At 37.4% G+C, this 288,358-nt stretch overlaps 1 protein-coding gene across 1 annotated transcript; it reads right to left on the minus strand.

The window, feature by feature from the left end:
• Positions 1-110,312: 110,312 nt before the first annotated feature.
• TTLL7 (tubulin tyrosine ligase like 7) lies at positions 110,313-201,342 on the minus strand. The gene is made up of 21 exons (XM_010382522.2): positions 201,264-201,342; positions 199,854-200,054; positions 199,510-199,641; positions 197,536-197,657; positions 196,312-196,379; positions 194,793-194,951; positions 190,272-190,488; positions 185,583-185,747; positions 181,288-181,446; positions 176,729-176,823; positions 161,565-161,712; positions 161,405-161,478; positions 160,015-160,150; positions 157,918-158,004; positions 152,989-153,187; positions 149,289-149,494; positions 148,165-148,299; positions 145,914-145,994; positions 132,771-132,931; positions 125,683-125,856; positions 110,313-115,319 (listed from the first exon to the last, which is right to left on the minus strand). The coding sequence occupies exons 2-21, from the start codon at positions 199,876-199,878 to the stop codon at positions 115,199-115,201; spliced, it is 2,664 nt and encodes an 887-aa protein (XP_010380824.2). The 5' UTR covers positions 199,879-200,054; positions 201,264-201,342; the 3' UTR covers positions 110,313-115,198.
• Positions 201,343-288,358: the final 87,016 nt, after the last annotated feature.

Here is a 288,358-nt window from a genome sequence, read left to right on the forward strand (position 1 = left end):
GTCAGTAATCACAGTACTTCTCAATGCATCTCGTGAATTGTGTCCAAATGTAAGAAAAGCAGATTCGTTTTGAAATATCAACATCTGCCTTAATTTACTTGCTTCTGCGTTATGGTTCTAATTGTACTCAATATAACCTAGTGCTGTTGGATCCCCTCGGGGTCTTGGAAAAACTAGCAAAAACAACGTGGAATGGATTCCATGTGTGAAATCTACAGGCATTTTTTTCCTTCGCCTTTTATTAAGTTAGAATTTATAACACTCCATGGCCCATATGAAAAGCATTTCAACTGATATCAGTGAAATTATCTCCTAAAACTAATCTCTCACATAAAAATTGAACTGGATGAACTTTTCTTGTAAGCTGACAGGTGAAGAATCTTCAGTGAGGTAACTTCAGTTTTGGAATATTCTTACATTAAACATATCCTTTGGGCAAATAATTCAAGTCATTTATAAAAAGCATTTTAAAGGTGCATGTATCTGAAATCTTTTTTGTGCCTATATTAAATTTCATGTAATCTAAATCAGTGACCATTTGCAGGGCCCCTTTTCTAGGGCACAGCATTATACATATTCTGGGGGTATTTGCCACATCCTTATTGTTTTATTCTTATGACAACACTCCAAACGTATTCTTTTTAGAATATTTTAGAATATTCTTGGGGTGTTGTCATAAGAATAAAATAATAAGGATATCACTATAGGAACAATAGCAGGTCTATTTCTCAAAACATATTTATCATTGGAGGGAAAATGACATACAATTATCTTCCTTAACAAGAATTAGTATCTGTAGTGCTTGAAATATGCTAGGTGTATATTAAGCACCTTATGCATTGTCCATTTTGACCTGCAAAACAACATTTTAAGTCTCATGACCCCCATTTTACAGATAAGGAAACTGAAAAGGTTGAGAATCGTACTCAGCTGATACGTGGCAGAGGCAGAATTAAACAGAGGTTAGTCCACATATCACAGAAGCATTATTACAACAGGAAGACCTAAAATTGGCTTTTGTTGTTGAAGACGGTTTTTAATGCAGGCAGAATTTAGTGACTGTAGAAGAGCTGATGTTTGAATATTGTTAGAGAAGATCCCAGAGGAAAAAGTTGGGTCTGCAAGGAAAGTAAACTTTTATGACCGTGTTGTTTCAGAAGACTTGGCAGCACTAGTTACTCTCACAACTGCATGCATTGCTCTGTTACTTAATCAGTATTATACAGTGCCACTTAATCCGTTTTATGGCTTAGCTTGTCTTGTAATGTTGTTGTACTGCTGATAAACCCATTCACAGGAATAATGTACCTTTAAAGAATCGACACCATGCTCTGTTTTTAAAGTAAGGACATGTCTATGTGGAAGTTTATTATGTCCCAGCATTTATGACAACACTGACATTAAAAACAGGGTTACCCGGTAAAGACTTAGGAAGCGTGAAACCATTTTTAAAACAAGTAGTTATTACACTGTCCTCTGAGATTCTGATTACAGGGCATGAATCCTCTTGAACCATGGATTAAAAGTACCCAGATTTAATTTTTATCATAATATATGTATTAAGTAGCTAACAGCTAAAACCACAGTAAAAATTTAAAAAGTAAAAAAAAAAAAAGCACCTCAGTCCTGATTTTTTTTGACTCATAAAGACAATATTTATTATCACCTTTTCTGTAAAAGCTTTTTCAGTCAAATATCCATTCAGCTAGCAGTTTTAATTTTGCTAAAATAAGCATGCTTAAATGGAAGAATTTTTAACATCACATTATAGTGACAGCATCAGTCTGTTTCCTTTGAGAATCAATTAGCAGCCAAACAACTATGCAGACTCTGTAATGATACAAGTCTGTGGTATTTCCCCCAAATTACCTGCAGCAAGGTAAATGGCATGAGAGCTTTGGTCACCAGGGAAAGCATGAAAGGATATACCACACAAGCATGAAGTTATTTAGGAAAAATCTGTAGAAAATAAAACAAAGTGAGGCTACACAGCAGCTGTTTCAAATAATAAAATATCATTAGCATCTCTGCTGAGGGTTTTAGTTTTGTCGGCTGGTTATGTCCCACACATTTTTTCCTGAATTTGCTGCTCATTTTTTTGAGCTTAGCCAGTTACAATTAAACCATCAAGTAGGTACACTTGTTTGTTTCGGGTGTATGAGACAGTAAAGCTTCATTTCAAATAGAGATACCCAAGAGGAAAGGGTTAGAAAGTGCTATGCAAAGCTGTGAAACACTGACTAGCAATTTAAATTGGAATCAGACAATTCAGCGTGAATAGGAAAAAAAACCACAAAAAACAAAAAACGAGCTCTCACATATCCAGTGTGTGTGGAGGGGGTGAGGATGGCAGAAAAGGTTTTATTTTTAGAAGTCTTTGCTAAATTCTTTATAAGCATCTCAATCTTTGTTAAAAAGAAACAACAGATACATACATTTCCTTAGGGGAGCATTTTTTTTTTTCATATAAAATTTTAGTAGTTGGCTGCCTACAGTGAGGCTTTTTGTAACAGAATATACAAATTGTATTTTTTATGGTTCCTTATTTATAGTGAAACAACCATTTTAATAAAATGATTCACTTAGATTATTTTACTGCTTTTCATTACGGATCTTCATATTTCTTCATTTGTTCTCATCTTTCTCCTGGCTAAAATTAAAATGTTTGACTCTGCAATTAATCACAAATGAATTTGATTTTGGAGTATTTTATTCTTTCCAAAAGATTTGCTAAAATATCTTTCCACAAATGTAAAAATCAAAATCGATACAAACCATTTGGCTGCTCGTAGAAGTCACTCCTGAGCTGAGTTCAACATTACTTAGAGCAAATATCTAGCATTTATTTATGGGATGGGGGAAAAGGCAAAGTAAACAGTATGAAAAAGAACAAACTGTCATCTCTTTTTTCAAATTATATGCACAATATTGATACCTACCAAATGCATTTTTTTTGCCACAACGGTACGGTATTTTGTTTTGTTTTGCTGGAGGGACAGAGGTGGCTGTTGTTTTGTATTTAAAAATCATAATCTAAAGTCTATTCTATAAATGGCTTTTTCATATGGTATGTGCCATAGTTTATCTTAAATCGTGAAGAAGAAATATTGTATTCAACAAATGTGACTATTGTTAAAGAAAATTCTCAGGATTGTGCATCTGGATTCCAGTAAATCCAGTTTAAAGCAACAGGGCTTGCACTTGTGGAGATGAGCATGGTAAAATGTATCACATTATATGAATGCCTTTTACATGCCTCTTAGAAACCAAAGGGCATTTAGACAGCCAACTGGACATTTATGGTTCCCCACAAAAGATTGTATCAACACAAGGTGATGATTTCTCACCTTATTTCAATATGATCTAAATCAATGTTAAACAGAACTGATAGTATTAATGCAAAATTAATCTAAAATTTTAAATTAGGGATTTTAATTTAAGCACTGGAAAATCCAAGAACACAGTGTCTTTGTTTTGAATTTATCTTATTGCCAAAATGCTCCATACATTGCTTTGACAACATTCAGTGCACCTAGAGATTTATAGATAAAATGAGAGATTTCAACTGGAAAATATGTGTCAAGATAAATGCCACCTTTATTATTAATTCTTATTCTCACAGAATGTGTTGCAGCTGAAAATATAAAAATATGCACACACAAACACACACACACACACACACACACACACACAGGTCTCTCCTCTACTTAATTTCCTGAGTTAATGTTCCTTCTCAGAAAATATATACTTTGAATAAGATGGATTAAATATGTTGGTTAAATTTTAGAATGCAATAAAATGATTACATTAAAAATGACCATATTTAAGGGAAAAATAGCTAAGTTGGGCTAATTTATTATTATTACTCATTGCATTTAAAGAAACTTGGACTAGAGATCAAAGTACATTTTGATGTGTTTGAAAACTGTAAATGACCCATTCCCAGTTTTCCAACCCCATAAAGTTAGAATGCAGTCTGTGAGTGCTCTCTGCTCTCATCAAGAAGGAAGGGGCTTCAGCTTCAAATGTCAATGCTGTAAACATGTTAAATCTGGAAAATGTTTTCTAAGCAAGCAACCATGTGTAAAATTTACCGAACTTGTCATGAAAGGGCTGCAGCTGCAAACCTGCAAACTTCTCACTTCCATGAAGACTCCAGATGCTGAGACAGGGAAGAGAGGTTTCAGCTTGGCTCCCCAGCTGTTGCACCTTAGAGCTTTGCATGCCGCCATCTTCTCAGTGCTTCACCAGGTAAAGAAGCAGCGATCATTTAATACCACGAAAGAAAATCTTGGGCTTACCTCAGAAGGTGCTCCATGTAATTTATTGTAACACCAACCCAAACATTCAACAGTAAATTAAGGTTTGTAATCTGTCCAGCTGCCTTGCTAAAACAAGTTAGTTTAACAAAAGCTTCCAAAATACAGAGTGAAAATATAGGATAATGATAAAAGTAAGCAATCGTCATATGCTACTGCCAAAGAGGATTCCCATTAAATTACACTTATGCATCATTTTATGAAAACTTTTTACAAACCATGTCTGCTGCTTATAGCTAAAAACATCTTGGGATAAATTTGAAACTTTGCTTTACTACAGAAATACAAAATCTACTAGATATCATCATAAACAAAGACAATTTGATGAATTTTTAAAAATTACTAACACTGCTTTTAACACCACTAACATTATACGTAATATTTACAATATGCAATCTTCTTTTATAACGTGAAGTGTTTTTAAAATGAAATCTGCACTTAAATGCCAATATCCTCTCCTTCTGCCTTCTCGCTTTATGACACTAACATAGGATCTCATTCACCAAGCCAATTGAAATTTTAATAAAAGAAAGCAGGAGTTTCTAATAAACTCCTGCAGTGAGCTGATAATACTAAACATCTTTAGCAGCATGGTGTTTTTTTATTATTATTTTAGCTGTATATTAATATGCTAGTATTTGTAAACTCCCCAGTGCCACTAGATTTATTTCAGAAGCCATCACTACACTCTTCTGTTGTGAAAAGTTTATCTGACAAAGAAAAATTCTTTTTTGGTGGTTTTCCACCCAACAACTAGTTGACAGGAAAATACACAACTGACAAATATATCGTGACTACACGTCCAGTCCTGAAAGGGCTCTAGCAACTGATTTCACTCATCATGGTGCCAGTTCTAGGCTAGCCAGGAAAACTGGCATAATCCAAACTGCAGTAGAGGCATGATTTGGGCTTTTGCTGGGGATTTAGCACAATATACTGACCTATACCTCTCACCACTATACTCCTTGCTAGCTTTACCTTCTATTCCATCCCCTCAACACCCCTGCCCTCTAGATCCCCACCCCAACTTTCCAACTAGAGGACCACCACTCCTCTCTAAGCAATAGGGACTGTGGCTGCATAGCTTTCACTTAAAAATAATACGCAAGGATCCACATTCACAATGTAGTTTGGAGTGTGCAATTCAAATAAACCCATAGGGGATATTCTTCTATGGCCCTGGGTATGATGTGGAACTGCTACTGTCACTCGTCAATGAACTTCAACATATATTGTATATAATAAGCCTTAACATTTAGACAGTGTTTATTATGCAGCAGGTGCTGTTCCAGGCATTTACACATGTGTAAACGACTTGATCCTTGCTACAGCGCTGTGTGGCAGATACTATTAGTATCCCCACTTTACATGTGCTGAAACTATGATGAAGGAAAGTAACTTGCCAATGTCATACAGCTAGGAATGGCTGTACCAGATGCAAACTCAAGTCGTCTAGCCAGAGTTGGGCTATTCATGACTCTGCCTCTGTAAACATTGTTAGATTAAGACTGAAACTGTCTGAGCAACTAGTCTTCATTGGGACTGCTCCTCTGTTGGGCACCCATTCCACTGCTTCTTCACCACTTACGCTCTGAGTAAGTAGGACACCTCTGGGTTTCTTAATCCTAAATTCAGCAAGCAAGGAAAACAAATTCTGTCATCCTTCATCCATACTACACCTTCAATCTAATTCGGCAAAATAGTCAAGAAATATTTTTGTTGGTAGGAACAACTCAAGCTGTGCTGGCCCTTCCAAAACTTTGAGATTTGTAGGACAAAGTTCACAAGATGCTTGACTCGACAAGTAGGAGATTCTGACACACAACTTTTTAAAAGCACCCTTTCTGCCAGGCAGGCAGAGCCAGGATACAAGGCTTGGTGAAAACACTGCCATTTGCAGTAAGCATCCTACATATGTATCACTATAACCATGATGAACCCTGTGGTCAGACCTGGAGAGCCCTGATGGCAAGAGTGCACATTTTAGAAAAGGAGAACTTTGCTTCTTCCAGAGCCCAGATATTGAATCAGTCCAACAAGCCAATGGCAGCAGCCGGGGTGGAAGTTGGGAGACAGTTTAAGCAGATGTACAAAAATGCATCAACACTGACCCAAAAATCACAAGTTTACTTTATTCTCCAAATTTCCCATCTTCATCCTAAGTCCACATGTTGGTTTTGAGTAGGTGGCCATACAGGGCAGTACCATGCCGTATCTGGAATTGCAGCTTAGATGTGCTAACATTAGATTATTATCCAATATAGCTCACAATATTCAGTCACATATTGTCCACTAGTGTTTGGGAACTGCTTTCGACAGGCAAACCACTAGAAGCTATAGGCACATTTGAAAAAAAAAAAAAGAAAAAGAAGTAGCATTTGGTGATAGAAATACCATACATCTTTGTTTAGAAATAGTGGCTTATATTAAATTTAATTACTTCCCCTGTGGCTTTAAATCAAGGGCAGCTTCTGTTAAATTTAATTACTTTCCCCTGCGGTTTACATGGCAAAGGTGTCACTGCTACTTTCGGAGTGCTTCTGGCCAAAGTGAAAGCTTGGATGTGATTTGCTCCATTATACCGATGACTTCCTTCATAATTTTACCTTTTCCCTCTATCCAATAGCACGTTTATATGGACATTTTATTCATGAAACCTGCCATCAGTATCTTAAAAATTATTCAATTAGTAGCATGTGATTGACAGCTGAAATCTAAAGAAAAAAAATTGATCAGTTTCAACACAAAGATACTCTGGATTTATTTCACAATTTTACTGTACAGATGTTTACTTTATGTAGCACACCAGCACTTTAAAAGTATTATTATGCATATTCTACATAAAGGTGCACTTTCTTAAATTTTCTGAATGAGGTAGTTATTATCACTTTTATTTTATTAGTTCCACGCCAAGCTAACAATTTTTACTACTAGTTATGTCGACACCAATTCCAATGGCTCTTCTGCCCCCTAACTGTCAAAGTTCACATTCAAGTGTAGCTGCCTAACAACGCTGCCCTTTATTGATTTGTCATTGGAATATATTCACAGAAGTGAATTCCTAAAGGTTTGCTTCTCTCAAGATGAAATGGATCTTCATTAACATTCTGAAAATGAAATGCAGCTTCATAAAAAAAAATAAGGCAGCTTTCAGACCATTTTAGAATTTCAGAGAAATTTTGCATTATCTTTCCCATGATTCTACGCTGATGTCAGGCTGTATTTCAACTGAAATGACAATGAAATCATTTCAATTCCATGCAATGTGCAAAAAAACAGTCAATTTTTCACTTGGCAAGCTGAAGTCTAAAGTAATTAAGCACTGCTGTGTGGGAGGCAGCTTCCTGCTCTGAAGTCAGCCTGAGATAATTACCATATTAAAGTCAAAACATCATGTGCCGCACTGATAGATAGATGGATGGAGAGATTGGGCATCTATTAAATGATCCATTTTGTTATGCTTCCTGGGAAATGTGCCATTGATGCCAATTAAGAAATATATATTCCAAGTGAGTATTTCTAAGTGGAAAAACTTCTATCTGGTAAATTGAATTTATTATTTACTGATCATGAAGTACTTAAAGTCATAAAATCTAGATAGAGAGCAACCTATGAGGAGAATTACACGCTCTGACTCGGTTTACAAACCCCTCATTACCTAATTGCCATGTTAGCATAAGGTTCTTCATAACATTTCTAGCCAAGATACTAAGTTATTTCTGTCATGAAAACTCTAGTTGGAGTAATGTGATATTGCAGATAAAATGTAAACATTCAGAAATTTCAAAGTCACAAACAGGTGAAGTGAAAAAAATTATTTTTTATGTTTAAAAGAAAGTTAAATAAAATATACTGCAAAGAATCTTTCTTAGATATGAAAAAGGAAATAATCCTCCAAATATCGAAGTTGGATTGGTAATTTAACAACACAGTTTGGTAGAATGCACTGCGGCAAGATGAAGTTACATTAAAAAAATTCCTAGCAACATCATTTATTAAAAGTTAATAATTTATTAATATTCTTTTTCTAGTCACCAAACATATGGTATTATTTAGGCTTTTATAAAGATACCTGGTTAGGAATAAACTAATGAAACAATCTGGTCTGTGTTTTAAGTAGAACAGTTTTAGTGTAAATATTAGTGAAAAAAATAATATATTGGTTCCGTGAAAGAAGAGAGCATCTCCAAGTCAGGTTCTTTTTTTTTTTAGTGAAGAAGAATAGGCACCTCTATGTCTGCAGTGAAGGTTATGTTTGATCTTCTCTAACTATTTTCTATGGGATTTATTCGCCACTATTTCCACTAACTTACTGATACCATAAAAGATGGGGAACTAAGCAATATCTCTTTAAAATCAGAGACAGGAACTTCTGCGCATCAAAACTAATATTTTTCTTGGTGACAAAAAAAGTAGATTTTAAAATACAAAAATCTTCACTTATAAAGATTAAATGATAATTAGTTTCTCAAGAAGGTAATCTAGAGAATCAATAGGCTGCCTTAATATCATATTCCATCCATGCCCTCTGGCACATCACTTGATCGGGGTCCCAGTGGGTCAGGCAGTCATTTGAGCCTGGATGGCATTGCTAAATTCCAGATTGTTCTGAAAGACAGTCTCAATCAGGCCTTTGGTTTTGTGTACGTTTCAAGAGAAATCACAAAATGAATGCAATTTTAAATTACCTTGTGTGGGAGAAAAGGAAAAATAGCACTTGTCTCTGTGACCTGGGATTCAACAGAGAAGTTCACTATCTGACTTACTGTGATCCCTTTTCCATTTCTAGCAATACCATTTTCTTGTAGATAGACAGAGAAATAGAGAAAAAGTAATCATAATGGAGTGTAGGAAGGACGAAAGATTTTCTTTGATATGCTGTATGATATAGTTACTGATACACACACGTGCACGCGTGCGCGCGCGCGCGCACACACACACACACACACACACACACACACACACACACACAGTAAAAGCTTTCCATTTTAAACCCAGGAGAAAACCATCTAAATTAGTTAAAAATGGAAATTAATACTTTTGTTTTATTTTGTTCTTCACAGGAGTTAATACTTCCTGGTGGTGGACTATGAAATTTTATTTTGTTCCTACTTTGCTTAATATTTTCGAAAATGAAGATATACTGCTTTTATAGTTGGAAAAATAAACTCCAATTTTAAAGCATTTCTAAAAACTCGGTAAGAAATATTTAGTCATTTTATAATATATTCTCAAACAAAATGAAGATGAGAGGCCTTGGGGCGGGGAAGACTGCTTTGTAATGGCTGGTCCTGATTAGAAAATAGAAGTAGGCATGCAAAAATGTCTCATCAGTGGCAGCCAGCCTTCCGGAGTGTGAAGCCAGCCCAGACCAACTGAAGAGGGCTAATAATCTCAACTCTGGGGTGTATTTGGTCACTTGTGTTCCATTCGGTAGACACAAATCAGCAACTGGATTTAGAATCGACTACAGGGTAGGAATTTGGTTTGATGACTAGAGCTCTGGTCTGGGAGCAAGAAGATCTAGTTTTCTCTTTCTGCCTGTGTCACTGACTCACTTCGTGAACTGATACAGTTTAGAATTTCATTCTTTCCTTTTTCTCCATCTGTAAAATGGAGGCAGTAATATGCCCAGCAGGACCCTTTAGCAAAGCAGAAGAATTAGCAAATAGTCGGAGAAGACTACTGTACATTCAGAGCATGATTACTTTGGGGAGAATATCAGTTCTTCATTGTGAATGTTAGCATCATTTTCAGCTGCCCAAATCCAGGTGCCATTTAGAGAATTCAACTTCAAACACTGCATTTATTTTCTGCCCTTTAAATGTCCATGGTTTTGAGGTTTTTCTCACCATATTAACTGCAACAGTGAAATTAGATTATTCAGCTTCAGTTTATAGTCCATATCATTCTTTAATTTTTGTGTTCAGAGATGATGAGTTTTGGTTTGCACTCACAGTGTTTCAGAAAAATAACAAAATGGGCTTTCATTGGAAACATTTAAACTTCATAAAAAATCTGGCTTTACCTATTGTACTGGAATACTGTGGATATAAACAGCATAATAATATATGTGAAAACTGCTTAAGCTTTTCTAAGAGCCTCCCCAACTCTCATCCCCACCCCCAACACACTTTTGTATAACTAAAACTGACTTTAAGCTACCTGCCAACATCTAGTTTGATATATTTTGATTATGTATTGGAGAGCACATTTTTAAGATAGTTCTCCTAACATGCCAAGAAATGAAATAGATTAATTCTATCTCAAACTCCTAAATCAAATAAACAAGACATCAATGCATGTAACCTTTCATTCACACTTCATCCACCACCTCATTCTTTACTCTCTTGCAATTCACCCATGGTAATCTTCCTTCTCTCAACAAATGTCATATTCAGTAACTCAATCATACATCTTAATCAAAAGCAATACGTGTAGCACCCGACATGAAAGAACACCTACATAAACATAGTCTTTTGTGCCTTCAAGTCTCTCTCACACTGACACTGTTAACACAAGACAGCACTTCTCATCACTGGAAACACACCCCTGAATTTATTAAGTGCTCAACACTTTCTCTGGAAATGCTGGAACAACAGCTAGCAGCGGTGTCATCTGATTTTAAAGCAGACTGGCACTATGAAAGTTTAGATTTCAGAATTAAGAAGAGATAAGAGAGTGCTTCTTTTATTACTAAAACAGTTCCCCCAAGTCACTAAACCAATTACCTGACCCTTAAATATTATTTTTATGTGTAATTTGTATAATTACTCCTGGCAACTAAGGCAATAAAATGGACTCTCTTCTGTCTTCAAATTTCAAACTAAGGCAAAGAAACTAGATTTTCTGATGGGATGTGCTAATGGATTTTTATCCAATGGAGTTTCCCGTCATTTTCATCAATGTCATCATCACCTTGGAGAGTTTTATCATTTTCACCGTGTGCCTGGATAGAGTAAGAAATACAACCATTCTCTTCTCTCTCATGTTTTTACAATTTCATTGGCTTCCTAGTATTGTACTAATATTACCCTGGTTTGACCTTAATATTTAAGAAGGTACTGACAGAGGAATGAAGACTAACATTTCTTGAGCCCCTAGTGCAAAGCAGACACATTACTAGATGCCTTCACATAGTTTATGTCAATTAATTCTCACCACTCTGTTAGACCAGTATTATTTCTCTCCATTTCTACAATGAAGAAAACTGAGACTCAGCGTTAAGCAAGCTACATCACGAACTAGATAGAAAATGAGAGCACCAGACTGAATTACGTAGAGTGGGCTCTCCATAAATATTTGTTAGTGAACATATGAATCCATATCTAAATATGCTCTACTTGATGCCAGGCTGAGATTCTCTAAGTATAGGATTTAGAAAAACAGGATTTTAAACTCTACGCTGCTCAGGACTACGTGTTTTAGTTTCAGCACATACTCTCACACCAAAGTATCTTCCATAAGCTAAAAGTTGGATACTATTTACCCCAACTGTACAGCTGAGGAAATTGAAATTAAGAGAACTTATGTCCATATAGCTAGTAAATATCAGTACCAGTGTCACACTTAGACTACCTCTTAGACTCACATTTGAAAACATATGAGCAAAAATAGAACACCGTTAAACAATAACTCTACCATTGGAAAGAAAAGTAATGTTTGAAATGACTTTGTATAATTTTTTCCAGTCTGTCTCTCATGGTGGTGACTATTGACTTGAGCATACACACTGAATGGAAGTCCAGACGATTGGGGTTCCAGTCCTGGATGTGCCACTTATTACCCCGACTCAGTTTTCTTCTATAAGAAACGCAGATTAAATGATCTACTTTCATTTTGGCTTACCAATGAATTTCTTGCATCAGTACCTGGAATATAGCAAGTCTTCAACAAGTATTTGTTGAAGAAATAAATGAGATGGGTACCCACAGGCAGTTACATGAAAGTTCTTGATATGTGTGAAGTTCTGAGTAGATTTGAGGAATGATAACTGTAATTAGGCTCTGGCTCCCCCACCTCCACTCCCATTTATAGAAAGAACCTGCCTTTTCAAGTTGCTTAACGCTATACATTTGTGTAATTTATCTATTAATAGTTCATTTGGGTTGATTTTACACTAGTCCTTGCTACACTTTAATCCAATAATGATCTTTTTACTCTGGTCTATCACAAAGATTTAGGTTGGGGTCAACAAATTTTTTCTGTAAAGGGCCAGATAAATATTTTAGTCTTGTGGGTCATACAGTCTCTGTCAAAACTACCAAGTCTGCTGTTGTTGCACAAAGTTATCCAAATAATATGTAAGTGAATGAGCTTAGCTGTGTGTCAACAAAACTTTATAAATGGCAGGCAGATCTGGCCCACAGTCTGCATAGTTTTCCAAGACCTGATCTAGTAGGCAAATGACCACCAGAGACTGGCCTATCTTCATAGTCATTACATTATTTCAAGTGCTTTGTACATAGTAACTTCATGATGCTACTTAGCTGAACTAAAAGAACTGTTTTTAGTTATGCTAGGTGCTATACTATGCATCCTTGAGAACAGAAAGCAAAAGAAGATGGTGGCCTCAATAGCATACCCATTTGAGAACAGTTTACCAAGCAACACACCCAGGAGGTCCACTGTAGTCTGTTGATAGTGCTAACACCTGGCAATAGAAAGTATTATAACAGAGTATTCCTTTTGGGTTTGAGGGCACATTCCTCAATGTACAACATATTTAAGTTTCTGCATTAATGAACTATGAGCTATAATATCACACCAATAACAAAATGAAAAGAAGGATACATGAGTGATCCTTGTCAAGTCAATCATATCAAGAAAGCTTTTATCAGGAGCTGATTTTCAAGAGACAGCAAAACAGTAGAAGTGGAGAGAAAATAAAATGCATCCCAGGTGGGATTAAAAACACATACAAAGCCATAGAACAAAGCGAGTAAAAGACAAGTTGATTAGCTCACATGAAACAATCATGTTAGTGAATAACAAGAAACAGTATCAAAGATTTGCACAAGACCTTGTTCACTCAGTCACTCCTTTTGTTGTACAAATTATTAACTTGAGAACAGAAACTGTAGTGTGACCAAAAGTTCTCAAAAATGATTCCCATGGAAAGATATGATTTGAGGAAATGACTCTAACTACGTACCTCTGCCAGAAATGAACTTTATTATGCAATAGGTAGTAGATTAATAGCAATGAATGAGTTAAATTCATAAACATTCACGTTGTTAAACAACACCTTTAGCCAGCCAGTATTAAGTAAAATTCTGTGTAAGGAGAGGAATAGCCCAAGTATAAGACCCAAGCACAACAAGGATTTCCTAGACCTGCCAGCAATGCTGAATTACTTGCATTCTATAGTCTACACTGGCCATTCACATGGCTGCCCCTAGTACAGTCTTGAACTGACAGTACTTGCAATAGGCAACATCTATCAAAATGCAGCCGGCTTCAGTAGGCAGGTAAAGTTCAGTAGGCAAATCTCTTTTCTTATTTTTCCTTTTATTGAAAGAAAAGTTCATTTTACAGCATATGGGAAAATAGCAAACCCACATGCTGCCTACTTGGAAAAGCCTCCTCTTTGCCCTGGGGTTAGAGTTTTGCCCTTTCCTCATGAAAAGCTATTCTCACTGCTCGGAATACTCAAATGTCTCTCAGTTCAAGGTAATACATAGAGCTCAGGGATGGGGACTCTCTTTACCATTCATCCCTGAAAAACCAGTGTTATTTAGGGTAGGAGATGGGAATAGACCTTGGTTCACAAATCCATTTAAGAATTTATTAGTTAAAAGAGAACTTTGGTTCCTGGGGATTACCTTATGAAATACACCTTTCATTTTTCTGGCAACCCAAGTTGGCTGTATTTCTAGTTTTGTGGAGTATCTGACTTTGGCTAATTCAAACGATAAAATGAAGAAGGCTTTATCTGTTGAAATTAAAATCCAAAAACAAAGCAAAGAAACAAAAACAAATGGACAATAGCAAGCCATAGAATTTTATATGGCAATGAATTATCTCCAAGATTCTCTGTGCTCTCATAACCTACCACACATACCACAGCTTTAAAAACCAAAGTAACCCATTATCTAGAATGCTTGAACAAGTAGATTGAAAACACTTCTCAGACTGGCACTAATTACAATTAGTAAATTGCTTCATGTCTTCAAAAACACCACCCTTTTACTGGCCTTTTACTGGAAGTCTGTGATGGAATTTCTTTTTGATGGGAAACAGAGAAGCAAGTGCTTCAATTGGGCGAAGGCACCAAGAGAAAGCATCAAGCCTCTCATCTCTCGTACAAGATCTGCAGCGTGCATTCTTGAAGACAGAGTGACATCTAAAGGGATTTTGAAATAGCCGGGGCTGCTATATGGCAGCCTAACTGACAAAGTCAAGGGCATGTCATATTTTGGAAAACTGATGAGTTTTCAGGTTTCCTGTGCTTGATTGTCCCAAGTAACCATGAAAAGAGGATCAAATTCCGATTTTAATGACATGCCTCAGGGTGCCCTCAGGACAACTGCCATTTTTATCTTAGATTCTGCAGGTCCTCAGTGAACAAAAGGGGGGGAAATCAGCTTTGAATAGATTCCTTACGCTCTTGTCAAAAGTAATCCAACTCTGAATATCTATATCCCAAAATATCATCACACGGGCAGCTTTTATTAACCTGAAGAATTAATAGAGCAGAATATTTAAAATGGGGTTTCAGTTATTGATTCTCCAATTAGATCTTGTGTTCCCTAGGTGCTGTGTATAATAATGGTTTTTGCTCAGTCTCCTGCACCCGCTAGCTCACTCTTGCTCTCTCTTTCTCTCGGTGTCTCTCCATTTCTCATAAGCATGCATGCTTTAAATATATAATGACCAGATTTGGGAGGCAAGGCTGCATTTGTGGATTCTGATTATGCTTTTGAAAAATATCCTCGGTCCCCAAATTTAGTCTTTCCCAAGCTTATAATCCCCATTCTCTTTCATTCTGCACAAAATAATTTTTATTTTGGAGTTGACTATCATAATATGTGGCAGCTTAGCCAGAGAGCAGGGCCTGTGTGCTTGTTAACAGCACCCTGATGTTAACAATGAACTAATTACTTTTACTACTGATGTGCTCTGGGGCATTATTTTCTTTCTGTATGCTTTCCTACTGAACTACTGTCATTACTCAATCAGAGGACTGAGGAGAGCAAAAGCTAAAAAAAGAAAAAGCGAACGCATTTTCCTCCACAGGGCTGAAGCCAGAGTCCCATATCCTAGGTCTTGTTTTTCTCTGTTTTCTTTAATTGTGCATTCCTTGGGAGGTGGGAATCCTTCTGATGCATTTTTACTTATTTATGAAAAATAGTATAAAATCATGCAAGGCTCCTGGGATACTCTATCACATTTATAACCATGATGCCCCAGTGAACTGCTTAAGCACGGATCAGCTGCAGACCGAGAAGTTAACTCTTTCTTCTTTACAGAAGCTGTGTCAAAGTGGTAAAACAGTTTGTGGTGTATTCCCTTTTTGGTAAAAGTGCCTCTGGAAAAGAGAAGTATGCACATTTCTCCATGTGCACAACAGTATTTCTAGTTTTATTAGAGTTGGGGGGCACGAAAGGGAGGGGAGCGATGAGAAAGGACCACATTAGCCCAGAGAAAGCTATGATAAGAGAACATTTACAGTGGGATATCATTTGCAGCAAAAGTGTTATTTTGCCTGAAGATAGAATTTGTTCACGCAACTGATTTTCTGTGATTGTTTTCATATAAAACACCCACCCTAGACCCATTCACACATCTACCCAAACAACAATATTTCACTTTCATGTCAAAAGAAGTTGGCATAGAAAATTCAGAACAAAACACGGAACCTGAGGCATTGAAACGATAAATAATGACAGGACCTTTCAGCTAGTCCTAATAAAGGAGATTAAAGCAACATGTAACATAAGATGGATGTTAATAAAACAAGCGGTGAAAAATAATAAATTGACTCCCCTAATAATAGACACGTATCTTTACATTTCCATTAGTCTTTTGCCTGTGCCGTCTTTTTTTTTTTTCAACACTTACAAATATATTATAACCATAGGAAAATGTTGATTATCAAGCCAGAGTGTTCTTGAAAATATGACTATCTGGGTTGCTGTTTTAAAATAAGTTATCTTTCTCATACAGCAACTTTTCATTGAAAGCTGTCTCAATCAGAGCAAGAATCAATTATTGTATGCTCAGATGCTGCTCAGTTTCCCAGAGCTGTCAGTGCCCACAATCTGCCTCAGCGGGTTGGAATTCTGATAAGAAATGAGAAATGTAAAGGCCAGAAATAATCATCATCATCATCTTTATTAGTTCACCAGCGTTTAGGACCAGAAAGAAATCCTATTATTAATGCAGTTTGAACTTCATTGCTAAAATATTTCTTTAAGTGTGACTCAGATACTCATTTTGATTCTTTTGTTCTTCCAATAGTTGTTTTCACACCAAGATGTTGCATGTTTAGCTGTTTTTCCTATAGAAGAGGAACTATGCTAATAGAATAGGTCTTTGTTCCTGGTGTTTCTTTCCCTGAGCCGAGCAACAGCAACGTGAAAAGAAACAGTAGAAGTGGGGAAGCAGAGGGATGGCATCCTTCGGCTAGTATGCTGTATTCTCTTCACCACACCATTTGTAAGTCTGGTTTAGTTCTTGTTCTGATGTAAAACTGTAATTTTATGTTGCAATATCAGAATTTTATGAAGTTGCTTCTTTTTTAAAAGGTAAACATCTTGAAGGTAGGACTTATAAATGAACACAACAGGAAGTGATGAAAATTGTATCAGAATAAATCTAACAAGGATTACGCTAAACTATAATATTTAGGCATCTTTCAATAGCTTTAGCTGGAATCATAAAACTAAAATGTGGCCAGTGCATAAATCTAGTGAAAGAACAAAAACCCTAAACTATCTCAAAATTTAAAAGCAAACTATTACTAAAACTATATTGACTTTGCATTTTTAAGAGGTAAAAAGCCTATGATTAGAAAGCAGACAATTTAAGGATTCTATAGTATATTTCAGCAAGAGAGGGAGTGGGAGAGAGGAGTGAGAGCAAGAGCATTTGGGAGGGTGAGGCTTTCAATTCTTCCCAAACTGCAATTTTATTATTTAGCCAGAGGTCTAAATTTTATTACTTAGACCTCTGTAGATTTTTGCCTCTGTTGAATAGATGATGGACTTGATTTAGACATAAATTTTTTATCTTGGTAACAAATAAATAAGATTTGGTCAATGCAAAAATATTTGAATAATTTTTTTAAAGATTTTCTCAAGAGTTTCTTTACAAGTGTTTGTGAATTATTCAGCCTCAAGTCCAGACTTTCTATTTATGAAATAGAGGCTTTTGTTAATATTAAAATAATTACTAATCTAAAATATTCCCATGTATCACATATAATAATTTTTAAATTGTTTATGATTCGGGAAAAATTGGTGTAGAGACCAAAATTAAGAGAAGAGCTAAGTCATTATCTAAATAGACTTAGTTCTGTGAGCCTTACATGGCCAAGAGCAGTGTCCTGTGCACTATTTTCTCCTCAATAGGACAATGGTTGTTAATAATGAGTAAAAGATAGTATATAAAAACGGTGTTTTGAACAATCTGAAATCAGTTTAAATTCTCACAAAAGGAATGATCCAGACATTGATGAATTCCATGCCAGCCATTCCCACATATTCATCTATATCCTGAAGAGAAATATGAGAGGTAATTACAATGTTGGCTGAGCTTAGCTGAAACTGTTGCTATCAGGAATAGCCAACAACTTTCACTCCTTATTGTACAAAACTCCCAACCCCTAAAAGGAGGGAGTCTTTTTCTGGTTCTAATTTTAACTTGAAAAATCACATCTCAGGAAACTTAACATTGCTTTTAGGTGTAAGAACAATTAAAATGATATATAATACATTCAGCTCATAACGAAGTTATCATTGAGACAACTTCCAAGATATGAAAATATATCTCGTAAAGCTTAAAATTGGTTTTGTCAGAAAACCAGTATTAAAAATAGCAAGCAGATTATATAACTTCTGGGAGGGGAAAGTGAGGCATTTGCAAACAAATCAATGAAGGAAAAAAATAAATCTAAATACCATTTTCATGAATTTATAAAGAAATGAGTTACACCAGAATAAGAGTCTAAGTTTCTAGCCAATGAGTAATCAAAAAAATAAATAAAATAAAAAAGAAGCTTTTTAAAAAAAAAATTAGTGAAGCATGCAAGTTATTGATAAATACTGTACTTGGAATTCCCTGGCACCTTCTCCTGAAGAATCACTCTGGACTACTTTATTTCTTGTCATGGTATTGAATTAAGAAGAGCCATTTTCCTTGGCACAGTTTTATAGAATAATGAAGCTGAAGAATATATTTAATTATCCCAATTGTCTTAACATCAAGTCAGCCCTTGAATTCTCCTCTTTCTTTTTTAGACCTCAAAGCACCACTTAGCATGTAAAACACAGTAGGTGTTTTCTAAGTGCCTATTAAATAAGGAAACAGTTTAATAACTAACTGTATAAGCAAAGGTATGCTTAAAAAAAGTTCTGGAAGCACATTTCAAACTTATGTTTTAATTGTTATTTTAAATATAGACACCACTGGCTGTCAGAAAATGATCCTGGATTGGCCAATGTGTGTTTTTTTTTTTTCAATACTAACTGACCATTACCATGTGACAGGTATATAGATTCAAAGACAAATATAACACAGCTCTAGCCCTCAAGAAAGTCACAGTCTAGAGGAGTATGAGACAAAGTCTCATATTAAATGGGTGATAAACGTAAAAATAGAAACAGCCCCAGGATAGTAGCTCCAAGGAAGAGTATCAGCAGGATGGGGTGGGAAGCAATTCAGAGGCAACTTCCAGGAAAAGGTCATCCAAGCAAAGAAGGAAGGGGAAGGATATAGAAAGTGATTCCAAGCAGAGGAGGATGTGTCGGGGACCCCCAAGGCTACCTCCAGATTTGATGTTTTACTACAAGGACTTACAGGACTTACCATATATTCACAGCTATGATTTGTTACAGTGCCAGGACACAAAGCAAAATCAGCAAAGGGAAGAGCCACATGAGGCAAAGTCCAGGAGAAATCACCACAAACTTCTTTTTTTTTTTTTTTTTTTTTTTTTTTTTTGAGACGGAGTCTCGCTCTGCCACCCAGGCTGGAGTGCTGTGGCCAGATCTCAGCTCACTGCAAGCTCCGCCTCCCGGGTTCACGCCATTCTCCTGCCTCAGCCTCCCGAGTAGCTGGGACTACAGGCACCCACCACCTCGCCCGGCTAATTTTTTTGTATTTTTTAGTAGAGACGGGGTTTCACCATGTTAGCCAGGATGGTCTCGATCTCCTGACCTCGTGATCCGCCCGTCTCAGCCTCCCAAAGTGCTGGGATTACAGGCTTGAGCCACCGCGCCCAGCCATCACCACAAACTTCTAAGAGTCCACTCTCAACTAAGTCACACAGGACTTGCTTAATTAAAGTGGGTTGTGAAGACACATAAAATGTTGCCAACCAGGGAAGCTTGTTAGATACTCCAGGATTTTTACTGGGGGGCTAGTCACATAGGCATCTTTTCCTAACATGTACCAAAATTTCCGAGTCTCAGAAGGAGAACAAGTGTTTAGCATAAACCATATTTTAGCACAGTGTAGTCACTCTTAACCAGTTCTAGGAATGGTTGGAACTGAAAACCTTCTGAAATCCAAGTTTTCAGATCATAGCCAAGGGACAATCTTGTAAGCAGGCCTTTCAAAAGATAGCAGTTAGATGTGTTATGTCAACTCTTTTCTGCATAAAGGCTAACATGAATAACCTCGAATAACGAAAACACAGCTAGAGGCATGATAGGTAGGATGACCTTATTATCCAAACTGGCACTCTTAAGAGGGAAAGGAGGATCAATTAACTATTATGCCAGGATGAGGGGTGTAAACCAGAAATGTCCGGGGTATGAACATATGGTTGTGGTAAAATATGAGACAGTAGGTTAATGCTGCTGGTGTTTGGTGTTGCATGAGTTGGCTAAGGCTCAGGATCTGGCTGAGGCTAGATGATGGAAGGCTTTGCATTTAAGAAGTTTGGGCTTTATACATGGGTGGTGAAGAGCTCATGAACAGTTTTAAGTAGGAAAGGGACAAGGTCAAAAGTCATCTGGAAAATCTAATACTTTTCCATTGATGAGGATCTCAAAAAGGAAACTGCTTCTCCACTCCCATCATGTACCATGGCAATATAATGTTGTGATAAAGAGCATAGACCAAAACTCCTACATTCTCCTCCTAGCCCTGTCACCTACTAGCTATGTGACTTTGGAAAAGTTCATCTCCTGTGCTTCAATTTTCTAATTTCTAAACATGAGTAATAATAGCAGCTTCCTGGGATTTTATATAAGAATTAAATGTGCTACCTATATTTTATTGAATCAAAGCACTATCAGCTATAAGATGTATCAGAAAAAAGAAAAAGACTACCAATAAAAGTATGACTCAGTACTTTCTCATCACTTAATGTTTTCATTTTGGCTATGATTTAGACATGGCTTTTCTTCTGTATTACTATGATACACACATAAAAAGCAAAATATAAATGAAATTAATTGGTTATTGCTTTGAAATAAAATATTAAATTATGATCATTCTTCCTATAACATTTGCTTTACTAATGTTAAATGTTGCTGTCTTTTCTTGCTGTTCTTAATATACATTCTTTTATGGTTTCAGTGCTGAATCATAATGTAGTTATTTTACAATATCTTATTACTTAAATGATGACAATATAAACAGCCATAACCAGCTTTATGCATCCACAGGCAATGATGACTATGCCATGACTTCTCCCTGGCTGACAACAGTTATAAGATGTCATATTTTATAGGACATATTCCATTTTCAGAGATGTTAAAATATAAAAACAAATGCACATTTTCAAATAAATGAAATAGAATAGAATAAGAAGTAGATTTAATGTGAACCTAACGAAGAGAGAGCCTCATGGCCTCTCAATTGCATAGGCCCTTTCCAAAGCCCTGTGAGTAGTAGTATACTCACATAGTCATGCAGTTGTGAAAATTTCTATTTTAAGAAGCTAGAAAAATAAGAGCAAATTAAACTAAAAGTAAGAAGCAATAATACAATAAGAAAAAAAAATCAGTGAATTAGAAAGTAGATAAACCATAGGGAGAAAACAACAAAGTTAATCATTGGTTCTTTGAAAAGATTTACAAAAAGACTGATTTTAAAAATGAGAGACAATGCAAATCACTAATATTGAACATGAAAAATGGAATATCACTCAACAAATATTTTAGAAGATGATGACGGGATACTATGAGTAACCTCATGCCACTGTAGAAAAAGTCCTTGAAAGACACAACTTACCAAAACTGACATAGGAATAAATAGAAAGTATATGTAGCACTATATCTACATGATAGATAACAAGTATATCCCCACCTCCCTCTATTCATGCCTTTATGAAATTCCCTCCCCTTGAGAGTAGTTGGGACCTGTGATTTTCTTTAATAATAATATAAGGCAAAGGTGATGGGATGTCACTCCCATGATTATGTTACACACATTTATAACCTCCTTCTTGCTAGCAGACCCTCTCTATAGACCCTCTCCTTTGCTGGCTCTGATGAAGTTGCCCTGTAGAGATGTTCACGTGTTCATGTTCACGCAAGTGGGGATGGAAGGCACCTCCAGCCAACAGTCAGCAGGGAAAAGAGTCCCATATTCCCAAAGGGTACTGGATCCCATCAATAACAGGGTGAGTTTGGAAACTAACCTTTCCCCAGGTGAGCCATAGATATGACTCCAGTCCTGACTAACACCTCACTTGCACCCTTGTGAGAGACTTTGAAGCAGAGGACTCAGCTAAGCCATGCCTGGATTCCTGACTCACAGAAAGAGTAAGATAATAAATATGTGTTAAGTTGCTAAATTTGTGGTAATTAGTTACACTGCAGAAGGTAAATAATAAGACCTATTTTTTATTTAATTTGCAATACAAAATGTTCTCACAAATAAAATTTCAGGCCCAGAAGACTTCAATGCTTAATTTCATCAAACAATCAAGGAAAAAATAATACTAATCCCACGAAAAATGTATCTCAGAATGCAGAGGAGAAAGGACTACTTTCCAACTAATTTCATGAGGCAGCATAATATTGAACTCAAGATCTGACAAAGATATTACAAGAGAAAAAAATACAGATCGATATCATTCCTGAAGAGGGATACAAATAATATATTTAAAATATTTTAGCAAATAGAATCCAGAAATATATAAAAAGAAAAATATATCATTACCAAGTGAGTTTATCCCAGGAATGGAAAGTTCAGTCAACATTAGAAAATCTATCAATGTAATTCAACACATTAACAGAACAAATGACAAAAAAAGTCTCCATAGAAACAGAAAAAAAAAAATTGACAGTGTCTGTCCATGATAAAAACTCTCATCAAGTTAGAAATAAAAGGTAGTTCCCTCATCCTGATAAAGGCATCTATATAAAACATATAGCTGATATCATATTTAATGCTTGAAAGCTAAAATTGGAAGCAAGTTAAACATTACTGTTCTCGCTACTTTTCAACATTCTATTGAACATCTTAACAAGTACAATAAAAACAGATAAATACATAAAAGACATAAGTATTGAAAAAATAGTAAAACTGAGATTATTCCCAGAGGGTATGATTGTGTACATAGAATCTACAAAAAATAATAACCGATACGTGAACTTAGTTTACAAAATACAAAATCAATTTTATTTCTGTACATTAGCAATGAACAATCAGAGCATGAAATGTTAAAATAAAATTTCCAGAAGTTTCAAAAACTGTCATATACTTTAAAAAATTTGATGAAAATATGCAAGAGCTCTATGAAAATATTACAAAACACAGTCGAGAAAAAGACATAAATAAGTGAAAAGACATACCATATATATGAATCATAAAACTCAGTAGTGTTATAATGCCCTTTCTTTCCAAATTTGTCTATATCTTCAATACAGTCTCTATCAAAATTTCAGCAAGGATTTTTTAAGCAATTTAAAGTTAAGTATAAACCTTATATAAAATGCAACAGACGTAGAATAGCCTAAACAATTTGAAAAAGAATAAGTCGAAGGACTTATACTACTTGATATTAAGACTTACTGTAAACTAAAATAATCAAAACAATATGGTACTGGCATAGGATGTCAAATCAATGAAAAAAATGAGTCAATAAATAGACCCTGATATATAAGGAAAATTGATTTTTTTTTTTTAACCGCAGCACTGAGTTAATGGAAAAAAGACTTTTTTTGTTTTAACAAATAGCGCTGGAACAACTAAATATCTGCATGGAAAAAAAAAAAATAAACCTAAATGCTATTTCACTCCATATACAAATAATTCTAAATGTACCATAGACCTAAATAAAAAACTCAGAACTGTGAAGTTTCTAAAAGGAAACAGCACACAAGAGACTGTCTTTGCAAGTTTGGGGTAGGCAAAAATTCTTTGGACAGGACAGAAAAAGCTTAACAATGACAAAAAGAAAAAAAGTGACGAATTGGGCTTCATCAAAAATAACACTTTCAGCCAGGCGCTGTGGCTCACGCCTGTAATCCCAGCACTTGGGAGGCCGAGGCGAGCAGATCACGAGGTAAGGAGATCCAGACCATCCTGGCCAACATGGTGAAACCCCATCTCTACTAAAAATACAAAAATTAGCAGGGCGTGGTGGCACACGCCTGTGGTCCCAGCTACTCAGGAGGCTAAGGCAGGAGAATCGCTTGAACCCAGGAGGTGGAGTCTACAGTGAGCCGGGATCCCGCCACTGCACGCCAGCCTGGGCGACAGAGAGACTCTGTCTCCCCCCCCCAAAAAAAATAAAGATAAAAATAAAAATAAAAATAAAAATTTCTATTTATTAAAAGACACCATTTTATAAAAACGAATAGGCAAACCCCAGACTGGGAAAATTTTGGAACATATATATTTTAAAAAGGTATATAATTGGAATATATTTTTTAAATTCCTACAATTTGAGACTAAAAATACAAACAACCAAATAAAAAGCAAAGATGTAACCACTTCAAAAAAAAAGATAAGCAGATGACCAACAAGGACATGTCAGTGCTCATGGTCTAACCCACAATATGGCACCAAGTTAAAACCATAATCTAGTACCAATTAACACTCACTACGATGGATAAAATTTAGGAAAGTAAAAACTCAAAATGTTAATGAGGAGGTAGAGCAACTAGAACTATTCTCACACTGGTGGTAATGTAAAATCTCACAACCATTTGGAAGAACTTCATGGCAGTTTCTTGTAAAGTTAAATACACATTTGCCCTGCACACCTGGAATTCCATCCTGGGTATTTATCCAGAAAAAATGAAAATGATCCACAAAACACTGTATTGGACTGTTAATAGGCCAAAACCTGGCAACAACTAAAATGTTCATCAACAAAACAATGGGTAAATTGTATTATATTTATAAAATGGAATATTTCTTAGTAATAAACAACAGTGAAGCACACATTCAAGTAACAACATAAATGAATTTCAAAAATATTAAGATGAGCAAAAGAAGCCTGGCCCAAAAACATACTGCATGTTTTCATTCACACGGATTCAAATGACTGGTAAAGTTAATCTACGGAGACAAGAAGTGGTGACCGAATTCCAGCATGGGGGTAGGAATCAATTAAGATGCATGAGAGAATTTTCAGGGTGGTGGAAATTTTTTGTTTTTTTAGTGAGTGTTATGTTTATAAGGTTGAAAAATATTGTTAGAATGCATCAAATGAATATATAAGATGCATGTATTTCACTGTATCTTAATTATATGCCAATTTTAAATTAATTAAAAAATTGCAATCCAACAAACATGTATTAAAAATCTAGTATTTAGAAAGTACTGTGTTATACTGTGAAATGCCACATTGTTTAAATTGGGAGAAGGCCAGATAGATCTACATGTTTAGCCAGGTAGCCCCATATCTGCTAGCACTGGTTAGTTACAGAGGTTTTAATAAAACTATTAAATATATATTAACAACTAGTACACAATTAGTATACATTTTTGCTCTTAAAACTCAGTGGAAACACAACAGCAACCAGACTTATTCCTACAGAATAAGTGTAAACATCTGCCAAAACGTTAGGTCTTTGAAATGCAAAGCCAGTGCATTCAAGCAGGTAGAAAGTATCAGAAGGAAATACAAGGTGATTCAACAGAAGGAGGATAAGGTTAATCACAAAAAGGCCCTTTGTCTAGGATAACTGGTGACCCCTCCTAGCCATAAAGTGACTGACTTCATAATTGTTGTCACTCATTGCTCCCAGCAAGTGTTCCATCCCAAAGACCATGACCTTATCCAATTAGCACTCACTTTGCAAGTAAAATAGTGGGAGAACGTATTCAACATACTTTCAAAACACTGTGCTAGGTCATCTCATTTGATTTTCACTGATTCTGCTATTGCAATGAGGGAGAAAAAACTCTTTCTGGACTAATTTGGCATTTATCAAGTTATCCTCATCAGTTTTGATGTGTATTTTTGTGGATTTTTTTGCTGCTATTTATAGATTTAAATATTTTGTTTTAAAATGGAATTAGTTAATTTAACTATTTTTTGAGATCAAACCTAGAATGATCATTATCAGACCATCTTTGCATTTGTTAAAGCATCTTTGCCACCAGCAATTCATCCTTCTAGAGGCTTCCTTTGTTGAAGAAAATATTGTACACCATTTTATAACCCACCTGAGAAACCATGGAAATATATCACTTTGTGCACAGTAAGTAGGTGCTCAAAAAACACTTGTTGAATGAATGAATGAACAAATGTTATGGCCATAAAGAGCCAACATTTCATAATGTCCTGCTCCAAATGGTTCAAAATAGCATTATGATAGCACGGCTCAAAACATTGTTACAATTATATAGGATCATAGACATTGAGGTCAGTCTCTAAAGTCTGAGTCTTGGATTCTATCATTATTATTTTTGAGATTTGGGGCAAATTTCTTAATTTTTCTAAGCCTCAGTCTTGTCATTTATAAATAAGGGATAAAACTATTTGCACCTGGTATAATTATAGTAAAAATAATGTGCACAAAGCATTTTGCAGCTGACCTGTAAAAATCTCTCAAGTACTTGTTGCTATTAAGTTTTTTTCATAATTTTAAAATTGTATTATTATTATCGTATAATAGCTAAGAACACAAACTCTGGAGCTAGACCTCTGCTCTTTAGTTTTCACATAAAGATGACAAAGATGATAGTATCTATTGCATAGGGTTGTTATGAGAATCAGATAAGTTAACAGGTGATGGAACCTAGAATAACAAATACAGCATGAGGCTTAATTGCTCATGTTGGTGGTGGTAATGTTAAAAGATATCCAACTGGGTAAATGTGATTTTAGTGTTACATCGGTTTGAATCGCAGCTCTGCCCCTTACTTAGTATGTGATCTTGTATAAGTTAATTAACCATTCTGTGCCTCAGTTTCCTCATCTCCAAAGAGGAAATAATAGCACTCATAACATAAAGTTATAGTTAGGATCCAAAGAAAGAATACATGTATAGCACTTAGATTAGCACCCAGGACACAGTACGTGTGTAATGAAAGTTAACTATTATTGTTGCCATGGTGTGGTTATCATCATGTCTGCCAAAGGAATTCATATTTATAGCCTGAAAATATTGACAGATAAAAGCGCTGTTTATAATGAACACATAGGGAAAATTCTCAAATTGCATTCCTTTAGTTCAAAAACTTAATGCTTCACTGTTTCAAGGTCCTAATTTTCTGAACTTCTCTTTCATTTTCCTATCCATCTAGATAGTTCAAAATCTCCCACCATCAAAGGCAACCCTTCCTCATTAGCTTTGGAGGCCATTTTCTCACCAATTTAGTTATTCCTTTAAAACTAAAAATATAATAATTGCAAATCCTGTCCCATGAAGATCAAAATACGTGAGTTCTGTTCCTGAAATTGTCAATAAATTGGATTCCTTGGTGAAATCATTTCTCTGAGTTGTCCACATTCTTCCTCAATAAATATGTCCACAAGCTAACTTGCAAACTTATACACAGTTGATATACAGAAACCAACTCAGGGTACTGAACAAATATTCTACATTGGTTGTCATTGCCACCACTCAAATTCCAGGAAACTGCATCAAAGATGTAGCTGTAGGTGATCCTCAGCATTACTGGCCAAAGCTGGTTATTGCAAACCCATGCCCTTTTAACACCCTGCCCACTGTGTAAGTGTTGTTCAATAGCCACAGAAAAAAAATATAATTAAAAGATACCGAAACTGAGCTAGAAGAGATATTAGAGATCATCTGGATTAATTCCTTATAAGAACAGAAAATAAGAATAAGAAATGCTAAACAACTTTGCCAAGGCCATAAATTTATTTGGGCAAATTTAGCAGTCAAATAATAGAAGTAATAAGAGTACCTTACATGCAAAAGCCTTTTATAGTTTAGAGAGCACTTTCAGACATATTATCTTATTTGATTCTCATAGCAACTTAATAAGGTAGAAAGAGACTAAGCATCATCTACATTTTACAGGTAAGGAAATAGGCTTAGATAGGTGAAATGATTTGACCACGGTAACACAGTTTGTATGTAGCAGAGTAGAAATCAGAAACCACTTTCCTCCAGATTCTCATGCCCTACTTTTCTTCTGCAATTATATTATCAAGTCATCTAACGGTATAAAAGTTATTTTTCAAGTGTGTGACTTTATTACTTGTTTGTGGTAAGAAGAATGTAGACTATTTCCTGTGCATTTTTCTAGTATTGTAGAGACAAAAGGATCTGTGTGAGAGCCTTTATCTATTCCATCCTCCTGCATCAAAGCGGGATTTCACATAAATCATCCAGGACAGACCAGGCATCTATTTGAAGATAACATATTTTTCAAAATTCCAAGAAATGTGGGTTTTAGCCAACCTCATCTGCAATGTACTTTTAACATTAACCAGATTGGCAAGTCTTTTGTGTTTTACCTAGTCCTTCATGGAATTAATAGGAAACTAAGATTTTTTTTATTAATTCAGAATAATTCTAGTCTTCTAAAAGTGATGATTATGTTTAAGTATCACTATGTACTTTATTTAAAATATCAAAAATAATTTAGTGGCTTAAATACCTATAAAAGGCCCTGATTAACGTAATCCCATTTGTGAAACTGATCTCCCAGACTACCATGATTGGTTTAACAACAGGCACATAATCCAGTCTGGGCTAATGAGTCAACAGGAGATGGTATCTAGGGATTCTGGAAAAGGAGAGACATTTTCACCTCCTGATGGATATGAATGAAAAAGCGTATTGCCTCAGGAGATGTTCAAAGCCATTTCACGTCTGCCAGCTTTGGGCTAAAGTCAATATTGGAAGTTAAGGGGATAAACAAAATGAAATAGGTGTTTGGTGAAATGGTTGATCCACTGTATACACTTTGTTTAGTACATTCTACTTATTTCCTTTTAACTTACCTGAGCCAATAAATGCCTTTAATTTTTTAGCCATTTTGATACTAAGTTCCAGGTATGCAGTGCATGCCATTTGTGTGTGTGTGTGTGTGGGTATATTTAGCGAGCAGTGAGTTCTGGCCCTTTCATGAAGCAGAGAAGAGAATGAGACCTTTTCTCTGGCCACAGAGACCATGGACATATGGCAATGCCAAGCAATATATCCTGTGACCTGCCTAGAAAGAGATAACCAATGATACATTGGCAGGACCCAGGGGGAAATGGGACTGTTACCCGCCTCTCTAAGGTGTAGTCTCCCTTCACTTGCCCCATAGCCTGTAACATAAAACACATAGAAAACCCCAGCTTTGATCCCAAGGCCTTTAGGAGCTGGCAGACTAGGCTACCAAAACCTTACCTAAAGCCAGAAAAACCTCTGCTGCACACACTCATCAGCCATTGCTGTCTATGGATGAGATGTACCCGCAGGTTGAATATTCCTTTACAGCAATAGGAAAGCCGCTATCATCCAGAGGTGAGCTCTCCCTGGCAATGGCACTCACCCAAATATCTGCTGACTTTGGCTCCAGTCACACTCCAGTCCTTAACCACAAGAAGGGAAATTAGGATGCCCAGCGTGACCAGCTGACTGGTCCTGAGTCAGAGCTTTAGGATCATAGTCTCAGGGGCTACAGACAGCTATAAAAAACAAATCTGGGCCATTTAGCTAGCTTCTTACCCTATTCTAAGCCCCTTTCTTCTTTCCTTAGCTATCAGTAATTCAAGAAACTTCTGTCATCAAGTTGGACATGGCAAGAAACTTGCTTTTCATTATCTGTTGCCCACATTTACTTTTATTTCCAGGTCTTTATTAGTCAGACTTCTATGACCCAAGTTCAGGAAAACCCAGGCTTTGCCTTGATCCTAGCTAGCTGCTGCCAGTATTATTTACCTTGCCTGATGAGTCCTGGACTCTTCCTTTCCTGATGCCAACTTATGGAAGTTCTGTTCAGCAATAAATCTGAAGAGTTGGCCCCATATTGCAAATACGATTATACGAATAATACAGAATCTCAGTTTTATGTTCTCATCTCTCTCCAAACCCAAGGTCAGGTGTTCCACCAGTATATGGACACCAACTGAAGGCAGGAGGCCATCAAGCTTTGCATTTACCCCAAAGGGATCACAGTGTGTTTCCTAAAGAGTGGATTGTTCTGCTTCTGCCATGAAAACCCCAGTTATCAATGTGAACATTATCTGTCTGAGCATATCATCAGCTTCTGATGACCCACCCACTCTAAGGTGATATATAATGTCTACAAAATGAGATACCAAGGGGAACTACAAATTCATCTGTATCTAGTGATGAATAAATGGTGACCTTTCTAGTTTACCGACATACAGCCTTCACTGAACATCTCATCTAGTCACTCAACCCAAGGAGACGTGGCCTAATTTGATGAAATGCCAACATGCTATGTCTAGCTGGTATCCCATGAGCCACAGCCTTTATCAACTACCTGAGGCCACCACCTCTAGGTTAATTCTAAGATATAGGTACAGTCATATACCACATAATGACATTCAGTCAATGGCAGACCACACATAGGATAGTGATCCCATAACGGAGCTGAAAATTTTCTATTGCCTGGTGATGGAATGTCACAGCACAATGTATTTCCTCTTCTATGTTTGAATATATATAGATACACAAGTATCATTGTGTCACTATTGTCTACAGTATGCTGTACAGGTTTGCAGCCTAAAAGCAACTGGCCTGGGGGCAATAGGCTATACTGTTAGCCTTGCTGTGTAGCAGGCTATACCATCTACGTTTGTGTACACTACATATAGGGTACATCACAAGTACACTACATCTCTGATGGGCACGCAATAACGAAATCCCGTAACCATGCATTTCTCAGAATATATCTCCATCTTTTAGTGACACGTGACTGGATTTGAAAACCCTGAGGTGGAGAACTGTAACATAAACTGTCCACCAAAAAGTCTGGGGAGGGGGTTTTGCCTAAGGTATCATCAGCTTTAGTGAAAGTGACCTCAGGGCAATAAAAAAAACATCCTATCACTGCAGAGTTCACAGGTCACTGTCTTCCATCCACTTACTCTCTATTGTTTTGTACATTTTTCTCCAATACTTTTATGTTTGCTGGTTTGGACCATAAACCATTGCTGCATCCTAGGGGAGAAAGACCATATTTGTCTTTATCCCTCCAAATCCTATGTTGCTTCTTAGTTTGTCCCATCGTAGGCTATTAGACGCAGAAGGTGAGATTGTCCTGGAATTCAAGGGGATTGAGGGAGGTCTTTTTTTTTTTTTTTATCACTTTTCCATTTCACAAGTATCAAGTACTCCAAAAGAATAAATAAAGGCCGTAAATGTTGAGTTAATGGGTGCAGCACACCAACATGGCACATGTATATATATGTAACAAACCTGCACGTTGTGCACATGTACCCTAGAAATTAAAGTATATATATAAAAAAAAAGAATAAAGGCCCTATTTTGGAAACCAGAATATGAGAGGAACTTCATCTACTTCATCTTCACACACCTGCCCAGCTACCCTTATTTAACAAAGATTTTCTGCTTTCATGGACTGTCATGCTACAGAATATTCAATTGCAGCTCCTAGAACTTGTCCAACCTTATATTAGGTTGGTGCAAAAGTAACTGTGGTTTTTCCCATTAAAAGTAATGACATTAAACAAAAACTGGTTAAAATTCTCCAAGTTTTGATATACCTGTATATTGCTCACCATCCTCCAACAGTCAACTAATTAACCAGAGAGCTGAAGAATAACTCCATTTCCAAACTCCTGCAGACGGCAAACCTGGGCCGCATCCTTGGTTTATATAACTTACTGCACTTCTCAAATCACAACATTCCCTGTAACAGCAACTATGGCTTATAGCCATATGACCTTCTCTCTCTTATATTACATACAATAGGAAAAAACATGTCCTCAGAATGACCTCTAGGAAACTCAGGGGTAAGCTGAGGAATAAAATTATCCTTTAACAGAAGTTTCTGAGTAGGAGGTTTCATGAAAGATAGTCTGGCTTTCCTCTAAGCCCATACATAGCTCCTGAGCCTTGAAAGAAGCTGGAGAAGGATATGCGTAGTTTTCCATCAATGCTTTTGGTCTTCCAAGTACAGTGTTCTTTTTCCCCCAAAACATCCCCCTCATAATCTGCTTACCAAGAAAGCTGGATTACTAAGGAAAGGAAGTGCTAGATTCATGCAGATTTTGTGACCAGCTTTAATACTTGGTCTGTTAGAAAGAGCATAGCCCAGAAAGCTAGACCTAGAAATTTGACTTGCATTTTCACCTACTTTATCAGGTCTTATTTTGAGCAAACCAGGGAAACCCCAGCCCACTGATACTTGAAAGCTAGTTCAGTACCTTTAATAATGACACTATTTTGCCTCTTATTTCCCTTAAACATATTCTATCTTATTTCTATAACATATGAAAGATAGTCACAACTGTTATTCAGTGCATTTCCTAAAACTGAAAACCTAGTTGCAGTGTAATTTTTAAGTGTTTTCACCAGGGTTATGGATTTTGTAACTGATGGTATCCAGTTAGAAAGGTAGATTTCTCTTTAGGGAAAACTTCCTTGATTTGGGGTTTGAATCAACTTTCTGCTTACCAATTCATAAGATCCATGGCTACTTTTCCAGTAGAAACTACATGGATGCTTAGAGGAGCAGAACAGATATCAAATGTGGATACGTTTATGATTTAAGGCATTGGCAATGAAAGATATATAAATAACTGTATTCTTATACATTTATTTTGAATGAATTATAAATTCTCTCCATCACTTTGAGCCCAGAGCAGGCTGGCACTAAGCAATAAATAAATAAATAAATAAATAAATCAATCAATCAATCAATCAATCAATCAGAGACTCTTCTTTCCCTTCTTCCTATAAGTTTCTAGCAAATAACATACTTGCTGATGTTTTGGAGGGCTCAGTTATTAGGAAGAATTCTTAGGAGGAGATGTGGGCTATAATACCAAAATATTTATTGATAGTTCCCATAATATTTCCATCAAGAAATATCACATGTTCAAAAATAAAACTGGAATGTCCTGTTATTTCAGTTGACCAGACTCAAATAGTTACGGGACATTTACTGTATGGCATTTTGTAGGCTGCAGAAAGAAGGACCATACTATTTCTACTCTGAAGAGAATTTCAAATCCTGATCTGTTTTCAGATCAGGAAAACAGTAAATTTCTATGAGATAGAATATGGTAAACGTTTAAAAAGAGGGAGTCACATCCATTTGGGAATCAACATAAAAGGTGTTAGGCTTTATGGAGATAGAGATTTCAAATCAGGACTTGAGAAATTAGGTAAGAATTCCAAAAGAAGTGCTCTGGGAAGGGTTTAAATAAATCAGTGAGGAATAAGTACATTCACTGATTAATTTATTAACAACTGAACATTCCTGAATGAGAGGATAATTCACTGTTGTTCAATATGTGCTGTTTAGTTTCTAAGGCTGTTGCCCTCAATAAGAACACTTGATGTTAACCTCTGACAAAGTACCACTGTAACTCTGAAGCCATGTAGTAGTGATTTAAATTAAGAAACGCTGTGATATTAAAATTAAGACACTTTTGAATAAAGCAACAAGCCATATCATAGACTTCCCAGAAACAGAGGCATTTCACATAGTTCAGCAAATACAGGAGTAGAATTCTCTATATTTATTAATTTGATATGCATTCAATAGATATCAACTGTTTACTTAATGCTATATTAATTAATATGAACATATAAAATAAAGTAAGGAAACAGTTCCTTCCTGATGGGTTGCCCAATATTTAATAGGTGAAATAAGGTACATGAAAATAAAATAGGAGAACATTTCTGGACAAAATAGGACAAAACTGAGAAATGCAAAGGCTACCTATGGTTTTTCTCTCCCAGGGGTCTCGAAGTGTATCATAACTATCTGGCAGAGTATTATTCTATAAACCAAGAGTACCTGAGACGAGTCTCAATTAATTGAGAATGTTTACTTTACCAAGGTTAAGAACACATCTGTGACACAGCCTCAAGAGGCCCTGGTGACATGTGCCCAAGGTGGTCAGGGCAGGACTTGGTTTTATACATTTTAGGGAGACATGAGACATTAATCAGGATATATAAGATGTACACTGACTCGGTCCAGAAAGGTGGGACAACTTGAAGAGGGGAGGGGGCTTCCAGGTCACAGACAGATAAAAGACAAACAGTTGCATTCTTCTGAGTTTCTGATTAGCCTTTCACTAAACACATGGTTTACAGGAGTAGCCACTTATGCCTTTGTCTGGTTTAGTGAAACAACAGGGCAAAAGAAGCAATCAGGTAGGCACTTGTTATGTAAGCAGAGGGATGACTTTGAGTTCCATCTGTTCTTTGTCCACAGGAACTTCATTTTGGTCAAACTGCAAAAAAGGCATGTAGCTTTTTTATTATTATTATTTTGTAGCTTTCTTTTTCTTTTTCTTTTTCTTTTTTTTTTTTTTTTTTGAGACAGAGTCTCACTCTGTTGCCAGACTGGAATGCAGTGGTGCAATCTTGGCTCAGTATAACCTCTGCCTCCTGGGTTCAAGCGATTCTCCTGCTTCAGCCGCCCAAGTGGCTGGAACTACAAGCGCCTGCCACCACACCCAGCTAATTTTTGCATTTTTAGTAGAGACAGGGTTTCACCATGTTAGCCAGGATGGTCTCGATCTCTTGACCTCGTGATCTGCCCACCTCAGCCTCCCAAAGTGTTGGGATTACAGGCACGAACCACCATGCCCAGTCTGGTAGCTATCTTTTCTAGGACTAGAATGGAAGGCAGATTTGCCCTAAGCAGTTCCCAGTTTGACTTTTCCCTTTGGCTTAGTGATTTGGGGGTCCCGAGAATTATTTTCCTCTCATAATTCTTATAAGCCTTTTACATGTGGATGCAAAGACACTAAGTGATCCGCATAAAACTATGTGAGTTGAGTTTTCTCTATGGTATATTGCTGGCAATATCAGTAGGCCCAGAGTTTGAAGGTCTCAAGATTATAGGCACTTGGTAAAATATCATTATTACTAATGTATTTATTTATTATTAGCATATACAAAGTTTAAAGTGAAGGAGATGTTCTATAAAGAGACTGAAGATACAGAGAAATCTGTGTCTCGTTTGAGTACAGTGCAAAATTTAGGGTGGTAGAAGAAGAAGAAAAGCTGAAAAGTATATTAGAAACTTCAGGTGCTCAGATACAAATACTGGAGAATGATAGCTGTGGCTGTGTGTGGGTTACAAAGGATCTGGGCAGCCCTGCTGCAGCTCTCTTGGCCACAAAGAACAGTCAAGTCTTTCTGTATCCCCCAAGATGGGCTCATAAATCAACTCAAAAGGAAAGAAAGTTAGCCCAAAGGTTGTCACAAAGATATGCCAGAAGAGAAAGCAGCAAATACGGTAAACTCAGAGACCATATGGAAACATGGGGGTCTGGCCACTTGGTGAACATCAGCGTGGAGTGATGACAGTGCCTGAAGACCTGCTCCAACATGGACAGACACCAGCAAATGGCCAATGAACTTCCAGATGATGTCAGGAAACTGTAGAGATCCCTAGGATTTTTGATGTCACTATGGGGTGAAAAGTAAAGAACAGCAAATCATGATCAACTAAGTTTAAATGTGAAATGGCTGAGCTAACATGAAATAACTGTGATCATCTAGAATTAACTAGGAAATTCTCCAACATCATACAGTATAGAAAACCTGACACAGAAGCTATGTTCCATATAGAAAAACAAGGCTGTGCGTGATATTGTGTCTACCTGATATTGTAGACTGAAAATATCATAGCTGCTATAGATTATGGAGTGCTATGGGAAGGTTGTTGTTGTTGTTGTTGTTGTTGTTGTTGTTGTTGTTATTGTTGTTTTTTGAGACAGAGTTTCACTGTGTCCACCCGGCTGGAGTGCAATAGCGTGATCTTGGCTCACCGCCATCTCTGCCTCCAGGGTTCAAGTGATTTTCCTGCCTCAGCCTCCCAAGTAGTTGGGATTACAGGTATGTGCCACCACACCTGGCTAATTTTTTGTATTTTTAGTAGAGACAGCGCTTCTCCATGTTGGTCAGGCTGATCTTAAACTCCCTACCTCAGGTGATCTGCCCGCCTCAGCCTCCCAAAGTGCTGGGATTACAAGTGTGAGCTACTGCACCCGTCCAGGAAGTTTTTAAGCAGAAGAATATCATAATCAGATCTGTGGACCATGAGGAGGCGTCTGGGAGGCACAGAGGAAATTGATGGCAGAAGTAAGCGAGATGGCAGCCTATGCTGGTTCTCTTCAAATTTCAATGGACAGATGAATCATGTGCCGGTCTTGTTAAAAGGCGAAGTCTGATTTGTCCTGAGGGTGACAGAGTCATTGAAATTCTAGCCAACACCTAAGTGAGGCTTATGCTCTAGTCCATAGAGCATGTTTTAAGTAGCAAGGGTCTAGGTGGCAGGTGACTTAGCCTGAACTTGGCAGTAACAATGGAAAAGCAGGGAAGACACGGCTGAAAAGCATCAGGAAGTAAAAATGACAAGACTTAGTGACTGCTTGGAATAAGAGAAAATATTCACGATGACTCCAAGATTTTTAGGCTTGGACAACTAAGAGTATCAAGGTGCTATTAACCAAGTCCTCAGAAATAAAGACTATGCAGTAATACCACAAAAGCCCTTACACACATTTATTTCTACCAGGTTGTAGAAAAACACCCCTACTGTGTAAGGTTGCCTTTTTCTTTTCTCTCCCTCTCTTTGCCCACTCAAGCAGAGTCCTTGATAGAACACTGACTGCCTATTTTTCAGCCCTTTGGTATTACTGCTTAGCACACGGGCTCCTGCACCACAGGAAGCAATTTGAGATTGGGATCCATTCCTTCTTGCATAGTAGGTTTTGGCTGCTTTGTTTTCATTGCACATTGTTAATGATTTGTCCCTGAACAAACTGAAAATATGCCATTAGAGAGATTAACAGATATGGAACTCCAAAGAACCTAAAAGTACTTCAGTGCAGCTTGAGAATCATAAAGTGAGTTGTTCCCAAAGTGAAAAGAAAACTATGTCAAACAGGTGTTTTAAGATTCCCCAAATAACAGTCCAGAGAGGGCCCTGGGACCCAGCAACCGTCTTCACTTGCTGTGTGAATTTGGCTCCCAGTCAGACAGAGAGAGTGATAAAGAGATCAGGAGAGGCCTCTGCTTCTGCTGATGCCCAAGAGTCATCATTACAGGTGAAGCAGCAAGTCAAGAATGGTCCATGCAGTTGCCAAAAACCATTTATGGAGATGAACTATGGGAAATGGCCATGCAATTTCATTTCTCATTTCAGATTCTTGTTGAAGTGAGACCAGATTAGACTGACCAGATTAGACCTGTCTGTACTGCCTGTGTGTGTTTCGGGAGAGGGAGGTGTGACTGGAGAAGGAAGGGGGAGTGCCTAGTATTGTGCTTTTGTGAACTGGTTTTCTTAACGCATGAAGGTAACACTTAGAACAGTTCATAGCTTCCCCAGGAAACCATTCTAAGTGGGCCACGTGCCCAATCGTTTCTATCCCAGTTAAGTAAATAAATGAAATATGCTAATTAGCACCCTATTAGCTCACAGCAGGGAGTAATCCACGGCATTTTGATTGGAAAGAATTCTGTCATCCAAAAGGCTGGTCTGTAACAGAATGCAAACTGGCCCAATTTCCTCCCTCCCTTCCTCGTGGCAGTTGTCCAAATGTCTGAGAAGCAGACCTCACAAATGTGTGCAATTCCGAGGGTGTCACTTCACTCCATGAAAGCATCTCCTGGCCTCCAGTGAATCTGGCACCATGCTGCCCTCTAAACATGGATTTATACAATTTAGAAATATGGACCTGAGCTCAAAAACACTGAGCAGGTTAGGGAGGATCTTTGATGAGGGAGGGGCAGTTCTTATATCTTTCATTATGCGAATATCCCTACTTTTATTCTCTTGCCCTCCCAGACTCCAATCTGGAACGTATTTCTTTAACTCAGGTATGCAGGCATGCTGCCATGGAGTGGTTCAGTTGAAGCAGTCTTCTTATTAAATGGTAGAGCTTTGGGGTTTTAGTTGGGGAAAGGCCAGCTCATTTAGGTTCACCTCTTTCTATTTTTATTGTTTCAGCTGCAGGGAAATCCCATTTAGCTCCTGTTTCCCTAGTGCTATTTCAATGCTAGATTTACATCTTGCCTCTCCTGTAGTACTTTGCAGAAGGGAGGGATTGTGGGGCAGTACCGATACTGAAGGAAAAAACTCAAGACAAGAACAGCATGTTTTCCAATCTGCTCTTTTAAAACATCCACTTTCTAAGAGCTCTGGGGTTTAAAAGGGATTAGACATTATGACACATCTGTCAGGTTGCCACAGAATTTGTCGAAAATCCCCATAAGAGTGGGACTTATGCAATGAAGCTTAGTTATACTGTGGATAGGCTTGTAACACATTTTCTGTTCTTTATACCTAAAGTTACAGGGATCACCTGTGTATTTGCTGGTGACTGTCTAATAAAAGATGTGGGTGTGGAGGAAATAGATTTTTAATCATCTGAATGTTATAGAGGTAAGTTTCCAGTGAGTTTTCTTTCTCATGTTTGGTTTTCCCTTTGCATGATGACCTACTAAAACCAAATAGATTATCAATGCCTATGGCAATGCCTCATGAAAGCACTGGTTCTCTGCATGCTCTCTTGTTTCCTCTCCAATACAAAATCAATTAATGTTAAAGCTAAAATATATCAATAGAATGTATTGGTTGTAAGTACATTACTTTCTTTGCATCCTAGTTTTGCTTTTTTTTTTTTTAGTTTTTGCTTAGGTGTGAAGAGAATCTATTATCTTGATTAGATATAAATTAAAAACAAATGTTGAATACCAGCTGTTGTATTCTCAACATTTTAGAATTCAACTTTACATGAAATCTTCAAAAAAGCAAGTCCAAGAAAAACCTCATCGTAATATTTGTGTCTTATTCACTACCATCACCAAGCGATATTGATTGCAGTACCTGAAGAAATCATTAGGCACCATATGACACTGATGTCTACTTAGAGTGTTTTTTATTCTGTATTGGAAAATAAAGCACATTACCTAAATGATTCAAATGGCAAGAAAAAAATGTATCCCTAAAAGCCATCTGTGAATTAGCATATGGGCTTCTGGAACCCAACATCTTGATTCTATATGTGAGTCAGGAGGAAAGAAACAAAAAAACAAAAAAAGAAAGAATGAAAGGAAGAAAATGGAATCCTGTCTCTAAATATAAAACAAGAAATGATTTTATTCAATCAAGGAGATGTCAAAGTATTCATGAGAATGAAGTAGTCAGCTGGACCTCACAGAGGCTTCACCTAGGGCTGATCCCAAGAACAGTCACAAAACTTTAAGTTAGCCAAGACGCAGACTCTGCTAATGGAGAAATCCATTCCTGCACCCTTGCTCTGTAAATCTAGGCATGTTCTGTATGCAATATAGGCTTTGTAGTTTTGGCAGATCTACCTATCTTGAACTGGAAAACAGTTCAGTGAAGCATGAAGAAAGAAAGAAAGAATATGAATCAAAGGCAAGAAACCTAGCCATAGTGGCAGCCACTGCCATTACTAGGTAAGTGTCAGTGAGCCTTAAAAGACTCCTGTCTTTGTCCCTTCAGCCCATCTCCCAGTCCAGTTGGCAAAGTATAACTTTGCTGCTTAGAAAAGGCATCATGTCCCTCTTGCATTTATCAGATATTGTGTATCTGCCTTGAATATATAAATTAATATAAACAATAAAGTCAGGTGGACAGAGGAATGAGGCCTAAATGCTTTTATGTACTTTGGGTTGCTGGGGAATATTTTTCCTGTATATTCACATGTTCCAAATATCTGTCTTACTTTGAGCCTTGATTTCTGAAGTGAACACGTATAACCTAGCAGTGGGAACAAAAGACAGAAATAACTCTCTGTTGACACTTTTAATTAGATGTGGTTGCAGGGCCACTCAAGATGACAATTAGCTCCACTGCAACTACTATTGATGGATTACAAGCAAACACTGCCTGCTACCTGGTAATTCTACCTGCTAATTACTTGGGAAGATTCAGTTACTCAATAACTGACCTGAATGTTTTTGTGAATTTGGAGGACCTGTTAGAGAAGGGTGAGGGATGACTTTAAAAAAAAACACACATGGTGAAGTTGACAGTCAGGAGCTGCTGAAATTTTATCAAAAATATTCTTGCAGCATAATGAAGCTTTTCAGGCAGTCAATCTCCCCAGACATTTGCCTTTGCCAACAGTTACTACAATGAGGAAAACTCTAATAGTGGTGCAGCAATTATTTTTTTAATGCTGACTATGAAAACAACCACTGAACTGTTGGCAGTCTCTGCCAAGTGGCAAGTGCACAGTGAATTTCAGCTAAGAGAAGACTTTGGACTTTAGCCCTAAAGTGATACTTAGAAGGGGCATGTGTGTCTTTCTGGATGGAAGAGAAGACAAGGAGGTCTGGGACCTGGAGAAGCAAGGAAGCAAGGAAGATGCCAAGAAACAGAAGAGGAAACACTTAGACAAGCCCACGCTTGTCTTGATTTTCTTCTACTTCTTCTCAGTCATCCCAGTGGGATAGCATCCACTGAAGTCCCGGGACCTCTCCAGTGATAATAGCAGACATCAGTGCTGGTGCTGGCTCTGGCTGGGAAACAACTGACGGCTGCGGAATGCCTGTCGATGGAGGAGCAGCATTAGGGGAGGTATCAAGCTGAGGGATTCAGACGGTGAACCGATTGCCAGAAGTCACACAAGTCACTGCTAAAGGTAAGAGTAATTAGTTTGTTCATTCAGTTGTCATTTGCTGAGTGTCCATTGTGTGCTAGATGCTGAAAATGCATGGCTCCCATAGGTAATTCAACCACAATCAAAGCTGCAATGGGATTCATTCACAAGAAGGAGAAAAAAAGCAGTTTCTTGTCTCCATGAAGCTCACAGTCCTAGAAATAACAGTCTTTATATTCTTACTTTGTACTTGGACAAAAGCTACTTTGTTGTATCCCCATTCCACCCCTTATAGGATAAGACTTACTATCCTATACATTTACAGATGAGGAAAATAAGCCTCCACCTTGCTGAAAGTCATACAGCTAGTAAGCAGCAGCACCAAAACTTAGGTATCTTGATCCCCAGCTATGTAAAACCGTGGTCCCTAATATCTGGGTTTTAGCACACTTCTGAGTTTTGATGTCACAAAACTCAATGGAAGTCAGTGCCTGAGATCTCCGAGCCTCTGTTTAAGAGCTGTTCCCACACAGACTACATGCAGACCTCTACAACAAAGGTTCATGAAGAGACATGTAATATTAAATACACTTAAAGCTGCAAAGTCATTCATTAACAGAAGTGTAGATTGTGTAGTTAACAATCTGAACTACAGAACTTTTTAAAGCATAATCTTGCCACTTTCAAGAGCACCTTTGAGCTAGTTTCGATGTTTACATATTGAGATTCTATCTGATAAAATTGTATTTTGTCCAATATGTTTATCATGTCATTATTTACAGTGGCAAAAAAAAATTTCAAGATAACCTAACTTATTAATATTAGAGAAATGATGAGGAAAACATGGTGCCTCTCTAGAGATAGTATTATGTAGTCATTAAAAGTAATTATCAATAGTTATATGGCCAGGTACCGTGGCTCATGCCTATAATCCCTACACTTTGGTGGGAGGCCAAGGCAGGAAGATCACTTCAGGTCAGTTGAAGGCCAGCCTGGACAATATAGCAAGACTCTGTCTCTAAATATATATATATATATAATTAACCTGGCATGGTGGCATGCACCTGTAGTCCTAGCTATATGGGAAGTTGAGGTGGAGGTATTGCTTGAGCCCAGGATTTGAACGCTGCAGTGAGCTATGATGGCACCACTGCACTCCAGCCTGCATGACAGAGTGAGACCCTGTCTTCAAGAAAAAAAAAAAATTTTTAAGTTATGCAGTATAGAAATCCCTCACTCCTCTAGACTGCTTACTATGCACCAGATTTACTTCTAAACAGGTTATGTATATAAACTCATTAATCCTTACAATAACCCAATGTACTATTATCATTTCCAGTTTAAATAGAAAAATTAAGCACAAAGAAAATGACATACCAAAAATCACACAGAAAGAGAAGAGGCAGAATTCAAATCCAAGTAAGCTAACTGCACGGCTTGCATTTTCAATCATTCCACTATATCCACTATACTGCATCTCCACCATTCAGTGAAAAACATAGGAGACAAGTTTATGTACACTTTGATTGGACCTATGAAACACAAGCATCTCTACAGCAGAGGGCGAAATGGAAGTAAATAAACAGAAGGGTATTAACGCTGATTATATTCGCTTCTTGTTGCTGGGTGACTAAGTTACCCCCAACACTTGGCAGTTTGAAACAACAAGCATTTATTATCTCACTGTTTCTCCATGCTAAGAATTTGGGAATGGCTTAGCTGGGTAGTTCTGGCTTAAGGTCTTCCATGAAGATTGTATTCAAGCTATTGGGTAGGGCTGCAGGCATGTGAGAGCTGGACTGGGGCTCTTGGATCTGCTTCTAAGAAGGCTCATGCATATGGCTGGTGGCAGTGAGGGCTCAGTTTCTTGTTGTCTATTGCCAGGAAGCACAATTCCTTGCCAAATGGGCCCCTACATAGGCTTCTTAGGTGTCCCCACAAAGTGGCAGCTGACTTCCTCCAGAGTGAGTGAACCAAGAACAAGGAGGAAGCCACAGGGTTTGCTGTGACCCAGGCTAGAAAGTCATATCCATTCTCACTTCTGCCACATTCTATGTGTTGTGATCAAGTCACTAAGTATAGCTCTTACTCAAAGGGAGGAGAATTAGCTTTCTTCTTTTGAAAGAAAGATTATCAAGTAATTTATGGATGTTTTTAAATCACCATAGTAGCTGGGGGATGTGGTTCATGCCTGTAATCCCAGCAATTTGGAAGGCCAAGGTGGGAGGATTGCTTGAGGTCAGGAGTTCAAAACCAGTCTGGGCAACATAGCAAGATCCCATCTCTGAAAGATGAGCCAAGCGTGGTGTTGCATGCCTATAGTCCCAGTTACTTGGGAGGTTGAGGTGGGAGGATTTGTTGGGCACAGGAGGTTGAGGTTGCAGTGAGCCATGACCACACCACTGCACTCCAGCCTGCGTGACAGAGTGAGACCCTGTCTCTGCAAAATTTTAAAAAATTTTAAAAATTGTCTCAACTACCCTGATATAAAAATAAAAACAAAAATTTAAAAAAAGTTTTTAAACTACCAGAGTAATTATATTAAGATTATGAGAGTGAAGGTGATTTTTGTCTTTATTAGTCAAATTTCTGTATTTTTATGACTAAAAACTTGAAAAAACAAACTTGTATTTAATATTTAAATAGTTATAAACATGTCTGCAATTACATTCAATGCACTCAGCAATACATACATATATACATACATACAATTTCTCCAAAGCTCAAATTCAACTCTATCAAATATTCCTCTGGTCTTTATCCCATCTTCTGAAAATGACAGTTCATCCTCAAATGTCTGAGAGGAAGGAATATTTTAAAAAGCAAGCCTAAAATGTACATGCCTCTCTTCTGCTCCCCAAGGTATTCTGATGCCTGCCTATCAGTGCAGGCAGACCTCGTCATAAGCCTAGATGCCCTTAGAATTGTATGAAGTTGCACTAAAACCCCGTGCCTCTAGCTTTTTCAAGGACACTGACTGTTATGTCTCTCAATGTCTTCTATAGGATGCACTGCCATGAAAAACTTGCTCCCTTAAAGAACTGCTGTGTCTGTTCATCCCCGAGTTAAAAAGCTTGATGAATTTCCTTTCTTTGTCCTTGCTGCAAGGAAGCTCACAGTAATATACTGCCTTTTGCAGTGAACATAGGCCTTGTTTTTTCACATGATCCTGTTTTTACAATATTGTAACCTTATTTTACATAAGTCCTTAACTCAAAGCCACAAAAAGTCCTTTTTGGAAAGAAACAGGTAGGAACAATAGATACTGTTTTAGTGCTTATGATGTGCTAAACACTAGCAAGTTGGTTCCCCAGTGAAAAAAGAATTTTTATCTTCTTTTTAAGCATTTGGAGTGCCATTTGGGAGTGGTTGAGGGTTTTCAGTTTCTCTAGATGGAGACCTTTGGGACATTCTTTTGGAAGCAGGGAGTTGATATTATTATCAGGAAAGTTTACTATTACTACTGTAAAGCTAAAAGCTAGTTCTTATCCATAGTTTTCTAGGGAAAGAAAAAAACATGTGAAGTCACTCCATGTCCTAATGATGGTGCTATAGATCAAGATATTATTTTATTTATTACAATATTAAACTAGAGCTAGCTTTAACTATGCTATATCCTTGCTTATGTGAAGAAATTTTTTTGAAAATACAGATTTAGACTGAAATTTGGAGCCCACATACGGAATTACTTAAGTTGGAGAAAACCTACCTTTTGAGCAATGTACTCTCAACTTTCATGATTGTCTTGTCAGGACAATAGAGTTCAGACTATACCTCTGGGTGGGTTAGGAGCATCCTCTGGAGAAAATAAGTTTCCACTGTCACTCATGCCCAGACAGGAAACACCATGGCCTTGGACAGTGGCAAGGGAGAATTCCCACTCCAATCTCACACACTGTGGACTGAGACACTTGGGGTGTCTGATGTGGGAAGCACCGTGGGAGCCAGAGATTCCCACAAGAAGTGGGACCTCTGCTGCTTGGGAGCCCATAGAGAGCAAAGCAAGGACTTTCAAATGGGGATCAGAGCCTATAAACCCTAAAAGGAATCACTGTTGACAGTCGTATATATCATCATTTTTACCTGTTCACTGAACACTTATTGAGGACTTTCTCTCAAGTAGTATGATCTTTATATATACCTCTAGCCTGTTTAATACCTGCCACAGCACTGACACATAATATTTCTATTTTTCTCTCAAATATTTTTCTCAAAATAAAAAAAAAATTAAGAAGTATTTCTATATGACCATCCCGTATGGTCTATACACTCCCGCTTGGATAAATACAGGAGAGCTGGCAGGGCAGACCAGACCGCTGATTTGTGGCTAATAAGCATCAGAGTCAGATGCTGGAAACACTCTCAAAGAGTTGAGTGCATTCTGTAGTCTTTACCCCTCTGTGTATTCTCTTTCTGACATTTATTTCTGGCAAATAGTTTTAATGCATAATGGCTGACAAGGGTAAGCAAATGAAGTTTTCAACTTGCCACGAAGAATGAGAATTATGCTAACTCTTCAAATGCAAGTTTTCTGACTGTTCAAGATACAATAAAGCAAGCCAAGGGTAAAGATCAGCAGACACTTAGGTAATGATTGGTTTTTCATAAATATCACTTCATAAATATCACTGCAGAGTGGAAGGATAAACCAATATTCTTGTAAGGGGGATCTATAAGAAACCATGGCCAGAGGTATATCATTGCCTGTCTGCCCTCGAATCCTTTAGAGTGCTAATTTGTAGGAATACAGCCACTCTGCACTAAATGGACTACATGTGTATTATTTCATTTAATGCTCATAACTACGCTATTATGTTGCAGATTGGGAAACCAGAAGCCTGGAAAGGTTAGGGGAAAATGCTGCCCATAGTCTCATAGCTAAGAAATTATCACAGAGCCAGTGTTTGACCCAGACAATCTGACTCTAGAACGAATGTGCTTAACCATTATGCAATATTGCCTTCAGCTCTCTGCAGTGTTATTTTCTTATCATCCCCTGCATTCAATTAAATTTTATTAAATTAGACTCTTAGCTGTTTTGAGTCAGAGGAGGGAGTGGTTATGGTAAGGAAGTACTCTAGCTCCCTGCATAAAGTAGAGCTGCAAATGAGAAAAGCCTTACGAGAAATTGCCAACAGCTCACCCCTAATATCCATTTTCCCCACCTCATCAATGATAGAAGCACCTATAACCATGTGCCTAGCTAATACATATCTCGGTTTCCTTTGCAGACAGGTGTGATCATATGATGAAGTTTTGGTCAACAAGATTTATGCAAAAGAATCCTTATGTGCACGAGGGCACACTCATCTTCAATCCTTCCTCCTTCCTACCATTTAGAGCATGGATAAGATGGCATGAGCTCTAAGGCTATCATGGACCATTAAATGACCTTAACACTGGAAGCCACATACGTAGGATGGTGGAGCAGAAAAACAGAAACCAGGACTCTGATGATAGCATGAAATGGTCGTATCAACCCTGGAAGTCCTACCTCCTTTCACACGAGCGAGAAATACACTTCTATTTTGTTTAAGCCAGTGTTGTTTTGGAGTTTTGTGTTACATGCAGCCAAGGACTACCCAGGGCTGTTGCTCAAGGTTGTATTGGTTTTTTAATTGTCCAAAAGCGTCTGGCTAAGGAGAGGAATGAGGACTGAAATGCAGCCTGCGTTCTCTTCAACAAACCGTGGACCCTGACATGGGGCTGAGTCTACCCAGAAAGAGAGGACATCATTTTCTAACGCATTTAAAGTCCCAGTCTGTTCATGAAGTCATGGCCCTATGTGGAAGGATCACTTTTGCTGATTGACACAAAGGCACTATATGGGCTAGCTGGAGCTTCATTTTAATTCAAGTCCAGAGAAGTGAGTACAATAGAAAGAGGTTACACAAAACATTTGGAGCAGCAGAAATTGTTCAGTGGAATAATGACTACCAGGTTAACATGTAGAACTACTTTCTCTGGGCCAGGCATGGTGGCTCACGCCTGTTATCCCAGCACTTTGGGAGGCCTAGGCAGGTAGATCACTTGAGGTCAGGTGTTCGAGACCCCTGCCCAACATGGTGAAACTCCATCCCTACTAAAAATACAAAAATCAGCCAGGTATGGTGGCACATGCCTGGAATCCCAGCTACTTGGGAAGCTGAAGCAGGAGAATCGCTTGAACCCAGGAGGCAGAGGTTGCAGTGAGCTGAGATGGCACCACTGCACTCCAGCCTGGTGACAGAACAAGACTCCATCTTAAAAAACTAAAAAGTGAAAAATTAAAAAAAAAAAACTACTTTCTCTTTCTCTGATGTTCCCCAAAATAGCTTGGAGACTAGTGGCTATCAACTCAAAGGAAAAGAAGTCACTGTATGAAAAAGACATGTGCACATGCGTGTTTATAGCAGCACAATTCGCAATTGCAAATATGTGAAACCAACCTAAATGCCCATCAGGCAACAAGTGGATAAAGCAAACGTGGTATATATACACCATGGACTACTGCTTAGCCATATAAAGAATGAAATAATGGCATTTGCAGCATCCTGGATGGAGCTGGAGACCATTATTCTAAGAGACTCAGGAATGGAAAAACCAAATATTGTATGTCCTCACTTACAAGTGGGAGCTAGGCTATAAGGATGCAAAGGCATATGAATGATATAATAGATTTGGGAGATTTGGGGGAAGGAGTCGGGGGGTGAGGGATAAAAGACTACATACCGGGTGCAGTATACGCTGTTCAGGTGACAAGTACATCAAAATCTTAGAAATCACCACTAAAGAACTTACCGATGTAACCAAAACTCACCTGTTCCCCCAATACTACTGAAATAAAATAAACAAACAAACTCTGGGAGAAAGGGGATCCAATAGAAAATTGGACTTCCTATAATGAGTAGGATAAGGGCTTAGAATAATGTAAATATTGATATGAAAAGAGTGACTATTTTTTAATCATAAACTGTTGTGCATTCCTTATCTCATTTAATCCTCAAAACTACATTATAATTAGATATTATTGTTTCAGTTCTGCAGAAGAGAAAGCAATCTGAGAGCAAATACATAAATTGTTCAAGTTCACAGTGAGTAAGTGGCAAAGCCAGGATTCTCACCAGGTCTGACTCCTAAAGTTGTGCACTGAACCACTATTCTGTATTTCCGTCTAGCGCCTCTTATAAGTGATCACATGTCCAAATTAGTGAAGTCCTAAATTTGGCTGAGCTTATGGAAATTTGAGAACACCCCATAATGGGTCCAGATGATGTGTCGGAATCCCTTTGTTTAGAAGAGGGAGGTTGCCTTACTTCCTCAGTTACTTCTGTTTCGGAGGAGAGGCATGCTCCACAGATGTGTGAAGTGGCCATGATTCCCACTCAGCGTGACACAAGCCCTCCCAGCTTCAAGAAGTCAGACCTAGACCTCTCTGTGGAAAGGGCAAGTCCTCTTTAATGAAATTTCTCCTCTGGAGGTACAGCTTCCCTCTGGTGCTCAACTCGAGTTCATCTTGGGATCACCCTACCCCAAGTTATTTTAAGGCAGTATTAATGTTTTATGACTTATTTCTTAGTTTCCTGCTAGAAAAAAAAAAAAAATACAGCCCAGGCATTCTGCCTCAGACACTGCAAACAGCTGATATATAATTTGGAAAAGTATATTTTATTGTGAGTGGGAGGATATGCAAGAAATAGGAAATTATTTCTGTTAGAGTAATATCTGTTTCTTGTTCTCCCCCTTACCCCAGTGCCCACACCCCCATCTCTGCACATACACATCTTCGCTCTGGTAGCAGAGCTCTGCACTGACATTTCCTATATAAGATTTACCCTAGAGAGACAAAGTTGTTTCTGAGCAATTTTTTGCCGCTAAAAGTTGACTCAAGATCATTTCAGAGATATGCCCTTGGATTCTCTTCTTTTTGGAGGTCTCTGTGGATCCTCCCCAGCCTCAGATGTGCATGTGTGTGTGTGCAATCATATTATATATATATATTTCTACCTCCACATAAAAGCTGATGTTTAATAAAAGGAATACTAATAAAATTGCCCTAGTACCCTGGTGAGGTCAATAATGCCTGCTTTTGCTAAGAAGAAAAATGGAAAAAAAAGAGAAAGAGCCAAGTTATAGAGTGGCTGTGGTGTAAGGGAGGGACAGGAGCTCTTAACATCTCCCCCTGCGTGACTCCTGAATCCATCCACCCTGATAGAGCTCTATTCCCATCTGACCCCACACACAGCAAACCAGACATATCCTAGGCCTATTCCTGAAACCACTTGTCTCACAACATTTAGGAGAGAGTAAAACATTCTCTGTAAAGCAATTGCTGCAACTTGTCCTAAAACTAAAAACAGATAGACAATTTTTAAAAAATGAAAATAGTCTAACAAAACAAATCCTGAAGACTTATCTACTCCACCCAAGGGTCGAGACTTATAGCTGCTGAGTAGAGTAGCTGATCACAGTGAAAACTGAGAGGACAATTACACCTTATATTCAAAAGGTGTTTATACAGCGGAAATATGACACCATTTCAAATTGCATATTGGCAAATTTGTACAAATTTCCACAGACTAATTTTAAATATATATTCTAAAGAAAATTATTTGTCCCGTGTTAGAAGAAAACGCTTTGGGGAGGCAAGGACTGCCTCTCCTAAGTCCCAAATGCTTATGTTAATAATTGTTTAGTGATAGTTTTATGCTAATACTAATCACATTATGTCTTTTTTTTTTTTTTTTTTTTTTTTTTTTTTTTTTTTCTGAGACAGTCTCATTCTGTCACCCAGGCTGGAGTGCAGTGGTGCCATCTTGGCTCACTGCAGCCTCCGCCTCCTGGGTTCAATCAATTCTCAGGCCTCAGCCTCCCAAGTAATTGGAATGACAGGCACATACCACTACGCCATGCTAATTTTTTGTATTTTTAGTAGAGACAGGGTTTCACCATGTTGTCCAGTTTGGTCTCGAACTCCTGACTTCAAATGATCCACCCACCTCAGCCTCCCAAAGTGCTGGGATTACAGGTGTGAACTACCACACCCAGCCAATGCTAATCACATTATGTGTTATTTCATTTACTCAGTGCATATCTATAATGTAGGTGCTATCGTTATTCCCATTTAAGGGATGAAGTAACTGAGACATAGAAACCTTAGGTAACTCATTCAAGGCCACATAGATTTAAAACAGACCTCTCCGGAACTAGCGCTCATGTTTTGAAATCCCAACTGTATGCTCCAGGAGGCTTTGTCTGTATTTGTTTGCCAGGAGATGGTAAGGGGAATGTAGAGTGTGGAGAAATGTGTCAGAGAAAGGACTAAAATTTTAAGAGGGCCTCTTATGACACCACGTTCTGTGTACATCAACAGCGGAGAGTATAATTTTCATGGTGCATTTAGTAGTTTAAAAACTGCACATTTCCTTTGTAATAACCTTATAATAAACTACAGCACATTTTTCCCACAGACCAAAGTGATAAAATTATAAGCTTATGAATGATCACAAACAACTTGTAGATTCCTACTGAGCAAAGCATCATAATGTTCAATAAATGGAAGCTATGACGTTGCTGTTCCTGTTCGTACTTATGGAGACATAGCATCACAATGTCTTCGAGCAAAAGTGGCTTCACAGCCCTTTTCTTACCAAACTACATCATAACCTCGAGGCTAGTCCTAAATTAATGTATTACTTCATTCAGTCACTGAGTGCCCTTGCTGGACCAAACACTACAGTGGTTCCCCCTTATCAACAGGGGCTACATTCCAAGACCCCCAGTGGCTGCTGAAACTGCAGATAGTGCCAAATCCTACCTATACAGTATGTTTTTTCCTATGCGTACACACCTAAGAGAAAGTTTAATGTGTAAATTAGGCACAGTACTCTTACACTTTATGGCCATTAGTAAGTGAAATAATGGTTCCTTGACCATAAGCACTATGTTGCTGCTACAGTTGATCTGACAGTCTAGATGGCTGCTAAGTGACTGGTAGGCAGGCAGTATATACAGCACGGATGTGCTGGGCAAAAGGATACACTCCAGGGGGCACAAAATGGAATGGTACGAGATTTCCGCACACTACTCAGAAAGGCACACAATTTAAAACTAACAAATTCCTTATTTCTGGAAATTTCTACTCAATACTTTTGGACACCAATTGACCATGGGTAGCTGAAACCACAGAAAGCAAAACCTGGAATAAGGGGGCACTACTGTATTCTACTCACTGGAAATACCACCAGTGAAGGAAACAAAGTCCTACATTCTGGAAGAAGAAATAGGCTTTAAATAAATAACAAGTGTGTGTTTTTGTGTGTAGAAAAATAACACTGATTAGGGGCTAGAGAGTGATGATTGCTGGTGCTAATTTAGACAGGATAGTCCACGAAGACCTCCCTGAGGAGGTGACATTTGAGCAGAACCTCATAGTATAGCTATATGGGGAGATCAATATTCTGGCATGAGGAACAACAGGTACAAAAGTCCTGAGGTGGGATCTTGAGTTCTTTGACATGGGAAACAGCAAAGAGGCCGGTGGCACTGGAACATAGTCAATAAGATAGAGAATGAGAGGAGACTGGAGAGCAGGCAGGGTCACATCGCATAGGGTCACGCAGGCCCTGGAATCTCAGGGCCTGAGATGGGAAGCCACTGGAGGGCACTGAACAGGAGAGTGTCATTTATTATCTGGCATGTTTTAAAGAACCACTCTGTCTACTGTGCCAAAAACACACCATAATACCTAATGATCCTAATGATAGGTGACAGCCACTCAGGGGTTTGGAGGTAATGCGGTACTAGATGCTAACTGCAGTAATTGCTGGTGTCTCCACCTTCAATACCCACAGAAATTGAGGCAAGGTAATTTGAACCTATCCCTAAGGGAAATATCTTAAGATGGGGCTGTATACATTGAGGAGAAATATGAACTTAAATCAGGACTATGAGTTTAAAAATTATACATGCATCTATTGATGCCATGATGGAATAAAGTAAGACAATTCTGTTCTGGAGGAAGGCAACTAGGGCACCTCTAGGAATCCCAAACACTCACCTTCCCTACACAATCGACAAGGAGATGCTGATGAAGTAACAGCATTACAGGAGTGTCCCAACTGCAGGGTGAGTGTCCCAACTGCAGGGTGAGTGTCCCAACTGCAGGGTGAGTGCCCCAACTGCAGGGTGAGTGTCCCAACTGCAGGGTGAGTGTCCCAACTGCAGGGTGAGTGTCCCAACTGCAGGGTGAGTGCCCCAACTGCAGGGTGAGTGTCCCAAATGCAGAGTGAGTGTCCCAACTGCAGGGTGAGTGTTCTAACTGCAGGGTGAGCTCGTGTTTATTGATTTGCCTTAGATTAGAGTCAAGAGAGAAGAGGGAACTAGGAAGGGCTCATAGAAAACAAGAAAACTGAGGTGATAGAAAGCAAAATGGGTCCACAGGAAATTAACTAACAGAGAACTAAATTGCAGACCTACTAGGTACCAGGCACTGTATAAATGTGGTCCTAACTGGAGCAACAACCCTGTGAGGAAAATGAAGCTCAAATATATCCAATAACCAGCCCAAGGTCAGGCAATTGATGAGTGGCAGAGCAGACATTTAAGCCCAGACCTTTTTTCTTTTTCTCTAAAGCTTGTGCTTTTTTATGCAACACTGAGTTGTGCTGATAGTGTTGGCACAGTGACAGAGAGAAAATTGTCCTAAATAAATGTGAAAATAAATCTTGGGCTATTCATTACCCAAGCTTTATAAGCAAGCCATCATCCCTGTGGCAGGGTTGAGCTGCACTAGAGAAATCTCAGTGCACACATAGGAAGCATCATTCCAGTTTATGGTGCTCTTACCTGCCAGATTAAAGAGGCGGGGTCTGGAGGAGAAAGTCTCCCTGCAAACAGTCTTACCTGGAACTGAAAAAATAATAAGGGAAACAGAATTCTAACAAACAGGAAAAGGCCTTTCAGACTGAGTGAGCTATTTTATTCAGGAAACATTATGCATTAATTTTAACCAGTTCTCATTTAATCTCCATCTGGTTTGAAATTTTAAGAGAACCTAAATTGCACAATATTTTAAAAATATAGTTAGCTGCCTGATTCCACTGCCTGTGACAATGTGCATCATCGTCACAGGTGAATATATTTTTATGCCTTCATCCAAATATTTATTGAGTATCAATTATGTGCCAGGCACTTCAGTAACTGGACAAAGAAACTTCTAAATCCTGTTGGTGTTCTTCCTGAAACAATCAAGTCCTCCTGATACAGCTCTGATTCTTAATAACAAATACCTGATGGAACATTTCCAATTAAATTATATATAAAAGCAATTGCCTTTGGAATTGGATATTTATATTACAGGAAAAAATATGATATGTAGATGATCGCCCTTCATTTTTCAGTAGTCTTGCATCTTATTCTCATTCTCTTAAGTCTGGTTATTATTAAGGAAACAGAATTCTCAGCACACTATAGCATATTAATTTCAACTGCCCCAATGTCAACTAGAATGCCTATTTCTTATGTGTGGTTGGCATGTGCATGTGTGGAGGTTGTTAAAGTTCCCTGATGTGCTCAGAAACTCAGATGGGCCTGGGTGTAGACAGATGAGAACCCCATCATGAGCCAGGGCTTCCCATCTGATTGGTCACCTTCTTGTTGCACCATCATCTCCGGAATTAACATTTGGAGGCCCTCCAAGGGAACATTCTCTGTGGCAAGTTCCCAACTGAGCTTCAAGTTACACTTCTGGAGTTATACAGGACAGAAGAGAGCGTTATCTCAAAGGCCATCCCTGTGCTGTTAGGCCAGGGTATACTTCCTTCCTGGAGTTCTGCACATCAGACACGAATCCTACCTGCCAGATGAAGATTAATCCAGGCAGAGGTGGCCAAACTGACAACCGAGGCGACACTATATGAGCTAGGGATCTCCCTGGGGCAGATGGATATGGAGAACTTTGCAACAAAAAGCACCACAGAGCTGGTGGTAAGCTAAAATATATAAAAGATGAAATCACAGTGAATTTTAGAGCTGGAAGGAGGCTATGTCCACTGTTCATTTTCCAGAGGAGAAAATAGCCATCTAGAAAAAGTAGGTGCTGTAGCTAAAGATATTTCACTGCTAACTTGCAAAGCCAGGCCTGGTCCCCGTAAGTAGAATCCCAGCCCCAGCTGTACACGGAGAGCCACAGTCGGCACCCCCCTGTTGCTGTGTTTTCTGGAGCTGTATTCTCAATGGGCTAAAAACAAGCTCCCTCTAAAGTGTTAACTCATAACATATCCAGGCTTCCCCATAGGAGATTCTCTCTTCCCACCTTTTTAAAATAAGTAATCTCAAACTTATAGAAAAGTTGTGCCTATAGTAGCAAGAACTGTTTTCCCTAAACCATTTATGAGTAAGTTGCTAGCATGACATCCTAAACCCCTAAATGCTTTGGTGTATATGTATCATAAACAATGATAATTCTCCCATATTATAAAAAATATATTTCTCTTATGTTATCTACTATCAAAATTAGGAAATTAACACTTATACATTACTACCGTCTAATCCACAGATCGCATTCAGGTTTCCTCGTTTTCTCAAAAATGTTCCAGTCCAGAATCAAACAATGCTTTTAGTTGTCATAGTCTCAGAATGGTTTCTCCATGTTCTCTTGACGTTCATGACCTTGACATTTTTGAAGATTACAGGACAGCTTTTGGAGAATGTACCTGAGTTTATCTTTGTTTGATGTTTCCCCATGATTAGAGTTAGCTTTTGGTACTTTTGGCAACAATATTACAGAAGTGATGCTATGTGTGCCTCATTGCATCCCACTGGCAGCACACGATTTGGATTTTTTCCATTTCTATTACTAACATTGATCACTTAACTAAGGTGGTTTCTGCCAGGTTTCTTCACTGGATAGTTACTTTTTTTTTCTTTTGCAATTAACATATATTTTGTGGGTAATACTTTCAGCCTATGCAGTCATCCCATTCATCATCAAATTTTCAATTTATTTATTCAATTATGTATATGAATATGAGTACATTGATTCTTATTTTATTCAAAAGGTTCTAATCTGTTACCACTGTTGTCTTTTTTACGTTCATGGGGAAACACCTTCCTGCAGGATTCTGTGTCCTTTTGGCACGTTCTCATCATTCTTTGAGCACTTCATTGCTTTCCAGAAGAAGATTGTGCAGGGTCACCTTGTAATTGCCCTGGCCCATCTGTGGAACCAACCAAAGATGTGGATGTTGGTTGTACTCACTGCTAGGAGTTTGTCACTGATCTCAGACACTCTAAGCCTACAAAGTTAGAAAATACACATACATACACACACACAGACACACACACAGACACCCCAAATTCATATCTCTCTATGTATCGAAAATCATGAATTCAAACTGCTAACTCCACTTCTAATACAACACTAGAGAGTTGTTCTTTTTTTCTCATTTCCATAGATGGAAGTACCTTCTCCAACAGTGAAAACTCTGACCCACATTATTCCTAATATATTTCCTTACTTGGACCATCTCTATGGCTGTCCCACTGTCTCCTTGCCTGGACACTTTCCTGGGGGGCAGCCCTTCTTGCCTCACTTAAGCTCCAACACTCTATGCTGGGCCCTGACTCACCTGCATAGACACCTTCCTCCCCCTGTTGGAAGGACCATGGAGGCTCCCCTCACTGTACCTAGAAGACACCACTCTGCTTCGTCCCTGCTAAAATCTTTGTGAAGAATTGTTCAGGAAGTAGAGAAAAGGAGAAAGATGAAGAAAAAAAGGATAAAACTCTCTTCTCTCTTTTGTTTATGTGGCTAACTCCTAGACCCCTTAAGCTTCACCATTACTCTCAGGGCCTCCATGGTCTGCCATCACTTTCTTCTCACCTGTGAAATGGCTTGAATCACACAGCATAATGGTCATTGGCGCATGCAGGGTCACTAGCCCTAAGCTACTTTAGGCAGCTGTTATAGCCTCTTTATCTTTCATAGCCAGGATCCAGCATAGTGTTTACCATGAAGTAGGGACCCAATATATATTTGCTGAATAGAGATTACATAAATAATGGATGATTGTTTAAGTTATAACCACCTCTTCATCCCATAGATGCATTTTCCCTTTAACTAGTGTCTCTTAATGATTAAATGTTTTCTAGAGCTAAATGGATAAATAATGCTGTAATTTGGATGTTTGTGCCCCCAAATTTTATGTTGAGATATGATCCCCAGCATTGGAGGTGGGGCCTAAAGGGGGGTGTTTGAGTCCTAGAGCTGGATCCCTCATGAATGGCTTGGTGCTGTCCTCCTGGTAATGAGTGAGTTCTTGCTCTATTAGTTCCCGAGAGAGCTGGTTGTTAAAAAGAGCCTGGTACCTCCCATCTCTCTCTGGCTTCCTCTCTTACCATGTGATCTCTGCACATGCCAGCTCCCCTTCCCCTTCCACCATGAGTGGAAGCATCCTGAGTCCCTCACCAGAAGCAAATGCCAGTGCTGATGCTTCTTGTACAGTCTGCCAAACCCTGAGCCAAATGTATTAGTCCTCTCTCACTGCTATAAAGAACGTCCCTGAGACTAGGTAATTTATAAACAAAGGCGGTTTAATTGACACACAGTTTTGCATGGCTGGAGAGGCCTCAGGAAACTTACAATCATGGCAGAAGGCAAAGGGGAAGCAGACACCTTCTTCACAAGGCGACAGTAGAGAGAAGAGCCAAGGAGGAACATCCGAACACTTATAAAGCCATCATATCTCATGGAAACTCACTCACTATTAAGAGAACAGCATGGGGAAACCTGATCCAATCACCCCTTTCCCTCGACATATGAGGATTACAGGTCCCTCCCTTCACTCATGGGGATTACAAATTGAGACAAGATTTGGGTAAGTACACAGAGCCAAACTGTATCACCAAATAAACCCCCTTTCTTTATAATTGACCAGCCTCAAGTATTCCTATATAGCAACACAAACAGACTGACAGAAAATTAGTACCAAGGAGTGGGGCACTGCTCTAAAGATAGCTGAAAATGTGGAATCAGCTTCAGAACTGGATAATGGGCAGAGGTTGGAAGAGTTTGGAGGGCACATAAGAAGAAAAATAAACAAGGAAAAGTCTGGAACTTCTTAGAGATTGGTTGTGTGGTTGTGACCCAAATGTTGATAGAAATATGGACAGCAAAATCCAAACTGATGAAATCTCAGATGGAAATGAGGAACTTACTCGGAACTAGAGCAAAGGTCACCCTTGTTGCCATAGCAAAGGACTTAGCTGTGTTGTGTTCATGTCCTAGGGCCAAATTTAAGAGTGATGACCTAGGGTATCTAAGGGAAGAAATCTCTAAGCAGCAAACCTTCAAGAAGGAGCATGGCTGCTTTTAACAACTTATGGTCATATACAACAGTAAACAAAAGACCTAAAGTGGAACTTATAATTAAAAAGGAAGCAGAGCATAAATATTTGGAAAATATGTCGCCTGGCCATGTAGTAGAGAAGGAAGGAGCATTTCCAGAAGAATTCAACGGCACTACAGAGCAACCACTCACTAGAGGGAACTATATCACTAAAAGGGAGCCAGGTGTTAACAGTCAAGACAATGGGAAAGAGGCCCCAAAGCTATTTCAGAAATTTTCAAACCTACTCCTCCCATCACAGGCCCAGAGGGCTAGGAAAACAGAATGATTTCCTAGGGTGCAGCCGTTCTGCTCCATCTCAGGGGGCTGCTCCCTGCATCCCTCCCTCAGTCTGCAGCTGTGGGTCAAAGGGCCACAGGTATTGATCTGGCCACTGCTGTGAGGGCACTAGCCATAAGCCTTGGTGGCTTCCACATAGTGTTAAGTGTGTAGGTGCACAGAGTGCAAGAATGGCGGAGGCTTGGCAGCTTGCATCCAGATTTCAGAGAATGCATTAGAAAGCCTGAGCACCCAGGCAGAAGCCTGCCACAGGGGTGGAGCCACTGCAGAGAGCCTCGACTAGGGTAGTATTGAGGGGAAATGTAGAGTTGGATCCCCCTGCACAGAGTACCCACCAGAGCACTGCCTAGTGGAACTGTGAAAATAGGGCCACAACCCTCCAGACACCAGAATTATAGAGCCATTTAGCAATGTGCAACTTCAATCTGGAAAAGCCACAGACACTGGACTCCAACCCATAAGAGCAGCCATATAGGCTACACTCAGCAAAGTCATGGAGGTAGGGCTGCTAGAGCCCTTGGGGGCACACTCTTCACACCAGTGCACTCAGGATACGAGACATGGAGTCAAAGATTATTTTGGGGCTTTAAGATTTAATATCCACCCTGCTGGATTTCAAACTTACACGGAAACTGTTACCCCTTTCTCTTGGCCAATTTTTCCCTTTTGGAATGGGAATGTTTACCCAATGCTTACACAACCACTGTATCTTGGAAGTAAATAATTTGTTTTTGATTTTACAGTCTCCCAGCTGTAAGGAATTTATCTTGACTCTCAGATAAGATTTGGGACATTGGACTTTTGAGTTGATGCTGGAACAAGTTAAGACTTTTGGAGACTATTGGGATGAAATGATTGTATTTTGCAATGTAAGAAGAACATGAAGTTTGAGGGGTAACCAGTGGAATGCTATAGTTTGGATATTTATCCCCACAAACCTCAATCTGAAAGTTGATCCTCAACATTGGAGATGGGACCTAATGGGAGGTGTTTAGGCCATGAGGGTGGATCCCTCAATAATGTCTTGGTGCTGTCCTAGTGGGAATGAGTTCTCACTCTATTAGTTCCCACAAGAGCTGGTTGTTAAAGAGAGTCTGGCACCCCCTTTCCCTACGCCTTGTTTTCCTCTCTCACTATGTGACCTTTGCACATGCTGACTGGCTTTCACCTTCCTCCATGAGTGGAAGCAACCTGAGACCTTCACCAGAAGAAAATGTTGATGCTGTGCTTCTTGTACAGCCTGCAACACCTTAAGCCAAATTAACTCCTTCTCTTTATCAATTACTCAGCCCCAGGTATTCATTTATAGCAACACAAATGGACTAAGACAAATATCTACTGTGGTATTGTAGAAGCAGATAGATGGTAGGAGTGATATCTTTATACAGGGATTGTGATCAAATCAATCAGTCAGAAGGGATCTGTCTGCTTTTCCTTCTTGAGGGGCTACCCATGTAATAACAATATTAAGTGTTTATAATGCTTGAGGCACATGCATTGTAAACACCTACAAAGTGCTCTGGCACATTACATGTATTCCTTTCCTTTCCACTTGTGCATGGGTTATCTGACCTTCCAAGCCTAAGTCAGCCCTCATGTCATACATGAATCTTTGCTCAATAATTCTAGTCTACACAAAATCCTCTGGAGTTCTCTGAACTCTTCTGGAGCTCTCTGAATTTCAATTGCACTTATAGTTAGTACCACAAAGTCAGCCCTAAATTGTATTTAAATGATCTCAAAATAGACTATAAATCTACTGAAAACAGTAGGAGGCCTTTTACTTCCTTTTACCGCTGTTATCTCCAACAGTGCCTAGAAAAATATTAAGTGGCTAATAAGTATTTGATTGATTCAATGACTGATTGATATCTGATAAGTAGCAATAGAAGTTTTAGTAGTCAGTATCCCTGAACCTACTGTTTCAATAAATACTTAGAAAAAATATTCCCTTATAGAAACAAAAATGGCTATAGAGAACCATCTATTACAAGAGTAAACCTGTGAATTCTCAGGGAACCAGATAACACTCTAAAAAGAACATACGTGTAAAAGACATACCTGACTGACTGTTATCCAAATAGACAAATAACTCTTAAAACTCAACAATAAGGAAATGAACAATCTAATTAAAATATCTGGATAGACATCCCACCAAAGATGATATACAGATGGCTGGCATTGAAAAGATACTCAACATTGTATGTTATTAGGGAATTTCAAATTAAAACAAGGAAGTATCACTACACACTTACTAGAATGGCTAACATCCAAAACACTGACAATACCAAATGCTGGTAAAGATGTGGAAAAACAAGAACTCTCTTTCATTGATAGTGGAAACGAAAGATGGTACAGACATTTTAGAAAATAGTTTGGCAGTTTCTTACAAAACCAAACACACTCTCAGCATAAGATCCAGCAATCTCACTCCTTGGTATTTACCCAAAATATCTGAAAATGTATGTCTACACCAAAACCTACACCATGAGTGTTTATAGCAGCTTTATTCATAATAGCTGAAACTTGGAAGTAAGATGTCTTTCAATAAGTAAATGTATAAATAAACTGTGGTATGGTCATAAAATATGTTTTACCCATACTACCTTGAGTGAGGTATGGTGAGTCCAGACATGGACCAAGAGGGAGGAATTGGAAAGAATTTTATAGTCTGTTACACTCACAGTTCCCTGGGGAGAATACAGCATGCTATGCAGGGCCATTTGGGGAAGTACCAGGGCCACTCACAAGACAGAAGGAGAGAGGGAACTATGAGCAAGTGCCTTGACCATAGTTTCAGCAGGAAAGAATGGGCAAGTCATGGTAAGCAAGTTTAGGATTGAGCAGTTCAAATAATTTCCATAAGCTCTTGGGCATAGAGGCTGTGCCTGGTTGTCTATAGCCTGGCCTGGGAGGGGTCTGAGTGGCTCAGTGCATGAGAGCCTAAAAAGGGAGACAGTTGGGAGTGTGTACTTAATGGGCCACTCAAGAATGGAAACTGACTGCCTCTAGCTAGGGCTCAAAACTGGGTCAACACAATTTTTTTTAAACTATATTACACAACAAAATTTTATTCAGTGTGAAAAAGAAGTGAGCTATCAAGCTACATAAAGACAAGTAGGAATCTTAAATGCATATTGTTTAGTGAAAGAAGCCAATCTGAAAAGGCTGCATAGCATATAATTTCAACTACATGACATTCTAGGAAAGGCAAAGTGATGGAGACAGGAAAAAGTTCAGTGGTTACCAGAGGACCGGGGGAAGGAAGGATAAATACACGAAGCACAGGGGATCTTCAGGGCAGTGAACCCATTCTACATGATACTATAATGGTGGATACATGTGATCATACATTTGTCAAAAGTCATAAAATGTATGACACCCTTAGAATGTACAAAGGATGCACAATCCATAGAATGTGCAACTCCAATGTAAACTATGGATTTTGGATTATTATGATGTGTCAATGTTGGTTCATCAATTATAACAAAAGTATCACACTGATATAGGATGTTGATTGAGGGGGAGGCTGTGTATGGGGTGGGAATCAGGTATGTAGGAATTCTGCACTTTCTTCTCAATTTTGCTGTGAACCTAAAACTGCTCTAAAAAATAAAATCTATTAGTTAAAAAATAAAATAACACAATGTAAGTCATTTAGAAACAGAAAGCTAAAGGAGAGCTTTCCTCTGGAAATCAAGAAAGATTGGTGACAATCATGAAGCCATTATGCAATAAAAAGGAATAATGAAAGGGATGATGGAATCCTGTTATTATTAAAAGACAATCTAGAAAAAAAGAGTCATATTCATAGAACAATTACTGAAGGGATACTACATGCTAGCCACCACAAAAAGCATTTAAATAATGAGACATTATCTCACTTAATCACATGTAATCCTTAGCTATTACTCATAAAAATGTATAATTAACCCATTTGAAGATGAAGAAGCTGAGGTTCAAAGATGATAGGTGGCTTGCCCAGTTTGATTAATTCAAGCAAGCAGAGTTGTCTCTGTAGAAGATTGTTCTTATTTATCATGGAATCTTCTCAGAGTTTAGTATACTGCTTGCTCAGAATCTTCTCTCAGAAGACTCTATGATAAATAAGAATTATCTTCTATAGAGAAAGAATTGACAACTTCAAGAGAATGTGGTCATCTACGTCACATCATTCAGGACATAGGGAATGGAGAGGTACATGAAAAAATTAACCTTACTTGGAAGGATCCAAAAAGGAAGCAGCATTAGAGCTAGGCCTTGAAAGATGAGTACAATTTCCAATAAACATTAAATGTAGGAAAGGATGGATAGGAACAATGGCAAAAGCAAAGAGTTGTAGAGAGCAGGGAGACCAGAATGGGTGAAGTATGGCTCCCAAAGAGGGATGTGGCAGAAAAGAGGACAGAGGAGCATCCCAGGACCACTGGAGGTCGTGCCAAGGTATGTGGACTTGACTCAGAAAGCAATGGAGAGCCACTGGATCTTTTGAGGAAGAAAGTTACCCAATTTGGTCTGTATTTTTGGAATATCATTTTGTGTCAATGTGGGAATGCCAATTACAGAGAACCAGGGCTGGAGACAAAGAGATCCTAGGTAGGCAATAGTAATACAGTGAACCAAATAAAGCAGAAACAGAGCAGGGTTTGTGGAAGGATCTTTATGTTCTATGAAGTAACTAGCTGGAAGTATTAAGGGTTCATTGAGTTAAGAAGAAATGTAGTAGATTCTTCTAATTGCTTCAGAGTAAAGTAGCTTTTATCTAAAATGTTTGTCTAAATGTCGCCTTCTCCATAAGGTCACTCCTAACCACGCTATTTAAAATTGCAATTTCACTCCAGACTCCTGATCCCCTTAGCCTTCCTTTTTCTTTTCTTTTTTTTTAATTCACAAAATCTATCAACATAACTAGTAACATTGTGTATAATTTACTTTATCATTTTTTATTGTCTGTTTATCCCCACTGGAATATAAGCTTCATAAGGAAAGACACCTTTGGTATGTTCACTGAGTATCCCAAACATCTTGAGTACTGCCTAACACATAGTAGATGCACAAGAAATATTGTTGTGTGAGTTAATGAACACTGGCACACACTGGCATAATCCTAGCAGTGCTTCAAGCTAGGCAAAAGATATGGCATAAACTAGAGACAATCTCAAGGGTCCTTAAAATCTATTTTCTATAAAAATGTTTGTATATGTTCCTAAGGATAAATAATCATGAAAGGGTTTACAGGATTAGTAAATAGTATAGAATTCCATCCAGGAGACCATATATTTTTATATGTACTAAAATCTCCTATTAAACTCAGTACACTTGTAGATTGGGCAAAAGACTGGTAATGAGAGGGATGCTTTAGGTGTGATAATTGAGTCACAGTAAAGCCCATGTCATGATTTGATGCACCACAACAGATTTTTGTTTGTTCGTCTGTTTGTTTTTTGTTTGTTTTGAGATGGAGTCTCGCTCTGCTCCCCAGCCTGCAGTGCAGTGGTGCAATCTTGGTTCACTGTAACCTCCACCTCCTGGGTTCAAGCGATTCTCCTGCCTCAGCCTCCCAAATAGCTAGGATTCCAGGCACCTGCCACTATGCCCAACTAATTTTTGTATTTTCAGTAGATACAGGGTTTCACCATGTTGGCCAGGCTGGTCTTGAACTCCTTACCTCAAATGATCCACCTGCCTCTACCTCCCAAAGTGCTGGGATTACAGGCATGAGCCACTGTGCCCGAACCACCATGACAGATTTTTAAAAATGTATTTTATCTTAATTAGTCTTTGTGATAGTTTGTCAGCACTGTAATATGTTGTTATTTTCATTTAGCAAATCAGGAAACTAAGACTAAGAAAGGCAACTGGCTTCTCCAGAGACACAGTTTGAACAAGTCCACCGGATTTCAGTGCCTTATGTTTCTCACTGCAGCCAAGGAAATTCTAACAGTAACAAGGAAAGAAAGAAGACTTTATTAAGCATTTGCTCTGAACAAGACACTGTGCTACTCACTTTACAACAGCCCTATAAGATGGTTAATATCAGTTTACCCATTTTACAGATAGAGAAACCTAGCACAGAGAGTTGCTATAAACTGCTCAAGATCACATGTCTAGCAAGTTCTAAAACTAGGACTCAGACCTGTGCCTAATGAACTCTAAAGCCCAGGCTCATAACCACTACACCATATTGCCAAGTGGGAAACAATGATACTGCCAGATGGAACAGGCTGAGATTTTGCTGATTTGGGGGAAGAGGAATTAGTGAAAGATAGGTTTTCACAAGACAAGTGCAAAAAGATAACCATTCAGCAAATTAACGCAGTAGTTTAAAGGGTAGTTTGAGCAGATGCCATGTGGAAGTTACCAGAGAAAACATCAGTTCTTTAAGCCAAATGGTATTTTGAGAGCGTGAAGATAATGTAATTATAAGATTTTTAACCATAAAAACAAATCCATATACATAAACACTTAGCTAGAAGGAGAATAGAGCATAGCTGGGAATATTACATTAAACATGTCTTTTACTAATTAATAAGATATTGGTCATACTGAAATTAGAAGTACTCAAATGCAGTGATAATATTGGGATTTGATGTATAATTACTGATGTTTATATTTACCCAGAAATACAAATCTTCCCAATCACTTCCCCCAGTGAAGGCTTCTGTGAGGACAAGGCACGGGCAGAGAACGTCTCATCCTTGATGGTCCAGGGCACCCCTCCAACCCAGAAAATAGAGCCAGGAACTGTGCGAGAAATGGAAGTCAGAGGGGAGCTAAAGATAAGTTACTGAAATGAGGGTGCCATGGCAGAGATCAACAGCTGCCTACAACAGATGCTGTGCTTTTCACAAAAGCTATCTTGTCTTCTTACTTTTGTCTGCATGTTAGAAGGTAAGGACTCCAAAGGGACAGGTGGTAAAGAAAAATAACTTTGGCGTTCACCAAGAACTTCAACATACATGATATATCTCACTAGTCTATGAATAATTCAAAGGCTGTGAGTAGAACTAATCCACCTTTGTTACCCCAGCTCCCAGTGTGGGGCCTAACAAGTTGCTCAGAAAATGTCTGCTGACCAAAGAATGACTCGTCTTATCAACAGATCTGTGGTGATTCTTTCACTTTAGGGTGTGGCTTGTGCACAACAAGAGATAAAGACAAAATAGAATATCTATTTAAATAATAAAACATTTGTAACTACTTACGTGTAGCCTGGGGGACCTTCCCTGCCATATTAGGAGATGATTAAAAGAAGCAAATTTCACTCACCTGACCAGGAGACTGACCTCAGTGACCTGGGTTCCAGAGGCCCATATCATATACTTAGCTGGTGCTAATGGGTGTTTGTGCATGGCAATGTTGAAAGAATGTGAGAAATTTTCACCTGATGGGAACTAGAAGGACAGAGAGAGAGAAACTTCCTCCAGCAGAAGAATAGAGAGTAACCTTTTCTGTTAAACAGTGAGAAGCACTCAGTCTCCTATACGATTCAGCCTGCTTCTTTTGAGGAATGGAATGAACAAATGTTTTTCTCGTTCTACTGCATTTATTTCACCAGCAGGCAACAACGTCGCTGCCACTACCCTTCTGAATGCCACGCTCAGATGGAAGTTTTTGCCTCACTGTACGGTTTTAAAATATCTTACAATTAGAAGTAGAAATAAACTAAAAACAATGTTGAGCAGAGAAATACTTGACAGAATGGAATCCAACAAATGTATTTGGTAGCTTACATTTTGCTAGTTATGTGGAAGTCAGTCTTGGTAAAATCATAAGGTAAAGGTACTGTCAACTAGCACATATGTGATACATCTTTGGTACTCCATAAATATTTGTTGAATTAATGAATCTTAGCTTTCACAGTGTGGTACCAGATGGGAAGATTCAACATCATTGTCAAAATGTCCTCAACTCTCTGCTCACCTGGCTGTGTCACACCACGCTTTGCTGAGTCTCCTCTTTCCTCTCCCCGCAGTCTCCTTCACTGGCATTCTCTTCGTCTATTCTCTCAAACAGGTGGTATCCCCAGCTGACTCAGCATAGCTTCTTGTTCTTCTCACTCCATACGTTTCACGTGAGCACGCTGATCCTGTCTAATTGGCCTTAACTACAGCCCTACATGGTAATGATGCACACGTCTCCATCCCCAACCAGATCCCTGCACTGAGCTTCAACTCCATAAAATTTCCTGTGTCCACCCATCATCCCCTTTATTGTCTTGCCTGCTGCCCTTCCCCAGGATCTCATCAGTTCTCTCTGGGACTGCTGCAAAGTCTCTTGTCCTCTACCTCCAGCCTCGCCCTTCTCAAATCCATCCTACTCAGGCTTTTAAACCCAAACTAAACCAGACTAGTCACTCACTTCATGACTTTTAAAGTTCTGTCACCCCACCTCTGCCTATGGGAACAAGTTCTACCTCTTTAGGGTGGCATGCAAGCATCTCCATGATCTGTCTCTGCCTATTTCTCTGCACCCACTCCCACTCTTTATCTTCCGCTTTAGCCACTGGAAATTCAAACTGCTTAATGTTCCACACACTTCATGCACTTTCAGGCTTCCCAGACGTTGCTGTCACTGTTCCCCTAAGCCCTACTGCCTATTTAAATGCTTGGTTCCAGTGGCCTCTCCTCCAGGAATCCCTTCGTGATCTCTTCCCCTATTTTCTGGTAACTGGTCAGGTATCGCTTGTCATGGGCCACCTTAATACATTTCTATTGCTGAATTTACCACACTGCATTAGAATAATCTATTAACAATTCTTCCTCCTACAACAAATTCTGCAGGGAAGAGGAATAAGCCTATGTTTTATTCAGCTTTGGGTTTTCAGCCCATAACATGGAGTCCGGCACAGAGGGTAAACAAAACAAGTATTTGTTGAATAAAACTGAACTGATGGTTGCAGATGTGTGCATTAATTAGCATCTCAACAATCTCTGAGCACACAGCTATTCAGAGCACAATCAATTATTCCATTTCCTAAATCCCCCTGGGGGAGAAGCTTACCCTACTCCATGCCATTCAGAGGCATGATTGCTTAACTGATATTGCCAAACTGGATCACAAATAATGAGAAAAGTTCCATAGTTACATTTCCCTCAGCTGTGAAGGTTTTGAGGTACACAAAACGACACTAGAAGCCTAGCCACTTGGCCTATGCATTTAGGATCACGGCACCTGTCGGGATGAATGTGTTGCCTAATTAAGTATTCTTTGGGTAACAGTTACACAGGCCAGGAGAACCAGTCTGCCAGGTAGGTCTCCCCTTAACCTCACTGGAATTTCCAATTCTTTGTCTTTACACTGTGAGCAGAAACAAATTGCCAATTTTGTTGATGCAGGCACATTCTCGAACAACTTGAAACTACTCCCAAACACCAACAGGCATGTGAGAAAGAGATGAAATGCAGTTTGTGGAAAGTAAATTCTTGATTATGTTGGAATTAAAGGCTATATACTTTGCTACACTTTCAAGAATTACAGGTAAGAGGCACAACAGTGTTTTACTCCGATGTCAAACAAAGAGCTGGCAATTTACTGTGCAAAATAAACAGATGGAGAAAAATAGAAAGGTGGTATCTCTGCTTTTTAACTATATTCCTCAAGGGTTGTCACAAAGAGAGAAGTAATAATTACAGCAACGGAGCGAGTGTTCTCTTGCCTCGGAAAGCGTTATAGGCCGGTTGTTTACTGCTAACTTTTGGTGAAAGACTAGTTTAAGTATATCAAAGCTTTATGGCCTGAGTGGGAGCCATTACATATGGAAACTGACCTGACCATTACTTATGAGGAGGTCAGAGACTGGGATTCAAGAAATAATGATGTTACCATTGCAAAGACAGAGAACAAAATTATCCTAGGAGATCATTTTGAGTAATCAAGGCACTAGCTTTCTGCTACCTCAATGTGCAGGGACAATATGTGTGGTGACCTCTTTGAAAGAAAAAGACAAAATCTAGACCCTGAGAGGTGTTGAGTGGGCATATATTTATAAGATTTGAAGTAAGTCACAGCCAGCATCCGTGGCTCACTTTGAGGACACTAAATGGATATGAAATAAAACTCAAAATATCTGAATCTATACCTAAGCAGTGCCTGGTACTTGGTGATCTGTTGGGCTGTTACGGATTCACTAATGACAGCAAAAGATACAAGACCCAAGTTTGCTTAGATTGCTTAATCTCTTCTTCATAATGGTTCTATGGGCTGATCCTTTATTTCTTCACCTGCTTCCATCAGTTTAGTTCAAGACACTGTCATTTCAGATTGGAGTTAGTCTCCTAACTGGGTCTCCTACCTAATGACTTTCCATTTTCCAGTCTCTTCTTTACATCTCCACCATACTTATCTTTTTAAATACTACTTTGGTGGCTCAAACTTCACCCACCTCCATTCTTTTAGGCAACTGTTGCTTCCCTTTTCTAACCATGGATTTTGGAGTGAAGGGAGGATGCTGCTTAGCACAAATATCCCCACCCAGACACAGGAGCAAGCACCTCACCTTGAAGGCACCAATCACAGCACCCCAATCCCCTGGCCACACACTTTTTACTGACAAGGAATCAGCTAAGTTTGGCAACTTCTGTACAGCTGAATTTATTGTGACACTGACACTAGAGATGTTTAAACTTCAGGGCCTCTCACTAGAACAGGCTCCTGGGAGTGGAGGGCATCCTGGGACAGGCAGTGTCCTGGTGGGGAGGCAGAAGCCAGGTTTTAACAATAGAGGATATCTATGTAGGCATTTCTGGTAAGTTGCTTAAAGAGGTCTCAGATGATAGAGACCTAAATCTCCAAGGCTCCAATAATCTGATGAGGATTGTTTTTTTCATTTCAGATAATTTTTGTGTATACATAATTTTAAATTCATAATTTTGTATTCTTTTTCTTAAAGAAGTCCCCCCAAAGTCAGCAAACTGCAGACTACTGTTCCAGTGCAGAGATACATGTGCCCTACTCTTCTCAGACTCCTCCAAGAGATGAGTCATTTTCAGCCACATTCTTCATGACTCTCCTTTCCATGTGCATCCTCGCTTCCATCCTCCTCACCTACCCATCACACTTTCCATGTCCTGTGCTTTCCAGCTTAGCAACCTCTGCTCACCTGTTCTACCTTGGAGTACTCTTTGGCCCATCTGGATCAACCAAAGACAGATCATTCAGGCTCTGCTAAAACCTCACCTCCTCCATGAGGTCTACCCACCTAAATTCACCAGAATTTTCTGACTGCACTGTCTTTCCGTGCTCCGTATAGGACCTGAATAGATATTTGTGGAAGGAAATTGGGTTGGATTAGGATACTCATTGGATTATACCTTGCATTAGTTACCTGCATGTTGATTTTTCCTTCTTCTTGATGAACTCACAGAGCTCAGGACTCTATTTGCCTCAAGTTTACATGTCTATGGCCCCTCTTACAGCTTTGAACATAATAAGAGCTCAACAAATAACTGAACTGAACAGGCCTGCTCATTAACTGATGGTTGATTGACTGAGGGCTGACAATTTCTATTTTGGCAGATACTTCCTGAGCTCAGAGACTCAGTTTACTGCCATAGAGGTCATTGTTCCCATTTCTCAGGTTTTTCCCCTTTAGCACAAGGAAACACACATTGGGGAAACAGGCACAGCAGCCGTGTACTTCCTGTAGTGGGTCCTGAAGTCCTGTTCAAATAATTTCTCTTCCACTGACTATTCCAGCCAACAATGACAGCTCATGATGCTGTCCCTGTGAGTCCCTGCTGGAACTGGCTGTTGGTTTGTAATGTCCCACTGGCAATCAAAATCTTTCTTACAACTTTCACTAAATAAACCTTGCTGCAGGGTATGTGGAGAACAGTATAGCCAGGGAAGCTAAGGTGTAGACAGTTAAAGCAAAGTCACTTTCTCCCCCCCCCCCCCCCAAATCCTCTATTTAGGGAATAAAACCAAATCCTCTATTTAGGGAATAAAACCATGAAGTAAATAAATAGCAGGTCTAACCACAATCCATAGTTGTTCATCTACTTTGACTCAAGGCATGCGAGGGTGAAATAATAAAGATTGCAGATTGCACATGGGCCTGGATTGCTCAGTTCAGATTCAAGGTGTATCACTTGGGGTGACCTGTGGTGATTTGGTAACCCCTTTTATAGTTTTTGTTTGAAGAGGAAAAAAAGTTCTTCAGGCAATGTTGAGGTACAGATCCATATGGCAGGGCTTTTCCTACACTATATAGTCCTGTTATAGTGATGCTATCTGCATCGGAGTATTTACTTTCTGAGGTTGATGAGTATTTGAAAAGGCTTCTTCCTTTTTTGAGCTGAGATGGTCAACACGAGCAAAGCTTCTTTCTTTCCTCTCCTGCTTCAGTATCACACTTAGAGATGCAGAGACAGTAGTTCGGGCAAGCAGGGAGTAACCAGAATCCACAGGCAGAAAGAAAAAAGGATTCCATTTTGGCTCGACCTCTGCCTCACCCAGGAAGATTGAGTTTGCTCTCAGAGTCTGAACAAGCTCCCAGGGGTTGGTGAGCTCTCCCGTTCGAGGCTCCCCTTTGGCACAAGGTAAAGAATTTATTAGTGAGAAATTTCAATTTCAGACCTTCAGATTGTCTTGGTTGGCCTCAAGCTCTGTCCACAGCGCATATTGTAATACACTTCCTATCACTATTTGAACATTTTTTTACCCCATGATCCTTTCCATGCTTATTTGTAAAGGGATTTTCTTTTAAAACAAAGGAATTATTACTTCATTAGGGCCATTTTACCCACTCTCCCAAAGGATTCCTAACGGGCTGTAGTAATTCTTAATGGAGTTAGTGGAGAATTCCAGCTCAATTGTGTAATGCGCGTGTTCTGGTCAGTCTGCCCAGGACCAAGTGCAGCACAACTGACCTTCCACTTAGATGCAGCACACGTGGATCACTGTGATGGTCTGCTAAAGCTGCCATGACAAAGTGCTAGACAGTTGGTGCTTCAAACATAGAAATGTATTCTTACACATCAAATTGTCAGCAGGATTGGCTCCTTCTGAGGGTAATAAGAGAGAATCTGTTCCACTTCTCTTCCCTAGCTTCCAGTAGTTTGCTCTTGGTTTTTGGTGTTCCTTGGCTGGTAGATATCTACCTTCATCTTCACCTGGCATTCTTCCTGTGTGCATGTCTGTGCACCCAATTTCCTCTTTTTATGAGGACATCAGTCATATTGGATTAGAGCCCACCCTAATGACCTCCTATGAAGTACTTACATTGGCAACAACCCTATCAGATGGGAGCAGTACACAATTAAGCCCATAACAATTGCTAACGGGACATCAGGAGGCACTTGGAAGTAGCCTGACTCATGGTCAAGATTTTATGTCATTTGTTTTATGATAATCCTGAGTTAGTCAGAAGACATTAGGATAGCCTTTGGTAACAAATTAACTCACAGCTTAACATAATAAAGGCTCATTTCTCACTCACATCGAAGTCTGATATGGATTCAATGCCTATTTTTTTCCAGTGGGGGCAACTTTCCTCTAACAATGACTTAGGATCCAGATGGCTTTCATCTTGCATTCTAACCATCCCAAAGTTCTTTCTTTCCAGCTTGCAGATGACAGAGAAAGAGCCTTGGGAACAGGCCGCTGCTCTTAACTCTCGTGGCTTAGAAGTAACACATATCACAGAAGTGGGCCACACAGTTCACAGGCAAGAATTAGTCATATGGCCTCAACTCAACTGCAGAGAAGACTGGGAAACAGGAAACGTAGTCTTCTACATTTCAAATACTCCAAATATTCTTCTACACTTCAAATTTTCCAAATGTAGTTTTCATGGATATTTGCTGAGCACAAACTACTTTTGCTATGCCCTCCTTCACCTAGAACATGTTAGGCTTGATAAGCTGTTTCTAGGAGAGGCAGAATAGAAAAGCATATTTGTTTTAAAATCTGGGCTTTGGAGTGAGGTTATCCAGGTTTTAAAGCTAGCTACAGTACTTACAACCTAAGTATACTTAGCCAATTTACCTAATCTCATTGTCTCTCAGTCTTCTTCCTGTAAAATGGGCATAGTAGGCATAATAGTACTACCGATCCCGTAAGCTTGCTCTGAGGAGTACGTGTGTTGTAAGTTTTTATTACATGTGTTTCTAGAGCATGATACCAGAAGAAATGGGCCATTCCATTCATAACAGATAATTAACGGAATATTAAAACAAACAAACCGGGGAGGGAAACGTGCTGCCAAAGACTCAGGGATTGGCTTAGCTCTAGTTGCTTGCTGCAAAGAAAGCCAATCACAGAGATGGCAAGGATTGCCAGGGAACAAAGGCTTTATTACAGATGATGTCAGCTGAGAGATGGGAGACAGATCGAAACTAACTCAGATAAAGGGTTTATATAGTGGGGAGTGAGGAAGGGGTAAGCAAGAGGAGTTGGTCAACAGGCAGCAGGTGTGTCTCATTGTCCAGATGCCATGATCTGCGATGTTTCAGTTTCTCGATACTTTCTGGGAGGCCTGATGGTCAGGTTCCTGGGAAAGGAACGTAGATAAAACAAATGTCTATTACTCAAACTTCTGTGGGAAAATTGGGCTGTTTTCAAACATACGAAATGTTCTGAAAATGTTACTGATCTCAGTCCTCAGTAATTATGTGTCTTGGTACTTAATAAAATGTATATTAAAGAATGGAGAAAGCTGGCTTTGTAGTGGCTGAAATGAGAAGGAAAAGTCACAATTTATGGCATCATTGTCAGTCATCTCATTTATAAGAGGGAGTCAGGTCACCCTGCACCTCAAAGCTGGGGCTATGCTGTTTCTATGGAGCTTTGTTCACCCCTTATCAAGTTAGAGATCCTCCATATTTGTGGCAAAATCTCACCATAAAAGTGAGGAAAAGGATGCAGGTAACATCTGATCCTAAATATCATCCTGAGTGGAGGAAAAAAAAAGAGAGAGACTTTGTTGAAAAAGCTTTTTTTTTTTTTTTTTTTTTTGGTAAAAAATCTTTAATTTGAGGTAAAATCCACACAGTATAGAATTAACCATTTTAAAGTGTACAATTTAGTGGCTTTTAATACATTTGAAATGTTGTGCAATCACCACTTCTATCTACTTTGAAAATATTTTCACATCCCCAAAGGTAACCCCATCAAGCAGTCAGTCCCCATTTCCTCCTCCCCCAGATGCTGGTAACCAATGATCTGCTTACCATCCCTATGGATTTACTGAATCTGGATATTTCATATAAAGGGAATCATACCATATGTGCCCTATTGTGTCTAGCTTCTTTCACTTGGCATAATGTTTGGAGCTTCTTCCATGTTGTAGCACTTGTTCCTTTTTATAGCTGAATGATATTCCATTGTAAAGTCTTACCACATTTTGTTTATCCATCCATCAGGAGAGGGACAAAGTTGTTTCCACCTACTGGCTATTGTCAATGCTGATGCTATGAACCTTCATGTATGCATATTTATTTTTGGTTTTTTTTAAATAGCTTTAGAAGATACAAGTGAAGTTTTGTTACATGGATATATTGTATAGTGGCAAAGTCTGGGTTTTTAGTGTAGCAATCACCCAAATAGTATACATACATTATACACATTAAATAATTTCTCATCCCTCACTCCCCTCCACTTCAGCCCCCACCCTTCCAAGTCTCCAATGTCAATTATTCCACTCAAGTGTTTGCTTGAATACATGTTTTCAATTATTTTAGGTAGGAGCAGAATTACTGGGTCATAGGGTAATTTTATATTTAACTTTTGGGGGAATTGCCAAACTGTTTTCCACAGAAGCTACACCATTTTGCATTCCCACTAGCAATGTCCAGGTGTTCTAATTTCTTCACATCCTTGCTAATACTAGTTATTTTCCATATGTTTTCATTGTAACCATATTAGTGGGTGTGAAGTAGTAACTCACGATGGTTTGGATTTGCATTTGCCTAATGATTAATGATGATGGGTGTCTTTTCAAGCACTCATTGAACATTTGCATAACTTCTTTGGAGAAATGTCTATTCAAGTCATTTGCCCATATTTTAAAATGAGTTCTGTCTTTTGTTGTGGAGTTATAAGAGTTATTTATATACTCTGAATACTAGGCCCTTATCAGGTATGTAATTTGCAAGCATTTTCCTCCTTTCTACAGGTTTTCATTTTCTTGATAGTGTTCTGTGATGCACAAAGGTTTTTACTGTGAGGAAGTCTAATTCATCTACTTTTTGTTTTGTTGCTAGAACTATTGGTATTATATCTGAAGCCTTCTGAAAAATCAGTTTCTTAAAGTTTGACTGTTTCATTCACAGACTTAATGAAAAGAAAATCTAATTTATTAACCAAGACACTGAAAGAATATACAAGTCTTACATTCTCTTTACTCATCTTTGATTAAGAATTTACTAAAATTAGTTTCTAATTTGTAATATATTTCCAAAAAATATATCTGTTGTTAAAATATCTTAACAAGTATGAGAAATAAGCAGAGTCAAATAATATATCATTAAAGTATTCATAAGTATCATGGCCTAGAATGGCAACAATACTATAGAAAGGATCTGGAATTTAATTAGGAAATATAGAAAATAAAGAGTAAACTGTTGGCAGTTATATCCTAGTTGGGAGTGTTACAGACTATCCTTACTCAAATCAGCTGAAGCAATTAGATAAAAATGTATCTTGAACTTATGAGGTAGGAGTTGCAAAATAAACCCCATCTGAAGGATGTAGGGTTGGAGTCCTTGTTTTTATAGCAACCATTTAAAAGTGCTTCAGGTGTCCATATTTGAGATAGAATCACTCTGAATATGCACAGCCCAGATTCCACATCTGAGATGATAAAATTGTTCCCTTACTGAGTATCTTTCCAAATCCAGGATGGCTTAGAATTAATTATAAAGACAATAAAGTATTAATATTTTTGTGTCAAGTTCAGGAATGGGTTTTTAATCATTGGTACAATTTGTGTATATTCAGTATTTAAAGTGTTTGCAATGATTTAGGATTGGCATGTTGGAGACTCTGACAGATTAGCCTGGTGATTCCAATTTAAAATATGTAATTGAGTTGTGATTTAAAGTTGAAGGTGTAAGATTTTGACTAACTTTGTAAACAGAATTAGACCATTTCAGAGAACTAGATTTACTATGTTTATGAATTTAATAACTTATTAGACTTAAATGACTTATTTAAATTCTCACGACAGTTTTGCTCATTAGAGACATGAACTTGTCATACTGGTCAATTACCTGAAAAGCTTAAAAAGAAAACTGAATATATTACATTTATGGTTGCAGCTTCAAATTCCCACATTCATAAATGAGACTGATTGCTTAAAGAGAAATTAGTTTGTTAAATTGATCAAACACTTAATCAATTGCCTCTCAAAGTTATGATGCTTAATTCTTAAAAAATGTAAATTTTCAACAATACTTATAAATCAAACTTTAATATTTAGAGAAAACTATAGGGTTTTAATTTTAAAAATCCAATACCAGGATAATTTAAATTACAGGTAACTCTGATTATACAATGCCCTGAAGTTATGTGAGGTGCCCATGTGTCATAATGCCCATTCAAATTACACAATCAAGGATAAGTAGTAGTCCTAGGATAAGAGAAATGAATTAGTGAGCAATGGTCAACATAAGATAAAGCGAGTGTGGGCAATTCTGCACAATTTAGGTAAAGGTTTATTTGTTTATTTATTTATTTAAATAAATGGGGAAGGTAGCCTCCTTCCATGCAGTTACAAAAAGGAAAAACAGCTTTAGAGTAAAGTATTGTTCCCTGGGTTCTCCTACTGGAGAAATGTAATTGCTGCAACCAATATGTCTCTCTGAAACATCAGGGACCAGACTAAATCTCTGAGAAAGACAAGGTCTTGACATTCAGGATGCTGAGCTCAACATCCTTTTAAACTGCTTCCATATGACTTCGTGGTTTTCAAATGAAAAACCTGCAAGATTTTAAAAACTTTAAGGAATGAATAACTGATATGTTTCTCTAGTGGAAAATGAAGGCATTGGATGGCATAAAGGCCTGTCTTTGGAATCAGATAGCTTGGGTTCAAATCTGAGCTCAGCCACCCATTAAAAGAATGACTTTGTACAAGCCACTGACCTCAAAGAAAGTTCAATTATTTAATAGAACTGTAAGTAGAAGGTAATAACTACCCCTTATGGTTGTAAAATATCGTAAAGAGTTTAGCACCATGATCAACACATAAGAACCATTCAGTAAGTTACTATTGCAGTCACTGTATTGTTAGGAGTAGGAAATTTCTGCAAAAGGACATGAGTCCATCATTCACATGGCTGCAAATTTTTTCTGTCTTCAGCCGTTGGCTAAGAAATACACTTTACTGTTTTACATTAAGTTCATGATTTTCATACACTTAGAGCAAGTTGTCTCTTTAAGAATCAAGAATGATACTGTCATCTGTTAAAAATTTGAAGAAAGAACATGACTGCTGAAGGCTTTTATTAAAATGTTGCTAGATATGAAATAACATTCTTCTCACTGAATGGTCATAAATTGAGAAATATGAAGAAAACCAGCTTGCACAGCTGTGAACATCTAGTTATTATAAACCAAATTTTTGCTTTTGAAAACTTCATTCATACATGAAGCAACTATGAAATTATTGAGACATGTGATAGTTTGAGAAGCTTAGGCATGAATTTATTATTTTTTAATTCATCTTTTAGTACTTCACTGTTACTTAAATTAATTCTCATGCATTGGTCACATCAGTCAGTTCAAAGCATTTATAAAATGGACATGGCCACACTCTGTTTATTGTTAGATAAATTTGGGAAACTGGAGATGACTGTAGGGATCATGTCCTCCAAGACCTCTGAGACCACCTTGAAAAGCTAAGGCTTCTGGAAAAACATCACATGATTCACCTCCACCTACCTAAGTTTCCATGAAAACAGTCCTCTTATAAGAAAATTACTCTGCTAAATAAATGTTTATTACAAAGAGACTTGAAACTTTGTGTAGAGACAAATAACATTTTTCAAAACAACGTATTCTGTATGGTTTCAGTAAGTACAATTTTTACTACACTCATAAAGACTTGGGGTTTCCGTTTTTAGTTAACTAAGGAATATTTTAAAGAAATTAGTATTTCAGTTTTTAATCAGAGTAAGGGAGAGGTAGGACTATCATGAATAAAGAAATTCTATACAGATATGGACCAGCTGTGCCTTATCTCCACTGGGAGAAAAAAATTAAATAAATTAGGAAAGAAAGCCCTCAAATGTGCAGAAGGACATTTAGATACTGAGAATGACTGAAGAAGGTTATGAAACCTTTATACCTGGAAGTCTTTCAAAGGACAATCCATACCTACCTGGGGTGACCAGGTCCTCCTGCACCAGAAGCTATCTCAAAGTCCCAATTAATCTAAATATTCTAGTTTTGACAGATATACTCTTGGGGTTTATCTGACAGGAAACTGACATTTACAGTTGAGGAGTGCACCTTTGATTGTTAAGTACTAAAATATCTGCCCAAATTAACCTGACCCAGGATGTGGCCTTTGATCTCAAAATGGTTGAATCCCGAAAATACTGTCATTGTCTTTAGAAAAAAACCCAAGAGCTGGAGACAGCTTTTTAAGTAGTATAATTAGTGTGGAAGCATCTTTCACAGATTTCATGGCATAACCTTCCATGAACCTGAGAGGGAAGATTTCATCACACCCAGCAACTGGGAGGGTTTTTCCTTACATTCCTATTTATCCAGTTTAAAAAAAAAAAAAAAAAAAAAAAAAAAAACTTTAACTAAAGCACATTTAGGGCTCAAAAATTGTAGTACTTAAGAGGATTTATTTAAATCTCTCAAATAACAGCTTGAAAACAAATCCTGTTAAATGCTCCATTTCGCTATTCTTGTCAAAAATTTTTGCTTGGCCCTTTCCCTTTTATTAAACTCTGTAGCTATCCATTATGTTGCAAAATAACGTGTATGGTTGTTAGCAATCACCTGTAGCTATTGGCATTTCTGAAAGCAGTTAGAAAGCAAAGCCTTGAGATTTGTCAACATGGTAAAGCTGGATTATGAAGATACGATTCATCAGAGAAAAGAAACTGAGAATTTTTTTTGAAATGCTATGAACACACCCCTTCTTCTTCAGATCTTTTTCCCCATTAACATCACCTGCAAGAATTATTTGCTCTATGAGTGGGTGCAAATACCAAGTTTTAAACCGAACATACACCGCAAAAGCTGATGGGCTTCACTTGTCCCAGAGGCAGGAAAGGTCAGCCAGGTCTTACTTGCAAGAAGACTCAAGGATTCAAAAAAGCTTTCGAACTGCTGAAACTGACATTTGACTGCCAGGGCTAAGATCCCTAAAATGTCCAGGAAGGAGGCCTCCCACAGGTTCCAAGCACGGTGCCTGGGTGGACACTGTACAAGATGGAGATGATGCTGATGGTCTGATGAGGGAAATAGGCCATCCTAAGAAGATGAGGTCAAACACTTAACCCAGGGACAGAGTTGGTGGGGGGCAATTACAGGAGACAATGACTTTGAGTACCTCTCAGTTTGGTGACACTCAGATTACCTTCAAAGGAAAATGCTTATAAAAAATATTAAGTCATAGGGAAGAGTCAAGCTACTAGAGATGAGAAAGGAAGAAAGCAAGAGAGAAAAGAGAGTATTTTCCCACTTTCATGTGGAGACCACTGGAACAAGACTGAAGAACAACTAGAACGAAGCCACTTGGAAGTAGCAACAGATAATACCACAGATACCTGGGAGCAGCATGGCTTTTGCTGAAAGTGACAGAGCAGAAATGCAAGGTGAGGTATGTGAAAAGCTGCTAAACCGAAGGCCTTGATAAGAGACCACAGGATAAGTCTTTACTTGATAGCAAGCATTTTGGGGAATTAGGAATCCATTGATTTCGCTAAGCCAAAGATTATTGCTTTTCACCAATGTCATGATCCTGTCGTGGCTGCAGATAAGAATCCCAAAAGAAAGCAAGTGTAATGAAATACTAAATAATCTAAGCGCTACAAGGTTTGGTCCCGGCTGCATACTTTCTTGTCAAGGGAGGTGCCCTCTGACCTGATTTCTCCCAACCTTCTCTTTCTCTGCCCCTGACAAGAATCCCCACAGCCTCCCTGCTGTTGATGTCCCTTCATACAGCACTGGGGCACCATCCTGGCCAGATGGGTCAAGCCTGGTTGGCTCCCACAGTGGCCTAGAGATCCAAAAGAAACTCAGAACCCTGCTAGGCCAAACAGTACTATGACCACTGGCAATATTTCCATCCCTGCTCTTCCTTCCATTTCATGCCAATTCCTGTTTCCTTTACTCAAATCAGCAAGTCAGCTTCATATGCAGATGTCTACCTGTACAGAAGAAGCCAGTCTTTCTTTCTATTAGCCACTCTTACACATTTAAAAGGCTGTCTTAGATCTCTCTCACTTGATCTGGTGTGTGGGGGGAGGTAGGCGTCCCAAGAATGTACTGTCCACTAAGCCAACAACTTCCCTAAATTCCCCTTGACTTCCTCATGTAAATGGAGAGGATAATAGCAGGGATAGTTCTTCCACCTCTTAAGTAGGTCCTGCAAGGATTTTTGGAAGTTCTGTTCAGAAGAGAAGGATTACTGTCTTCATTTCGAAAGATTTATTTGCAAATCTGAGACAAAGAAACAGTTCAATTCAATATCCTGTTACATCCAGTAAGCACCTTACTAGAGGGGATGTTAAATGGGGCAGCAAAAATGCTTGCTAATCAAAGAAGCAGTGTCAGAATCTTTCTTAAGACATTATCACTGCCATTCTATTGGCATAAAATATAATAGCAATATTATTTTTATTCTCATTCTATAGGCAACAAAAATGAGGCTACAAAAGGTTAAGCAGCTTGCCCAAGATCACACAATTAATAAGGGATGACAACAAAATTCTAACCCAGTTCTCTCTTGAACATACTGTAATAACATTACATGGTGGTCAAAGGTGTTGAGATAGTTGTGATTTGACAGACTGTCACAAATATCTCCTATTGTTTTCCCTTAAAGTGAATATTTTATCTAATTAAATCAATATCCATGTGTTGACCCGCCTGAATATTTTATGTCACTAAAAACTAAACTTTATAGTTGTAGCATCTCAAATAGATATTAAATGGACATTGACCTAAACATATGGCTAAACCCTCTCTATCTACAAGATCAATTATTTGTAAGTTGACTCTTCATATTCTAATTCTCTAATAGATTTTGTAAAATTGAGAATCCATTCTCTGTTGTGTGAGGACAGCAGAGTCTGTAAGTATGATAGTCTTATATCAATATCTACTACTTGAGACTGTCTCATATTGTACATCCTCTAATAAACAGCAGGCCAATTACAGGCCAATTAGGTAATGTGGAAAAGTCATTAGTGAAACTAAATCTAGCATATCTGGATTTTCAAGCAAGCACCATGCAAGGGAAACAAAAAAATCAATCTGATCCAGCTTCACTCTAAAGATATTACAACTCCAGTTATGCACTGCATCATGTCCAGTACAACACATCATTCTACATACTGGTGAATTTTAACATTCTGTCTAGGAATATCCCTGAATAATGACACATAGATTTGATAAACCTTTATAGGGCAGCCAACTTTTAATTTTGTCCTAAGTATATTCCAATTAAAAGTCAAATGCCAACTGGATGCACCCAGAGAAAACCCTGTGTTCAACAACAAAAGCTTCAGCTGTGAGCTAAGGCAGTGAAGATTATATGGTTTTCAAAGGTGCTGAGTTAGTTGCTATTTCATGCCAAAATGAAGACAAAATCCCTGCGCTTAGGTGACCTAGGAAGTTCGGGTACAGGTGGGGAAATACAAAGAAGAGTCAAGGACACTTTGGGAGTACTCAGGATGGAATAAATTTACTCTTCTCAAAGCAGAGGAATGAATACATAGTTTACTTAAATGAATAGGATTTGAGGCTTGTATGGACTGTCTGTAACTTGACTGAAAGAATTAATTAGCACATCTAAATTGGATCAATCATTTCAAAGCAAAGAAAGAGAAGAGTCACAGAAGGAATGCACAGGTGGTGCTCATCAAACATTGTTGGAAGACAGGACACCCTGCCAGGCCAACATGCATATAATAATTTTGACAGGTTATATAGTAAGGAGAACACAGCAACTGTAAGATCCTACAATTAAACATCTGAATCATATATAAATTTCCTTGTTCTGATTTTATTCGTATCAAGAAATATTCTAATATTTAGCTTCTTATGGAATTTTTCTATAGGAAGAAACTTCACTTGTCCAGTACGTGTTCAGTATTTTTGTAAATTAATAAATTAAATTTTCAGGTTTTATGAATAAGTTGTATATCACTTAGGGCTTTCTGGAAGAAAGTGATTAAAATTACCTTTGACTAATGTAATCAAAGGAGAAGTTATTAGAAGGACAAATAGTTGGAAGACTAGAGAGTCCAGTCCTAGGAACAGGCAGGAACCAAAGCAGCTCCAGAGACCAGAAGCTGGAAATACTAAAGTTGTCTTAGAGCTGGAGCAACCTGGACAGGGAACAGCTTCTGGGCTGCTTGACTTCCATACCTCTCACCAGTCATTGTGCCATATATACAAAATCTAAATCCCAGAAGAGAATATCTGCTTGGCCAAGCTTACTCACATAACTGCTCCTGGCCATAGCAGAGTAATGAAAGTATACGGAAGGAGGAGCCTCTTCATCTGTAGTAGAAGAACAGGTACCAGAATTCAGTGTGCCACCAAGACAACACAAAATAAGAAATAGCTATTTCCTTCTCTCAAAAAAATCAGTGCTGGTAGGAAGGAAGAAAAGATGTTTGATGGCCAGAACCCAAATGACCACCACACATTCCCATGAATGTTTTAATGGGACTCAAGAGTCCTAAGTCTGGTTACATTTGGGGCAAAGACAAATTTAAATTCTTAAGGCTCCAAGGGTGAGGGCCAGAGTCTGAACCAAGGCAAATTCACAAAAACAAATGTCACTTTATGGGTCTTGGGGTGAAGAGCTTTAATACCCATTAGCACATATTTTATTTCTTGGGACTAAAATGAATAATGACTCTTCCTTCTTCTCCCAGCAGCTTTCAGAAATTTGAAAGCAACTATTCTGTCCCATTACATACTTCTTCATTTTCAAGACACCTCCAGGCCAGTCATTCCAAGCTTTTCCAATCTTTCCCATCATGACAAGATTTTAAGTCTTTTTACCTACCAGATTACCCTTCTCTAATGCTCAATTTCACTCTATTACTCTTAAATATTTCATACAGTCTTACTCCATCTCAACCTCCCCATCAATTACTGGTATTCTATTACACATCGTGTCTGAAAAAGATTGCTTGACCTGACACTTTCCAAACTTGATTTCATATCAGAATCACCTAAGAAGGTCAAACAATACAACTCCCAGATTTCCAGTGCTGCAAGGAGTTCTGGGGTGGGTTTAGGGATCTATATATTTATAGAACACCAAGTCACTCTGATACAGCCCACTCTACCATATGACTATTCTGAATACTAGAAATTTCTTCCTTCTATTGACCCCAAAAGATGCTAAACCATAGATTAATACCCATTAGCACATATTTTATTTCTTGGGACTAAAATGAATAACGACTCTTCCTTCTTCTCCCAGCAGCTTTCAGAAATTTGAAAGCAACTATTCTGTCCCATTACAAACTTCTTCATTTTCAAGACACCTCCAGGCCAGTCATTCCAAGCTTTTCCAATCTTTCCCATCATGACAAGATTTTAAGTCTTTTTACCTACCAGATTACCCTTCTCTAATGCTCAATTTCACTCTATTACTCTTAAATATTTCAAGTGATCTGTGATCGGTTCAAATATTATAATTTCTCTTTTGCAAACTAAGATCGCACTAGCTTGTGGGTGGCTATATCTCACATGGCCCATTGACAATGATCTCTATTTTTTTGGTAAACAAGCATTATTACCAAGCTAGTCCCCTGCCCCAATCCCCTTTCTCTAATTCTGTATTGTTACAGCTTGTTCAGTTTTAATTTGGACTCATACACATGACCTTACAGTCAACTCAAAAAACTCATTTACTTAGGTTCTGCTTATCCTTCCTGTTTGTCAGTCTTTATCTATACTACTAATTTTGTCCTCTAAATCAAAGTGACTGCAGAATTTCTACCCATGAGGGTCTATAACAGTGGGCAGGAATCTACCTGGAGACAGGTTCTTAAAGAAGCATTTGCCAAACATATTAACAAGACTGAGAAAATTTCTAATGGAGGCTATTGAAATGTGGGGCATAGTTCTGCCAGTTCATCTCTTGATGTCACCACGCATCAAATATTTGATATTCATCCCAGTCTCATCAGCAAATTTGAAAATCACACCTTTCATATTTTCAAGCAAACTATTGACAGAATGTTACACAGAACATTTTGAAGATAGAAATATGTTTATATTCTGATATGCAATCAGATTAATACTGATTAATTCATCAGAAATGCTTGGTTATTGTTGTTCAACTTGTTACTACACTACCAAATTTTACCTCCATACAGCCTTTGTACTTCTTCAATTCAAGCTTATCACGATACAGCTGGCAAAAGTAAAAATAAAAATAATATAGTTCTAAGATCTTCCTGTAAAATAGCTTTGACAAAGAAAAAAATAGATTAATATGTCTTGTTTTCAGTAAATCCATCCAGTCATTCAATGGCTATCCTACAATTTTGCCTGAAATTGACATCAATTTCCAGAATTTACCTTTGAGTTTAGTATATTGAAAACTCCATGACAGCAGGCAACCATAATTGTCTTGTGTCCTGAGAGTCCTGCAACAGTGCCTGGCACCCCGAGGGCACTCAATAAATGTTACAATGAGTGAATCTTTGGTTCAATAAACCTACTTGTTTCCATTTTTGAAAAATCAAAGTGGCATTTATCTCAGTCTTTTGATTCCTCTACCATTTCTCAAGAAGTTCTCTGCCTAAGATGTGGCAAAATGGTATCCAGTTATGGGAAGGATCAGCCTTGAATAGACCCTGGGGCAATAATAGTCGAGTCCTATCCCTCCCAACCAGTGAGTTCATAGCTCCCACATCATGTGATCTGTAACAAATTTTGTGCCCTGAATATCTAAAGGAGCTCTTACCTTTCACCCTTATTCTAACACTGACCATATATGTCAGAATATGCACTAGCATACACCTGACTACCCTTGCATCTAATTTCTTTTAACCTGAGTGATGAATAATCTAGGCATATAATTTTTCACTGGAACTAAGCCCTGGCGTGAATCCCTGCTGCTAGTGGTAGTGAACTCTTCTTTTAATTGCCAGCCAGAGATGAAATCTTGCTTCTAATATTCCTGTTACTAACTTTATGCAGCAATATGACCTATCAGTTACACGTTGTTGCCATCCCCTGCTCTACCAATTCACAGGGCCCCTTGGTACCACCAGAGTCTGAATGGAATTAGAATTTGCTATCTCCTTTGTATTGGGGGGCCTTCAATGTCCATCTGATTTCTCCACATGTGGGAGTAGATCTCTGGTAAGCTCTAATGTGTTCCGCTTAGTTTCCTTAGCTCCCATTTTGCCAGTCTCTCTCTGGATTCCTAGCGTGTCCCCTGTTCATGGGAAGAGTGGCCTTCAGAGTGTAAGCCATCTGTGCTAGGAGACTCAACATCATTTCAACCGTCTAGGTCTTCTCAGAATCTCTGTCATCCTGGGCTCTATTTTCTTTGTATAATTTAAGTTCTAGTCTATGTGGTTTGAAGATTAGTTTCCTTGACAGTTGACAGAAGCAAAAACAATTGAGGAATTCTGGTTCTTTTTCTTTTCTATTGATATACAACATCAGTTCTTAACATGTAAAATACACTTCCATATTTTGTGTTTTAATCTGGTTGTTGGCATTATTATTATAGGCGTTATTATTATGTCACTCTTTTAATTACCCATGATTAAATGTCCTTCTTTTGATCTTTTGTACACATTATTTTCATTCACTTATTCCAAAAATATTTCTAGGTGTCTGCTCTTCACCAGATCCTATTCTAAGTGCTGGTGATACAACCATGAACAAAACAAAGGTCTGTTCTTAGGAGCCTACATCCTGGTCTGAGGAGAAGGAAAATCAGCAAACAAGTGTAAATACAATGTCAGGTGGTAAGAAGTGCTACAATGAAAAGTAAGGCAGTATAAAAGGGATAGTTCATAAAAGTGAAAAAGGAAGGTGTGTGAAGGTCATATTTGATCAGACAGCAGGTAAGGGAGTGGTTAAAAGAATATCTGGGGGAAGAATACAGGAGGCAGAGAGGAGATAAAGGCAAAGACTTGAGGTGGGAATGTGTTTGGCTCGTTCATGACAGTGGATGAAGTAGAACGAGCAAGCAGGGGTGGTGAGTGAAATAAAATGGAATACTAAAAAATAGAAAAAGAGTACAGGAAAAAATAGAAGAAAAGTAAACAGATGGGACAAACTGAAAACAAATAGCAAGATGGTAGCTGTAAACCAACCATATCAATAAATACAATAAATACATATGATATAAACCAATTAAAAGTCACAGATTGTCAACTGGGTTAAGGAAGCAAGATTTTTATGAGAAACATACTTTAAATATAAGGATTCAGAGAGGCTGAAAGTAACAGAATGGTAAAAGATGTATCACATAATCACTAACCATAAGAAACTATATAATGGTATGGCTATATAATGCTGACAAAAGTGGGTTCAAGACAGGAAGTATTACCAGGCATAAAGAGGGATATTTTATAATAGTAAAATGGTAAATTCTTCAGGAAGACATGATACTCTTTTATTTTTACTGTGGAAAAATATACATAATGTTAAAATTACTGTTTTAACCACTTCTTGGTATACAGTTCTGTGGCATCAAGTACATTTACAGCACTGTGTAATGGTCACCACTATCCATCTCTAAAACTTTTTCATCTTCCCAAACTAAAACTCTACACCCACTAAACAGTAACTTCCTATTCCCCTGTGACCCCCCATCCACTGACAATCACCATTCTATCTTTTTCCCTATGAAGATGACTACTCTATGTACCTCATATCAGTGTAATCATAAAATATCTGTCCTTTGGTCTGGCTTATTACCTACAGCATATATTTTCAAGGTTTATCTGTGTTGTAGCACACTTCAGAATTTCATTCTTTTTAAAGAGTGAATACTATGTCACTGTATGTATATGCCATATTTTGTTTATACATTCATCTGTCAGTGGACATTTGGTTGTTTCCACCTTTTGGCTATTGTAAATAATGCTGCTTATATGGTTCGGCTTTGTGTCTCCACCCAAATCTCATCTTGAATTGTAATTCCCATAATCCCCACATGTCAAGGGAGAGAACAGGTGGAGGTAACTGGATTATGGGGCCGGTTTCCCCCATGCTGTTTTCATGATAGTGAGTGAGTTCTCACAAGATCTGACGGTTTTATAAGGGGCTCTTCCCCCTTTGCTCAGCACTCCTTCCTGCCTCCTTGTGAAGAATGTGCCTTTCTTCCCTTTCACCTTCTGCTATGATTGTAAGTTTCCTGAGGCTTCCCCAGTCATGCTGAACTGTGAGTCAATTAAACTTCTTTACTTTATAAATTACCCAGTCTTGGGCAGTTCTTTATAGCAGTATGAAAACAGACTAATACAGCTGCTATGAATATGGGTGTATAAATATCTGTTCAATTCCCTGCTTTCAATTCTTTAGAGTGAAATTGTTGGATTATATGGTAATCCTCTGTTTAATTGTTTTGCAGAACAGCTGTACTATTTCCACAGGGGCTTCATAATTTTACAGTCCTGCCAGCAATGCACAAGGGTTCCAATTTCTCCACATCTTCACCAATACTTCTTCGTTTCTGCTTTTCTGCTGATAGTCTAATGGATGTAAAGTAGTATCTCCTTGTGGCCAATAACTAGTGCTGTTAAACATCTTTTCACGTGTTTATGGGCCATCTGCAGATCTTCTTAGCTGATGCTTTTATTCCTTTGCCTATTTTTATATTGGGTTGTTTTTTGTTGTTCAGTTGTAAGAGTTCTTTATACATTCCTGATATTAATTTCTTACCTAATAGATGATTCGCAAATATTTTCCCCCATCCAGTTGGTTGTCTTTTCACTCGTTGATCATGTCCTTATATGTATATATAACACTCTTAATGAACTCCGATATATATGATGCAAAACCTGACAAAACCAAAAAGATAAATGGACAAATTCACAATCACAACTAGTTCTTTTAACATCCTCTCTCACAATTGGTTCTAGTTGATGGAGCAACTAAAAAAGACACCTGTAAGAATAATGAAGACTTGAGTAAGCAACTTGAAGTAATTGACATTTATAAAATGATATAGTTAATAACTACAAAAGTAATTAGAAAATAATAACAGAAAGAGATCTAAAAATGTCAAAATATTTTTAAATGTAACACAGTTTTAAGTAACCCAAGAGTAAATCATAAAGGAAAATGAAACAGATTTTAATTAAATATTTAACTGGCAATATAAATACAACATATCAAAATTTGTGTTATTCAACTAAAGCAGTGCTAGAGGGAAATTTATAGCTTTAAATGCACATAGTAGGGGAAAAATTATAAAAGTAGTGATTTTTCTACCTTAAACTAGAAATAGAAACACAAATGAAAGCCAAGGTAAGTAAATGAAAGGAAATAATAGATACCAGAACATAAATTAATGAAATGACAGACAAACAGCAGAGGAAATGAGCAAACACAAAAGATGTTTGTTTGAAAAGAATTTAAAAACTGATAAACTTATAAAAGACTGATCAAAAAATCAACACAGAAAACACAAATTAGTAAAAGGAGATATCACTCCAGATCCTACAGACATTAAAACTATGTTAAGGGCTATTCCACTTCTGGAATGGTCCTTATAGAAAGATGCAAGAGACCATCACTCTTTTTTTTTTTTTTTTTTTTTTTTTTTTTTTTTTTTTTTTTTTTTTTTTTGAGATGGAGTCTAGCTCTATTGCCCAGGCTGGAGAGCAGTGGCATGATCTCAGCTCACCGCAAGCTCTGCTTCCCAGGTTCACGCCATTCTCCTGCCTCAGCCTCCCGAGTAGCTGGGACTACAGGCACCTGCCACCACACCCGGCTAATTTTTTGTATTTTTAGTAGAAACGGGGTTTCATCGTGTTAGCCAGGATGGTCTCGATCTCCTGACCTCATGATCCACCCGCCTCGGCCTCCCAAAGTGCTGGGATTACAGGCGTGAGCCACCACACCTGGCTGAGACCATCACTCTTATCCTAACAACTAAAACAAGGCAGATCAGATAAACTAAAAAATCATAATATTTTAAAAGGAATCAAAATACCAAAGATCTCAAATGAACTAAACATCAGAAATTGAGAAGCCATAATATGTAAGTAAGGGAAGCCTTCCTGGTGCTCTCATCTCAGGCAGAAATGTGGAGGATGGTGAATCTACCACAGGTGGAATTCGTATACAAGGTAATAAAAGCAATTACACTTTTATCTCCGAGCAGTGAACAACTGGAAAATAAAACAAGTTTTCTATTTAAAAAGTACAAAAGATATATAATACTTAGGAATACATTTAACAAAAGAAGCGCAAGACCTGTCAAACCATTTCTGAGAAATATTAAAGTAGTCCTAAGTAAATAGAGATAAAAATATTCACAGATTAGAAGAGTTCACAATGTTAACGTGTTAATTTTATCCAAATGGTTGTGAAAATTCAATGCAACCCCAATCAAAACCCATAATTTTGTAAAGATTGACATGTGTATTCTAACATTTATGTAATAATATCCTAAAACAGTCCAAAACAGCCATACACATACACGTGAAGAAGAAAACAGAGCTGCGTAGATAACACTACAGGTACTTGGTTTCAAGTCTTTAACATAAAGCCACAGTAATTAAGTTGTATGCCTGTGTTATTACTCTAAAGATAAGCCCAAAAAATTTATGAAACAAAACACCTGAGGGTGTATGTATTAGGGTTTTTTTGTCACAGTGGTAAGACAATTTAATGAGGAAAGGAAAATTTTTTCAAGAAATGGTTCTGAAACAAGACATTCTTGTGGAAAAATAAATGAACTTCAGCCCTCATTTCACTCACACAAAAGCTAATTTGAGATGGATTACAGATCTAAATGTAAGAGCTAAACCTATAAAACTCGGAGAAGAAAATACGAGCATCTTCATCAGCTTGTGGTATGCAAAGTTTTCTTAAAGAGGATACAAAGCACTAACTATGAAAGTATATACTGACAATATAGACACTACCAATATTAACGACTTCTTAACAAAATGCACATTGAGCATTTGAAAAAGCAGCAACACACTGCAAGAACTATTGCAATACATACATCTAACAAAGGATTTGTATTCAGAATCCAAAAAGAACTACTAAAATCAATAATAAAAAGACAACCCCATTTATTTAAATGGGTAAAAGACTTGAACAGACAATTTATACAAGAAGATAAACAAATGTACAACAAATGCATGAAAAGTGCTCATCATGGAAATGCATATTCAAGCTAGACTGTGGTACCACGTCACACACACACTGGAATGACTCAAACTAAAATACTGCCACCATATGTTGATGAAAATGTGCGGCAGCTATAACTCATACACTGCTGGCAGGAGTATAATAATGGTACAACCACTTTTGAAAACTGGCGGTTTCTTACAAACATGTGTCTATCCTGTTACCTAGAAATTCCTCTTCTAGTTACCCAAAATAAATAAAATCATATGCCAACAAGAACGTTCATAGTAGCCTTATTCATAATAGCCAAAACAGGGAAAAAACTGAATGTCTATCAGCAGGAGAATAGACTAAAAACAAAAAAGCAACTGTGGAATAATCATACAATAGATTGTTATTTAGCAATAACAAAAAGAATGAATTATTGATATAAGCAACAACTGGATAAATCTTAAAAACATGTTCAGCAAAAATCCCCATATAGTTTATTATTCCATTCATATAAAGTCCAGAAAAAGGCAGAACAAATCTAGGTGTTAAAAATCAGAACAGTAATTGCCATGGGGTTGGAGATTGCCTACAAAGGGGCACAAGGGAACTCTCTAAACCTTGAGTGAGTTGTGTTACATGGGTGTTCCCATTGTCCACATTCATTGAATTGTACACTGGCAATTTATGGAATGAATAGTGGCTGCAAATTACAAAACAATAAACTGAGTTGAATAAAGATTCCAGGAGAATCCATGGTCAGTGTTTAACACCTGTCAAAATATTTAGATATTTTGCATATATTTATACATGCATACAAACCCCAGTGACCAAGATGGGGCAGAGGAGAGAGGGAGATAGAGAATAGGAAAAGGGAAAGCAGAAAGTGGAGTGCTGTGGTTTGAATATGTCCCCTCCAGAATTCATGTAGAAACCTAATCCCCATTGTCATGGTATTAAAATGTGTTACTTTTGTGAGATGATTAAGTCATGAGGGCTTTCCCCTCGTCATGAATGGATTAGTGCCTTATAAAAGGGCTAGGGGCAACCAGCCTAGGCCTCTTTTTGTTTTTTTCTCTCCATCTCTTCCCAAGGATGCAGCAACAAGGTGCCATCTTGGAAGCAGAGAGCAGCCCTCATGAGACACCAAACTTGCTGGTGCATTGATTTTAGGCTTCCACCTCCAGAACTGTCAAAAATAGTTCTTTACAATTTACCCAGTATATGGTATTTTGTTTTAGCAGCATGAACAAGCTAAAACATGAAACTGGAAAGTAGGGATAACTCTTTGGGGAAGTTCTGCTATAAAGATATTCCAAAAAATGGAGCATGAAGGAAATGCAGACGCAAAATTGGCTCAAGTTTTTATAAAGTCATGAGATATTTAAGCATTTTTGTTCCATGAGGATTATTCAGAAAAGAAGGAACGTATGAAGATGCAGGAAAAAGAGGGCACACATGTGGAAGTGATGGCTTTGAGAAGGTGAGAGGGGGAGAATCCAGTGTACAAAAAAGGGCTCTTCTGAGAGGCCCTTGAGCAACCACTGTTTCTTTAAAACACCCCAAATTCAAAGAGACTGTGTGCTTAAAATGTTTATTGCGGTATATATTCAGTTAAGAAACTAATTATTATTGGCAGCTGCTCTTCCTTTCTCTTTTCCTTGATTATACAAATTACATGCCACGGGTGATTGCACAACAACTTACACTCCTTCAAGCATGCACAGAAAGCAAACTTTGTACTAGAGAAGGATGATGAATGTGCGTTAAGGGATTGTCACAAAAGGTTTTAGAAACTGATAACTTTAATAGTTATTCTCAAAAGAAAAGCACAGTAAAAAGTGGAAACATAAAAAAACTTCTTGGTCCAATCCAGGTTCAAGGGCTGAGTAAAAGTTACAGTAGAATAACTGTTCCTCATCCTTTCCTCATTTTGAACTGATTGAAAGCTCCAACTCTTACATAAGTGCTACAAATATCCTAAACTGCCTGTGATTTTCCTAAGCCTCACTGGTTTAGAATTAATATCACTAAAGCTCCATTCTTACCACATACAGGACTATCTCACAAAAAAAAAAGCCTGCGTTCACCATCGACAAATACCCACAGCTTGAGATTAATAGTCAGGATTTAGGAGGGCAGGAACCTTCTACAAAAACCACATGTGAAGGCCAAAGTGGATTTTTAATATTGGGGACAACAAGGATTAACTAATTTTTCCTACTGGAGTGCACTGTCCTTTAGTCTCTATTTTTGCTCCTAATTGTTCCTGCAGGTAGTAGGTTAACATGTAACGTACTTAGAGAAGGAAGCAATTGAACATGGCATAGATACTGAAAGACAGGGCTCAATAAAAGAGCAGCATGTGCTCTAATCTGGCCTTTTACAACATCCACTATCAAAGAGCTTTGGGGGTTTAAGGGGATTAGATCCCATAACCCATCTGTCAGGTCATTATGGAAGGAAACACTCCTGCTGTTTTCAAGGGAAGATGCCCTACTGTATATTATTATCATTAAGCATTTACAGAGTACTGTAGGCTTGCAAAGCACTTTGAAAGCATTTTTATTTGTTGCTCCTCATAAAATGCTGTCAACTCTAAGAATTATCTACAAATGGAGAAACTGAGGTTCAGGAAGATGGTGACAAATGTTTCAGTCACCCAGGGAGTGGCAGGAGCTATGAGGAGTACTTGGAGCCTTCAGAAGAGGGAATACCTTCTATCTCCTCCTACCTAAAAACATGCCAAAGGTGTGTGCATGTGTGCGTGTATGTGTGTGTGTGTGTGTGTGTGTGTGTGTGTGTGTGTGTGTGTGTAAGGCCCAAACCAATTCTCTTGGGTTTTCCTGCAATCTTATACATTATTCCATAACGAGTACTTATGAGTTATTTTCTGTAGACACAGGATGTATCTTAACAGCAGTTGTACGTCATGATTGACACTGTTCCATATGGGAGGAGAAGCAGGATGCATTGAAGCATGAACATGTGTAAAGATGGACTGATATATCACAGCTATCATTTACAAAACTGGAGATCCCAAATCTAAAGCATAATGAGGCAAAAATGAAACACTACATGCCCATTCATCCATGTTGCTTGTAATTTGCTAGAAATAATTTAGCATTCCAGTAAATTCTAAGCAAGTGACTTAGTATACAGGGCAAAAGATAAAGACATCTACTGGAAAACAGCAAAGCTATCTAATACATGCTCCCAGGAGAGGAGCTCTGACACTCACAATAACGTGGGTGCAGTTACCTGATATCATTTCTTTTGCTGAGATTCTCCCTTCTATTTAGAACAGAATTATGGGAGTTATTTTTGTGAGTCTTACAATGAAGGGATTATCATTTTCCTTTGAAAGGGAATTAATCTCCATTAAAATAAGGAACAAATAGCACTGATATATTTAGACCTTAAAGGGAGAAATTGCCTCAATTGTTTAAATATACTGATCAAACTGGATTACTTAATTAACGGCTATGTTTTGTGTCTTTTAAAGTTGTTGTGTTTTGAAGAAAATGGAGAAAAACAATTTTTCATACTTTTTTTAATCATGAGTTGGTAAAAATGATTACTGATATTCACTTATTTATTCTATACTGAGCATCATCTATATGCTAGACACGATCTCTTTCCCGAGGAGTTCACAGCCTGATGAAAGAGATAAGGTATATTCACATATAACTACATTACAATGTATGGGGTGATGGTTCCACAGTGAACTATAGGTAAATTACCCTGGAGCTTGAGGGAAGGGCCAGTGCTTGAGAGGATTATCATCTCATTCACAGAAGCGGGGGTCAGATTAGAAAGGAGGGGGAATATGGGAAGGCTTTACAGGACAGATTTCAACCAAGGTGCTTCTCCAAGGTTGTATAGGGATTGGGCAAACAGGAAAGGAGAAAATGAGATATTCCAGGTAAAGGCACAGGGGCAAAGAAGGAGCTGGTAGGGGAGCTCTAACAGTAGCTAGTAGTAGTTCACAGTTACTACATGCTTAAGCTAAGTCATACATAAGTAGATGTAAAAGGAAGGAGGGGAGAAGGCGAAAGCAGACCAATTCATGCCATGGTTCCCAAATCTGGCTAATCCAAGAGATCCTGAATCCTGGAGATTCTGGTTTTGGCTTCATAGATTCAAAGCCCTTCTACCCTAGCCTTTGAATCTATGTAGCTATAATTATCCAGCTACTTGCAATCCTCTCTCATTCATTTATCCCTTCATTTCATACCCAGTGCCCTACCTCTGGTCCTTCTTATCTCTCACCTGGATTATTGTAGTAGCTTCCTGCCTTGCTTTCTCATTACTACTAGAATCATGTTTCTATAATAAAATGTATGTACTTCCTCACTGCCCTACTTCAAAGCCATTAATGGCTCCATACCGCGTAACAAAGGACGTGGTATACTAGTTTAGTCAAAATCTGGGCAAAACCTACCATTTCCCCAGGACAAAAGCACACTTACACGCACACTCTCTAAACATTCCCTAAAACCCATTCAGCCTCTGTCAGAATGCTTTGTGCTCCTCCTGTCTTCCAGCAGAAATATTAATAACATTTAGCATTTCATTCCTGGGAATCCATCCTAAAGAAATAATCTAAAATGTTAGAATATCTCTCTGTAGCCTCATCTCCTGTGATTTCCCACCTCACTCTAGCTGCAGCTGTAAGAAAGTCCTGGGAGTTCTCATTGCCTCTGGGTCCCTTTGCAAAGGGTGTTCCCTCTGTCTGATGGCTTCCTGCTGGCAGATTTTTTCCTTCTTGTTTTTTATTTTTCTGTATTTCAGCCTTAAATGATCAGTTAAAACGACCATACTCTGTTGCATCTTCTCCATTCTGCTAAGCATTTAGCTATTCCCTTCACCAGTTTTCCACAGCACCTTGAACACATCTCCACTATCATGCTAATCACATTGAAATATAATGCCTTAGAGGTCCATCCCTCTCTAAACCACAAGAGCCAAGAGAGCAAGAAGCATTTCTTGTCGATCTGCGTGCTTTATCACATTTGTGAACAGTTCAAATGAAAATTATGAAAGCTTCAACTAGGAGTGTTTGGAAGTCTATAGCAGAGGTAGAATTTATAGGGATTGTTAAATGTGTACGGAATAACTAAGAGAGGTGTCAAAGGTAAGGTCAAGCCCAGGTGATGGTGAGGATGATCTTGACAAAAGAAATCAGACAACGCAGGATGAGAAAGTGGTTTAGGCCGGGCGCGGTGGCTCAAGCCTGTAATCCCAGCACTTTGGGAGGCCGAGACGGGCGGATCACGAGGTCAGGAGATTGAGACCATCCTGGCTAACACGGTGAAACCCCGTCTCTCCTAAAAAATACAAAAAACTAGCCGGGCGAGGTGGTGGGCGCCTGTAGTCCCAGCTACTGGGAGGCTGAGGCAGGAGAATGGCGTAAACCCGGGAGGCGGAGCTTGCGGTGAGCTGAGATCCGGCCACTGCGTTCCAGCCTGGGCGACAGGGCGAGACTCCGTCTCAAAAAAAAAAGAAAGTGGTTTAAAAAAGAACATTGACAAATTCAGCCTGGGACTTGAAAAAAACAAGGCAGAAAAGACCTCTGAGTTCTAGGTATGGAAGAGCCATGGTCTGTTCATTCACTCTCTCTATATCTCCTTTATCATCTCCCTCTGGCTTTCCTAGAGTCAGAGGAGTGGGAAAGGAGTGTCTAGAGAAAGAGATGAAATATTTTCACACAGAAAGTGCTCCTTATAGTTCTCTATTGACTATTCCTGGCCTCGTACACACCATCTGCAGGTCTAAATGTTAACTTTTGTGCAGGGTCTATTTGTGGGTATTTCACCGGCCCCTCAGTTCCCAAGAGATGTATGGATCAGCTCATTCATCCGTCCTATGGGCTAGGAAGTCTGAATATTTCCAGCTCTACCTATGATTCTTCTTCCTTTAGCTCCTATGCTATTGAGATGCAGTGTGGGTAGCTGTTAGTCACTTGTATGACTACATAAGAATCAATAGAAGTGTAGCCAGTTTATTGAAAGGGCTGAACGTAATGAGTACAAACAGGAAGCAGCTGTATTTCCCTCCTACCACTGCCTTTCAATATGTCAGATTCCCCTTGCCTATACCTTAATGACATTTCAGGCAGCTCCCATAGCTTTCCAGTCATTTTAAACAACAACAACAACAACAAAAAGCAGTCTCATTTCAGTAATTATGAGTCACTTCTAGGTAGTAAAAGACTCTAGTAAATTTTAAGATTCTAATTGCATATCTCATTCAAAGCTTCTCCCCTCTCCCTAAGACAAACTCAGTCCCCACCTGATTCCAAGCTCCTGCAGTGGAGAAGCTGGGCATGGTCTGTTCTTTCACTCTCTCTTTGTCTCCTTTACCATCTCCCTCTGGCTTTCCTAGTCAGACCAGAAGGGAAGAAGATTCTAGAGAAAGAGACAAAATATTTTCACTTAGACAGTGCTCCTTATATTTCTCTATTGACTATTCTTGGCCTCTTACAGGGCATCTGTAAATCCAAATGTTAACTTTTTGCATTTAACTATTTAACTATTTGTGGGTACTTCACAGCCCCCTAACTCCCTGATGTGGGCACTCTCTGGTTAACCTCCTGTGATCCGCAAATTCTCCCTCTCTCTCTTTCACTTGCACATGCACGCATGCGCGCGCACGCAGACACACACACACACACACACACACACACACACACACACACACACAGAGTCCCATCAAGGCGACTGGAGCCTGGTTACTTCCAACACTTGCTCCATGGAAACTGTACATCTGTGTGACACCACATGATGGGAGGATGGGCTTGTCTAACTGCTGCCCCTTCTCCCAGCACAGGTGGCTCCATAAGCCCCACAAAAAAAATCTTCATGAGTTTCCCAACGCTCAATAATGAAAGGCCTTTTCTCTGTCTCAGAAGATCAGCCTTGTTAAAATAGATGTGAAAAGAAAGAAAAAAGAAACAGTCAGTGCTCAGTTCTGAGTTTTAAAGGAGATTTATGAAAACTGATAGCAGAGACAAAAGTGTGAAAGCAAAAGCTTTTACTTGCAAGAACTAGGTTATTTTGCATTAAAGAATTGTTTTGTTGTTGTTGTTTTTTTAATTTAAAAAGTGTGGTTTGGAGAATTAAGCAAGGAATAAAAAGGCAGAGCACTGAAGGAGCTCAGGGCATAAGGTTTATGCCATAAACACTAATGAGAAAGCCCAAAAGAGAGCCAGGCTACTGCACTCCAGCAGAGATAAAGATTAAGAGGACTGGAAGAGGGAAAAGACAGCAATGAAGGAGAATGTGATGAGGGTAGAAGTCAGTGAGGCCCTTGCTGGGGACCCACGCCTGGGAGAAAACATGGTATACCCAGAAACTGCCCAGCCTTTGCCAGAGCAAAAGCCATATGTCACCATCAAGCACCAGAGAGGCTCAGGGAATTATCTCATTGTCCAAAGTCCATTCTGAGAGCAGCCAATGAACCACTGCATATGACTTGTGCTGAGAAATTACATCAGCTGTACTTTTCATCACCATCAGGGAGAACTTACTATCTACTGCAGTCTACTTACCACTTGGTATAAGCTCCAATTGAATCACCATTTGTGAACAATCCACCCTTTCTCCCTGACCCTTTAGTGACTCAGAACACGTGAAAGTTCCCAACACAGTGCCCTGGGATCTTAGCATGGTGGTATTACTGTGGGAAGAGAAGTCCCCAGTCCCTAGCTCCTACACATGTGTTGCACTACATAGATTGCTCTCACCCAATACCTTTAGCAGCCCCCATGCCAGAACACTACCATTATATACTGGTTTTCTTAGGATAAGGTCTAAACACACCATAAAACAACCCAAGACTTACCTAGAAGACAAGCATGACAACAACAATAGAAATAAAACCTGGCAATTTGAAAAATGCAGAATAAGGCAAGGCAAGTTTCCATTCTACTTACAAGTAGATACAAGTTAATCATACCAGTCACCTAACCCTTTCTTCAACTTGAACATGTGGGAAAATGGACTTTCCAGGGTAGCTGGGCATCAAACCAATTTCTTCCTTAGTGTTATATATTAAAAGCAGTATAACAATAATACTTTGTTCTCTTCCAGAAACTAAATTATGTAAAATAGGTTCCTTGCCTTATCAAAAGAAAACCTAGGAGAATATGTGGAAGAGATATGGCTATGAGGAATACCAAAGTCCAATAAACACAAGTATTTAGAGATCCTATATATCGAATTTGGTAGCACTGAATTTTCAAAATCAAATACCTAAAATTTACCGGGTCACAGAAAACATCCATAGTGCATTTTCCATTTCTCTAGATATTCACAGGCAAGCATTTCAGTCAGTCTTAGAGAAATTTTCCAGAAAGTCCTAAAATGTGTTTGTATTGACCATTTCAGAACCTTTCAATGATGACCTCAACAATTCCAAGTCGCAACTCCTCCCTCCTATTGCTTTCCATATCAAGAGGCAGCATGGGTAGAAAACCTTCAATGTTCAGTTAATTTATTACAGTCCTTGGAGGAGTGACTAAAAATAGTTTATATACTCTATTCACGCCTATAGTCACAAAGTACCTTTGTCGCCTACAAGGTATTACTCAATAAAGCACTGTTTTCTCTGATTTTCAACATTTTAATAAACATTCACTCAAAATCTACTTTGGTGTGCTAGGAGTTGAAGATACAAAGATGAGAAACAATCCTTGCCTTTAGGGAGTTCATAATCTCTTTTATTTAGTGTGTTTATATGGTGGCTTATTCTTTTTTTTTCTATTCAATTTATCTAGATAAATGGGGCGTGTATGTTGAACTTTGTATTCATACTCTGTGTCGCTGTGTTGCTGTGTTTGAGGGCAAATCCCACTCTCTCTTCCTCTCTTTGTAGCTCTCCATATGAATGCCAGAAGTCTTTCTTTTTCTGATTATCTCCCTCCCTTTACTTCAAACTTCCTCCCTTCATTCTCTCTTCTTTAAAGAGTTAAGTGGGAATATATTTTATTTGTTAGAGTTGTTAGATTTTTGTGTTCTGATCTTAAATTTTTGCACTTTAAATTTTTCCATATTATTTACTTAACTAGCCCTTATGTAATTTTTTTCCATGTACATGTCAGTAGAACTTGATAGAAAAACCAAGTTCTCAATCTCCTGAACTAACTACTCCCAGGTAAGATATATAAGATACATATACATAAACTCCCACATAATGGAAGGATAATTATATTCATCACTCATTTTTACTCATTGATATCAAAAGTCTCATTATGATTTTCATTAGGATTTGGCTTGATTTCTTTTATGCTCATAGTATGTGGACCAGGCAAAAACAATTTAAGAGGAATAAGAAACAGATAAATACAAAGGCCGGGTGTGGTGGCTCACGCCTGTAATCCCAGCACTTCGGGAGGCCAAGGAGGGCAAATCACGAGGTCAGGAGATTGAGACCATCCTGGCTAACACGGTGAAACCCCATCTCTACTAAAAATACACAAAAAATTAGCCAGGTGTGGTGGCGCGCACCTATAATCCTAGCTACTCTGGAGGCTGAGGTAGGAGAATTGCTTAAGCCCGGGAGGCAGAGGTTGCATTGAGCCGAAATCACGCCACTGCACTCCAACCTGGGCAACAGAGTGAGACTCTGTCTCAAAAACAAAACAAACAAACAAAAAACAAAAGAAGGAAGGAAGGAAGGAAGGAAGGAAGGAAGGAAGGAAGGAAGGAAGGAAGGAAGGAAGACAGAAATAGGAAATACCCCTAAAAGAAATCAGAAAATGGACAGATTATAAGCAAGAAGAAAAATTCTGTGATACCTAGAATATGATATGTCAACAAACCTGGCTAAATCACCATTTAACTTTATTTCATACTCCCATATAATTAACTCCCCAGTATAAAATAAAAATCAAGTTTTACAAATATATTAATCACACTCTATTTTCTAAAGCACTACTATTCTAAAATCAGTCGGATTATTTACTTTATTCATCCTTATTTTGGGGCTTTTTATTATTAAGCCTTAGCCTTTGTCACACTTAGCTCAGAGTACTGAGTGATGAATATTATCAACTGATTTTTCCTGAAACCTTTGCCTCTTTCCAATCTACTTCATGAAGTTTATGAATCCACGGCTGTAGATGGCTGCAGCTCCCTGTCTCTAACCTGCACAACATGTCTGAGTTCTCTCTGTGGGGACCTATGATCCTTTGTTCTGACGGCTGCCTTCTCTCTATGTTATGTGATCGGAGAAAGTTTTGAAGATCTTTTGGTCGCGTTTCTGCATTTGGAGCTTAAACTGAAAGTCAACTGCACCACTTGCACTGCTACCCAGAGCATCTGTGTAGCTCAAACATCCCCTGCCCTCTGTTAATCCCCACAATAGTCCTTACTGACTTCAGGCTCAACTCTCACAGTGGGCCATGAGTAATTTAGTTCAGTTGAAACTTAGGCAATATATACTCTTTGCTAGACAATCTGATAGGTGTCTGGAGACACAAAATGGAAAGACAGGAACCTTGTTTTGATTAATTAGTGCACAATTGCATAAGAGGGAAAAACGTGAATAATCACAAGAAAGTTTTAATGCAACATTAGAAATCAGGATTATATAGCCTTAACATAAAAGACTGAGACACTTTTTAATGGGGACGGTAGTGGCAGGTGGGGACTTTTGACAGATTTCAGGTCAGAGGAATAGTATTTCACAAGAGGAAAAGCAAGGAGATAAACAGTAGAGCTTCTTCTGAGAGTTTGCATGGGGTATATGGAATACACGCTATGGATAAGTAAAGAGCGGCTCAAAGAGGTTACGTAAAAGGCTGAAGATGGCAGCACCAGTGTTCAAAGCAGAATTAATACACAGGTCTATCTGGCTCCGAATTCATGTTCTCTACATTACTGCCTCAGAACAGATGTCATTTACTGTCTGTGTTATACACATAGAGCAGCGTGTGATGCTTGCTTACTTCCTTGTTTGGTACCTGTGCTTCCCACAGTATGTTCAATCTAATTTAAACTGGCTTCCTTCTCCGCATTGAAACTGCCTTTATGAAGGTGACATACAGCCTCATGTTGACTAATCCACCTCTCTTATCTTACCCAACTTCTACACAGCTTTCAACTCCTTGAAACAATTTCTCCCTTCGTCCCTATGACTCCACAAACCCCCAGTTTTCCTCTGACCTCAGTGGCTGTTCTTTTTCACTCTCCCTACTACCTTCTCATCTCCTTCACCACCTCTAGCGCAGAAATACCTAGTCATGGCTGTGCATCTTTCTTCTCTCTACCTTTTTTCCCCAAAAATTAGCTCATTTTGACATCATGGTCTTAAATGTCCCTAACCTTGAATATCTAAATGGCAGAGGAGTGGCTAAAAATGTAAACTCTGGATCCAGGCTTCCTGGATTCTAATCTGTGATCCACTGACTATAAACACTTAAGTTAGGTGCTTAACCTCTCTGTGCCTCAGTTCTCTTACCTAAAAATGGAGAAGACAATGGTAGCTATCTCTATCTTTATACACAGCTACCTTCCCTACAGCTTCACTTAGATATCAAATTTAATGTGTCCCAACTGAATTCTGTATTCTCCTCCCCTCATAAGCCTGTTCCTCCCCATGTAAATAAATATCATCACAAACTCAGACACTCAAGTCAAAACATTTAAGCACATCCTCTAGTCTTTCCCTTTATTGACTCCCAACAGCAGCAAGTCTCAATTGCTGATATGTATGTACCCTACAAAATATGTTTCAAACCTCTCCAGTTTTCTTCATCTCCTCTTTCCCTCTCTAACCCTAATACCATCATCTCTTACTTAGACAACTTTAGTGGCCAGCAAACTGACCTTATATTCACACTTGCCACCCTACAATCTATTTTCCATACAGAAGTAAGAATTATTTTCTTCAAAGGGTGTAGCAGATCACATCTCTCCTCTGCCGAAAACCTTCCAGTGGCTTCCCACTGAACTTAACATCTAGACTCTACACCATGGCCTAAAACGCCCCATGTAAATAGCTCCTTCTTTTCCAGCCTCTCTGTACCACCCTCCCTGACTCCTCATGCAGCTGTCATAATGGCCAATTTCTGTTCCTTAAACATACCATCTTGTGTCACTCCAGGACCCTTGAGCTTCCGTGGAATGTTCTTCCACTGGCAAAGGTCTATTTGCCACTAAACTGCTAGTACTTACAGAAGTGCCTGGCACATAGTATGTGCTCAGTATGTACCTGTTTAACAAATTTATGGATTTATAGTTCTTTAAAGTTAAGATTTCATTCATTTAATTTCTATTTTAAATTACTAGGGGTGCTCTCTGGGTAAGGGAACTCTGAAGTGAAATATTTTTAAATGTGTAGAATCATTCTTAAGTTACCATTTTAAAAATATGATTTTTGTCATTTTTATATAGGCAATTACAATTGACTTCTTATATAGGAGAGATAGATAGATGATAGATAGATAGATAAGATAGAGACAGAAATATATACTTATACATATATACAAATGATCTAAGAATATGCTTTTTTATGAAAAAAAAAAGGTGGCTCACTGAATACATAAAACTTGTTATAGTCTGAGATAACAATGTTACATATAAAATTGGACCAAGGATCTAGAAATAATTACTACGTTTTCAAGCCTAGGTACAAAAAGATAAGAGTAGTACCACACCACAAGGGTTCACAAGGCAAATGCCTTCTTTTGGCATTGACATTGCTAACACATACCTGTCAACATTCTGAACAGCAAGCTATAGAAATCATACAGATATTTATACAGATTTTTTTAAAACCACAAGCTCTTGCCTATAAAGACTTCTAAAAATAAATATTTTCACAATAAATCATTTATGTGCATTTTATTTTTTCTGAATTTTTCTTAATTTACAATCACATAAAAATAAGTTTCCTGAAAGCACAGAACTGTTGCATTTATTTGTAGCCATTACCTTTTTTTTTTTCTTTTTCTTCACCTACCCTGGTAAATGCCTCCCACTCCCGAGGCTGAAAAGTATCTGAAGATCTGTAAATCATGAGTTTAATAAGTATAATAAATCATTTGTTACAGTTATTTTTAAGACTTAACCTTATCGAGTTTTAACTGATATGTTTTGCAGGTACTCCTGCTGTTATATGGAAGCAATATAAGTTTAATATTTAGTTACCGCAACCTAAGGACACTTTGTTTTACTGAAGTATGAAAACTGTGAGTGGAAACAGTGTCCCTAAAATAATTAAGCCAGGACTTTAAGCCACAAAATACAGCAAAGTTTCTAATTAAGGTTAATCTTTGAAAGTTAACAATTTAGTGATGAAATCTTCAGGCTTCCATTTTATGGTCAAATGTCAGTTGTTTATATTCAAACAATTGCCATTACATGTAACAGTAGTAAAATATTAAAGAAAACTTCCAGACATACCAGTTCTCTTAAACTTGGATATGTACTGTCTTAAAAGAAAATTTAAAATCCACCATTTACACATTTAAAACTATTGCAATTTTTCCTAACCTTATTAGTGCAGATGCAGAAAAGGTATCCTGTTGAAAGCCATTTCTGACAGGAAAAGCAATGTCAATTTTTAGACATTCATAAATGTGAATCATAAGTGAAATCATAATGAAGTAACATATTGTGCATAGAAAATATCTAAAGACAAAAAGATGATCTCTATAGAATGCATCATCAACTGCCATAACCCTAACTAATCACTGTGCTTCATCCATCAAGTTCAGAAGCAGGTGAAGTAACAGATTCCTAAGTAACACATGTACATGACCCTACTGCTTACAATGTAAAATGGCCACTTCAATATATTTTGTTACGTGTGCTTATGTTGCTCTCTCTTGGTGGAAAAGCAGTACTGTTCAAATTGTTTACCACTAATTTTTTAAAACGTTTTAAAAGGCTTTCAGGTTAAGAGAACCAGTTTGTTTTGATACAGTATTTTCAATGCCATTTGCACAAATTAAAGTGCTAATTGCTAACCTTAGAACAGCTATAACTATTTTAAATAATTCCAAGTTTCTAAATTGACGTGCATTAAAAGCCGGTTGGAGCACACACTGAAATGTTTTCATTTATGGACTCCCAGGAGATTTCATCTTATAATAAACAAAGTACCAAACAAAATGAGAGCAAGAGGGTACTAACTCTGTAAGAATTCAGCTTTGAAAACCTGATTCACTGAAAGAAGATGAAAATATTGGTAGAGTCTCCTGAGTGCTCCATCCATTTATATATTTGCAGAAACAAACTATGATTCAGTTTTTTTAAAGTTACTGGATAAACATAAGTGGTGGTAGAAGTCCACACATGTAACAGAAAAAAATTTTTTTGTGATAATGGATTTTAAGATGAGAACCAGTGGCATGCTGGAGCCGGCTGGTACCAGTTTGTGAGAGCTGACTGCACATATCTTCCCAACTCCATGCTCAGTGGCATAATTTTGACAGTTGAAATCTATCATGGTGGGAGTTTTTACACTACAGAAATTTTCAGTCATTGTAAGTAAGGGTTTTGTCTTTCTTTTTGTACTTGTTTCATTTTTTTATTTTTTGAAGGACTGCTTGTTATTTACCAGCATACCACTAGAAATGCCAAAGAACACGCCAAAAAGGAAATCTTTCTCCCTTTGGCTAATGACAATTTAAAATGTTTCTTAATTGTAATGGATATAAATGCCAAATAAAGGACTTCTCAGAGGAAGTCCCTCCTTTTAATATACTTATAAGTCAAACAATATATAGCATTTTATGGTCAGAAAAGAAATTATTCACAATGACTACTTCCTCTCTTCCAAATCAAGAGTCTTTTCAGAGAGTGGCACAGCAGTTGTATTTCTAACCAGTTCTCTACAGTAGCCAAAAACAGCTGAGTAACCTTTGGGAAATTGTTCACTTATCAAAATACTACACTCAACCAAGTGAAAAAATGTTTTGTATGCTGCTGTATTTTAAATATGAGACTGGTAACATAGATGTTCAATAGCATGAATGAAGATCTCAAAGATGGAAGCAAAAATTTGGCAAAGACTTGAAAATGATGCTTCATAAGCCAAGCCCCTCGTGTGCTCACTGGGTTACCCTCACCTTTAGAAGAAGGCAAGACGTGGGAACGTTTTAGGGTCTTCCTTTCACTTGGGAGATTTACCCATAAGTTCAGAGAGACAACTTCAGAAAACAACTGTTATGGCATTTAAAATCTTAGAGAAGGACCTCCTATCTAGAAAACATGAGAGTTTAACTTCTGAAGCATCACAGACTTCTGCAGCTCACATATGTCAATAGCATGGAAATGAACTCATAATGCACGGTCTGGTAGCTTGCGTTTGCATTAGGTACAGCGTACTGTGTGGGGAGGATTATCAAGGGAAGGTTTGATTATTACTCCAGTTCTGCCTATGCCCCCAGGATCCACTTGAAGACATTATACTTCAAGGTGACTATTCTGTTGAAGAGAATATAATATTAATTAATTAATGGTTACATATAAATAATGGAAAGAGACTAATTGAGCGATAGTTCAGCTAAATAGCCCCAACAATGTCACCAGCAGTGACAGTACCGCTGAGCAACTGATAAACAGTACCAGCCATGGAGGGCAGAAACAGAGCCTTTTAAATTCATCTTTTCATGTATTTCCTTATAATGAAAGCCAATAACAAAAGCATGTTTTAGGCGAAAAGATGTTAAAGAAAATATAATCATTGAACAGCAAGAGTTATTTGTTTACACAAACACTAAAGCCTCAGAATAAAAAGATAGCTCATGATGTAAAATTGTTTCCAATTATTGGCAGAAGGACAGAAAGATCATCATATCAGTAACATAGAAAGAACAATCATGCTGCAAAGAACAATCAATGGAAATGCAATTTTCAATGTTACAAATCATTAAGCTGAAGATGTATGAGAATCAGTTTTAAATATAACATGCAATCAGAATCTGCTGTAAAACCAGATAAAAAATAACTTTAAAAAAGCTGTACTAAATCAATGAGGTATTTATTTAATAAAATAAAAATCTGACCTCTGGATACAGTCATCCTGAAGGCTCTATCATAGGGAATGAAAATGAGACTTCATCTCTTAACTTTAGAAATGCAAAAATCTTCATAACAATCTTATGGGGACTATAATTATCATCCCCATTTCACGTATAAGCAAAATGAGAAACAAGGTATTAAGCAACTTACACAAAGTCAACCCATTAGTAAGTGGTGCAGCTGGGATGTAAACTCTGGCAGTTTAGCTCCTGAGTCCAGCCTCTTAGCAACTACATTACACACCTCTCATCTGGATAAAACATAAAACTGTAGAAAATCCAGGAGTCCTACAGTTTCTAAAGAGAGAGGTTTTAGTTGGGTTTTCGAGGTAGATTGTCTTTTTTTTTTTTTTTTTCTTTTTGCCTCTTTCTACTATATGCCCTTATTTATAACCTAAAATATTAGATATGCAATTCTGCCTTCTGTTAAGCAAGTGACCCATTGTACCTGATGTCCATAAGGGCCATTCCATCTGGAAACCAGAGGTGGTCTCTTAATTGTTCCATGCTAATAGTTAATAGAACATTTGATAGAATTCCTTACATATACCTTTGTTATTTAGCCTTATGACATTTCATTAGAATGATTTAGATGACTTTTTCCTGTACTAGAATTTGAACTCATGGAAAGTGAGGATGTTATTAATAATTTGTTTCTCTGTTATCTAGCATAGCAATTGACACACAGCTGGCACTCAACATGTATTTGTTAAATAGAAATTATTTGCCACAACGAAAGAAAGCCTGAAAGAAACAACCTTAGCCTGCATATTAAACGCACAGATAATTGCCTGTTTTACACTAAATGGACTTTTTACCAACAATGAAAAAAATGTTTAGACAACTTTCCTGACCTCTATCCTTTATTCCTCATGTAAAATAGGTCACAAAGTCTGAACGATCCTTTCTCAGACACGTCTCCTGAATCTGGATCATCACCATGCCACCCGGGGTAGGCTCTGGTCCTAACAGGCCTGGACTCTGAGCAACGGTGTCCTGACTGCTCTCCTGACACCTGCCACTCCTAGGCCCGGCCACTTGCCGTCTCATCGCCCCCTCGCGGCCCTTCTCTACCCACCTCGGGACCTCTCAGGCCTCCTGGCTCCGCCGCAGACCCTCCCTGTCCTAGATCCCGCCAGGGCCCACTCGGGTTCCAGCCGCTGCCTGGGACAGCCAAAGGCTGACCTGGGCAGTTCTTCCCCAGGTCCTCCGGGGCGTCCCGGGCCGCGCCGGCCTGGCCCAAGGGCACCGAGAAAGGCGCTGACCCAAGGACCACTGTCCGAGCGGCTTCCCCCGGCCCCCCCTGGTGCCGCGTCCCCACCAGCCTGGGGTGGCAGGTTCTACTCGGGAAGCCTGTTTTATGTCATCTTTCACGCCGATTTCACACCGACAGGGGTGAAGCTGTGGAACTTATACCTCAGCTGGGCCCCGCCGCCAACTCCCCGGGCACGGGAACTACGCACTGGCCCGGGTTCGGCGAGGGGCGGAGCTTCCCGCTCTGCCCTCGGGCTGGTGAGCCGGAGTCTGGCACGTGGGCCTGGATGTCCTGACAGCCCTGGCCCACGCCGCCTCCGTATGAGGCAGAGCGCCTGGAAGGCGCCGCTGCCTCTCTCTCCCCACGTGCCCACCTGCCTCTAGGAACTGGTGAGTTACTTCAGTTGTACGTGACTCTCCAGTGCCACAATTCAGTGTGTATACCAAACGGTGTTATTGAATAGATGAAGATGATTACCACCTGGTAATGAGTTTCCTTAGTCCCATTCTTACAGAACCTGAAACTCAACGCTAACCTCCCCCAGACTTAGAATCACAAAGTAGATAGAATCTTTCTGACAATCGGGTGAGTTGGGTTTTTTTTTTAATATGCAATGAGGAAGTTACACTTTACTCCAAAGACTAGTGCTTGTTATTTTCCTCACAACAAAACTCTCAGATAGACAAAGTTGGCCACCCTATTCCACTCAGCTAGTCGATAGAAGAACCAGGATGGAACTATGATGGGAACCCACATCTTCAGCTTCCTGTTGCAGTGTATGTTCTATTACATATGAAAAAGAGACAATAAAGTAGAGGATAGGTAGGAAGCTAAAGAAGCGAGGAAAGGAGAAACCAGGGTTTGTAAGGAGCTTCGTTTCATTTTCCCAAAGCTTGGAGGTTACTTGGCAAAGTGTGACGGTGCTACACAGCCCTTAAGAAATTTGTAATCACCCATCTAACAAGTACATAGGTTGGATCTGCAAACTGCGTGGAAATTTCTAGCACCGGTAGGAAGAAGCAGGATCAATGTTTCTTAGAACATTTCAGGTCCTGAGTGGCCCTCTTGCAGTTTACCAGAACATATAATTCTCAAGAGATTCTGAGTAGCCACAGAACTTACAGAAGTTGTCATTATTTACCTACTGCTCAGAAAAACAGGACACTGACTGTGGGCCAATTTTCTAAGAAAAAAAATTATTCCAAAAATGTAAATAATAATGTAGAAGTGCAATCTGCCTTTGCTCTTTCTTACAAATATAAGAAAATGTTTTCATTAAAACAACCAAAAAATAGACAAGATTTACCCAGCACCTTTAGAATGAGAGTAACGTGGCTGTGCTTCACTGAGAAAAGGTGAAGCTGAATGAGATGAAATTTAGAAACTGAGAAATGATCAGGAAAAAACAACAATTCTAAAAGCAAATAGAAGTATTATTTGACTGAAAAACCCGAGGCTAAAATATGAAATCAAGCTAATTTCTGAGGTATCTACTTATTGTTTCAGGACAAGTCTGACTTCAGTTTGGGAAGAGTCAAACACAATGGAATTAGCTACCTTTGCTTCTTTTTAAAAATCCCCTCAATTTCTTCCCCAAATTTGAGTTTCCCTTTGTACTTCTCACATTATGATGTAGAACATTTACTGAACAAATACCAATTTGGACTAAAATGATATTAGGTTTTGATGATCTACCTATTTTTAGCCTAAGGACTAAGTGGTTTTCTGAATTCACATTTTCATCGTTTTAATGAAAATGAGGCAATATGCTGAAATGCTATTTTCTTAGATTATATTAAGGTTTATATACCTAGATTTTTCACATACACTGTGTCATATACGTTTCCTCTAAATCCAATATATTATGAACACACGGGTAATGTTTTTACTGCTAAAAGCATGCTGTAAGTTTTTAAAAATGATTGTTTCTTGACCTTTTACAAGTTATTCTAACACTAACAGCAGCATAGTTGTAACAGGATGGAACTTGACTAGATTTATTAATATAGACTTTTATTATCCTTGATCATTTTTGTCACTGCAGTGTCTAGTTAATACTTAAAGGGTTTTTGTATGTTTGCACCCATTCTTAGAGAGGACAAGAGTTTGAATTTGCATATTCTCATTGTATGTTTCTTTACAATATCAAAGATTGAAGACTGCCTTAATAAAACATTTCAAAAACAATGAGAATCCATTGCTGTGCAAATAGTCAAAACACTACTAAGTCTAAAAAATCTTAGTATTTTTGATAACTGTATAAACTAGCGCAATTTAGGTCACTAAGTGCCATCAGCATATACTCCCTAAATATACCAAATAGTGGTACATTCATTGTATTTTTAAAGAAGATTAATTTAGCAGTATTTCACATGGAACCACACAGAATAGAGTAAAAAATTTCTTAAGGCCTAACATGTTACTTAAAGAAAACTTAGACACAGAAAAAATATCTGACTTGATAAATACTGTCTCCCACAAATATGACAAACTCTGAATAAATTCCAGCTTTGAAGGAAGTAAGTCAGCCACAAACAGGCCTTTTTGTTTTGTGTAAGAAGATACTTTCAGATGGCCAGCAAGTGTTTCTAGATATATCCTGTTATTATGCAAAGTTTTCATCTGCTGATGGATGACTTTAGATTCTTATTAAAGGTGAACTTTTATCATATATGACCCAATAAATGATTAATATCTATTCATAAAGATTTGGATCACATTCTGACCACATTCTCAAGCATTTTGCATTACTTCGCATATCGTGATTATGTTGCAAATATCTAATATAAAGCATGTTTATCATTAGGGTTATTTACCTCTGGCCATCCTTCCTAGCCTCAAGCCATCCCTCTTGAACCCTGGTTCAAATATTCCCCTGGAAATGACCAAATTCTCAAGTGACAAGTGCAAATAAATTTCTTGCACCAGATTTGTCAGGGTTCATATTTATACCACCAGTCTATATTTGATAAATACATGATTAAATGCTTTGATTACTTTATTAGTGAATGAATTTGTGTATTTTGGTGTTTTCCAAAGTGTGCTCAATAGAAGTCTAGTCCTGGGAGATGCACTGCAATAAAAGATACCATGGTGAAATTAGTTTGGGAACTGATGCAGGCTCCTGTCCCTTTCTGGAAAATCTCAATGCATCTGAGAGTACTAAAGACTCTTGAAAGTACTGAAAGTAGAGAAACACCTTCCAATTTTTATACCGTTTCCAAATTTGCCTGACCATGGCGATGGGCATCGTTGTCACTATACTGTATACATACCTGATGAATAACCATTAAAAGATAACTCTCTCCAAGTTAAAGATTATGTTATTCTCTACAAAAGAACCAAATGCTTATTTTGTTTTTAAGGTACTATATAGTCTAACACTTGAAATTATTCCAAGATTATTTTATAATTTAAAAAATATTTTCATTCAATTAAAGATGAAATTATATATATAATTAAAATTATTTGATAAAATAGGGAGATAGCAAACTACCCACATTGGCTTCATCTTTAGCAGTCATTGAAAGAAATAAATTCAACTTTCAAAGCCTTTATAGAATATTTTAACTTTATAAAAATAATGAATTTTTAAAAATACATGTTTAAGAGTCAACCATTATACCATTTGGTTGTCAGTTCCAAAAAGCAAGGCATACATGCATTAACATTCTGATTTCCTAAATTTTTATCCAAAGTGCATCTTTTTTTAAAGGAAAACTATTCTAGATACGTTATACATAATTATCCTAAAGAACAATGGCATAAATGGCAATATGATATGCTTATGTTTGAGGCTTAGTATTCTAAGTTTTGACAATGACAAGATTATAAATTACTGAAAAAAATGAACTTCAGAGCTGAGATGCTGACATAATTCTAATCAGATTAGTAATATTTTTGCTATAATCCATGATGCTAGATATAAAAACGTCATTTCTAAGTTTTAGAACAATTGCCCTTCTAGTTAACTATGAGAGGAGTTGATACAAATTATGTTGACTTGACTTGACTTTAATAGCATGTAAAGTTATCCCCATAGTGCGATTGCTGTCTGTACACAGTAAAAATTACTGTAAAAATATATCTCATCAGTCTGAAACCTTAATTGGGAGGCAATATCTTCTATTACACAAAGCCATTTGTGTGTGTGTGTGTGTGTGAAACAGAAATAAGCATTTGATGACATATTGTAGCTTTCTTAGGTTAAACTTTTTTTATTATAGTAACATATCAGAGTAATTGAAATAACTTCACCATACAGATATCACATGCTGAAGCATGACAATGCAATGCTAATTGCACACGGTACTGACATTTCAAGCATATTTTCTGTAACATTTGCATTCATATACAGGTAGTAAAGCACATGGGGATAATTTGAGTCATGATTCATGTTAGCAAATGTCTGGCTTTCAAGCTAATCCTCATACCCAGAATCTGCAGCAAAACCATTAATATTCAGATGTTGTAGCATGTACAGTAGTTATTGTATGAAACGATTAGCTCAGGACCCAAGAATTGCTGTTAGCCTTTGAAACAGAAATATCAGTGTTATCTCATTACTTTTGTAAGGTAAGTCTTATTACTAATTTAGGAACTATTGGTCCATTGATTATAGTTGTAGATAATACAGCACAGTTAATGTAGAATGTGTAACTTGAGTAATTTTTCCTCAATATACAATACATCCCTTTATGATGAGGCCCCAAAAGCACCAAAAAATGGCAGCAATCTCCAAGTGTGCAGTAAATTTTAATATACCAATTTTGGTTGCAAGACTTATTTGTAGCCATGTATCTTGCTTTATATGGATCCAGACAATAAATGTTTTTTTAGGCATAGAGACTTCAACCTGGTTCTTAAAAATAATCTCAGCAGACAAACTGAACTTTATGCAACAACATATTTTATGTTTTATTATTGCTGAAGCAAAACCACACCACCATAAAATGCAAGGAAAACCAATGTTTAAAAGGCAGGATTTCTCTTTTCTTGAGGCTTTGTTAATACAAAGGTCAAAATTTCACCTTTGAACTAAAAAAGAAGAAATAAAGAAAGAATAGGCAGTGTAAGCAACAAAATTGTCATCATGAGTATATTTCTAAATTTTTATTTATTTATAAGTCAACATTAGACCAAAATATTTAGATAACTAATATGGCCCTTGAAAACTTAAATTTCTTGAGAGAAAAGCAAATTTTCAAAAAATCATCAGGTCGTAAGAATACAATTAATTGTACAGGTATACATTTTATTATTTAACCCCTATGACCATGTAAACTAAGATTCAAAGTTTAAATTAGCATTACAGAAAAGAAAAGGAGTCTTCTGTCACTCTTGAGGTATTCACTATTTTTTAAAGAATATACATTTAAGAATGAATCAATGTTTTATAGAAAATCAAATAATGGCATTTCTGCAGCTATCAATTTTTTGATACTTTTGAAAAAGTCGCATAATGTATATGTTTAGATCTAAATAAATTTTTTAAACTATTAGTACTTTGACATGCTAAAGAATCAAGTATTTGGATTAATTATTAAAACATCTGAAATTTCAAGTTAGATACAAAATTCCATACTCATATATTTTACAAATTAAAAAGACAGTTAAAATGAAATCTTTTTATTCGTGTCTAGAAGCCACAATTATCTAGTTGGGTGTAACTATTAGGTTTCTTCATTTGGGTTTGGTTTAGTTTTAGTTTTAGGGAGGAAGAAATAGTTGAAACTGTTTGTGTATTTAGACATAATTTTGACATATGATAAAATTTGTATAGATCTTTGCATCTTACCGATAACCAACAACATTCAACCATGTTCTAGGCAGTTACCATTGCCATTTCCATATTTGATCCTGTTACAACTTCATTTTTACATATTTAAGGTAAATGCAATGCTACTAAAATAAAAATTTGTTGCTAGTAAAATTAATCAAAATATGAATAACAGTAGTTCCTTCAATAGGTTATATAGAGCAAATGGTAACTAATCTACAATGCTGAATTATTCAAGTGAAAACTAATTTGCAGTCTCAGACTACGTTTGTAGGTGATGATTTAAAATAAAAAAGGTTGTTTCTTAGACAATTCTAGAAATTATTCAAATATTGCACAGTTCTAGAAAGCATTCCAATCTTAGATTTACTGAATGAGCAGGGATATGTTTTTCTGTAACAGAATGAAAATATGCTTTAATTGTAAGTAAACCCAGTTTCCCTATTAAAAACCTCTGATAAGATTAAAGTTTTTGGAGTTTTCAGATAAAGCTATTTTCTCTCCTAGAAAAGGGAGTCACACCTGTACTATCACTTATGCTGATATGTTTTAACCTATGAATAAAAATTTATAATAAAAACTGGGGAATATTTTACAACTCTAAATCATTCCCATGGCCTCTCGAGACTTCCATGGTTTATTGTTGTGTCTTCTCTTCTTAGTTGCTCATTAGGGAATAGCACTACAGCAGACACAGTACATAGCATACCAGGTAGTATATATAAATAATGAATAAAAGGCTTTTATTCACAACTTCATCATATCAAAATACATCAGTCTAAATAGGCAAATGAAGGCAATAAAATTGTAATGCTCAAAATAAGGCCAGACATAAGTAGCTAGAGAAATGAAATTTATTTGTTGAAATCAGTTTCTGGGGTACTTTCACACATTTAAATTTACTCAGTTTTTAAATTGTGTGTGTATGTGTGTGTGTGTTTTCTGGGAAGAGTATTTCTCCTAGTGATGGACATTCTCATTTTTTGTTTTAAATAAAAATTTTGCTCTGATACAAAAATTGCAAAGCACACACTCCAGCAAATTAAGTAATTATTTGTGATTTAAGATAATGCAAATGAGTGGCCAACAAACTAGGCTGTTATCATATATCAGACACTTAAAGTTATATATATATTTTTTGTGGTCAAATGAATTTAAAAGAAAAATGAACTCCATGAAAAGACTTATTACTTGTTGATCATTCTTATGGATCATTTGGTAATATCCCAATTTTTGCATTATTTTTTCTAAAAAAATCCATAACATATTTAAGAATTCACAAAATGGAGTCATAAACAGTGTAGTCACTGTAATTTCCCTCTTCTTCCACAACAGCAAATTCTTCTTTGGGATGCATGCAGAGAGGAAAAGTATCTACCAAATATGGATGTTAGGTAGTCATAAAGAATCAAGTAGCTAGCAATAATTTAGGAAACAAACAAATTATTTCAGCCTAAAAAAGACTCAGAAGATGGCTTGAAAAGCAAAATACATCTAACTTATAACTTTAGGTTGCCAATCATTCAGGCTGTGAATTAAACCAGGCCAATTTGCCCCTCTCAGTTCTCCTGCTTTGGGGCCACTTCTTGAAATAACTTTTAGAATAGTAAAAGGAGGTAAAACATTCATGAATTTCAAAAATAATTAGCAGCTGGGAGAAAATAAAACTGTTGGGGGAAGAAGTTTAAATACATTCTAAGAAGTGACGGCTGCACTGATGATTTCATTGTCAAAGTAGTACGGCTTATATTTTTATGGAAATCTGAAAGCTCATTCTTGGTTTTAAAAACTGTATTCAAGAAAAGGAAGTAAACTGCTATGAAATTTATGCATAACATCTTTGGACAAGAACACTTCATTCTCTGTTTTGATTTTTTAAAAACCCTAAAGGGTACACTGATGACTTGTAATATGTGGTCATTGAAATCCTCTATTCAAAGTCCTTTAACTGTTTTCTGTGGTGCAATGAGAAACTACTGTATTAGACTTTGCGATATAAGTTGGTTTCAACCTTGAGAGATTTATAAAAATAAGTTTGTCTCATTATCCTATAACACTAAAATGAGTGAAATGTGTCAGCTCTTCTACTTCTGCGAAACAGGAGAAATTGTATTTAACCATGTTAAACCCATCAAAGTCATACTTTCCAAATAAAAATGAGTGGTGTAAGACATAAAAGCCATATAGAAAGATTTTGTTACCATCATTTTCTGTTCCTTTATGTGATTCTCTATGAAAAGTAAAAATGAAAGCTAGTTTACATTTTATTTTTAACCCATTGGATTGTCTTCCATTTTATTTATTTATTTTTATCTTCTTTTTATTTATTTATTTATGTTTTTGAGACAGAGTTTCACTCTTGTTACCCAGGCTGGAGTGCAATGGCACAATCTCAGCTCACTGCAACCTCCACCTCCTGGGTTCAGGTGATTCTCCTGTCTCAGCCTCCCATGTAGGTAGGATCACAGGCGCTTACCACCACGCCCAGCTAATTTTTGTATTTTTAGTAGAGATGGGGTTTCGCCATGTTGGCCAGGCTAGTCTCAAACTCCTGACCTCAGGTGATCCACCCAACTCGGCCTCCCAAAGTGCTGGGATTGCAGGCATGAGCCACCCTGCCTGGCCTATCTTCCATTTTAGATCATAATATGATCTCACCAGATCCTTACTGAAAATGTACATTATTACAAGTAGCTAAATTTCCACATAGAGGAATAAAAAGGTTAGAGAATCAGGTTATGACTTTTCCAGTACTTTAGTGTGCTATATTAATGATAAACCCGTTTTAAATTTCTTAATCTTATCATCAAGCAACACCAGGCTTCTAAATCTTTTTGTTTCATTTAAAATGGCTACTATATATGAGAATTTTTAAGGTATTAGACTAAACCCTTTTTCAGGTCAAAAGGCATGTTATCTAGAAAATAATTTAACACTGTAATTGGATCTTCAAGATCAATTTGTTTTATATACTCTGCAGCAAAAATAACATTTCTAGTAGGAAGGAATTAATTACAAACCTAGCAAGTTCTAGACATTCACATATTTGTGTAAACAATTTTAACATGGTTTATTACATTTCCAGAAAGGTTAAGTCTTATATTCCATTTTCTGCTAATTCTTCTTTCATATATTATTTAATATAATAAATATATGTTATTTGGGTGCATATGTGCATATATTTTCACACATATATATGTCTTATATACATAAAACAGCACTTAATGGTCATGTTCTTTGCATGTTCAACTTCAGGGGAAAAAATGAATTGCTGTTACGTATAACCAATGGCGATCTTCCTTTCTGTTTCACAAATGGCCATATCTGGATGTAAACAAAACATTGGAGCGAGTCATTCCAGGTGAATTGTACTTCAAGTTGTAGGTTGGTGTTCTCAAGAAGAATTGGGTACTCCCTGGTAGTAAATACCTAAAAACGATAGTTAACGAATTAGATTTTACAAGCAAATTATAACTAACTCATTAAAGGGTTATGTGGTTAGCAATTTACGTATTCTATATGAGAAATGTTACTGTAACAAAAATGCAATTCATATAAAAAGATTTCCTCCCCCAGACTGTAGGAAAGGAGGAGAGAAGAGCTAAATATAGATGCAATATATGATGTTAGCATCCCAAGACATCCAATAAAGAGCCATTGTACTCAAATGCTGTGAAACTGTTTATGTGGCTAATGTTAATTTAGAATTCATCATCAGTCCTTGTAAGTAATATGTGGAGCCAAATATTTTTTTAAAACATGTGATTTGAGAATTTGACTAGCCACATTAACAATAATTGTTTGTTTCAAGGGAGGCAGAGCCACTGATTGTAATTTAATCATAGATCATTGATGTATTATTACTATAGGTAACCTAATAGAAAACGTTAAAGATTAACATTCCTAATTAGAATATAAATTTTATATTCTTTGACCATAGAGTGCTCATGATTACAGAATATCAAAAACTATCAGCTGGACGCAGTGGCTCACACCTGTAATCCCAGCACTTTGGGAGGCTGAGACAGGCGGATCATCTGGGGTTGGGAGTTCAAGACCAGCCTGACCAACATGGAGAAACCCCATCTCTACTAAAAATACAAAATTAGCCAGGCATGGTGGCAGATGCCGGTAATCCCAGCTACTTGGGAGGCTGAGGCCAGGGAATCGCTTGAACCTGGGGGTAGAGGTTGCGGTGAGCTGAGGTCGTGCCATTGCACTCCAGCCTGGGGGACAAGAATGAGACTTCGTCTCAAAAAAAAAAAAAAAAATCATGATTACAGGTTGCATGTAACCCTTGCAGCCAAATGTATTTCAAAATATGTGATTTTTTTCAGATTTTAGAAAGATAATATGGTGATTTATATATATTATATTATATAGTAATATTTATATTACTATATAACACCTCCATCAGAGCCTTGGAGCAGCATCTTGTAAACAAACCATTACATTTCTGTAGTAAAATGTATTAATATTCACAATAAATCAGATAAAGACTACAAATAACTTCATGTCAATTCAGGTCAGATTTGGCAGCAGAGGGGTTACTTTTTTTTTTTGAGATGGAGTCTGGTTCTGTCACCCAGGCTGGAGTGCAATGGCGTGATCTCGGCTCACTGCAACCTCTGCCTCTGGATTCACGCGATTCTCCTGCCTCAGCCTCCCAAGTAGCTGGGATTACAGGCATGTGCCACCACACCCGACTAATTTTTTTCTTTGTATTTTAAATAGAGACGGGTTTCACCATGTTAGCCAGGATGGTCTCAAATAAGTTATGTTTCGTTTTCGAGTTTTCAAAGTTTTGGAAATTAAATATTGCAAGTAAGAGATTGTGCACCTGTAGAACCTGTTTTCCTGTGAAAAATCTTGACTAGCATTAGGCCAGTCCAATCTATATGTCCAGAGAGAAATGGCCAAGGAAATCCATATAAACAAATGCAAACAATGCTATTCAAAATATAAGTCCTAGTAATGATGAGAAGGAAATGCTATAAAATCAGGATAAAGATACTTATGAGGAATGTCTAACAGCAGAAGCAGCAATATACAGAGATTTGTAATTAGTCGTGGGAAATAAACAGTGGGACGGTATCAAATCATTTATTTTCTTCACTTGACATTAGAATTCTCCAGGGATAGTATCATACTCCCACAGATACATGATAAACGGAGGACAGAGGGCACAATTAGCTGTCTATTCTATGTTAAATAATATTGATAACTATGATAATTCTATGTCAATGGAAAATTGTATTTATAGTTGTGTTAAATGAATTATGTAGAAAGAAATGTATTATAATCAAACTATATGCAGCATTAAGATTAAAATAGCAGAACTTTCTATAATATCCATAAACATCATTTTGTCATGAATTATCTAATAATATCTTCTAAACCTATTACCTAATATCACAAACTATAAATAATTACTCAAATCATTAAGTTAATAGAGCAGTAAAATAACATAAAACAAACCAAATTAAATCAAAATTGGATAACAGGTGATGAATAATGAAATAAATGATTTCTCACATCACAGATTATATAAATTACTTTCTTATGATCACTCGGGTAATTTATATGGATTAATTACTATGTCAACAATTGGTGGGGTCATGATGACTGATCCAGTATCTTCTGCCATGAAAAGGCTATCCTTCCTATCTAGGGCAAAGTTGCAAAAGAAAACAAGGTGTTTGATCAAAATCCACTATTTCATAGTAGTTGAGAGTTATTCTACCTTCTATTGAAGATACATTCTGATTGTACTGATAATTACACGGTAAACAGTAATGTCTACCAACTTTCTTCCAAAGAATTTCCAAGTAACAGTTACTATTGACATTTCAGTAACATTTACATATTCTTTTGAGATAAAGATCACTATTTTGCACATGAAAAAATAAAAGCACAAAGTCCAGGATCACAACTTACACTCTTTTACTGAACAAATATTTAAATAGTGTTTTCTATGTGCCCAGCACTATTCTAATTGCTTTACAGATATCAACTCATTTAGTTCTCATAACAATTCTATATGGTAGACATTACTGTTAGCTCCATTTTACAGATAAACTTCCTGACGCATACATGGGTCAAATGCCTTGCTCAGGGTCTCCTACCTAGAAAGTGCCAGGGCTAGGATTCAAATCCATACAGGCTAGCTCCAGCAGCAGAGCTCCTAGCAACCATACTATATTGTCATGACAATTCTACATAATTATCATTGTATACTAATTTCAGTTTTAAAACTAATGGGTACAATTATTATACTCATTTTTTCAGAAATGTGAAGTATAAAATAATCTAGAAAATAAAAAGATACTATATATGCTGCAAACCTAAACTTTTTCATAGAAGAAGAAAAAGATGAAACTTTTTATTCAGACTTGAAAAGAAGTTCGGCATGAACTTAAAAAAGCATATAAAATTACATTGGAAGAAACACTTTTCTTCCCTAATGCAAGTGCTGTGGGATATTTTAAAGTGTTGCAGGGAAATACAATGGATTATTTGCCTTAATATCTCCATTAATATGTCTTGGGAAATCCAACACTAGCTGAACATCGAAGATTGTTTTTGAAATGTTCCTTGCAATGAAGATAAATAATTTGATTTTTTAAAGCAGAAGACTATCTCAAGGAAGTGGGTTTACGGATTAAAGAATTTGTGTAAGGCACTAAAAAATGGGAAAAGTTTAGAGCTTACCTATTTTTCTAGCTTATTCTTTACATATGAAAATGGCTAACTCATTGCTAATTCATGCCAAGGAGAAATACCTCAAACTACCCTATTTGTTTCATAGCCTCACTCCTCATCCTCCTCATCCCTAAGGCAGGTGTGCACATCTTTACATAACCATTATATTAAATACAAACATAGAGCTTGCATTTATGTAATTCCTGATTGATGTAGAATTAGTTTGTCTTTTATATACCAATTTATTGCTGACCGGGAGGATCTCTGGAACATGAAGCATATCAAGACTGGTAGAAATTAACCTTGAAAACATAAGCTACACCCACCTCCTTTTCCTCTTCCTGGAGTTAAGACCAGGACCCCTGATTTCCCCAGAATAATTTTAGGACCTGGTTTGGAAAACCAGGGTAAATAAAGGGTAAATAAAGTCCATCAGAATATTTGTCCTGTCTTTTTAAAATATTTATATTATAGTGAAATATATAACATGAAATGTACTATTAAATAGTGTTTTTCTTACCATTTTTAATTGTATGATTTAGTGCATTAAGTACATTCACAATGTGTGTAACCATCACCATTCATTTCAGAACTTTTCATCACCTCAAACAGAAACTCCTTACCCTTGAAGTACTAACGCCCCATTTTGCCTTCCTTCCTACCCCTAGTAACATCTATTCTACTTTCTGTCTCTATGAGTCTGCGTATTATACACGCCTCATATAAATGGAATCACAAGATTTGTCCATTTGTGTCTGGCTGTGTAACTTAGCATGTTTTCAAAGGTCATCTATATTGTAGCCTGTATCAGAATTTCAGTCCCTACTGTGGCTGAATAATACTCTATTATATGTGTACACTATATTTTATCTCTTCAGCTGTTGATGGGCGCGGGTTGTTTCCATCTCTTGGCTATTGTCTTATAAATAATGCTTCTGTGAACATTGGTATACAAGTATCTATTTCTTTGTTTTTCATTCTTGTGAGTAAATACCTCAGAGTAGAATTGCTGGGTCATATGGTAATTCTATATTTATTTTTTTAGAAACTCTCAAACTGCTTTCTAAAACTGCCACACAGTTTTACATTTTTACCAGCAATGCAAGAGAAATCCAAGTTCTCCACATCCACATCCTTGCCAACACTAATTATTAGTTTTTACTTTTTTGATAATAGCAATTCTAGTGGATGTGCATTATCCTGTGGTTTTAACTTCAAGTTTTTTGGGGGGAAAGCCCCAGTTTCAAATTCTACCTTTGCCACATCTAAATCCAATATGGATTTAGATAAACCTCACTTTTCTCAGCTGTACAAAATTCCAATAGTTTCTGCCATACATGGCTCACAGAGTACGGAGCCAATGAAATAGTGTACATGAATGAAATAGTATTTATAATTTATATATTATGAACACTGGCCTCAAAAACAAGAATATCTCTGTTCTTAGATAGAGATATCCAACTATCTTAACCTAAGGGCATAAATAATACCATATATTTAACTAGTCTTTTTTTAAACTTTTAAATTATAAAGTATAAGGTATTTTAAAAAGTACATAAAACATAAATGTTCAGTTTAATGAGTATTATAAAGTGATTACTTGTGTCATTACCGCCCATGTTAAGTAACTGAACATTCCTAGCATCCCAGAGCCCTGTATTATAGTACCCTCACTCCTCATAAACTTAACCACTATTTTGACCTTTATGGTAATTACTTCCTTGTTTACTACCCAATTATACATTCCTTAAACACCATCATATAATTTTGCCTGTTTTTGTTTTTTCAATAAATGGACACAATATATATTCCTTTGTATCTGGCTTATTTTGCTTAATTTTATGTTTGAAACTAACCCATGTTGCTATATGTGTAGGTGCAGTTTGTTCATTTTCAATGTTGTATAATATTCCATCGTATGAGTATTAGAAAAAAATGTGCCCATTCTTTCATGGACATTTGGGTTGTTTCCAATTTTTAGCTATTATGAGTAAATGCTACTATAATCATTCTCATAAGGGTCTTGTGCACGTGTGCACACATCTCTGATGAGAATTTACAGGGAGAGTAGCTGTAAAAAGGGTAGGCTTTAGATGTAATGAGAAACTGTTTGTAAAAGGTACCAACTTTCACTTTATAAGCAGGGTAAGAGAGTTCCTATTACTATATGTTCTCATCAACACTTGTGATGGATATGCAGTGATTTTGAGATTTTGCATTTCCCTGATTATTAATTGGCTTAAACACTTTTTCAAATGTTTATTGGTCCTTGTTTTTCAATTATCTTCTCCATTTTTCTATTGTGTGGTCTGCTTTTTTCTTAGAAATTTGTAGGAGTTTCTATATAATCGTGTAAGAATTTTTTATAGATTATATTGGTTGCAAACACTTCCATCCTGTGGCTTGCTTTTCCACCTCTTAATGGGGCGTTCTGATGAACATATGTTTTTAATTTTAATATAATCTTTTCACTTACTATGAAATTTTTTGGTTCTATTAATCTTTGCATACCTCAAGGTCATGAAAATATTCCCCTGTAGTATCTTCTGAAATCTTTATGCAGTTTTACCTTTCACATCTACAAACTAATTTCATCTGGAAATGGTTTTCGTTTACGGTGTAGGTAAAGTTAAGTTTCTTTTTTATTATTTGGAAATACAATTGTCCTAGAACCATTGTTTAAACAAACTTCCTTTTCCTCTCTCATAAATTAGGTGTACACCACTTTTGTCATAAATCAAGTCTCCAGGTAGGCCTGGGTTGGTTTATGGTTTTTCTGAATGGTTCCAATGGTCTATTTGTCTATCCTTTTGCCAATATTATACTATCTTAAATTACTTTAGCTTTATTGTAAGTCTTGAGACACTGTAGTTACTAAATCCTATGATGTTACATTGCTCTATTTCAAGATTGTCTTACTTATTCTTGGTCCTTTGCTTTTCTGTATAGTGACAGAACAAACTTTGGTCAAATTCTTCTCCCCACCAAAAATAAAAAATAAAAATTCGTTGAGATTTATAGTAGAATTATATTGAATTTACAGATGTATGAAATTATTCGAGAAAAACTGACATATCGATAACATTGAGTGCAGTGATGACTAAGACATACTTTTCTATTTTTTACATTTTCCTGCATAAAGGTCACATACATTTCTTGCTAGATTTATTCCTAAGTAAAGATATTCTTTCATGCTTTTGAAAAAATATTTAAAATTTTATATCTCAGATATTTGTTGTTGATAAAGAAAAGTGCAATTGATTTTCTTATATTGACTTTGATTTATATGATTTCATCAAAATTGTTAAATTCACTTTATAATTTATCATAGATTTATTTACATTTGTATGAATACAATCATATCCATTTACTGAAGTTCTTTCTTTCAAACCTAATGCCTTTTCTTTTTCCTAATATATCCATTTAAATCTATAAATATCCCTATATTACTGATTTAGCCATATTCCACAAGTTTTATTTCTAATATTTTTGTTATCGCTCAGTTCAAAATATTTTCTTATGTCCATTATAATCTCTTATTTGATTCGTGGGTTATTTAAAAGTCTATTTTTTCACCCGGGTGTGGTGGCTCACACCTGTAATCCCAGCACTTTGGGAGGTGGAGATGGGTGGATCATGAGGTCAGGAGATCGAGACCATCCTGGCTAACACAGTGAAATCCCGTCTCTACCAAAAACACAAAAAAATTAGCCGGGCATGGTGATGGGCACCTGCAGTCCCAGCTACTTGGGAGGCTGAGGCAGGAGAATGGCATGAACCTGGGAGGCAGAGCTTGTAGTGAGCCAAGATCACACCACTGCACTGCAGCCTGGGAGAGTAAGACTCTGTCTCAAAAAAAAAAAAAAAAAAAGTATATTTTTTGACTTTCCAAAGCATAGACGTTGCTGTTTATATTTTTCTATTGTTTTCCAGCTTAAAGGTCAGAAAAAGTCCTCTGTATAATTTCAATCATCTCAAATTCTGTGAATTTTTTTTCTTTTTTTAATTCCACTATATGGTTGATTTGGTAAAATTTCCCATTGTGCCTGGTGTACTGAATTCTGAAGTTAATACATTTACTTCTATATATGACAGTTATGTCTGTTAATTTTATTGTTAAAAATTTTATATCTTTACTGAGTTTTTTTTCTGAGAAATGATTATTAAATCTTCCTCTATGGTTGTAAATTTATTTCCTTTTTGTTTCTGTCAACGTTTGCTTTGCAAACCTTCTCAAGCATTGTTACTCCTAGGAATCTAGAGTGTTGACAACAGCTACCACCTTTGGCAGGCCCTGAACTCCTATTTTATCCCCTAGGCCCAGACAACTGTCAAAAGCACTGCTCAGCGCTAACAAATACTCACTAACAGGTACTGGGTTAGCAAGTACTTTCGAGCAAATGTGATATTTTGTACAGCGTTTCTAGTTATCATCAGAGGCAGGATTTATCCAAATATTTAATGTTGTATTACCAAAAGCAGAAGTGCTAACTTGGTGGTTTTTAAATTTTTTTTTTTTTAGCTATGGAACCCTTTGTGAAATAAGCTTATATGAAAGCTCAGTATATGAAAGGTAGAAACCCAGAAATGTCTCTTCCTTTGGTATGCACATTATTATTTTTTTCTGAGATTGCAAAGTTGAAGGCCACTCTCTTCCATGTAATAGATGCCACATACTCTTTAAATCCTCTTAAGAAATATCCTGTAGATCTTTGGTAAAGATAAACCTGGTCCCTAAACCTGTCTGCTGTTGGCTCTATTTTCTATCTGTTTTAATTTTATAAATAAATTAACCAAAGATGAATCTCCTCATAAATTATTTAGGTATACCTTCATAAGTTATTTATATTAGGTACATTTACATTTATTTATCAACATTATAAACATAAATTCATGTTTATATTACCAAGTATACTTCATAAATAAAATGTGTCAATCTATTAATAGATATTAAATGACTTCCACATTTAAGTAAAATGCTAAAGAGTCCATTTCTTACCTATGAGGAAAAGAAATATGGCCACTTTTTACATGTTGTTAAATTAATGTGTCACTGACTTCGGTTTTAATAGCTAGACATTAGGGAGAAATGTTTACTTCTCTTTACTCTTTGTGTTCCAATGTAGAAGAATTTCCACTACTGTGAACTTCCTGGTCTCTTACCAGAACCAAATTATCTGATTTGTGGATTTAAAAGAAGGAAACAGGAATGCTTGGCTCAGCCTCTTTGTCTTTCTGGCTCTGCCTTTCTGCAGAGAGGATGCAACTTTTCTTGCTCTGCTGCCAATGCAGGAGAGAACTAGACTTTATGGGCTAGTGACAGTGGAAGGTTTGTGTTGATTCTGCTCTGCCTTTGACTGGGTAGATAAGTTGAATTCCAAAATTCAGTATTAGAAAACTCACTTGGCTCACATCTACACCATGTCCCCTAATGTAATTTTTAACAGCAATAGTGCTATAGAGTAACAAAGCAACAGATGATGACCATATGTCTGACTCTGGTATTTTTTCTATCATATGGTTCTGAGCTTGGACAGGAATGAAAATATATTTACTGACATCTCAAAATGATTATAATCACAATAGTGGGTCATCCTGAGCATTTATCAGAAGTCCAGAAGTCAAGATTCCATGGTTGGAAATAATCTCTTTTGATCACCAGCAGGAGAAGAAAATAAAAAAGTCTGAAGCACCTGTAAAGCATACCTTTTTCCTCCAATGTAACCAAGAAGACTAATCCTACTTTGTGTACCCACAAAAGCTACGAGGTCCGTCAACAGAAATTATTTTATGAAATCTAGGATTGTGGGAATTACATTAAAGAGTCTCAATGAATTCCTTCTTAGACTGAAATTTAAGATTTTCCTGACCATGCTCCCAGAGTATCACCCCTTAACAAGAAGGCTCTTCATTTATATGGTATGATGTCCAGAAAATGGTTATCATTCTTTTAAATCATATAAAAGTATTAATGAAAGTATTAAAAGTTTTATTTCAATAGCTTGCTTCAAACCACTAAAACTGTAGAATATAACTTTGATATTTAAATTTTTTAAATATTAATGGTTACCTTTACCACTGCTATTATTGTGATCAACCAGCTTCTATTTATAGAAGAGTTAAAAGAGGTTAAATGTCCTGCAACACTACAATGACAGAATCCAAGACAAACAAAAATGTAAAATATTTCTCTTAATACTTTCTATTAAAAACATTCTGAGCCACTATGCTGATACAGGAAACATTTGTAATAAAGTTAGTTTTATTATATTCCCTGAGATTTTTTAAATAGATCAATTTCTAAGTGTTTTCAAGAAAAGAAAATCCAAGCTATAGGAGTTCCATTTTCCTCATTGTTTATTCAACTATTCACTGACTTTTTGACTATTACTTAGTTTTTCAAAGTCATGGCTTAATTTCTTCTATCCTGCATAGTACTACAACTTACAAATACTAATACTAAAACTAAAGTTATATATTCATCTTTATTTCTAATGAGAACTACAATTGTCTTGAGAAATGCTAAAAGGTACTTTCTTTACTCTGTGTGTTTTTGCAGCTTAAAAACAATACTGCTTTTCATGTTTTTTGGACAACTATTTTAACTGAATGTTTATGAAACTCATTTTTCAAATAGAACTTGACAAAACTTTACCTGCTACATATTTGGTAATGAAGGGAATAGCAGAGGCAAATTGAACAATAAAAATGAAACCAAAGGTATCTTCCCAACTGTAGTAGGCTCAAGGATAAATGTTGAAATCTCTCTATTAGAGAACAAAAGTTAAATATATTACCACATTTTTGGATGCTCTTGCTCTGGACTTTTGAAAGTGAAGGTATATAAGTCAAATAACTTCATTTCCAAGTATGTTTTATCACCTTTAGGTTCGTGATTGCTGTCCTTGTTCAGTCCCTTAAAGGTAAATACTGTACTAATTAAAAATTTTTTGCAGATAATAGCATGTATGAACTTCAGTCTTTAGCTTTTTCTCTAGTCACATAAAGAAAAAAACACTGTTAATTTCAAACTCTGATTTAACATTACTTTATATAAAACTCTCAAGGGTTAGAGAATGTGAACAAGTACCTGGAATTACCCCAGTCAGGACCAATGCCTGAAAGCGATCCTCTTTTGTCAGCTGCATATTTGTAAACCACTAGCAGGCACTGTTTACAAAGCTCCACCAGGCGCTGGCAACACTGGAGCTGCAAAGGAGTCACCACCTCTGGGCTTTTATTGAATATACTCTCCCAAGAGGATCTGTTGGCATGGAAACAGACATGATCTCATGTTGGCTGTTAAAAATGACAACCAGCTATATCACTTCCCTAGCAACAAGCCAATAAGGGAAATAGAAATGGCCTCATACATTTGCAATAACTATGAATGGTTTAAAGATAGATAATAAAAACAAATTAGGAAATTTATCTTTGTATTAAAGAAACACAACATCAAACACATATACTATTTGTATGTGTGTGTGTTTGTACGTGTGGGTGTGTGTTTGTGTGTGAGAGTGTGTCTCACTATGTTGCCCAGACTGGAGTACAATGGTTATTCACAGGCACAATCATGATGCACTACAGCCTTGAACTCCTGGCCTCCAGTGATCCTCCTCATTTTAGCCTTGAAGTAGCTGGGACTACAGACATGTGCCACCATGCCCAGCACTATTTGTCCTTAAAGCTTTTAAAGCTGCCAACTCTGGATGGCTAATAGGATAGTTTTCCAACACCTCTTAAAAAATGGAGTTACTCTATATTAAGGTATTTGTAAAATACTGAGCTAATTTCTCAAAAATTAAGTATTCTTGACATTTAGGCCTTTTCGGAATCTGTATTTACCTTAACATTAAGAATGATCCCTTGAAATGATTAAAAAGTTGCTAAATCAATTGTTAACCTCTCTTCACTAAGAGAATTTAGGTTAATACTTGATTGTGACCATCCCTTTCAAAATACTTTTAGATATAACTATATCCATGATATTCCTAGAGCACAGGTTCCATGTGCTAGAAGTAATGCTATCTTAACAAGTACTGCCCTACTGCCATCCCAGAAGCAGTATGCCTTCTCCTTCACTGAACTCAGCTTATTCCAAAGCAGGTAATGGTGCGTACTTCCTTGGTAAACTTCAGTTTTGTGTGGGGGTGTGTGTGTGTTAACAATTCCTAAGTTTACCATCACAGTATCATGGTTTATATCAGGAAACACCTCACTACTCCACCACTACGGAGAGAGAGACAGACAGAGAGACAGAGAGAGAGAGAGCGAGAGAGAGAGAGAGAGAGAGATTTATTCCTCAGACTTATTCCTTGAAACTCTTCAAGCCTCCAGGGGAAATTTTGGTTTGAGACTTGGTAATGATTCATATCTCATTTTACATAAACCAATTCACATAACCCTCAGAGAGAAAAGCACAGACTTTCAGAAAGGAAAAAGTATTCAGCACAATATTTTCCTGGAAGTAAACTTCCCAATGGGAAACACAAAGACTCTACTTTCAACCTTCTGTGGATATTTGATATATCTGGAATTTGTTTAAAAATGCCTTAGAAACAGAAATGTATTTTTTACTAGAAAAGCTACTGTTTATTTTTTCAGAGAAATGTGGTCCCAAATAATCAGCATGTCATCAATGAATGACAGGTTTTCTTAAAGGGAGTAATACTGAAATGAATTAATTGAAAGAAACAAATTTTCTTCAGTGTTCTGAAATGTTCAGGACTAAATATAATAGGCTTTTAAAATACTGGGGTTTTTTAATTGGCAAAGGAATGAAAGTTATTTTTATTTAAGAAATAGTAATTTGATGGTTAAATTAACTGTAAAAACAAAATTTAAATTATTGCTAGATGGAAGAAAAACTAGATATGACACGTGTTTATCAAGATTTATATATGTAGATAGAGATATAAAATCTACTTACCTAATTTGATTTAAAAATGCTGGAAAAATAAATTAATTAGGGAATATGTTTATAATTAGTATACTTTGATTTAGCAGACCCTATAAAATTTCATATAAATGTGAATACATAAAAAAAATCCTATGTTTTGAATGTGTGTCTAGCACTTTTCTTTCTGCTGGGATTTTGGGTATGTCTATAAAAGTCTACCTCCATCACCACCATCTACTGTCAACTTGGATATATTTATTTATTGATACTGTGGAGCTATTTGATCAGATAAACTATCAGGTCACTCATATTATGGTAATTTTTCTTTAGAGGTAGGGAAAGAACGAATTAAATGGAAGAAAGCTGAAAGGGCTTCTTCTGTAACACTCTAATCTGATGTAACTTCTTGAATAATATGTAAATTATAATACGACCAGCTTTGGCTTCTCATTCTCTCATTCTCCCTTAAATATTTAAAATAAATATATGAATCAAGGTCCTATACATATTGATTTCCAGTGTATATATTTACCACTACTAGCCAAGACTACATTCTACTCTATGTATTAATCCATATTTAGGTGTCAGCATACCAAAATGCTCAAGAAAATGAAAGCAACCTGCTTCATTTGGCCCTAGGGCAGTGGTGGCCCCTCTACACAAAGGAAACCTGAGTATAGAACTGTATCCCCTATTCCTACCTGCCACCTGGCATAGCTGAGTAGATGTGAAATGCCTCTACACTACTACAGTATTTCAGCTTTCAACACTAGCAACACAAAGTTTTTCAAAAAGGTGAAAGGAGGTAAAAATAGTTAAAATACCAGTGCTTTTATCAAAGTACCCTAGGTCTCTTCTACCTGCTTTTTGAATCTAAATTCCAAGGAAACAGGGTCATCAAAATCCATGAATTCAAAAAGAAAAATTAAATGATTAAAAGGTTCTTTCTGGCTCTCCCTAATCTTCACAGCAATATAAAAGGAAATCACTTTAAATGACTTTTTTAGTAATATAACAGTAAGATATAGAATATTTCTGGCAACAAAGGAAAGTTATTCATGCAATCCAGAAACTTAGAAATCCTCACATTATTCAGTAATCTAATAATTTTCACCCACTTTCTCATCAAAACATTTCATAAAGCAGTTATCTAAAGAGTGAAACTGATTCATTCCTTTCACCACTGGTACAAGTCCTGACTGAATAGCCCATAGTTAAGTAGCAGAAAGGAGAAAGGAAAAGTTGTGGTGGGTGTCCCTAGAATTGGCCCAGGGGTTTTACTGATGCATCAAACAGAAAACACCCTTGTCCCTCTCTTTTCCTCTTTCAGGCTGCTGAAGTTTATATATACCAATACAGTAATCACCAACAGAAAGATTAATGACCTAAAAAGTATAACAACAACACATCCATATGAACATGATATAAGAACAGGGAGATTCACATCTTTTTAAGTAGTCTATATATTATGCATAACTTTTCGAGTAGGCATAATTCAGCCTAGAAATAGACTACTGCCTTAGAATATTCCCTAAAGTTTCTTCTTGCCCTAAGATTCTAAAAGAAAGGCTTTTACATGACAAACCCCCACAGGAAAATACTTTTGGCTAGGGAATCCAAGCCAGATTCTCTTCTTTGGGGTTTACATATTAGGATTTTGAGTGGAGATGGGGCTTTCCCAAACCATGCATTCCTTCTCCCATATTACCCTGGCTCCTCTCTTGGCTTTACCCCCACAGACCCCTACTCTTCCTTTAACTCATCTGAAATGCCACTTCCCATAGCCACCATTCCCCAGCTCTCAGGCCTAAGTTTGAGTCCCATGGAACCTCAGAATTCCTCTATCCCAGTAAAACATGGCAGATAATTTTATTTATGGAAATTCCAAGAGCTATTTCCCTAAAGTAAACATATTCCAAATGTGGGCATCATAACACTCCCACAAGGCTGCATGTGATCAAAGGGTTACTGGGCATGGGCATCAGCAGCCTGGTAGAGGAAAAGAGAGGAAGAAGGGTGTTTTCTGTTTGATACATCAGTAAAACCCCATGGCCAACTCTAGGGAAACCTACCACAAAGATCTACATTACTCTGGTGTTTCTGGAGGTAGACAGGGATGGTTTACTTACTTTGTTTTATTGTTGGGGATGTTGACAGGCAAAGGCAACAATCAAGGCCTTGGATTCTTGGATATAATCAAAGACTTGGATTATATTTTTCTAAGATTTTACACCTAACTGCGAAAGAAAGTTGCACTTTATATTAAAATCATTCCTTAAAAACTGAGAAGAGTAGATTTTCACCATGACTGTTAGGCCTTCGGACCAAAGGTTAAAGGAGTATACACTGAGAAGGCATGATTCAAAGGATAAAGAAGAACTACTCTGGGTCCAAACTGAGAATCAAACACACACAGTACTATGTGACTTCACTAAATTGAGGAAGCCTAAAAAACTCATTAATGCAAAATAAAATCCGATATTAAACTCACCTCTTTAAACTACTAAATTGAAAGAAGTAGATGAGAGTGGAGTCAAATTGATCTCAAAACTACTCCTGCCTCACCTGCACAGGCATAGTAGGCTAGGGATTTGGCTAATGCTATGAACTTGCAGTAAAACAAGCTTGGCAACCATTGGCAAATCTGCTTTGGGGAATGTCAGTGAAGCATAGAGTTAAGAGCTTGGGCTTTTGACTCAGACTACCTGGATTTAAATACAGGTTCATACAGTTACTATGTTTATACTTCAATTCCTCATCTGTAAATGACGGTAATAGTTTACTCAAAATACTTTTTGTGGAGATTATACAAATATTTAATATGTAAAACAATGTCAGATATTTAGTAAGCCTTCAATAAATACTACTTACTATCCCTATGATTACTACTACTAATAGACACCACCAGAGAAACTGGCAGGCAGTATTGTGCCAAGGATAGGAGAAAAGGATTCTGAATCAAGTTAAAGTATGTTAGCAAAATAGTTCAGGAAAGAGGAGCCCTGGAAGCAAGGAAGCACCACTTCATGGGTATCTGTAGAGTCTGGTGTTGGAGATTATCTATGGACTCAGAGCCACGGCATTGATTTCACTAACAGATTTTCTCATTACTCTCCATGGTAGAGAGTAGCTGGGATTCATATATAGCATCAAGCCAATGGATCAACCAACAGAAAAAAACATTTCCATTTTAAGTTCAGATTGGGAGAACTTTTACAGAGAGCTATCAACTAAGGGGCTGTGGAGTTCAAATGTTTCACTTAAGTCTCTGTAGAAATAATAGCCCGAATTATTCTCAGATTTCATCACACCCAGAGTGCCTTATTAATTCTCCCTGTTGGTGAATGGCAGCTAAGAAACAAAAATGGTAGAAAGACCGAGTCTCCAAATGATATGAATGATTCTGTATCACATGACTAGAATATTTAAATGGAGAATATTCTGAGATCATTTCAGAATAGAACAGTCTGTTAAGGTTTTACAGAAGAGGCAGGTATAGTGTGGGGCTTTACATTCGATTCAAATAATACAGAAGGTACCAGAAGGTTGCGGTTGTAGAAAGCCATCCAATCAGATATTAAATGACATCAACAGTTCAGAGGAAGAAAAAGACGAATTTTTAAGAAATCTGAAAAAATGAGTTTGTTTTTTCTGGAGCAGAATTCAAATAGGAGAGTAATGAGAAGGAAGACTGGGGAAATAAGAAAACAGCATATTAGATAGCCTTGTATTTGTAGATAAGAAGTTTAAACTTAAATTATAATGTTATAATTTATAACTTAAATTAAATTAAAATTAAAAATCACTACAGATTTTAGGATATGATTCTGACAGTAAGATGGATATGAGAAACAAAAAACTGGAAACAAAAATGCCTAGAAATCCATTCATTTCACTTAGCTGTCTTACCAAAAACAGGCTCATTTTGTCTAAAATCCTGTCATACTTTATCTGTATCTCTTTTATAATGATGATTTAGTCCATTCTCACACTGTTAAAAAAGACATATCCAAGACTGAGTAATTTACAAAGGAAAGAGGTTTAATTGACTCATAGTTCAGCATGGCTGGGAAAGCCTCAAGAAACTTACAATCATGGCAGAAGGGGAAGCAAACATGTCCTTCTTCACATGGTGGCAACAAGGAGAAGTGCCAAGTAAAAGGGGGAAAAGCCCCTTATAAAATCATCAGATCCATGAGAATTCACTCACTATCAAGAGAACAACAGGATGGGGGTAACCACCCCATGATTCAATTAAATCCCACCAGGTCCCTCCCATGACACATGGGGATTATGGGAACTACGATTCAAACTGAGATTTGGGTGGGGACACAGACAAACCATATCAAATGATTCGCTTTGTATATATCATACTTTATCTGCTAGAGACATCAGAGTTTATAGATTAAGAGCATGAACTCTGGGGTCAAGGCTAAATGAGTTCAAATCCCAGTTCCACTAGGTCCTTAGCACCTATCTGTGCCTCAGATTCCTTATCTATAAAACAGAGATAATATAAAACCTGACTCAAATTGATGTTATGAGGATTAAATCACTTAACACATGTAAAGTGATTAGAACAATGCATCTCACACAATAAGTAGTATGGTTAGTTATTATCTGTGTCAGATTCAACACTGTACCTCTAAAAATATTAGCACAAAAGTAAGTACTTGATGATTGTTGAAAGAATGAATGGAAACAAGCTAGTTTAGCCATGTGGGAATGTGACAGAAAAACTATAGGATTTAGCAAATGATTAAATAAAGACAGTGAGGGAAAAGGAAGATGCAGGTGCCCCTGTGATATCCAACTTGTATGACTGAGAGAATAACAACAGGATTAAAGGAAGCCAAGAAAGGAAGCCATTTCGGAATAAAAGGACATGGAATGTTTGGTTTTATATATCTTGAGGCTAAAATGACAATGAGTCACAGCAGCTTTAGCAGCACTGGGATTCTGGGGAGGAGGAGAAGTGTAGCCATAATTTTAGAAGGTGACTGCAGAAGAACTTCAAGGATATTGGTTTGTATTTTCTTTAGTTAGGACTACCTTCTCTCCACTGAATTCAAATTAATTAGGTGGTGGTGTGTTCATATTCATCATCTTATCTAAATCACCTTAATTGATATAAATTATAGTTGAGTACTAAACATTACATGTAGTAAAAGACATCCATTTTTTAAAAGATCATTCAAGCATTTTATTAGGCTACCTCTATAACTAAATAGTAAAATATTAAAAATGATGATAATAAAAGATGACTGAGAACTTACCCTGAATCACAGAAACAGTTCCACAGCCCTTGGCCATGACTCCAGAGTAAGCGATTAAAAACCCGGTTGAAAATCCGATATAAATTTACTTCTTCAACATCAGGCACCTTCCAGATGCGTGGAAGAACTGTACGAATGCTTGTTTTCACTATGTCCAAAACCTAGTAGAAAAACCAAAGTACTTATGATCTAGGAATGTATATCTATGTCTAAAATTCAAAGATGTAGCTTGAGCCCAGGAGTTCCAGACCAGCCTGGGCAATATAGTGAGAACCTGTCTCTACAAAACTTTTTAAAATATTAGTCTGGCATTATGACCCACATCTGCAGTCCCAGCTACCTGGGGGGAATAAGATGGGAAGACTGCTTGAGCTCAAGTGGTCAAGGATGCAGTAAGCCATGATGAAAAGTAAAATAAATAAAAATAAAATTCTAAGAGGAACACACACACACACACACTGAACAATAGCATAGAACAAAAAGTCTAGAAATAGGCCCATGCATTTATGAAACTTCGGTATATGACAGAGGCAATAACTCAGATCAGTGGATAGAGATTTTGAAATTATAATCTTTATGGATTAGATGAAGAAAAGATAAAGCTGAATCCCTCATTAAAAAGAATCAACTCTAGAGGGGCTAAGGTCTTACACGTTAATAAAAATAAACTATTCTATATCTCAGTGGAAAGTATAGGAGAGTATTTATTGAACCATGGGCTAGAAAAATACTACTTAAGTCACAAAAACATATGGACCATAAAAGATTAATAGATTTTGATTATATAAAAATTAAGAACTTCTGGTCATTAAATACACCTTAAAGAAAATAAAAGACAAACTTACAAACTGCAAAAATATATTCAAAACATATATATCCAAAAAAAGATTAGTATCAGGAATATATAAAGAATGTTTACCAAAATTTTTAATAGAAAAAAAAGGACAAAACGTTACAAACAGGCATTTCAGAAAAGAGGAAATAAATATGCCCAATAATCATAAAGAACAAAAATTAAAGTTATAATACGATATCCACGTAGTTGACAAAAATTAAAAGTCTGATGATATCAAGTGCTAGAGAGGATATGGAATCTACCGAGTCTCTTAGACATTGTTAGTGTGAGTACAGATCGGTGCACAAATTGGAAAACAGTCTGGCATTATCTCCTAAAGTTGAAAATTAATATCCCTATGGCTCAGCAGTTTTATTTCTGAAATAATCTCTCATAGGTAAAAATAGGAGGTGGCATGTACAAGAACGTTCATAGCAGCTGTTAACAATTGTAAACACCTAGAAACAATCAAACTCTTCAACAATAAGAGAGTGAATAAATAAACAGTGGATACTCATCCCCTCTGGACTATTACACAGTATTAATACAGTAGTCAAAATGAATCAAATATGACACACAAGACAGAACTTCTATCTGCATAATAAATGGTAAGGTAAAAAAATGTACTAGAGACTATATATAGCATGATACCACCTCCTTTTTTTTGAGGCAAGGTCTTGCTCTGTCACCCAGGTTGGGTTTCAGGGGCACGATCTCAGCTCACTGTAGCCTCAACCTCTTAGGATCAAGCTATCCTCCCATCTCAGCCTCCTGAGGAGGTGGGACAACAGGCCCACACCACCATGCCCGGCTAATTTTTGTAATTTTGTAGAGAAAGGGTTTCACCACATTGCCCAGGTTGGTCTTGAACTCCTGAGCTCAAGTGATCTGCCCACCAAGGTTGCCCAACATGCTGGGATTAAAGGTATGCGCCATCACCCCTGGCCATGATACCCTTGTAATAGAAGTAAAAACAATTAAGTTTTAAAAACACATGGGGAATACACATAAACATTATATATATATATATATATATTATATATACTATATCTATATATATGGTATATATACCATATATATGTATGAAAGAAAGAAAGCCAGAGAGAGCAAGAGAGAAAGAAGAGAAGGGGAGGGGAGGGGAGGGGAGGGGAGGGGAGGGGAGGGAAGGGAAGGGAAGGGAAGGGAAGGGAAGGGAAGGGAAGGGAAGGGAAGGGAAGGGAAGGGGAGGAGAGTGAACACTGAGTTCAAGAATACAGCTACCCGGGAAATGGGGAGCCAGGGGGATGGAAGGGAATCATTTGGTTATATACGTTTTTCCAAGAATCTAGCTTTTGATTTGGCTGTTGGGTTCACAGGTGGAACAGTAAACTTAAAAACACTAAATAACACTAAATAAAAGCAGGCCATGCACAAACCAATCGTGAAAGAGTATCGTGAAATAAGGACTATGATTAATCTGGACCACTGAAATCCTAGAGGTCCTAAAAAATTTGTAAACCCCAAAAAACTCTTTTGTCTAATTCACATATACTTGATACTTATGCAATGTAGGTATTTCCAATAAAATTCTTTTGTAAACAAAACAAAACAAAGAAAAATGAAATATCAATTACTAATATTCTGATCTCCATTCATCAAAGTGGATTTTTCACTTTTTATCTAGCTATAATTATGGCAACTGCCTATAAAAATGAAAGTGAAAGATGAAAAGGGAAAAAGACTTTCAAACATAAAGACTAAATAAAGACATTTTTCTCAATAGATACAAACATGAAGAATTGGAAGCAGATGAAAGAATGATTTGTTTCTCTTTAAAACAGCAATATTTAAAGAAATGATGTTAGTTATCTCTGATCAAGGCAAATTTAGAATAAACATTTGTTTAAAAATAAATTTAGTAAAAAGTTTTCAAGGTGATATTTATAGAAGAATAGGAACTACAGCTTCTCACAGGGAAATGCGTGAGCAGCAGCATTCCTTCCCTTCCTGTTCCAGCTTCCTGCACTGTGATGGGGGCAGTAATACAAATCCTACTGTAGGTCAGGGTGTGTCCTAGGGGAAGGGGCAGAGGATGAGGAGGGAAAATGCAATCTGTAATAAAGTTGTGTGTGAAAAACTCATGGAAAAGCTCATTATTACAGATAACAAATGCTTCATTATAAAGAGGAATATCTTAAAACCTTTCACAATAATACTGAAATGTGAGTATCAAGGCATTAATTCCTGCCTTTTAGTTTTTACAATTTTAATTTAAGCTGTTAGTTTAACTCTTTATATTTTTTAGTGTAGAAAGCAGTGCTCATGACGAATGTGATATAAGAATCAATAATAGCTGTAAATGAGAAATTTAAATCATCTTTCTTCTGAATTTTCCTTTCTCCTTTCTGTCAATGTATTAGTAAGTAATAATAGGCCAAAAGTCATAATGCAGAAAGGAAAGAATAAAAAAGTAGCCAAGATAACCCATATATTAGTCTCAAGGATAAATATGAGTTATATAAAATAACTGAAATTGAAAAGAGTTATTGATACTGACAATTTTAACATTACCTTAAGTTCATCAGTATTCACATTATATTATAAAATGATTATTCAACTTTAAAATGATAAAGGATTTGAGATCATGGAGTATTCATTCATTTCTTTTTAAATATACTTCAAGGGCAACTAACATGTATCATCTGCCTGCTCTATGCCAAACACTGTGCTAGGTACATTACTTAGAGTAGATTCTTTTGACCACTACTCTGCATATATTTTCTTCTTAATTTAGAGGGAATTTTAATAGCATGACAGTACCATATTCTAGCCCATACATGACTAAAAGCAGCAACTTCAGAATGGAACCAGGGAGTTAGGGATGGGGAAAGCTTCGGCTTCATTCCTAATGTTTTCTTCAATATGGAGGTGGAAAAATCTGCAGGCATCATGGTACCCCATCAGGCACCCCATCTAAGAAACAATTTCCCAGATTGGTGAGACTGGCATGGTCTGGGCAAACTAGGCACATTCTCCTTCCTGTCCAGAGCAAACACTGGGAACACACATTCCTCTTTGCTTCTCTTTGCTTTCAGTTTTCAAGGAGCCTCTCCAAGAAGGCAAGCTTTGGTCCTGGAAGACCCACCCCTATAATTTGCAGGACATTGAACAACACAAACTGAGGGAACAGGAACCCAAATCCTTCAACTCTCCTCTGAGTCTTCACATAAGCTCTTTCCTCTGCCTGAAACAGTCTTCTCCTATCTCTTCATCTGATAAACTTCTACGTTTCACTTCAAATGCCACTGCTAAGGGAAACTTTACCTGTCACTGAACTATTGTTTGATATCTTAATGCCCAGTTCTTCCTTTATTAGCAATCATCCTATTTTATTTTGATTTCCTGTTTAATTAATGGAGAGTGTTATACATATAAAGGGAGGAAATTGTGCCCAACTTGGTAATAAAATTACCAGATCCCCAAGGCTTAAGACAAGGTCTATCATTTAGTTAGGTTCCTGTCTTAGTGAGTCATTCCTTGCAAGAAAGTAACACCTATGCAGACAAGGTAAAAATCATTGAGAGAACTTACCATGTGCCAAGCGCTGTTTTAAGCACTTTAACATATATTAACTCATTTAATCCTCAAAACAAAAGCATGAGGTAGATACTATTGGTCCATAGTCCCTTTCCAAAAATCTCAAGCCTAGATTCCATAATCATATATATTATTATTTCTGCAGGAAAAAAATGTAAATATTCAAACCAAGAGATAGACAAAATCAATATATAACTTCTTGTCAAGTCATTGTCACCAAATGAATTCAGGTGGGTTAGGTTTTGCTGCTTAGTGGTTATGAAAATTTTTTTGGTTGTGAAAACATTTTGGATCCCCATTTTATAGATGAGAAAACTTAGGCACAAAGCAGATAAGCAACTTGCCCAAGATTACCCAACTCATTGTATCCAGACCTACCCTCTTAACCACATCCAGCACTGCCTCACAATTTAGTTTTTCCAGATGCCAGCAGCAAAAGCCTAGAAGAGAACCCCATTATCTCTTCTTAGATTCAGATTCATCTCTAGTCCAATGGTATTTTGAAGGAGGGTGGGATCACTGTGTACAAACAAGGTTTCCTAGGCACCCCCTCCTTTATGGCCATGGAGTATGGAATAGTTTGTTTAGAAGGCTATACAGATGGGGAGACAATGACTGTACTTTTAGCAAAACACTCACTTAATAATTTTAAGAAAGCACAGATCAGATAGGCAAGAAATCAGACTGGAATGAGATAAATTAGTGCCAGTTCTACTTGTGATGCTTTTTTGGATTTCTGGTGCTTTGAGGATTGAAGAAATTGGGTGGAAGATAAATAATTTGTGAAACACAAAAATAAATGATCAGCAAGATGCCCTTGTGTTTATCTGTGGGCTTAAGTGAGGCTAACTTATAAAATATAGGTATCCATTTCCTTACATTATGACTTTTAAAAGCATTCCAATCCAACATTAAGCTCTTCAAGGGAAAAAATAAATGGGAGATTCAGTCAATGACAACATTAATAAAATGAAAAGATTTGTCTTTTCCATATGAAATATAGCACATTTGAAGGCATAAAGCACACAGACAAATTCATATTTTGCAAGAGCATACAGATGTTGAATGACAAACTGCTCCATATGGCTGAACAGTTGGTCCTAAATTAAAATAATGGCACGAGGTGAAGGCAGTTTAGAAATAAGATTAAAATCACTACATGCTATACTAATGATGCATGCAGCAGTGATGGCTACAGGGTAAAGGCATCTTTGCTGATGCAAAACGAACAGCTCTGAACAGCATCTATGTCAGCCTGAATAAAACAGAGATGGAAAATAGTATCATCAAAATGCATGCAGAAGCAGCCACGGTAGGTATTAAAAATAAATTGCTATTTAGAGAAGTAACACTTGATGAACAAGGATCTCTTAGCACCCAAAATAAATGCAAACCTTACTATCATTAGTTATTTCTCTTCATCCTCCAGTCTTAGTTTATGTCTAGGTATCACATCAGATAGTAAGCTTTTCAGCAAATCTGGCATTCTTCGCAGCCCACCAACATGGCTACATTTTCATACTTCAGATATATTCCTCACAAACTATATAAAGCAACTGCATTCTTGGCAGAAAGCTAAATTATGCAAGTATGGAGTTACCACAACATGACATTAAATAAGATTAACTACTTCCATTTTCACCTGGTGAGGGTTCTTTTCAGGATTTAATTCCCATACCCTTGATCTTTACATTTTATATCCATTAAGGAAAATATGAAGGCAAATAATTTTTTTTTATTTCCAAGAACAGAAAAAAGGAAAGCATGTGGAAGACTCTGTGTGTACGTCATTCTAATCTTGGAGCTTTACAACAGGCTAATAAACAACCACAAATGCCTCAATCCTGGAACAGGAAAAGTGAGATACATATTTCAAGAATGGTCTCTAAATGGAATTAAGATACTTAAATTTAAGAGTTTTGTGCCACCATACCTTGAATGGTGCCTGGGACATGGCAGTCCCTCAATAAATATCTGTTGAATGCATGATTAAGTGAGCATGAGTAAACATGCTCACTTAATCATGAATGAGTAAACAACTCTCAAAATCCCTAACAGTGTCTAGCATATTATTTGTATAAAATTGACAACCAATAAATGTTTGTTAAATTAAAATGTATCACGCACAGCCTTTGTGGCAGCCATGGAGATGTGCCATTTAAATTAACATGTTTCAAAGAATGCAGTTAGCTGATGGCTTCTCCACTGGGTATCCACTGCAATATTCAAACCATGCTTACACTCTCCCAAGACAGTTCCCAGGCAAGGATTAAGCATGGCTGGGATATGAGTGAAGAGCTATTTCTGCTCACTCTGATCCCTCCAACACCAGTCTTTGTTCTGGGCTCCCCATCAGCCTGACCATGACTTTCTCAGAGATTCACTAAAGTCTGAGGTTCTTCCTACCCAGTCCTCCTCCCTTGCATTTACTGGAGTCAGACCTGCATTATAGTCCTAAGGCTCTTCCTGCGTACTTGAGTTCTCTCTCCCCATTATCTTCCCTGGGTGTTTTCCATTTAAAAAAAAAAAAAAACCTTTCACTGTTAATTCCATCTTAGTGTCTACCTCCCAGAAGATCAAGCTGGTAAGGCTTTTCAGTGATTATTGGCTGACATTACAGCCAAAAGAAGGATGGATCTGATTAACATACATCCAATGTAAATTAGTTAAGTCAGATACATTTTTATAATATCTAATTCTGCATTCTACAGCTGACCTACATTTCCAGGTTTCTTTTAGTTTCTTGGATACAGTTTCTAGCTTTATAAGACAATAGCACAAGTTTCTGATAGCCAAATAAATGATCAACATGTTATAGGCCAACAGACAATTTTTATACACCATTTCTATATATTCTATACAAAAGAATACCCCATATGAAGAATTCTTAGTAAAATAAAATACATCAGAGAAACAGTCTGACATGGGGAACCTTAGTAGAAAAGAAAACATTTCAGCCTGCATTTTACCCCTTCTAAGAGTAGAGTACATTCCCTTATGATGTCTCGCTTTATCACAAGGACCCTTCAATACTTAACGCTGTAAACCTCAGAGAAGTTCTGAGAAGTCACCTGTCCAAGTTAAAGGCCATAGGCAATACTGAACTCAAGTCCATACTGCCTCATGAGATGTCCACTACAATTTCATGTAATGAAAAGAGGTCTAGTAACTCTTTTTATTACATGCTTTTGCCTCTCTAATTTCACCATATAAAGTATTTTTTCAATGCACTTTGACTCATTATTACATTAGCTCTTATATTGTCAGGCAAAAAAAATATTTCAGTCAGTTGTTGTCTGGTCACTTTACCTCTGATTTTATCTGAAATAAACTTCAGGTAGGGAAGAGGTAGAGAAAAAAATTATATATTAAATATATGTATATAAATAAATCAGCTAAACACATTTAAATTTGTTCCAATGATTATTTCCAAAATTACCTCTATATTTTACTCTTATTCCTATCTGGGGTAAATTTTAAGTATTTCACGTAATTAATTCTAATGCTACTTATTAAGCAGACAAAACTTTAAAAAAAAAATCCCAATGAGAATCTGTTTACATTAGAGTTCAATACCTCTGTTGCTGGCTGGTTTGCACTGCTGGCAGGTTTGCACTGCTGACTGGCTTGATGATTTGTATTCATGATGTGTATATTTGTTAGGCTTCTTTTTGTGAATATAAATAAAAGAATCTATAAATTTTGGCAGGGTTAACTTTATAAAAATGGAAAGTTTTACAAAACGTTATAGTAAAGTTTTAATATAAAGCTCCTTATATTAAAATAGTTACTCATGGGTAAGGGGTCTTAAATTACCTGAATAAGGGGAAGAATGTCATTACAGAATGAATGCTGCTGAAAGTTGTCCTCTGCTTATTTTCCCAGACGTGCCTCACCTTTCACTACATATCTGAGAAATTTGAGCCTGTTTTGGGAAAGCCTCCTAAAGAACAAAATTGTTGAAGGAAGAAGAGGAGCCCCAATAATCATGAGAATAGCAAGAAAAATTGCTACAAACAAGTTGTACCTGTTTAAATCCTAGGCTTCTACTTCTTTTCACAGTCTGGGAGTAGCATTCCTCAGCGACTTTCAGGGTTCCATAAAATTGGGCATCTTTGCAAGATAAACTTGCTCTAGTTAAGATCAGCCCTTTCTGTTCTTTTAAGAGCCTAAATTCAAGATATGAATTTTTCTGCCAAAAATATAATTGTCTATTAAATTATCTATGTAGAAGGATGACAGTAAACGTTTGGGTAGTGCAAACTGTGGGACTTTAACAAGCTTTTACTGAAGACAGAATACATTGTTACTTTCTGCAAGCACAAGGGAAACCCAATACCTTTGATTTATACCAAAGGAAGAGGCCGTAAAGAAGCTCAAAAAAAAAAAAAAAAGACTAGCAGGGTATAAAAATGGTAATAAAGCTCCTCCCCTCACATTAGTGCTTCCACTCCCTCCACATAACAGTGTATAACACTTAAAGGTGGTTGCACCTCTGAGAACTGGAAGAAAAGATTACATAAAAATAGTTTACTCCTATTTTCTTAGAGTAAATCAGTATCAAAGAAGTAGATACACTGGTATATGTACTCAGTAGTAAATTTATAAACAAGCATTTATTTTTCCTCTAAATGTAGAAAGTCAATTGAGCATAACAACCCTATTGAAACTGTTTCTTCCAATTCACAAATATTATTATTCACACATATCATTTAATCATCCCATCAATGTTTATCAGGTCTTCTCACATCACATGTATAAAACAGAATAGCACTGTCTTATTATTCCTGTTCAAATAAACATATCACTAACCAGTAAGGAAAGATGGCCACGGAAAGAAGCAGCTACCTTGCTATTGAGTCTAGAATTAAAAGTCTAGAATGGAATCAACTTAACAAAAATTGACAGAAAGCCCCCTGAAGGTAACTACAAAATGAGACCCGTCCTCTGGCTTTTTAGAGGGATGGAAAAATTATCCATAAATTTCTCAAGGGAGATCATAAGATAATTGAATACAAAGTGCCATGAAGATTCAAGTAGGGAAAGATATCTGGTTGTAGGGGACTCCAGATGCTTTGTGAAGGAGATGCAGCTGGATCTTCAAAATATGTGGTGTGTGAGATTGTAAAGAAGGGATTCTACTTAGCAAGGACAGCTGAAGCAAGGTCCTGGGGTCAGGGAGAGACACTCTCTGCCTCTTTCCCTTATTCCTACCTCAACACAAAACAAACGCACACCACCGTTACTTCACAAGCCCTTTCCATGGAGATGCCTTATCACTGTGATGAATGTTCATGTACAAAAAAATCTTTTATACATTCAGGCAATTATTCTGTAGGATGGAATGCTGGAAGTGGTTTTGCTGAGTTATAAAGATTATAAACATGTCATTGTAATAGATACTACAAATTATTTTTCTAAAGACTTGTACCAATGTACTCTCTTTCTTTCTAATAGTATAGCAAAGGCCCTTTTACTCATACTATTTCCATCACCGGATATTATGTGTCTTATTATTTTTTTTGCCCATATGATGTTTTTTACTTGCTTTTTCTTCTTCATTAGTAAGGTCAAGGATCTATTTACGTGTTAAATGGCTATGTGAAATCCATACGTTGTCTTTTCATGGTCTTTTTATATGCTTTGCCATTTTATGTGTCAATACTTACAGGCAAGTTTCTTTTGTTGATTGATTTGCAGAAGGTATTGGTTCACTAGTGTTACTTTTCATTTTATGTTTACTTATCTATTCTCCTCAAACTCCTCCCCATCCCCCACCCAATTGCCCTCACAACTTCTGCCTTTTAAGATATTTTTTACCTTTCGTAAGATTTTATGTAATCAAATCTGTTGATCTTTTCATTTAAGCCTTCTAGGTTTTAGGTATTTTCTTAAGCTGTTTTCCCACTCTAAGATTATAAACTTATCCTTCTGTATTTTCTTCCAAATCTTTAGTATTTTCTTTTTTACATAGAAAACTGCAATTATATGAAGTTTGTTTTTATATGGTGAGAATTAAGGCTCCAACTTCATTTTCTTACAAATAGATAGTTGCTTCTGTACCACTGAGTAGAAAAGCCATCTTTTCTCTATTGATTTGAAATGCCACATTTATCCTGTATTATTAATATCGTACTATTTTTTTAAATTAGCAACTTACCCACACTTCCCTCTCTTCTAGATAACAAAAATTTTACGGACTTAAGGAAATTCAGGGTTCCAATTCGAATAAAAAGTCTGTATCTCCATTAATGGAAACCAAAGTCAGCGACCTGAAAACATATTCAGGGCTTCCCATGTGTTTTGCAATCTGCTTCTGTCACCAGCTTTACTATACCCTCCTCAACAGTGTACTCTACGTGGCACATGGCAGGACACTAAGCAAGTATTTGTTGAATGAGATAATGTGCAATAGTGAGTTCAGCTTACTCAGATAAAAGTATATAATTTAAGAGTCATCATGTAATCAGCATCAAGTTTCAGCTTATCCATGATAATTCTGAGAAAGGGCAAATGATAGTTTGTATTATTGAAGGAATTCAACAACTTCACTCTGCTACTAAAATAGCCTATCTCCCAGAAAACAATGTTACAGTGCAGTTGATGGGCCCTTCACCGTGCTGGCCACTCCACTCTTCCATTCTCCAAGACAGCTATTACGTACCTTATACTCTCTCCCCAAATCTCCAAAAGCCCTCCCCACCGGAAGAAAACTTTCCCATCTTCCCACCACATTCCCATGCACCTGCCTTCTCTCCTGTTAGAATAAATGCTCTTGATTAGGAAAATCCTCCCCCTCTCACAGCTTACTTACTCAAGAACTTTTTATCACCTCTTTCCTGTGCCATTCCTCTCTTCTAAATCGTTCTCATCATCATACAAACTAAAAATACCTTCATCTTAAAAAAAAAAAAAAAACCCTTGTTGGCCCACATTCCTCTCCATCTACCACCACCACATTTCCCATTCCCCTCTATAGCAAAATTCCTTGAAAAAGTGCCTGTAGTAACTGTGGTGTTTTGCTCTCCACTTTTCTTCTTCTTGTACATATTCCAAGTTTTACTCCCCACCACCCCACTAATTTTATGATTAGGGTCATCACTAACATCCACATTGCCAAAAATTACAGTCAGTTCTCAATGCTTAGCTTACAACCTCTGTCAGCCACACATGACACAATTGATTACTCTGTCCTTAAAATAATTTCTTTACTTGACTTCAAGGACACCCAGTTCTCATGGTTTCTTCACATCTTACTGGCTGTTCCTTCTCAGTCCTCTTTGGTAGATTCCCCCCATCTTTCTGATTTCTACATGTAGGAGAGGCCCAGGCCTTAGTCCTTGAAACTTGAGGTAGTTTCATCTAGCTGACACCTTAAATATCTTAGAGACTCCTAAATTTTTGTTCACCATACACAATCTTAGCCCTAAACTCAAAACTCTTATACAACTATACAATCAACATTTTCACTTGGATGTCCAATCAATATATCAACATCAACATGGTCAAAATAAAATGAAACAACAGAAACAGCAACACCCTTCCCCTCTTTCTCCAGCATCCATCCACTCAGTTACCACCCTAGCTAAGCACCCATTAGCTCTTGCCTCGGTTACCCTAACAACCTTCTAGCTGGTCCCTACTTCTATTCTGCCAAATTCCTGCTCCTCCAGTTCTATTCTCCACAAGTAGTTCTCATGATTCTCTTAAATTCAAACAGGCTATGTAACTTCTCTACTCAAATTTTCCAGTGGTTCCTCATCAACTGGAATAAAACCCAGTATCCTTCCATAGCCTATAAAGTTGTGACCTAGGTCCTCCCTATCTGTCCAATCTTATCTCTTACCAACACCCCATCACTCACTCTTTTCCAGCTAAAACAGACTATCCTATGAATATATAAATAAAATGGTGCCTTGCTCTGCTTCATATACCCATCAAACTAATTTCTACCTCAGCATCTCTATATTTGTTCTTCCCTCTGCCTGAAACATTGTCTCTGCAGATATCTGTATAGCATGATTCTCATTTCATTTAAGTCTCTGCTCAAATGCTACCTTCTATTTATTATCTCAATTTATTTTTCTTCATAGTACTTAGTACAGTTGTCCCTCTGCACCTGTGAGGATTGGCTTCAGGACCCCCCCACCCCCAGAGAGCAAAATACATGGATGCTCAAGTACATGATATAAAATGGTGGAATATTTGCATATAACCTATGTACATCCTCCTGTACATTTTAAATCATCTCTAGATTACTTATAATTGCTTATAATATCTAATTCAATGTAAATGTTATGTAAATAGTTGTTATACTGTTGTATTGTTTAGGAATAATGAGAAAAGAAAAAACGTCTGTACATGTTCAGTACAGACACAGCCATCCTTTTTTTTTCCAAACATGTTCAATCCCTGGTTGGTTGCATCCATGGATGCGAAAGCCACAGACATAGAAGGTTGACTGTACTACCTTACATTCTATTACATATTTATTTATTATCAGACATCTTAACTAGAATGTAAGTTCTATGAAAGCATGGATTTTTTACAATTCACTTTTGTATCTTCAGAACCTAGAAGAGTGCCTGACCCATAATAGATACTTAATAAGTATTTGTTGAAGAAATGAGTAAACAAATGAGCAAATATAAAGTCTGTCTATGAATTTGGCTTAATGGTCCTAGCTTAATACATAATCCAAGAGGAAAAAACTGTTTTTGAGCATTACTCACTTTTCGTTGTTTTACAGAGTCCAATTTTATGAGCCAATATGAAGCCACTTTGGTTTTATGATACTTCCAGTTATCGATGATCTGTTTGGAAGGATGAACATTAAGAAATTTACAGGTTGAAACCCATTTTTTAAATTAATTTGTGTAATGAAAGCACTACAATATTACTTGCAACAAATAATGCCAACTTTCATAAAAAGACATGTGCAAAGATTTCTAATAGAAATTAAAGAAGCCATCTACGTCCAAAGCTTTCTATTCTAGTTGCATTAAGAATACAATCTCTGTGGCTCACACCTGTAATCCCAGCACTTTGGGAGGCCAAGACAGGCAGATCACTTGAGGCCAGGAGTTCAAGACCAGCCTGGCCAATATGGCAAAACCCCATCTCTACTAAAAGTATAAAAATTAGCTGTGCATGGTGGTGCATGCCTGTAATCCCAGCTATTTGGGTGGCTGAGGCACAAGAATCACTTGAATCCAGGAGGTGGAGGTTGCAGTGAACTGACATTATACCACTGCACTCCAGCCTGGGCAACAGAGTGAGACTCTGTCTCAAAAACAAAAAACAATCTCCAATGAATGAAAGTCAAATACCTTCAGGAACGTAAGATTTGGCAAGAAATCCAAGACATAGATTTTTCATTTGTATTTTAGAGGCTGATTTATGACATCATTCATAGTAATAAAATATTGAATAATGCATTAGAAGGCAGCCTATATAAAATGAGAATTCTACTACTTTGTTTTGTTTTCTGTGCAAGTCTGCAAAACTTCTGAATATATAGTCTTGTAATATATACTGTAGTAAACAGATTAAAATGTTCACACATAGTGAACATACAGTAAACAATTTGATGTCTGACATAATTATTAATTATATTTTATTAATTATATAAGCCTATATACATTCTTTATAGAACAATCACGATAGTCACAAATGTTAGTTTTACTCTCTGTTTAATTTTCTTCTACCTGATTAAAAAAGATGGGATATAACTAATATCTCAAGAAATACATAAAATAAAGTGCTACAAAGTCATTGGCTATATGTAGAAAATAATTTTATCAGATAAGATGACATAGGTAAATAAAAGCACATCTAGCATAATCCTTAACATCCAATGCTTTCTTTCATTTCCTTTGATGTAACTAAGTAGCACCTAACTTGCAAACGAGTTACCATTTTCACTTTTCAAAAATATATATCAACAAAATAATAATTAGGGGCTTTGCTTATGACTGTGTCATCAGTACATAATATAAATCGCAATTATGGGTATTTTTCAGCAAGGAAGTCTCTTTTACTGTTGTTTGTTTGCTTTTTGTTTCTATACACTTGCTTTAGACAGGTCTAAAGTAAATGCTAAAAAACGAAAAGTCCAAGTGCATGGCTGTAGTTTTTATCCTATAACTGGCCACTAGATGGTGCCTTCTCCTCTGGGAAAAAAAAATACATATATTTTATGTATATAATTTATAAAATTATATTTACAAAAAAGGCCCAAAATATATTTTTAATATATTTATAAAATATATGTGCCCCCACCAAAAACACAAGGTTCTATTACTGAATAATTATCTAAGAATGAAAAGGATGTTTGAATGAAGAAATGTAACCTTGCATGAAGAAGTGCTCTTTCACCAAAATTATCTGAAATAACGTGGACCCTCTTTCTAAATTAGGAGTAAGTCACTGATTTTAATGTGAATTTTAGGACCCTCTGACCTTTTAGAATGTTCCACTGGGTGGTGCACATGTGTGTGTAACAAGAAAAACACACAGCTCCACATAAGTCATTTCAAAATTCTGACCCCAAAAATGTGACATTCGAGGTGTCACATTCAAATTATTCTTGACATTTTATGCCACAGCCCCACGTTTTTCATCATACCCCATTCCATATTAGTTCTTTCTAAATCTTTATAGAGGCAAGTTTAACATGATATTTGCTTAATCATTAAGAACAATAATTATTTAACACTAATTATCCTCACTTGATGAAGCAGACTTTAAGCACTATATACTAAAAGATATTTTGCACTGCTGATTATAATCTGATCTCACTGTTCATGAATTGTAACAATTAAAATAAACCCCTGCATTTTCTAAAGCTAGTAGAGGTTGGAAAGACATCAATTAAATTTACTATGTCATTGAGCATAATGCCTTCAGGAAAGAAATTTTAATATTTTAAGAAAAATAAAAAGGTACCAGCTCCTTGGCATTTTAGACACATCAGATACTCACATCTTCTATCAGAAGTTCTGATTCTGCATCTGACTTTCCTGGAAACCGGATCTTCATGTCCTTGAGAACAAATAAGGTCTGACTTGTTAGATCATCTTCTTGTTCTTTTGTTTTCAGTTGCCGCAAAGACTCACTCTTAAATTTGAAAGAATACAGATATTTGGAGGGGGTCTTATTTCATTGTGCCAGTATAATCTGAAAGATATTTCTAGGTAAAAATGATGCACTTTTAACTGAAAACAGTAACAATGAAAAAGGAAGAAAATTTTCTTTTACACTTGTGAATTCTTTGGATTAAATGGATACGAATCCCAAGAGTGTCTTTCATACTTCCACAAGGTTATACTTATTTAGCTAAAAGTACTAAAATAAAAATATATAAATACTTAAAAAGGACTTCCTGGTCAGTTTCATTTGCTACATATACCTTAGGCAATTTTTCTTGATTAGAAAAAAAAAATTCATTATTACCAAGTGAAATTCATTCACTTATATTTCCTGACTTCCCTTTGGAAACACGATCCATATTAAATAAACAAATTAAATAAATCCTTAGTCTACGTGAAGGTAGTTGGAGCTATCTGTTTGAGCATCTAAAAGTAAGCCTTCTTACAAACTAAATTCACTATTTTCTCAATACCACATCTCTGGGATTTGTGCTAACAAGGGAATACTCAATGCTAATTTAACATACAGAACACATTATAAATAACATTGTACTTAAGTGCTCTAATTTATCATTTTTTAACCTATTAATCAACTGTCCCATTAAGTAAAATTTTCCAAACTTCCTCAAATTTAAAGAGAGACTGCATAATACACTGCAAAACCATGCATTTACTCAGGTAATTTTCAGTAATATTATCCTACCACATCAGCAAACAGAAAATAAAATAATGCTATTCTCAGTGTTCATCTTTGAGTTCTGTGACAGAGTGAAGTCTGCACCTTTTAAGAGTCATACTAAATTGCAGGCTAAGGTAGGTGAATAATCCAAATTTCAAGAGGTCATGAGTTGAATTATGGAAAGGATCTGAGGTTCAGTCTGTCCTCCTCTCATCTGATCCCCCTTGCCTGAGTACAGAGCTCCCTATAAACTTGAAAGAGCAAAACAGATGACCTACCACTTGAGAGTTGGTAGAGCAGGCATCATTACAGTGAGGCAGATGCCTCATGTAGGAGGTGGTACGGTTTAAGGAATGTGACCGAGACGCAGAAGTTGGCCGTGACACAGATATCACTTGTTGAGCAGAAAATGGGCGGGTGTCCCCACTGGAAGGCAACTGAGCAGAGATGGACCGAGGGCAGCTGACTGAACGCCTTATGGAGCCTATCAGTGATGGAGAAGAGGGATACTACAGTAGCAGTATTAATACAAGTTTTTTACTCTATTAAGTCTATATAAACTAAAGATTATAGCAGCTAGTAGTGAAGTGGCAATAAATGTCAAAGCATAGGCATCATCATGGGAATATGAGTTTGGAATACATTTTTCAACAACAGTGAACTTGTTGCAGAACCCCTCTGATGTATAAAAAATGGCTCTTGTGGGAATACTACTATCAACAATCCTTCAAAATTATATCTTCAAAACATGAGATAAAAGAACCAGAAGAAAGGAAAATTAACATTTATGGAGCACCTTCTATAAGCCAGGCATTGTGCTAAGTGCTACACTTTTATCTTAGTCCTCATGGAAACCCTCTGAAGTAGGGATCTCCATTGCTCAGAGGCTTAGAGAAAGAACTTTTTCAAGGTCATACAGCAAGAAAGTGGTCAAGATCAGGTTTCAGTCCTGACCCTATCTAATTCCAGTGTCTTCCCTGTTTGTATAATTCCATGATGCTATCCACTATCCCTTGGGATTTGACTGGCCACTTATAAGAATCTGTGTATAGGTTAGAGATTGAATATTTTACAGCAAGATTCATAGGGAGGGCTGGAAGGAGCATAGAAAGTGGACAGGCTAAGTAGGTTAAGTTATAGAATTTAGAACCCATGAGGAAAAAAAACAGTAATAAAACAAAATTGAGATTATCCTAATGGAATTTAAATATAGAATTGGTTATTATAAAGAGTAGTACTGAACAGAGAGCATTCTAATTCAAAGAGTAAATAATTTTTTAAAGTAGGTTAAATTCCAATAGAAAAAGACTTAAGTGAAGAAAAAAATATAGAGATCTATAGGGTTGTTATCAGAACAAATATCTAAGAGAAATCATAAAATATCTTCCCCAGTGCATATTAGGAACATCTAATAAAGAAAACCAACTGTTCCAGATAAATTTTGACTCCTGACACAGGGCAATAGATCATCACTCAATACTATCAATATTTTTATTGTTTTTCAGTTCCTATGGTTTATATATCCTCTGTTCTGTATTCTTTCTCTGCTTGGGGAATACATCTTCATTAATTAAATAATTTAGTAAAATTCACATGAAGCCAGGTTGAATACCCAAATATTTCTCTTCATTAGCTGTTGAAAAAAAATTAAACCTTTATAAAAGGAAAAGACATAAGTCTTATATTTGGGATATACTTCTAAATTAAATTTTGGAGAATACAAAAAGTTATACTTATTAAAGCTATAAAAGATTTTTTTAAAAATTCTCTTTGTTCCAAAGATTAACTTCCTTCTGAACCTGAAAACTGTCACCGCTTTTCAAAATGACACTGCCTCTATATTTCTAGAGAAGGGCAGAAGGGCTATGTGAGGAACATACCACCGGTCAATCTTTTTTTTTTTTTTAAACAAAGAACTGCACATATTTAATGTGCACCAAGAGCAAACTTATACTAAGAAAATACCCAAGGCATGTGCTAGTAACTGTACTGTAGTCCTACTCCCTTTGAGGGGTTATGGTAATGGTTTGGTTGTATACAACCTGATCACTGGGCAGAAAGAAAATATCCTTTGTCTTGAATCATCACAGATTCCTTTTTTTTTCTTTTGCCTACACATGCTAGAAATTCAGACAGAATAACTAAGTAGCTAGACATGCCAATGATGTTTGGGTAGATTCACAAAAAAATCATTGTAACCTGCATATCCCTTTGAAGCTGAAATAAGTTAGAATTTTTCAAACTATATATAAGAGAAAGTGTTACATATAATCTGGATTGTGTCCTTGATCATCAGCATCACTCTGAAGACAAAACTCAAGTTTTTGGTGTAAGAACTCAAGTGTTCCTTGGTGTAAGATTAAAGAGAGAAGATAACACAAAGTAAAAGGCTTGCTACAATTCCTCATGAATATAAAAATAAAATATAACTAATAAAAAAGACATGTAACTAAATTAGGCTAGATTTCAAATGAAATTTCATACTTAAAAACATTTTTAAAATCTGTATATTTTAGTGCACTTTTGTCTGATCTCAATTTGTTAACCTATTGGTCTGAGAAGAAAGAACAATCTCAGAGCTATAAGAATGTTAGCAAGTTTTTCTCTAACCTGTCCTCATCTCCCATCAGTTCATGCCATTAGGGAGGCACACATCAGCTAACAGGAAAGGGAATTAAAAACTGGCCAAATTTAGGCATAAAAATGTCAGCTTCTGAAACCAACACAGAGCCATAGTTACACAAAGACACACTGAAAGTATTTAAGGAATCCTTAAGAAAAAAGGAAGCAAATGATTAAATAGCTTACAAACTGTATAACAGGTGCTCAATAAACATTTCTTAAATGAATGAGTAAATAAATAAATGAAATGGAACACAAAACATTAATTTCCCTCCAAAGACATAAACCCTGAAAGATATGTAGTAGCATGTTTCTTTAGAGAATAACATATAAACAAAGACCATTCCTGTAAAAGCTTCATCTATTGGTTCTGTATTCCTCATGCATTTTGCCATAAGTGTTTAAGGCCAGTTTTAAAATATCCACATTATCAGGGAAGTTAACATATTAAATACATTGCTGAGGGTAAAAAGGGCTCACAATTGTGTTCACTGCATTATTGAGCTGATTCCCTTAGCGGAACCCTAGGACAGTGGAGCACAAGGCAAACAGAGATATGACAGACAGGGGTTCAGAAAAGTCCTGGACTAGAGGCAGCATCAGGAAGGGGTTTTCCAACTGAATCTAGGCAAACAGCAATCCCACACTGGACATTTGGGGATGAAAGAAAAATCACAGACACAATATTGCACACTTGGAATTGAAGAATAAATGAAAGAAGAGACAAAGGAAGAGAAAGAGAATGTAAAAAGAAATACAAATAGAGAGAAAAGGAAGCAGAAAAGGAAGGAGATGGAGCAGTGGTTGGCTGCTCTCCTAAGTAGTTCGTATGCATCATAAGCCCTGCTTAAGTACTCACTGGTGATGAAAATGGGAGAGAACAAAACTTCAACTATTTCACAATTATGTAACTTAAAGATTACATTCAAGTCAAATGCCTAAGGAGATACATACTTTTAAAAATATATATAATAAGTGACAGCATAAAACAAAGTGGGTGAAAGAAGTAGAGGGGCGGAAATTGAATGAGAAGAGAATATATTGGCTTAAGAGACATGTAATCATCAGATCAGCCATGAGGCACATTTTACAAAACCCAAGCAAAAATCTGGCACCTAAAAAAAATGATGAAATATAGAAGAACAGATCCTTAATCCAGACCTTTCGTTTTCTATTTGCAGATCTTGAAAGGGATTAAGGGATGTGCCCGAGTCTGGTTAGGGAAGGAAGGGGGATGGAATCCAGGTCTCCTCACACACAACAGGGTTCATTTGGCCCAAGGACCTTTTATTGAGTTTAATAATTTCAGTTCCATAATTCTTTATACAACATCTAAATTAGAAGAAATTGACTTACTGGGTTGTTGAATTAATTTGTAGTGGTTGGAGGGTTTAAGATTATATGTAACTTGCTTTTCTCTTTTCTTATTTTGGTACTCTTCTTTTTCATTTTCATCAGATTCCGAAGAGCTGCTGCTACTATCATAACTGCTGTCACTGCTGTAGTACTTCGGTCTTTTCATTATCTCAGTACTCTCAGGCATAGAACACAGAGGCTAAAAAGACGGAAACATGTTATTTTGTTAGAATTCTTTAAAAAGGTTTACTGATATGATTAGTTACTATTTTAAATGTCCCCCTATGCTTGCTGCTTTTTACTGAAGGTTGAGAATCCCCCCAAATACTATTGCTGCCATGCTGCTTAGCCTACAGTGCTATGCACTGATTATTGTTTCTGCAAAATATCCTTTCTTAAATGATATAATCATGATTGAGGAATATGTTATTCCCACATGACTGGAATAAAGGGCCAGAGTATCTATAAACAAAGAATAACAAAATAAAGGGAAAATATTTGAGATAAAAATATAAAAATCAGAAATAAAATCAGCTTTTCTTCATTCCATAAGAAAGATTACTCATCAAGACTCAGAGATATACCTTTGTCGTATCATTAACATTCAGAGTTACTCAATAAATGTGTATGCATGTGCACACACGAGTGCATCTGTGTATGTGTGTGGTGTGTGTGTGTCTGTTGTGTGTGAGGGGGTGGGAGGAGAAAGAGGGGCAAGAAGGATAAAGAATAAGAATACTAAAACATTTTCTGTGAGCCTATCCATTCAGATAATGTGCAGCAAGAAGTTACGTATCCCTCACATAACTAACTGGCTGTGGATATTTATAAAAATAGAATTTTTAGTTAACTGTCCACCTTCCAAACTGCTCAAGAACAACTGATGTCTTTTTCTCAGAGTACTCCTATCTCTGGCACGTAGCTTCTGGCCACAATAGAATGACATAATTTTTCATTGCCCGTGCTACATTCTAAAAATTAATAATATAATATGAAGATCAGTAGCAGTAAACTTTCATGGGGGAAGGACAAATTCCTCTAATATAGAAGGGAAAATCTGTAAAGATTGAAAATGCCATGCTATTATGTGTCACTATCCCTATTAGAATCACTTGTTTCTAGTCCTCCCAATCAATGTATTTCTAATGATGCCAGCTGAAGGAATGGAAGGAAAGGGACATGGGACAGTTTCACATCAGAAAGAATGTGCATAACCAAGAACAAGACAGTTTCATAACTCAGTCATTCTAAGAGACTATTTATTACACACACCATATGCCTCCTATTCCTGATGGGAGAGGTTCCTTCAGTTGTATACTAGTTGCTTGCTCTCTGTTAAATCAAACAAAAATGTTTTGATGTTAGCATACACTATAATGAAATCCTTGGATAGCATGGGATTTCACTGAAAGAAGGTATACCCTCTAGTGTAACAGTGTAGAATAAAAATAGAGAAACAGCATTTCATGAAGTGCCTGGAATACAGAGTGAGCCAAAAAGCATGATCTTCTTAAATTTATAGCCTTTGCAAAGGATGAAAAATAACCAAAGCAGGAAAGTAGTTTAATTCACTAAGGTATCAACTTGTGTTTAAAAGTATGTGCTCTTTCTGATGGTCTAATATTTACTAAGTACTGACAATGTTCAAAGAGATATGCACAAAAACATTTAACAGTAACACAATCATCAAACATTTTGACAATCTTGGGGAATATGAATTCTAGAGGAAGGTTGTTTCCTCAGAAGTTTAGCATACCCAGAAGAAACAGTGGCACAATCAGGCTTGCTAGTAGTGCCTTCCTTCATGTAGCAAACAGCTTTAAGTGTTCTTAAAGAGCTTGACTACATAATGAGTTATTCGACCCTATAAAGAATCACAAGGGGAAACGTACAGCTGAGCCTTTGTGTCTTATATGCACTTGGGACTTTCTGACCAATACACTGTTCAAGCAATAATTAACTAGCAGTCACAGCAACATAAACTCTAAATAGTGTCTTAACTACAAAATGGAATTTGTAAACTGGCATTGAGTTACGACACAACCATAGTACTTATTTTTTATGTCCAATTTTATTATGAAGTAGGCCATATATAAAAAATATATAAATGCATAAAGAATAAACACCCACATGCCTATCACCCAGCTTAATAAAAAGAACATTGCTAATATTCTACTGCAATTACTTTTGCACCAACCTAACACTTTATGTGATATTATTTATGTAGCTAATATTTCTTAGATTCTCAAGTAAGTGAAAAGTTATTGTTTTTCCTACTACAAGTACCAGTTTTAACTTTGATTATCTCCAATTATACTTCTACCAGTAAAGACACCGGAAATCAATGTTTTGTGTGTTATATCATCCCTCTAAAAAGGAACGGCTGCTTTGAAGTTTGGCTCACTTTGGACCCTTGGTAAACAACATAAAATTAAAAGTTATAAAAATGCTTCTACTTCAGACTGATTATGCAGACTTCAATAACTTTGAAATATAGCTGGCTTTAACAACTACAGGAAATATCTAGTTCATTTCATTTCAACAAATACATTGCTAGCTCCCACTACTTGCCTAGAATGAAAGGGACTGAACAAATCAGACAAAGTGAATTCTTCCTCCCAAGGTTATATTTTTGTTTGGATGACAAGCCTTATATAAATGAAACACAGGAAAATATAAGACAATATAAAGCTGTCTCAAGGCTTCTGCATTTGCCATTCTGCCAGAAACATTGTGCCTCCAGGATATCTCATGTCTAGTTTGCTGAATAGCAATAATTAATATACAAAGCTTAGAAGTTTCCCAGTGTTTCCCAAAGTAATGCCATGACTCATGCAAGTATTTACTTTTACAGATACTCTAAAATATACTTCTTCCAAAGGAGGTATCAATGACATATTCTGCAATGCCTCAATATGGAGCACATAATTTGGAACAGTCTCTGACATCCAAGATCTCCATCAGCTAATCTCTTATCTCTTAAACAGGCTCACCCATATCATTTCACTATCCAAGAACCTTCCACTTGAGTCATACCAAACTTTTCATGTTTCTACAACATCCTATACAGTATCATAATTCCATATCTTTGCCTTTAATGTCCTATATACCCTAAATGTTCTTCCACCTCTTTTTTTGTGTGTGAGACAGAGTCTCGCTCTGTTGCCAGGCCACAGGGCAGTAGCACAGTCTTGGCTCACTGCAACCTCCACCTCCCGAGTTCAAGCGATTCTCCCGCACATGCCACCATGCCTAGCTGATTTTTGTATTTTTAGCAGAGATGAGGTTTCACCATGTTGGCCAGGATTATCTCAATCTCTTGACCTTGTGATCCGCCCACCTTGGATTCCCAAAGTGCTGGGATTACAGGCATGAGCCACCGTGACCTGCCTCTTCCACCTCTCTTAACGCTTAGAGCACTACTCATTTTTCAAGATCCAGTTCTAACAGCACTACCTTTCTGAAGCCGTCCACATGCTACCAATCCCTTTCTTCCCTATGCTGCTGTAGTACTTTACACTCCCTTTATTATAGTACTTGCCACATTACTCCCTGATTTTTTAATTACCTGTCTGCTCTTCTACTAGCCAATGAGGTTCTTAGGGATATATTTAACAAACTGAACTAATGGATTTTGAGAACCTACTGTGTGTCAGACACTGGCTAGGTTCTAGAGATGCAAAGATGAAAATCTACTTGCTACCCTCAAGGAACGTGCAGCCTCGTACTGAGGCAAACATGCAAATAATTACTTGTCACAACTGCTCCACGGAAGTATTATTTATGGAACAGCAGGAGAAAGACAGAAGGGAAGGTCTAAGCTTAACTGGGGAAATGAGGGAAGGTTTCACACAAGCAACAGTGGTTCAGCTGAAATAGGAAGGAGACTCTAATCAAACAAGAAGTCAATGACTTTTTTTTTTAGTAGGAAGACATTTCAGAAGCATGGAAAAGCATGAAAATATGATAGAAGATGAAGTGTCTAAGGACAAAAAGATAGCATAGTAATTCTGAAATATAAATGGAATGGAATGAAAAAAAATCCAAGATTTTTCTAATTCAACTCTTTCCTACTCTACTAACAAGAACTTTGACATATATCAGAAGAACAGCACTGGACGCAGTGGCTCATGCCTATAATCCCAGCACTTTGGTAGGCCAAGGCAGGAGGATTGCCTGAAACCAGGGGTTCAAGACCAGCCTTGGCAACACAGCAAAACACTATCTCCTAAAAAAAAAAAAAAAAAAGAAGAAGAAGAAGAAGAAGAAATTTTTTTAAATTAGCCAGGCATGGTAGCATGTGCCTGTAGTCCCAGCTACTCAGGAGGCTGAGGCAGGAGGATCACTTGAGCCCAGGAGTGTGAGGCTACAGTGAGGTATGAACACACCACTGGACTTTAACCTGGGTGAGAGTGAGATCCTGTATCAAAAAAAAAAAGGGAGAACATGTAAATGTCATCTACATAACAGCTTTCTACTTATTTCTAGGAATTACACCTATTTTAACTAAAACAAAATCAATGTTGCTAGGTCAGCAAAAGATGGGGCTCCTAATTAGGGTCTCTAGATTTCATGATTTGCCTTATTTATAATGCTACCCATTTATCTGATAATTATCTGTCTAGAGGTATGAGGCAAACTTAATATTTAGTTTAGAATAAGAGTACTAGCTCTGGGTCCCTTTTGGCCCTGACTCATGGTATTTTCACTGACATCAGGAAAATAACCAAAATGACAAATGAAACTAATAAAATAAAACAAAACAAAACTCCTGAGTGTAAGATACCATCATCTTCCAAACTCTACCTGCACTGGGCACACAGTCCTTATGGTTCCTTTAAAGCAGCACCAGTCATTCTTATAGTGAGAAGCATCAAGGGCTAGTAGCATCTACTTTGATAACTTAAGGAAGGTAGAGATATACTGCACCTTTGGTCCTCGAGTCTTGGTAGTTTTTCCCATCAACTTTTCATCATCAATTTCACATTGTTCCAGAAGATCCAAAATATCTTCCTCCTTCAAAAAATATTCTAATTAAAATTACAATCACTAATGGACTCTAGAATTTTTCCAAGTTGATGAATCTCCACAAAATAATGCAGAGCAAGGATTCCCAAAATTATTTAGTGAAGATTGCTCAGAACCAAAGAGAAATATTAAAGGGTCATGGCAAAGTCTCTTGAAACTTTCACTAAAATCTGGCATTATAATTAATACATAGCCAAAATCTACTCTGTATTAATTATCATAAACAAATGTACCTTTACAGTACGGTATAGTATTAAAATCTTAGAGTATAATACTTCAATAAACTAGTTCACTGGACACTAAAATTTCTGGAAAGTTCAAGCTAATTTCCAGATTTCAAGTTTATGAATCATTTCTATACAGATTAGTGCAAAATAATATTAAACCTCCAGACAGAAAACTGATAATTGGACTAATAGTTTCACTTAGAAACGTTCTAATGTGAGTATTTGCTAACTGGGCACTATTTAATGAAACTCTTTCAAAATTTCAATGATTGCACAAAAGTATTTTTAGAACTTTATAAAGGTTTTCATTCTATAGTCATCAAAGGTGGCAAAAAGTCACAAGTGCCCTAACACCTTTCTTGTGTTCTTCCAGAGTCATATTCTGAATCAAAAGGAAATTTTATAAAAGCATATACCCCAGTGGATATTAGGCAAGTCAGAACAATACAACTATAATAGGTACACTGAAAGAGGTATAATCAACCGTATCACTGAGTTATTTAAGAAAGGATGCTAGAAAAGGTTTTTGAAGAAACTAGAAATCTCACTGTACAGTAGAAATGTGCAAAATAAGTTACTCTTTGCCCCAATCTAAGGAAATTTAGCTATTGAAATCCCAAAATACTCTTATTATACATTTTTTATTAAATAATAATCTTACAATGAGTTCCATGGATAGCAGTACAATATAGTCAAAAAGAAAATCAAGGAGTTCTGCTTCTGTTTAGGAGAAATATAACAGATGATACTTTCATCATAACAGCCAGAAAAGGCCAGATAAACTAAACAATCATATTTTCTAAAACACCAGAAAGCTGTAGGTAAAAAGTAATGTAAAGAAACTAAATTCCAAAGAGGGACAAGCTCTTCCTAGGTGAGCAGAGATGAGTGGCCATTTTCTTCTTTGGGGTCATCTGTCATGTCTGGACATATGTAGGCAGAGATCAGGTCTAAACTAGAGAGCTTCTACTAGGATAAAAAGAATCTTCTTGAAATGCTCCCTTTTAGAATCCTGAGCTACTATATTGAGAGGTCTGACTACCCTGCTGAGAGACTGTGTAGGGAGGAAGAGATACCAGCCAGCTCCCAGATGTTCCAGCTATCTTATCTGACACACCAGACATGTGAGTGAAGCTACCCTGGATTTCTAGCCCCAGTTGGGCATTCAGATATATGCTACTATATGATTCACCCAAGGGAAGACAAGCAGAAGAACCACTCAACTGTGCCCAGCCAAGATTGCAGAGTAATGAGCAAATAAATGAAGTGGTTTGTCACGCTACAATAGAAAACTGATAGACCTTTTACTAAGGTGTACAGATTAGAGTGTGTGTGTGTGTGTGTGTGTGTGTGTGTGTGTGTTTCATTTACTTCCTCTTATATGCCAGATCTATGTAGTATCAAGAAAAAGTACTATATAATGTTTGTTATAATCCAAAAAATAAGAATGCTACAAAGCACTAGGTTAATTCCATGGGTTTCTTTATCCAGTTACATATACACATCTATGTAATAAGATATATTATTATAATATATTGATATTACTACATAATATCACAATTCTCTACTCTATAATTTGTCTTGGTAGATGTCTTATTTATGAAGTAAGTTGGTTCATCATGAAATGTTACCAACTGTTAAAATAAAAAGCTTGGGGAAAGCATATCTTAAAAGTAAGATGTTTTTATATGTTGGACCAAGGTGGCTTGTCTGTAAAGACATATTGTTTAGCTTTATTCTTTTTTCTCTATATAAACATTCATTATCTTACCTTCATCCTTTTCAAAGGATTATTCAACTCTCGCTGGAATGAAGCTGCTCTTCCTGAAAGGAAGGTCTGAAAGGCAACAGCTAACAAATTTTCATACTTTTCAAGTAGTGCTTTATCTTCAGGAGGATAAATTCGTCTACAACAAAATCAGATAAACCAATTTTTTAAAAAGAAGCTGTCACAGCTCAATAGTTAAGATCAACTCCACAGATAATCCTTGACCACCTATTCTATACTAGTCATATTGCCAGGTATAAGCATTTCTATACTGATCAGTGCAAAATAATATTAAATATTAAACCTCCAGATAGAAAACTGATAATTGGCCTAATAGATTCACTCAGTACCTTTCTAATGTAACTATTTGCTGACTGGGCACTAATTAACGAACTTCTTTCAAAACTTTAATGATTGCACAAGAGTATTTTTACAACTTTATGAAGGTTTTCAGTCTATAGTCATTGATAGTGGCACAAATCCACAAATAAAGTTTATCTAGAGAATTAGCATTAAACAGTGCAGTTCCAGAAGGCACAGTATAAGGGTTTAGTTAGGGGGAAATGGTTGGAGAAGAATGGTGATTGGGCAAATTGGAGAAATATTGAACTTTGTAGGAGAGTATTCAGTTAATAAGGGATACTACAGGAGTTTTTTACTTAGTGTAGTTACCGAAGTATACAAAAATGTAGGCAGTAGTTTTGATGATCTCTTTTGTAGTGATGGAATTTGCCTCTCTAGTAGAGAGAAGTGGGTAGAGGTGGAGTGGGAGGAATGTGTTCTCATCACTACTGTTGATGGTGTTAAGGCCATGAAAGAACATCTTACCATGAGTGCAAGAATGCCCTTATACATTCCTTTATCCTGCTCAGGCAATGTCAAAAGTTGGAAAGTGGGCAGTCTTTCGAAGAACACAATGAGCTGGGTGGGGTGGGGAGGTTTGCTTCTGTCAAGGGTGATACTGTGGAAGGGTTCCAGTTTAACACAGCCCACATCCCTCTCCACTGTCTCATACCTAACTCCTTCAAACATTTTCATTATTTGCCTGGTTCCTGAAAAAGTACAGTAACCACTATGGATTGACAGGAAGAATACCAAGAGACCTGAATTCTGACGTTTTTTTAAACACCACATTATAACTAAATACAGTCACAGGATAACGGCGGGTTAAAAGGACCTCCTACAACCACCCAGAGGCTGGCTAGCAGGAGCGCTGTCAAGGACTGAACCATCTCCTTGCTGACTACCTTTCTTTCTTGAAAGACAGTAAGCAAAAGTACTTGCTTGGAATCAAAGAAAAATGCTTAAAATAAGCACACAAGATTAAAACATGAAGGATCACTGCTTTGATACTTCATTTTTTCAATCTATACAAAAATACCAGCACAGTTACCTATAATTTCCCATATGTCGATTTTCATGTTCTTCTCGTGAGATCTGCTTTCGTACTTGAGCGAGTCTCTCTTTCTGGAAATGATAAAAATTTTACAAATAAAACCTGACAAGTGAATTATGCAATTTAAATTGTGGGTACTTTCTTATAACTTTCATACCAACTCTTCTTTCCGCCTCTCCAACTGGTGTCTCTGCTGTTCCCAGTCTGAGGAGCCTGGTAAGAGCCTTTTAATTGAATTTTGACCATAGAGCCTCCTTTGAGCCTCAGCTTTTTGTTTGGCCAAGTTTCTTCTTTTGTCACTGGTCCTAAAATATAAAACATAAGACCAAATTCTAGAATTCGAACAAGTTCTGATCTTATCCCGGTGAGGAGAATGTGCAGAACAGGAGACATAGTGAAGCTCAGAATCAATGTTTATTAAACTTATATATTCACTTACGTTATATTCATCTAACCACACCTCAAATATGGCACTCTGGCAATAGATATGGTAAATAGAAATTCTGAAGACACAGAGACAAAATGGAAACAGTGTATGTTTTAGAGGATCCGAGAGACCTAGTTTCACATTTTGCCCCAACAATTTACCACTATACAATCTTGGGCTGGTCAATTAACTGCCTACTTTGGAGATAGTTTCCCCGTCTAAAATGTCAGCAATACTGTTTCCTCCTTGCGTTCTTATAAGATTAATTTGTGTGGCCGGGCGCGGTGGCTCAAGCCTGTAATCCCAGCACTTTGGGAGGCCGAGACGGGCGGATCACGAGGTCAGGAAATCGAGACCATCCTGGCGAACACAGTGAAACCCCGTCTCTACTAAAAAATACAAAAAACTAGCCGGGCGAGGTGGCGGGTGCCTGTAGTCCCAGCTACTCGGGAGGCTGAGGCAGGAGAATGGCGTAAACCCGGGAGGCGGAGCTTGCAGTGAGCTGAGATCCGGCCACTGTACTCCAGCCTGGGCAGCAGAGCGAGACTCCGTCTCAAAAAAAAAAAAAAAAAAAGATTAATTTGTGTTAACATTAATAGGTACTTAATAAGAAATGGTTCACTTCTCCTTCTTCAACCCAATTCCATTTATACTGACCATTCTTTAATCCATTTTCATTTCTGACCGAAATCTCAGCCTAACAATCATCACTTATTTGAAAACATCTGCATAGTCCTTCCCATTCTTTACTCAATTATAAAAATTCACTTCTAACTCTCTGATTTTCAAGGAAAAGTCCTGTTTTGGGATTATTTTCCTCTAAACCACTTTCTCTCTCTTCCCTGCCACATAGCTGGTAAAATAACACAAACCTGAGGATTTTTCTCTCCAACTCCTCCAACTTAAACACTACCATACCATCATTGAAAGACCTAGCAGAAACAGGGTTACTCCAAGAAAAAAGCAAAAGCAATTTGGCCCTCGCCTTTAGGGGGAAACGAAAAAAAACAAACAAAAACAAAAAACAAAACCAAAACAGAGAGTTCTATCCTTGCGGTTCCATTTCCATGCTTCTATTGTCATTAGGCTGGTAGGGCCCAGATAAGAGTGTAAACCAAAGGAAAGGAAACAAGAGGCCATTTGTTTAGCTTCTAGTGCAGAGGTAAGAGAAGCGCTTACATTTACATATTGTCTCATTTAATTCATCAGGAGATTGCATTAAGAATATGGGTCCAGGTCAGGCGCAGTAGCTCACACCTGTAATCCCAGCACTTTGGGAGGCCGAGGCGGGCAGATCACGAGGTCAGGAGATCAAGACCACCCTGGCTAACACGGCGAAACCCCATCTCTACTAAAAATATAAAAAAATTAGCCGGGCGTGGTGGCAGGAGCCTGTAGTCCCAGCTACTCAGGAGGCTGAGGCAGGAGAATGGCATGAACCCGGGAAGCGGAGCCTGCAGTGAGCCGAGATCGCGCCATTGCACTCCAGCCTGGACGACAAAGTGAGACTGTCTCTAAAAAAAAAAAAAGAATATGGGTCCAAGGCCCTAAACAATAAAGAGTATTCTTTTGCCTCAAGTATGTACCATCACAACTTGACCTTGCAGGAATGTTAGGAAACTGATCTATTCTCTTTCATGACTGAGGGAAGAGAGAGACCCTCTCATATTGTTTTATACTCAGAAAAGGAAAGAGAAGTGAAACTAAAGGCAGGTGGCCTGGCACCTAGGAACCAGACCTGAAACCAAGGAATCAGACCTGAAACCAGACGTGGGCCTGCCTGACCTAAGTCTGGTAGTTAAAATTCAACCCCTGATCTAGCAACTGATGTTATCTATAGATTCCAAACATTGTATGGAAAGACACTGTGAAACCTCCCGTTTTGTTCTGTTTCACTCTGACCACCGGTGCTCACAGCCCCTGTCACGTACCTCCTGGCTTGCTCAATCGATCACGACCCTCTCACGCGGACCCCCTGAGAGTTGTGAGCCCTTAAAAGGGACAGAAGTTGAGCACCTGATGAGCTTGGATTTTAACACGTTAGCCTGCTGATGCTCCCAGCTGATTAAAGCCACTCCCTTCACTATCTCGGTGTCTAAGGGGTTTTGTCCACGGCTCCTCCTGCTACAGTTCTTGGTTCCCTGACTGGGAAAGTGAGGTGATTAATGGATGGCCGAGGCAGCTCCTTAGGTGGCTTTAGCATGCCATGTGGAACATTCCTGCGGGGGACTCCAACCAGCTGGAGTGACAAGGATCCTGAGAGCGCTCCCAAGTAGGCATTTGCCCCGTGGGACGCCTCGCCAGAGCAGTGTGTGGCAGGCCCCCGTGGAGGATCAATGCAGTGGCTGAACACCAGGAACTGGCACTTGGAGTCTGGTCATCTAGAACTTGGTCAGATTAGTCTTTGGAACTTGCCCACTCCATTTGAGTGGAAGCGTGGCCTGATCACCCACAGCATGCCTTTATCGGCACTTTGGTTTTGGTTTTGACTTGGTTTGAATTGCTTGACAGGACTGGTCTTGGGAACTTGCCTACTCCATTTGAGTGGAAGCGTGGCCTGATCTCCCATGGGGTGCCTCTACCGGCACTTTGTTTTTTGTTTTTGAGTTGACTTGGATTGCTTGATACTTTGGTTTTGGTTTTGACCTGGCTTGGATTTCTAGATACTCTGACATTGGTTTTGATTTTGGTTTGGTGTAAACTGTAAAAGTGTGTGTGTGCCCCTTTTACCTGTTCTTTGTTTTGTGGGGTGCATGTGGCGTGAGTGTGGTGTTTTGTCTCAAAGAAGCATAGGTCAGGCACAAAGTAAGCCCATCCCACTAGGAACTATGTTGAAAATTTCAAGAAAGGATTTAAGGGAGATTACATTGTTACTATGACACCAAGAAAACTTAGAACTTTGTGTGAAATAGACTGGCCAGCATTAGAGGTGAGTTGGCCATCAGAAGGAAGCCTAGACAGGCCCACTGTTTCAAAGGTATGGCACAAGGTAACCTGTAAGCCAAGGCACCCAGACCAGTTTCTGTACATAGACAGTTACAGCTGGTTTTAGACCCCCTCCCCACCTATAGTAGTTAAGAGAACAGCAGCATTAAGTGGCTGGCAGAGGCAAGGAAAGACCAGCAGAGAGAAAGAGAGGAAAGAGACAGAGAGAAAAAGAGGCAAAGAGAGAGAGAGAGGAAAAGACAGAGAGGAAGAGACAGAGAGACAAAGGAGTCAAGAAAAGAGAGAGAGACAGAGAAAGAGAGAGGCAGAAAGAGAGGAAGAGACAGAGGCAAAAGGAAAGTCAGAGAGAGAGACAGCAAGTCAAAGAGAGAAAGAGAGAAATATACAAGTAGTTAAGAAAAAAAACAGTATACCCTATTCCTTTAAAAGTTAAGGTAAATTTAAAATGTATAATTAATAATTAAAGGTATTCTCAGTAACCCTGTAACACTCTAATACCACTTTGTTGTCAGTGTAAACAAGGGAATATCCCTAAGGCACTGAGGCCTTCCTATCAAAAATCCTTAACCCAGTAACCCACGGATGGCCTAGATGCATTCAATCTGTAGCACAGCTGTTTTGCTAACAGAAAAAAAAAAGGCCTTCTATACCAATTCTAAGTTAATTTAGACTAAACAAGGTCTTATTAATAGCAAAGGATAATTGAAATCCCAAACTTACAAGGTTTTCAACAAGAGTAAAGTTTGCTAAAAGTTAGCAGTGTAACATGTATTACAGTACTTTCTAATCTTGTGGCCTTAGACAGTCTAGTTCACAGACATAAAGGAAGTTCACTTTGGAAAAGAATGGTTATCCTAAAAAAAAAAAAAAAAAAAAAAAAAGAAAAGAAAAAGAAAAAGAAAAAAGGGAGGAGACAGAATTTATGTAAAAAGAGTGTTATATGGTAAATTCTTGTCCTGAAATAAATTAACTGCTTGTTTAAAGAAATGTTTGTAATAAGTCAGAAAATTGAGACATGTCGAAGAATTGTCTACGAAAGTCGTGAAAGAAAAAAATGTTATGCAAAAAATGTTGTATAATTTAAAAGTAGTAAGGCCTCCCGAGTACTACTGAAGAAACAGTTTATGTGCAAGGTGTATAAGGAAAGTAAAATATACCTTTGGTAAAAGGATTATAAGGAGGCATAAGAATGTGGATTTTTACCTACATTAAAAGGTTAAAAAAACTATTGTTTTGAAAGTTTAAGCAAGTTTTAAAATGTTGATTGTAAAGAAAATTATGTGTGTAAACATACTAGCTAAAGTTAAAAAGGTATCATCCAGTTTTTCTGTGAACTGGACATTAAAGCAAAAATGCAACAGGTTTTTCTTAAAGCACCAACCTGCTCTTTAACAAAAATTATGAAAGGTTAAAAAGAATCTATAAAATCTTACATTATGGTCAAACATTAAAAATTTGATAAATATGTCTACAAGGTTTTATTAAAATTAAGTTTAACATTAATAACACAATAATATAAAGGTAAAATTTAGTTTATCTGGTATAAAAGTCATACGAGAATCATTATTAAATATAAAATGGTGCTTAGTTTTCTTTGGTCTAAAAACTAATAAAAATAGGTGCTAAAGGAAACATTCATTTTACTAGAGGATCACAGAAGTTAAATACTTAAAACAAACTTTGGCAATTAAGACAGCATACCAAGATGCAAATGCCTGGCTGGAATGGATCAAATATTCCATCTGCACATTAAACAAAAGCAATTATTATGCTTGTGCACATGGCAGGCCAGAGGCCCAGATTGTCCCCTTTCCACTTAGGTGGTCCTCCAGTCCACCAAGCATGGGCTCCATGGTAGCTCTTTTCCAGGATTCTACAGCCTGGAGTAATAAGTTGTGCCAAGCTCTCTCTGCTATATCCCAAAGTCCAGCACCCTGCAGGTCAGCCCCCGAGGGCCATGCAGCCTCCGTCTCTGAACACTAAGTTCACTTCATGTCTCTCATGACAGGGAGGAAACTTAGCATTCCTTGGAGACCTGAAGGGATGCAGTGAGCTTAAGAATTTTCAAGAGCTTCTTAATTAGTCAGCCCTGTTGATCCCCGAGCAGATATGTGGCAGTATTGTGGTGGACCTTTACTGAGCACTCTGCTGAATAACTAGAGTGGCACTTGTGCTTTAGTCCATTTGGCTATCCCTTTCACCCTATTATTTCATCAATCAGAGGAAGAAAAAAAGAATAAGACATCATAAAACCAGAGAAACCCCTTATAGGTCTTTCAACTCTCACATCTATTTAAATGCAATTGGAGCCCCACAAGGAATACCAGATCAATTTAAAGTCTGAAATCAAATAGTTACACGATTTAAGTCAATATTTTGGTAGACGATAGTCAATAAAAATATAAATTAGATAAACTACATCTATTTCAACCAACAGCAATGAGGTTTTCATGAGTTCAAAGAAAAACTCAGGTTGGCCCCAGTCCTGAGGCTACCTGACCTGACAAAACTTTTTACACATTGTGTGTCAAAAAAAAAAAATGGTAGTTGGAGTTTTAACCCAGACTATAGGGCCTTGACCAAGGCCAGTGGCCTCTCTCTCAAAACAACTAGACGAGGTTTCCAAAGGCTGGCCCCCATGTCTAAGGGCACTGGCAGCAACAGCCCTGTTAGCACAAGAAGCAGATAAGCTAACTGTTAGGCAAAACCTAAACATAAAGTACCTCCATGCTGTGGTGACTTTAATAAGCACCAAAGGACACCATTAGCTAATGAATGCTAGACTAACTAGATACCAAAGCTTGCTCTGTGAAAATCCCCACGTAACCATTGAAGTTTGCAACACCCTAAAACCCGCCACCTTACTCCTGGTATCAGAGAGCCCAGTTAAACATAACTGTGTAGAGGTATTAGACTCAGTCTATTCTAGCTGGCCCAACCTCCGAGACCATCCTTTAAACATCAGTAGAGTGGAAGCTGTATGTGGATGGGAGCAGCTTCACCAACCCCTGTAAAGTGACTGTGAAAAAGACGACAAACGCTGCTCCAGTCACACCTGGAAGCTGACTGGTCCACGCATGGCCAAAGCATGAGAAAACTCATCACAGGACTCATTTTCCTTAAAATTTGGACTTTTACAGTAAGAACTTCAACTGACCTTCTTCAGACTGAGGACTGTTCCCAGTATATACATTAAGTCACTGAGGTAGGACAAAAGATTGCTACAGTCCTATTATTTTATGGTTATTATAAGTGTACCAGGACTCTAAAAGAAACTTGTTTGTATAATGCTATTCTATCCAAGGTATGTAGCCCAGTCTCTAAAAGTTATGTTTGTAGAGAACAGGAGATCAATGGCCATAAGAAGACCAAGAATTAGTACCTACAGACCCAGTTCCTGATAAATTCCTGGCTCAGAAAAAATCACCCTGATAACTTCTAAGACCTAAAAGCCTCAATCATTAGACAATATTGTATAGCAAGAGTGGGGAAGGACTTCACCCTTCCTATAGAAAGACTCAGCTGCCTCAGGCAAAAACCATATAATAGTACTACAAAACCAGCCACCTAGTGGATTTCAAACCATACTAAAAAAAAATCCATTTAGTAAATTCCCAAAGTTACAAACCATTTAGGCCCACTCAGAATCCCTCTAGGACTGGACAGCCCCCACTAGGTTATACTAGATATGTGGACATAGAGCCTATCCTAAGCTACCTGACCGGTGGACAGGTAGTTGTGTTATTGGCACTATTAAACCATCTTTCTTCCTATTGCCCATAAAAACAGGTGTACTCCTGGGCTTCCCTGTCTATGCTTACCAAGAAAAGTGAAATGTAGCCATAGATTATTAAAAAGATAATGAACGGCCTCCTAAAAACATTATACAATACTATAGGCCTGCCACTTAGACACAAGATGACTCATGGGGATACCAGACCCCGTTTACATGCTCAAGCAAATCATATGGTTGCAAGCTGTTTTAGAAATCATCACTAATAAAACCAGTCAAGCCTTGATTGTTCTAGCCCGGCAAGAAACTCAGATGAGGAATGCTATCTATCAAAATAGACTAGCTCTCAACTACTTGCTAGCAGTTGAAGAATGGGTTTACGAAAAATTTAACCTTACTAATTGCTTTCTACACATCAGGGACAAGTAGTTGAAGACATAGTTAAAGATACAACAAAACTAGCACACATGCCCATGCAAGTGTGGCATGAATTTGATCCTAAGGCCATGTTTAGAAATTGGTTCCCAGCACTAGGAAAATTTAAAACTCTTATAATAAGAGTTATAATAGTAATGGGAACCTGCTTATTGCTCCCTTGTTTGCTACCTGTACTTCTTCAAATGATAAAAAGTCTCATCGCTACCTTAGTTCACCAGAATGCTTCAGCACAAGTGTACCATATGAATCACTATCAATCTATTGCACAAGAAGACATAAGTAGCGAAAATAAGAGAACTCCCATTAATAAAAAGTAAGAGTCTCAAAGGGAGGGAAATGAGGGAAGAGAGAGACCCTCTCATATTGTTTTATATTGTTTTATACTCATAAAAGGAAAGAGAAGCAAAACTAAAGGCAGGTAGCCTGGCGCCTAGAACCAGACCCGAAACCAAGGAATCAGACCTTAAACCAGGCCTGGGCCTGCCTGACCTAAGCCTGGTAGCTAAAATTTGACCCCTGACCTAGCAACTGATGTTATCTATAGATTCCAGACATTGTATGGAAACACATTGTGAAACCTCCCATTCTGTTCTGTTTCACTCTGACCACTGGTGCTTGTAGCCCCTGTCACGTACCCGCTGGCTTGCTCAATCCATCACGACCCTCTCATGTGGACTCCCTTAGAATTGTGAGCCCCTAAAAGGGACAGAAGTTGAGCACCTGACAAGCTCGGATTTTAACACACTAGCCTGCTGATGCTCCCAGCTGATTGAAGCCACTCCCTTCACTATCTCAGTGTCTGAGGGGTTTTGTCCGCAGCTTGTCCTGCTACAATGACAACATTCAGGCTTGAATGGCAAGAGGTCAACAGGTGGTCAGGTAAAAGTAATAATTTGAGAATATAAATAAACACATCCAGAAAACTGCAAGTCATTCAGGATTACTGGAGCTCTGGGTGAATGCAAGAAACTCAGCTTCTCACATGGGCTTGAATACTAGGTTATTGAGCCTCAAATTTAACTTTACAAAATGGAGGACACAAATTTTTTAAAAGATGGCATAATTATATTTGTATGTGTTAAAGATTATGCCCTTGGCAGTATATACAGTGGCTTAGAAGTAGATGAGAAAAGAAGCAGGAAGTTAAGAGAGATGTTATTTCATTAACAAATATAAAGTATGAGGGCTTGGAACAGGGGAGCAACGAAAGGATTAGAGAAAAAGGATAAGTTTAGAATAATATGTTGGAGGAAGAATGGATATGCTCTGGTGACTAATTCAGTATGAAGAATAAGAAAGAGAGATGAACTTGTGATGACACCAAGACTTCTTGGTGAGTCCACTGGCATTTTCAATGACGAACACAAATTTGGCTCTGAGATTCCCTAATTAAGGGTAAAGGAGGCCGGGCGCGGTGGCTCAAGCCTGTAATCCCAGCACTTTGGGAGGCCGAGACGGGTGGATCACGAGCTCAGGAGATCGAGACCATCCTGGCTAACACGGTGAAACCCTGTCTCTACTAAAAAATACAAAAAACTAGCCGGGCGAGGTGGCAGGCGCCTGTAGTCCCAGCTGCTCGGGAGGCTGAGGCAGGAGAATGGCGTGAACCCGGGAGGCGGAGCTTGCAGTGAGCCAAGATCCGGCCACTGCACTCCAGCCTGGGCGACAGAGCGAGACTCCATCTCAAAAAAAAAAAAAAAAAAAGGGTAAAGGAAACGCCATGGTTTAGAGAACTCTTTAACTTTCTATCTTTTTTCATTTTATTATATCTAGAACAATCATTTTATCATTCTATCATATATCAATGAATATATTATCATATATCCATTTAAAATGGATACACTTTGTCCGCTTTATCTAGAATGATCATTCCTATATAGCATTCAGTTTAAAAAGGAGAGAGGAAAAGGAAATAGAAATGAAAAGAGGAATAGAGAAGAACAAAGACTAAACAATCCATAATAGAAAAAAATAGAGGAAGCAAAAAAAGGGAATGAATAAGAGGAAGGGAAAATAAAGAAAGATGAGATGATATGATGAGTACTCTACTGAAAGAAAGAAACATAGATCTATATGCATATCGACAGTAAACAAAACACTCATAGACAAGGATACTTATACACAAACAGTTTGAACACACACAAAGAATAACAAAAATAAGCACACAGAAGCTCCTTCAGACACATTAAGAAACAAAGAAAATCCAACTACCCTGAGACATTTTTTTGCATAAAGGAATGTTCGCACTTTCTGGCCTTTAGGAATATTGTCATTCTAAAAACTAGTTTCATTTCTATGAATATTCACAGGCATAAATCAGCACTAATGACTCTCAGTACTTACATCACAGGCCAGAATAAAAATTTAACCAAAGACCAAAAAGATCACCATTCACTTAGCATTTTAATTAGCATTTTCCATTCAACTGTATCCATATACTGACCTAAGCAGTTTAGTTTACCACTTTTGAGTCTTTTCCACTACTTATTGCCCTATAATTCCATCCAAGGGATTTCTCTGATCACTTGCTTCACATGCTGTATACTCCAGGAATGTGGAACCACTAGAAGTTCTACCAACTTGTTTTGCTTTGTCTCACTTCCTCATCTTTCTACAAGTAGTTGAATGGAATGCCCTCCCCATACCATTGTCTTCCAACCCAAATTTTATTTAGTATTCACTATTTGTTAATTCCAGATATGGCCCTGGGGATACAAAGAGAACCAGACAGGGCCATTACCCTCAAGGAGCTGACCAAATAAAGGAAGTGGGAGCAATGGCATATAAACAAAAACACAGAGTATGATGAGTACTATTTTGAAAAGTAGGGGGAAGTATGATGACAGCACAAAGGAGTAAGTAAACCATTTTGCCTCAGCAAAGGCTTCAAATAGAATGTCAGGCTTGAGCTAGGTTTTATGAATGTGCTGACAGAAAATGTGGTATTCGTACACATACAATAGAATGTTATTCAGCCTCAAAAAGGAGGAAATTCTGACACATGATACAACATCGAAGAACTTGAAAACATTATGCCAGCTACTTTAAGCCAGTAACAAAGGGACAAGTACATATGATTCCACTCTTATGAGATACCGAGAGTAGGACACTCAAATTCACAGAGACACAAAACATAGTGATGGTTTCCAGGGACTGGGGAGAGGGAAGAATGAGGAGTTAGTGTTTAATGGGTACAGAGTTTCACTTTTGCAGGATTAAAAGAGTTCTGGAGATGGATGGTGGTGATAATTGCACAACAATGTGAAGTACTTAATGCCACTTACACACTTAAAAATGGTTAAAATGGTAAATTTTATGTGAAGTGTATTTTACCACAATTTTAAAAAATCAGTTGGCATTCACCAAAAAGACAAAGGTGAACAAATATTAAATGAGAACAAGTGCAAAGGTACAGAAATTTGAAACTGTACCACAAAAGAGTTCTTAGAAAAGTCATTTCCAAGGCAAAGCAAAGGAAAAAGAACAAGAAATGATCAGGTTGGAAAGAGATGTTAAGGGCCAGCTCAAAAAGTGCCTTGCATATAATATGAAGATCAAAAAGTGCCTTGTACATAATTCAAAGGAGTTTAAACTTTATCTGACAATGTGGAAACAATCTGATCAGAATATCAGAGCTTATAAATCTCTCTTCTGACACTGGCATCTCTCAGGGTTCTGCCCCTGCCCTTCTCAAAACATACAGTCCAACTGTGTGATCTCATCCATTAGATTCAAGGGCAATCTATACATGAATATCAATCAAATAGATATCTCTATCTCCTGGGGCCCTGTATATCAAATTTTCCATTTAACATTGTCTCAAAGCATCCCAAAATTAGCATGTTTAAAACTGAATCATCTTTCTTTTCCTTTCTACCTTCCCTCATTACTTTTCTAAGCCTCTTTCTCGCCTATAATCTTCATCTCAATGAATGGCACATCATCAGACAAGTCATCCAAGCCAGAAGCCTAAGAATCATAGGAGGCAGTGAATTCCCAGTACCTATTGCAGTGGTAGTGGACTTGGAATAAATGGTTGTTGAATGATTTGCAGAACAACAGAAAGGAAGCTGCAAAATGGGATGGAGGTCAGTGCTGGAAGTAGGAAGGACGCCAATAAAATAGCCCAGGAGAAAGATAAGAAATTTTCAACCTTGGAGAAGAGATGGAGAAATAAAGTGATAGTCAGAAATTTGACAGGATTCATTCAATTCATAATAAAGTTAAGTATAACTCCCAGCTTTCTATCCTGCACTTTCATGTGAATCGTTTTGCCATTAACTTTAGCAAAGCAAACTGGATAATTACTATTATATTGTACTTATCTATGAGCATATATATTTCCCTTCTAACAATGAAGCTACTTAAGGTGGGGAAATTTTATTCATTTTTGTATCTCTAGCTTCTAGCAAGTTATAGGCTATTTAAAAATGTCTAGTAGGCCGGGCACAGTGGCTTACATCTGTAATCCCAGCACTTTGCGAGGCTGAGGCAAGTGAATCACCTAAGGTCAGGAGTTCAAAACCAGCCTGGTCAACATGGCGAAACCCCGTCTCTACTAAAACTACAAATATTAGCTGGGAGTGCTGGCAGGCCCCTGTAATCCCAGCTACTCGGGAAGCTGAGACAGGAGAATCGTTTGAACCTGGGAGGTGGAAGTTGCGGTGAACCGAGAGCATGCCACTGCACTCCAGCCTAAGTGACAGAGACTCTGCCTCAAATAAGAAGAAAAAAAAAAAAGTCCAGTAAATACATATGAGTGATTTGCTTTAACTTTTGTTTGTTGGAGGTATTTGATATTGTTAGCAGACAAAAAAAAAATAAACCCAGCAAGAGGAACATGATCGAAGGAGAAAATAATTCAACTTTGGCAATACTGAATTTAAGTGTTATCAGAACACTATCCATTCATTCATTTATTTACTTGCTCACTCACTCACTCACTACATGTTTATTGAGTATCTATTGGACCAGGGCATCCAGGGTACATGGTCAGCAGAGAGCTGTAAATGCTGGACTAGAGCTCCAGAGTGGGTCAAAGCTAGTAAGAGGCACCCCGATCCATATTGCTACATATATGTCAGACTCAAAAATGATGCCACAAAAGGGAGTAAGACTGACACAGGAGAAAAGAGGGCTGAAGCAAGGACAGACACAGTGAGAAAACGACAGGTAGGGAGCAGAAAGTAAGAGAAATCATAAGAGAAGACTAAGGAATGCTCAAAGTTAGGTAAACTCAGAGACAAGTGTCAGAGAAGGCCAGTGAGACTAAATGTTCAATGATAGGGTAGCATTAAATGCTGCAAGCCTGTAACCCATGAATTAGTTGTAAACAAGGGACAGACAGGCAATTTAACTAAATTTAATTTAATCTAATTAACAAGTATTTCAGACCCAAGGACTCATGGGATTGTGAATGTCTTTTCTAGGTTCTATTTTAATGATTGTAATAGAATATTCATGGAGGAAAAAGATTCTTATTAACCCAGTAACACCATCAAAGAATGACTGGATTTTCCTTTTATTACAGAAAAAAGAACTTTTACTTGTTCTACATATAACCCTTTTCATATTTTCTTGTCTCTGAAGACCCCAAGCCTAATGTTTAAAAAAATTATTTGAAGCTGAACTCAAACTGCATTCTGTTATCCAAGTTAAAAAAAGGATCAATTCTGATCCCCTCCATGTGAGGTTCTGTTTTCACAGCAGTTGTGATGGAATATCCTGAACAATTTATATTCTTCTGAATTTCCTTGAGACTAAAAGCATATGTTCACAAAATAAACCTGAAGGTCATACTATGAGCAAAGCACTGTACTAAGCACTGTGAAGCAAGTAAAAGTATGTACTCTTCAACTTCAAGGAGCTTAAATCTAATTGAAAAGAAAAACCAGCTGCGCCCAGGTAAAACACCACAGAGGATAAGAGAGTAAACAAAGTGATAAGCCATATACTATGCAGACAAAAATTCCTTCTAGAGCTCCAAGAAAGGAAAGATTCATTTTGGCCAAAAGGAAGACTTCATAATTAAAGATGGGATTTGAGTCACAGGCAATAAGGAAAGGCACTCAGACTACAGAATAGAATAAATAATCAGTGAGAACAGGCAAGCTATGTGGGAAAAATAATGAGGCAATCAGCCTAACTAAAACAGTGTGGGTTGGAGAGGAACAGGAAATAAGATAGAACAGCTAAGGTTAAGTTATATTAGAAGCTTAGGCTACACGTTGGTAAATGGAACTCTATTTAGGTTCTTGAGCAGAAAGATAACATAATGAAAGGAAGATCATTCCCAATAGTCTGATTAAAATTAATGTAAATAGGGGATTTCTGGATTCACAGAACAATTTGTTCTATCCAAAATTAAAACACTCCATATGAAAATTAATTCTATTTAGTAAATAGACAAGAATTTTCCTAGTGTTCTTAGTTCCTGCTTAAGTTACTGTGACATGCCCAGTGAAACTCAAGTCTAACACATGCACCCATGGAGGTCTCCACCCAGCTGGAGGAAGAAGGCACTTCTGAAACATAAGCCTCATTAGCATATGCTCTAAATGTTAAGAACTGTGCTAAATTATCTGTGGAACAACACTAAGAAAGATAAAGAAATGAATTTCTATTTTCCCTTAGTTTTAGGTCTAGAAATTTCTGATTGCTTAAACTATACATACCTCACTTTTAAAAACACCAAAAACACCCACAGATAATGTCCTGAATTGATATCATAAATGGCAAAGTCAAAAGACATGCATGCACAACAAAAAAACTAAACACAAGGCTTATTTAAATAATAGTAGTAAACTTGCATGCAAAAAAACATGTATAGGCATATTGCTTGGAAACATCTTAAATTTAAAAATTGCTTGGAAGCATACCATAACTCTGCTAGAATTCTTGAATGACAATTAGAATAAATTAAAATCATAAAATTACTGAGCTTAAATCACCTCAGAGGCCCTTTAATCCAATACTCGAAGCTCTATTGGAACACTTCTAATGACAGGTAACTCACTATTTCATGAAGTGTTTCAGTCAAACATCTAAAAATTTCATTTTGTAATGAGCCAAAAGCTTTTCCCACATAATAGTATTTCAAGTAATTGAATCCCATGATCATGTACACTGCAACCAGCCCTATATCCACACCAGCCAAGTCTTCTCTCAAATTTTACTTACCTCTCTAAATGGAAAAGTTAACTCTCACTGAACAACTGCCTCTCTTTTTTATTTACATAGGGAGCATGATATAATGGGAAGACCTCTGGAGAGAAAGTTAGGAAATCCATGTTTGAGATTTCTTTTTTAATTTCCTGAATGAACTCTTTGTGCTTTAGTTTCTTCTTATAAGATGAGGAAGATAATCTAGATGGTCTCTTAAAGTATTTACCAACTTAATCTTGTACACTATATTAAATAATTATATCTACATTGAAATTTAACTTCATTTACTGCAGGTACAGACTGTTGCCTGGGAAGCAGGAAAAGCAGTATACAGGAGTACGGAGGAAAGATTTTTTTTTAACTATATGAGTTTAAAGAATAGATGGAATCAAGAAATGAAAAATACAAAATGGATGGAACCAAGAAATAAAAATTACAAAACGGATGGAATCAAGAAATGAAAAATATAGAATGGATGGAATCAAGAAATGAAAATTACAAAATATAAAAATAAAAAATACTATTCTGAAAAGCCAGTTTTATGTACAAATGATTAATCTATGTCATATGTGGAGATAAATGCCCAAAAGATAGAGAAAATATTTTACCTTACCTTATGTTTAGTAGCTTCAGTGCATTTAGCAGCACTCCTCTTTTTACATCATAGTCTATTTTCTGATCAGTTCCAAAGCTTGGGGCTCGGTTAATCTGAAATTTACAAAGAAAACAATATTGGAAGGTAAATAAATACTCAATACATATTTGTTAATTTAATGTGGGATCTCTAGCCAGTAGAACAATCCTACAATAAACCTCAAAGCTTTACATGGTAGATGGCCCAGTTATTATTGCCACATCTCCATTCCGCATCACCCTAGGTCAACAAATTGCAAGGGATTGACTACTGGCACCATCTCCTTCTCACTGCTGCCTTAGTTCAGGAGCTTTACTGTCAGTATAAGCTGACCTCTCCTTCCATTCCACTCTCTCCATAACCCCATGCAATTTAGGTTTCTTAAGTTTAGGAAAGTTAAAAGTGATTTAGCCTAACAAAAAGGAAATAGTGATATTCATGTTACCAACACAGTAATAATTATACCAACACAGTAATAATTATATACATCTATATATTTAAAATATAGAAACTATCAGTGCTCCCTTTTCACTGCTTCAGATCTTCAGGAATTCATTAAGATGAAAAATAAAAGAGCTGGAGTGTTTTTTTGTCTTTGTTGAGTCTTGTTACTGTTGTCATTGTTATAAAAATATAACTGGAATAGCTGATGTTTAAGAAAATTTCTTAATCAGTTAAATCAGTTGGTTAGAACACTGCTGAGTTCAACACAACAGCTTAGCTTCTTGACCACCAACTAATCCCTTAGGCTATCTCAAATATATGTGTGTGTGTGTGTGTGTGTATATATATATATATATACACACACTAGTCACAATTATATATCTGTCACCACAAGCGACAAAACAATTAAAAGCATGCATTCTACAACTTGCACCTGAAGAAATATCACAGTTACTAGTCACAGTTATACACATCTGTCACCACAAGAGACAAAACAATTGAAAGCATGCATTCTACAACTTGCACCTGAAGAAATATCACATTATAATCAAGAAATTACCCAGGAATACAACATCTTTAATTAGAAATGTGTCACAGGTTCACCGCAGAAAAATAAGTAAAAAGAAGAAAAACAAGTAACAAAAGATTACCTGTAATCCCACTACTTAACACTTAGTGTCTTGTTAACCACATGGTAGATAGTATTCCAGATATTTTCTATGTATACATATTTAAAATATTCATTTTACCTTCCAAATGCATATCTATACGAACCATACTTTATTTTACATTCCAAGCTTTTCTCTTAATAATGTATCATGAAAATCTTTCATCATGCCATCATTTTGATGGATGTATGGTACTCCTTTTATAGAGATATGCCATGTTGTATTTTGATTCCTTTGTTGATTTCTGATTTAGAAGGTGACAGACACATTCCTGTATTTGTGATATAGTCTCAAGGAGAAGGAAATAGCTTAGAAATGGCAATAACATCCATTTATTCCAGGTCAATTTGAGAAAGGGAGTTTATTAATCTATTACGAAAGCTCTAAGCATTTCCCTTTACAAGTGCAGAGAAAGGGTAAAGTAATATATCTTATAGGAAAAAAGTTTCAACCATACTGATTCAAATATCTGGAGTTTATAATACAATTAATGATGGTGTTGCCACTATATGTTACATGGTTACAAAATAAACCAGACATTAAAGAACTGATGAGTAAGCGGTACATTGGAATGTTATCTGTCTTTGTAGAATTCCCCAGAGTTTCCATTCCAAATTTCAGTGTGGAATTGTGTCAGGCATATCCCTCCTCCAGGATGGTGCTGAGGTCTCAGTATAAAGCCATCTCAGATCTCAATCTCTCTCTCTCTCTCCTTACCTATTTCAAATTTTTCCCTCTACTATAAGATAAATTGGTCTGTGAAGAGGTATACCCACACAAGATAAACTGTTAATAATATGTGGAAAGGCAGGAAAACTTTTTCAATTTAAGTTTTCATTCAGGGTTGTTCTTTTTTTTTAAGTTTTATGAGAAACGTAAACAAAAAAAAAAAAATAGAAGAACCACAAATGGCTGACAGAAGAAACTAAAAATTAGCGTTCCACCCAGCCAAAATTCTCCTCTATAGTGAGATGATTTATTTGGTTCTCATTTCCTATCCCAACTCTAAAACAGACAAAACATAGTAGATGTTAAAATCTCAAAATTCAACAGCTTATAAATGCATTAAAAATGAAAATTATTATAAAATATATTAAATTAGTAAACACTATTTTCAACAGTCCTAAAAATAGTTTTATCAAAACAAACAACAATCACTTTTTCCACAAATTAAAGTATCCATAATAGCTTCTGTGCTCCTAAGTTAGTGCTGTTTCCTCTGCACCACAGCCTTTCCCACCCCTACTTTATCTCTCTCAGCCCCTAGCCCCTACCCCACTCTTCTGCAGCCCTACAAACTTTGCTCAGGTGTTTCTTCTGCAAAGCTTTTTTTTAACTCTCCAATACACACAGGTACGCAGAGATATTAATCATGCTATCGTTTTTGTTATTTCCCTTTTACCTACTAGTACTCATAACTATTACCATAAAATGCACATCTGAATAATGGCTACACCAGGGCAAGTATTCTGTCTTCTTGTATCCCCACCACCTAAGACAATGACTATAACTTAGCAGGTTCCTGTTTAATTTAAGAGTACTTAAACTATTGGTGGTATATTCATACTCCACCCAATTTCCATGTTTTTCCAAAAAAATGTTTTCTACTTATGAAAATTTGTGCAATTCTACCACCAGCAACCAGTCCCTGAAATTACTCTGTTTAACTAAAAGTTATCACATACCCAGAAGCACCTTCTACCTTATTCCACTTGATGGCGCCAAAAGGTTTATAACAATGTATATTAGCCCCACTAAAATTTCAGCAGGGAGCAAAACACAAGGCAAGACTGAAGATTCTTTTAACCGTTTTAATATAACAAATGTTCATTATCCACAGCTCTTGGTTATTGTGGAGTGTTTTAATGGTTCTGATTGATCTAGAAACAATGAAGGAAAGAGTAAAGAATGAAGAAACATTCATGCAAACAATGGTTATTTTGAATCTTGTAAAATCCAGAATTCAACCATTCAGTCACTTCTGATTTAGCAAGCTAATGGAAAGCTCTAGTGAAGCAAATGTTTTTTTTCCCAAAAAGGAAACTAAGAGATCTATAAAGTCATTATTTCCTGCTATCCTCCTTACGCATGTGCCTCACTTTTTCCCCACTCTATCAATGACAAAAGAAAAGTACAGGGGCAGAAGACAATATTATAGCTAAGAACAGGAAAGGACTGCTGCAGAAAAAGCAAGAAATCTAAAGCAAATTTCAGGCCTTAGCAAGATGAAGGGTCCATAGTGCATAGTAAAATGTTTTCATATCCAAGGAATGGAGGAAGCAAAGTCTGAATATACAACAGAGAGAACTGTATTTCCTTGGAGACACGATACATGTTCTTGTTTAAAGTAGATGTGACCACACACAGGCGTGCGCGCGCACACACACACACACAGACACACACACACAATCTTTCACTCTCAAATTAGAAAAGTATAATTTCTTGGAAATGTATTTTTAGTATCTTCATCTCACCTACCACTCATTCAATTTGCTTATGCAATCTGTGATATTACACACACAACTTCTAACTTACAAATCACTAACAAAAAGAGAGACAATTGATTTAAAATGAAAGGTAGTGGTTGATGACATCTTCTATAGCAATATGTTCCTGATTAAGTTTCCCAAACATGATATTTAAGCAGCCACGAGAAGGTGTGTAACCCCAGATCAAGGAGCTTAAAAGGAACTGCTGGATGGGATCTTCTGGACCACATGACTTCTAAGGTTTCTTCTGGGTAATATAAATGTAACTAGCAGGAAAAAATACAAAAATTGTCAACAGAGATAATTTTTACTTTCTCCCTTTTACTATTTCGTATGTGTTACATGACCTTTTATCATTAAAGAAAAATAATGATAACTCTCTACCAGGGACTGGCAGCACACCTGAAGGCATACAGTTGACAGTCTCCCTGAGGGAAACCCCAGGTATATAGCATGGCCTTAAAGGAGACATTTACCACCTGGGGTAGCGGATACTGAACACTGATTAATGAACCAATTGGAGCCTCTCAGAGAGTTTGAAGGGGAGACACACTGAAGGCAAGATTCTGAAGCCCAGGCACCCACAGAGAGGAGAGACGCTATCCAGACCTCATAACGTGGTAGAAGCCAGGAGGCTGAGAAAATAGTAGAGCAAGTAAGCAACAAATCAGTAAAAGCACCTTCACACTTCAATCCCAAATACCTGGCCTAGAAATTCACTTGGCACTAATTTGGGACAAGTAATATCAAACACTTTGATTCATTCTTAGAACTATTGTAGTCCCTGAATTTTTATCCTCTTCTTCTCACTTACTCTATTCCGGCTTCATTCTGGACAGTTAATGGGACAACTGTGTTAAGTACAGATTTTTAAAGCATTTATTTTAATACATAAGGACAGTGATAACTCCTCTTTTTTTCTTAAAGAATGCCTTACCTCCAGAAGCCATGGCTTTAGTTTTCTATCCAATAAAATATCAAATCCCAAGACTTCAAAGCAGACACTTTCGCTTCCTGGAGGTTGACCAGGTCTACACATTCGATACGCATGCAGGACATGAGGTTCTGCTACAATCAGGGTCTTTACCACCAATTCCTATAAGATTGTGATAAAACAGGTGAAAATGCCTTTGTGTCTCATTTCATATATGTAAATATAACCAGGGCCCACAAACTGGCAGCCTGACCAAGTTTACAAAGCTCTGTGGCATCTAGCCCCTGACACAGATCTAACTTCATTCTTCACTCTTACCCCTGCCCACTGCACTCCTCATGCTTGCTTTGGGTTCCTCAAGTAAGTGACACTTCTTCCTATCTTAAGTCCTTTGCATTAGCTGTTCCCTCTTGTGGAATACTCTTTCCCCTATATTTGCAAGTCTGGCTCTTAAGACATTCAGAAAGGCTTTCCCAATCCCCAAGTTAAAAGTAGCCACCCTTCATTTCTTACTGCACCACTACACACAGCATATAACCAGTTGATATTTTTCTTTTTACATTAGAGCAGGGTCCTTGTCTGACTTATTTATAACACCATTCCCAGTGCCTACAATAGTAGCTGGCATTCAGTAGATATCCAAGTAAATCCAAGTAACTTGTTTACTTTGTAAACAAGTTATTCATACTTGTTTATATGTTAAAACAAGTAAGGCAGCTGTTAAAACAAGTTAAAAATAAGTAAGGTAGGAGCATATGCTAGCCCCATCCAGAAGAGATGAAGGTGATAGGGAGGAAAAATTCCAAGGAGAGTAAGTTATTTCCTAAACACCAGTATAGAAATTCTACTTAGATAAAGGCTGAAAGGGCTGGAAGACAAAATCTATGAGAGTTGAGTTTCTTTATTCAGTGATGATTTTGTAGTGTATAAGTTTTATCTGAGAAGAGTGTTACCAATTAAAAGATTGGCTCTCAATATTTTCTGAGAGAAATCACATAATACTACTGGGGTGAGTTATTAACCCTTATTTTTAAAAAGCTGTTTTACTGAAGTTTCAGAACAAGCTGTAGGAGAAAAGCTGTCTCACTTATTTTTGCTCAGAAGACATTGTCATTTTAACTCCCTCTCTACAGGTATAGGCAATAGAAAAAGACAGTTAAGAACCTGGCTCTAAAATCAGGCTTCTTGTGTTTCTTCCTGGGTTTGTAACTTGCTAGCTGTGCAACCTCAGTCCTGTTGCTTAAACTTTGTGAGTCTCATTTTTCCTAAATATAATCTGCAAAAGGTTAATGTAAGAACAAAATGAGATTCCATGTAAAACTCTTAGCATAGTGCCCAGAGTACTATTATTGTTACTGTTATTCTATCATTCCTCTAGAATTCCACCTCATATGTCAGGTTAGACTCAAATACTCCACTACTTGGTGGAACATATTTATTATATGAGTGATAAAAGAGAAGACAGAAGTTAACCTCACTGTTACCCAGAACCACAATGCAGTTCATATTTGGGAATAACTATCAGAGGTCCCATGAGAGGCTGTTTTCAAAACATTTTGTTCAAGGTAACAAATTCATGACAGCACCGTAGTACATAAAATAAATGATAAAAAGTCACTTTATATAAATCTTCGACAATATTACTGAAACCACTTGAGAGCAGGAAAAAGTTACAACTTTGATTGATAAGTGTCTGTATGGAACAGTATAGGCTGAGGGAGAGGGTGGGGACTGATTATTAATCAACAGACCCTGAATTACAAATCTGTTTTTGCTATGTAGAAAATAACCTGCTTTTAGATTGTAAAGGCAAGTTTTCAGCAGAAGTGAAAATCAGGAGTCATATAAACAAACACAAACGAAATTCCACTACTGTTTTTGAGAATTTACAACATAATATCACTGCTTTGAAATGTGATTTGTAGATTTATACCTTAGGTACACAAAACGCAGTAAGGATTTTTTTTAATGATTATGCTCATTTTTAATCTCCATGGCTTGATTTTCTACTGATTTTTATTACTGACCAGAACAAAAGTACACAGCTCTGTTCTTCACACAGGGTATTGATGAATGCTACTTTTTATATACTGATAGTTACTTTTTGGAGAAATTGTCCCCCAAAAAGAGGTTATTAAAAATAAGTTATAAATTAAATTCAGGAAATTTGTAAACTAAGACATCAAGATAAAAATTTACTGCATAATTGCTTTCTCCACCTCCTCCTGTCATTCTCTTTTTATACTATCCTATTGATTTACCTTAAACAGTTATCTATATAAAGTATACCAATTCTTAATAAAGACAGCCAATTTTCAAGTAATTACATAAATACAGACAGGTGTTTGACAAGATAATTATAATAAAAGTACTTGAAAAAGCTAGGTTTATTAACTGATTGTTTATAGATGATTAATATGCATTCTTACTAACATAGCCAAGAAAGATGCAAAATTTACTCACCTATAGACAAGACCATGAAATGTGTCAGAGCTTAATAGGCCCACATTGGCTATGTTTGGGTCATATCTAAAAATTATACTTCAGGTCCTAACAGAAAGTTAATTTCCATATCCTCTCATTAGTATTAGTCTTGCTTGTATACCTTCTCTTAATTCAATTGTGAGGAAAAAACGCCACTTAAAACCAATATATGTAAAGCTAACGACCCTCATTATTCTCCCTGATTCTCTCCATATATGCCTCACCAAAGCAGCCCAACAGGTTCTACCTTTTCACAAACATGTCCCCAAAGAACCAAATTCCATATGAGGGTTACAAATGTGTACAGGAAAAAAAAAAAAAAAAGAATGCCAGAGGGTATATAAAACTTTCTTGGTCCCACTGAGCAATAGACCAATTCACTGAATTACCATCAGATGGAAGATGGTATGATCTTCCATCAATGAACTATGGTCCAAAATCACTGAATTTCACCATTGTGATGCTTCTGACTCACTATGATAGTAAACTGTCGTTAGAATGGTTTTTGGAATTTCCACGAAATTGGCCTTGAGAACATAATTACATAAACAAATAAATGCAGCATTGTTATGATCCAATTTCTCATTTACATGCATTTCATCTCTCAGGAAGTTATAAATGAAAGTTAACAAATTGGTGGGTATCTGACCAAATCTAGATGACATTTTTGTTTGTTAAGTCTCAACATCTTTAAAATTTTTGAGTCCATTGCCAACATTTAAAATCATTTATGTCATTTATGCCATTTACATGTAATTTATCAAGAAATTAGAAGAATGAGCTTCACTGGGCCTAAAATATCACTGGCACCAGTAAGCTGGTGCTGAGTGGTGGCTACCTCCTTCAGACCTCTCCTGACTTTCAAATTATCACAGTTCCCAGAACACCCTAGTTTCTTCTATCTAGAGACCACTTCACTCCTTCTTACTTGTCTGACACCTAAGGACCTTTGGATTTATGGCCGGTGATCTAGAAAGTAAGGTAAAAATGTCAACAAAATAAACAAGGGTGAATAGAGTCATGTGCCACATAACAGCATTTTGGTGTACAATGCATAGCACATTCAACAGGGATCACATAAGATTATAATACTGTATTTTAGTGTACCTTTTCCATGTTTAGGTATACAATCTTTACCATTGTATTACAATCGCTTACACTATTCAGTACAGTAAATTTTTTTTTTTTTTTTGCGACCAAATCTTGCTCTGTTGCCCAGGCTGGAGTGCAGTGGCACAATCTTGGCTCACTGCAACCTACACGTCCCGCGTTCAAGCAATTCTCCTGCCTCAGCCTCCTGAGTAGCTACGATTACAGGAACGCGCCACCACATCCAGCTAATTTTTTATATTTTTGGTAGAGATAGGGTTTCACCATGTTTGCCAGGCTGGTCTCGAACTCCTGACCTGATCCGCCCGCTTCAGCCTCCCAAAGTGGTGGGATTACAGGTGTGAGCCACTGTGCTCAGCCTAGTACAGTAATGTTTTGTACAGGTTTGTAGACTAGGAGCCACAGACTATACCATATACAGGCTATATGATAGCCTAGGTGTGTAGTGGGCTATTCCTATTCTAGGTTTGTGTAAGTACAAACTGTGATGTCTGCACAATGATAAAGTCACCCAAGGATGCATTTCTCAGAATGCATCCCTGTTGTTAATCTGTAGGCTGTGTAATGGCCTGTTTTTTTCTCTCTGGTCCTCTCAATTATAGGGAACCAAGTTCAATCAACTCTTAATAACTTTCATGGCCTGATGGTGCTTCAAGTTATTGCTGAGGACAGACCATTATAATTGTGGAATGGCATAATCTTACTGAAATATCACTCCAAAACTTAGCAACATCATGTTGATTTGCTTGAAGGAATTCTGTAAACCATCTGATGGAACGTTTGCTGCCTTTATTCTCAGTTTCATCCCGTTCGAAACGCTCATTATGCTTGTTCACGGAGTAGTTTGTCAGATGCATGTATAACTGGGTCTGTAACAAGAAAGAACCAAAGTGGTTACCACCTATGACATCCTAGAACTGCAAAGTTTCAGAGGAAAAATAGACACTCAAAGACTAAAAAAAGTTTTAAAGTTTAAACTATATAGATGAACAATTTCATGATTATTTAGATAATATCCCAATTAAATGGAATGGCACATTTCCCTTAAAAGGGTTGAGAATGTAATCATCTACAGAGTTACTTTACATATTATTCAAAATATGTCTACCATTAAAAAGTATCAAATTAATAAGAATATATAGTAATTAAAATGTGAAACTACATATTGCTAAGCAAGAAAAATGATCTGAGTTTGTTCTTGTTAATTTGTTTGTTTTTAATGTTTTTGGCTCTGAGAGTTTTCACTCAAATCTGTTTTGGGAAAGGAATTTTCTGAGAGAGCATTCTATGTCTTTTTCAAGAAAAATAAAAAATGAAAACTCAAGTAAATCACATAGAGAGGCAGGACTACCAAACACAACCTCTGCACACCCATACCGACTAGGAGGCCCCTTTAGCTTGGTACCAGAGTGCACTTACAGTCAGCAGACAGAATGTACCACATAATACTGTGCGAGTGTCCAGTACAGTATCGTGTTCCATACTGGAGCTCTACATTTTTGTCTTGTTATAATCTTACATTTTTTGATACTATTTTCCTTAAATTGAAAAAGAATTCAAAATTTAAAACTCCTCACAGTTGTCAATTAATATATATCTAATGGCTTTTTATCCAGCTAGCACAAGCATTCATAAAAATCTATCCTTAATTCCTACCCTCCTCATGATCCTAAAGATTACTTTAGATAGCAAAGTTACATCACAATTAAAATATACTTCATTCACGTGATTATTATTTTGATTTGTTAATAGCCAACTATATTCATGTCATATTTTATTTTTGCTGCAGTTCCTTAGGCCTATGGTATTGAAATCTTTGAAGCAAGGAGGCAGAAATGATCATTTGAGTACATGTTGTTTATTAATCCATGTGCCTACCACTAATTAAGAATTTATTTTTTTCATTCATTAAACAATATTTAAGGAACACCTACTATCTGCAGCAGTCTCTGCTGGGCACTGTGGATACAAAGACAACAAAATAAACAACAGTCTCTATCCTTAGAAACAGGAAAAGCTTTAAATTAAATGATACTTAAAAGAAAAAGCATAAATCTTATGCTCACCTAATTTTAAGTGCTTAATTTAAAGAAAAAGGAAATTAATCAAGCCGGAGCACTTCCTAGTTTCCAAAATACAAATTTTCTTAACTTCTAAAAAGAGGTTTGGAAAATAATCTTGTAAGGAAGTCTGTATTCGGCAAGAGTTTCTTAAAATTAATAATACTAACAACAACACTAGCTATTCTAGTGAAAAATTAAGTAAGGAAACTTTGCATTTTTCTTAAACAGTATCTTTGTAAATGGACTGGAAATTCCACAACTTCACATTTACCTTGACAAAAATAGGCATCTAAGCAGTTCACTGCCAGTTAGTCATTTGCAAGAAATAGAACCAAAAGCAGCTATGAACCATATAGCAATCTGCAAGGATTGGCCAACCACTACATTGGTAGCAAGAACAGAATGTTTATTATATTTCAATGTTTGAAATTCTGTCTTATAATCTGCTTATACGTAGTTGATGAACATTTAATCCTTATAGAAATAATACATACATAAAATACATGCCCAATATAAAATACATGCTCACTATTTTAAAAATTTGAAATAGGAAGAAGGAAAAAATATGTAGTAAGCTGCCATCCAGAAACAACCAATGAGAGCACTTTGGTTTAATTTTTCTAGTGTTTTCTTCTAAACTTACCTTTAACATAACCGTGATCTCACTTTACAGACTTTTGTATTTCACTTTTTAATATTTTCATCTCAACCTAGAAATTCAATCACGAAATTCTAGAGATCTATGAGTGATATAGACATTTATGTAGGAGAACATCTTTTTTCTATATATGTAAAAACTAAAGCCAGGAACTTATGTGATTCAAAAGCACATAGCAAAATGAGACCTAGAGGCCACACTTCCTTTCTCTCAATCTCTCATTGAGATTAATCCCACTGGATTTAAGCTAATTGTATACACATAGGACATTAGAATAAAGCACTTTATCACCCAAAAGAGCTTCCAAGTCTTATTCTTTCCAATACTATCAAAAGATCACTCCCACCTTACATATATATAATCCACTCTTACCTATGCCAATTATTTAAAGTATAATCTATGTATTGACAAGTCTCAAATTATGTTTGTAGTTCAGAAATGTCTTTCGAACTTCAAACTTATACTGTATAATCAAATGCCTACAGAACAGATCCATTTGGAGGTCACACAGGCCTTTAAACTGAATACATCCACTTTCCACAAAACCTTTAATAGTTACTGTATTCCCTTATCACCATTCCCTAATACACCATCCATCAGATGTCAGAAATCTGAGTTTTATTCTTGATTTCTCTTTCCCTTTCTCTCATTCCACAAATCCAACCTGTGACCATATTATATCAACGTTATCCATGTTATCTTAAATGTATCTCAAATCCATGCTCTTATTCTTGGTCCGGACCCACTGCTACTATTTCAATTTAAGTCCTTTTTCCTTCCATATGTGGTCAGACTAGAATACTTTACATGTTATTCAAAATATATGTAACTTCTTGTCTCTCTGACTCTAATCATTTCCATCCATCTCCACCCCCATCTCACATTCCAGACCAGGGGACATTCCTTCTTTTGTTTGTGTAAAACCTTTCAATCCTTCCTTTTATCTTAAGATAAATTCTAAAATCCTAGACAAGGCCTACAAAGCCTTAAGGGATCTGGCTTCTAGGACTCACCATCCTCATCTCTGAACAGTCACTCCTTATTCTATACTTTAGCCAAACTGACCTTGTCTGCTTTCTCCAGACATGTCATACTCTGTCTTACCTCTGAGCCATTCTTTTGCCTGGAGCTCCATCCAACCCTACACTGCACCCGAACCTGGCTAACTCCTCATTATTCAGATTTCAATTTATAAAACACTCCCTCTCTAACCTTTATTTCCAACTGGGTTATGTGCCCCTGCTATGCACTGCCATAGCACCTTCAGTTTCTTACACCATCACACTTACCATCAGATATTATAATTGCTTATTTTATTTTCTGCCTCCCCACTAAACTGTTGCTTCTGTGAGGTCAAGCACTGTATCTGTCTGGTCACTGTATTTTAAGAACTAGCACAATGCCCAAAATGTGGTAGAGTTCAAACATTACTTGGTGATTGGCTTTATCTAGACCTTATAACCTTTAATAATGTTTCTTTCTTTTAACTTCTTTTCCTATGAAAGGTTTGACAGTTTCCTTATTCTTCCTTTGCCAGGTTTACAACATTTTTCATTTTACTGAACATAGTACCATTTATGATCAGCCATTATTTAATGTTGAAAAAATGACCACATTTAATGGAGTTAATTGTGTACATAATATTAGGGGAGAACAGTAACCAGGTCTTTGACAAGTTGGAAAACAATTAATTGTAATTTTAACTATAGTTAGTTACATCCAAAAATAGGTTTAGAGGTTAACTAAAGTTTAAGTATGCATAATAAATTATAATTTAACTTTTATAAGCTACAAATTACAGTTGTTATCTTCATGATAAATTATAGTTATAACTTTTATAAATATGTTAGGGCTGCACAAAAAAAGTCTTAATTGAAAAATATCTACACAAAGCTCCATTTAACAGGCTTTAAAATGCACACTGAAACTGCTCATTTGTCTCAACCTCACATTAGTCAATGTAAGTTGACAGCCTTACTTCTCTTTTATTGCAACAGAAATTAATAACTACTTTCTGATAACTTTCGCTTTTCCATTTCATATACTTTCTCCCACGTTCAACATGTTCACACCCTACGTGTTACACAAAGCCTGCTCAAATGCCACCTCCTCCATGAGAAGCTGAACACAAACTGCCCCAACACAGCTCCAAAACACTTAATCTGTACTTCTCCACTGCATACTAGTATCATTATTATACTGAATCAAGAATCATTGCATATTAGTATCATTTATAATATAGTCATTTCTATACAGGGCCACTGCACACAGATGTTTGCTTTGAAATCCAGCCTTGTGCTCACAGCACAAGGTACACAGCACAGAGAGGGTACTTTTTCCCAGTTAGCCTTCAATTAGCAGATACCTTTATTTTCTAATGTCCACAAAGCTGCTTGTAAGTTAAAAGCAATCTTACTTATGCACACAATTCTTCTAGACCACAAAACCCGAGAGGAGGAACTTTCATTCATACAATCTATATGCCTAATGAAAGCTTTAAAAAGTATATGTTGAACATCCATTTATTCTAGGCCAATTTGAGAAAGGGAGTTTATTAATCTATTACGAAAGCTCTAAGCATTTCCCTTTACAAGTGCAGAGAAAGGGTAAAGTAACATATTTTATAGGAAAAATGTTGAATGAAAACATAAGTTCTGTCTGGTATCACTTACCAAATTGGACTCATTAGGTGGAATGTACTTCTCTGTACCCATTCGCACAAGTCCATCATGATAGAGAAATATTTTTAGTGGATCACACGATGTAACCAGAATATAAATTCGTAAGTCAAACTTGTAACCTTCCATTAGGAAAGGCTTTTCAATGTATTCTTGAACAATCAAATGATCCTGAGATGGAAGTTTGTCACCATTTCTTATCAAAGAAATCCTATGTTTAAAGAAAAAAATTAAAAGAATGATTTGACATAGAGCAAGATGTTTAAAAAGTTACAGATATACTCAAGTGGAAAATAGTGGAGTAAGGGACTCCAAAAGTCTGTCCCTCCACAAAAGCAATGAAGAGCAAAAGAAATCATAGGAATCAACTTTTTGTAACCCCACAAACTAAGCAAAGGCTTGCAGCAAATGGAATACTTAACTAAGAAAAACCAGCTGGATCTGTGCCAAAGAGCTTTGTAACACTTTAACTTAATCTAGTCCCATCATCCACTCACAGCTCAGCGGCAGCCTTGAACAGCCTTATTTTCAATACCAGTACTGGTTCTGAACTGGGTAGAATGGGCTATTCTTATGGTTGGTTGTTTTGACCTGTCTGGTGGCTTCCTGGAGGACCTCAAAGGGCTTGCTTTCATCTTGCCTAACTTGGAACTTTACCAGTGCTGAGGCAACTACTTTCAGAGACAATTGTTGGAAACATTTACTGTTTACGTTGTCGAGGGCAGCAGGTGGGCAGACAATAGACCAATTAAAAAGACTGGGAGGAAGGGCTGAGCAATGAGCATCTTTGAAACTTTGAAAAGCTCTGACATATTCTTGGGAATCTAGATGACCAGTTACATGCCCAAGGTTAGCAGCATGCTCAAGAAAGACCCGAGAAGGCCCTAAGCTGTCCCTTCTGGCTAACCATCAGACTCTGTACAAGCAGGAAATTAAGGCTAAGGCAGAGTTGTAAATTATTTGTTTGCGTGCTGAAGGCACGTCCCAGCAATCACACACACAGTCATCTACAAAAATTGAGGGCTTTTTTGTTGTTTGTTTTGCTCTGTTTAAGGAAATCTCTGTCCAATTACTAGCTGACCACTGAGCTAACAGAACAGGAACTTCAGTGGCCATACACAGCAAAGAACACAGACTACAACTACTACAATGAGCTGCAACAACAAATTACGTAGAAGGGGAGAGTCTGATTTCTAGAATTGCTATAGTATAATACTCAAAATGTTCAGTTTTCAACAAAATATTATGAGGCATGCAAAGGAAAAAGAAAGTATGGCCCATATACAGGGAAACTATCAATGAATAGAAACTGTCACGAGGAAGCCCAGACATTGGGCTTACTGGATAATCAACCATTTAAAATTTATTCAAAGAGCTAACAGAAACTATGTATGAAGAACTGAAATAAACTATGAGAACAGTGTCTCACTAAATAGGGAATATTAGTAGTGATAAAAAATTAAGGAAAAATAAAGGAACTAAACAGAAATTTTAGAGTTGAGAAGTATAATAACTGAGATAAAGAAATTCACTAAAGGAGATAAACAGTATACTTGACAAGGCATAAAGAGAATCAGAAAACTTGAGGATAAGCCAACTGACATTATCTAGTCTGAGGAACAGAAAGAAAAAGGAAGAAAAATGAAGAGAGCCTACAAAATCTGTGAAATACCATCAAGCACAGCAACACACACAATAGGAGTATCAGAAGGAGAAAAGACAAAGAAAAAAAATTCAAAGAATATTTGAAGAAATACTGGCAAAAAACTTCCCAATTTGATAAAAACATTAATCTACACATCCAAAAAGCTCAATTACCTCCAAGTAGGATAAACTCAAAGAGATCCATATCAAGATATACTATAATCAAATTGTCAAAGAACACCAGAAAGGTGACTACTCAGGTAAATACAAAAGTTCTGGCTGGGCATGGTGGCTCATACCTGTAATCCTCGCACTTTGGGAGGCTGACGCACGTAGATCACCTGAGGTCAGGAGTTCGAGACCAGCCTGGCCAACATGGAGAAACCCCATCTCCACTAAAAATACAAAAATTTGCCAGCCATGGTGGCATACATCTGTAATCCCAGCTGCTCAAGAGGCTGGGGAAGGAGAATCACTTGAACCTGGGAGGCAGAGGTTGCAGTGAGCCAAGATCACACCACTGCACTCCAGCCTGGGTGACTGAGTGACAGAGTGAGACTCCATATCAAAAAACAAAAAAGTCTCTCTTATTGTAGTTTTGGTTTTTAACTCCTCATTTTTCCTAATGAATTAAAAGACAACTGCTTAAAACAATAGTTATAAATCTATGCCAATGGACACAGAAGGTGCAGAGATATAATTTGTGACAATAACAACATAAAGGGAGTAAATCTATACAGGAACAAAGTTTTTATACACTACTGAAACTAAGTTGGTATTAATATAGACTGGACTGTTATAAATTAAGATGATAATGGTAATTCCAGGGTAATCATTTTTTAAAACTCAACAATACATAGTAAAAGAAATGACAAGGGAATTAAAATGGTACAGAAGAAAATATCTACTTAACACAAAACAGGACAATACAGAGAAATTGAGGAACAAAAACTACAAGATACATAAATCAAGTGGCAAAATGGCCTAAGTAAATATTTCTTTTTCAGTAATTACATTAAATGTAAATAGATTAACTCTCCAATAAAAGGCAGAGCTTGGTAGAATGAATTTTTAAAAAACATGGTCCACCAATATGCTGTCTACAAGAGACACCCTTTAAAGTCAAAGACTCAAATAGATTGAAAGTGAAAGGATGGAAAAGATATTGCAATAAAACAGTAACCTGGAGTGGCAAAACTGTTATAAGAGACAAAGAATCACATTATATACTGATTTTTTAAAAGTCAATTCCTCAAGAATATGTAACAATTAGAAACATTTACGTGCCTAATAACAGAGCTCCAAAATACATGAAGCAAACACTGGTAGAACTGAAGGGAGAAATACTTCACCAATATCAGCTGGATTCTTCAATACTCCACTTTCAATAATGGACAAAATAACTAGACAGAAGATTAGCAAGGAAACAGATACAATTCAATAGATGAGAGGGGTGTTCTTTACCTAGGTACTACTGCATTACATGAGATAAACCCTGGGAACACATAATGCCCTTTCAGTTATCTGCTTTTCCAGCTATTTGTTTATATTGCCATCAAAATAAATTAAAAGATTATTATTTATGTTTTAATATCAAATATAAGTATATAAATATAGATATTTTAATATTAAATTTTTAACACTAAAATAGAGAAAAATGTGAAAAATCAATTCTTTACCACCAGAAACATTCCTTTAATGCTAACAGAGACAGCCAACTCAGCATTAAGCAATTGGTATAAAATTCCCATTAATACTATTAGTTAAAAATTACCAAAGCACATTTGCAAGTAATTTATGATTGGATTATTAAGTTATGATTAAAAGTTAAAAGAAAAATTCTGAACAATAATTTACCTGGTAGCTATATTTTCAAATATCTTTTTTCCTATAGCATTTTAAATTAAAATGACTCAAGTGCATTTTTTTATTTTTTTTATTTTTTTTGACAGAATTCCGCACTGTCGCCCAGGCTGGAGTGCAGTAACCTGGAGCGCGATCTTGGCTCACTGCAAGCTCTGCCTCCCAGGTTCACACCATTCTCCCACCTCAGACTCCTGAGTAGCTGGGACTACAGGCGCCCTCCACCACACCTGGCTAATTTTTTGTATTTTTAGTAGAGACGGGATTTCACCAGCCAGTATGATCTCAGTCTCCTGACCTCATGATCCACCTGCCTCGGCCTCCCAAAGTACTGGGATTACAGGCATAAGCCACCGTGCCCTGCCAAGTGTATTTTATTAAAAGCAGCCTCAGCCACATTTTCTTCGAAAAAGTACATTGCAGAAAACTAACATAAGCAAAAGGAAACAAGAATATTACTTGCACATTCTATTCTCAGTTAACATGTCTAGTTCTTGGAACTTCAGTTTAAAATGTGTTCCACTCATTTTTAATCCAATTACCATGGCTACATAAAGAAAAAACTTATTCAAAAGCAAAGAAGATACATATTTTCCTTCAAGATTTCTAGCTATGAAAAGAATAACTCCCTTTTCATTTCTTTCTCCAAGTCAGTTGTAGCTCTACTGTAGCAACTGATTTTACTCTCCAAGCCTATTGAAATTATTATAAATGTGAGTTTTATGTTTTAGAAAAAAACACAAAATAGCTTTTTCCCCTTATATTTTGTTATCTCCTATTAAAGCCTCACAACCTGTTGATTAAATTTTTTAATTGAATTACTGAAGCCTGTGGGAGAGTTTAAAAGACTAGAGATCATTAAATATTTGGTTCCAAAAATGCAATAGTTAGAAACTTATTTCATTATTTTTTCATGTTGGTACTCAACCATGAGTAATTATGCACATTTATTCTCCCTATTCCCAAATTTTTTTTATTTTTATATATTCCAAATAAAAGCAAACCTACCCATGACCCATTGCACCATTGGCTGGTTTCACTATAAAAGTTTTCTGCTTCCGTTTTTTCTTCAATTCTTTCACATAATTTTGGAATTGAGTATATTCAGCAGGGAAGATCCATGTTCGAGGAACGAAGGTATAATCCAGAGGCCGAGACTTGATCATTCTGTAAATCAGAGATAATAGGAAAAATAATTTCTATTCAAACTTGCATATATTTTCTTTCTCTGGGCTACTGATATTTGCCACAAAGATTTAAATTTTCTCCATTCCTTCATTTACTTATTCATTGATTCATTCATTCAACAAATGTCTATTGAGCACCTATTAAGTGTTAGACACTATTCTGAACCATGGATACATCAGTGGGAAAAAAAAAAAAAAAAAACTTGCTCTAATATGTACTAATTTACATATTAGTACATCAAACTTTTTTTTAGAGTACACACTATTTGCTAGGTACTGGGGATAGTAAGATAAATGAGTATCATCTCTGCTCCCAAGGAATATATAGATAGGCTATTAATATTAAACAGTGTGATAGGTACACTAAAGGCATATAAGGCAAGGTAACATGTAGAAGGAGTCAGTAACTGTGCCTCAGGGATGGGAGTAGGGAGTAGGGAATTGTTCAGGCAAATACTATTTATATTGCTTCTTTACAAATAATTTTGAGTCTCTGGGTCACCATAGGGAACAGTTTTTGATTACCTCTTATACTACCATTTTTTAGAGTCAGAAAGTTTACTAAATCTCTGTGAATAATCTTCTTTTAAAAAAAATTCTCAGTTTATCACTCAACTTTCTTAAACTTAAAAAAAAGGCAAAAAACCCTAGCCAACAGGAATATAAACTGCATAAAAATTTTTCAGTTTATTAAGTAAAAGACTGGGGTACTTATTATCAGCTTTTTCATGAAAGTAGATTGCTCTTCTAAATATTGGTTGCAGAGATAAATATCTGTGCATGTATATCCCTGGGTGAGCATATATACATGTGTCTTTGAGTAAGTGTGTGCATATATGTACCCAGTACAATCCCTGGCACATAGTAAATGCTCAATCACCAATATGAAAACACACAGAAACACACACACACATACACACACACACACGGCATATAAGGCAACGAATTAGTTCCTGCAAAATTTAACTGAAAATAAACAAGTATCTCTTAGATGACATATACAGATAACTCTTACATTTAAACGAAAAACTCTGTTACTAAAGAGGCAGCACGTTGCAGTAAAGAGGCCTGAGATTCTGGAGACTGATTCTTACCCACCTCTGCTATTAACAATTTGCTTGAGTTTGTGCAAGATATTCATTTATCTGACCCTCATTTACCTCCTCTGTAAAGTGGAAGACTAGAACCAGAGACATTCTAAGACCTGTCTAGCTCTAAAATTCTAATTCTAATAAAATTCTATCATTTCAAATCAATGTAACCTTGAGAAAGATACCACTACAGTATTCATATTATAAATTTTGAACAGGTCTTCTCCATTACAAGAAAATAAAGATTACTTGGTCATATTTCTTGCTAAGAAATCCTTCCTACAGATCTCCCCCATTCCTGGAAAATGGTTGATCCTCTGGAAAATAAAAAGGTAAACATTAATATTCTCAGCAAATTAATTATATTCATGTATATGACAATGCAATATCCATCCTTTGAGTTTTGTTTTAATAAACTGCCAATTATTAATCTAAAAGATTTAACATTAAATGACCTATAGTGAATTTGTAGAATTAAAGAGTACGGTAATCAGAGAATAAAACTACAAAATGTTAAAGAAATCACAAAAGAATATTTACATAGATAGTAAAATTATAATTTTCTAGGTTGAAGAGTGATAATATCCAAATTACTTTTGTTATTCTAGATTCACCATATTCACAGACATAAGCACTGGTAAAAATGACTTATTTGCTCACTACAGTCAATTTTATATTACATTCTAAACTAATAAATGAAGAAAGTCTATACAAACTGTCAATTCTCTAGAATCCTTACATTCAGCTTTTTAGTTTGAGGTCTATTTTCTTCTGAACATAAGTTTGTATTATGTTCTAAAAATAAAAGAATGAAACCAGATTACATATAGCTGACCTCACAAGGTATTTCTGCATTCTGGTCTCCCTATGCAATCTATTCTACAACTTTAAGTGCAATGTAAAGTACCATCTTAGGAAAGGGGTATTTTTTTGGTTGTTATTGCTTGTTTTTTGAGATGGAGTCTTGCTCTGTTCACCAGGCTGTAGTGCAGTGGCCCCATCTCAGCTCACTGCAGCCTCCACCTCCCGGGTTTGAGCGATTCTCCTGCTTCAGCCTCCCGAGTAGCTGGGACTACAGGTGGCGCCACCACGCCCAGCTAATTTTTCTATTTTTAGTAGAGACGGGGTTTCACTATGGTGGCCAGGAAGGTCTTGATCTCTTGACCTCGTGATCCACCCGCCTTGGCCTCCCAAAGTGCTGGGATTACAGGCGTCAGCCACCACGCCCAGCCAGAAGAGGTTTTCTCTATTGATTCTTCCCTAAAGATAGAAAGAGGTTAAAACTTAAGTCTGCAAAAGATGCAGGCTTCATGCAAAGTGTCAATACAACTGGATAGAAACAAAACAGGCTATTCAGGTGAGTTAGAATTGAAATTTAATAAGGTCACAGATTAAGAACCTATCTAAAAACAATTATGGTGGAATCCATATAACTTTCCTCATACGACTAACTGGTCATGATTAATTTCCTACCTGATAATTTTGCAGCTCTGATATTTTCTCCTGCTGAACAGCAGAATCACACCATATAAGATTACTTGTTTCATCCTCATCTGGAGTTTTCATAAATCCCATTTCATCTATTACTAAACGAACTGCAAGTAAACAGTTAAGTTAAACCAAAATTAAAATACTTCTGAAATATATTCATTGCAAAGACATTTTTCTATATAAATTTTAGTTCACAGTATTTCATTTGAAAAATATTAGTTACAGCATAACCTCATTTTTAGTTACAACAGTTTTATCTAGGGCCAAATTACACTCAGTACTAACTGAGAACTGTTTTTCGGTTGCACACAAAATCATTCCTTTTGATCTTCTCAGGTTTAACAGGTACACAAAACTGCCAAAGGGTTTAGTGATTATTTATGGCACAAGGAAAACACACACAGCTGAGACAATACCTCTACTCAGGAAAATGTACTTTTTATAGCTTTTTTACGACCTTAGGTTAGGTACAAAAGAGCAAAGGTAAAAATATCCCCTGATCATCAAACCTATGCCATACTTTCCACCTCCCTAGTTCAAATTATTTTTAGAGCTTAAAATCAACTCATCTGTGTTTACTTAGGACATGAAATAATAAAGCAATATTCACAGGAGAGATCTGGATTTGGTTCTCCACTGCTCCCAACCCTCTAATCCTACTGAAAACGTTTATGCTCAGAGGAACATTTCCTTTTTAGTACAAACTATTCATGTGTTCCTCTCCGATCTAGATTTTACAATTAACATATTGGCATTTTTCTTCCATTGAATTTCAAGTGTGGAATAAAGATAAGTAGAAGACTTTGGGTAATTTGTGGTTTCCAACAGAATCCTGAGTCTTAACAGAATGGTGTAGTCCCAGGTGACAGTGTACAATCACAAGAGTTGGGGAAAGGAACATTCCTCTCTGTCACAGACCACCATGCAGCTTTGGCATCCTGAGGACTCAGCAGCTGCTGTGCCACCTACAGCTCATGTAGAGAGCAAGGGCAATAGCAACACAGACTAGGAGACTTCCTTACCTGGCTCACAAGCAAAAACAATAATAAATTCAGAAGAGCATGTCAGGAGCACACCTGTTCCTGAGTATATGAGAGACACTGCCTGCACCATCTCAAAGATACCTGGGAAGACCTTGGTGATATAAACGGAACTCCTGGCAGTTAGGTTTAGAAGGAACATAGGCTGGGTGCAGTGGCTCACGCCTGTAATCCCAGAACTTTGGGAGGCCGAGGCGGGCAGATCATGAGATCAGGAGATCGAGACCATCCTGGCTAACATGGTGAAACCCCCGTCTCCACTAAAAATATAAAAAAATTAGCCAAGTGTGGTGGCGGGCGCCTGTAGTCCCAGCTACTGGGGAGGCTGAGGCAGGAGAATGGCATAAACCTGGGAGACTGAGCTTGCAGTGAGGTGAGATCGTGCCACTGCACTCCAGCCTGGACTACAGCGACTCCGTCTCAAAAAAAAAGAAGAAAGAATGTAATGTGTTACTTAAATGTGGGTATTTACATATACACAAACCCATGAGGCTGGGAACATTCAGGTTACATATGAATATTGGAAAGATCCATTTTTTCTTTGCATTCATAAATTCAAATTTGTCAGGTCAGTCATATATAAACCTATTTTATTATGAAATTCAAAGCTTGGAGAGCTGACAAAATTAAACTTCAAAAAAAAATACAATGCCAAGTCCCTTTTTTCAGCTAAGCTGTCTAATCATATTAGTGTTTGAACTGAAATTTTAGAAATCAATTCGGATCTTTCTAAGGATATCATCCTCTACCGCACAGAAAAAGAATCCTTCTAACATGTTAGAAATTTTATAGAAGGCGTTTAAAAATCCATTATATAAAAGATAGTTATCCCTCTGGATTTCTACATTGTTTTTAACACCAAATCAGTTTTTCCAGCAATTATGAGAATCCCATGATTGATTCTAAGCAAACCTACCAATTTCAAACTTTGTCCCGGCAACATTTGCTGTAATGGTTCCCTTCTTTTTCTTCTTTCTGACTTTCCTTTTCATTGTGCTTTGATAAGGTAATTCCGTATTCAAATCCAGGGGACAGGGTCCCTGAATAACTTTTAAAAAATGTAAAATAATCAGATAACACTGAAATAACAAAAATCTATACCAGACAACACAAATACCACCCCCGCCCCACACCAAGCTAAAATTATAAATTCTGGTACTTTAAAAAGTTCCCGATTAATTTTTAGTACTTTAAAAAAATTAACAGTAATGATGTAAAACACCTCCATGCTTTGTAACATAGTTAAGTCAATTTCCCTACCTCCTTCTTGAGGCAGAGATGGCATTATTGCCTGTGCTGATTAGCAAGCAGTGCGTGCTGCTGTACCAAGCTCTCAGGAAATCTGGAAATTCCACATTAGCCTAAGTAGGATATGGCCCCAAATCACTGAAAGTTCTTATCATATTATCTTGGTAGAATCCTCAGATTTCAGGATATCAAAGTTATGGGATAACAAGGTACCTGCAGTGATTTTAAAACAAGGTCATTTAGAAAACAACTTTTTTGAAATTTTTTTCATGTATGCCAAGACTATTCTTTTTAAAAGTCAAGTAAGGTGAAAGTTAATGTGTTCAATCAACAAATAATTGTGAATCAGTTTATTAAACCTTATGCAAAATGCCAAGTGATGGTTTCCTATCCTGAAAGAATGCATAGTCTAGGGGAAGAAGTTTTATTAAGTCACGTGTCACATGTATATTCAACAAATAATATACTATACACAAACAATAACAGCAATAACAATATTCACTACCATTTATTGAACACTTACTATCTTAGGCATTTATATTATACTATTTAATCTTTCAAAAAACCTGTAAGGTAGAAGCTTTTATCCCCACCTTACAGATAAGTTGAGCTTTGAAAGGATAAATTATTTTGTGTATCTTTACAAAGAAAATTTCAACACAGAGATTAAAATGAAGAGCCTTCTAATGTCAATGCCAGAATGTCTTATTTAGAAACCCAAACAACCTTCAACCCAATGCCTGAAGTACTGCTTTTAATATGAGACAGTGAAAAGTGCCAGGCAGGGTAGAGGTCACATGCTGACAGAATGCAGAGAAGTGATTCCTTTAAGGGAGTATGGGGCATAACTTAACAAAGTAAACCACATCTTGAATTGTGCCTTAAAAAATGAGAACAGTTTTGAAGGACACAAAATGGGCGGGGTCATTATTGTGATGCTTTTATTCAGGCACACAGAGGAATGCAATAATGAATGAACTAATTTGATCTGGCTACATCTCAACATAGCCAACAGTACACTTTGCTTGTATTTTCATTGTAAATGAATGTAATGGCAACCAATAAAGATAACATTGCTGATACACTTTATGGCAAAAGATGAAGACAAAACTTCCTTTATGTAAAAGAAGGAAACACAAAAGAAACTCAGACCTTCTCCAGCAACCCCACAATCCGTACCCCAGTAAATATATGAGCTCTTTGTACATTAATTTTTAGCTCGCCCAAAGATGACTAAAACGATCAAACAAAAAGTCAAGAGGATCCAAAAATAGGGTTAAGTTAAAAATACATAAAATAATATTAAATAAAAACATAATAAGAGCAGTTTTGTGGTGACAAGAGGAAGGAGAAAAGAACCAGTACAAACCAGCATCTACTTTCACACAACTTTATTTAGTCCACCCAACAAATACCCAGTACCTTTTATTCCCATTTTATATATGGGAAAATGTAGGCTCCAAGGTTAAGAAACTTGCACAAAGTCACACATCTAATAGGCTGAAGTGGTTTGTGTCTTCTACCTATCAGAAGAAGTATAGGAAGGAAACCCATATTACTTCCCATTTTTTGTGCTACCTTCAAAATTCAGCCTTTAAATATAACATATTGAAGATTTTGCAAAGATGCTTGATTTTGTTTGATTGGATCCCCTACATTAAAACCTGGAGCCCAAGGACATAGTGAGAAGGCAGTCCTCTGAAATCCAGGAAGATGGCCCTCACCAGGAACCTAATTGTCTTGAACCTTTTTTATCTTAGACTTCTTAGCCTACAGAACTGTGAGAAGTAAATATCTATTGTTTAAGCCACATAGTCTATTATACTTTATTATAGCAGCCTGAGCAGACAAGACATTGAGTCCAGTCTACCCCTGGCTTCACACAGCAGATAATTAAACTCTATCCTGAGCTTGCTATGGATTGTAACAATGATAATGAGGCAGAGGAAGAAGATGACAAAGAGGAAGAAAATGATGGGGTTGATATCATCATTTATGTAAACATCCTATGTGCCAGGTACTTTTTGAGATTTTTAAATATAAAACTCTGACCTTCAAAACCCTAAAAGATAGGTTATTATCCTCCTGGGTAATTGTTCAAAGAAAAGAGGTATAATGAACAATACTGAAAAATAAGTTATAAGAAAATGTTAAAGTAACAATTTTGCAAATATGTCTCAAGATAATCTTCTTCAGATCCCTAAATTGTAATTATCTGATGAAAGATATTTCTACTATTCAAAAAATAGAAAAATAACAAATGTAACAAAAAAAATATATCCAAGTAAGCTTTTACTTTGAGGCAAAAACACTCTCCACACACATTAACATTATTTACAGAGAGGTCATTACAATTAAGAGTCAGAAATCTATTACTTCCTAAAATTTATAAAAATAAGGCAGTTGATTTTTACATGATGCAAAAAATAGTATTTCCAAATATCAGGTCATGAATAAAGTTTTGTCCATTTTTGTATTATCATTAATTTCATTAAATTTCAGCACTTGGCTCCCAAACCAAATTTGATATATTTTTATTGTCAAAAATCATGCTTTTTCTTACATGAAAGAGAATAAAAGTGAATGAAACATGCCACTTTTTAAACATCAAAAATTAAAATGCTTATTTGTTTTGAATATTATTCAGACTGGATTTAATGTCAGTTCTAGATTAGTGCCTCTTAAATTGTAATGTGCACACCTGGGACTACTGTTAAAGTTCAGATTCTGACTCGTTAGGTCTGAGGTAGAGCCTGAAAGTCTGCATTTCCGACAAGTTCCTAGGTATGCTGGTCCACAGACCACACTTTGAGTAGCAAGGCTCTGGATGACCACAATGTTTATCATTATACAGATACAATTTTTTTAACTTAAAGCCCTTCTTTAAAACATATAAAAATTAGAAAATTATAACATGATTGAAAAAATCATGTAGGTGATTGTGAAATTATATATTAATGTCTAAAGGGTTCCATGAGTCAAAAAATAAAATAGGTTGGGAAATGCTAAATTTGAGCATCAGTATCATCTGTGAACTTCTTAGAAATGCATATTCTCAGGCCCAACCGCAGAATTTCTGAATCAGAAATCTAGAGGTGAGGCCCATCAATTAACAAGCCCTCCAAGTGAATCTGATGAAGGCTAAAGCTCTGAGAATCACTGCAGTAGAAGGCCAACAGCTGGTGACCAGGACAGATCCTGGAAAGTGGGAGAACACCGCTGCTGGAGTCTATTCCCTCCTATTGGTCTTTTGAAGTAGAACGGTGTGGGTGACTTAGAAATCACCTGGCCAAGTAATGACTGGAGGAGAAAGCATTTGTCCAGCAGGACTCTCACTTTTTTTTTCGTAATCTGCTTTGGAGAGCATCTAGAAAAGAAGAAATTTGCTACAAATGATCTCACTTGCTACTGCCAACAGCCCTGGTAAGTGAGATGAGGTTTGCTAATCTAGAGAGACAGTTTACACCCCTTGTTCGACTCCAAACCAGCTACCAATGCCCACTAACCAACACACTCATTTTGTAGAAACGCAATCCACCAAAATAAACTTATGAGGATTAACAACAACCACAAAGATTAATAATACACCCTCTATGGAGAGTCAAAAAATTGTAGAGGGAAGGGAAAGGAGGAATGCAAATCAATATCAACAAGGGAGTGAAGACATTGCAATATACTCGTACAATGAAAATACTATACATCAGAGATACATGCTGAATCACAAATGAAGATTCAAAACAGCTGATGAATACATAAGTATATCATTTACATAGTTTAAAATTATACAAAATAATATATATTTCTTGTAAATTATGAAATAATTATGAAATAAGCATGTAAAGAAATATATAGGAATGATAAACAGCAAGTCTGATACCTCTTGAGAGGAAGGAGGATGCAATAGGCAGTTCTACGGAGAGTGGGCACCTGTGTTCTTATGCAAAGAATGTAATTCTTAATATAAAGAATACGCAATTATCATGGTTTAGGCATTTGAAATAAGAGGTAGAAATGAAATAACCACAATACTCTTGCTTGAATCATTATGTGTCTCTTTGTAAGTATTGTGATATAAATCATACTGCTGAAACTTAGGTCTGATCCTGACTCATAAGCAATGTGAAGTCACTGAAGGACTCTAAGAGGAGTAATATAATCCAGATTTATTTTTGATAGATTACACTGGCAGTTATTGTGGGGGCACTAGTGGAGACCGAGAGTCTTAAGAGGATATTACAAAAGTCCAAGAGAGAGATGATAAGAGCTTGATCACAGATAAAAGCAACAGACACAAGGAGAAAGAACACTGCTATTGCAGTATTAGCAGAATAGTAGCAGGACTTGGTGACTGATAAGGAAAATGTAATCCTGGATGATTTTGCAGATCTAGCTTAAAGAGTTGGGGAAAAGATGGCACAATTCATCAAGAGAAGGTTTGCAGACAGAAGAGCCAATTCGAGGGATGAGATTATTTCAGCTTTGTATTTGCCATAAGGGTGGATGAAAATAAACAGAAAATAAGACAATAGAATTAGTGGAGATAAGACATAAGGGAATCCTCTACTTTTATAGGTAAAATGGTTTAAATTAAACACAAAAGTCCCTTCCAAAGCATAACTGCTCCTATTTCTGTCCTTTCTGCCAAGAAAGGACAATAGGTTTCAAAATGCACAGCTGCATGACTGGTATACAAATGACATCACCCAAACAACTCTCATAACAATAAAACATTGCCATCACTCATTGTGTGTACAAGTTGAAAGAGTATTTAGAGAAGCTACTTACTCCTTGAACATAGTAACTTTTGTCTCCCTTTCTCTGGCTGGGTCGATTACCCAAAGCTGGATCCGTCGTCTTCTAGACCTGAAAGAACCATTTGATCAACTACTTCTAAAAACCTGATAGGAGCCAAATATGATATTACATAAGAATAAACACAAGAATTATTTATTCATTCTAGTAACAATTAATCTTGACCTTGAGTGACAGTAGCTCCCACTAATGTACTTAATACTTATTTATTTTTCAAATTGGCTGTAGCCTATTCACAGAGCCTGGAATATAGGAGTTAAACTGCCGAGCTACCATATCAGGGAAATACAGTTCTCTAGAAGGTTTTTTGAATTTAAAATAATAAAATTTAAACTGTGCTAATTTCTAGAATCAGACAAATTTGTCACAGTTTTCAAATCCCTCTAAATTAAATTTAATACCATAAAAATTAAGCCATGGTCCAAGAATTATGCAAAGTTGGGAAAAGCCATACGGAAAAAGGTGAATGTATAGTATGTGTAATTAGAGCAACCATACAAAAATGTCTACTAAACTCTGTGGCCTGTCTCATCTTCGGAATTTAGCCTATTGTGACATGAAAAAGCAGGGACTGATAAATGGGTAATGATAACACAGCACACCTTCAAGGCATTTTCTCTTATTAATATTTGTATTTCCAGTACCTAGGATAATGAAAAAGCAGAAAAGCTCACTCAATAAATGGTGAAATGAATAAAGTTCAAAGCAAATAACAGCTATAACTCGGTTATTAAAGTGACAGAAGACAAGGTTATTTCATAATGTATTCATCAAGCACTTAAGTAGGGTCAAAAGCCCCTTTGGGTATATTTCTCCTACAACATAATATTTCAGTTTTAAATAGTTCTCCAGTAGCCTAAAAAAAAAGTCTTACTTGCTCCCTATGAATAATATGTGATGTAATCAGTTAACTTTTGCATATCTCATTCACTTTTGTCAATCCATTTACCTCTCCCATTTCCTGACCCTGCAAAGAACTATACCAAACCTAAGAGAGTTGAACTTCATATCCTCAAAACACCCAACCTGTGCTTGACTACACGAAGACTTCTCTTGTTCTGAGCTGTGGAGTTGAAACTTAGGGTCCGTTAGACTTGTCTCCTGATATTTCAATAACTTTGATCACAAGGTTTAAAAGAGAGGGACTAGGGGAAGCAGAGAATTTCTAAAACAGCCAGTCCATTCTTTGCCAAAAAATGCACAATAGATATCAAAATGTGCAGCTGCTTAGTTGGTGAACAATTGACATCACCCGAATGTCATTTGATGCCAGCATTTATAGTTTCTAGTGTCCAAAACTTAACTCTTTAACTTCCCCTGAAAACCTGATATTCCTCTTATGTTCCATATCTTGGTAAAGGGTATCACTATATAGCCAAACATCAAAGAGATAGATACATCAGAATCATCTTTAACTTTTCCTTGGACCTCTTACTTTGATACTTATTCAATGCACAGCTTACTGCTTATTTTATGGTTTGTTATTAGTTTACTATTTATATTTCCATCTACTTTTATGTCTTAAATCTTAAATATATAAAATTCATTGAATTATTAAATAAACCTCCTATGGCATCCATATTAGTTAATAATTTAACAAGTAATGAAGACAACTAGCTCCTTACCTAATAGCCATTCACTAGTTCTTCCTTACTAATAAACACCTATTCCATTGTTATTATTATGGGTAGCATTGTGCCTAACTAAATAACTACATTTCCCAGACTTCCTTACAGGTATACATGACCTGGCCAATGAAGTGTAAGTGGAAGTTGTTGAGCAGGACTTTCCAGTAAAACACCTCTAAAGGGAAGTAGACAATCAGTGGACACTCATTTGCTTCTCTTCCTTCCAACCTGGAATGCAAATGTGATGGCAGGAGTTGCAGCAATCCAATGTGACATTGGTTATGCTCCATCTGTCTTGGACTACCTATCTCCAGAGAAAGTAAACCTCCATCTTGTTTAAGCCAATGTTATTTGAAATTTCTGTTACCAACAGCTAAATTCATCTCCTAATGGACAATGCTACTCTAATAAAAATTATTATTTTGTTTTCTAAAAAACATACATAGCCTAAACACCAAGTCAATGGCACAGTGACTTTGGACATTTATCATTTTTGCCATAGCCTGCTTTTACCTATTTTCTTGTAACCACGATCTGAATTTTCTCTAGTGAAGCGCTACTTCCTCATTCTCAAAGCATATGCTTTGGGTGGAGTTGATGCCAATCCCAGCTCCAGGGATGCATACATGACTTAGGACTAAACAATCATGGGATCCCATCCTCTTGACCATGGAATTGGTTCAGAGATGAATACAGGATCCAACTAACACCAGTGAGAATCAGGCCCAGTACTCATTTTCAGAATCTGGAAGAAGCCAGTTCTTTTGTGAGCTGCGTTTGAACCTGAGAGGATGCACTACCTGCAGTTGCTGGTCCCCATCCTGCCTCTACATGCAGCCTGTGGATGAAGTCAACGTGAAGGAGGCAGAGCAGAAAGAGAGAGGGATAACAGATTCCTAAACTTTTCAGTAATACAAACTGAAAAAAAAAATCATGTTTTTTGCTTAAACCACGTTCCTATCCAAAACAAATAAGGAACTTAGATTCCATTTTTTAATTTAAATAAAGAAAATTACTTCAAAATGTCCTTGCATAAAATGCCACAACTCACGTGAAATAAAAGATTTCCTTGCATGTTTCCTCCATGAGACAACTGACTGCTAGGTAGCAGCTTTTAAAGTATCTTTTAATATACATATTCTCCAACCTCAAACACACAGCTTGGAGCACAGGAACTAAACTGCTGAGCTATCATATCAGGGGAATACAGTTCTTAGAAGGTTTTTTAATTTAAAATAGTAAAATTGCAATTGTACTAATTTCTACAATCAGGCAGAATTTGTCACAGTTTTCAAATCTCACTAAATTAAATTAAATCCCAGAAAAAATAAGCTATGTTACAAGAATCATGCAAGTTTAGAAAACCCATATGGAAAAAAGCAAATGTACAGGCCTAGTACATAAAACGTTCTGTATACCTTCCCTCAGTGTGTGTATAACCAAAGATTTTAAGGAGGGAAGGAATAATAAGGCTATTTTGGTTTTAGATTATTAAACTAGCTGCAAAGTTAATTTATGAAACCACCTTTGGAAAGAAACAAAATACCAATAGACCTTACCTGAAGTCCCTCTCCAAAGAAAACTAATTAAATTCAACTATATTTTAATACGTTTAGCTCATTTTAAAATAAGAATCTTTTCCAAACCCCACTCCAAATCTTTAAAAACAGTGTATCTATCTGGCACCACAATCTTTGCCATGAAACCAGTCCTTTTATAGAAATGCAGAGGAAAAGAACTATTTTTGTCCTTCATTCTAACAAACGATCATGGAATGCAGAATAGAATTGGTGCCTGAAATTAACCAGTGCACAATAATATAATCTCTGTAGATACTCTCAAATGTGCAAATTTGTTTTTTCACTCATTCTTTCTTCTCTTGACCTCTACCTTCCCTTCTCACAGAGTAAACACTGTAGAAATGTTCAGAGCTTTGCAGCTTTCAGAGATTCACAGCTCCAAAACTACCTGAAATCTAGTAATTCAACTAAAACATGCTGACAGTGATCATATCAATGATAGATACATTCAAGAATGACAGTATTGATAAAATTATACATGTAGCCATATACTCACAGCGTGCATCTCAGTTTTACAAACTGAATATTATACTAAATCAACAAAGCTGATTTTCAGTTGTGCCTCATGGGATTTGAATTTACTGTTTTTTAATCCTACCTAGTATTCAAAAGTATCCATATATACGACTCTTACTAGAAAAAAAAAAGTGCATTCTTTAGAACAATCTTAATCAATGGACCACAAAATTGTCATCTATTTCTGCCTTGAACTGGCTTTGGTGAGCATGCCACGTTGCTGGAACTTATAGATTATTTTGAAACAGGTTCATCTGTCTCTCCCCAGTCAATCTATTTTTTTAAATAGACTTGCTTATATTAAGAACATTAAAAAGATGAATCTTACAACAATATTGATATGGTTTGGTTCTGTGTTCCCACCCCAAATCTCATCTCAATTTTTTTTATTATTATACTTTATGTTCTAGGGTACATGTGCACAACCTGCAGGCTTCTTACATATGTATACATGTGCCATGTTGGTGTGCTGCACCCATTAACTCATCATTTACATTAGGTATATCTCCTAATGCTATCCCTCCCACTTACCCCCACCCCACAACAGGCCCTGTTGTGTGATGTTCCCCTTCCTGTGTCCAAGTGTTCTCATTGTTCAATTCCCACCTGTGAGTTAGAACATGCGGTGTTTGGTTTTCTGTTCTTGCAATAGTTTGCTGAGAATGATGGTTTCCAGCTGCATCCATGTCCTTACCAAGGACATGAACTCATTCTTTTTTATGGCTGCATAGTATTCTATGGTGTGTATGTGCCACATTTTCTTAATCCAGTCTGTCATTGATGGACATTTGGGTAGGCAATACCATTCAGGACATAGGCATGGGCGAGGACTGCATGTCTAACAAACCAAATACAATGGCAACAAAAGCTAAAATTGACAAATGGGATATAATTAAACTAAAGAGCTTCTGCACAGCAAAAGAAACTATCATCAGAGTGAACAGGCAACTTACAGAATGGGAGAAAATTTTGGCAATCTACTTATCTGACAAAGGGCTAATATCCAGAACCTACAAAGAACTCAAACAAATTTACAAGAAAAAAACAAACAACCCCATCAAAAAGTGGGCAAAGGAAATGAACAGACACTTCTCAAAAGGAGACATTTATGCAGCCAACAGACACATGAAAAAAATGCTCATCATCACCTGCCATCAGAAAAATGCAAATCAAAACCACAACGAGATACCATCTCACACCAGTTAGAATGGCGATCATTAAAAAGTCAGGAAACAACAGGTGCTGGAGAGGATGTGGAGAAATAGGAACACTTTTACACTGTTGGTGGGACTGTAAACTAGTTCAACCATTGTGGAAGACAGTGTGGCAATTCCTCAAGGATCTAGAACTAGAAATACCATTTGACCTAGCCATCCCATCACTGGGTATATACCCAAAGGATTATAAATCACGCTGCTATAAAGACACATGCACACGTATGTTTATTGCAGCACTATTCACAACAGCAAAGACTTGGAATCATCTCAAATTTTGATCCCCATAATCCCCACGTGTCAAGGGAGGGACCTGGTGGGAGGTGACTGTATCATGGGGGCAGTTTCTCCACACTGTTCTTGTGATAGTGAGTGAGTTCTCATGAAATCTGATGGTTTTATAAGTGTTTAGAAGTTCCTCCTTTGTTCTTCTGTCTCTTCTGCCGCCTTGTGAAGAAGGTGCCTGCTTCCCTTTCCACCATGACTGCAAGTTTCCCGAGGCCTCCCGAGCCATGCAGAAGTGTGAGTCAGTTAAACCTCCTTTGTTTATGAATTACTCAGTCTTGGGTAGTATCCTTATAGCAGTGTGAAAATAGGCTAAAACTTGGTATTATAATACTTGGTATGCAATTTTAAATGCTCTCTCTAAATATAGTATTGTTTTTTGCTTTGTGTGATTAAATATTTCATTTGAATATCTTCTTTAAACAACTAAAATATAAGCTTCTTGAAGGGAATACACAATGTATACACTCTGCATTCTCTACAGCGCAGGCATTGTGCTCTGCATTTTTAAGTCCCCAGTTATTATTTATTTAAATAATAAAATATTTCAAATTCTTCTTTCTCATCAGTAGATCTGACTTCTACATTTTGACCACATCCCCAAAGATCTTAGAGTCTGACAACTGAAACTTTCCACCTGCTATTAAGTAGGTACTAATTGGTGAGAATGCTAAGATCATTTAGGAAGCTCAAAATGATGTCTACGGCAAATCAAGATTTGCTATCACATGATTAAGATTATGAATAAAGGTAAATTCATTGTGATGATTAACGTTATGTGTCAACTTGGCTAGGCCACAGTACTCAGATATTCGTTCAAATACCAGTCTGGATGTTGCTTTGAAGATACTTTGTAGATGAAATTAACATTTAAATCAGTAAACTTTGACAAAAGCAGATGACTCTCCATAAATAATGTGGATAGGATTATTATCTCATCTAATCTGTTAAGAGAAAGCAGACTCAAGTCCCCCAAAAAAAGAGAGAATTCTGCCTCACTTTTGGCTCAAGCTGCAACATCCGCTCTTCCTTGGGCCTCCAGGCTGCTAGACTACTCTGCAGATTTTTGACTTGCCAGCCTCTACAATTGCATGAGCCAATTCCTCTCTGCCACCCTCCTCCCTCCCTGTCTCTCTCTGTCTCTCTGTCTCCCCCCAACCCCTCTCCATATATATGATTGATTCTGTTTCTATGAATAACCCCGACTAATACATTCATTATTCCATAGGATCAGCTACATTTCATGAAACTACAAACCTGATTTAAAATACTCTATGAGGCAAGAAGGTTCTGGAGAAAATGATAAACCAACCTAAATATAACCACAGCCTAAACTAAGGATGCCAGATCATTATGAAAAGAAGGAAATGGATAAAGACAGTTGTATAAAGAATAATTTACAGTATTTATCTCTAGAATTAAGGAAATGGGTAGAAAATAGAGATTGTCTATAACCACCATCATATTTCTTTGGTTCTATCCACACTGTTTTTTTTTTAACATTTAAAAACCTCTAAAATTGTAATTATCTTATAATCACTGTCTAGTGGTTAGTCCTGACACCATTATCACTGCTGTACATACACATCAAAATTGGCAGAATCCACATCAGAAGCTGAAAGAAAAACCCAGAAAACAGTGAAACACTCTTTTAAGAAATGTGGCATCAACTCTCAATGGCCAGAGAATGATGTTGTGTGGAAAAACATAGATAATGAGGGCTGAATCAAGAAGAGGTTCAGAGGAGTCTGTCTTCTAATGTGAAGAAGTTTACAGAATGTCTTAATGAATTTATTTTACTTAAATTTTCCCTCTTTTGTGTGGATGAAAGTGATGCAATATTTTTATACTACCTTTAAAGGGTTCTTTCAACATGTATAAAATAAAATTGTACTATTAAGAAAGCACTGTTGCATAGTTGAAATTGCAGAGGTTTTTTTAATGTAAATAAAATAATAGTGTGTCCTATAACAAATAGGATCTTAGATGTGATTTTTAAATGCTTTTTTAAAGCAGTTAATTGGCTATCAAAATTTCTACAGTACAAGAAAATTTCTAAGGAAAACAACAACCACCTTTTGCCAACTATGCCAACAGTTCTCAAACTTGAATGTGCACCAGAATCTCCTGGAGAATATCACTAGATCCCATCCCTGACTTCTGGTTCAAGGCAGCACAATTCATTCAGACCTCATCTTTGGTCAGGGCTGAGAATCTTCACGTGCTTAGACTGGGAAGGATTAGCTCAGGGGGGAAAGGGCTGAACCTGAAGAAGGAGGACACAGCGTCTGCAGCTGCACTGTGGTAGGGGATGCAGTGACTGACTCAGGAATGAGCTATTTCCAAATCCAGTTCTAACATCAACAATCTGCATGGTAACTGCACAAGGCACTAAGGTTCGCAATTATTAACCTGAAAAAAGAGAAAGTGGAACTAAGACCCCTTTTCACTCTAATATTCTAAAATCTTTGGCCACAGAAAAATAGCATAATTTAGTTGTTCATAATCTACATAGGTTTTCTAACTCAAGCCTTCACTCAAAATATAACTTTTAACATTCCAGTTAAAACTGTATCCAAAATGGCAAAATTTCCAAACCGCTGGAATGAGGAGTTCAGCAATTCTTCTCAAAAAACAACGATAAAACAGAAAAAAAAAAAAAAAAAAAGTCAAGAATAATCATTTCATGACCCTGGAAAATGACCAAAGGCATACAAGAAAGGAAGACACTTTTATTCAAGAAAAACTACTGAACCTAGGGTAAGAACAGTCTGGATGGCATTTTAACCTGGAGCCGTTCCCACATATCACCACCCTCCAGCTCCATTGGTGCAGTAGTTCTACCAGAGCTGGCAAGGTATGAAAACCAGCAACTTTGCTGTGGGAGGAGACTGACTTAATTTGGAGCAAAGTGTGAAAAGGACCATACCCATGGGCTTATAAAAAACAGTAACAAACTCAGTGGCAAATAACAGTGGATGGCCAATACCACATCTGCCTGTTGTTGTGATACTAGGCCATATTATTATTGGACAAAAAAAATGGAGTCATGAGTACCAGCTCTCCATCTCACCTAATCCCAAAATGAGGTTGCCTGCCATCTTTTCTGCTCTTCTTATTCATAACCTCAATTACTGACCCACCAAGAAGATAAGAACTGCACCATGGGAAACAAAGGCAAACAGATTATATCTAAATTTATGTTTTGAGTAGAGACATTACTTTGGCTAACTAGAAGTATATTTACCTTCTGATTCTCACTTGGGTTCTAGTTAGATGAAACTAAAACAGCTAAATTCCAAGCTGAAGAGGTTTAATTACAAAGAATAATAGAAAAAAAAATGTGTTGGAAGACTCAAAGTCACCTAGGATACTGGCCTGGAAAACTGTCATTTCTCTGGGTCTCTTTTAACATTGAGACTAGGAAACTGCGGTATCTTTCTCAACTCATGAGTTCCTCATTATTTTCCTACACGGAGTCCTCATCTTATACTGTCAAGGAAAAATGAGAAGCTGACTTAATGATCTAAATCTATATTATTGTCAAAGAGAATTTTCCTTCAACAAAGGTGGTGGTAAGCTGTAAGGATATCAATAATAAGCATTAAAGTTATTTAGAGAAGTCTCCCTGTCCTTTATTTAACTTTATTATCTTTTATTTAAAAGTTTTGACAATTTATTCTTAATGACAAGAATAAGGAGTTAAAGATAAATACATTTATTTCAACATAAAATTGAAATTTCAATAAATATAATTTAAATATATAAATAAATATATATTGAATTTGCTTTAATTTCAATATAAAATTGAAATAAATTCCATGTTCTCAGAATGAGAACATTCTTACTTATCAAAGTGGGAAATAAAAAAAATACACAAAAATATAATTTTCTCTTGAATACAGAAATGTCTTCTGAACATTAGGTACTCCATAAGTATTTCCTAAATGAGATTAATAGTTTTAAATAATAGTTGCAAAAAACTATTCAATTTCATTTACAGTTATTTTCTCAAACATAGATATTACTAGCAATGTGTCAAGAACACCATTTGATGATATTCAATGTCAGTATTTTGTGGTTACATTACTTTTCTCAAGTTTACTTTTGGTAAAGTGACCATGTAGGTAATAGAGTAATTTGGTAAAAACATATTCAGATTTCCAGAGAGAATGCAGGTACACTAGAATAGGCTACTCATGATGGACAATGGTAAGTTTCTCAGTTTACTCTCTCAATTACATTGGTTCAAATCAGTGTTACCTTATTAAACTTAAAATGTTATTTACAACTAATATCTCATATATCACAAAATTAAATATCACTTTTGTATATATAAATCATCATTTTAAGAAGAACTCATTGACTTTATTATTATTAAATTACAAAACTGAGAATAAATTACTCAAGTCAAACTCAAAGCAATTTATTAGTCTACTTCTTTGAAGGTGGCCTATAATGTTTATCTCTCTAGACCATCGCTAAAGGGGAACACTCTGGAAAACAACTAGAAAGTATAGCAAAATCCTAAATTATACAAAGTGTTTATGCTCTTGATTTGATCATTCCACTTAAGAATCAATCCTGATAAAATTGTCTAAAATGCTTGAAGCACATTTGTGAAGAAGAATGTATGTCAAGCCATTATTAGTAATACCTGTAACTGAAAACAACCTAAATGTATCCAATAATTACATAAATTATGACATAGCCAAGCAATGGATAATTAAATGGTCATTAAAATTGAAAATGAAGAGCTTTCACTGATATGGGAAGATGTAATTATTTGAACAAGGATAAGAATGATCCACAATAAATGAAATGATATGTATTTTACCATGAATGAATGAATGATAAAGTTGAAGATTTGCTTTAATTTACTAAGCCTAAACAAATATGCCTAAATTGGGATATTATATTCACTGTCTACCTGCTTCACATGTCACAATTTGTTTTTTGAAAATTCACGATATTGTAAAGCAATGATGAAAAGAATCAATTACGAATCATACACCACAATAAATTTTACTATACATTTTGTGTTTATTTTGGTACTTAGAATATTTGCTAAACTACCTCTGAGGTTAATACTTCTAGAGTATATCAGAATGTAAACTAACTGATTCCAGATTCCAGGAATTCAAGCCAAGACTGAGATCATTATGTGAAAATAGCTAGCAGTGAAGTTACAGTACAGGTTATATTTGTATGAGGTGCTATTCACACCCAAATGAGAGAAAATTAGGAACATACAGTACATACTGAATTCATTTAAAATATTTTCCCTTTAGAAATGAATGGAAAGAAAGCCCACAGACAAAATCCTAGAATCTTTTTTTCCTAATCAGTGTGGAAGCAGTTGGTTTTTCAAGTTCTGATTTCAATTTGGACATGTCAAGTTCGAGATACCAACAGCATGTCCAAGCAGATCCAAGAAGTACTTGAAAATCAAAAGATAGTTGCTAATTGAGGAAATAAGATGTAGTTTTTCTTCTGTCTACCTTTTAATTGAGAGTGTTATCCAAGAGGTCTTAGTTTGAGGTCCCCAGAAATAAACCTTGATATGAGGATTCAAATAAAAGTAGTTTATTTTGGGAAGTGCTGGAAATACTGGTAGGGGAGCAGGGAAGCAAAACAGAGTAGGAAAAGCAGCCAATAAAGGGTGTATGATAATGACAGCTTCATGGTGGGTGGCAAGAGCTTAATCCCCTAGGAAAGTCTGGGAACCAGTGTAAAACACACAGCTTCAGAGTTAACCCAACCAGGGTCAACCAGCAGTTGAAGGCTGCTGTGGGTGTCAGGGTGAATATTAATTCCAAGGCAATTCCTGCTCTTCTGGAAGGGGGAAGGGAGTGCAGGGAGGAAGCCTGGAAAAGCAAAGACCTGCAGACTCAAGGCTCCCAGAAAAGCCTTCAAGCAAAGAAATGCAGATACTGACATACCATTGGAAATACAGCAAAATGAAGTAATATACAAGGGATATGGGCAGGACATTGAAGGCATCTACTCAACACTTATCCCTAAATCATATTATTTGTGCCCAGGACTTCAACTATAATTTACCTGATGATGGACCCATTGAGATGTGGCCTTTAAATTCAACCAACACACCCTGCCGCACTCCAACTATTATATAAGCACATATTAAGTATTAGCACTGATTCTTAGCAAGGCCTGGGATCTAGTTTCCATATGGAGGATTTAGGAATTAAAACCTGTTTGGTGGATGTAATTAAATGCCTTGATATGGCACAGCAAGTACACTATAGTTGATTATATTGTTCATTTGTTGTACTTGCATAGTAGGTATTCCATATTTACTTAGTTTTTTTGGAGTGATTTTGATAGAGTTGTTGGGGAATGGTCCATACATGGTTCGGATCCCCAGGATGCTGCTCAGTTTCCTACTGCTGGAATCTTTCACTCACTGTTAATTCTACTGCACTTGCTGGAGTTTGCTAGGTTCTTGGTTCTGTACTCCATCATTGATCACTTTTGAACCCAGTAGTTTTGCAGGCAATTCAGACTTACCTTCTAGTTCTTGGCACATAATTCTTGGTTCTCCTCGCTTCTAATGTTTTGATGCCTCTGTTATCTCTAGAAATAAACTCCCCACTTCAGTCTCCCTGTCCTGTAAAAACAGTCCTAGCCATCTTAACAATAGAATGTCAGACAAAGAAGAATATTGGGAAGAAGGGATTTAGATCATCTATCTCCAGTTCCTGTTTTCAGAGCCTAGGGTCAAATATTTTTCATATTGATTTATTTAAATACTTAATTTTTAAGAGCGGTTTTAAATTCACAGAAAAATTAAGAGGAAGGTACAGAGATTTCCTCTGTACCCTTCCCTGTCACACACACATATACCCTCCCCCATTATCAACATCCACCACCAGAGTGATACATTTTTAACAACTGACAAACCTACACTGATATATCATAATTACTGATATAGTTTACACAGGGTTTACATTAGGGTTCACTCAGTGTTGTACATTCTGTGGGTTTGGACCAATGTATCCATCATTATAACAAAAGATTATTTTCAGTGCCTTAAAAATTCTTTGTGCTCTGTCTGTTCATCCTTCCCAATTCCCTCCCAACCCCTGGTAACCACTGATCTTTTTCCTATCTCCACAGTTTTGTCTTTTCTAGAATGTCATACGGTTGGAATCATACAATATGTAGCCTTATCAGATTGCTTTCTTTCACACAGTAATATGCATTTAAGGTTCCATGTCTCTCTATGACTTAATAGCTCAATTTTTTTCAGTGCTGGATAATATTCTGTTGTCTGGATATATCCATTCATCTGCTGACGTACATATTGGTTGCTTCCAGGTTTTGGCAATTATGAATAAAGCTGCTATAAACATCCATATGCAGGTTTGGGGTAGACATAAGTTTTCGACTCCTCTGGGTAAATACCAAGGAATGTGATAGCTCAATCACATGGTACAAACTGCTAAACTGTCTTCCAAAGTATCTGTGCCATTTTGCATTCCTGCCAGCACTGAATGAGAGCTCTTCTTTCTCCATATCCTCATCAGTACTTGGTGTTGTGAGTGTTTTGGATTTTGGCCATTCCAAGAGGTACACAGTAGCATCTCATTCTTGTTTTAACTTTCATTTCCCTAATGACATAGATGTGGAGCTCTTTTTATATGCTTATTGCCATCTCTATTTTCTTTAGTGAGATGTCTGTTAAGGTCTTTGGCCCATTGTTTGAGTTGTTTGTTTTCTTATTGTTGAGTTTTAAGAGTTCTTTGTACATTCTGGATAATAGTCCTTTGTCAGATGTGTCTTTTGCAAATACGTTCTCCCAGTATATGGCTTGTCTTCTCATTCTCTTGACATTGTTTTTCACAGAATGTAAGCTTTTAATTTTAATGAAGTCCAGCTTATCAATTATTTCTTTCATGGATCATGCCTTTGGTGTTACAGTTAAAAAGTCATTGCCATACCCATGATCATCTAAGTTTTCTCCTACATTATTTTCCAGGAGTTTTATACTTTTGCATTGTACATTTAGCTCTGTGGTCTGTTTTGAGTTAATTTTTGTGAAGTGTGTAAAGTCTGTGTATAAATTCATCTTTTTGCATGTGATGTCTAGTTGTTCCAGCACGATTTGTTGAAAAGATATGTTTACTCCATTGTATTGCCTTTGCATCATTGTCAAAGATCAGTTCACTATATTTATGTGGTTCTATTTCCAAGCTCTCTGTTTTGTCCTATTGATCTATTTGTCTATTTTTTTGACAATACCATATTGTTTTGACTGTTGTAGTTTATAGTAAGTCTTAAAGTTGGGTAGTGTCAGTCCTCCAACTTTGTTCTTCTCCTTCGATATTGTGTTGGCTCTTCTGGATCTCTTGCCTTTCCATAAAAATTTTAGAATCCGTTTGTCACTATCCACAAGATAAACTGCTGAAATTTTGGAAATGCAATGAATCCATAGATCAAGTTGAGAATAATGGAGATCTTGACAATGTTGAGCCTTCCTATAATTGAACTTGGAATGTATCTCCATTTGTTTAGTTCTTCTTTGATTTTGTTCATCAGAGTTTTTGTATTTTTCCTCATATAGATCTTGTACATATTCTGCATGACTTCGTTTATACAAGGTTAAAAAGCAGGCAAGACTAAATCTAAAGTGACAGAAGTTAGAATAAAGGTTACCTCTGGGCAGGATAAGGGGTAATGATTTGGGAAGAGTCATGAGGGAGCCTCCCGGAAATGTTCTCTATCTTGACCTGGGTTATGCTTATACAAGCGTGTGCCTACGTAAAAATGCATTAGGCTGGATCCTGAAGATTTTTGCAGTTCACTCTACATGTTTTACCTCAAATTTTTGTACTAACTCATTTACGTTTAAGAGTGCAGGCATCCTACACATGTTTTAATAACTGAATAGGTCAAAAGAAAAAACACAAAAGAAAAAGTAAATCAACAGACATTTCACCTAAACAAAGCTGATGTAGCAATTTATAAATCCATTTCATGGACATGGGAAAAATGTTATTTGAATGTATACTAAGTATTAGGAACACATATATCTATGAAAAAAATGAATGCTTTTTCATTGCCATTATAGAAGCTGTCATTGAAAACTAGGAAGCAAACCAAAGACTACAACAAAATTAGTAAATTCTTATTTAAGTGCAAAGAAAACGAATAGGTTATATATTAAAATAAATCATTCTTTTAAATATTCTTTTTAAAGTCATTATTATGAAAAAATCACTGGAAAATAATCACAATAAATAAATTTTCTAAGACCAAAATCCAAAAGAATAACAATTAACAAAAAGTATACCAGCAGACTACTAAAAGTATCTACTTAATACAATGAAAAATATGGATCTTGTTAATAAACACGTAAGTTATTGTCTTCATGCCATTAAGCCTAACAGATTTGGGTGTCAAGTGAATTATAATATGGCAGATGCTATTTGTTGGTTAATGTTCACTTTTTGGTACTATATAGAAAACATATTAGACATGATCTACATCAATATATCTCTGCTAAAATTAGTACTGTTACATGCTTTTATCTTTGTCAAATAGACCTATTTATCTTTGTCAAATTGACCTACTATATCTACCCATAACTCATTATCTAAGGTTTAAATTTTCAATCTAAAAATTTTTTTAAGTTTTTCAGTCTCTATTCTGGAAGCCAATTCCATAATTCACTGAAATAATTACATATGTAACTTAGCTCCTGATGATTAAAAAATAACCATTTTCCTCTCTAATAAGCAGCGCTCTCTCTTTTTATCTCAGCCATATGCTAATTCATTACTTGGCAGAATAACAAGGCACACATTTTCTACATGATATGAAAAGTACTCTGCACAGTGCCTATTACATAGTGAGCATTATAAAACTGCTGGCTATACATGAGTTGATATTTATTCAAGGGGACAAGACATGTATCAAATATCTACCATGTTACATACATTGCACTATAGGCTTTACAACCAGGCATTTCAATACAGACTGCACAAAAGGAGCTTTAAGAAATACTGATACCTGGCTCCCAGCCCCAGACTTTCTAAGCTAATGGGTCTGGATTTGTTAAAGCTTCTCAAGTGATTTAAATTTGCAGTCAAGTTTGAAACCCACTGTTTAAACAGATGTGTTATTTCATTTAGTCCTCACAGGTTGCTTTATTAGTTCCATTTTACAGATGAGAAAACTGAGACTCAAAGGCGTTCAGTAACTTGTCAAAGACTTAGACAGGTCTGTTTGATTCTCAAAACCTTTGTAAACAGATGTGTTATTTCATTTAGTCCTCACAGATTGCTTTATTAGTTCCATTTTACATATGAGAAAACTGAGACTCAAAGGGTTCAGTAACTTGTCAAAGACTCAGGTCTGTTTGATTTTCAAAACCTTTGTGCCATAGCATGTCGCTTTTTGAACAGCAAATATGCCAGTCATCAGTCTGTTTCCAACCATCTTGAAACCCTGCTGAGGAAGAGCCAAATAGTTACTCTACAAATCTGCATATTTCAAAGTGGACTCCCATATATTCTAATGTTCTTTTTACTACAGATGTAGTAAAAATGTAGTATTCTGATGTACTTTCTACTACAGATTTTTGTTTCTGTTTCATTTTTAAATACAGACCATAACCTATAGAGGATCATGAAATCAATTTGGTGAGTCTCAAGCATTTTATTTGAAATAACAATATAATACATGAATACATTACAGTGCCAGACTGCACAGCATGTAGTAAGAAATGTATTAACTCTAAGTACTGTGTCTTAAAATTTTGTCTCTCTCTGTGTGTGTGTGTGTGTGTGTGTGTGTGTGTGTGTATGTGTACTATGCCAAGAAGTAAACTGTATTTCTTACCATGGATTGCAACCAAAATAAGTCTGAAAGATATTCGAACTAGAGATAAAAATCACAAGATAAAAAGACAATCCAGAAATGTCATTCATTTTCTAACTTACATATACTTACCTGTGTTTTTATCTTATCTTGGAATGTCTTCCTTCTGTAGCCATCATCAACCCAGCCTAGCTGTCCCCTCCCTTCCTTCTCTACAAGGTAGAATTAACTGTCCTTCAGTGTATTACCAATCTTATAAACTCATTATATCATATATTTTAAAGTGTTTGCTTCAAATTTTTTATTGGAAAGGGCAGTCTCTCTCATTCTGAGCAATACAAACAAAACACAGGGTTTGATACAAAACGGAGTTTAGTTTTTTTCACTAGGTACAGCAGCTCTTCAGTATTCATGAAATGTTTGTGATACGAAATAGAAATTATTAATAATGAACTGCATCTTTCATCTTTTTAAATAATTGCAAATTCCCACTAGAGTTACTTTAAGAGCTGGGTGATCCATGCCTAGTCCCAACAATATTCTTCTCTGCAAAGATGACATCAAAGAAGAAGGAAGACAAACTTTGAAAGTAGCTTTACTGGATTAGCCGATATTGTTTTCGTTTTTGTTTTTGTTTTTTGAGACGGAGTCTTGCTCTGTCGCCCAGGCTGGAGTGCAGTGGCCGGATCTCAGCTCACTGCAAGCTCCGCCTCCTGGGTTCTCGCCATTCTCCCGCCTCAGCCTCCTGAGTAGCTGGGACTACAGGCTCCCGCCACCTCGCCCGGCTAATTTTTTGTATTTTTTTAGTAGAGACGGGGTTTCACCGTGTTAGCCAGGATGGTCTCGATCTCCTGACCTCGTGATCCGCCCGTCTCGGCCTCCCAAAGTGCTGGGATTACAGGCTTGAGCCACCGTGCCCGGCGCGATATTGTTTTATACCAGCCTATTCTCTTACCCATTTCAATACTCAACAGACCGTCCCATTTCCTGATTCCCTACTTGCTTTTAATTCCACAGACATTATTGAACACTGAAATAAAATACACTAAATCAGTTGTGGCTTGCTTCCATTTCATGAATGGTAATGGAAAAATATTTTTACAAAAATGTTAATCAAAAGGAAATAACCACTGATGCTCTCTTAACACTGACATAACTCCATCAAACTCTTTTTATTACCTATGTTCATCTATATAAAGCCATTTTTCATGTCTTTCCCATTTCTTAACTTTATTGAAATACTGGGACTTTTGATTATTCAAAAAACATTTATTTAAAAATAAATAGTATATATACATATGTATATAGCTTTAATATCTTATATTGCTGATGAGGCAAAAAAGTTCTGTATTATCACAGTGATCTGAATAATTAAGACATTTGATATCATCGACTGCATCTAGTAAATACTAGTTAGTATGTAAACAATACATAAATTTAAATAACACAGAACTAAAATTTACTTAGCATTAGAAGAAAGTAATTTCAAATTAGAGTAGGATAGAAATGAGAACTAAACTTTGGAGAATTCCAGAAAGCATATACACTGCTCCATAAAAATCTATTTTAGGAATCCAGGTGAAACAATTCTGCCAGTCTTTCTGGAAAGCTAACCTTCAAATTTTCTAGTTACAAGTTTATGCAATCTTAAAACGTGGAGGGAAAAAAAATCACATACCTTTTTTTTGTTCCAAATTTTGGGCCTAAATCAAATGACTTTATGATGTTTTACTTTATGCAGCCTTACTTAACACTGGGTCCAGTTATTAGAGTCAAAAGCCAGCCATGAGTTGACTGGCAGACATCTCTAATTCATCTCAGGAAGAGATGGCCTGCAGCATCCACAATTCTGATGATGTCCAAAGTAGGTAAAGAATTGGTCATATGCCAAGTATTTCCCCTTGGAACACAAACAGAAGGGCTAGAGGTGGAAAAAACTCGTAGCATGCTACTATTTAAATTTTAATTTAAATTTAGCTCTTTTTGGCCAGAAAAAGGGGTGTAGTGGGGGTAGTATAAAAGCAATAATTTGAAAAGTCATATTGTGACTGCAAGATCAGACAATGTAGGTATGGTTTTAGAATAAAACAGTGTTTTCCTTATTTGTTTAATGTTATTAACAAGAGTTATGTGACTATTTCATCTAAATATTTACTTTGTACTTTAGTATAATTCTCTCTGGGTAGCCTATAACAAAACAATGAATTTCCTATTTTCCTCATTTTAGTCAATTAGGTTTTTTTAATAAGAATTTCTTTTAATTTTTAATTTTGGTGGGTACATAGTAGACATACATATTTATGGGATAAAAATTAGGTTTTATATATCATCTATCTCACCTACCAAATGTAAAACTAAACATCATAGAGTTAAAATAATAATTCATCCATTATGGAATCTGAGGCAGCTGCTTAAGTAGACCATCAGGATAAAAATGATGCAGACACCAGTCAGAAAGGGAGATTGAGTTACAAATGTGCCCCAGGGAATATACGAACTGATGAAGCTTTTCTTTCTCAGCTTCCCAATCCTTTTTAGCTAGCTCCTCACAAACAGATGAGAAACCACTCAATTAGAGGAAACATCCTAACCAAGGGAACCTTAAGCAGAACCCTATCCAAAGCTCAAATGAGACAGATAAATTAAAGCCTCTTTAAAAAAGAAAGATTATTCATTTTAATCATCCTCTAGAATGGCATACTAGAGATTTTACATATTGAAAAGAACGATCTTTGTCAAACATCATAGTCATCTAGTTTTCCTCTGAGAAACTACAAATCTCAACCACGAAAGGATGATTTAAAATAGGTGGCAAACAGGGACAATTTGACTTCTTCTTTTCCTAACTGAATACCCTTGATTTCTTTCTCTTGCCTGATTGCCCTAGCCAGAACTTCCAACACTATGTTGAATAGGAGTGGTGAGAGAGGGCATCCCTGTCTTGTACCAGTTTTCAAAGGGAATTTTTCCAGTTTCTGCCCATTCAGTATGATATTAGCTGTGGGTTTGTCATAAATAGCTCTTATTATTTTGAGGTACGTTCCATCAATACCGAATTTATTGAGCATTTTTAGCATGAAGGGCTGTTGAATTTTGTCAAAAGCCTTTTCTGCATCTATTGAGATAATCATGTGGTTCTTGACTGTGGTTCTGTTTATATGCTGGATTATGTTTATCGATTTGCGAATGTTGAACCAGCCTTGCATCCCAGGGATGAAGCCCACTTGATCATGGTGGATAAGCTTTTTGATGTCCCTGTTTGCAGATGACATGATTGTATATTTAGAAAACCCCATCGTCTCAGCCCAAAATCTCCTTAAGCTGATAAGCAGCTTCAAGTCTCAGGATACAAAATTAATGTGCAAAAATCACAAGCATTCTTATACACCAGTAACAGACAAGCAGAGAGCCAAATCAGGAATGAACTTCCATTCACAATTGCTTCAAAGAGAATAAAATACCTAGCAATCCAACTTACAAGGGATGTAAAGGACCTCTTCAAGGAGAACTACAAACCACTGCTCAGTGAAATCAAAGAGGACACAAACAAATGGAAGAACATACCATGCTCATGGATAGGAAGAATCAATATCGTGAAAATGGCCATACTGCCCAAGGTTATTTATAGATTCAATGCCATCCCCATCAAGCTACCAATGAGTTTCTTCACAGAATTGGAAAAAACTGCTTTAAAGTTCATATGGAACCAAAAAAGAGCCCGCATTGCCAAGACAATCCTAAGTCAAAAGGACAAAGCTGGAGGCATCACGCTACCTGACTTCAAACTATACTACAAGGCTACAGTAACCAAAACAGCATGGTACTGGTACCAAAACAGAGCTATAGACCAATGGAACAGAACAGAGTCCTCAGAAATAATACCACACATCTACAGCCATCTGATCTTTGACAAACCTGAGAGAAACAAGAAATGGGGAAAGGATTCCCTATTTAATAAATGGTGCTGGGAAAATTGGCTAGCCATAAGTAGAAAGCTGAAACTGGATCCTTTCCTTACTCCTTATATGAAGATTAATTCAAGATGGATTAGAGACTTAAATGTTAGACCTAATACCATAAAAACCCTAGAAGAAAATCTAGGTAGTACCATTCAGGACATAGGCATGGGCAAGGACTTCATGTCTAAAACACCAAAATCAATGGCAGCAAAAGCCAAAATTGACAAATGGGATCTAATTAAACTAAAGAGCTTCTGCACAGCAAAAGAAACTACCATCAGAGTGAACAGGCAACCTACAGAATGAGAGAAAATTTTTGCAATCTACTCATCTGACAAAGGGCTAATATCCAGAATCTACAAAGAACTCAAACAAATATACAAGAAAAAAACAAACAACCCCATCAAAAAGTGGGGAAAGGATATGAACAGACATTTCTCAAAAGAAGACATTCATACAGCCAACAGACACATGAAAAAATGCTCATCATCACTTTCCATCAGAGAAATGCAAATCAAAACCACAATGAGATACCATCTCACACCAGTTAGAATGGCAATCATTCAAAAATCAGGAAACAACAGTTGTTGGAGAGGATGTGGAGAAATAGGAACACTTTGACACTGTTGGTGGGATTGTAAACTAGTTCAACCATTATGGAAAACAGTATGGCAATTCCTCAAGGATCTAGAACTAGATGTACCATATGACCCAGCCATCCCACTACTGGGTATATACCCAAAGGATTATAAATTATTCTACTACAAAGACACATGCACACGTATGTTTATTGCAGCACTATTCACAATAGCAAAGACTTGGAATCAACCCAAATGTCCATCTGTGACAGACTGGATTAAGAAAATGTGGCACATATACACCATGGAATACTATGCAGCCATAAAAAAGGATGAGTTTGCGTCCTTTGTAGGGACATGGATGCAGCTGGAAACCATCATTCTTAGCAAACTATCACAAGAACAGAAAACCAAACACCGCATGTTCTCACTCATAGGTGGGAACTGAACAATGAGATCACTTGGACTCGGGAAGGGGAACATCACACACTGGGGCCTATCATGGGGAGGGGGGAGGGGGGAGGAGGGAGGGATTGCATTGGGGAGTTATACATGATATAAATGATGAATTGATGGGTGCTGACGAGTTGATGGGTGCAGCACACCAACATGGCATAAGTATACATATGTAACAAACCTGCACGTTATGCACATGTACCCTAGAACTTAAAGTATAATAAAAAAAATAATAATAATAATTAAAAAAAAAAATGAAACAAAGACGAGTGAGGATTGCTTGAGCCCAGGAGTTCGAGACCAACCTGGGCAACACAGCGAGACCTGTCTCGTAAAAAAAAAAAAAAAAAAAAAAAAAAAAAAAAAAAAAAGACTATCTCAACAGAATCTAAAGACAATAAAAGGATAATAAGAGAAAATTATGAATAACTTTACTGTTATGAATTCAACAACTTAGAGGAAACTAATCAATTCCTTAAAAAAACACAAACTACCCAATCTCAGGCAAGATAAAACAGATCACCTAAATAGTTCTATAACTACTAAAGAAATAATTCTGATTTTGTCATTAAATATCGTGAAAAAGAAATGTCCAGACAAAGGTGGTTTTATTGTGGGATTTTGTCAAACACTCAATGAAGAATTAACACCAATTTTATACAAACTCTTTCAGAAAATAGAAGAAGAAACACTTTCCAACTCATTTTATGAGACCAATAGTACTCTGACAACCAAAGCCAAAGAAGCACCCAGAATAGAAACTGCAGACCAATATATCTCATTCACTTAGATGCAAAAATCCTTAAAATTTTGCAAGCTGAATCTAACAATATTTGTGGATATACTGTGTGTGTACCTAATATGTGTGTATGTGTAATATATGTATAAGTATGTGCTGTCATGACAAAGTGAGATTTGTTTCATGTATGCAAGGCTGATTCAACATTCAAAAGTAAATCAATGTAATTACCACATCAATGAGCTAAGAAAGAAAAATCATACATCCATATCAATTGATACTAAAAAAACATTTGATGTAATTCAACATTCATTCAGGATAAAATGTCTCAGTATACTAAGGACAAAGAGAAACTTTCTTGATCCCATAAAGAGCATGTACAAAAAACTGACACAATTAGCATTACATTTAATAGCGAAAGACTGATTTCCTTCTATGATTAAGAAGAAGGCAGCCGTGCGCAGTGGCTCACGCCTGTAATCCCAGCTCTTTGGGAGGCTGAGGCGGGTGGATCACCTGAGGTCAGGAGTTCAAGACCAGCCTGACCAATATGGTGAACTCCCCTCTCTATTAAAAATACAAAATTAGCCAGGAGTGGCAGCATGCACCTGTGTCCCAGCTACTCAAGAGGCTGAAAGAGCAGAATTGCTTGAATCCGAGAGGCAGAGGTTTCAGTGAGCCGAGATTGTGCCACTGCACTCTAGCCTGGGCAACAGAGCAAGACTCCATCTCAAAAAAAAAAAAAAAAAGAAAGAGAAGAAGCAGCAGCAACCAAGGATGTCCACTCTCACCACTTTTATTTAACATAGTACAGGAAGTTCCAGCCATTACAATAAAGCAAGAAAAATGAAGACATACAGATTGGAAAGAAATAAAACTGTCTCTATTTTCTGATGACATGATTGTCTACATTTTTAAAAAATCCTCAAAAGGTCTATAATTCTCAGAACCAAAAAATGAAGAACCCAAGATCAACACACAAAAATCAACTGCATTTCTACATCTTGACAATGAAGAAATGGAAATGAAAATTTAAAATTCAGTATCATTTACAGTTGCTCCAAAGAAAATTTAAAACGTAGGCATAAATCTAAGAAAACGTGCAAGATTTATATAATTACAATTATAATTGTGCAGGAAGGTTTACATGAAAAAAAAGAAAGAAAAAACAAAAAAATTAAAAAATTATAAAATGCTGATGAAAGAAATCAATGAAGACCTAAATACTTGGGGACATGCCATGTTCATGGATTGAAAGAAGCAACACAGTGATGATGGCAATTCTCCTTAAATCAATGTATAGGTTTAACACAATTTCTATTAACATTTGGTTAAGTTACTGCAATGAAATCCTACATTGGATAGATTTTTTTAAAGTGACTCTTCCACAGGGACAAATTCCATTGAAATCAAATTTAATTTGTAAAATAATTATGGCATGTATCATCATTACACAGTCTCAAGGATAATACTGTGGACTTCAAATAAGGAGGAACAGAATTAGTAAACAGCAATTTGAAACAATTCTAACAATTTTTTTTAAACTGCTAATAACATAATGCTACATAGGCAACAAAAGCAAAAATAAACAAATGGGACTATATCAACCTTAAAACATTTTCTGCACCAAGGGACACACAATCAACAGAGTGAAAGGCAATGTACAAAATGAGAAAATGTTTGCAAAACATTATCTGACAAGGAGTTGATACCTATAATATATAAAGAACTACAACTCAAGAACAAAAAATCAAATAACCCTATTTATTTGTTTAATTCTATAATTTCAACTTCTATCTTAGATTCAGGGGGTGCATGTGCAGATTTCTCACCTGAGTATATTGCATGATGCTGAGGTTTGGGGTATAATTGATTCCATTGCACAGGTAGTGAGCTAAGTACCCAATGAGTAGTTTTTCAGCCCACATTCTTCCCCCTCCTACCGCCCTATAGTAATCCCCAGAGTCTATTATTGCCATCTTTATGTCCATGAGTACCCAGTGTTCAGCTGCCACTTATAAGTGAGAACATGCAGTATTTGGTTTCCTGTTCCTGCATTAATTTGCTTAGGATAATGGCCTCCAGCTGCATCTATGTTGCTGCAAAAGATATAATCTCATACTTTTTATGGCTGCGTAGCATTCCATGGTGTATATGTACCACATTTTCTTTATGCAATCCACCACTGATGGCACCTCAGTTGATTTCATGTCTTTGCTACTGTGAATAGTGCTGCAATGAACATATTATACAAGTGCATGTATCTTTTTGATAGAACAACTTATTTTCTTTTGGATATATATCCAGTAATGAGATTGCTGGGTCGAATGGTAGATCTGTTTTAAGTTATTTGAGAAATCTCCCAACTGCCTTCCACAGTGGCTGAACTAATTTACCTTCCCACCAGCAGTGTATAAGGTTTCTCTTTTCCCTGCAGCCTTGCTGGCATCTGTTGTTTTTTGACTTTTTGTTAGTTGCCATTCTGACTGATGCGAGATGTTATGTCATTGTGGTTTTGATTTGCATTTCTCTGGTGATTAGTAATGTTAAGCACTTTTTCATATTTGTTAGCCAGTTGCCCATCTTCTTTTGAGAAGTGTCTGTTTGTGTTTTTTGCCCACTTTTTTTTTTTTTTTTTTTTTTTTGAGATGGAGTCTCACTCTGTCTCCAGGCTGGAGTGCAGTGGCACGATCTCAGCTCACTGCAACCTCCGTCTCTCGGATTGATTCAAGCAATCCTCCTGCCTCAGCCTCCCGAGTAGCTGGAACTAGCGGCGTGAGCCCACCACGCCCAGCTAATTTTTGTATTTTTAGTAGAGATGGGGTTTCACCATATTGGCCAGAATGTCTCAATCTCCTGACCTCGTGATCTACCTGGTTCGGCCCTCCAAAGTGCTGGGATTACAGGCATGAGTCACTGCACCTGGCCTTTTGCCCACTTTTTAATGGTGTTACCTGTTTTTTGTTTGTTCAACTGTTAACGTTTTTTAGATTCTGGATATTATAGCTTTGTCAGATACATAGTTTGCAGACATTTTCTCCCATTCTGTAGGTTGTCTGTCTACTCTGTTGACAGTTTATTTTGCTGTACAGAAGCTCTTTACTTTGATTAGGTCCCACTTATAAATTTTTTTGCTGCAATTGCTTTTGGGGACTTAGCCATAAATTCTTTATCAAGGCAGTGTTGGGAAGGGTATTTCCTAGGTTTTCTTACAGGATTTTTTATAGTGTGAGGCCTTATATTTAAATCCTTAAAAGAGCTAGTTTTTGTACCCGGTGAGGGGTAGGTGTCCAGTTTCATTTTTCTGCATATGGCTAGCCAGTTATCCCAGTATCTTTTATTGAATAGGGAAACAGGAAGTCTTTTCCGTATTAGTTTTGTCAACTTTGTCAAAGATGAGATGGCAGTCACCGTGTCAAAGCGTGAGATGGCAGTTATGCTTTATTTCTGGATTCTCTATTCTGTTTCACTGGTCTATGTGTCTGTTTTTGTACCAGTACTATGGCTATTTTGTTTACTACAGTCTTACAGTTTGAAGTCGGGTATTGTGATGCCTCCAGCTTTGTTCTTTTTGCTTAGGATTGCTTTAGCTATGCAAGGTCTTTTTTGGTTCCCTATGAATTTTCAAATAGTTTTGTGTTTTTTTGTTTGTTTGTTTTCAGTTCTGTGAAAAATGACTTTGGTTATTGATTATTCTAATCCATGAGCATGGAATTTTTTTGTCATCTTTTTGGTATGCAGTCTCTGATTTCTTTCAGCAGTGTCTTGTAGTTGTCCTTGCGGAGATCTTCCACCTCCTTGATTAGATGTATTCTTAGGCTTTGGTGGTTGCTGTTATTATTGTTGTTGGGGATTTTTTTTGGTGGCTACTGTAAATGGGATTGCATTCTTGATTTGGCTCTTAGATTGAATGTTATTGGTGTACAGAAATGTTACTGGTTTTTGTGCATTGGTCTTTTATCCTGAAACTGTAAAAAAGTTGTTTATCAGTTCCAGGGCCTTTTGGCAGAGTCTTTGGGGTTTTCTAGGTATTGGATCATATCAATGAGGAGAGATGATTTGATTTCTTATTTGGATGCCTTTTCTTTCTTTCTCTTGCCTGACTGCTCTGGCTAGGGCTTCCAATAACGCTATTTAAAAATGGGCTAATGCCCTGAACAGAAAGAGGATATACAAATGACCAGCAAGCAAATGAAAAGATGCCCAATATTACTAATCATAAGAGAAATACAAATCAAATCTGTAATGAATATCACACTGCACCCATTAAGACAGCTACAATCAAAATATCATAAAATAAGTGGCAAGGTTGAAGAGAAATTGCAATACCTGAGCACTGTTGGTGTGATAGTAAAATGGTGCAACTCCTATGGAAAACAATATGGAGGTTCCTCAAAAATTAAAAATAGAACTACCATATGCTCTAGCAATTTCACTTCAGGGTATAATCTGAAAAAAATTAACGGCACAGTCTTGAAAAGGTATTTGCATACCCATGTTCGTAGAAGCAGTGTTCACAAGAGCCAACAGGTGGAAGCAACAAAACTGTCCATGGATGATGAATGGATAAACAAATGTGGTATATACTTACAATGGAATAGTATTCAGCTTTAAAAAGTAAGGAAATTCTGACATATCCTACAACATGGATGAATCTAGAGGACAATTTTATATTAAGTGAAATAAGCCAGTTACAAGAGACAAGTATGTATGATTCCACTTGTATGCGGTATCTGAAGTGGTCAAATTCAGAGAAACATAAAGTAGAATGGGGTTACCAGGGGCAGAGGGTGAGGCTAGGGAGAGGTGGGTAAAAACTGGAATTGTTTAATGAGTATAGAGTTTGAGGTTTACAAGATGAAAAAGTTCTGAAGGTCTGTTTCACAACAATGTGAACTGTATACTACTGCACTGTACATTTTAAAATGGTTAAGATGTTTTTATCACAGTAAAAAAATTATATAGCCAGGCATGGTGGTTCACACCTGTAATCCCTGCGTTTTGGAATGCTAAGGCTGTTGGATCACTTGAGCTCAGGACTTTGAGACCAGCTTGGGCGATATGGCAAAACCCTGTGTTTATTAAAAAATACAAAAACTAGCTGGGCATGGTGGTACACCTGTAGTCCCAGCTACTCACGGGGCTGAGGTGGGAGGATCGCTTGAGCCCAGGAATTTAAGACTGCAGTGAACCATTATCACACCACTGCACTCCAGTCTAGGTGACAGAGGGAGACCTTGTCTCAAAAAAAGAAAATATATATATATTAAAAATAATGCTGCAAAATATTTACTGGAAGAAAAATTTGCCTTTGTGGAATGCCTACAATCATCCAAATAATTACATAAATACTAAGATTTTCACACTCTTGAACTATATTATCAGGTAATTTTACTTGGAGATTTAAATCACTCTATTTACAGATATTGCTGAGTGTATTTGCTTAATTTTATTCCCAGTAGAAGCTACACTTGAGGACCTTCACACATCCTATGTTTATGTTATTCTAAGTCCACAAAATTCACAGATACACTCTTAAGTACAATATGGAAGGATATGCCCTACTAGAATGAAAAATCATATTCACTTTTAATCCTAAGTCAAGGATGAAAATAGGTCTTAATGCATATTATATACTCAAGATAAATGTTTAAAAAAGAAAATGCCTCTTATTCTGAAATGTCAACCCCGTAACATATGTAGCAGTAAATGTTCTTTCTGCCAAAAATGCTCATTTGGCACTGATTTTTGACAAGTGAAAAGGTTTTTTGCACATATATATATAGTTCACTTAATTTTGAGAAGCACTGATCCCTCCCTTTCAAATTTTCCTTACTAGTTGTCTATTTCCCTATCATTATTGTGGCAAGTTCCAGAAACAACTTGTTTGTATTTTCCAGAAAAATAATGGGTTGAAAAGTATATGTACCAACTAAGGGGGAAGCTGATGTAAACTGGAAATAGGCATCACAGAATAGTTTTTAAAAAATTCAGTTAACGTGAGAAGATACTTTTTCCTCAAATACTCTAAAAGAAAAAAAAAACAAAGGGACTAATAAACCAGTAAATGTTGTCCTCGTATTTACATATGACAGCAAATACTAGCATCTACTGTCAAAATTAGTATCTAAAACAGGCAGCTATAGACCAATTTCAAATCTCTTTATGATTCTGCATGCTAATTCTGTCTTGCTTTTTCTCTCTAGCTCCATTTTTCACATTGTAAAAATGGTGGAAATTTATCTGCTAATCTTTAAAATTCTAGATTTAAAAGATGCTAAAAAAATTATCATCTTGGATGTGATCAAACCTAAAGATAAATGAAAATGTCCCCATCTGGTTTCATAAATATTAAAACTGGTTATAGAAAGTATTCAGGTTCTTTTTTTTTTTTTTTTTTTTTGGAAATATTTAGTTTTTAGCTTTTCCCTCCATAAAACAACTAGCATGTATTTGTTTGTTAACTGCAGACTGACTGATTCTAAATATAGACTAAGATGTGTGCTAAAATTACTGTCCTGATTTTCAGCAATCACTATGAATATCACACATGGTCATAGATTTTATTTGTTAAGTACCTTGAAAAAAATAGATTTTTAAATAATAGTAGTGACAAAATACACATGACAATTTTCGCATCGAATGCAATCATTCAAATTAAACCCAAAGATGCTAACTTTTTCTACCAACATTTTACATTATGACATAGTGTTAGGACCACATCAATTAAAGCAGATTTTACACAATAAAGTTTAAGAGGAGTCATTTCACTTACAAAACAAAAATAGTCCTACCTTGGAGGTATAGCTAAGCATCCTGAAAATTCCAATCCAACAAATAGCATTGAAATGGTCTTGAAGCTGCTGCCTAGATTACTGCTGAGCCACCTTCCAAATCTAAAAATGCTCAATTTACTTTAAAAAGCCAAATTCACTACATATACACTAATGGAAGAGGGAGGAAAATGTTTATAAAAACAGCTACTGCCATTATGTTGAATTAGACATGGTGCCAGCTCACACTCTGCAAAATAGGGGGTAAGAGAGATGAAAATGTTCTAAATAATCCTTTGTCAAATATACTGTTCCACTACACATAACTAAGCAGAAAGACAAAAATAACACAGAAGTTAGAAAGCTCAGGTGCTACAGCACAATTTAGAAAAAGCAAAGGTTGTGAGGTGGGGGGAGGGGGGAGGGATAGCATTAGGAGATATACCTAATGTAAATGACGAGTAACAAACCTGCACGTATAATTAAAAAAAGAAAAAGCAAACAATGTGGATGGTTCCATATGCCCAGTAGACCAACAATCTCACCAATTTCAAAAGAAAGGATCAGAGACCTTTGGATCAGCCACAGAGAAGACCCAGTGAATGCTGGACTACTTAACTCTAAACCTTCAAAGAAAACATAAGCCAACTAGTTGCTTGCAAGTAAAAAGTGAAAGTAAAAAGGGGAAATTTTACTTATCACTCACCTCCCCAGAGTCCAAAACAATTCCAATACCTTGGCTCTGTCAACTACTGTGTGTACTATGGGCAGAAGTGTGTTAACAGATAAATGTCAAATGGGAAATAACAGAAATAAAGATTAGCGGAGAATAGTCAAGCTTATTTAACTTTTCTACTTTAACTTAACTCCTGGAAAAATGTTTGCTAAGCTCACTTCAACTTTGACAGATAATGCCTGAGAGAAATGGAGACAGATTTACCACCTTCTAAGAGCTTACAAACTTTTTAATAATAGGTTTCAACTAAACACGAGATGGTATGGTGTGGGCCTTAAGTATCCGTGAAGGAACAGCCCCTCTAGGCTCTGCTGCACGCGGGGAGTTGAGCGTTGCAATTCCCAAGCAGAAGCCATCAGGGCCCCGGGAATAGGGGAGGAAAGGAAACCCACTCAAAGCCGCCTCTCTTGTGTCTTTTTTTTTCTTTTTCAGAGAGTCTCGCTCTTGTCACCCAGGCTGGAGTGCAGTGGAGCAATCTCAGCTCACTGCAACCTCCACCTGCCAGGTTCAAGTGATTCTCTGGCCTCAGCCTCCAGAGTAGCTGGGATAACAGGCACGTACCATCATGCGTAGCTAATTTTTGTATTTTTAGTAGAGACAGGTTCGCCATGTTGGCCAGTCTGGTCTCCATCTTCTGACCTCAGTTAATCTGCCCACCTCGGCCTCCCAAAGTGCTGGGATTACAGACGAGAGCCACCACGCCTGGCCCTCTCTCGCTTCTCGAATCTCTTTCCTTTTTCCACCTTCTAGGCGTCGGTTCAAAACCAACAAATTCCTGCTCGGGGAGATTGTAGAAATCACTCTGTCCTGATGCTTACATGTCCAGTCTTCTAGGTTCAAACTAAACACAGGACAAATTCTGCCTAAAATACTCTGCCTATGTTAATGTCCAGCTTCTATCAGAAATCCTCTTTCAGGACCTGAAAAGTGGGGTGGGAATCCTCTTTTTGGTTAAATGTGACGCTTTTGTTTTCATTGTTTCAAGTCTCTCAAGACGGATAGCATAGCGTAAGAACCTGCCTCTCTGTTCCCTAGTTGTGCCCTCAGGCACATGCATCCGCCTGGGCTCTGCTTCCACTGGCTGTCATAGACACTTAATGGCCTGCCTACCTCAATGGATTCCCAGCCTTGTGACCTCAATGGATTCCCAGCCTTGAAAGAGAGTAGAGGCAGGACAGTGAGGAAGCTCACGTGAGAACCTAGAGGAGCAAGTCAGGAGCCCAAAGTACCTGTCCAACAGTGGGCCCCAGCCCTTCTCATTGCAAGAAAGTAGGGCCTGTATCCCTAAAATGGATAGAGGAAACTGAAGCGCAGTCCCTCTCCTCCATGAGGGGAATTTCCTCTGGTGGAAGGATACTGGGAACAAGGGGAGGAGAAGCATCTGAATGCTGAGAAGAGATGTTGGGAACTTTATGCATCTGACAATCACTGTGCTCAAAGGTCATCTCTGGCAAATGTACAGGGGAGGCAGCAGAGGTCTTTAATGTCTGTCAAGTGTCCCTCCCTCATACCTTATACCTTGTATCCAGGACTTCTGCTCAGATCTAAGCAGAGTTCCCAAATTCCTGCTCTCGCCTTTGTGAATTCCCCAAATTGGAGTGCAAAAGTGAGCTCACAGCTGTGCCTTGCAATATCAGGACCCCGAAGCTGGAGACTGGGAATCTGATACAGGAGGATGGAAGAAGCTGAAATTTGAAGGAGACAGATATGTGTGTTGTGGGTGAGGGAATGCAGAGGTTTATAGCTGAAGTCCACAAATACAACACTGGGACCAGAAAGTAGTCTATCACATTATCACATATTCTCCTTCTCTGACTATAAACTCTTACTCACTCCCACCAAGCCTGTTCTCCAACTTAGTATCTTCTCTCCTCAGTAACACCAACTGCCTGCCTTTCTCCCAGTCCCCATGATTTAATCAGTCTTTAGTCTAATCAAAAGAAGTTGCTTGAAAGAGTATAATCTGAGGAGCCACAGACAAGATTGGGTGTTATTAATTATTAATATGCAAATATTCTATAATCAACATATAAGTGTTCCAAAGTGAACATGGGGAATTGATATAGTTTGGATATGGGTCCCCATCCAAATCTCATGTTGAATTTTATTCCCCAGTGTTGGAGGTGGGGCCTGGTGGCAAATATTTGAATCCTGGGGACATATCCATTATGAATGGCTTAGCACATCCCTTTGGTGATAAGTGAGCACTCACTCTTGAGTTCTCACAAGATCTGGTCATTTAAGGTGTGTGGCACCACCCCCTCACTCTCTCTCTTGCTCCTGCTTTCTGCTATGTGACGTGCCTGCTCCCCCTTCCCCTTCAACATGGTTGGAAGCTTTCTAAGGCCTCCCCAGAAGCAGATGCTGCTATGCTTCCAGTACAGCCTGCAGAACTGTGAGCCAAATAAACCTCTTTTCTTATAAATTACCTAGTTTCAGGTATTTATTTATAGCAATGCAAGAATGGCCTAATATAAGAACTCAGTAGTTTCAAAATTTGCTTAAAAAAGTGCAACTTCAAGACCTCATAGCCTTTAACCCAGAAATTTTATTTCTGAGACTCTGTGCTAAGGAACTAATATTCAAAACACAAAAAAGAGCATATGCACAAAGATGTTCATCATAGTGCTATTATTATCATCAATAATTGTTTATTATGATGTCATCAATAGTGACAACAATAGGGAATAATACATCTACCAAATGGAAAATTATGTAGGCATTTTGAGGCCTGCTTTTAGGCACTTTAAACCTAGTATTAAGCCCAACTGTAATTAAATGAAAACTAAAGTTATAGAATTTTAAATTTTAAAATAATATAAAAGTAATATAGATACCATAATTAAAACTACACATGAAAAAAGTGGAAAGAAACATGTCAAAAATGAATAGTGAGTATCTTTAGTTGGTGAGATTATGAGGGTGTTTTTTCCTTTTTATATTCTTATAGTTTCCAAATTGTTCATAATTATCTAATGGGGGTCAGAGCTAAAAGGCAAATTCCTTTGGAAGAGGAAAAATTGTACTTGCACAGAAAACTTTTTCTGGGTTTAGTTGACAATCCTTTTAGTACCCAGGAAACAGACCATTTCCCGGAAGGGGACTCGGGGCAAAGGATATGGAGAATGCAAGAAAGAGAAATGATTAACAGATCAGAAACAGATCTCACTGTCTGACATTCAAGTTTCTTCATGACCTTTCACCATGTATCCAAACAGTAGATGGGCACTTCTTAGCTGAACCTTTATTTGGCATTCTCTTTGCCTATCAGAATCCTCCCAATCTCTGAGACTGATTTAACTCACTTCAACCCATGAAGATCTTCCTGATCCTCTGATCATCCAAGGCTCTACTATTTCTCCTTTCTCTTAAGGTATTGCTATAGCAGTTAGGTCTGCAACACGTTTTTCTGGTATTAAGCCAATTCTAAATTATTTGTTAATTACTCATATTTAAGTAAAAATTTCCCCTGCCAGACTTTAAGTTCCTTGAAGTGTGGAATTTAGATGGTTTGCAGACTGTAGTCATTGGACAGAGAGAGGAGAGAGAGTAGTTCTAAAGCCAAGTTGGTATTATATTCATACCCTCAGTGATGTCATCTAAGTAAAATGTGCTGCCTCTGTTTTAAACTGTTGCTGCTGACCATCCATCACCAGGACATGCACTTTCCTTTTTTTTTTTTTTTTAATAGCAGTGGTATTGTATTGTATTTTTGCTTATTCTTTCATACCAGTTCTGCTGTCCCCCTTAGGATTAAACAGATTGGATTGCAAGATTTTCAGGATATAGGTTATAGCTATGCAAAGAGCAAAATGAAATGACCTTTTAGGAATCAAACTCAAGACCCTTCACAAGACCCCACTTCTAATCCTCTTGTTTGAACAACAAATATAAATGTATGCCTCCATTTTATGTCCTTATTTAGGCAGTGGTCTTTATCAATATCCCTATTAACTTGAAAAAGAATTCTCCAATGTAAATGGTTCAATACTTTAGAAATGACAAAGATGACTCTGTTCCTGCCTACCATCAATACTATGTGAGTATTTAGAGATAATGAGCATCTGTACTATAGCAACCTGCCTCCTGAGACATAAACAAGAGATGCATTTCTTAAGAGAAACCCATAAGTCACTAATGAAAGCAAGTCAAAGAACCCATCAACAGGCAAAGAAAGACCTAGCATCCATTATTTTTACAGAAGAAGCATAGAAGGTCAATATAATTGTTGACTCTGATGGGCAGGGTGACAACAAACTAATTCAGTTTCCCACTATATAAGAACTACATTTTACTACAACACTCATATTTCTGAACTAAGAATCAAGGCTTGTCCAAATTCCATGGCTTACTGAGTGGTCTTGAACCTTCTCTGAATTTTGTTCCTTAGTCTGTAAAATGCAGTTATCACCTGTTATGCAAAATCACAGAGTTGTAATGAATCAAATAACATTATCTTAGTATGGGTTCACCTGTCACCCTATTGTGGGGTGCAGTTCAGTCGCATACCTCATGAACTAATTGACTATTATAACTGTAAATGTCTCCGTAACATTTAAGAAAGAAAAAGATTTCCAGAGTTCTTACTTTTTTAATCGACATCTCCAACACTTGAGCATCCACCACATATCACTGCCAAAAATTTGCTGAACGTCTCCTGTTATGACCTCACTCTCCTATGTAGTGTTGTTCACGTATTTTTTGCCATATGCTTTCTAAGAAAATAGATTTTTTCACATGATTCAAACATCTTTCTTTCATATTGAAGGAGCAATAATTGCATATGCAGAAAGTTTACAGGTTGCTGTTGCTGTTGAGATTACTCCTCAATTAATTCTGTTTAATATCTAATAGATCATATATATGTATATATGTATATAATAGAGCATACACACACACACACACACACACACTTGGACACACTTCATTAATACAGTGGAAAGTCCATGGACTATAGAGTCAGGAAAACCTGTATTCGAATTCCTGTTCTGTGACCTTGAGAATGCAATTTAACTTCCCTGCTCCTCAGTTTACACATTTGGTTCTGGATTATGATAACTTAATAAAATATGATATATAAAAGTAAGTGCCCAGGTTATGAAGGTACTATTTCCTACCTCTCATAAATCCTTTCTTTCTATGGCAGGTTCAATCAAACCCATCCAGAATACAAGGCAACTTTCACATCAGTTGAGGGAACGCTGCGATGTGATAAAAGAGGATGATGGCATGAGTCAGGCATCCAATAGAGCAAGACATGTAGAAAGTGAGAGACATCGACAAGGGCCCTAGACTTCACTCGCATGTTTGAAAAGGGCATTAATCTGACACACTTTCAAGAATGCCCCGCGTACTCGCGGAGGCTTATACCAAGATGTGGGAAAACGACGGAATTACAGAATAAACCAGCAGGGAGCCTCCTCGTTCACCCAAGCCGACCCCGCCCGCCCGAGTCTCCCATCTGGAGCCTAAAAACTGAGCTGAGATCACTGGCAACTGACCCCGTCCCTTCCACCCTCTCCCTCCCCCATTCTGCCCAAACCTCTCAGCGCACGAATGCTGCTGAATCATTTGCACGAACGCAGCAGCTCCCGGTTCCGCGGCTCCCAGCGGGGACGGTGTCCCCAGAGCAGTGACAGTCCGGGGATGGGGGCACAGAAAGAGGGGCGGGGTGGAGCCTTTGGGGGCGTGGGGACATGGAAGGTGGTCGGGGGAGGATGGCGGCAGCAGGTACTCACCAGGGTGAGGAAAGCCCAGCCCAGGTCCTCGCGTCCCCGCTGCGGGGGGTCCCCCAGCTGTTCCCGTGTCTCGCGGCTTCCACGCGAGCGGCCGCCCGGACTCGGCAGCCTGCGCTGGTGGTCCGGTGCTCTCCTCCGCCCGCCCACCGCCAGTGGCAGCCACGGCTCGGGACTCCGGTGCTCGACACGGAGCGCCTGGAACAGCTGTCGCTGCCCAAGCGGGTGTCGGCTACCGCTGGGCCAGACCATTCGCCTGCTGCGGCCGGGGGTGCACGACGTACCGAGAGGCGCGGGCGCCTGGGGCCGGCGATAGTTGGGAGGAATCAAGGTCGCGGGGAATCCTCTGCCCCCTCGGAGTCAGGAGGTCTTGTACACAAGAGTGATCAACGAAGGGGCCGCTGCCTCTTCTGGGGGTTTACTGAAGACACTGCTCGAGTTTTCCCGCGCCACACCCCCCTCCCCGTTTGCCTTGGTCCCGCTCGGGGCTCCTTTAGAACGCGGCAAACAGAGGACTTAGCAACGCGAGCGCCTGGGCGGCGCCCCTCCTCAGAGATGCGAGAGGCGCTGGCCTGAGCGCCTCCTCCCACTTCTCTCTACCTCCCGGCTCCGAGGCGCCCAATCATCCTGCCTGTCTGACCACAGACATCTTCCCACAAAACGTGGAGCCTCTTGAACCTTTGAAGAGAGTCTTCAGCTCTTTTATCTAAGCATCTTTGTGAAGCAAAGAATAAACGGGTATCTGAGGCCAGCTCGAAAGTTAGGAAATGAAATCAGGTGGGGCCCCATCCCGCAGGTGCTGGGGGACAGCTCTGACCTAGAGTTCCTGCTAAGCAAATGGTGAACCACGGCAGTTGTAAAAAATGTAGATTTAGAAAGCCATTTCGAGATAAAGATGTACAAAAGATTATTGCAGAAATTAAAGAATATTTGAGGTTCATTGTTCACCATTTTAGAGTTGAGTGTCTTGAAAACGGGAAGGCAATCATGTCTTCTCATGAAATGAATTGTATAGAACTGGAAGAAGTCCCAACACATGAATTCCTTAGACTTTTGTGGTCCCTGCTTCTATCACACCGGGCTCACACGGGTTCATTTCAGACCATGGTGAAGATCAGGACCAGTGTACAGTTTTCCCTGTAGAAAAAAAGAAAAGATAGAACAGAATTGGCAACTACCTATAAAATGTGATTAAACGTAGAAAAAAAAAGGCCCTCCAAGTGCATCCCAAATAAAATTTCATAATTAATTTAAAGTTTTGTCCTTTATTGAGTAAATCAACATAAATTCGGCACTTTCTATAGACCACTGTACTGAGAATAGTCTCATTTTCATTTCTTCATTTATTCTTCTAAAAAATCCTGTGAGATTGGTAACCTGCAATAGACCTCCATACAACCTTGCCAGCAATAGGAACTGATCTTCCCAGTAAGGGCATATTCTCATAAAGGACACTGGGGAGAAACTGGGCTCAGGGTTTGTCGTGCTGGGTTAAAGTCTCACGATCATAAGCTGCAGAGCAGACATTGCCACCTGGAGTTTTTGACTTGTTCCTTTCCCCTACAATGCCTCTGGGAACGGTATACATTAAACCATGTCACATCTGATTGCAACTTGAATGTGAGTCTGTTTATCCTTCCTTTGTGAGAAGGGGTTTTAGAGTGGAGAGGGAGCAGTTAGGTGTCTAGGGTAGGCACCACCCTGAGGCAAAAAGAGTGATCAGAAGGAAGAAGCTGGACTTCACACACAACTAACCGAACATCAGTATCACAATACACTGTCAGGGTCACATGAGGGTGAAGAGGAATTCTCCACTGCCTTCTTGTTAATCATCTTTACATCATCATTTTCACTATATCACACTTTACACTACGTATACACTATTACCGTATTACATGTTATCACTCTTCTATTCCCGGAAGGGTCAAGAATTTTTCAATGAACCTATTATCATGGATCCTCATATACCTTATCAAAAAAATGTTTAAGTAACAGAGGTATTGGCAACACTTAACATCACCTCAAGAAAGCTTTTTGAGAAACCAGGAATAAAATTAAATTGTTTCCATATGATATGACATTGTTATTATGTTAATGGTTGTTGTAAAGGTTCACACGTCAGCACCAGCACAACAGAAATCCCCAAAGCTCCATGTTGCCAAGGAGCTGGAGCATTGGGTCCCCAGTGACCAGACTGGCCTCAGGCTCAGAAATGTGTGATTCTTCTCTCCATGTGCAGTTGTTTCTCTTTCAAAGGCAACAACAGGAACAGAACACAGATGAGGCGTCTTCTGAATTAGTGCTTTATGTCAGATGTCAGATGATAGGGATATAGAAAGGGATTTAGAACCTTATGATTTGTGGTCCTGATGGACCTGTGACATCTGCAGCAATCTATTTGTATAAGTTGACATTCTTAGAACATACGTTTCTGAATGAAGAGGGGAATTTTTGTGCTGGCAGCCTTGGGAAACTGTCAAAAGAAGTGGAAGGAATGGTGTGATGCCTGCCTTCCCTGCTTTCCTCAAAGTCCTCAAATGGTTTTGAGCCTGCTGTGGAAAGAACTTAGGGTCAAACGCTACATAATCATCTTCCCCACAAATGACTTTGTGAAATTTAAGTTCTAAGAAGTAGTACTTTAGGCCTGGTAACAAAGGATAGCACAGGGCTGGCAAGACAGCCATTCCCTCACCCAACCTGCAATAGACCTCCATACAGCCTTGCCAGAAATAGGAACTGATCTGCCCAGTGAGGCCACACTGGTGGCCAATACAGGGTCCAGGTAACTTAAGTAGGAGCCCAGAGCAGTAAAGCAGGAGTGTTATTACTCCTGAGCACCTGAAAGACACTGCTGAGGATTTCTTGCCCGAATGATGGAGCCTAGGGAGGCAGTGCAGGGTCAAGGGAATGATTATTAAACTTAAGATGATTGTTAAACCTTATTTAGGCACCGATATTAACATAAACTCATTTGTATTCACAAACTAGCGCGATCTGGGAACATTCCAATAATATTACTTTTTAAATGATACTAATGAGAGCTAGAGAGAAAGAGAATACTTAATGCCTTTGATAAAACTGCACTGTGAGCCACAAAATGTTAAATCTTGATGCAAGATATTCAATTACCTGCTATGTGTTGGTCTCTTACCAAAGCATGTGGTGACATTAACCTCTCAACTTACTCTTGCTGAAGAGAGTGTTTAATCGTGTTGTTTCTGTTTGCGTTTAGCTAACACTTACTAAACCATTAGTGTTTGAGTGAGTAACTAGTATTATGTGAAGTAAGTAGTATCATCACTCCCATTTTATAAATGAAGAAACTGAGAATTACAAGGGTGTATTAATTTGTGAAAGGCAGCACATCTGGAAAGAGACAAAGCTAGATTTCAAACTCTAACCAATACATGATATGAATATCAGCATATTTTTACTGTCTCCTGCTATGGAGAACAACATGTACAGTGCATGTGTCTCTGCAGTAGAAAATCTATTTTTTATTTATTTTTAAAAACCTGTTTTCAACTCTCATTTCTAAGAGGAAATGAATCATTTCCCACAGAAGATTTAAATGACAGTCTTCCCAGTGGAAACATTGGATACCCTTTTCTAGGTTTCTGTGCTCAGAAAAGAGACCCTGAATTGAAGAGTAAGTGAAACTTGCAGCATAAACTTGACCAGTGATGCCTAAAATTCTTGCTACAAAATTATGATTGCAGGAACTCTTGCATGAGACTCTGGAAACTAGATCCTTAAGAAGCTCTGTAGGTCGTTCTAACGTACAGCCAAGTTTGACCAGACCATACTGGACAAAAATAATATGGGGCCTACAAAAAAAATATTCAGCCTTCTAGACTTAACCCCTTACTCCCATCTTTTATTGAGAAGGAAATGAGAGGCTGGTATTTAAAACCTACTTGATGTAATTTTACATTTATCATATAAAATGCATTTATTAAAGGGCTTAGAATTTTTTCTCAGTGTTGTTTTGATCATTCTCAACAAATCTTCAAAGAGCCCCAAATTTAAAATGATACTCATTTGAAATTACTTTTATGTATAGATATTAGACTTTAGGCCCTTTTAAATTATTATATGGCGTTTTATATAAGACAAAAAGCAGTATTGCGTTAGACTTTTGTATTAATTTTTGGAGAATTTACATGACAGTAAGTAACTTCATCCAAGAAGATAATAAGCTTTTCTAGTTTATATTTTTTCATTTCCCAGTCATATTTTTATAATTTTGCTTATATATGTTCTGTAACTTTCCTACCAAATTTATACCAAATTTTGTATAACACTTTTATTCTGAATGAAATATTCTTTCCATTTCCTTTTCTAGGGGTTTTTACCAGAACAGAGAGATGACGCTTTCTGTAATGTATTTTGTATTCATGCAGTGCACCAAATTATCTTATTACTTTTTTTTCATGAGTCCTTTGGATTTTCTAAGAAAACAGGCATATCAGCAATATCAAGAACTTTGTTTCTGGCTGGGCGCAATGGCTTATGCCTTAATCCCAACACTTTGGAAGGCCGATGTGAAAGGGACACTTGACCCCAAGGAATTTGAGACCAGCCTGGGTGACATAAGGAGATCTGTCTCTACAAAAAATAAAAAATTAGCTGGGCATGGTGACACCTGCTTACAGTCCCAGCTACTCAGCAGGCCAATGTGGGAAGATCCCTTAGTCCAGGTGTTCAAGGCTGCAGTGAGCCTTGATCACGCCACTGTGCTCCACCCCGAGCAACAGAGTGAGACTGTTTATAAAATATATAAAAATATATATATTATAATTTATACCAGTTATTTTATTTGTATTTGTTAGAATCACTAATGTAAGTGACTGTGGTGATGCCTGATTCCAGATTTTAAGTGAAAGATTTAATTTTTGTGATTTAGGATGATGTTCGCTATTGGGCTTTCCTTTATTATATAATAATTTTTTTCTGATTCTATTTTGCTTAGAGTCACTTGACTTTTATCTGATGCCTTTTCACAACTTATTGATAATGGTTGGGCTTTTTTCCTTTAATTTTTAATGTAATCAATATGTAACTAGACTTCCTGATATTGAACCGCCTTTTCATTCCTCTAATAAAGCCTATTTTTTCCCACCATGTTATTCTTGTGATTCATTCCTCTATTGTATTCTCTGTTATTTAAACATTTGGCAGCTATATTCAGAAATGAAATCAGCCTGTACTTTTAACTGTTGTTTTACTCCTTCTTAGGCTTTGGTACGCAAGTTATTCTGACTTCGTGAAATTAACTGGAGAACTTTCCATTTTTTTTTCTAAGACTTACAATAGTTTAAATAATATTGGAATTATCTGTTCTTTAATAGTTAGATTAAAAATTCAGCTGGGAATTCATCTGCCTACGGCCTTCTTCAATAGCAGATCATTAATCACTTCTCCAGGCTCTTCTGCAATAATTGGTCTATTCAAGTTTTTCACTTCTGTGTCAGTTGTGATCATGTATATTTTCCTAGGAAAGTATTCACTTCTTCTAGGTTTTGTTTTTCTAATGTGTTGCTAGAATCATCTTTAGTATTTACTTAGAATTCTTTTACTCTCTTTCCTACTTTCACACAGTTGATCATGTCTAATTTTGACCTTATCTTTTCCTTAGCAGGTTCACATGATGTTTATTTTATTGGTCTTTTTAAAGAACCAATCTTTGAAGTTACCGTTCTTTTCTACCATTTTATCTATCTTAATAATTTCATTATTGATACCCTCTTCAGAGTTTCTTTTGTTTTGTTTTTGCTATTGTTGTTGTTCTTACATGGACTCATTACTTACTTAATGCCTTTGTTACTCACCTTTCTGCTTCCATAATTAAAGGCAACACATTTTCCTCTGAGTTCAGTTTTTGCTGTACCCCATTGTTTTTAGAGTGTTTGATTTGTCAGTGTTTCTGGACATTTATATATTCTTTAATTTCCTCTATTATACAAGATTTGTCTTATTATGTGCTTCTTTATTTCCAATCTATTTTATTGGACTGTGGTGAGAGGACATAACCTGTAAGCTTTCTACTTCTTTGAATCTGGTTTTCCTTTCAGCTAAGCACATGATTAGTTTTGTAAAAGTTTTAGGGAAATATGAAATATATTTATATATGTGTCTGTGTGTGGGGGTGGTGGGTGAGTGGGTGGGGGTGTGTTTATATACGCGTGTGTGTGTGTATGTATTCAAGGAATAAATGTTCTATATTAATATGTGCTCATGCCTGTAATCCCAACACTTAGAGATGCCAAGGCAGGAGCATACCTTGAAGCCAGGAGTTCAAAACCAACCTAAGCAATAAAGTGAGACCCTGTTTCTACAAAAAAATTGGAACACCTGTAGTCCCAGTTACTTGGGAGACTGAGGTGGAAGGATCACTTGAGCCCAGAAGTTCGAAGTTACAGTGAACGACGATCGCACCACTGCACTCAGTCCGGGTGACAGAGTGAGACCCTATCTCAAAAAAAAAGTGCCATAGTCTGAAAGTTTATGTACCCCAAAAGTTCATATGTTGAAACCTAATTATCAATGTGATTTTGTTAGGAAGTAGGGCCATTGGAAGATGATTAGGTCATGAGGGCAGAGCCCTCATGAATGAAATTAATGCTTTATAAAAGAGGCCCCAGCCAGCTGCCCTGCCCTGCCCATCATGTGAGAACACCAGGGAGAAAGCATCATATAAGAACCAGAAAGCATGCCTTCTCCAGACAACAAATCTGCTGGCACCTTGACCTTGAACTTTCCAGCCCCAGAACTGTGTCTGTGGTATTCTGTTATAGCAGCCTGAATGGACTATGACAATGCTTAACATGTCAAGTTTAGTAATTGTATTACTCACTTACTCTATGTTGTCTCCATAGCTTTTCTTTTTTTGTCAAAATTATTTCATTCCTGAGAGAGACACCGTGAAAAATCCAGAACAATTATTTTTATCATGTTCTTTAATTTCCTTTTTTAAATTTAAATAAAATGTCCCCTTGCCATCCTAAAAGTTTGGCTTATTTAGTTTTTTAATTTTGTTTGCTAAAAACAGAACATATAATCAATTTGATAATATCTTTCCTTATATTACTTAGAGCTTTAACCTTCTATTCTGCATTGTTTGCTATAAAAATAGCTTCTGTTCATATTTTTCTGTGCTTTTCCATTGTTTGGTTTGGTTCTTCTTTTATCTTCAGCCTCTTTTATTACTGTATTTTAGGTATGCATTTTCAAAAAACATAAATCTACTTTTTTAAATAAAAGCTTTTTTTTAAAGCCTTTTTTAAATAAGAAAGTATCACATTTTGTGAAATGCCTGATATGTGTAACTTTATTCTTCCCATCTTACTTTGTACTTATCTTGTTTTTCCTTTTACATTTTTTATGGTTGCCAGTCTGATCAAGTTTCGTTAATTCCCCTTTCTACTCATTTATCTGAAAGCTTACTAGGATTTTTTTGTTTCATAAATTGTTATCTTCCCTTCCCTTCCTTTGCTCTTATAATAAGATACTATTACCAGACCATCATATGAAAGAAAGATATTATTTTCCTAATAGTTGTATTAGTCCGTTTTTATACTGTTATGCAGTTTTCATACTGCTATAGAGAACTGCCTAAGACTGGGTAATTTATAAAGTAAAGAGTTTTAATTGATGCACAGTTCAGTATGGCTAGGGAGGCCTCAGGAAACTTACAATCATTGCAGGCGGGGAAGTCAAAATGTCCTTCTTCGCGTGGCAGCAGCAAGGAAAAGTGCCAGGGGAATGTCGGAGGAAAGCCCCGTAATAAAACCATCAGATCTCGTGAGAACTCAACCCCTATTATGAGAACAGCAGGGAGGTAACTGCCCTGATGATTCAGTTACCTCCCACCAGTTCCCCACCAATGACTCATGGGGATTATGGGAACTACAAGATGAGATTTGGGTGGGGACACAAAGTCAAACCATATCACGGGTTCTATATTTCCCCTCTTTCCTCCATTTGAAAAGGCAAGTCTTGTAGAATATTTTCACTTTCTTCCTTTTTCAACATTCTTTCTCTCCTATCCTTCAGCTCTACTTCTCTCTTCATCATGGTCCATCTCTAAAGATTTCTATTCTGGTCTATTTACTGTTTAGTTTAGGCCTTTTTTTGTGGATTTTGCTGTGATGAGACACTAAGTAATAAGCTGTTTCTTGTGTTTCTACGAATATTTTTATTTTATATTAAGAGGTGAATGATATCCTGTCCAGGTACTGAATCCTTTGGTTACGGTCTAATTCTTAAGCTATGGATACTAGTTAATTTTTGTTTCTAGCTTCCATTATTACAAATGTGAAATCTGATGCAAGTCTAATACTTTTTCATTGTAGATAATTTGTTCTTACTGCTTGAAACTTATGAGTTTTTCCCTATATCTTTAACATTTAAGAATTCTACCACAAGGGCCAGGTGTGGTAGCTAACACCTGTACACCCAACACTTTGGGAGGCCTAGGTGGGAGGATCACTTGAGACCAGGAGTTCAAGAGCAGCCTGGGCAACATAGTGAGACCCTATCTCTAAGAAAAGAGAGAGAGAGAGAGAAGAATTTCACCATACTTAGGTCTTAAACTAGGAAATTTTCTTCTGGTTATTTTAAATTATTGCCTTTTGAAATTTAAAACATGCTGTCATTTCTTTTTGAGGTTCATGCTCTTTTGGCTTATGCTTTGAAGTATTTATCAGACCTTGATCTTTCAGACCTTTAGTTGAGATTTCTATAGAGACCATCCTGTCCTTAGTTCTTTTTGTGAATTTTTTATTTGGAAGCCATGTTTTAAGTTTCAGAAAGAATTGTTTATGCTACTCTTTAACAGTAATTCAAGTTGTCACTATCCCCTTTAACTCTAACAGTTCTTTGTTTGCTCTGATTACTGCTCTTCTCTGAGCCAATGGATAGGTTATTTTTCTATATCAGTTCATTGGAGCTCAGATGCTTAATGACAGGAATCTCACAGACAGTGAAAGATAAAGCCCTCTCCACCTACAGTTGAAAGCAGAGAAGCCACCAGACTCTGCTCCAGGTCTTGAAGGAAACTTTCCTACTCTCAAGTCTCCTGGTACTTTCGGAGCCTGAGAAACAGGAAGATCCAGTCTTCCTGCACAGTTCTTTCTTGGCCTTGTGAAGAAGGTATGGAGATCTGAGCCAACATTGTCTTCTATCCAAAGATCTACATATCTCTAACCACCCAGCATTCCCTAGGCTCCAGTGCTCTTTGTCCTCACTAAGTCCCTGATATTGCTCTTTGCCCATTCTTTGGGAGACAAAGCATTGGACTAGGTTCCGTCTGCTAGAATCCCAACAGATCCTGAGACCTCACTTCTACCCAGTTGCACATGGAAGCCAGTTGCCACTAGACTTCTGAGAGACAGACATCTTAGAGCTGAGGATGAAAGGAGCTGTGTTTGTGTCAACATATGACCCAGTCTCCCTTAGGCCTAACTGTGTTTTTCTATAACTCAAATGAACTTTTGTTTGAATCTCCCCTCCACCAGGCCATGAAGATTTAGTCCCAGTCAATTCAAAATCTTCCCATATTTACCCAGGATGGTGGTTCTATGGTTCTTACATGATGGATGCTGAGATGTAGAGGCAGAAGTAAACATCCAATCTGCATGATCTATTTTACTACCTACATAGAGCCAGGCTGTCTGTATTAGTTATTATTGCATGTTGCATGTTCTAACACCTATTTTCATCTTATAAAAAAGATACATAAAGAATAATGAAGCTAGCATTTACAGAGCTCTAGGTAGTCCATGCTTTGAAGATAAGTTAGGGCTTGTCTGGAAGGCTAATGTCTGCCAAGAATATATCTGAATAAGGGTCTGAGGAGTTTCCTGGTAAAAAAAAAAAAAAAAAAAAAAAAAGAGCTCATTCTAAGGGAGAAAAGGGCAGGCACACTAATCTGTTTCAATAACCATGACTTTGTGCCAGAAGGAAGGGATGATTTGAATAGAGTTGGATATCTATTGCTCACAATGTCCTCCATCCCAGCTCCCAGGTTTAAGTCCTTGGAAGATGTTAGTCCAGCAACACTAAAGAACCCGTTTTATTGGAAACTCAGTAAGACACAGAAAGCACAAAACACCTGGGAACTCCATGACAAAGATGGGTGAGTCTTTTTGTTTAATTTTTGGGTTGTTGCTGTTTATTTGTTCTAATTTCAGCTGTTCCCATTTCTGTGAGCAGTAACTTATCATTGACATTAGGAGTACCAGCAAACTAGGGGAGAAGTGGCACAGGAGGCAGCAGCAGACTCTGATTTCCTGGAATCTCAAGCAGAGGGGAGGCTCATGATCCTCCATGGTGACCGAACATCCTGAGTTGAGCAACTCCCCACCAGCCCCATTCCTCTCCCTGAAATAACTAGAGAACATGCTAAGTGGAACTCAAGATATCTCAGAAGATACAGAAAGAACCAAGGTTAAAAACTGGTAGTTACTGTGTCTCCATTTACCCCCAACAGCTGAAGTTTGAGGAAACATAATTTTATAATCAAAATCCAACCATGAAGGAAACTTGGTCCCATAAGAAATCAATAATTGGACCAAGGATTGAACTAATTCATCCAGCTCATAACCCATAATGTGATTTATGGAAGGAAAGACTCAAATTATGAACAAAGCACATGAAAAAGGCAAACCCTTAAATATTTCTTCTACTGATTATGGCTTTATGATTTTTATGGTACATTGTGAGGACTACACACTCGTTAGCCCCTCAGGCAAAGAGTGATCTCTGACCTTCTGCATGGCTCCCATACTCAGCTGATATGATGTGAAGAAGGAACACGGCTCTTCTTATCCACTGCAATCTTCACTTCTTCAGTCTTTCAGGGATGTGGCTTAAGGCTTTCTGTTTGTTGCTCCCAGCAATGGATACCTTCTTTTTAAAGCTGTAATTTGCAAGTCTGATGATTATTTTAAGAGTGAGACTAAAATTTCTGGTTGATAATTATAGTAAGTCAATGTGTGTTAATAACAAGACTCAGTGTATCAAATTTATCTTCATAAAAAAATATAAGCAATTAAACCTAAATCACCCACAGAAGCTACAGGCTTGGTAGATTATTATAGTAAAATAGCTAAGAATGATAGTTATTTTTTACTGAGCTTTCAGTAAGCACAATACTCTGTACAAAATACTTCATTTAATTCTCATTAGAAGGTCATGTTACATCCAACTTACAGATAAGGAAAGTGAAATTTTCAATTTATCAAACAAATTCCTCAGGTTACAAAGCAAAGTGAGATTCAAAACTCAATTTGTCTAAATCCATTTCTTTCTGATTTCTGGCTTATCTTCCTCATTAAGGAAGAGAAACCAGTATAGTTCACCACATTTGGGGACTCAAGTATCCCAGACATACAATATTTCATCCTCAGGCCAATCCTTAGGAAAATCATTCCATTTGCCAAGAGAATAATACAACAGTAAGCTTGCTAGCATTTTGGTTCACTCTCAGATTCCAAGATAATTTTCTTAGAAGCACAAGGAATGAAATCCTGACTCACAATAAATAATCCCATCAAAAGTAATTCTGTACTACCTTTGACCTTGCTCTTTTGCCTTAAGTCACTGCCAAGACTAATATAGATCTCATAATATTCTCTGGTGTAGAAAACAATCATTGAAATTCATCTAATTATAAAAAGAAAAAGAAGTAATTTTACAATATACAGAGCATTCGTTTTCCAAAATCTAAGCTCTTTTCCTTAAAGTATCATATGATAATCCACATGATGATTTTGCATTTTCAGTGTGTGAAATAGTTACCCTAGTATTATTCACTACCTTCCCTTATTACTCACTGCCAAAACAAAAGATAAGCATTTTACACATTCATTATAACCTAAATATTCAAGAATAAAACCAAGAAATAAAGCACAAAAATTAGTAATTTGATTAATATATGTTCTTTATTTGGTGTTTGTTTGTGTGTAATTTCAACAATAACGTTGCCTTTCATATAACAAATACCAAATAAATATTTGTTGAGTGAATGAATGAATGAATGAATGAAATCTGGATTACAACTAATTGAAATCTGTAGGCCTACTGCAAAATTATTTTGTCTTGCCTACCCAGAATCCATTCACATTACTCCAGTGATATAACAACTATCTTGGTATGTTACCTATTTTCCATTGTGTCTTCCTGAAACCAACGGATAAGCGTGAGGACTAAGCTGGTTATCAGAAATACTCCCAAGACTTTAAATCTGGAGTACCTGGGAGAGCTGGAGTTCATTCCTTTGAGTCGAGGTACCATAACAAGATAGTTAAGTAATCCTTGTTGACTAGACCCTTGAAAGTATCCTGGTTCTTGTGTAATTTTTAACCTTTTTCTGTTTATTGTTTGTTTCCTTTTTTTTTTTTTTTTTTTTTTTTTTTGAGACGGAGTCTCGTTCTGTCGCCCAGGCTGGCTGGAGTGCAGTGGCGCGATCTCGACTCACTGCAAACTCCGCCTCCCGGGTTCACGCCATTCTCCTGCCTCAGCCTCCCGAGTAGCTGGGACTACAGGTGCCCGCCACTACACCCAGCTAATTTTTTGTATTTTTGGTAGAGACGGGGCTTCACCGTGTTAGCCAGGATGGTCTCAATCTCCTGACCTCGTGATCCGCCCGCCTCAGCCTCCCATAGTGCTGGGATTACAGGCATGAGCCACCGCACCCGGCCGTTTATTTCTTTTAAGAGACAGGGTCTCACTGTATTGCCCGCACTGGAATGCAGTGGCACAATCACAGTTCACTGTAACCTCAAACCCCTAAGCTCAAGTGATCCTCCCACCTCAGCTTCCCAAGTAGCTAAGACTATAGGCACATGCCACCACATCCACCTAATTGTTTTTTAATGTGTTCACAGAGATGGGATCTTGCTACGTTGACCAGGCTGTTCTCAAACTCCTGGTCAAGGAATCCTCCCATCTCACCCTCTTATAATGCAGAGATTACAAGTGTGAGCCACAACCACTGGCCTGAACCTCTTTCTTTCACTTACCTGTGGGTTTGGTTAGTGCTCCAATATCAATATAAGGGTCTTTTTAGCTTAAGTTATCCAGAACTGATTTCTAAAACTGAAGAATGAAAAATTTCAGTTTCCTTTTAAGATATTTGATACAAAGTTAGTGTGATAAGGATTATCACACTAAGTCTAAAAACAAGGAAAAAGCTGATTAATCTGTAAAAGCACAACCTACCCCAAGCACTTCAGAAAACTGCAATCACTAGGCAGCTGAATTGAGTAACCTGAATTCCAAAGCAAGACAGATTCCTTCAAAAAGAGACAGAGCACATGAACCTTTAGACCTCTGGAAAAGTATGGGAAAAACTGGTGGTCATCATATAAGTGGGTAATCAAAAATGATCTAAAATAAATATAAAATAAAATTAAGCCATATATAGGACAGCATGTGAGTTTGGGATAATTGAGCATCTCAGAAACAAAGAGAGACTTTACTCGCACTTGGACTTTTTTTCACAGCCCACCGCAGGGCACTCACAAAAAGAATGTGGACCTCACTGGCTCAGGTGTGAAGGAAGTGATTGGTGACTGTTAGGGGATGGGCACAAGACCTGACTTGCTTTTGGTTCCTTTTCTTCTATGAAGCAAACACCTTAAATAACTGGGAAAGGAGCAGCAAACCTTCTTTCCTGCAACCAACGGCCCATTTCACGGGGAAAGAGTAGAAAAAAAATGCATCTCCCTCTTGGGGAGAGGCAAGAAACCATCTTAGGCCCTGTGTCTTGCACCCCTACTTATCAGAAGTCCGCTGGCAGTGGGGGCAGAGGCAGGATACTCCCGCACAAAACCAATCCCAGAACAAGAGAGTTTCACTGCCACTTGGAGGCCGTGCAAGAATAGTGAGAAAGTGCCACCCTGAAGGCCAGCTGCACAAGGCCTGACTAAGAATGAATCTGGAACAGGACAACAGAGAGCCCCTCCCTGGAATAGCATTATACCATTGAAGAAGGGGAAGCAAGAGTGTAGGGAGTAATTCTCTCTGCAGCACAGGTGTGCAAAAATGACTGAAAGCTGAAGGAGGAGCAAAAACAATTAAAGAAACCCTTCAACACCCTGTTTTCTATCCCAGGGAGTACAAGGTAGTCGTAGCCCAACTACTTAAGGAATTTGAAGACTGTGGTGCACTGAAAGCAACAAATGAAAGACAATACCCAAATCCAACTCAACACCTAACTAGATTGACCCAACTCCACACTAATGTCCTGACAGAAGAAGAGGCATGAACATATCCAGGAGTTAATACTGTTTACCTTCCTCAGTAAGGTCGGGAGTTCAAGACCAGCCTCACCAACATGGAGAAACCACGTCTCTACTAAAAATACAAAATTAGTCGGGTGTGGTGGCGCATGCCTGTAATCCCAGCTACTCGGGAGACTGAGGCAGGAGAATCGCTTGAACCCAGGAGGCGGAGGTCGCGGTGAGCCGGGATTGCACCATTGCACTCCAGCCTGGCCAACAAGAGCGAAACTCCATCTCAAAAATAAAACAAACAAACAAAACAACAACAACAACAACAAACCATTTATAAAATCCAAAAATTTAAGCTGCCTATAATCTCATCTCACAAGAGATGAGCTAAGGGCAAAAGCTCTCTCTGTTCCTTTACCTGAAGAAAAATTTCATTAATCTCCCCATTAATGACTTCAGTAAAATGATGTCAGAGGAGCAATTCAATAATATCTCAACTTGCATTAATTGGAGATATATATATAGGAGGGGTAAAAATAAATTGGCTTCTTAGGATTGTCAGAAAATGAATACTAGAAAATACAGTAGAATTGGAGCAAGATCTGAATCATCTCTAAGATGAATTGAAGGAGACCCATCTGCTATCCCTAGACTAGACACACCTGATTGTAGAGTGGTCGTATAGTCCTGAGAGACTGGCAGCTGTCAGTGAGTCTTATTTGACTGGTCATCTTAAAAACCTGGAAATACAGACTTTTAAAAATAATGAGCAATCATAATATTGTTTTACTGTACCAGGTTTTTGAGCTGATTTTTTTTTTTTTGCCAAACTGAAAAGTTAATATGAGAATTATGTCATTTTCTGTTAATAGAGTATTTTTTAATGTATATACTGGTTAGTTTTTAAAATAATTTGCTTTGAGCCAAACATGCCATTATACAAAGTTTTGAATGTAACAAGTGAGATAAAAAGAGTATAAATAACAAGTTTTGCAGTATTTACACTTGTATAGGAACTACTGCCAAATGGTGTTAAAGAAAATAAATTTGCAGTTATAATGAAACTATAAATTCTGCATACTGATGAAGGCTTTAATGTTTTTCAAAGTTTTGTATATTTTCAATACAAATTATGACTGCATCTTTTCATAGAGTAATTTATGAAGTATCACATGCTTTCATGTAATAATCATGTTTTCTAGTTTTGTATTTGATATTTTGACATATGGGGCCTTGCTGACCCTAGAAGGGCAGCCCCTCCCGGGGATAGCTAATTCCTAGATGACATGCAGCTCACCTGCCTGCACATCTCTCATGTAGGAACCAAACAATCCTCACCTACCTCCTTTGACAGCATCTTACGCCCAGTACCACTATTTACCTACCCTAGTCAACGCAGATCCAAGTACCAGACAACTAAGGACAACGCTATGCCCCAGAGACTGTGGAAATAATTTAAACTAGCCAATCCTAAACTTACTTACCAACCATGGTACTTCCCCATATAGCCCTGTGTGGTAAGACAGCTGTTCCTCTACGTCTGTGAGTGTACATTCTTCCTTCATGACCATCATTTCTGTGTCTTTGTATCTTACAATACCTGATTAAAATAAATCCTGGCTACCTGATTTCTTAGTCTATGTGTCTTACCATAACTGATTAAAGTAAATCCTGGGTACCTGATTAAAATACTGTGCATGTCACTTCGCAGTAGGAGGTTTTACTAGAACAATACCAAATTTTTTAAATGTCCAGCTCAGGAAAGGCAAAAATCCCCCAAGTCAAGTTCTTCTTACTGTCTGTCTGGCTTCTTACTTTAATGAACAAATGATACAGTCGTCTTTGGTTTGCTGTAGGGAGCACTAATTAGGAGAATAAAGCCTTCCATTTTCACCATGTACCATAACGGAAGGCCTAAAGATATAAGGTTTAAGAACACAGATGTTTTTTCCTTTTTCTCTGAACAATTGTTTTTAGACAGAATCTTGCTCTGTTGCCCAGGCTGGAGTGCAGGGGTCGATCTTGGCTCACTGAAGCCTCGGCCTCCCAGATTCAAGCGATTCTCCTGCCTCAGCCTCCCAAGTAGCTGGGACTACAGGCACCCGCCACCACACCCAGCTCATTTTCGTATTTTCAGTAGAGACGGGGTTTCACTGTGTTGGCCAGGATGGTTTTGATCTCCTGACCTCGTGATCCACCCGCCTCAGTCTCCCAATGTGCTGGGATTACAGGCGTGAGCCACAGCGCCCAGCCTCTGAACAATTTTTTAATTCATCTTGGAGATGATTCAGATCTTGCTCCAGTTCTACTGTATTTTCTAGTATTTCTTTTCTGACAATTCTAAGAAGCCATTTTATTTTTACCCCTCCTATATATATCTCTCAAATTAATGCAAGTTGAGACATTATTGAATTGCTCCTCTGACATCATTTTACTGAAGTCATTAATGGGGAGATTAATGATATTTTCCTTCAGGTAAAGGAGTAGAGAGAGCTTTTACCTTCAGCTCATCTCTTGTGAGATGAGATTATAGGCAGCTTAAATTTTTGGGTTTTATAAATGGTTTTTTGTTGTTGCTGTTGTTTTGTTTGTTTGTTTTATTTTTGAGATGGAGTTTCGCTCTTGTTGGCCAGGCTGGAGTGCAATGGCGCAATCCCGGCTCACCACAATCTCCGCCTCCTGGGTTCAAGTGATTCTCCTGCCTCAGCCTCCCGAGTAGCTGGGATTACAGGCATGCACCACCACAATCAGCTAATTTTGTATTTTTAGTAGAGATGCAGTTTTTCCATGTTGGTGAGGCTGGTCTTGAACTCTCCACCTCAGGTAATCCACCTGCCTCAGTTTCTGAAAGTGCTGGAATTATAGGTGTGAACCACCACACCCAGCTAATAAGTGTTTTTTGTTTTTTGTTTTTTGTTTTTATGGTGACAGGACATACAGGCAATTCTTTCTTTCATGTGTTTGCATTCTGGCATCACTCACAGGAGCACTTTGCCCCAAGGTTGTAAGAAAATATACTCTAAATCCCCTCAAAGGACAGAGGACCAGTCCGGTATATCCTTCCAGGTCTCTGTCCATATCTTTTCCATTTCAGAGTCACTAAAGACATGCAGTACCTTTCCATAGCTGGGGATTTTCCTGAGTGTTTTTGGGATGCCATTCTGTGAGGAGTCAGAATTATGAAACTGTGTTGTTTTTCAGGGTGGTTTTGATTGAGAGCTTTATAAAGTGATAGCTCATAATTAACATTAATCACTATTAATAATAATGTCAATGTTCATATCATTTAGAAGTTTAAAAAGAGGTTGACTGAAATTAGCCAAGGAGTGTGTGTTATTATTTACACTGGGCTCTCCTATGAAAGCAGAATAAAATTTATCACATTCATTTTTATTTTATTAAGTTGGTGCAAAAGTAATTGCAATTTTTGCATTACCTTTAATGGCAAAAACTAAGATTACTTTTGCACCAACCTAATATTTAACTATTATTTTTATAATAAATTCAAATGTATTAATACTGAAAATTTTAAATTGTATGCATTTAATTAAGTGCATTGAAATAAAATGTATTATTTTTAAGAATCCTCTACCACATGGTTGAGGTCTTCTGTGGGAAAGATGCTATCCAATGAATCTTTGGAGCATTAAGAAAATGTATATTACAATTACCTACTTCTTTTTCCAATGAAGAGATTGATTTTGTAGAAATGATAACTGCCATCAGTTTCTAACCAGCTCAGATTCGGGACTTGGAACAGTGGTGGTCTCAACAAGCTTGTCATTTTGAATATTGAGACACTAATTATGGAATGGATCATAGCTCCCCCCTCTGCTGTATGAGTATTATTATCATATGATATCATATTATGCTCTATGAACCAATACTGAAAGACAGAAATTTCAGGTGGCTGAACCAGATTAAGAGTGAGCAAGAAGAGGTTGTCGAGGAGGCACAAACATCATGAAGAAACGATGGAAGCATGGCTGCAGACACTCCAGTCTTACAAACTGGGATATCTGCCTATCGAGGTGTAGAATCAGCTGGGAGAGTAGGCTGAACTGGTTGACTTGGGGGATTAAACCCTTCTTTTCATCTAATTGTTGCTTGGCCCTTGAGGAGTTGTTTTTGTGATTCCTCTATAAGTTTATCATCTTTCACCAGCTTATGTTTCTATCACTATCTGAAATTAAACATATTACATTAGTGTAAAGGTTATATCTTGCCTACAAAATCTGTCAATGAAGTCCACATTCTGCTGGAATGGTAACTGGGTGGCCATGGGCCCAACTGCATTATAGTGGGCTCTTGAACATGTGCTGCAGCACCCCAGGAGAGGTCACACTCCTTCCACCTTCCCCTTCCTTTCCTGTTTCCCTTCTCCATCTCCCACCTGGTGGAGGGGGCAGGGTGGCACAGAAGCAAGAGCCTAGGGAAGTTTTATGAAGCCCACACAGATAAACTACAGATTGCTTGCTAGTTTGCAAATTTAAAATTTTCTGCTGCAAATCAGGACTTTACTACTAATTGTAGCATTCCCGGGGACAGCTGGGAGACTAGGATCATTGCCTGACGAGGTCCAGAGACACATAACACCACTTAGTAATAGCAATAATAATGATAGTTGGTATTATTATTGCTCTAGGCACAGCGCTATCTCATTCAGTTCTCCTAACAACCTTATGAGGTAAGTACTATTATCCTCCCCATTTTACAGATTTAAAAAACTGGTTTAGAGGGATGACCCAAAATGACACAGTGTGTGGCAGGGCTCAGATCCAAACCAAGGTCTATGTAGCCTCTATACTCTACTTCTGCACGAGGAAAATGGTCCTGTATTTCCTAAAAGTCATCCTCAAAATTTACCTCTCCCTCTTTATGCCTACACTCTAGCTTATACCAACTATCCTAAGCGTACACTGCCAGAGCCTTCTGTACTTCTCTCTCAAAACACCCATCACACATATAAATTGCTTTTTTGGTATTTGCCTCCCCTCAGCTCTGAGGGAGACAGAACCATGTCTGCCTTGCTCCCCATTCTATTTCTGAGGCCTAGTGGTTAGTAGTCACTTAATAGAAGTTTTTTAAAGTATTTTAAAATTCTCATAAATTCAGAATTTCCACTTTAACATACATGAAAACATTTGATGCTTACACCTTCTGTAACAAATTCTGTATTTTAAAAGGTACACTCTTCATGACTTGAATATGAGAAAACAAGAAATTTGACTCCCTATGCAGAAAATCCTTCTTATAACACATACATTTGTAGAGTCACAGAATATGACCATTAAGAAGCTATCCAGCTCAATTCTCTCGTTTTATAGATTAGGACCCAAACAATTATGTAACCAAAACAAAGTCACATAGTTAAGTATAACAGAGCTGGAATCAAAAGCCTGACTTCTAGGTTACTGAACTTTTGAAGTCCACCTGTCGTTTATTAGTTGACAGCTTTCCATTTCTAGAAATGTAAATTCAACATTTTTGTGGTTGTGGAGGAAAAACTCTGAGCAGTAGAGGTTCAGGAAAACTAACATAGTGTGTACATTTAGAGAACTTAGAAGACTAAAAAAATACCAGAATAATATTGGCTGAGTCATTAGGTGCGTCTAATATATTCAATATCAAAAGATAGTGTAGAAAGGACCAGGTGCTTGGTGGGAGTGTTAGAAATAAATCAACAAAGGAAACATGACTTTCTTTGTAAATAGACAATTTCTTTTTCTGCCAATTGTTTTGCATTTACCTTCCCTGTTGCTTTAGCAGTGTGACCATCCTTCCATTATGTTATATGCATTGAAGTCTTTCATACACAACCAGGACACATGATGTGGGAGCAGACTCCCTGGTTTGTCTGGCAACTAAATAGGAGCCCCATTGGTACTTGTACCACACAAACACTCCACTGTCTGTGTTCCAAGGGCAGAGAAAGTCACAACACTCACAGAGAGCGTGCATTTTAAAAAATGTGTTTGAGAATCCCCCAGCTTCACTCACAATGTATTCCCCTAAAAAGTGAAAAGTGTCTGAATGTATGAAACTCAAACTAGACATGCATGTTATAGAATTGTAATGGTTTCTGTATACAGATAATTCAAATTTAATTATAATCACATTTTAAAATTGATCTTTAGGGCCGGGCGCGGTGGCTCAAGCCTGTAATCCCAGCACTTTGGGAGGCCGAGACGGGCGGATCACGAGGTCAGGAGATCAAGACCATCCTGGCTAACACAGTGAAACCCCGTCTCTACTAAAAAATACAAAAAAACTAGCCGGGCGAGGTGGCGGGTGCCTGTAGTCCCAGCTACTCGGGAGGCTGAGGCAGGAGAATGGCGTGAACCCGGGAGGCGGAGCTTGCAGTGAGCTGAGATCCGGCCACTGCACTCCAGCCTGGGCGACAGAGCAAGACTCCATCTCAAAAAAAAAAAAAAAAAAAAAAAAAAAGAATTGATCTTTAATGACATGTTTTATCATTTTTATATCTTTTAAAATTTTGTTATTTACTCTTGCAGTTATTAAAGTATGCCCCAGGCTAACAGACAAAATGGGCTCCCTGTGGCTAACTAATTTGCTAAAAGTTAAAATAGAATCAGGTGGCCATGGCTGGGTCAAGGAGTGGTCACAAACTCTATGTTCTGGGAAACACGTTGTAAAAGTGTCACAGGACCTCTTTTTCTATGATTGAGTCAAACCAGTTCTTGTCACTGCCAAGATAAACTGCCACAGGACCTCTCCTGCCCCCAGCAGTTGAAAGAAACATTTGACAGAGACTCTTGGTTTGGGGCTTGCAAACCATTCAGTCAGGGATTGGCTATTTCGATCATACAGAATCAAACAAGTTTGAATCCTCTATTTGTGTAAGTGAACCTGACTGAGAATCCAGACAAGAACTTTCCCTATTTAAGCCAGACCCTCCCTTTGTTCTTCAGAAAGTACACTTTCACTTGTACAGGAGGCTGTGCCTCCCCAATCTGAAGATTGTTTTTAATGTATAGGAAATCAAGCTCTCCTTTTTTCCTCTGTAGATATCATAGTCTTTTGTTAACACATTTGATTGGCATTATACCAGGCATTTTTATTTCATGTATTAGGCTGATCTGCTATAATGAAGAGACTCAAAACTTCAGTGCATTAAAAAAAAAAGGAATTTGTGCTCTCTCGTGTAACTGTCTGGAGTGTAAACCAAAAAGCATCTGAGACAGGTCTCAATCAATTTAAAAGATTATTTTGTCAAGGTTAAGCATGTGTCTGGGAGATAGGTCTGTGCCTTTCTCCAAAAATGATTTTGAGGGATTCAATATTTAAAGGGGAAAGGTGGGCTGGAGGGGAAAGAGGAAGGATATGGAAATCCACATATTGCAAGAGAACAGGAGCAGGTAGGGGAGTAGTCAATCATGTATGCATGCAGTGCTCAGTAAATTGGCACTTTACATAAGATGAACGTACAAGGTGAACATAAGATAGCTACCTGTGGAGACGTTTAACCTCTTATCTGTAGCTATCTGATTAGGAACAAAAAGAAAGCATGACTCAGCTTTTAGCTTAATTTTTTCCTTTTGACATAATGAATTAGAGTCTCAAGTTTTGTTTTCCTTTCACATTTCTTCCCCCTGTTCTTTTAAAAATCTTTTGGAGAAAAAATTTTAGAAGAAAATGAGCCTCTGGTCTTGGGTTTTCTCTGATCTCTTGTGGCTAAGACAGTTTATTTCCAGACAGATAAGTCCCACATTGTTAGTAAAGCTCATTTTTAGCAAATTGTGAAGTCTCACATCCCACAAACAAAAAAAAAAAAAAAACAGGAAAGGAAAACAGAAAGGAAAAACACAACAACAACAAAATGTCCCGGAAAACAGATATAGGTCATATTACTCTAAAGTCCATACATCAGTAGGTAGGTATGAAAGTGGCTTACATATATGAATAGGTTACTTTTCTTTTCTTCCGAAGTTTAGGTTGTCTAGCTTATGTGTTTCAGATCAGGAAAAATAGGGGGAAAGGAAAAGAAAGAAAGAAAAAATTGATAACACTATTTTGGAGACTTGTGGCCGGAAAAATTTTAGGATTCGGTCCAAATTATACAAAATAATAAAAATTTAAAAAATTGGACAAGGTTAGAATCTAACAACAGGTTGTATTAGTCCATTTTCATGCTACTGATAAAGACATACCCGAGACTGGGAAGAAAAAGAAGTTTAATTGAACTTACAGTTCCACCTGGCTGGGGAGGCCTCAGAATCATGGTAGGAGGTGAAAGGTACTTCTTACATGTGGCAGCAGGAGAAAATGATGAAGATGCAAAAGCAGAAACCCCTGATAAAACCGTCAGATCTCGTGAGACTTGTTCACTACCACAAGAACAGTATGGGGGAAACCGCCCCCATCCACATGATTCAAATTATCTCCCACCAGGTCCCTCCCATAACACATGGGAATTATGGGAGTACAATTCAGGATGAAATTTGAGTGGGTACACAGAACCAAACCACATCACAGGTGTACTATGGTTCATTTTGAAACATAAATTTTCTCTCTCCAATTCCCCAATTTTATTAATGACAAAATCATAGTAGGACCAATTCATTTGTAAAATAAATTTTAGTCCTATTATACTTGGCTTATTTGCATAAAATGCAGCAAGAACAACCATTTGCCACATAGTCTCTCTCCCTGTCTTTTCAAATTGGCTTTGCTGGAAACTGTTTCATAAGGAACTTTATATGATATCTTTTTATTTATTTATTTTTTATTTATTTATTTTTATTATTATACTTTAAGTTCTAGGGTACATGTGCATAACGTGCAGGTTTGTTACATATGTATACTTGTGCCATGTTGGTGTGCTGCACCCATCAACTCGTCAGCACCCATCAACTCGTCATTTACATCAGGTATAACTCCCAGTGCAATCCCTCCCCCCTCCCCCTTCCCCATGATAGGCCCCGGTGTGTGATGTTCCCCTTCCTGAGTCCAAGTGATCTCATTGTTCAGTTCCCACCTATGAGTGAGAACATGCCTCAAGCCCAGCCAAGGATTTATCTGTGTCTGCAGATACTTGTGAATTGGGTGAATTCCCTTCTTTTTGAGGTCCCAAGAAAACCTGGAGTTCCTAGGCCTGTCAGAATGTGACATTCTTTACTTAGCATGAATCAGGACCCTGTAAAGAACAAGGTGTGGGGCCAGTTTTTCTGAAGTGTTTTTTATCAGCTCTACAGGTCAGCCTCATTTTCTCAAGACAGTCTGAAAATGTCATTCCAGCCAAAGCTTGGTAAAATAACCAGTGTCTCCAATTTTGCCCTATTTTATATATATATATATGTATATTCTTATTGATTTTATGCAAATAAGTATATTGTCATAAATTACAAGTACTCACAAAACAGTTTCTAAATTTGGGAGGAATTAAATTGAGAGAAAAAATTATATTTCAAATTTTTCTCATAAGAGTAGACTTTACTCAATTGTTAAAAGCTGTAAATAGCTTTAAAAAGAGAAAGTTTTCTTGACTATTGAAAACAAAACAAAAACAATCAGTAAATGTTTTCAACCAAAAAATTATAGAATATTATTTCAACCTTCTGTTAGTTCAGTTCATGAAATTATCTCCTGTTTAGTTCTGTGCTGGATCAACAATCCTGACAAATACATCAGCTCTCCATGAGAGTCCTGGAAGTGTTTGTCTCTATTCCAGTGATGCAATCTCTAAAATTATTGGAAACCTATATTTAAGAGTCCTCAGAATTCTGTAGCTGATTATAAACCACTCTATAAAAGGGTCAAAGTAAAATAATAATTGTGGATGACAAAAGTCTCACAACAGTCATGGCTAAAGACACAATTTACAAGGCAATTTGTTACAGTCTGTGGCATACAACAATGTTACATAATAACTATAATTACTATTAATATTATCTTAAGACATATTAGAATCATAGGAATCTCACACAATTTTGGAACACATGCTAGTAATACATTTATATAAATGTATATCTCTCATTTTATGTATCCAGTGTGAATGGAAACATATTTTCCAGTTTGACTTTTCCCTTTTGATTTTTATACAGTTCAATAAGTCTTAATAGTCTGGCAATAATTCAGTTGGTCATCAATCCATAATAATAATAGTAATAACAAAAATAATAGCTACCACTTATTCACTGCTTATAGTTATGTGGGCAATTAGTATCAGGGTGTTGTTAATGGAATTTCTTAAGCGTTCTGTGATTCCCAACTAAAGTATCATATCAGAGCTTATAGGCATAGCCAATCCAAAATTTTAAAATTTACTACCAACTTCCTATGCAATTTTCTTGTCTATTAACAAAACCACTGTTGATGTGTCATCATTCATTCCGAGTGGATGTGCAAACTCTAGACTAATTCTGAGTACTTGGGCTGCTGAACCTGGAGTTGGATGAAGGCTCAAACTCAAAGATATCTAGCAAGGAACTGAAGACAGAGTAAGAGCCAGCCAATGTTGCAAACCAGAACTGGCACTGTGACAAGATGAAAGAAAAGGTTTTCAACTTTCTTACAGAAGCATTTTTCAGAACATCCATTTTGAAGAAACACTATAGCCATCCATGCTCTTTTCTTCATATGGCCTATCCATCCCAGAAATACAATACTAACAAATTGCAGTGGATGGCATACTGGCCTATCTTAGATATATCCCCAAGTCTTGTAAGGACCTTAGAGAGTCTCTAAAATTTGTCCCTGATGACAGTGTGTAACTTCCCCATCAGTTCTATGATGGGAGTATTATCGTCAGCTCAATTTTGCAGATATGGAAATAGAGACTCAATAAGAAAAAATAACTTGTCTGGGGGCACAAATCTAGGAAGTAGCAACCAGGGCTTAAACTTAAGGCTGCATCTCTAGAACACTAAGCTACACTTGCCCAGCTGCATGAAGCCCAAAATTTGGCAATCATCTGAGTATTCGTCATTCAGCCTTCTTTTCCAGTCAGGCACCAAGTCCTGTCCCCTCTCGCTTCTTCTTTTTTTTTTTTTTTTTTTTTTTTTTTTGAGATGAAGTCTCACTCTATCCCACAGGCTGGAGTGCAGTGGCATGATCTCAGCTCACTGTAACCTCCACCTCCTGGGTTCAAGCGATTCTCCTGCCTCAGCCTCCTGAATAGCTGGGATTACAGGTGCGTGCCACCACGCCAGCTAATTTTTTGTATTTTTAGTGGAGATGGGGTTTCACCATGTTGGTCAGGCTGGTCTTGAACACCTGACTTCGTGATCCGTCTGCCTCCGTGGATATCTTTTTATCTGTATATCCTTTTTATCTTGATAATAGTTTTCCATTTGTTCTCACTTCTGTATTACTATTGCTCGTAAGTTAATTCAAGAGCTTTTCATTTTTTTCCAAGATTACTCTAATTCTAATAATTGCCTAATGTTGCCTTAGATTTGGTCCCACTTCTATTCCATCCTCTATATTACAGTCCAAGCAGTTTTGTTTTAATAACACAAATCTGATCTTGCCTCTTTGATGCTTAAAGCCTTCACTGGCTCTCCATGGCCTCTAAATTAAGTTTAGACTCTTTGTTTGATATAGAGACCCTTGAAAATTTGTTCTTGCTTAGCTCCTAGTCTCATCAATCTCACCAACCACTGTACAGCCCCCATATCAAAAAGGGTCACATCTCCCATCACCAAGCAGCTCTGGTCATGGGCTTCCAAATAATACCCTAGCTCTGTGATTAATTATCCAAAAATTTAAAGTACAAAGTCATTATCAGCTATATTTAGGTAGCCATGAATATTTGTGTTTCTGTAAGTTTTTTCACAGGCAATGATGAAATATATGGAGATGCCTTTTTTCTGTCACTCTGCAAATATACCCTGCTATGAGTGACTGGGAGTTCTATTTTCTCTTTCTGCAGTGAAGTGAGTAGTGGTTTTTTAGATTGCCCTGACTTTTGGTAGGAAGAAGCATTTCCAAAATAAGCGCTATACAAAAAGTTTTTTCTTGCTCCTTAGAAGTCATTTATTTCACTGTGTGGAATTGTCAAATGTCAAACCATGACTGTGTGACTTGATATAATACATTAAAGGTAATCAAAATAGTTGCCGTCCCTCCCTTTTAGGGCCATCCTTTGTGCCCTATTGATGGCAGGCTTAGCTACATGACTTGTTGTGACCAGAAATAGAGTAGAAGTGGTGAAGCCAACTTTCAACAGAAGTTCTATGAGGCCTCATATGATCTCACAATTTCACAGTTGCAGCAATGGCTACATACAGGCTTTCTTTCCAGCCTGACTCCAAGAGAATGAGATGTGATCCAGAATTTTGCTCAATTTGAAGCTAACATGGAATGATAGTAAGAAATAAACCTTTGTTTCTTTCTTATTAGGCCACAAAGATTTTGGAATTATTTTTAACTCCAGTATATCTAGCAAAAATAGACATGGAATTGGGGCTTTGCTATTTCCCTCCTCCATGTTCCACTATTATTTATTCACACATTCTCATCTATAATCATTTAAGCATCTTTGGTTGGCTTTCATACGCACCATAATGAAGTCTTAGCACATATCTTCAAAATTCAAAGGGGGAACATTGACTCTCCGAAGTCTCAGGTTTGAGAAGGACCTTAATGTCATTTGCCCAGTTCCCTATATAGCACTTGCACATTCTACATGATTTCCATGATGAACTTCTGCTTAAACAACTCTGGTAGTGAGAAACTCACTCCTTTCTCAGGAAAAGTCATATCATTTGAGGCAGCTTGACTTGTTAGAAAACTCATCCTTAGATTTAGCCCAGAGACGAGCAGACAAAGGGAGAGGGGAGAGAAGCATATGGCCATTGCTGGATATGGATGAGAATACTTGCATGATGCCATCAAATCACTTCAATGGCTTTTGCTAACATTACATAATCATTTCATAATCTCAACCATTCTTAGGACTTCTCACCTTTTACTTCTTTCTAAAGAGGGAAATTTGTTTTTCACTTAAATTCATATAATCAGTTCTAACTCTATGGCCATATGCTTCTCTCTCCTCTCCCTTTGTCCACTCGCCTCTGGGCTAATCATTTCTGGAGCATTTGAGTACTTGTCATACGTCATGATTTAAATTCCTCATCACCATAATGGTTGCTTTCATCCAAAAGCATTTGCAGTTCGCATCGTCCCTCTTAATGTGTGTATTCAGGATCAATCAGAGTAATAGAAGTATGCTTTAATACCTGGTGGAGAGTATAGACAGCCTATCGTTTCCCTTTTTCTGGACTCTGTATTTCTGTTAATTCAAACTAAAACCATATCAACTTCTTTGACAATTACATCACATTATGGGAGAGAGGGTTTTTTCCTAAAGTAAAATTTAAATTTTAGAAAGGGAAATAGAAACATAAAAGAGTTGTAAATATTAATAAGACTATAATACTAGATATGGATGAGAATATTTGCATGATGCCAAATTTCCTAAAGTAAAATTTAAATTTTAGAAAGGGAAATAGAAACAGAAAAGAGTTGCAAATATTAATAAGACTATAATACTGGATATGGATGAGAATATTTGCATGATGCCATAAAACCACTTCAACGGCTTTTGTTAACATTAAATGATCTTTTCATAATCTCAACCATTCTTAGTACTTCTTACCTTTTACTTCTTTTTCTAAATAACCTTTATCGACATATTCTCCTTAGAGACGTATACACCTCCTTGCATTCTAACTAAAAAACATCTACTTCCTATGGTATTTCCTAATTTCCCTACGTAATTACTTTTTTCTTTTTTGTTTTCCTATAGCACTTTTAGATACATCTATTAAACTCACTTACCACACTGCATCATAGTTATTTATTTATATATCTATAAATTTCACCATTAAGGATAGTGTCAAATTTAAAATTTTATTCCCTGCACTTTAAAAAAGATATGGCTAACACTTATTGAGTTCTTACCACATGCCACTCTACTAATCACTGTACATACACCATCAAGTTTAATGCTTATCACAACCTGTGAACTAGGTGCCACTAATGTCCTCATTTTTTCTTTTTATGAGACAGGGTCTCACCCTGTCACCCATGCTGGAATGCAGTGACATGATCATGGCTCACTGCATCCTCAACCTCCCAGGCTTAATTGATTCTCCCACCCTAGCCTGCCAAGTTGCTGGGAGTACAGGCTCACACCACCATGCCTAGCTAATTTTTGTATTTCTTACAGAGACAGGATTTTTCCATGTTGCCCAGGCTGATCTCAAACTCCTGGGCTCTAGCGATCTGCCCACCTTGGCCTCCCAAAGAGCTAGGATTTACAGGCATGAGACACTGCACCTGACCCCGTCCTCATTTTATATATGAGCAAATGGGGCTTACAGGGGTTAAATAACTTTCCCAAGCTGGCACAGACAATAAGAGGAAGAGCTGGAATTCAAACCTAGGTCTCTCAGCTTCCAGTTTGTGTACAGCAAACAGTAAAGATTTATGATTTAGGTCAAAATATCGATTTCTTAAAACTCTGAAGTCATGAATATAACAAAAATAGCTTGCTCACTAGCGTTATCCACTGAAGGATAACATTCTTCAGTGTTTATTGCTCTCAAACAAGCTAAGTCCCTACCCCAAAGTCCTGTGCATCCCTTGTCAGGGTGCTGGTGGTTCCCGTCCCCTGATTTTCCACTATTGCTGCTGCTGCTGCTGCTGCTGCTGCTGCCAATCTCTGCTCCACCTCTTGGGGGCCTGGATCAGCTGCTTCTGCCTCCAACACTATCATTGTCCTGTTCCCCATTTTGTCGGTTCCTCCTCTTATAGTATAGGCAAGTTGATCTATTCAAAATATTTCTTTTATTTAACACTCAGTTCTCATATCTGTGATATTTACCTCAAAGTAAATGAGTGAGTGAGTGAGTGTGTGTGTGTGTGTGTGTGTAGACAGTGCAGGGAGGATGGGGAGTGTTGGGGATGGGAAAGAAAGGAGGAGTAAGGTCACATAAATTAAAATAAGTAGGACTACCAGTTACTTCCTTATTACTCAGTTTCTGAAGGAAGGTAAAAAGGCTAGACAAGCACCCACCCCTGTTCCCCTAATATTTTGTTACAGTAACTTCGGAAAAAGAATGTGCTTTTAAAATCTATGCTAATGAATTAAATTTTTATTTTATGTCTTTCCACAGAAATATGCCATGTTCTGATAGCAGCTCACAAAATATTAAGTGGAATAAAATAGAACTTACCATTTATTGTTTATTGGGTTAATAGCTTTATATACACTGAAAGGTAGGAAAAGATGGAGAGGAATATTTTGAATGACTTAAATGGTTAGCATAGAAAAGAAGTGGCCATAGCCAAGCAAATTTATTTAGGAACTCCCCAAGGCAAAGGGATTAACCCAAGAGACAATAGAGAAACAGGCAGGGATTAGAACTGTTTCAGAATGAATGTTTGTGTCTCCCCACAAATTAATATGTTGAAACCCCAATCCTTAGTGTTGTTGTGGGGCCGCTAAGGAAGTAAGTAAGATTAAATGAGGCCACACAGGTAGGGCCCAGATCCGATAAGATTAGTGTCCGTATAAGACACACCAGAGGTCTTATGTGCTCTCTCCAGATAGATAGATGGATAGATAGATAGATAGATAGATAGATATAGATAGATAGATAGATAGATATCCTATCTGTGTGCACATACTGGAGGAAAGACCATGTGAGGACATAGTGAGAAAGTGACAAGGGAAACCTTCATGCAGGCCAAGAAGAGAACACTTACTAGAAACCAAATTGGTAGATATCCAAGTTCAAGGTTCTGGCTTGAACTTTTATCTCGGACTTCTAGACTCCAGAAATGTGAGAAAATAAATTGCTGTTGCTTCAGCCATGCAGTCTATGGTATTTTGTATGGCAGCCCAACCGACTAATACAAGGACCTAGAGAATGTCAAGAAGTAGCAGCAAGGACCAAATATGTGCATCCTAAGGCAAGCAATCACTAACACAAAACTACAGCATCACTGAAAAACTCCAGGGTCAGTAGAGACCACTGGGAAAAAAACAGAAACCTAAAATTTTGGAATAAGACTCCTTATTCCAAAGGGATAGGGAATCAAAGCAATTTACATACAGAGAGTGGGGGCTTAGGGAACCAAAGCAATTTACATACTGGGAGTAGGGGCTTAGGGAGCCAAAGCAATTTACATATAGGGAGTGGGGGCTTAGGGAACCAAAGCAATTTACATACAGGGAGTGGCTTATGGAACCAAGCCTCTTATTCCAAAGGGATAGGGAACCAAACCAATTTACATACAGGGAGTGGGGGCTTAAGGAACCAAAGCAATTTAAGTACAGGGAGTGGGGGCTTAAGGAACCAAAGCAATTTAAGTACAGGGAGTGGAGGCTTAACTTAATTGTAAACATTTATAGACTACTTTTTACATGCCAGAGACTTAATGTATAGCAGTCTGAAATTTATAGTCACAATACAGACAAGCAGTAAAGTCATCATTATTTCTATGTAAGTGAACTTAACTTGCTCATCATCTCCCCATTTATGCTCTGCAGAGAACAGAACGTCCAGTATTATAACACATAGGTTCCCTGCCACGTGAAGTGAGGGCTATTACAGTGGGAAAGGCCAGATGGAAGCCACTAGAACTGTCTCTACCAGGGGAAATAGTAAACCAAAAGCAACACCATATCCGTGGAGGGATTGCAGAGATTAGTGCCATGATCAAGCACTTGAAGGATGCAGGGGTGGTGATTCCTCCCAAATATTCATTCAGCTAACTTATTTGGCCTGTGCAGAAGATAATTGGAACATGGAGAATGAGAGTGAATTGTTGTAAGGCTAAACAGATGATGACTGCAGTTGCAACTGTTGTATTAAGTTGGTGCAAAAGTAATTGTGGCTTTTGCCATTAAAAGTAATGGCAGTCAGGAGTGGTGGCTCACACCTGTAATCTCAGCACTTTGGGAGGCTGAGGCAGGCAGATCACCTACGGTCAGGGGTTGGAGACCAGCCTGGCCAACATGGTGAAACCCTGTCTCTACTAAAAATACAAAAATTAGCCAGGCGTGGTGGCAGGCACCTGTAATCCCAGCTACCAGGAGGCTAAGGCAGGAGAGTCACTTGAACCCGGGAGGCAGAGGTTGCAGTGAATAGAGAATGTGCACTCAGCCTGGGTGACAGAGCAAGACTCTGTCTCAAAAATAAAATAAAATAAAATAAAAATTAAAAGTAATGGCAAAAACCACAATTAAAAGTAATGGCAAAAACCACAGTTACTTTTGCACCAACTGAATACCAGGTGTGGTTTTACTGCATGAATGAATTAACACATACCCTGGTACCTGGTATGCAGCTATTCATCTAGCAAATGACTTTTTCTCTATTCTTGCCATTAAGACCCACTAGAAGCAGTTTTCTTTCAGCTGGCAAGGCCAGTAACACACCTTCACTGTCCTACCTCAGGGATTTCTCAACTCTCTAGCCCTATGCATAATTTACATTGCAGGGATGTTGATTGTCCTTCCCTTCCACAAGATATCACATTGGTCCATTATATTGATGGCATTATGTTGATTGGACTTAGTGAGCAAGAAGTAGCAACTCCTCTAGACTTACTGGTAAGATATTTATTTGCTAGCAAGTGGGGAATAATCTGACAAATATTCAGGGACCTTCTAATTGGGGGGGCTCCAGTGGTGTGGGGCATGTCAAGACATCTCTTCTAAGATAAAGAATAAGTTCTTGTATCTAGCCCCTCCTACAACCAAAAAAAAGGGGCACAATGCCTAGTGGGCCTCTTTGGATTTTAGAGACAGCATTGTGATGGTTAATACTGAGTGTCAACGTGATTGGATTGAAGGATACAAAGTATTGATCCTGTGTGCAGTCTGTGAAGGTGTTCCCAAAGGAAATTAACATTTGAGTCAGTGGGCTGGGAAAGGCAGACCCACCCTTAATCTCGGTGGGCACAATCTAATCAGCTGCCAGCACAGTTAGAATATAAGCAGGCAGAAAAATGTGAAAAGAGAGACTGGCCTAGCCTCCTAGCCTACATCTTTCTCCTGTGCTGGATGCTTCCTGTCCTCAAACATTGGACTCAAAGTTCTTCAATTTTGGAACTCAGACTGGCTTTCCCTGCTCCTCAGCCTACAGACAGTTTATTGTGGGACCTTGTGATTATGTGAGTTAATACTTAATAAATTCCACTTTATAAATATGTCTGTTCCATTAGTCTGTCCCGCTAGAGAACCCTGACTAATACAAACATGTTCCTCATTTTGGTGTGTTACTCTGGCCCATTTACCATGCGACCTGAAAAGCTGCTCATTTTGAGTGGATCCCAACACAGAAGATCAAAATAGGTCCAGGTCACTGTGCAAGCCTCAGGGAAACTTAGGCTATATGATCCAGCAGATCCAATGGTGCTTAAAGTATCAGACAGTGATGCAATTTAGAGCCTTCAGTAGATCACTATAGGCAAATTTCAATGCAGACCCTTAGGATTTTGCAAAAAGTCCTGCCGTCCTTCACAAATAACTGATTTACTTTTGAGAAACAGCTCTTGGCCTTTTACTAGGCCTTAGTAGAGACAAAATACTTAACTATGGGTCACCAAATTACTGTGCAACCTGAGCTGTCCACCACGAACTGAGTTATCATCAAGCCATAAAGTTGGGCATACACAGTAGTGCTCCATCATCAAATGGAAGTTGTATATATGTGATGAGGCCCAAGACAGCCTTGAGGGCACAATTAAGTTATATGAAGAAGTGTCCTAAATACCCACGGTCTCCACTCCTGCTACACTGCCTTCTCTCTCCCAACCTGCACTATGACCTCACAGGGAGATCCTTATGACTACATGACACGGAAAAGGTACAAACCTGGTTTAGAGATGGTTCTTCAGGATATGCAAGCACCACCCCAAAGTGGACAGTGACACTACGGCTCCTTTCTGGTACATACCTGAAGGGCAGTGGTGAAAGGAACCCTTCCTGGTGGGCAGAACATCAAGCAGTGTACCTTGTTTTCACTTTGCTTGGAAGGAGAAATGGCCAGACATGTGATTATATATTGATTCATGGACTTTTGCCAATGGTTTGGTTGAATAGGCAGAAACTTTGAAGAAACATGACTGGAAAGTTACTGACAAGAAAACTTGTAAAAGAGGTATATGGGTAGACTTCTCTGAATGGGCAAAAAACCACGAAGATGTTTGTATTAGTCTTTTCTCACGCTGCTAATAAAGACATACTTGAGACTAGGTAATTTATAAATGAAAGAGTTTTAACTTACAGTTCCACATGACTGGGAAGGCCTCACAATCATGGCAGAAGACTAATGAAGAGCAAAGTCACGTCGTACACGGCAGCAGACAAGAGAGCATGTGCAGGGGAGCTCCCCTTTATAAAATCATCAGATCTTGTGAAACATATTCACTATTACGAGAACAGCATGGGAAAAACCCACCTCCATGATTCAATTACCTCCCACCAGGTCCTTCCCACGGCAGTTGGGGATTATTACAATTCAAGGTGAGATTTCCGTCAGGACACAAAGCCAAACCACATCATTTGGCCCTTCCCAAATCTCATGTCCCTTTCACATTTCAAAATACAATCATGCCTTCCCAACAGTCCTTCAGAGTCTTAACTCATTTCAATATTAACTCAAAAGTCCACAGTCCAAAGTCTCATCTAGACAAGGCAAGTCCTTTCCGCCTATGAACCTGTAAAATCCAAAGCAAGTTAGTTACTTCCCAGATGCAATGGGGATACAGGCATTGGGTAAATATATCTGTTCCAAATGGGAGAAATTGGCCAAAACAAAGGGACTACCGGTCTCATGCAAGTCTATAATCCAATAGGGCAGTCATTAAACCTTGAAGTTCCAAAATTATCTCTTTTGACTCCATGTCTCACATTCAGGTTATGCTGATACAAGAAGTGGGTTCCCATGGCCTTACACAGCTCTGCCCCTGCAGCTTTGCAAGGTACACCCCCACTTCTGACTGCTTTCACAGACTGGCATTGAGTGCCTGTGACTTTTCCTGGTGCACAGTGCAAGCTGTCAATGGATGTACCATTCTGGGGTCTGAAGGACAGTGAGCCTCTTCTCACAGCTCCACTAGGCAGTACAACCCTACATTTCCCTTCTGCATTGCCCTAGCAGAGGTTCTCCATGAGGGCCCTGCCCCTGCAGCAAACTTCTGCCTGGATGGACATCCAGGTATTTCCATACATCCTCTGAAATCTAGGCAGAGGTTACCAAACTTCAATTCTTGACTTCTGTGTACCCACAGGCTCAACACCAGGTGGAAACTGCCAAGGGTTGGGGCTTGCACCCTCTGAAGCCAAGGCCTGAGCTGTATCTTGCTCCCTTTTGGCCACTGCTGTAGCTAAAGCAGCTGGGACGCAGGGTACCATGTCCTGAGGCTGCATAGAAAAGGGCAGCCCTGGACTGGGCCCAAAAAACCACATTTTCTTCCTAGGCCTCTGGGCCTGTGATGGGAGGGGCTGCCATGAAGACCTCTGGCATGCCCTGGAGATATCTTCCACATTGACTTGGAAATCAACATGCAAATGTATGCAGTTGGCTTGAATTTCTCCTCAGAAAATGAGTTTTTCCTTTTCTATTGCATCGTTAGGCTTCAAATTTTTCAAACTTTTATGCTCTACTTCCACTTGAATGTTTTGCCGCTTAGAAATTTCTTCCACCAGATACCCTAAATCATGTCTCTCAAGTTCAAAGTTCCACAGATCTCTAGGAAGATCCAAACTTTTCCACATTTTTCTGTCATCTTCTGAGCCCTCCAAACTTTTCCAGCATCTGCTTGTTACCCGGTTCTAAAGTTGCTTCCACATTTTTGGATATCTTCACAGTAGCACCCCACTTTACCAGTACCAACTTACTGTATTGGTCTATTCATATGCTGCTAATAAAGACATACCCAAGACTGGGTAATGTATAAAAGAAAGAGGTTTAATGGGCTCACAGTTCCACAAGGTTGGGGAGGCCTCACAATCATGGTGGAAGGCGAATGAGGAGCAAAGTCACATCTTACATGGCAGCAGGAAAGAGAGCATTTGCAGGGGAACTCCCCTTTATAAAACCACGAGATCTTGTGAAACTTACTTACTATCACAAGAACAGCACAGGAAAAACTTGCTCCCATGATTCAATTACCTCCTACTGGGTTCATCCCATGATGAATGGGGATTACTACAATTCAAGGTGGGATTTCAGTGGGAACTAAAAGCCAAATCATATCAATATTTGTGTCCATGTGAATGCTAATCCAAGTGTTACTCAGCAGTGGAGAAGACGACATGTCAGCCTCTTTCTCCAGCCACTACGGTCATTGCCCAAGGGACTCATGAACAAAATAGCTATTGTGGCACAGATGGAGGTCATGCATGGATTAGGCAACATGGGCTTCCACCCACAAAGACTACTTGGCTGCAGCCACTGCTAAGTGCCCAATATGCCAACATCAGGTACCAACATTGAGTCTCTGATATGGCACAATTCTCCCATGGTAGTCAGTCAGCTACCTGGTGGCAAGTTGATTCCATTGGACTGCTTTCATCACAGAAGAGGCAGTAGTTTGTTCTTACTGAAATAGACAAGTACCCTGGATACAGATTTGCCTTTCCTGGATGCAATGCTTCTCTCAAGACTACCATCCATCCATTCATTCATCTATGGACTTATAGAATGACCTATCAACCATCATGGTATTGCACACAGAATTTCTTCTCATCAAAGAACCCTCTTCACAGCAAAAGTAGTGCAATAATGGGTCCGTGCTCATAGAATTCACTGGTCTTAACCATAATCCCCACTATCCTGAACACCTGCTTTGATAGAACTGTAAGATGGCCTTTTGAAGACTCAGTTATAGCACCAGCTAGGTGGCAATGACTTGCAGGGATGGATCAAGGTTCTCCAGAAGGTTATATATGCTCTGAGTCAGTGTCCAATATATACTGCTGCTTCTCCTATAGCCAGGATTTAAGGTCCAGGAATCAAGGAATGGAAATGGAAGCAGCACCACTCTCTATTACTCCTAATGACTCACTAGCAGAATTTTAAGCTTTCTGTTCTTGTACTCTTATGCTCTGCTAGCCTGGTGGTCTTAGTTTCAAAGGCAGAAATGCTTTTACCAACAGACAAAACAGTGATTCCACTGAGATGGAAGGTTAAGACTGCCACCTGGATATTTTGGACTCCTCATGCCTCTGAATCAGCAAGCAAAGAAGGGATTATCTCTGCTATTTGGGATGATTGATTCTAACTACCAAGGGGAAACTGTACTGCTAATCCACAAAGAAGGTAAGGAAGAGTATGTCTGGGACACAGGAGACATCTTAGAGCATCTCTTAGTCTTATGTCCTGTGATTCATTTCAATGGAAAATTACCACAGCCAGTTCGGGCAGAACTATGAATGGTCTGGACCCTTCAGGAATGAAGATTTGGATCATTTCAGGAAAAGAACCACAACTGCCTGAGGTGCTGGCAAAGGGAATACAGAATGAGTAGTGGAAGAAGGTAGTTATATATGCCAAAACTATGATCACATCTAATTGTGATGAGTATTCCTCATTTTTGTATGAATATGGATGTGTATCTTTGTTTTCCTCTACTCTTTATTCCTTTCTTATGTAATATAGATGTATTAACTTACTATCTTAATATTTCAGCATTCTTAATTTTACATCATAGTGTTTAAGTTATGGGATACCAAGGAGAAGAGCAAACACCACTCAAGAATTTTACCTCCTCTTCTGGGGAAGGGGTCAGTACATTTTCAGTTGCACTCAGGGTAGTTGCACCATGCTAGGTGGTATTATGACCTTGTTATTGTCTTTATTTGGAAATAAAGTATGATCTAAGGAGATGTGTATTGGTGCCAAATTGACAAGTGATGAATTGCGGTGGTTAATTTTAAAGTCAACTTGACTTGGACTCAGGGTGCCCAGGTATGTGGTTAAATATTGTTTTGAGTGTGTCTGTGAGGGGATGTTTCTGGGTGAGATTAGTGTTTAAATCAATAGACTGAGTAAAGCAGATTGCCCTCCCCAATTTGGGTGGACCTCATCTAATCCATTGGAGGTCTAAATAGAACAAAAGGAGGAGTAAGGGAGAATTTGCTCTCACTGTCTGCCTGCTTGAGTTGGAACACTGGTCTTCTGCCTTTAGACTTGGACTTATACCATTAGCTCTCCTAGTTCTCGGGCCTTCAGACTAGAGCTGTAACTACAGCACTGACTTTCTGGGGTTCCTAACTTGCAAACAGCGGATCATGGGACTTGGCCTCAATAATCACAGGAACCCATTATACGCACACACACACACACGCACACACACAGTTGGTTTTGTTTCTTTGGAGAACTGTGACTAATACAAAAATTGGGGGTAATTCCTCATTCACTTCAGGATATGTATTGACTCATTTTCATGTTCAAACCCCCTCAGTCTCTCCAGCCCTCTCAAGGATTTTCTTCTCACTTTTCTCCCTTCAATAGTGTCTGGACACAGCAGAAAAATCCTGAATCTACCAAACTATAGTTATGTGACCCTAAAATTTCTGTGCCTCATTGTCTCTTCTTTAAAATAGAGATAATAATACTACCAACTTTATAGGTTGCTAGGAGAATTAAATGACATAAAGCATGTGAATACTTAGATCAGGTGCTGGCATATAATAAATACTCAATATATATTAGCCATCCTCATTATAGTAGAAGAGGGGCTTGCAAACAGTAAGTCATGAGACTTCTCAGCCTCCTTAAAGGGAGGAGGCCCAGGGGGCTTCTGGCCTTTAAAAGCAATACTGGTCCTTACTTGCTTCTCCTACTGAGGAGAAGCTTGTTCTTCGGTGTCTGGGAGTAAGTGGGACTGGGTGATTACTCCAGGCATCACCTTGGCTCTCATGGGCTTGCTGATTATTTGAGGCTTAGCTGAATCCTCCATCTGGTTTCCTGTTTCAGGTGTTCTACCTGTAACTTTTATTACAGGGCTTCCTTGCCTCCTCCTATAATGACTCCTTGGTAAATACACTGACTTTTAATTATCATCTATTTTCTGTATTATTTTTCCAGAGGAGCTAATATCACCTTCTTATTCTGCCCTATTCAATATCTATCTTTTATACTATCTATGCTCTAAGTCCTAAAGCCTCTGGTTTTAGTGGTCCAAACCAAATCTTTTTAGAAATTAAAACAACTTTTCTCTCAAGCCCTAGGCTTTGCAAATCAAAAACTCTTTAGTTTCATACTGTATGCCTGCTGGCTAGGATTTCCAGTACTATGTTGAATAGAAGCAGTGAGATTAGGTATTCTTGTCTTGTTCCAGTTCTCAGAGGGAATGCTTTCAACTTTTCCCCATTCATTATTATGTTGGCTGTATGTTTATCATAGATGGCTTTTATTACATTGAGGTATGTTCCTCGTATGTTGATTTTGCTGAGTGTTTTAATCATAAAGGGATGCAGAATTTTTAAAAAATGCTTTTTCTGCATCATGTGATTTTGTTTTTAATTCTGTTTATGTGGTGTATCACATTTATTGACTTGTGGATGTTACACCATCCTTGCATCCTGGTATGAAATCCACTTGATCTTGACAGATTATCTTTTTGTTACACTGTTGGATTCAGTTAGCTAATATTTTGTTGAGGATTTTTGCATCTGTGTTCATCAGAGATATTGGTCGGTAGTCTTCTTTTTTGTTGTTGTTGTTATGTCCTTTCCTGTTTGATATTAGGGTGATACTGCTTTGTAGACTGATTTAGAGGAGGATTCCCTCTTTCTCTGTCATGTGTAATAGCGTCAATAGGATTGGTAGCAATTCTTCTTTGAATGTCTGGTAGAATTCAGCTGTGATTCCATCTGGTCCTGGATTTCTTTTGTTGGTATTATTTTTATTACCATTTTAATTTCGCTGCTTGTTGTTGGTCTGTTCAGGGTTTCTAATTCTTCCTGATTTCAGTAAGGAGGGTTGTATCTTTCCAGGAATTTATCAGTCTCCTCTGGGTTTCTGGTTCGTGCATGTAAAGGTGTTCATAGTAGCCCTGAATGATCTTTTGTATTTCTGTGGTGTTAGTTGTAATATCTCCTGTTTTGTTTCTAATTGAGCTTATTTGGATCTTCTTTTCTGGTTAATCTTGCTAATGGTCTATTGATTTTATTTATCTTTTCAAAGAACTAGCATTTTGTTTCATTTATCTTTTCTATTTTTTATTTTAATTTCATTTAGTTCTGCCCTAATCTTATTTCCTTTCTTCTGCTGGGTCTGGGTTTGGTTTGTTCTTGTTTCTCTAGTTGCTTGAGGTGTGACCTTAGATTATTCATTTGTGCTCTTTCAGACTTTTTGATGTAGGCATTTAAGGCTATGAACTTTCCTCTTAGCACTGCCTTTGCCGTATCCCAGAGGTTTTGACAGGTTGTGTCAATACTATCGTTCAGTTGAAAGAATTTTTAAATTTCCCTCTGATTTCATTGTTAAACCAAAAATCATTCAGTATTAGGTTATTTAATTTTCATGTATTTGCATGGTTTTGAAGGTTCCTTTTGAAGATTCCTACGATTTTTGAAAGAAAATCATAGACAACACAAACAAATGGAAACACATCCCATGCTCATGGATGGGTAGAATTAATATTGTGAAAATGACCATGCTGCCAAAAGCAGTCTACAGACTCAATGCAATTCTCATCAAAATACCACCATCATTTTTCACAGAACTAGAAAAAAACTGTACTAAAATTCATATGGAACCAAAAAAGAGCCTGCATAGCCAAAGTAAGACTAAGCAATCCAATTAAATGGATTTCATTTAATCCCCTGGAATAAAAGTGTATTCCCAGTTTTATTCCACGTTGTCTGAGATAGTACTTAATATAATTTTAATTTTTTAAAATTATTTAGACTTGTTTTGTTGCCTATCATATGGTCTATCTTTGTTTTGTCATATTACCAGAATTGTTTTCTGGTTCCTTCTCATTTGAGTAGGCTATGTCAGAAGGAAGATCTGGAGTTCAAGGCTGCTGTTCAGATTCTTTTGTCCCACACAGTGTTCTCCTGATGTAGCACTCTCCCCCTTTTCCTAGGGATGTGCCTTCCTGAGAACTGAGCTGTAGTGATTGTTATTTCTTTTCTGGATCTAGCCACCCAGCAGGGCTACCAGGCTACAGGCTGGTACTGAGGGTTGTCTGCACCAGTGATGTGATGTGAACTGTCTTCAGGTCTCTCAGCAATGGATACCAGCTTCTGCTCTGGTGGAGGTGGCAGGGGGTGAAATGGACTCTGTGAGGTTTCTTAGTTTTGATTGTTTGATGCACTATTTTTGTGCTGTTTGGCCTCCAGCCAGGAGGTGGCACTTTCAAGGGAGCATTAGCTGTGGCAGTATAGGAAGGATTACGTGGTGGGTGGAGCCCTAGAACTTCCAAGAGAACATGCCCTTTGTCTTCAGCTACCAGGGTGAGTAGAAAAGGGCCATCAGGTGGTGGCAGGGTTAGGCATGTCTGAGCTCAGACTCTCTTTGGGCAGTGCTCCTGTGACTGCTGGTAGGGGGATGGGGATGTGGTTTCCAGGCAATGGAGTTATGTTCCCAGGAGGATTATGGCTGCCTCTACTGTGTCATGCAGGTTATCATAGAAGTGGGGGAAAGGTCTAACCCCCCTCCCACACAACCAGAAAGGCCAGTCTCACTCCCACTGTGCCCCTCAAACAGCACTGAGTCTGTTTCCAGGCAGTGAGTGAGAACTTGCCCCAGGCTACCAGCCTCCCAGCTGAGAAAGTAAGCAGGGCTTTCCCACTTCCTTGCCTATGGAGTCTGCACACCAGATTCACACCCTCCCCCAAATTCTGGCCAGGAAACTTCGCGTTCAGTTGGAATTGTTACAAAGTTCACCTGGAAGTTTCTTTCTCCCTGTGGTCTTTTCCCAGTGCCTCTGGCAGCCCTCCCCAAGGACTCCTGTGAAAAAAGTCAGAAACAGCTTTGCTGGGGACCCAGATAACCCACAGGGCTTTTCCCGCTGCTTCCTCTACCCCTGTGTTCCGCTAGGCTCTCTAAATTGACGTAGCTCCAGGTAAGGTCAAATCCTGCTACCATGATCTAGACCTTCAGCTTTTCCAGTGAGGGTGTATGTTCGGGAGTGGACAATTCCTCTTTTCTCATATTCACATCTTGGGCACTCAGAGTATTTGGGCTATCTTCAGGTCCTGCAGGAGCAATCCGCTTCCTTCAGAGGGTCTGTGGATTTTCTCAGTTTTCCTGGTATATTCCTGTAGTAGTTCTGGAGCGAAAGTTCACGATGTGAGTCTCAACACGCTGCTCTGTCTGTCTGAGTTGGAGCTGCAATTTAGTCCTGCCTCCAATTTTCCCCTCAGGTTTTTTAGCCCAGGCCCAAATCTATTCCTCGGGAACTTAGATTGCCTCTGAATTCCGTAGGGCATTACTATGTTCTATTCCATTGATGACACCATGCTGACTGGCCTAGTAAGCAACAATTTGGAAATTTGTTAAGTAAATGACTGTCAGGTGTCAGGAAATAAATCCATACAAATTCAGAGAGCTGACATTTTAGTGAAATTTCTAATTTTCCAGTAATCTGGGACATGTTAAGCTATTCCTTGCAAGGTTAAGGACAAGTTGTACATGGCACCTCTCACTACAAAGAAAGAAGCATAAAAATTTGTAGACCTCTTTGGATTTGGGAGGTAATAGACATTCTCATTTGAATGTACTATTGCAGCCCATTTACTGAGTAAATGTAAAAGTTACCAATTTTGAGTAGGGTGCAGATGAAATGGAAACCCTAGAAATGACTAGGTTGCCATGCAAACTGCTCTGCCCCTTAGGTCCCAGAAGATATGATGGTGTTCATAGTGCATGTAACAGACAGGGATGCTGTATGGAGCCTTTGGTAGGTGCCTATAAGTGAATGAAAATGCAATAATTAAGATTTTGGAGTATAGCTATGCCACTCTCTGCATATAACTATGCTTCTTCCAAAACACAGCTTCTGGTTTGCTGCCAGGTCGTAGTATAAACTGAACACTGATTTTACATGGGCCATAAAGTAACATTCAACCTGAGTGCCCATCACGAATTGATTGTTTTGTAATCTATAGGTCATAGCACTTGATGTGTACAATATCATCCCATCATAAAACAGAAATGGTATATATGAGACTGGTCTTGAAAAGGTCCTGAAGATACAAGTAAGTTGCAGGAGCAAGTATCCCAGATAACCATGACTCCTATTCTTGCTACAGTTCCTCCTTCCCCTTATGGGGCATTCCCTATAGCCAGTTAACTTAGGAGGAAAAAGTTTTGATTTATATATGGTACTCCATGCTGCACATGCTGCACATCCAGAAAAATATTCATTTTGCCTGGAATAAGAGACAGTCAGAGGTATAAATGTATAGTAAGTCATGGGCAGTGACTAATGGTTTAGCCAGATGGTCAGAGAATTGGTAAGAACACAATTGGAAAACTGGTGACAAAGAGGTCTAGAGAAAATGTATACAGATATCTATCTCTAAAAGTGAAGATATTTGTGTCCCAGGTGAATAAGGAACAAACTCAGAAGAAAAAGTTCTTCACAATCAAGTGGACATGATGACCAATTATGTGTCTATCAGTTGCCCTTTCTCCCTAGCTAGCCATCTATCTCATCCTTGCTTAATGCAATCATGACAAAATGTCCAAGGCAGCAAGAACGGAGGTTATGTATTTATTTGGCAACACAAACTTCTAATCACAAAAACTAAGTGCCCAACCTACCAAAAGCAAAGACTAACACTGAGCCCCCAATATGGTACCATTACTCACAGGAGTCAAAGAGACTCCTGGTTGATAATATTGCCTACTTCCACTATGGAAGATGGAGCCCTTTGTTCTCACAATAATAGACACTTATTCTAAATGCAGACTTGCCTTACCTCCTTACAGTGGTTCTGCCAAAGCTACTATCTGCGAACTTATAAAATGTCTTATTCACCATGATCATTTTCCACACAGCATTGCATCTCACCAAAGAGCTCATTTTATAGCAAATGGAGTGAAGTAGATGGAGTACAAGGATTCACTAGTGTTACCATGTACTCCATCACCTGAAGTTATCTGGCCTAATAAAATGATGGATTAGCCTTTTGGAGTTAGCCTTAAAGTTCCAGCTAGATGGCAACATCTTGCCAAGTTGGCGTTATATCCTATAGGATGCAGTGTACATTCTAAACACACAAATGAATGTGATCAATATGTGCTCTTTTTCCCATTTTCAAGAATTTACAGGTCTGGGAATCAATGGATTGAAATGGGAATGTTTATTTTTAATATTACCTCTAATTTGGGCTAGCATTTGGATAAGTGAGGCACTCACCTGGGGTGCAAAATGTAAGAGAGTATGAAAAAACTTAATAATCAAGACAAATTATATTTTAATGGAATATTTTTAAAAATCAAAACTAACACAAAAATCATGATGGAAATACACAGAAATTTTAAATAATGGCAGGCTGTTGTATGTTTGCTTATGACTCTGTTATTTTGCAAGGGAAAAAGTCATTTCCAATCAGCCAGTTTCTAGGCCCATGCAGCTATCACATCTCACTCTAGGCATTTATGAGAGTTGACAATGCCATGCAGACAGATTAGGTAAATCAGGGCTACATATATAGTCATGCTTTTTCATTTTGAGTAGGGTGCAGATGAAATGGAAACCCTAGAAATGACTAGGTTGCCATGCAAACTGCTCTGCCCCTTAGGTCCCAGAAGATATGATGGTGTGCATAGTGCATGTAACAGACAGGGATGCTGTATGGAGCCTTTGGTAGGTGCCTATAAGTGAATGAAAATGCAATAATTAAGATTTTGGAGTATAGCTATGCCACTCTCTGCATATAACTATGCTTCTTCCAAAACACAGCTTCTGGTTTGCTGCCAGGTCGTAGTATAAACTGAACACTGATTTTACATGGGCCATAAAGTAACATTCAACCTGAGTGCCCATCACGAATTGATTGTTTTGTAATCTATAGGTCATAGCACTTGATGTGTACAATATCATCCCATCATAAAACAGAAATGGTATATATGAGACTGGTCTTGAAAAGGTCCTGAAGATACAAGTAAGTATCTTATAGCTTTTGTTAACATTTTACATTTGTTTCAAAATATGGACAATATTTTGACAAGTATATATACAGGCGCATGTTTTTCCTTTTTCTGCAGGCACTGTCCTTTGTGATCCTTTATGAAAATTTTTACTTCCTGTCTCCATCTCCATGACTTAGGGCTCTGCTACTTTAGAGTTTTTAGTTCCCAAGTGTGGTATATTTCCATCGGGGACACAGCAGTCGTTCCATTAAACTAGAAATTGAAATTGCTGCATGTCTACTTGGGGCTCCCATGCCTGTGAATCAACAAAGAAAATTGTTAATGTATTCTGAGGTATTGATTCTAACTATGAAGGGGACATGTTGTTGCTCCTGTACAATGGGGTAAGGAGGAGGATGTGTGAAATTCAGGCGATCACTGGAAGCAACTCATAACACTTTCATGTACTGTGATAAAAGTCACAGGAAATCACTATTGTTATGCTACAACTTGCAAGACCCTCAACATTATGCTAATTAAAAGAAGTCAGATGCAAAATATCATATATTGTATAATTTCATTTATATGAAATGTCCAGAGAAGGCAAATCTACAGAGTCAGGAAGTAAATTAATAGCTGCTTAGCTCTAAAGGTAGGAATGGGGATTGTGTCCAAAGGGACATGAAGGAGTCTTTTTTGGGATGATGGAAACTTTCTGTAACTGAATTCCAATGATAGTTAAACAATTCTGCACATTTACTAAAACGTATTGAATTGCACACTTAAAATGAATGAATGTTATGGCACGTGAATTATATCTCAACAAAGCTATTTTAAATAAGCCAATGGAAAACTGCAACAACTTAAAGTAAGCAGGGCTGCTACTGTCCAAAATTTGGACAGCAGGATTTTTTTTAAGCTGCCAATTTTGTGTTCTAAAGTTTGAGTGAACCATCAAAGAAGGAACCAGTTGCAGGGTTTGTGGAGGGCAAATGTGTAACAAAAGAAGATAATTATAGATAGTGCTACAACTATGTGAGCACTTGTAGAAATGAATACAATAATACTTATGAATATTTCTTCATTATATTGATACCAATATCTTTGTGTATATATTAACCAATCTTTCCCCTTTCCCATTTCCCTATTGTCTAACATAAGATATATTAATAACAGCTAGGTAGATATCTCATAATTTAAGTTATAGGATACCAAAAGTGCATGTAATTCACCTAGAAGAGAATAAATATGGTCCAAAATGTGTAAAAGAAATTTGTGTCTTTTTAGAGAGAGTAGTTGTGTGGTCTGGACTATGTAAGGGACGCTTATACCATGCCACATGGAAGCTTGATTTTGCAGTTTTCTTTACTTCACCAGTAAGTATTAAGAAGTATATATGGATGCCAAGTTGAAAGGGGATGAGCAGTGGTGGCTTTTTACTGTTTCAGCTTAGCTAAATTGGATCTGTGATTCATATAATTCTTTTTCCTATATTGTCCCAGGTTACGGTTGGCCAGAAGAGAAATTTGTGCAAAATTTGGACAGCACAATTTTTTTTAAGTTGACATTTTTGAGTTTCAAAGTTTGGTGGGCAGAGCAAGATGGCCGAATAGGAACAGCTCCAGTCTCCAACTCCCAGCACGAGAGACACAGAAGACCGGTGATTTCTGCATTTTCAACTGAGGTACTGGGGTCATCTCACTAGGGAGTGCCGGACAATCGGTGCTGGTTAGCTGCTGCAGCCCGACCAGCGAGAGCTGAAGCAGGGCGAGGCATCGCCTCACCTGGGAAGCGCAAGGGGGAAGGGAATCCCTTTTCCTAGCCAGGGGAACTGAGACACACAACACCTGGAAAATCGGGTAACTCCCACCCCAATACTGCACTTTAAGCAAATGGGCACACCAGGAGATTATACCCACACCTGGCCGGGAGGGTCCCACGGCCACGGAGCCTCCCTCATTGCTAGCACAGCAGTCTGCGATCTAACCGCAAGGCAGCAGCTAGGCTGGGGGAGGGGCGCCCGCCATTGCTGAGGCTTAAGTAGGTAAACAAAGCCGCTGGGAAGCTCGAACTGGGTGGAGCTCACAACAGCTCAAGGAAACCTGCCTGTCTCTGTAGAATCCACCTCTGGGGACAGGGCACAGCTAAACAACAACAACAAAAAAGCAGCAGATACCTGTGCAGACGCGAACGACTCTGTCTGACAGCTTTGAAGAGAGCAGTGGATCTCCCAACACGGAGGTTGAGATCTGAGAACGGACAGACTGCCTGCTCAAGTGGGTCCCTGACCCCTGAGTAGCCTAACTGGGAGACATCCCCCACTAGGGGCAGTCTGACACCCCACACCTCACAGGGTGGAGTACACCACTGAGAGGAAGCTTCCAAAGTAAGAATCAGACAGGTACACTCGCTGTTCAGCAATATTCTATCTTCTGCAACCTCTGCTGCTGATACCCAGGCAAACAGTGTCTGGAGTGGACCTCAAGCAATCTCCGACAGACCTACAGCTGAGGGTCCTGACTATTAGAAGGAAAACTATCAAACAGGAAGAACACCTATACCAAAACCCCATCAGTACGTCACCATCACCAAAGACCAGAGGCAGATAAAACCACAAAGATGGGGAAAAAGCAGGGCAGAAAAGCTGGAAATTCAAAAAATAAGAGCGCATCTCCCCCTACAAAGGAGGGCAGCTCATCGCCAGCAACGGATCAAAGCTGGTCAGAAAATGACTTTGACGAGATGAGAGAAGAAGGCTTCAGTCCATCAGACTTCTCACAGCTAAAGGAGGAATTACGTACCCAGTGCAAAGAAACTAAAAATCTTGAAAAAAGAGTGGAAGAATTGATAGCTAGAATAATTAATGCAGAGAAGGTCATAAACGAAATGACAGAGATGAAAACCATGACACGAGAAATATGTGACAAATCCACAAGCTTCAGTAACCGACTCGATCAACTGGAAGAAAGAGTATCAGCGATTGAGGATCAAATGAATGAAATGAAGCGAGAAGAGAAACCAAAAGAAAAAAGAAGAAAAAGAAATGAACAAAGCCTGCAAGAAGTATGGGATTATGTAAAAAGACCAAATCTACGTCTGATTGGGGTGCCTGAAAGTGAGGGGGAAAATGGAACCAAGTTGGAAAACACTCTTCAGGATATCATCCACGAGAACTTCCCCAACCTAGTAGGGCAGGCCAACATTCAAATTCAGGAAATACAGAGAACGCCACAAAGATACTCCTCCAGAAGAGCAACTCCAAGACACATAATTGCCAGATTCACCAAAGTTGAAATGAAGGAAAAAATCTTAAGGGCAGCCAGAGAGAAAGGTCGGGTTACCCACAAAGGGAAGCCCATCAGACTAACAGCAGATCTCTCGGCAGAAACTCTACAAGCCAGAAGAGAGTGGGGGCCAATATTCAACATTCTTAAAGAAAAGAATTTTCAACCCAGAATTTCATATCCAGCCAAACTAAGTTTCATAAGTGAAGGAGAAATAAAATCCTTTACAGATAAGCAAATGCTTAGAGATTTTGTCACCACCAGGCCTGCCTTACAAGAGACCCTGAAGGAAGCCCTAAACATGGAAAGGAACAACCGGTACCAGCCATTGCAAAAACATGCCAAAATGTAAAGACCATCGAGGCTAGGAAGAAACTGCATCGACTAACAAGCAAAATAACCAGTTATTATCATAATGGCAGGATCAAGTTCACACATAACAATATTAACCTTAAATGTAAATGGACTAAATGCTCCAATTAAAAGACACAGACTGGCAAACTGGATAAAGAGTCAAGACCCATCAGTCTGCTGTATTCAGGAGACCCATCTCACATGCAGAGACATACATAGGCTCAAAATAAAGGGATGGAGGAAGATCTACCAAGCAAATGGAGAACAAAAAAAAGCAGGGGTTGCAATCCTAGACTCTCATAAAATAGACTTTAAACCATCAAACATCAAAAGAGACAAAGAAGGCCATTACATAATGGTAAAGGGATCAATTCAACAGGAAGAGCTAACTATCCTAAATATATATGCACCCAATACAGGAGCACCCAAATTCATAAAGCAAGTCCTTAGAGACTTACAAAGAGACTTAGACTCCCATACAATAATAATGGGAGACTTCAACACTCCATTGTCAACATTAGACAGATCAACGAGACAGAAAGTTAACAAGGATATCCAGGAATTGAACTCATCTCTGCACCAAGCGGACCTAATAGACATCTACAGAACTCTCCACCCCATATCAAGAGACTACACGTTCTTCTCAGCACCACATCACACTTATTCCAAAATTGACCCCATAATTGGAAGTAAAGCACTCCTTAGC

The sequence above is a fragment of the Rhinopithecus roxellana genome, chromosome 12 (genome assembly GCF_007565055.1).
Source record: "Rhinopithecus roxellana isolate Shanxi Qingling chromosome 12, ASM756505v1, whole genome shotgun sequence".
In the NCBI taxonomy this organism is placed as follows: Eukaryota; Metazoa; Chordata; class Mammalia; order Primates; family Cercopithecidae; genus Rhinopithecus; species Rhinopithecus roxellana.

Excerpts from the sequence above, each read along its gene's own strand:
- TTLL7 (XM_010382522.2), bottom strand. The coding sequence starts at position 199,878 with ATGCCATCTCTGCCTCAAGAAGGAG. Across the intron at positions 194,952-196,311 it reads TTAGCAAGAAATATGACCAA|AATGATCAAGTCTCGGCCTC; the intron begins GTAATCTTTATT and ends TCTGATTTACAG. Across the intron at positions 149,495-152,988 it reads CAAATTAATTCAACAACCCA|GCTCCATAAGGCGTTCAGTC; the intron begins GTAAGTCAATTT and ends CATCACTGATAG.